Source organism: Podarcis vaucheri, assembly GCF_965113315.1.
Source record: "Podarcis vaucheri genome assembly, chromosome: 9".
NCBI classification, from domain to species: Eukaryota; Metazoa; Chordata; class Lepidosauria; order Squamata; family Lacertidae; genus Podarcis; species Podarcis vaucheri.
The window spans coordinates 42,052,178-42,340,535 of NC_138767.1; the positions used below are offsets into that span (position 1 = coordinate 42,052,178).

The following is a 288,358-nucleotide window of genomic DNA, read 5'->3' on the forward strand; positions in this document are numbered from 1 at the left end:
ATAAGTGGTTCTGGCAATTAGAAAGTATTCTTTAAATAAAAATACCTTAAGAATAATGGATGTTTATTTTTCTATTTATTGGCAACCTGATACGAGCTGCTTAGGAATTTTGTGCAAGTTCTAGCTAATAGTAAGAGTGATACATCCTTTTGCTGGATGTATAAAGAAGCCATGTATCAACTGGTGAGCCATCTCAAGTTTTGCATGCTTGCCAAGGAGAGATTGCCTTTGTGCAATGTAAACAGCAGTAAAACTGCATTCCCTGGAAAAGAAAAAGGCCTGACGATTAATCTTCGTTTTTATAGGCAACATACATGTTGTCAAATAAGCTGCTATTAAATTATCATTGCTTTTTTTTTTTAACTGCTTGGTCATTATCTGCTGCCAAATCCTCCTGGCAAACCAAATGTGTAATTTATTACACAGCCTTGGGTTTGCCAAGTACATCACCAAGTATGAAGAGTGATTGATTCAGCAGCCCATCTGATGGTAATCTGTTATGTTACGATCAAGTTTCCTTTTTGCCATTTCATTCAGACCATTTATTATTTGTGATAATCATTTATACAGGGCTAAATTGGTTTCTTCAATCCATCAGTGCCACAGTATTAAGCTATAATGAAAATAGCAACACCACATGTCCCCCGCCTTCCCCCAACCTCTTTTTTTTAAAATGATATTTATTGAAAGTTTAAGATTACAGGAAAAAGTAAAAAAAAAGAGGAAAAAATTAAACAATACAAATCAATACATATAAAAAAAGAACAAAGCACACAATACATCAAAGCAAAAACAATTAAAAACACATCCAATATTTCCACATCTTTATCTTTCATTAACTTGTTTCATCGACCTCCTCACAGCTCCCTTTTTTGTATTCTAGTTATTAATTATTTCAGCAAATCCTTTCCATCTTTCACTATTTTCTGTCATTTAATTGTCTTAATTTATTTTAACCTTATCTTACCATAAAAAACCCTAAAACTTATTTGTACATAACTCCTTATAACATTTCTACTAAAGCCGTATAGTTTCATTCCAACATTTTTCTAACACTCATTAATTTTACAATATTTCTCTAAATAAATTTTTAAACTTTCTTCCAATCTTCATGCACCGTCTCTTCTTCCTGGTCTCGGGTTCTGTCAGTCCTTTCTATCCATTCCATATGGTCCATCAACCTGATGACCTTCTGTCCGAGGCTCTTAACTCTTTTCCATGTCCCTTCTGCAGATCTTCTTCATATTTATACCTGCACTTTACTTTGTCTTCTGCTGATTTTGTTCTTAATTTCCTTCCTTTAGCACTGAGGAGTAGATCTCGGGGAGACTCCAACCTAGCAATTTCTATATCCCTTCTCGACAGGCCAGCCCATTCTCCATAGCCAGAACTAAAATCCAGAGAATATTTCAAAGCATGTTTCAAAATCCCTCCAAAGTTAAAGGCCCCCACCACTCCAATCTCCCCCTTTCCCAAAACCAGATCTCAAAAGCCAGAACATCCCTGCATAAGGGGATCTATCCAACTTTCCTTCTCCAATCCAAGCGGGACTCCATCTCTCCAAATCTGGCTTTCTCCAGATTCGGTCATCAAAAACAACAGCTTATGTTCATACAAGGCCAAGGCTCTCTCCACTTGTATTACTTGAGGTTCAACAAAAACCTCCTCCTTTATCTTCTCCACAGCTTGCCCTGTCAAAACAGATTCCTGGGTCGGTTCCTGAGTAGTTTCTGTATAAGTATTCACTTTTTGTCCCAAATCAGTCATTTTTTGTCCAAAATTGTAATCATCACACCCGTCTTCTCATGAAGCTGTTCCAATAAAGCACTTGTCTTGCAAAAAGCAATCACTAAGGCTTCTTCTGTCCACATTCTTGTCCAAGGTCAATGTCTAATTCTCACGGTCTTTAATCTCTGCAGCTGGAGAATTCCCCAGCTCCACTCCTGCAACAGTTTCAAAAGCACCCTCTAGGGGAAACAATTTCTATTTGTATCCGTCCTTTTAAAAGCAGGTCCAGCAACAAAGTTATTTTCGATTTTCAGATATTTTGCTCCTTTTAAGTGCAAAAGGAAACATTGGAATCAATATGTTTCTCTTATTTAACTATCTGTCAACATACGTTTTATTCACAGTCAATGAACTTTCCCAAAACATCGGTCTTCCTGGCAGCCCGTTCCCAGGTTCAAAACGGTGGTAATTTATCTTTCTTCACTCTCTCTCCTGCAGGCTTAAATGATCTAAAATTTCCCCCCTCTTCTCCTGCTTCCAAGGGGGGTTTAGTAATTTTAGCTGATGGTGATTTAATCCTTTACAAAAGACTTTCCAGGCTTTAGCTTGCAATGTCTTTGCTTCAATCTATTTACAAAAGCAGAAGGCGGACTTCCTGTTTGGAACCTTCCCGCTTCGGTGCCAAATTAAGATGTTTAATAATCCAATTTTCTGTTCTACTCACGGGTAGTTGTTTAAAGTCCAATAGTCCACAGGAAAAAGTCAGCGCTCTCCGGCAACAGCAATGAGGCTTCACTCCGTGAAAAGAGCAGTCGATTCGAAGCACCGCGCCGCTCACCCCACATCACTCCGGATCCCCGAAACCTATTTTCCCCACGAGTAGGAGAGGCGCAAAAGGTGCCAGCCGAATCCCACGTCCACAGGCTTCTCCTGCCTGTGGTTTTTAATGGGTCTCCGCCTCGCCGTGGCGGTCCAGACCCTGATTTCCACGAAGCGGATCCCTCCCGATCAGAGGAAATCCGCCATTGCCGGAGGTGCTAACCCGGAAGTCTCGCCTTCCCCCAACCTCACTCTTCGCTATTATCACCAATATTTTTTCCTGTAATGAATGCTTTCCATGGCACATGCCTGGAAAGAAAAGTTCTACAATATGCAGTGTATAAAAAACATTTCCGACTATCAGTAATATGTACAAATGAGCAATCTTTGGAACAGAATTCATACATAATCTTAAAGAACCAAAATGTAATTAGTCTTGTTGTCTATGGTATGCAAAGATCCATCCCATGAGAATTGCTGTGAGGATAAACTAAGGGTGGAGAAAAATTTACATCACCTTTAGACCACAAGAGGGAAGGTGTAGTGGGGCGTAAAACCTTTGTTTGATCCTCACAAGTATCCCTGTTGAAAGATAGCAACTTGTCTAAGACCTCCCAGTGAAGTTCAAGGGCAAGTGGGGATTTCAACCCAAGTCTTCCCTGCCTTAGTCTAAGGAACTAACCACTACATTGGCTCTCTAGTAGTCTTTAAGGTACCACAGATCTCTTACTTGCTGTAACAGAGTAACACAGCCACACCCTTGGTTTTTTCTAATCCAATTTGTATCCCAGTGTCAGGTGAGGACTTGGTAGGATATTGGGCAACAGTCCAGTCAGGTTGTCAAACGGTGACAACAGCCGTTACTCTTCTGCAAACAGAGCTCTGCATAAGTTATAACTTGCCAGTTGTGCTACATTTTTATTTCCTTGTATGTATATACAGTGGTACCTCTGGATGCGAACGGGATCCGTTCCGGAGCCCCGTTCGCATCCTGAAGCAAATGCAACCAACGTCCGCATTCTGTTACTTCCGGGTCGCCGTGGAGCACAACCCGAAAATATTCATCCCAAAGCTACTTCAACCCGAGGTATGACTATCCCCATTGATGTTTCTTTCCCAAACTTCCCATTTCTTCCTCTTTAGCATAGAAAAGACCACACAGTTTGGTAAGTTAAAATGGGTTTTTACTGACAAACTCTCCAAAGCTCAGATTCATGTGTTCCCATGTGACATAGCCTTCCTGGGTCTATAAAGATTGTGTGTATCTTTATTTGGATATGGAGAAGCTATCTCCTTATTGTGGAGTCCATCCCATGGAATACTGTGAGCAAGGGCAAAGGACCTTTGCTGTAAGTTTAATAAATTGTTACACCTAAATTGTTACACTGATCACTCTGGCAGTTTGATCATCTATGTATCCAAACTCTTGTGAGCCCTCCTCTAGCTCTGCAGGGTGTTTCACATGGTAGACTAAGAGTTTCTGAATTATTTATGTAGAAATACAAATATGGCTTTGCTAAAGCCATATAGCTGTATGGGCTTGGAGTGATCTCCCCAGATGTCCTTCCTAGTTGGTTACATGGTGGGAAACAGAGAGAGAGAAAGAGGAAACAGAGAAATGTTCTTTCCTTCCAAGGTGAGGTTGTGTGATCTAGCTGAGTCTAGGAAAATAGCTTACATACGAACCATGCATGCTGCCTTGTAGCTCTTCGGAGGAAAAAAAGGTGGATAGAAATGCAATAAATAAATATCACCTGGAATGCCAGATTCCCCATCTCTGCCCTAAGCTTTTAACCCAGGCTTCCTCAACCTCGGCCTGCCAGATGTTTTTGGCCTACAACTCCCATGATCCCTAGCTAGCAGGACCAGTGGTCAAAGATGATGGGAATTGTAGTCTCAAAATATCTGGAGGGCCGAGGTTGAGGAAGCCTGTTTTAACCTATATGGTGGTCTGTAGGGGTTTGCTGTTGTTGTTCTGTTTGAAATATTGGGCACTTGAATTAGCTCCATCGTCCTGTCATTCTAAAAGCCACCCTGTGAAAGCAGATTCTGTTAAATGAAACTATTTTCATTCATAGCACATCATTTCACTGAGGTAAGTGCTAAGTAATCAGGCCTGGGAAAGGCTGATAAAGAATGGCTGTCAGGAAACACTCTTGTTTCTAATTATGTAAAGTACTGGATAACTTTTAATTAAAAGTATGACCTAAATACTAATTTGCTTTTTCCTAGAGAAAAAAATGTATTTGTAGAAATTTATAGATTGGACTATCAGGAGCCTAGAAATGCTTAATTTTAGATATGTATTGTCTACTAGAAGACACTGAAGGGAATGCATTTAAAAGAGTAAAACAAACACATGAAATGACCTTACTTTTTGATTATTGCCAAAGCACCTGTTGTTACCCTGAGCCAAACTGTGAAGCAGCCTGTAGCTCAAGCTATGTCAAGTAACATGTTTATTTGTCGAGACTTGGGGTCATGACAAGATTCATAAATCACGAATGCCATCATAAAACTAGGCAATAAAACATTCCAATGTCATTGCAGTAACCAATTATGCAAAAAATGAAATGCGTTGTATGCCAGCATCACTGAGCGAAGAATATTTAGTTGAACTCCTAACCATCTACTAGAGGTGCATTGGAATTAATTTGGCATAGTCTCCTGTAGCCATGGTCTTGATGCTTGTGAAGCCTCCATTCATAGGAACCAACTCCTAGGGGCTAGGTGCGCTTCAGTCCCCACAATAAAATATTTGAGGGGGCTGGGGCCCCACAAAGTTGATGGGCATTCCCATTCAAATGCTGTGCGTACACTGCATCATGTGATCAGTTATGTGAGGTGGGGCTTACCTGGGCCCACACAATATTTTATCCAAGTTGGCACCCATGCCCCCATTCTTAGCAAGCAGTCCCATTGTCTTCTGTACATGTAAGGGGAAATGGTGTCATCTTGCCCTTTGCCTCAGGCAGCAAAATGTCTCAGGCTGGCCCAAACCAGCAGGAAATGGTGTTTTCCTGGCTCTCCTCTTGTTTCCCTGCTTCAGCATTCCTTTTTCTCTCCTCCACTCTGGCACCAGCCCTCCTTTCAACCCTTGGCTCTTTCCTGTCATCAGTATTCCTCAGGCTCTGTTGCTGCCCCAATACCACTCTGGCTTTCTGTCTGCCCCCCCTGCAATGTTTCATATTTCCCCATAAGAATTAACAGCTCACTTTAGCTTATGTACAAGAAAGTAAAAGGACACACTCGGGGGCACACATGCCTATCTGGGCTTCTGATATTAAACCTCTTCTCTCCCCCAGTGCCCTAGCTGGTAAGAATCAAGCATGCGTCTCTTGGCATAGCCCTGCCATGGGTTTGCACCATAAGTTTTATTGCATAGTTTACCACGGAGTATGAGGTTTCTTTCCCCACAAAGCTAGCATGCAATAGTAGTTGGAGTGTCAGACTAGGATCTGAAAGGCCAGGTTTCAACTCCCCACTCAGCAGTAATGCTTTCTGGGTGACTTTGATTCCATTCCTCCCGTGCTGCAGATGTGTGTGGGATTGTTACATGTCACATGTCTGTTTACCTTCCAGCACTGATTATCGGAGTCTTGTGGGGGGAAAGGGAGATACGCTGTTTCCGCTCTGTATAGCTTTTGCTTTTGCAGCTCTCTCCCTGAAGAAGAAAGACAGAAAGAGGAGCCATGTTTTCTTTGTTCTGTTACGTTTGATCTAATTTGCAATAAATTAGGCTTATATGTTACTCCTCAAGGCTGAGCTTCTGTTTTGAACTCTGCCTGTGGTGTGCTCATGTCCCTGGATATGGGCCACATCAGCGTGATGGGAGACCAGAGTGATGACTCCTGGGCGACGCTGCAGTTGGGGGGAGGCACCAGGCCTCGGCGTTATTGCCCAACACCCCCTACTCCAGATCAAGATCCTGAATCTTCCCAGGAGCAGGAGGACAGTATAGATTTGGAACAGTGATTTGTAGAGGGACATAGTTCAGAAGGCAGAAGATGGGAAGTACTGGGTGGGGAACAGCTAGGAGGAGAAGAAGTAGGGAAAGAGTCCATCTGCTCAGGCCAAGGTCAAGGAGAGCAGATCAGATTGCAAGACGTGGGAGTGGCGTGGGTGACAAGGGAGGAAAAGTGCATGGAACCCTTAATAGGGAGCACCTTCATTCCTAGGAATGTTGTGATTATTAAAATTTCTAACTGGTAAGAGACTCCTTTCTCTTTGTTCCGTTTATCTACTGCCAAAGGGGGGGGGGGAGGAAGCTGAGTCCCTGAAGCCTGACACGCAGTCTCTTTCAGCCTAACCCACTTCACAGGGTTGTTGTGGAGATTAAATGAGATGGGAGAGAACCATGTATGTGACCTTGAGATCCATGGGAAAAGAGGTGGACTATAAGAAGAAGAAGAAGAAGAGTTTGGATTTGATATCCCGCCTTTCACTCCCCTTCAGGAGTCTCAAAGCGGCTAACATTCTCCTTTCCCTTCCTCCCCCACAACAAACACTCTGTGAGGTGAGTGGGGCTGAGAGACTTCAGAGAAGTGTGACTGGCCCAAGGTCACCCAGCAGCTGCATGTGGAGGAGCGGAGACTTGAACCCGGTTCCCCAGATTACAAGACTACCGCTCTTAACCACTACACCACACTGCCATCAAGCATTTGTAACTAGGGTAGGCATTCCCTAGATTTTTATAAGGGGTTTGGATGGTGTGTGAAATCCAGGTTCTAATTCCTCCTTAAATAGTATTGGGCAACACACCAGGTCTCTGTGCAACTTACTTAGAAGGATTATTTGGATGTTACTTTTAGTTCCTTGGAGGAAGGGGAGTATACGAATGTAGCAAATATAACAATAATAGATTAATCTGTATGCTTCATTTTTCCTTATAGCCTAAGTAACACTAGTTTGTAAAGACAGAATTCAAGTGGGGGAAATCAAATTAGAGGTTTAGAGAAACTCCTGAAAAGTGGAAATATTAAAATGTCATTTTAATCCTCTTTAGTTAAAGTGGGGACAGATAAAAGAGGATAATGGAGAGTCTTACAAAACCATAGGAGATGGCACAATGGCAGTCTCATGCTCTTTTGTGATAATGCAAGAATTATAGGTAATCAATGAAATTAAAAGAAAACTAGTTGACTAATGCTTAAGGATTTCCCCCCATTACACAACCCATCTATTAGTGTGCAAGGCTTAGACTGAAATTATAAATAGGGTACATAGCCTACCAGCCTTGTAAATTAAGCAGGGAAATGAAAACAGTTCCTCATAATGAGGTTTGCACAGGAGAACTTCACAGAGAGTTGTTCCCATAGATCTTTGTGGATCATGCATGGAAATTTGAGCAGTAATATTTGTGTAAAACATGTTTATTCATTAGATAGTAATTTTGGGGTATGTGGCATCTTCTCATCTTTCCATAGCTGTACATCAGTATTGTGTCGTTCATATCTATGTGTGTTTTTATATAAAATGGCATAATTTATGTTGGCGGTTTCATCCTTTCTTAAGAGAGATGCTTGGGCAGTGTTCTTTGGTGCCATGGAGCTTTCACTGTTGGGATCCTCAGGGTTTGACTTCATCCCCTATGCTGTTTCACATCTACATGAAACTGCTGTGTGGGGCCATCTGGAGTTTTGGAGTATGCTGTCATGTCAGCAATATGCTGGTGACACACAGCTCTACTTCTCCTTTACATCTGCAGGTGGGCAGTGGATGTGCTAGACCATGGGTAGGCAAACTAAGGTGCAGGGGCCAGATCCGGCCCAATCGCCTTCTAAATCCGGCCCACGGATGGTCCAGGAATCAGAGTATTTTTACATGAGTAGAATGCGTCCTTTTATTTAAAATGCATCTCTGGGTTATTTGTGGGGCATAGGAATTTGTTCATTTTTTCCTCCAAAATATAGTCGAGCCCCCCACAAGGTCCGAGGGACAGTGGACCGGCTCCCTGCTGAAAACGTTTGCTGACCCCTGTGCTAGACTGTTGTCTTGCCTTGGTAATGGGCTGGATGAGAGCCAACAAACTGAAGCTCAATCCAGATAAGACTGAGGCACTGTTCTTGGGTGGTTCCCTAGACTGGATGTATGGGAGGTTGCCTGGTCTTGATGGGGTTACACTCCCTATGAAGGAGTAGCTTCGTAGCTTGGGGATACTCCTGGATCCTTTGCTGTCACAGGTACTGGAGGAATTTCCACCAACTTTCTATTGCTAGGATTGCTGTGCATGTCTCCTAACCTTTTGCCTCTTTTCTCAACCCTGGGCTCCTTTGAGAGAAAAGGTAGGATATAAATTTAATAATAAAATAAAAATAACCACTTTATGATTATTCTGCCTGAAGAAAAGACTCAATACTCCCAACAAAAACTATAGTTGATTCCTGTACAATCTTCCTTCCTTCCTTCTTTCCTTCCTTCTACCAGTTTCTCATATGTGTCTGTGACTACTCTGTCTTTATTTCTTAAAAACTGCATATAGCCATAGAAAGTTAAAACGGGTGATTGGCTGTATAATGTGACCCTTACACCCCAAAGGAGTTTATGCAAGTGTTGAGTCATAAAAAGGCTGGCTTGTCTCCACAATCCATTTTTAGACTCTGGATTGAAAGATAGCGTGAAGCTTGTTATCCTCCTGAATAATGCTGACCTAATATGGACAAATTCTTGCATGAAAGGTTGTGAATCACATGTCAGAAAGGATTACCGAGAGAGAAAAGAACCTCCTTCGTCGGCATGCAGAAAGCGGCCACAAAGTGCCAAAAAACATTCCTAGCATCAACATGAAAGTGTGACACCCCTTGCCCCACGCTGCCTTTTTCACAGCTTCTGTCAGAACTGTTCCGTAGGCATTTCTTCCTTTTTTAAAAAATATAATAATAATAATCCCATTTGAGCTGGCTCTTCAGTGTTGCTCTGTAAAATCAAACCATTTGATAGCATGATTTAAATGTTGCTCCTTCCCAATCTGGTGCCCTCCTACAGCTACCATCTTTCTTGAATGCTGGCAGTGCTGACTGGGGCTGATGGGGGTTGGAGTCTACCCCATCTTGGTAGGCACCCGGTTCAGAAGGCTGACTCACCCAAAATGTCAGCATCTTTATGCTCCAGCTGGCATCACACACTGATGTCACACAAACAAATCATCCAAATTCCACTGGGAGACAGAGAGGCAAGAGCTGATTTAAACATTCAGGAATTGCACAGAATAGAGTCCTCAGAAAGCTTTACTATCTGCACATGAGGGGTTGTTAGTTTGAATACACCGCCTTATCAGACTTTCTTGGCAACAATTTATTGCGAGAATCATAGTGTTGGAAGGGACCCCATGGGTCACCTAGTTCAACTTCAAAGAGTAGAGAAAGGGATGCAAACATGAAGCTCCCATGTTCACAAGATCTTCCTCAACTGAGCAAAGGAAGTTGCCCTGAGCAAAGTGAATGGGCCACCCTGCTTGTGTAGGAGGGTCGTGAGAAATGGACTGTTGCATTTACTGTCCATCTTGTGTATTCTCCACCACATACATCAGTCCAGGGTGTCACACCAGTGTGCTTCAAGATCAAGCATTGTACCCAGTCAGAATTCACAGAGAAATTATGATAAACGCATTGAATTATTACAGTAATTCAAACACAGTGAATTGCATGTGTATTACGATTAGTTCTGTTTCCAGAAAGCTACAGAGTTGTCAGTCTGGAAAGTACCTGAGAAGGAGCTAGGCTTTCTCCATGTGCAAAAAGCCAGCATCTTCCATATTCAAATATTGAACAGTAGCAAATAGAAATAAGGATTCTTTAGAAAATTAAGTGTAGGGCAAGATATTATAGCAATGGTGTATTCCAGTGTGACATCAGTAGATTTAAATGAAAAGTTGGTGCAACATATTGGAAAAAACCCTTTCCTTTTCTTTAAAGAAAAATGGAACAGATGTGGTCTGTTCATCCTTCAGCAATATGATTGCCCAGAGCTATTCGTCTCAATAGGAATATTCCAGCTATGCAGGGCATGGATAAAAATTAACAGTGAAATAGCTTAGACTTGTCTACTCAGAAGCAAGACTCATTGAGTTCAATTGTGCCAACTCACAGGTGTAATTCTGAAGCCAAAGTTTGTCACATTGGAAGATGTCAGCCTAACAACACTGGAAGTGGCCATGCTAGAATTCTGGCTTCTGTATCTCACAAGATTTGTAATTAGTGTACTTGTTTGCTTCTAAGATGTAACCATGAAAGCATTTAGTTATTATCTATATCCTTAAGCTATACATATGCTATATCCATGATCTTCAGTCCATAATTTCCCTAGAATAGTCAATGGGCAGAGAGCCATAAATGATGTGTGCTTTTCTTTTCACAATACACGAGTCAAGAGGATCATAAAATAAAATAAATATGTGTAAGCAGTGTTTTATGAAAATTGAAGAGATTTTGGACCCTTCTAAGACTCTAAATGAATGAACCGGTCTAGTTTCTGAGTTAGCCATTGGTTTAAACTTAAACCTTAAAGATTATTACTATTATGAGCTGTCTGTGTGCAGTGTTTATTCAATCTGGCTGGTTTCATCTCTGGATTCAATGTACTGAAGTAGAAAGAAATAAGGAAACTCTTTTCCCTTTGTAGAGAAAAAACAACAGGGTACCTGAGTTACCAGCTAAACACACAGTGGGAGGTTCTGCTGTCCAAACAAAACCACAGGTCAGCTCACATACACATGTTTATCACCTGATGAGTTCTGCATCAAGTAATGAATGATTTGCATGTGTGATACAGCCAGCAGAGATAATAAACCATCCAGAGAACTACCATATCAGCTCCCATTGTCCCAAAACACACAATATATTTCAACAGAGAAGCTTCACATCTATAACTGAGGGTCATCAAGTGACAATCAACTGAATGATATGTGGAATTTTCCTAATTCTGAGTATATTGATGAGTAATTAAGATAACATAGAACAAGAATTGAATTGAATCTTTTGAGGAGCTGGAGATGGCATTCATAAGTGGTTCGTGTTTCACAAGCGTACAGTAAAGTTGGTAGTACAATAGCTTTGTAAACAAGCATTTTGGTTTCTCTGTGAATGTCTCAGTTCTCAAACCAGTGCTGGGTAGTAAGCCACCTACTTTACAATTTGAAAGAATTATTGTTTGCATTGATCATTTGATTGTAATGTTTGCTTTTTGCTTTTTTAAATTAAAAAATGCATTAAAAATACCAGGGAGCTATAAAAGAATAATAATAAATGATCTGTTCTAGTAAAACTCAGTTATTCAGCCAACCACACTTCCTATCTCAGATGCATGTAGAATAAATGCGCAGTTGGAACCAAGTTGAGTTAATGATTGCAATAAATGGGAGTGTTACATAAAAAGGTCTTGTACATTCTGTGTGAAAAATCAATTCCGAATGAGCTGTGCAATTAAATGGGCTTGATCTGTCATTCTCTAAAGATCGTAACAATGGACAATGCCAATAAACAACATAGATTCAAATGAGGTTGAGCAAGGACACGACTTGTGTGCCAGTTGATCTTAATAGGCAGCAATTGTATTTCAAGCAGAACCCTTTTGGTTTCAAAGTTCTGGAGTAGTGTTGCTGGCTTAAGTGAATTGAGTATCTCACTGCTCTCTTAGGAAATGCGGTCACACCCAAAACTATAGCTTTTTAAGACAGAAGCTTCTCAAACCTAGGAGAACAAGTTACAGATAGGTAGCCGTGTTGGTCTGCCATAGTCAAAATAAAAAAATTCCTTCCAGAAGCACCTTAAAGACCAACTAAGTTAGTTCTTGGTATGAGCTTTCGTGTGCATGCACACTTCTACAGATACTAGGAGAACAAAAAGACGAACAGCTCCCAGAAGTCTGCTGGGGAGGGGGAGTGTTTTCCCATATTGCAAGTGACTCTTATGAGAGAGAGGGTTATTCCACTAATGCCCTATTTGCTGGCTTCCCAGAGGCACCTGGCTGGCCAGATGTGTCTTTGGCTTGATCCAGCAGGGCTCTTATTAATGGAAGTATGCAAGGATTATAAACTGGATGTGCAAATTTAACACCATGCAACTGACAGGCAGTATGGCATTTTTGGACTGGCCTCAGAAAGCTTCTTGGTTGGCTGGACTTTTGTCTTTACCTGGTCAGCAGAGTGAAACCTAGGTCCAAGCTCCAGTTCTTCCAGTTTTCACTTCCAGCAGGCTACTGATCTCAAGGACCCTGAATTGGATAAGACACCCTGCCCCCCAGATATGGAATACGCAGAAATGGCAAAACTTACCGGAAAAATAAGAAATCAAGATAACAAACTTTTTTAAATAAAAGAATGGAAATGGTTTGTTGAATATTTACAAATAAACTGTAAACAGATAAGAACATTGGCATGATTATTGTAATAACCTGTAGTTTGATGAGAGTATACATTTAAAGTAGATGAATAAATGGTTAAGTTAATGAGGAATATGCAGAAAATATAAAAAATAAATTTAAGGAACCACAGAAAGAGAAGGAAGGAAGTCGAGTTTCGAAATGTTAAAATGATTCTAAAATTATTGAAATATACAAAATTGAAAATCATAAAAAGATCCCCCCCCCCCCGAACCAGCCTTCCCTGCCCGACATTCCCTTGCTTGCAATTGTGTGCTGATGTCAGAGAACATTACAGCAATTGCATCTATGCATGTATTCCTGAGTTTTTCCCAGGAGTTCTAATTCAGGCACTATAAAAACCACCCAGGGAGGCAGAAATATACTCTGAGTTATGAAGTATTGACAATCAAATTTCTCCCCCCTCCCTGTGCTTAATAAAGGTTGAGATTTCAGTTCAGGCAGTATTTATTTGTTTTCAAGACTAATTATTGCAGTTGGCAGTTTTGCCATGCAGGAGGGATGAGTCAGAATGAATCCATATATCCACAAGCAAAACGAGAATGTTACAAAATAGAATAGGGTGCAGGCAGCACACAGTTGTGTAACAAGCAACACCACACTGTTGGTACATGTGAAGCCTAGCCCTCAACCTTCGTTATGTAAGTGCCTAAGAAGAACCCTGGACACGGGTGGCGCTGTGGGTTAAACCACTGAGCCTAGGGCTTGCTGATCAAAAGGTCGGCGCTTTGAATCCCCACAATGGGGTGAGCTCCCGTTGCTCGGTCCCAGCTCCTGCCAACCTAGCAGTTTGAAAGCACAAAGTGCAAGTAGATAAATAGGTACCGCTCCATCGGGAAGGTAAACGGTGTTTCCGTGCTCTGCTCTGGTTCGCCAGAAGTGGCTTAGTCATGCTGGCCACATGACCCGGAAGCTGTACGCTGGCTCCCTCGACCAATAAAGCGAGATGAACACCACAACCCCAGAGTCATCCGCGAATGGACCTAACGGTCAGTGGTCCCTTTACCTTTACCTAAGAAGAACCCTGCTAGATCAGACCAAAGGGTGATCTTGTCCACCATTCTGTTTTTTACAATGGCTAACTGGATACTCCTGGGAAGCAGAAAAACAAGACATGAGTGCAATAGGCCTCTCTGGCTGCTGCCAGAGACCTGCATGGCTAGCATCCACCGATGGCTTCCTCCTCCATGAATTAGTCTAATCCTGTTATAAAACCATCCAAGTTGCTGGCTGCTACTGCATTTTGTGGCAGCAAATTCCACAGGTAAACCATGTGCTACATTTTTAAGGACTCTGATACCACTTTAAACAGTCATGGCTGCTCCCAAAGTATCATGGGAAGTTTAGTTTGTTAAGGGTGCTGAGCGTTGTTAGAAGACCCCTATTCCCATCCCAGAGCTAACATTCCCAGAGTTCCAGGTGAAAATGGATCAATTGTTAACTACTCTTGTCTCCTTAACAAACTACACTTAGGATGATTATTTGAGGGAAGCCATGACTGTTCCAAGTGGCATCATAGTTTTTTGAATGCAGGGTGTGAATGTGGTCATATAAACATACACCATTAAGATCAGCAGAACAGTTCAGGGTTGCATCCCATCCAATCAAAATGTCAGTGAATGCTTAGCCTATCATGGCCCCAGTCAGTCAGAGGAAGATGAGACTGGGGCTGCCAGCAGTGACTCATGTTCTGAATGTGATAATGATTGGTTCTGGCTTTTCACCTAGTGAATGTGGAGAGACACAAGAAGATACCATAGGAGCTTCACGGTCCAATAATTATATTTTGCCATATCGCATTTTAAAAATAGACACAGGCTTCAAATGTCAACGTCTCTTTCCCCACTTTCATTTATTAAGAAGTAGGGGGGATGTTTCTGAAACTGCTTTTTAGTATGCAGAAGCCGTAACGTTTTGCTGTTGGTGAAAGTACTAAAACTAAAATCAGGGTATCGACGTGAAGCTCTCCTGGTGGCACGCAGGTGAGGGTGGAAGCTCCAGGCTCACACTTTATATCTTCCCGTAATCTTCACTGAGCTTCTGTTTGTTTCATGAGATATTGATTGGAAAATTATACTTTATTCCTTGTGGTCTGCCATGTAGCTAGTGCATGTTTTAATGAGACAGGATAGCTCTCTCAAAGTGGTAATCACTGTCAAATAAGCAATATTCCATAAACCATGAGTGCTGCTTAATTAATTGTCATTTGGTGGATCACAGGCAACCACTAACCGCATAAGTTTGAAACCCAATTAATGGATGTAGTCTCCTTTGCTGCTGCTGCTGGGTTTATTTCCATTTGTGGAAACTCTAGGGTCACATGACATATCCTTTGGCTCTGTGGGAATACATCCACCTCTCTCTCTCTCTCTCTATCTCTATCTCTATCTCTATCTCTATCTCTATCTCTATCTCTATCTATCTCTATCTCTCTCTGGATGTGATTAGCTATAGTTATATTAGAAATGGGTGAGCTCGCCCAAGCTCACCTCAGATTAATTCAGAAACAGTCCAAGATCTTTGGGGGATGGATGGGAATTGGAAACTTTTGGGTCTTTTTTTCTGAGGCAACTCAAAGTCCAGAAAAACATCTGCATAACTTGTTGATATTGCTGTTGGGAATGTGTTCTCTTTTCTACACTACTGAGAGTGCATTAGAGGGTGGATAAGTCACAATCCACACACAAACACACACACACACACACACACACACACACACACACACTAAAGCTACTTCCCAAAGCTCTGCATGTTTTCAGTTTGAACTTAAATGAGAATTGACAGTGGTGAGGTAGTGAGGCTCATAAACTGGGCCATAAAATCCTGGGGTTAAGGTCCAAAGGCGGGCGCCATCCTCCTTGCAGACAATGGGATGCTTCTGAACTAACAAGAATGCTCAGTGCTGAGACAATACAAATACATATTGACAGTTACTGTGCAGATGTATTAAAAAGTTATTTCAGTTGCCCTTCACAGCTGAGCTTCAAGGGCATGTAGAGATGGCACTCTATAACTGAGATTCATACAGAGTCTAGTGATCTGTCCCAGAGGGAATGCCACTGATACATTTTTGAGGGTGACTTTCCTTTCTCTTGGGACTCCTACGGAGCTTCAGTGCTGCAAATTACAAGCCTGGCTACTTCAATTAGTCTTCCAGAGGGATAGAAAAAGAATCAATTAGTACAGCTGATTTGTTCCATTGCATGGAAAAGTCTGCTTTCACCTCATGCAACCTGGTCTTGGGAAAGGGTCCACCACTCTGGCACAGCAGTCACTTAGCATGCAGCTGGCAGTCTTCATAAGCTGCATGGCTATATGCAAGGCTGACGTTCACAAGGCATAGCAGAGGGTTGATCATATCAGCAATGTTGTCATATGACATTCGGCGAAAGACATGATGTGCAGAAATAAAGAGAAAAGAACACCCCCCCCGAAAACCAGATGTACAGAAAGCAATCTCTGAAGATTTTTGCAGGTGTCATTTTTAATATAACCAATGTGTAGCTCTTACAAGGTTTTCCTCCAGAGAGCATGCCTTTCACAAGGAAACTGCATTTTCCAAGCATACATTTTATCTCTATAAAAATTCAGTTCCTGCTCCATCTGCTACTCAACAAAGTTTGTTGTGGCTGCTTCTGTCACATGGAATGCAGAGGTGTGAGTGATGCTGGCACATTTATTGGCTAGCAGCCATGACGTCAATGGTGATGGATAGTACAATTACAGCCACACACACACACCTGTGCTGTTCTATAAACTTTTCAAAAGTTTGATGTTATTTTCAAAAACTTCTCCAAATGTTTAATATTATGCATCAAGGAATAATGCAGCAGGGAATGTCACAGCATCCTAGCCCCATAACGAGAACAAAATAGTAATAAGTAGCAGCAAGGCTCCACCTTCCATTTGCCCACAGAACAGTATAGTACTATAGACAAAATTTAATCAATCCTTTTCCTATTTCTATTTGGTGTTTTTTTTTTAACGCTGTGCTTCCTCTTCCAGTCTAAGGGTGTACATGTCTTTAAAAAGAGTAGCAAACAAAACTGGGCTATTTCCCTACAGGATTTGTTCTTCTTCCTTGGAGCAAATATTATATGCCAATGGAATGTAGTTTAGGGAAGCTTTTAATGTTTAATAGGTTATTGTATTTTAGTATTCTGTTGTTGTTGTTGTTGTTGTTGTTGTTGTTGTTGTTGTTGTTGTTGTTATACTGGTGCAAATTGTTTGAATGGAAGCACTAAGGAAAAGGAGACATCGTGTTTCCATCATGCGAAATAGCCCTAAGACTTTCTGCAAGTTGGATCTGCCTATCTTCTTGATCAATTTTTCAATTGGTTGCTCTAATCACATGGGACACAGGCATGCTGCTTTATTCATAAGGACATAGGAAGAATCCTGCTGAATCAGATCAAGGCTCCATCTAGTCCAACATCCTGTTTCTCACGGAGGCCAGCCAGATGCGTATGGGAAGCCAGAGTATGAGGTCAAAACCCTTCTCTGGCTGCTGTCTCCAAGCGACTGATATTCAGCAGCAAGCTGCTTCTGATCCCAGAGGTTGCTTATAGCCATTGTGGCTTGTAGCCATTGATAGCTTCACCCTCCGTGAATATCTGAGACTGTGAAACACAGAGAGAAAGAGGCACATTTCTTTCCAAACAGGCTTTGATGATTTCACATGTCCGGCGGAGTGACTCAAACACATAACAGTTGTCCAGTCTTTTTAAAAACAAATAGTGAAACATTACATTATTTCCAACTGGCAATGTCGATCCAACTGCAGAAAAGTTAATAAATCTGGCTTAGTAATTCATAATCAATTTGATGTCCATTGGAAAAATAAGAAAATGTTTTGTTTTTTAAAAAATGGCATTTTCTTTCTGTGGGTTTCAAAACACAGAACAAGCTATATTGTGGCAGTCACATGTCAGTAGCCAAACACATTCTGGTCAAGCTAGGGAGGGTGAGGGCATATTCTAAGGCTGTAGTCTCATTCTTATTTATGTAGCCACATTGTAATCAACACACTTAATGATGGGAACCTGAAATGCAGGACTGCTTGTCCTCCCTCCAATTCATACATAAAGACATTTAAATTCTCCCCCTCAAGTTTTTGCTGTCTTGTGTTAACATCACCTGGGTCCTTAGTCTGAGTTACCTAAAGAATGTGTCCATGTGAGTCTCTTTTCTGCAAGCTTTTTATCAATGAAGAGCTTTTTAGATCTTGGGGGGAATTATTGGGAGTGATCCAAGATGTTTTTTGGGTGTTTTCTTTCCTTTCTTCTTTTTAAATTAGTTTTTATTAAAGATTTTCTTGTTCTACTAAACAAACAAGAAAATGTGCATACAATGACTCCACTTTCTTCTTTTCTTTTTAATAGTATTGCAACTTTTTCACTTGCCACCCTGAGCTGCTTTGGGAAAGAAGGTCAGGATAGCAAATAAATACAGGAATAAATAAAAGAGCAGGCTAGCTATCTAGGGGAAGCTGGTGGCAGACAGGGGCTGTTATCTTGGGATAACAACTCTTGAGAAACAACCCCTGACATAATAATATCTGAGGCTTGGATCCAGCATTCTGCTCACACCACAGGGTTTTCCCTCTCGTTCCTCCCCACTGAGGTCCCAACCCTTGGAAAAGTTGCTCCTGAGGGTCATGGGATCCTGAGATATGATCTGGGGCTCCTCTGGGTGATGAGGATTGGCTGGAGCTCATGGGAGCTGTCATTCAAAACCTCTGGAGGACACAAAGTTGGGAAAGGCTGACAGAGAGCGTTAAACTTTGACATATATTAATGCCGTCAATGCTGTTGTCTTTTAAGACTTTAATGAGGATATTCTGTTGGTTGTTTCAGCTTGCCTTTAAATAACCTCCACCAGAATCAGTGTTAATTGGACAAGTGTTTGTTTTAATCCTATAATGCATATATAATATTAAAGCAAAATGTTCATTGAGATCCATGCAGTTAACTGATGTTTTGCGATAGTTGCCACCCAAACACAGCCTAGAAATTTTTGAAACACTGAAGCCTTGGAATGCAACCCATGCAAGCAAAACCATTTACCCAGAATCTCAACAGATGAAACCAAACATCTAATTTACCATCTGTTGAACTCGGCTTGCATTTCAGTAGAAATTTCTTTCCCACAGAATACTTTCAAAGTGCTGTGTGACGGAACCATTTCCTTTCTTTAGGGGCAACACAGTTAACTAGGGAGGGTGGGAGCTCAGGAGTACAGCATCTGCTTAGTATGCTGAAGTTCCCAGATTCAGTCCCTAGTATCGCTCAGTAAGGCTGGGGAAAAACACCTATTTGAAACTGTGCAGAACTTATAGACTCATTTGGAATATAGCAGGCACTTGTGTTTAGTTCATTTCTTAGACTGAATTTGTTCAACTGGTGGATACCGTATTTTTCACTCTATAAGACACACCCAACCATAACACACACCTAGTTTTTAGAGAAGGAAAACAAATAAACAAAATTTCTCAATCAAATGTTGTTGAAGAGGCTTTGCTCTGCTAGCCCTGAAGCCAGAACAGCAAGAGGGATTGCCGCGCAGTAATCCCTCTTGCTGTTCTGGCTTCAGCGAAAGCAGCGCAGCCTGCATTCGCTCCATAAGACGCACACACATTTCCCCTTACTTTTTAGGAGGGAAAAAGTGTGTCTTATAGAGCGAAAAATACGGTAATTTATATTACTAAATGGAAGCCATCTAATAAAACTGCTTCCTATCATTTCTGTCTTTGAGCTGATCCATCAAAGGTAACAGCCACACAGTATATTTAAAGCACTTTTAAAGCATATGTGCTTTTAAAGCACATCCACACCCAATTTGACCCCTCTGTGAAGATATGCCACTGCGGATCAATAAAATGCCATAACTGTAGAGTAAAAGGTTCTAATCTGCTAGAAGGTAACACATTTATTTTTTTAAAAAATACATTAACATTTCCCCCCTTTTCAACCAATGTCTCATATTTATTTCAAAAGCCATGTGGCCTTGAATTTAAATTAATAAACGAGAAATCTGTTAGAATGTGATGCATTTATTTAAATAATCTGACATCTTTTTAAAATGAAACAGACCCAAAAAGGCCTACATTAACATTTCTGGCAAGGTTTGTTACCTCATGAGTTACAATTTTGCAGCACACATATAACAGGGCGTTGTTTAAATCCATATAACCTTCACCATTTCCAGGAAGGAAGAATTCTAGTGGTGCTCCTTCAGTTAGGGTGGCCATGGGTATGTAGGGGCAATCTATCTGGAAGACAATTGTAATTTCGAGGTGTTAGTTTATCTAGCATGGTCATTTCTTCCTGCCTCTGTTTACTTCCCCTCTCTATCGTTTTGCTCTTTGATGGCTGAGAACATCCTTTAATTTGTTGGAAGGAAGTGATAATGCAGGGTAGCTTCTGACCTTCTTTAATGTTAGACATTGTTTGGAGGAACATGCGGTATTGGAAGAGGGAGCTAGCTAATTAATAATCTACACTAGCTAGTCAGGCAAGGCACGTAGGCTAACAGGCTAGTTAGTTATAAATCAGATAGTGTTGGGCAGGAGTTCTGGGAACCTTGTGCATGGACTGATTGATCGCAGGGCCGTGCAAACTGAAGCTACCTGGGGGTCACTTCACCACTTCTTGAAGGCTTCCAAGTGGCAGATTGAGGTGCTTGCTTGGTAATGTATATATTGCTTGCTGTTTAGAATAAATTCTTTAATCTTCTCACTCACTTCTGAATCTCATTAAAAGAACCACCTTGCATTTGGCAAGACAGGGTAGCACTTCAATAAGCAAACTTCTCGCAATACTTTGTAGGTCCTTTTTTGAATAGATCTAATTCAGATTTAGTACTTTCCTCAGAGTTGAAGTGGATGAAGGCCATGGTGGCTTAAAATCTCTCTCTCTTTCTAGCAAGAGATGTGTGCCTCCTTTTTCTTGGGAGTCCCTTTCAAATCTACAATTCTGTGATTCTATTGGGGTCTAACATTCTAGATCTGGTCAAAGCAATCACCCAGAAAAAAATATTGTCACTGACAAAAGAAAACCTAGACGCTGGAAAGAATTTTTTGAAAATACTGGCAGAGCTGAACATTCTCACCTCTCTTCATAGCTGTCATCGTTTCCCCTTTGTAAAGGGAAATTCCCTTATTCTGAATAGAATTTCCCTTCAAAAAAGGGAAAAGTTGACAGCTATGCCGCTCTTGTGGGCAATTTTTCCATTGGAGAACAATGAGAGAACTTGAAAAAGCCAAGCCCACACCCCCTGAATGAAGCCTGATTGGTTGAATGTGAAGAGGTTGCCCCCAATGCCTTTCACTCATGAAGCCCAAATGGTTAACATAAAATAATAATAAACAAGCACTGTGCTTTATTTTTATTTACTGTTAATTATTTAAATCATCTGTCTTTCTTTTCCTGTTTATATTTCTATAGATGTTCAGTTTATTGTGAACCATTAAACACTTTGCATGTGAACTTATGGAAACGCCACCTTAAATCCATCTGTGTTTCTTTTCCCTGTCAGATTGTATTGCGTTGGAGCCAGGCTAACTATGCAAGCCTAACCATGCATGTTCATGCAGTAAGTGGGTGGGGCTTATTTCCAGGTAAACTGAGCTAGGGCTGCAGCCTGGTGCTTTATTCAGGTGTTATATCTCCTCTGTAGAACAACATGGGAGCAGATAGGGGGGCATGCCTAGCATCCATACCCTTTGCATTACATGGTCCAGCTAGCCCCACCCTCTAGCACTGGCTCATGGAACATGATAATCTGCAGGGAAAGGCTCTCAATATTTGGGATTAAGCCCCACTGAACACAGTGGGAATTACTTCTGAGTAAGCAACCTTACATTTCTAATTTCTAATATAAACAAAATCATCTTGCATCCCTGAAAAACAAATTGGATTAAAGAGAACTAAATTGAGAGCCTTGTGTGGGTTAAACATATGGGTAGATTTTTAAAATAAAATAATTTATGTTTGTGCACTGTAATCCCTGACTTCATTTATACTGACATCACTGGGAGACCTAAATCTGAAGACTGGTTTTGGCCTTCTGACAGCTAAAATGCAACAAAGGCTCTTTCAGATTTGACTGAGGGAATAAGTGGTTTGTACCATGGACTTTTGTCTAGAAAACCAAACGTATCTCTTTGTGAAACCCAACTTCTGTTGTGCCCAGGACATTTGGTTTTTAGAAAGACACTGCAAGGCATATGTGTTATTTTGCAGATATATTATTTATGTATAGTATTATACAAAGGTTTGTTTATTTTGGAACAGCTACACATTTCATGCATATATTTTTTAAATGATTATTGATGCCATTGATGCCATTTGCCAGGGGGAGCAAATGTGTTGTTGAAGTGCTACTCCCATCTTCCTTTCTCATTGGGACTGGTTGGGGCTGAGTTGGAGTTGAACACCACATTACTATCCATGCTTTATGCCCTAGTCATAGCATGATGAAGTCCCTAAGAGCTGCAGGTTTTGAAAATAGGGTAATTCAGACCACCAGGCTACAATCATAGTTTGCCAGAATGCATCTATTATGACTATCATTCACTTGTCTCGTTGACTGACGCTGACACATGGTTGGTAACTAATGTGAAATTCATGGAATAAAATTATTTAATTATGCATACTTAAGGACCATATTGTACCATCAATTTTTCATGGGCTTCTTATTGCTGTCAAGAGGGAGCTACTAAAACATTGATGGCACATTGCAAACTGGTGCGCTGTGTTCTATTTTAAACACAGAACAAAGAAAGATTTTCTGGAGAGCAATCTAAGGGGAATAAACTGCAAACACCCCTCCCCCCCCCCGTATGTCATGTGAGGACATAAGACAAGTCAAACAACAGTTCACATTTTTGCCAGTAAACGCAATTGCATTAGGTCAAAACATTTTTCCACAACTTTAGAGTTATAGTGCCCTAATACTTCAAATAAATCATGCAAAAGTGCTAAGGAACAATTCTGTGTACACTTGCCCGGGAGCAAGCCCCACTGAACTCAGTTGGGCTTACTTCTGAGTAGACTTGCATAAGATTAAAGTACTTCCCTGCTTGTCTGCTGTTGCCATCACAAAGCAGCTTTCTGCAGATAGAAAGGCTGATTTATTTCCTTTATACTGCAACAAAGTCACCCCCCTTTTATACACCCCTTATTTTTCTTCTTTGACTCAACCTCCTTGAAGCCTTCCAGAACTGGCTTAGAGAAGAAGATGGGAATGAGCAAAATATTATATAGCTCTTTAGGCTTTTCTTCTGTCACAAAGAATAATAGCACGATTTATACCGTAGCTACTGCTATGCAAGCTGTTACAAGAAACAGAAAATGTCACACACTGCTTAAATTGCCAAGAACAGAAAACGAAACTTCAATTCCTAGGTGCTGGATGTTTCCACACTAGAGCTGCTTGCAACCACCTGGGTCCATCAGAGCCACACACAACTGGAAATTCAGTTCTGTTAATATTTTAATGCAAACCTACATAATTTTTGCTTTTGAAAACAAGACACAAACCGAAACAAAACTCACACTTCTCTGAATTTTGTGATGTAGTTGTCCAAAATTATCCATTCTTAAGGAAATCAGCCCTGAGTGCTCACTGGAAGGACAGATCCTGAAGCTAAGGCTCCAATACTTTGGTCAACTCATGAGAAGAGAAGACTCCCTGGAAAAGACCCTGATGTTGGGAAAGATTGAGGGCACAAGGAGAAGGGGACGACAGAGGACGAGATGGTTGAACAGTGTTCTCGAAGCTACCAGCATGAGTTTGACCAAACTGCGGGAGGCAGTGGAAGACAGGAGTGCCTGGCGTGCTCTGGTGCATGGGGTCATGAAGAGTCGGACATGACTAAACAACTAAACAACAACAAAAAGACATGGATAAAATATCATATATTGATGAAAATAGAATTTTAAAATGCATTATACTGGGGACAATTGCATGAAAAAAATGCATGTATCAGGCAAAATTCATACCAAAAAAAAAAGGAATAATACAAATTTGCACTAGAATACTGGTGAATTTTCATGAGGATTCTTTTTTTTTTAAATGCAGATTGATGCAGAAATGTGGGCTACTGAACTAAAGGTTGGGAAAATTAGAAATTGAGAAAAACTAAAGTGACGGGGTTGCTTTTCCCCATGCACATAACTCCCTAGAAATTTTGATGTTGGTTTCCACAATTTGCTGAATACACACACTGAAATCTTTTACCTTTCAGATCTCAACTACAAAACATGGGTGAGCAAAACCCAATTGGCATGCTTGCTACTGGAGATGCAGTTGGGACACGTGGAATGAACAATTTCAATCCCAAAGGACTATATAACCATCAGTCCGTGTCCAGAACATGTGAGGCCATAGCAAGAGACATCAACATACAATATCTTTAGGCACCAGGCAAAAGCTTTCCTCTATAACCAGGCATTTAGTCTATAACTATCGGTGGCCTTTTACAAATGGGTGAGATGTTTTTTAATGTATTTGTCTTTTCTGATTTTTTTATGTATCTATGTGGGATGTATTGTCTATTCATTTGGTTGTAATTCGCTTTGGGGTGCCCTGGGCAGGGTAGAGCAATTGACAAACTAAAAAAAAAAAGGAACGAAAATCTACCATCTCTTAGGTGGCCCTCCAGATGTTGCTAGGCTCCATCTTCTGTCAGCCCCAGCCAGCATGACTAATGCTCAGGAATGATGCAAGTCCATCAGCATGTGAAGGGCCTACAGACTATCCACCCACCTTAGATTATCTTGATCTATAACTGCAAGCAAGCCATGCTCCAAGTAGGGCTGCCTTACAATGCATTGGGCATCACAAATGAAATGTTGATTTGTAACTAAGATAAGGTGTATTAGAAAACCTTTTTAAAAAACAATGCAACAACACCTATTCGTTCTCAACTGTACTTCCTACAAATTTCCAACCTTTTGCATTTTAATTAGCACAGAAGACATAAAAGTAGAAACAGCAGTTGGGAAGCCACATCTGCACAATCTCAGAAGAGAGATAGCCAAGTTCCACAATGCAATTATAGACCTTTAGACTTGTTGGTGCTACAAAAGAAAAAGAATAACAAGCACATATACTGGGACCCAGAGGCAAAATATTTCCTTCCCAAGATTAATGAGTATTTTCCACATTTGAGAATATTGACCAGGAAGTTCTATTAGCAGCTCGTGATTAGCTTTTTGGTGTCTGTCTGTGTGTATGGGTGGGGGGGAATAATCTTAGAAATAAATAGATAGGGAGATAGATATCGGCTTAAGTTAAATAAAGTAAGGCAACAGCGAGTACGAATAAACAATTCATCACTCTTGAGTTTAACAAATATTCTTTTAGTACAGGAAGCCAAAAAAAGCATTACTCTTCTAACCATAACTGTGCATTTAAACAAACCAAGAATGAAAAAGTTGAGTGTTTGTTTAGTCTTGTTTAAAAAGAGAACCACAAATTCTATCTTCCAAAGAAAACTCTAAAAAGGAACCCACAAGCTTTTCATGACTGCACCTTAAATTTGCAGTGGCAAGCATGTGCATATGATTATGCCCTACACGTGTTTAATATCTGTGTAGAGGGGAAATGTGTATACTGGCATGTGAGGGCTCCAACAAGTACTTATTTTGTTGCAAGTGCTTGGGTAAAGAAGCTCTTCTGACTGCAAGATAAAACACAGCTGGTGACTTTTTCTCTATTCTCTTTGCATTGATTATCATCATAAAGTCATGGGTAGGCAACCTAAGGCCGGTGGGCCGGATGCGGCCCAATCGCCTTCTCAATCCGGCCCGCAGATGGTCCAGGAATCAGCGTGTTTTTACATGAGTAGGATGTGTCCTTTTGTTTAAAATGCATCTCTGGGTTATTTGTGGGGCCTGCCTGGTGTTTCTACATGAGTAGAATGTGTGCTTTTATTTAAAATGCATCTCTGGGTTATTTGTGGGGCATAGGAATTTGTTCATTGTTTCTTTTTCAAAATATAGTCCGGCCCCCCCACAAGGTCTGAGGGACAATGGACCGGCCCCCTGCTGAAAAAGTTTGCTGACCCCTGAAAAGGTTTTGGCAAGCCCATTAGCACAAACTTTAGTCAGAAATGGGAATTATAATACTCTTCGATAAAAGAAACTGCCCATGTGTGGGTGTGTAACTTTCTCTATAGCTAGAAATTTGGGGCAGAAAAACTTATTCATCTTAATTTTAGTCTCTTATTCCACTCCTTGTACATGATAAAAAGCATCTATCTCTCTTTGAACAATATCCTTTTGGAAATTAACAATAGGTAATGTAACATACCTCACTTGTTCTTCAGTCCAATTACCAAATGCAATCATCCATCTCACCAAGAAAGAAAGAAAAAAACTATAAAGGAAGATAATTGCAAATAATTTTCACAATTTTTTAAAAAATTATTTTATCAAGGAAATAAATGCTTTTATTCTTAAGCTTCATTGTGAGTAAGATATTCATTAAAATGCTTGGGTATCACTCTCTCATTTATGCTGGCCAGTTTTGGATTGCTAAGGCAGTTCACCAGACAGGAAGCTGATATTTGATTCACGTGGAATCCTATGCAGAGTGATGGTCTGAACATTTGGAAAAAATAGCAGAAACTTGGATCAGTCCAAAGTTCAGGATCCTGTTGGCCAACTAGATACCCATGGGCAGCCTGCAAATATTGTTGTTAGTAGCCATTGATAGCCTTACCTTCCATTATTTTGTCTAATCCAAAATCCATTTCGGGGACCTAATACGGTCTTCCGATTGGTTCAATCCGGCCCCTGAGGCAGTTTATTTCCTGCGGTAAAATCCTAAAAAAAGCTCAACAACTTAAATCCTTAAAAAACACAACAACTTTGAGGTATAATCCTTAAAAAAAGGTCATTGGATGATCCTTTGGTCGGCCCTCATGGCCCTTCACTTCATCAAATCTCTTTGAAAAAAAGTTTGGACACCACTGGACTCTAATCCTTTTTAAAATCCGTCCAAGTTGGTAGCAATCACTGCTTCTTGCATAGAAGGAAACTCCTTGGGACCAAGGGGACTTCAGCCCTCCCAATAAAATCTTTGAGGGCCCCCCTCCTAAGTTGATGTGCATGGCCATTCAAGTAGTGGGGCAGGGCTTACCTGCCACCCCCAATATTTTATTCAAGTTGGCACCCCTGAGTTCTTGTGGGAGCAAATTGTTAAGTTTAACTACGCAGTGTGTGAAAAAGTGCTTCCTTTTGTCTGTCCCAAATCTTCCAAAAATCAGCTTTGTTGGATGCCCCAGAATTATAGCATTATGAGAGAAAATCTTGTCTTTCATTTTTTAAACAAAGGAAAAGAGGATAAATAATGAAAGATGTTTGGCATACACATTCCTTCATTATGAGAAGCCTGCAAAGATGTGATGTCATGGTGCTGGTGAGTCCTTGTTTTGGAGCTGATGACAGACTATGAAAGACCAGTGCCTTCAGAAACTGTTTTCATCAGCAGTCATGATGTAAGATTATTTCAAGACCTGCATCGACTGTTTTCATCTTCAGCAGGGGTGAGAAACCATTGGACTTCCAGATGTTGTTGGCTGGGGTTGTTGGGAGTCTAGCAGATTGGAAGGACCACAGGTTTCCTATTCCTGACCTACAGGTACACCTCCTCATCTTAAACGGTTTATTTTTATTTGGAGAAAAAATATGGTTTGAAAAAATATGCTAGTTTTACAACCAGACCTTTTTTAAAGCTGGAGTTCACAGGAGCTCAGCTCCAGCACCTCTCAGGTGAGCACCATTACCATTCTAAGAGAATAAGGCAGAAGTTTATGGTGAGCTCCCACACTTCTTTTTCTAGAAAAATAGCATTTTTCTAGAATAGTAATTCCAAGCCTCAAGTGGAGAGGAAGGGCTGTAGTGAAAAATAAACTATTTTATAGGAGCAGACCATAATCTCCTCAAAGCCAGATATTAATTTATTTATCTATTGTATTATTTCTTAGATACATTTATTATCTGCCTTTTATCTAAAGGTTCCAGGACTAGTTACAAATTAAAAAAAATAACCATGTCACAATCTGTTGGTTTTTTTAAGCATCAAACTAAAATCACTAAAAGCAGAGACAGTATAAATTTACTGAACAGAAGGGTAAACAATCAGAATTCCAAAAAAAGGTTGAGTAAAAATGTGCATGTTTTTAAAAAATATATAATTTTGTTTTTCCTTTTGTGCTCTCTATGTGAAGAATGTCCACGTGTTTTTCAAACACAATGTTGCATTGATAAGCCCCGAAAATCATTTTTTAATGCTGCTCACTCTTGATATTCTAAATCTTAAACAGGTGAATGAAATAGTAGAAATGTTTCTGTAAAGAGAGTATTTAATTTCCTTCACCATGGGATACTTACAACGCATGGTTGCCGGAGGCATAGAATTAACACACCATGATAGAAATATCTAAATAACAGTACACAGCAGCCTTCCTAGATCTGGTGCCCTCTAGATGTTATGCAGTACAACTCCCATCAGCCCTGGCCAGTATTGCCAATGTTAGGGATGATGCGAATTGTAGTTTGAAGCTTTTGGAGGACAACCAGTTGAGGAAAGCTGGAGTACAATCATAGCGGTCAGAAAGACACGCTGGAATCAGTCCAGTCCTTTTAAACCCAAGCTGATTATGCAGTGTTGCAGAAAGGTGAACTTCATACAACAAAATATGATAAGGATACATGTTACTAATGGAATTTATAAATGTAAAGGAACTGCAGTCAAAGTTAATGAAGATGTATTATACAGGTGGTGCACTTGTTGCCTTCTAAATGAAATCTTATAAGCATTTTGCCATTTTCAGATGGCTCACTTGTCACTGTGAATTCCTGTGCTAACATTTGGAACCAAAGCTCAGCTGGCATTTAGACCTCAACTGGACAGGCAAAGGGAATTGTAACTTTGTCTTTTAGGTTTGAAATGTAATTACAGTACAAAAAAGGCAGAGGTAGCTTAGCCCTAAGATATTTCATATAGCTGTTGTTTTATTTTTGCTCAAATGTTAAACTGGTTTATCAACTAGCCAGACAAAGAAAAAGATACAAGGACATGGGGATCGTGTGTGAAAAGCCCCCCATCCAAACAATGACTATCATCAGTGCAGGTAAGAAATGTTTTTTAATTATTTTTTGTCATCTACAATACTGTCTTATTTATTTTATAGTACAATACATTGAATATTGCTTTCATTTTATGGATCAATGGTCCCGTTAGATAGTAAAATTCATGTGAAATTGCTGTTTTAGGGGTTGTTTTTAAAAGTCCGGAATGGGTTAATCTGTTTTGCATTACTTTCTATGGGAAAACGCACCTTGGTTTTGGAATGCTTTGGTTTTGGAACGGACTTCCAGAACGGATCAAGTGTAAGAACCAAGGTACCACTGTACAGAAATGGGGGCAGGGATAAACCATAGCAGATGTAATGACACTCATTGGTTCTGCCGGTGAAGTTGCACCATGTTGACCTCCCAGCTGCCTCACCCCTTTCCTTCCTCCTTAGTAGTAGTGACTCGGCTGTTGTGAGGTCAGGTGTGTACCACCACCCCAACATACCATCCACTACTGGGAATAGAATGTCTAGATCAACTAGTATGGAATTTAAAGGTGTGGCCTTGTGTGTGTGCACAGTAGTTAAAGAATGGGAAGAAAAAGACTGAGTAGTTGATGGAACCATGGCTCCTCCAATCACAAATAAAGGTAAAGGTAAAGGGACCCCTGACCATTAGGTCCAGTCGCGGACGACTCTGGGGCTGTGGCACTCATCTTGCTTTACTGGCCGAGGGAGCCAGCATACAACCTCTAGGTCATGTGGCTAGCATGACTAAGCCGCTTCTGGCCAACCAGAGCAGTGTACGGAAACACCCTTTACCTTCCCGCTGGAGCGGTGCCTATTTATCTACTTGCACTTTGACGTGCTTTCGAACTGCTATGTCGGCAGGAGCAGGGACCGAGCAACGGGAGCTCACCCTGTTGTGTGGATTCGAACCGCCGACCTTCTGATAATTGTATGTCATTTAAATGGAGGCCACGGGAGGTCCCATTTTCTTGGACATTGGATACTACCTCACCAACCCTCAAGGCTCCAAAGAAGATGATGGCATACGCTAGAAAATACACCAATAATAATATAGTACTGGTAGCTACTCTTTGCATTATAGCTTATGCTGTACCAGTGGGAAACTGACCTTCTATATGTTGCCAGCTTCCTTTTACTGTTTTTCTAGCCTTCTGTTAATGTTTTGAGTGCATCTGCACTTACTTTTTTCCACTTTGAGTAATTACATCTCATTCTACTCCTGGCAACTGTCTTCCTTCTGTTCCATCCATATGTTGTCATTATTTCTTGTTTGCATCCATTTCTTTCCCCACCACATATAGTGTCTTGGTTCCTTAAGCAATGGGTTGGCGCCATATAGCTAGGATCTAAGTCCCAGTGATTTCAATGAGCCTTTAGTCTGGACCCAACCAGTAGTGGCTGGCAGGACAGGGCAGACTATGTTGGGGCAGCATTGCTCAATTGGTTTCCTAATGTGGAGCTCAGTGCTGGTAAATGAGAAGGAGGGACGGGGCAGGTGGGAGGTCAGTGCAGAATGGGGTCAGCATTGGGTACATCAGTTTAGCTGGGGCAACCCAGTTAGATGGGTGGGGTATTGTTGTTGTTATTGGGTTGTCTCTGTTGCTGTGCCAGAGCTGAGGCATCCACGTACTCCTGATGCTACGCCTGTACTGCATCAACCTCCCTGTCACTTCACAGCTGCATTAGGGAGCCAGGTGAGCAATGATGCTGGATTGTTATATGTGTTGCTCTTTTATAATAATAATAAATTTTTATTTGTACCCCGGCCTCCCTGGCTAACATCATATAAATAAGACAAATGCATAAAAACAAGCAATCATATAAAGCATCACATAAATAATACGATATGCATGAAAACAAGCAATCAATCAATTAAAATGCATCCCAAAATTAATTCAAATAAATTAAAGTTAAAGTTAAAACTGGAAAAATGACAATCCTCAGGTTAAAATTGAAAGCTGTTAATACTTGCCAGGACCAACTGTTTCCATTGATACTATAAGGACCTGTAAGCAGGCTGGGAAGCCTCCTTCGTGGTTGTTCTTATACAGAGAGAAATTGAATCAGACTGAACCTTGACCAAAGGCCTGGCGGAACAGCTCCGTCTTGCAGGCCCTGCAGAAGGATGTCAAATCTTTTGGGAAGGAACATTATTACAACATGTTGTAAGATGCCTTGAGAAGCAATCCATTGCAGTGAGGCAATTGGCAATTTTGATGTGTAGGAATGACTGCCCCAGAACCATCCCCATAAATAAAATGGGGAGGGGGGGAGCAGACATTTCTATTGATCCATTACACACAGCAGCACAGATGTGTATCTGAAGAAGTGTGCATGCACACGAAAGCTCATACCAAGAACTAACTTAGTTGGTCTTTAAGGTGCTACTGGAAGGAATTTTTTTTATTTTGACTATGGCAGACCAACACGGCTACCTATCTACTACACAGCAGCAGCAGCACACAACATAATACTCAATTGATTAGGGTCAATAAGCAGTTATAGATTGCTTCTAGATGGGGGCAATGAATGCATTAATACTGCAAACAGATTGTTCAGATGTTACAAATGGGTAGTTGTCAACAAGGTTTTCCCTCCCCACTGAAAGGATAAATCTGGAATAATAAGCTGACAAAGGGAGGTGTCGTGGTTAGCATGCAAGTCTTTGGCTGGTGAGATGGGGATTCACATCCCTGATCAGACATGAAGTGTCCTGGATTATCTTGGACCTACTATAGTCCATGTCAAACAAAATGGCCACGTCCCAAGCCAGTCCGGTTTTGCACATACAGACACTGGCAAGCTTATAACACTTGCATATCCTGCATATCTGGAAGATGGTGCTGTTCCTCATGCTATGAAAAATGTACTGGACCTGTGCTCTGCCATGTTCCCCATCCATTGCACCACTGCTCAGTTGAAACATGGTGTGAAAGTCTTCTAAATAAATACATATTGAAAAGCAGTGCGTTTCCATATAACACTTGCCAGGGCGGGGGAGGGGGGGCGAACACAGCAAAATACAACAACCGAAGTGGCAGTTTTAATCCAGCATCACCAGGAGGAATGCAGATTCCCCAAACCTTTGAGAAGAATTTACTGTCTGATAGGGCTATGATAGGAGAATATGAAGATGCTAAATTTGACAATGGTATTCCAGTCATGAGGGCACTGAAGAAGTCATGCCAAAATTTTGAAAATGTCTGCGCTGTTCTTTCCCCCCTGAAGAGTTGTTAGGTATTCTTCCAGTGGTTACAAAAGTGAGTTTAATACTAGAACACAAACTCCATTTTGACACAATTTAATGTACGTCCATAAAAACGGAATCCCACACAGCTGAGGTCAATATGCCATTCATATCTTCTGCGAGTTCAAAGAAATGGACCATCTTTCCCAGTACACTGTGTAATATCTGATTCTAAGGCTTCTTGAAAAAAGACTGTTTCTTCAAAATGGTGGGAGGGGGCAGGTAAACACACAAACTGTCTAGAAATAGCTTTATCCATGTTTGGTTATGTATGTTCACAGTCTATAAATAAATCTGCAGAGTATAAGAGGAGACTGGAATAGGCTGGAACTCAAATAGCACCTTAAGTTTCCTCATAATAAGAAAGGCATTTCTCCACAAAAGTAGCTTGAAGATACACTTCCAAACAGCATAGCTGAAAACAAATTTATATTTGCAGGGGAATCTGTTCAGTTTTAGGTTATTCCGTTTCATGAAGAGAACTTCACAGCAGGCTGAGATCACACCAAGATTATAGATAACATCATCCAAGTCAAAAGCAGAAGGATGATGAATGCAGTCCCCAGTGTCCTCTGCCCCATTTATTTCAATGGCACTCTGTGTGGCTCATATTCCCTAGACTGGACACGTTTGGGCACAAGGCATCATTTTGAGTTTTCAAGCAGCATCCGACTACTTTTGTGTTCCCAACTGTGCTTTGGAATTGTGCTTTGTGAATGACAGCCCCTCTATGCTGTGTAACAAAAGACCTCTGAATGCAAGGGGAGCATCAAAAGCAGTTTGTATTTTAGCGGGCAACAAAGGGAGGGGAAATTTGCTGTTCAGTGAGGGGGGAGGAGTCAAAAGTTCCCTTGGTTAAGCAAAAGCCAACTTTTTCTTTATGAGAATCATAAAGGGAGTAGCCTAAACTGGCACCCTGGATCACAGCACTGACTCACCTGTGTCAAAGCAGGCATAAAACAACTTCTATGGAATACAGGAAGCTAGTCTTCCATTGTCTATCTAGCACAGTCCTGTCTACATCAGCTATCTCCAACCTGGTTTCTCCAGATATTTTGGACTACAACTCCTATTGTCCCTTTGGCCAAGCTGGCTGAGGTTGTGGTGAGTTGCAGTCCAACAACTTTCTGGAGAGCACCAAGCTTGGGAAGGTGGTCTGCCAAGCAGCTCTCTAGGTTCAGACGACGGTATTTCCCAGCTAGACATGGAAGATGCTAGAGATTGCACCTGGGACCTTCTGCATGCAGAACATGTGATCTACCACTGAGCTATGCTCCCTGCTATTCCCCCCAAAGTTTTCTCCATTCACTTCACTGGATTTCTTTTTTTTTTAAGGGAGGATCTCTAGCCTACCAGATGTTGCTGGACTCCAGAGTCCATCATTCCCAACCACTGGCCATGCTGGCTGGACTGAAGGGAATTGGGCAATATTGAAGGGCCACACAGAGCCTCCACCTCTGATTTATGGGAGGTATTCCATGTGGATTCCACCCATGACTGTCACTTGTACAATAAGCATTAGACTTCATATTAAGTAACTAAAAGGCCAGATGACTGAAGCACAACTTCACAGGCAGCAGTGAGTGCCATAGCAGGTCATCCAGGTCTTTGCACTGTGAAAACCAGCTCTGACACATGTTTATCTAATAAGCTATTTTTAAAGAGTCCACTTCTAGTGATGGGGCCGTTACAACTTCCCTTGCAATTTGTTCCATTTCCTAAATATTTTTATGTTTAGAAAACTCTCTCTTACACTTATCTTTCTTCCTGCAACTTTATCCCACTTCCTCTAGCTAACTCCTCTGTTGCCATGGCGAGTCACTAGCCTCCAAATTTTGTCCATCTGTGAGCTTGAAGACAGCTAGAAGGCCTCCCTTCTGTTCTCAGGACTAAATCTTCCAGGATGCGACATTTCTGTTTAATGTGTCATGACAGATTGCCATATATTAGAAAGTGTTATAATTTTGTTTTCCGTCACCATGGTTATTTTCATTTCCTGATGTTTAGTTTCACATTAGGCTAGATTATTTGCCCATATGTTGGAAACATAAAGAATAGTTACTTGCCGAAAAATCCAGAGCAGGAATAGGGAACCATTTTCAGTTCAAGGGCCATGTTGCTTTCTGGACAAGCTTACAAAGACCACATGCCAGAGGTAGGCAGGGCCAGAGGCAAAGACGGGCAGAGCAACTCATGTGAATTTCACTGTTATGCAGCTGGCTAATTTCTACACATGCTCTATAGCCACCATCCAGACAGGAGATATTTTCAGAGTTGAATGACACATTGCAGCCAGGAAAGAACACTCAAGGAGAATGCAAAGCAAGGCCAGGGAGGTGTGTACCCTGGGAAAAGGAGATATGGCTTGGGGAGAATCACAAGGGCCAGCAAGAGGCCTTGGGGGCTGCATTTGGCCTTCAGTTCCCCATCTCTGATCAGTCACTGAGTTCAGCCTGTGCTAAGGTACAGTGAGTTGGATTCCAAGAATGCACATATTCCCATGAAGACTCAAAGTGTGGTGTAGTGGTTTGGATGCTGGACTAGGACTTAGAACAACCATGTTCAAATCCACATTTGTCCATGTAGTTCACTTGCATACCCTCCAACATTTCTCCAGTGGAAATAGGTACATCCATAATAATAATAATAATAATAATAATAATAATAATAATAATAATAATAGTAATAGTAATAAATACCCTGCCCATCTGACTGGCTTGCTTCAGCAACTCTGGGTGCCTTCCAACATATATAAAAACATAATAAAACATTACACATTTTAAAATTCCCCTTTCCAGGGCTGCCTTCAGATGTCTTCTAAAGGTTGTATAGTTCCTTCTCTCCTGGGCTTGGGGGTCACATAACTCTATACCCTCCAAGATTTCTCCAGTGCAAATAGGGACATCCTAAGGAAAAACAGGACATTCTGGGATTCAATCAGAAACTGGGATGGCTTCTGTAAATCTGCAACTGTCCCTGGAAAATAGGGACACTAGGAGGGTCTGCACTTGGGGACCTTGACCTGTCACTTTCTTTCAGCCTGCTTCATAGGCTTGTCCGAGGATAAGAAGGAAGGAAGTGTCATGTATACGAACTTAAGCACCTGCCGGATTGGTAAGTGCCTGCAAAGCTTGAGAGGTGTCTTTTCAGTGATGATTCTGACTTTAAGAATGCTTTCATCAGAAAGGTACAACTCAACACTCTCTGTTTTCAAGTGCCAGGTGTAAAACCTGGCCTTTTGTTGGAAGGCATTTGGATTGGCTGAAGCTATTTGGTTTATTTTCTGCATTGCTGCTGCTTTGGGGTTCCTGATTACTGCATTGATGAGCGATTCTATTTTTCAATTTTTTCCACTGCTATTTCTGTATTTGCTCCTTTTAAAAATTTGTTTACATTTTTAAAGTTGCTTTAAAGTATATATTAGTTGTTTTGAGTTTATCTAAAAGTATTATGGTGTACACAGGAACTGATCTGCTGCAGAGACTTCTCAGCCAGCCAAACTTTGGTGATTTTTAACACACAAAACCAGGAGCCTCATAAATAGCTTCCAAACAGACACGTACTTCACTTTAACAACCACCACTGTAATAGATAAGAAAATGTATCTGGTTAATGCATACTGGGTTCAAATGCATGTAAAGTCTTCAACACATTTCATACGTAACCTCCTAGTTAGATATTAGCAAAAGCAGTCAAACCCCAACGTTTGCTGAACTTTCTCGCTGTTTGCAGAATCTGTATTTTGCTATGATTAATCAGATTTACAAGAATTTAACCCATCCTGAACAGTTCTAGCAGCAATGACGGCTCCTGCAGTACAGCGACAGTGAGGCTGATAGCTTCTTACGCCAGCGTGGAATTGCACCAGATTCTAAGTCACTTCTCTGTCTGCTGCCCACTGCTTAGCATCTGCTGCTTAGGGAAGTAGAACTGGCTCTGAAAATGACTCAGCACCTCAGTTATTGGTTTGGACACATGTTTGTTGCAAACAGGAAATAGGGACATAGCTCAGGGGCAGAGCATCTGCCTTGCCTGCCAAAGGTCCCTGTTTCAATCCCCAGTATCTTCAATTTAGGCTGGAAGAAGAAGAAGAGTTTGGATTTGATATCCCTCCTTTCACTCCCTTTAAGGAGTCTCAAAGCGGCTAACATTCTCCTTTCCCTTCCTCCCCCACAACAAACACTCTGTGAGGTGAGTGAGGCTGAGAGACTTCAGAGAAGTGTGACTGGCCCAAGGTCACCCAGCAGCTGCATGTAGAGAAGCAGAAACGCGAACCCGGTTCCCCAGATTACGAGTCTACCGCTCTTAACCACTACACCACACTGGCTCTCAGAAGAAACTCCATCTGAAATCCTGAAGAGCCACTGCCAGTAAACACTATTGAGCTAGATGGATCCAGTGGTCTGACTCAGTATAAGGCAGCTTCCTAAGCTTTTGAGGGCCTATTATATAACCATGAGTGACGAGTACTAGGTAAGGTGAGCATTGGAGACCCAGCCAGCATTTGAGTGGCATAAGTAAATCTGTAGTGCGAAGACTCTCAATTATCTAGCTTTTAGGGATGTAACACTTTAACCTTTAATTTGGTTTAATCTATTTATTTTGCTTGTACTAAGAAGCCAAAGTGACTTTCAGAATGTCACATTTTTGTACAGATTCGTCTATTTTTGTCTCTTTAGGTGAGAAAGGCTGTCATTTTCCTTTTACGGTTATTGCATGTAATTACAGAAGAATTCACTTTAGAAGTGAGCATTGTTCCAGTTTTAACATTCCTTTTGTTCTATTGCCCTTTACAGTCTGAGTATGCCTGCAGATATCACCCTTATAAAAATGAGAACTAAGTTCTTCTTATAAGTGAACAGTGTTGTATTCCAAAGATTACATTCTAAATTAGAAGGTGTATCTTTAATGAGCTATACAGCGGTACCTCGGGTTAAGTACTTAATTCGTTCCGGAGGTCCATTCTTAACCTGAAACTGTTCTTACCCTGAAGCACTACTTTAGCTAATGGGGCCTCCCGCTGCCACTGCGCTGCTGGAGAATGATTTCTGCTCTTATCCTGAAGCAAAGTTCTTAACCTAAAGCACTATTTCTGGGTTAGCAGAGTCTGTAACCTGAAGCGTATGTAACCTGAGGTACCACTGTACTTACATTGGCCATGTTGGCTATCCACAGCCTGCTGACAGGCCCAATGCAGAGACCCACTGCCCCACCCCAGATCGGGCCCTGAATCAATTTGTGGGTAGGGCTAATGTTAAAGTAGGGCTTAAACATGCATAACATGCAGCCAAAAATATTTCATGTTTATAAAAATGACCTAGGACGTTCAGATCAGGAATATAAATTGAACAGCTTTGCTTGCTAATTCCTTTCTTAGCTAAGTGGTGAAGAAACACATCCACCTACATAATCTTGCATTTTTTTATATTTTCATGCTATTTTTGTCTACTTACTCTCTAGAGTAACGCCATGAGGACCCTGCATTGCATCCATGATTATGTATGAAAGGACGTCATGCCCAGGTTAGCAAATGAAACGCAGAACTTTGGCTGAGTCAAACAAAGCGGTCCAGTCTCAAAGCACTTTCCTCATCCGGTGTTTGTTTTAGGGTGTCCAGATTTGCCCAAGGACTCGTTGGTGGCAGCAGTTGTTAAGAAACAGTCTTTGCCAACAGTTTACATTGCTAAGTGGGCCTATTAATCAACTACAGTGCTGTGAATTTAAAAGCTTTTTTAAAATTAATTAAAACAACCCAGAGAAAACAAGGGTAAAAAGAAGTAAATTGCAGGCAGAGACCAGCAATTGGATAATTCCCAAAGGACAGCTCTGGCCCCTTGAGAAGTAACAGGTTTCCTCCTAGCCGACTCAGATGCAGGAGTGGTATTAGGAAGGACATGAAAATGGGATGTTGGGAAGTACAGTGGTACCTCGGGTTGCAGATGCTTCAGGTTACAGGCTCCACTAACCCAGAAATCATACCTCGGGTTAAGAACTTTGCTTCAGGATGAGAACAGAAATTGCAGCAGCGGCACCACTGTGCGGCGGCAGCGGGAGGCCCCATTAGCTAAAGTGGTACCTCAGGTTAAGAACGGACCTCCAGAACGAATTAAGTTCTTAACCCGAGGTACCACTGTAAAGAGGGAATCTAGCTCACCACCCTCTATTCTCTTCCCTTAAAGGCTCTCCTGTTAACACCATCTGCTGATTAAAGATTTAAAAAAAAAAGTACAAGGATACAGTATTAAGAAAAAGCTTTCTTAATACAAGAAAGAAATAACAGGAGGAAGGCAGCATAAAAATGGTTCATTGTTAAGCATCTAGAAAACAAATGGACAATGACAATATGACATAATTTTACTATGAAGTGCCTACAAAATCATCTTTAGATGGGTGGGCACCATTTTTTTGTATTCCCCGTCCCCAAACAAAATTGTGAGTTGTGGCTATTGTCATTATAAAATATCCGTCTTTGAACTTTGCATGTTTATTGCAAAAGCAGCATGTGTGTGTGTGTGTTTGTGTGTGTGTGTTTAAAAAAATCCCATTCCAATCAATGTTGGTGTTAAGAAGAACTGTTAATGGTAGGCTCATTTGCTATGTTGAAATAATGAATAGAGAAAAATCTGCACACTGCCTCAAAACATGAGAACTGCATCAGGGTCATCCAATTAAATTGATAAGGCAGCAGATTCAGGAAGGCTAAAGGAAGCAGCTCTTTGCAGAAAGTATAATTACCTATGGGATTCATTGGCAGGGATGGTGTGATGGCTACAGAAATAGGTGGTGTAAATTTTAATAAAATTTTTCAAGTACCTATTAGATCTGATATCCAGCAATGCAAGCTCCTTGTTTGGATGCATTTTAATTTCTATTTTGGCTATCAGGTGTTTGGTAAAAGCAACACAGAATTCATGCACTACCTTGCAATTTGCTTCTGAGTAAAAGGTAAAGGTAAAGGACATACTTCACTATGGAGTTACGGTGCTCATCTCGCTTTTCAGGCCAAGGGAGCCGGCGTTTGACCACAGACAGCTTTCCAGGTCATGTGGCCAGCAGGACTAAACCAACTAAACCACGACGGAAGCCAGAGTGCACAGAAACACTGTTTACTTTCCCGTCACAGTGGTACCTATTTATACTTGCACTGGCGTGCTTTCAAACTGCTAGGTTGGCAGGAGCAGGGACTGGGCAACAGGAGCTCACACCGTCATGGGGATTTGAACTGCCAACCTTTCGATTGGCAAGCACAAGAGGTTCAGTGGTTTAGACCACAGCACCACCCGCATCCCTTGTCTGCTTCTGATTACCAGTTGCTGGGAATCACAAGGAGCAAGAGTGCTAATGCACTCAGGTCCTGCTTGCAGTTTCTCCATAGGCATCTGGTTGGTCACTGTGAGACCTGAATGCTGGCCTCAATGGGCCTTGGTCTAATCCATTCCTGGACCACAAACTCCTCCACCCAATAGTAATCCCTTCTTATTTGTATTAAGTTTCAATTAAGATTCAGTTGGTTCCCCCCAATTCATTCCTTTGCAACCGCCAGCCAACAAAACTGTTTAGAAGTTTCCTTAGGGTGGTTCATTACTGCTTAGCCATGAAGAAGAGTGGCAGACTGGTGCAGAATAATAATTCCCATCCTAACCGACTTCACAGATTGCTGTGAAGATAAGAATGATAAACCATTTTATAAACTACAGTGTATTACAGATATGATAAATAACACAGAGTCAGATTGAAATAAATGAGTTCAACTTTGAAAGCAGGGGGGAAAATCTAGTCCAAAACAAATCTTTTCTAATAACAATAATAATAATGACATACAATTTTGATGTCAAAATGTTTTTGGCATTTATTACCACTTAAGAACATAAGGTTTTTCATCTGTATAAATCAGAGTAATTTCAAAACTGCAACCAGTCAAATGTTAGTCCAATTAATGATTCAGCTTCCTGAATGAGAAGGATTTCATCTGTGTTCAATTTGTGTGCATGTATTTACAATGAATGATTTTTTAAATACACACACAGAGGATTTTCCCATAAAGTGAAGAGTGGATCCAGATGTTTTTAAAAGAAAAAGAAAAAAGGAGGCATTTCATGATCAGCTTCTTGAATATTTACATTTGTTTATTTATATGCAGCTAGAGCCAAGCCACAATGCATTATAAAGTTACAAAATACAACATACAAAAGAACATGCTAAAATCCAGAGCAAAATGAGGGCTCAGGGATCAATATAAAAAGCTAGGAACAATTCCATATTTGTAAAATTCACAAGCCAAAGCATAATGAGTTGTTGTGTGGGTATGCCAAAACTGGGCTGCTTTTCCAAAGAGGAGGAAACCAAAACTTGTTGCATGCATACAACTCCACTGGAGAAAAACAGATACTGGTAAAGATGTACAGAATGATCAGTTTCAAGGCACCGCCTTATGCATTTTTTCACTTTAATGACAGCATTTCCTTTCTTTCTTGTGTTTGCAACTCTAGTTATATGAACAACCAAATATATCAGTATCATAATGCTTGTACTCTGCATTTTTGTATTTTTAATATTTACATCTTATCCCATGAATGTGTGTGCACCCATTTCCCCACTTAGGATAAGGAATCCTAAACTGTATCCTACACAAATCAGTTTGGCATTTTCATGAGCTGCTGCCCTATTTTTTTATTAGAAAGAAAAGGGAAAAAGAGATATTATCTATATAGGAAGAGAGATTTTCTTGGTAGCAATCAAAGGCCTTAGTTACGTTTGGTTATCCTTACATGGGAAAAATGTTGGGTGGTAGCCACCTGAAGTTTACTCAGCACATGCCATTGAAAATCAGAGGTTTCCACATGCACACTGACTTCTCCATCCTCTATCCATCCAAAAGGGATGATCACATTACAGCCAGTCAAAAACAACTGGGGGTGCAGAGCTTGAAGTGTGTGCCATGGGGAGAGTCTTGAGGGCCATACAGTTATGGAGGGCTGCATTTGGATCTTGGGACTGAGGTTCTCCAATCCTGGTAGAACTCCTAATAATGGCAGGCAATTCATGACAGCTTGTGTCTCATCTATAGCACCCAGCAGATTGTTCATCTGTAGGCCCCCAGAAGCATCTCCACTTCTGCTTCTCCTGAGCATAGTCTTTATTGCAAGTGTTTGACAGTGCTGTGGCAGGCCACTCCCGGCTCAGAAGCAAGTCATGATGCCAAGTTGAAAAGGTCCATATAACTTGAAGAGATGGATTAATGGGGCTGGCCTTCTCATTACATAGGCTAAGGCAGTGGATGCTGGGGGTGGGGAGGAACGCAGACTGGAGGAATAGAAGAGTTCCCAGTGGCATCCAGGTATGTTTATCTGTCTAGGGCAAGCTACATATGATGCAGTGTGGTGGACTAGGACCTGGGAGACCAGGGTTCAAATCCTTGCTTAATCATGAAACTCACTGCATGACCTTGGTTCAGTCACTCATTCACTCTCAGCCCCACCTACCTCACAGGTTGTTCTGAGGATAAAATGAGGAAGACGACAGGTGCCACCTTCAGCTCCTTGGAGAAAAGATGGGATAGAAATGCAATAGTAATAGTAATAATGAAGGTGTTTGAAGTTAATTCCCAACAATTCCAGAATAAGGGGGAAGGCTTTATGTGGCAGCCAAGAACCTATCCGTGTATTTAATCGGCAACTGAACACAGTAGAACCCCAGATGATGGGAAGTCTTAAAATGTACCACCTAATGAGCTCCTCGCTCTTTCTTCTCTCTCCCCCCCCCCGCACCTTGCTATCTTTCCTCCTTTTGTGTCGCTTCGGCTGCTCTCCCCCCCCCCCGCGCTCCGCTCCTGCCGCGGCGGCTCTTCCGATTGGGCGCCCAAGAAAGCGCCTCCTCGCTTGGAGCGAGAGGCCGGGGAGGGGCCAGAAGAAGCGGCTGAAGCCAGCTGTCCCAACGCACGTTTCCAACATGAGTTCGCCGGGGAGAGGCTGTCGAGCTGGGAAGGCGAGCGGCGCTTTCCCCTCAGGCACCGCCGCCGCCGCCGAAGAAGCAGCAGCAGCAGCAAGAGCCGCCGACTGCCGCTCGAGCGCCGGGCGAAGCGAAAGGGGAGAAGCAGCGCGCCGGGGTGAGTGGAGGAGGCGAGCGCCACAAAGCAGGCGGCAACGGGGCGAGCGCGCGGCGGCGGGGCTGCTCGGGTCAGCGGCGCGCGGCCACCTCGCGCTGAGGCGTCGAGGAGAAAGACGTCTCGTCACACCGCCAGCCGGGGCAAATGGGGACCCTGGACAGCGCTAGGGCGCGGAGGGGAGGGGCTGGCGCTGCCTGGCGCGCCGGGGTGTGGCCCTCTCCCGCCCTTCTTCGCCTGCTCCCCGCTCCCTCGGTCTAGCCCAACCTTCACCGCGCGCCACCACTTTCCTCCTTCTTCTGCCCTAAATTGGTTCGCGGATGCCTTTCTCTGGGCATGGTCCACTTGAGGCAGGTGATGGGGGGAGCGAGGGGTATTGTTGCCGTTTCCCTCACCTTCCTATGCGCACCATTCCTTCACTGCCCCCCCCTCCGCACGCGGTTGGTGGTTTGGAAGCTCCGCAAAGTCCTGCCAATAGCAAAGCGGGTTCCTCAGCCAGGACTCCTCTCCGGACCTCCCTACCCTCTCCAGAGAGGAAAGACGGGCCGCGCTCTCCTTTCCCGCCCTGCTGCTGCCGAGGCAGGTCCTGCGCCCGGAGAGAGGCTCGCTCGCGCGGTCTGAAGGGAACCGGAGCCGCCGCGGGAGCCTGCGGGCCCCGCCTTCCCCCCTCGGCGCGCCCGTCCCGCTCTCGCTCTGCCTGGTTCCCACGCTCCGGCCTCCGGAACGCGGCAGAGGGCGAAGCGTCCCGGGTCAGGGCAGCGGGGTCAGGACGAGCTCGGGGCTTCCAGGCACCGGCAGCGGGGCAGCTTCGTGGGAAAAGGCGGAGCGAGCTGCTTCCACCCTCACCCTGTCAGGAGCTGCAGGGAAGGTTGCTGCCGAGGCCGGGCCAGCCTTTCCTCGGGCCGAGTCAAGAGTTGTCCAGAGTTGTCCTCAGCGGCCACCGTAGCTGCGCCCCGAAAAGCAGCTCGCATGCTGTGCAAATACTTGCACAGGCTGGATGGCTGCTTCTCTAAATGTTATTTGTTCGTTATTGTTTCGTAACAAGATTTGCTCGGTGCCTTACAACTGTAACGGTTCTCAAAGCAGTTTGCAAGGATCTGTTGCATTGGAAAAAACCCAACAAAACTAAATCATAACTCCCCTTTCTTCCGAGGTCAGGCTGGCGTCCGAGGTTCTTCGCTTTTAGCTTCACAGTTGTCACTTTGAGATCAAGGCCAAAATCCCCACTCAGCCATGAAACTCAATGAGTGACCTTGGGCCATCAAGTCTTTCGGCACAGCCTGCCTCAAAGGGTTATTGTGAAGATAAGATAGGGAAGGGTAGAACCATATATACAAGTTTTAACTCCTTGAAGGCAAGACACACTATTGATAGAATTGTAAATAAAATTAAAAAAAAAATATGTGTGGAGGAGAGCAGAATGGATCAATCATTTCATGTGCTCCATGGCTGGATCTGAATGTCCCTAACTTTAGCATTGTAGCCACTTATGTCACACTCTATCTTACAGGTATGTAGCCCTGTTGGTCTGCCATAGTCGAAACAAAATCTTAAAAAAAGTGTGCATGCACACGAAAGCTCATACCAATAACAAACTTAGTTGGTCTTTAAAGTGCTACTGGAAGGATTTTTTAAAATTTTGTCTCTATCTTGTTATCAATTAAAATAAGGAAACTAAAACTAGAATCAGTAGTTAACAGAAACAAGGAGGAAAACAGCAGATGAAACCATGGTATAGTGTCAAAACGATCAGGAAAAATTAATCAGAAATGACACAACCCAAAATAAGGTGTTTATTCCCGTTAGAGAAGAAAGAAGGAAATGTACTAGCTCATTTTCATGCTTTGGCACCAACCCTATCTCTGGTCTGTGGAAAACTTCATCTGTAGATTTTTGCGAATCAAGCACAAACCAGACCAAGGCTGTTTTTTTCTGGTTATTTGGCCATTGTATCTGAGTACGCAAAATAAACAAAACAAAACTCCAATACCCAGTTGCTTCATCATTACCACCTTTCTTGGAGATAGCTCTAAAATATATAGTTGCACAGGGTGCATCTTAGAGTGCAAGTCAGACTGATTTCAGACATTAAATTATTGATACTTGCTTCACATTCTATAAAGAAACATCCTCCCCCCATCCCAACTCTTGAAATGTTGAGCATGATGTAGGCTATATGGCAAAAGGCTGCTTGTTTTAACTCTCCTTTCTTGTCCTTATGAATTCTTTGCCTCGGTCTCATCTACATTACTTCCAGCAAGTTTAGAAAACAAGTTCTTATTTTAAAACCAACTGGACTTATTGGTGTGAATCTATTGTATGCTCTGCCCTTTGGAAATGTCTATTGAAAGCAGAGTTAAAGTAGAATTAATCGCTACAGGTTAGAAATATATTACTTTTCTGATTTATGATTGAGCACTTGGGGACAGTATTTTAATGTTTATCCAAGGCTCCATTGTTGAATCTGCTGTTGTTTCTGCCATTTGTGTTCATGGTTGTGAAGCAAAAACTAAGAACTGTTTAAAATCTTAGTTTCTTAGCCAATTTGCCCCTTTTCTAATCCAGTATGAAAACATGCAACTGGCATATGAGAAAAAAAACAAATAAATTAGTATGGTTTTTATTAATTATCTAACTGTATTATTGAGTTTATTGAATTTAGGTGGCACTTTAAAGACTTGACAGCACAGCATCTCTACACAGAAGTGAGTCTTGCTGAGTTCAGTGGGACTTACTCCCAAGTAAATGGGTATAGGACTGCAGCCTAACATATTTACTGTGGCATAAGTTTTCATGTCCCTGTTTTGTCAGGTGCATCTGACAGAAATGGATTCTCGTCCACAAAAGCCTATGCCAGAACGTATTTGATAAATTTTAAGAAACCACCAGAAACTTTGTTGTTGGCATCCATCTGTCTCCAGAGGCAATGGGTTACACCTCCTGGGAGGACGTCAAACCTTAGTGACAGGCCTGGGCAGTGTGTATGGAGGTCCTTCCTGCAACTCCTGCAGCTAAGCTGGTGCCAAACTTATTGCTCTGCTTTCATTTGACCACATCAATTAGGTCAAGAGTGGGGGTCTTGTCGTCTGGGCCACCTACTGCATGTATTTTATTCTACTAACTTTAGACAAGCATGGTGAAAGAACAATATCTTTCAAAGTACATTGTGTAATACCAGAACAATATAGAAAGTGAGGTTAATGAGAATTATTTCATGATACATCTTTATGGAGTCACAAAAGAAGGTCTTAATGTTTAGCTCCTTATCTCACTGGTTAAGGATAAAGGTGTCTACTACAACAATTAACGCTGTTGTCAATAATTCTTTTTGGAAGGCAACAGTTTCGTTAATGGACGACTAAGATAATCAGTTTCAAGGTATATAATTTATTGATGGATTTTAATGTCAGATCCAAAATAAAAATGTGGATGTGCAAAATACAGCTTGCAATGTATTTTGTTTTGTTTTTTAAATCCAGACAGTCGGGATAAAGGGTTTATAGTTATGCTTCCAACTGTCTGAGTTCATAGAATATCGTGAATTCTGCATTTTTAATGTTATAAAATCAACACACACAAAATGCAGCCTGAACTTTGAGTGAACAACTACCACCACTACACTTTTGGTTGATACTTGATTAGAATAATTAAACAGATCAAACCTGAAATGTTGCAAATTCAAGTATCTGTCTGTGGAATTCACTGCTGTGGATTCTGATGTGAGTTTTGAATACCTAATGGATCTTTCAACTGTTGTTGACATAAAATTGTCAGTAGTAATTATAGTTTTGTAATTGGATTGTTTTGTATATTTTTTAAAAAATAATTATCTTGGGACACTTTATTTAAAAGGTAGCATATACATTTCTTTGATAAATGAATGAATAGTAGTTTTGTGGAAAATACAGAGGAGTGGGATGAATAAATTTAAAAAGAACAAACCAGAAGTTGCTGCCTTCCTAGATTGCAGTTCCTAGATTGGTGATGACAACAACTCTGATAGGGGCGGCAGCTGCTGGAAAATATGGTTTCTTATGTAATAAAACTAATATTTGTTTGAAATGGTTACATTGGCCGGTATACTTTTTATGCCATTAAGGAGAAGTCATATATTATATATTTTCACTGCTATCAAAAAGTAGTGAAACAGTCAATTTGTTTTCACTTTTTTATCAAACAGTAGGGAATGAAATCTTGTTCCTATGTGTATTGCTGTGGTTTTGAAACTGAGATTAGGCTTTATTATACTCTGTCAATCATGAGTAGACCAGATAGGCTGCTAGATAAAAGGCAGGCAGAGATACCCCAATCAGCTGAACTGATCATTATCTCTAAATAGAAGAGCAGTCAGAAGATTCCTTTCACTCTACAGTTGGGAAGGAGAAGAAACAAAGTGGAAAAGGTCACTAACTGATAATAGCCAGATAATTATTTTGGTGCTCCCCCGCCCCTGACAACTGACTGTGAAGCTAACATTGCAGTAGACTAGAGTATAATGCAGTTGTTGAGCAGTTATTTGAAATATATTGAGTAATTTTTTTTTTATCAGTTTATCAGCTATATGAACTTCTTTGAGGTAATCCATGAAGTACACAAATGTGGCTCCTGTGGCACAAACATTTGTTACATTGCTATTTAATAGCAATAGGTACATTTCTTTATTTTCATTTGTCTTGCCTTCTTTTCCCTTGGCCCCATAAGATGCGGTCTCCATCATGGAGAAACAAAGTTGATAACTGGGTTTATTAAACCTTATAATGCTTTGGAGGGCATTGTTTGGAATCTCAAAGCTGCAAAAACCCACCAAGCAAAAAAACCCTGTTTGCTTGGAAGTCATACCCCACTGAAATCAATGGGGCCTAGGGCCAATTCTCACCAGTAGGTAGGCTCCACACATGGCTAGATTCCACATATAAAGTAGAATGAGCCTTTGTCTTGTGTATGTTCCCTGCAAAATACAGAATATATGCCTCATCCACATGCTGCAACTACTCCCTTCTGTTGCATATGTGGAATTTGACCCTAGTATATTTGTGTCATGCATGCAGACAGGATGCATTCCACATACCACATTGTACATACAGGGCAGGGGAGAAGCCATCCTAGCACACGTGGAGCCAAAATGCTGTGGCATATTAGGAATGCGCCTTTCCTTTCAGAGAAGTATGTTTAGGATTGCGTCCCTGAGGGAGCAAGCTAATCATAACCGACTATCGGCTGAACCAATCTTGCAAAATGTTCTGCCAAAAAAAAGAGCAACATATTTCATGGATATAACCTTTCTTGCCTTCTGTGTAGAGAGAGAATAAATCAAAGTGGAGGCCCATGTCCCTTTCTCAGATGTTGTCGTAGAGGTCTCTCTCATTGCACAGGGTTTACAGCTGCTAAGTGCTTCTGTTGCAGCAATCACATTTGGCAGCAGCTGAAACCATGTTTGTAACCTGAGTTTCCCCCACCCTTTCTTGTGCAACTATGGATTTTCTCACCTCAAATGCATACTTAATGGGCATTGAAATAAATCTGTTGAAGATGTCACAGCTGGACTTTTACAGCTTCCTGCGAGTATGAAGGCAGAACATGTAGAGGATTACAGTAGTTAAATAAAGTATAGTTTTGAATTTTTTGAACTGTTTTAAAACCAACAAGAGTTCAATATAATTCATCTGAGTTCCACTTTATGTTTATTTTAGTAGAGTAGTGGGGAGCATGGATAGGCATGGATATGTATATGAAAGGTTAAGAGAATAATGGCTTTATGTTTCCATATGTAAAAAGTCAGGGATAATACACATAAACAGTTTTTGGAAAAGCAGATTTGTCACTTGCATTGTTATATCCCTTGAGAACAGTCTAGCCCATATTGTAATTAGGTCAATTGTAACACAGAGAATCTTGGAGAATAATTTGGTTTGTTTATGTGTGGGTGGATATATATATATATATATATATATATATATATATATATATATATGCTTTCGTAGATTTTCACGGGTACAGGAATGCAGGTTTTGGTGTCTTCGGGTGTCTTCCCGTGTAAGAGTCGGGGTGTCTGTGCGAAACGTCGTCGAAACGTCGCACAGACACCCCGACTCTTACACGGGAAGACACCCGAAGACACCAAAACCATATATATATATATATATATATATATATATATATATACACACACACACACACACACACACACACACACACATATATATAGATAGATAGAATGGGACCAAGTATCATTTCTTAGGTCCTTCTGTTCAAAGTGCCTAGGGTCCCAGACATGCCCACTTGAAAGTGATTGCTTAAATAACATTAATTATATAATTATGCAAGAAAAATATTGCAGTAATGAATTTATTACATTGATAGAATTTGGATGGAAATTTCCATTTGCCCAGTTTGTTAAAATGCTTTAGACAGCACTCCCTAAATGCTATGAAATACAGTTCACAAAAAGGTTAGTTGTGTTTGTTTATCTTTATTGCCTTTCCCATGAATTCAAGGAGGTTAATAGCATTGCAATAAATATGCTACCTTTTGCAAAGCTTGGACATACTCAGCCACTACTGATCCTTACTAAACTAGGCTAGCTCTTCCAGATGTTTGGAATGCTAGTTATATCTATACCTCTCAGAGTGGGGTCTGAGATCACCCCCCCGCCACACCCAGGGAATGTATTGCCAAGTATGGATGGACAAATCAGTGCACATCTGGTCCATGTCAGTTTTGCATGTGTTCATTCATGAGTCTGTTCTGCCCCATTCATGCATTAATTGCATTTTTTAAAGTCCATAGAAAAATGTATTTAGAGATGCACTTAATAATACTTTATAAAATATATATTTCTAAACATCTACCTCAATGTACACATTTCTTGACATATTGTATCACAAAAATGTATATTTTTTGCATTTTGGTGCATTTTTAAAGCTGAGAACTATGTTAGCTATTTCAGAGAAGCATGAAATCCAATAGATAATTACATTCTGATCTGTGCATTAGTCCAGAAGGTGTAAATTAGGTCAGTTTGCTTAAAAATGTGACCTGAACAAAATTCTTCTCCATCTGTAGTGCCAAGAAAGGGAAAAGAGAAACACTTTTGAATTTAGACAAAGAGAGATACAGTTGCTACGTTTTTGGACTTGACTGGTATAAGCCTTAGGGATGTCCTGTTGCTTTTGACAATTGATGCCTGTTTATATACTTGCTTCCCATTCAACATAACTTGTTTGTTTGAAGATACAAAAGCAATACAAATCTCCAGGACTCTTTCCTCACAAGGACCCTGACCCTGTGAAAGGCTATTCCCTGGCATGTTCTATGGTTTGGGAAATTGGGCAACACGAAACACTATTGTGTAATATGAAAACACAAACTTTATCACCCAAAAGCTTCACAGTATCAGTGAATTGTGCCACCATTCTGTGGAAGAGAATTACAATATTTCAAGTAACCAGTGGACCAGTGCTACTAAGTTAGTAAATAAATTGGAGAAGCTTGTTCACATTTGTTTATTCGCCTGCCTCCCCCACCTGTAAATTCAGCTTACAGATAAAATAGGAACAGCTAAAAACATAACTAATGAGAAATATTTAGCATAAATCTAACCACAAATTTAATATATGTAGTTTAATTAAAAAAAATACTGTGGCTTATGGAAGGAATGTTTTTGGGTGTCAGTGTCCAATGAAAAATGGGGAAACCGTTGCACACGTTAAGCACTACTTTGGCTGGGAAGTTTCCTAGAGCTTGTTAGGCAAATTCAGAAATTGGATGGTTTCTTTTCCATACGTTTTGATCTTCTCCATTGATCCCTTGATATCATCCTTTGAAGCTGTTTGTGTGAGATGAGGTTGGTGTCAAAAAGGTGAATTAAAGGTCTGTGAAATGTTAAGACAATTTGCCAAGGTGACGTTAGGGTCATTTTAGATAACTTAGAAAAAGATGAGTCTGGGGGTTTTCCTCTAGTTTTTAAAGTTTAGCTATCCAGTGAGTCTTATAATTGCTGACCTAGTTCCAAAGCTGAAGGGAGTTAGCAGCCTCTACTGACTACAATAATGTTTTGCATGTTTATTCTAGAATGACAAACACAAATATAAAAATTTAAAAAATCACAGGATGGGTGAGATTCTAAAAAACACACCAGAAAATTCAGCAGAAAGGTTACACTGTGTGTGTGTTTGTGACATGGAAGGGAAGTGGGTAGAGGCCAAACAGACTAGAATTTGATTAAAATGTCAGTTAAAAGTGCTATTTATAATCAAAGCAATTTATGCTAGTTGGCATGCTGATGAGTTCCAACAGTTAATATGCTGTACTTTCCCGTTTTTTCCTTAGTGTACTGAAACTGCTCAAAATGAATCTGGTAGTACAGATACTATGTAAGGATTTCTACATGGATTTCATCCACCATTTACATAAATATAACATTGAGGAGTACAGTATTCAAATGTGCAATCCCTCCACATATAGTTTGAAATGGTACAGTTTTCAAGAGTGCTATGTCAAATGATTATTCTGAATAGGACAATATGCTTTCAGAGGAGTAAATCTTTTGCAGTAGAAACAACAGTCTTGTGGCATCTTGAAAACCATCAAATGTATTACATTGTTATGTGCATGTGGAGTGGCTGGTTCAATGAGACATACACACACAAGCTTTTTAAGTAGTATGACAATGTTATGAAATGACATGAGCAAATCTACATGGCAATGTAGAAGGCATGGCACCACTAATTCATCACCTCAAGTAAAAACCCAAAATGTTAATGATTCCTCATGTGTACCCAGTAAACAGGAGCATTTCGAGCTCAAGGAAAGGTTATAAAAGAGTTAATGCTTGCACTGAGTCAAAAGCACATTGATTGTCTGGAGGCCTAGACAAAGCAAATAGTAATTAAATAATCTCTTTCCAAGCCAAAGGCTTCCAGTGACCTAGAGATGATTAATATAGTTAATATGCCCTTCAGGAGAGAAAGGGGTTGCTAAATATATGTTTCAAACAGACACATTTAGCATCAGTTGGTCCAGTGCAATGTAGTTCAGTCTGGTGAGATCCTTTCCCCCCACAAGTCTTGGCTGGGGTGGTGGGGGGAAAGAAAGTGCTTTATAATGCAAAAGACATAACAAAGATAGATGAGGGAGTTAGGCAAGATGTCGATTGTGGCTTTATATTCCCATAAGTACTGCTTATAACCTCTAGTATATGAAAACTGTACAGAGGGAAATGGGGATGCAAAGAAGGAAGTTCAGTTTTGTGCATGCATTGTTGTTCACAGTGAGTGCATAGTGTGTGTGTGTGTGTGTGTGTGTGTGTGTGAAAACTTCAATAAAACATTAAGTAGGAAAAAGGACAGCAAAGTGGACTGAATGAAAAAAGGAAGGAAGGAGCTACTATAAAGTACAAACTGTATACAATGCATTAATCATATGGAAGGGAATACCTGTTGGGCCCCCCAAAGCACAGGAACTATATGGGTGTAACAACATGCTTTTGTGTTAGAAAAGTAAGAAAACTGAGTATATATTGGAAAATGTTCTGCATGGTTATCTTATTTAAAGGGATGTAACAGTTGTTTAGATTGGAGAGGATTTATTTTGATCCTGCAAATCTGCTTTCCTGTTATGGAACAAACACTGACCTTCTCCATAAAAGCTAAAACTGTATTCTGTGTCTGGCACAGCCTGTATGACACCGGCAGCTCTAGTGAGACAAAATGGCTTGTAAAAAGCTGTTTTTTTTATACTATTGATCCATCTAGCCCATTATCCTCTCCACTGATTAGCAGTGGTGCTTCTAGGGTGTCTGAGAAAGGTCTTTCTCATCTCTGCTACCCAAGATCCTTTTTAACTGGAGATGCTAGGAACTGAACATGGCTTTTGTGCATGCAAGGCATGTGCTTTACTGAACCACAGCCCAGGGTGCATATACAACGAGGTTCTTCTACGTTGGAATGGGAGACTGCGACAGTGATGGTGGCTGCTGGTAGCTGTACTGTGCTAAACTGAAGTTTGTGTTCAATTCCCTTCAAAGTGTAGATTGTGAAATTGCACAAGTTTTAGGATTCTCGTGCTTCTTCCTATTAAGTTCTAGTGCAGAAGCTTCCAATATTGGATTGTTAGGCTCTGCTTGTAAACCATAATTTGCAAGAAACTTGAGCAGATTCCTTGGGTCTAAGAAAATGGGTTTTTTTTCTGTTGAAATGAGTAAGAGCAAATAATTGTAAATCAAAATACTTCACCTTTTACCTACACTGAGATGTGAATTGTGTTCGGTTAATTTCATTCATTTCTAAAATCTGTATGCTGCCCTTTGATGGTTTATAAAAGGAAAACAGTATCAAGCCTCATTATAGTTTTACACACTGAACGTTGCAATCATATACATGTCTCCTCAGAAGTAAATATCGCTGAATTCTGTGGTCTTTACTCTCAGGAAATTGTGCATAGGAATGCAACAGTATTTGTTTAAAATAACAAGATAATACAAGCAGGTCATTGTCATCCTTTTAAACTCAACTGGGGGAGGTATTTGGGGTTTCAAAATTGATAGTGACAAGTAGCAAGATCTTTTAAATGGTTTCACCTCTGCTGTCAAATTTTGAAATAGAGCCCTGGTTTAGGTGGCAGGTGGGATATAAAAATTTCATAACAACGTGGATAAAAAACAAAAGAGAAGGGGAGTTTTTCTTGTACCTCTGCCTTTGTCCATGTAAGTACAGTCAGCTGGAATATAGCCCGGAAACTAATTGGCAACCTGCAACAACAGTTTGCTTATTAGGGTGGTCACTTAACACTTCTCCACAAAAGAGGACACTGATTTGTGTAAAATTTCCTTCCACTAATTCGTATGTACAGATACAAATGTAGAATTGATTACTACAATTTTAATAGATGTACAATATAGTGAGAAAGACTGAACAGGTGATCTGTGTGCTTGCTCAATCTGCTGTCCAGGTGCTGCTTTTGATGGGCAACTTCAAGGTCCCTTCTCTCCCTTCTTATGGGTCTTTATCTTTAAAACCAGATAGCTCACCAACTAGAGGATTCCTTCAAACAAAGGACTGTCCTCTGTAAAGGAGAACATATGGACACCCTATTGTTTTTGCCCATTGTGGCTGATACAAGTCAACACCCTAGCTGTTGAACAATGAAGGGGGCTAAAATACATTGTATAACTTGTTATGGATTACAAATGAATATTAATATTAATGTCACAGAGCAAGCATGGCAGTTAATGAATATTAATTCACTTGTTCCCAGGGGCCACTCTAAACTTCAAACTCAGTTATTTTGAGACCAACGCATTCACAAGCATAATCTTAAGGTACTTTATTCCTAATGACACAGAAGCTAAACTGCATGGGATGTGGGAGATTTGTGACTGGTTCTCACTTTTAGTTTTTAATTAAAAATAGCCATGGGGTGCTTTGATTTGAGTTGGATCAATGGCCCTGTGGGAGGGGCAGCCCAGCAGTTTTGGTGCTGACTCCTTCCTTTGTGCCACAGCTCTGAACTAATTTAGAGCTGCCTGTGGCTGCCTTGAACTGAAAACGAAAATATTGGGAGGTTTAATCAAAGATCTCCTGCAGTCACGTGTCATTTGGACTCATTTTCTTTCAATAAATTCCAAATTCTGCTGTAACCAATAAGCCATACTTTGGATAGTAAATTCAGTCTATGAATAACATATTTGCTAATAGGCCAGAAGTATTATGTACAATACTGACTTCATTACATTGCAAGTTTCAGCTGCTAAAATGGGACAAACCTTTAAATGGTGTGTGCAGGTTTCTATAGAATTGTTCTGTTGCTTGCTCTATTCTATGTTCTCTAGCTGACTGTTGTTCACATATTAAAAGAAAAATGTGTGAGGCAAAATGTGTGCATTTATAATGTATTTCCATAATTTCATTTCAGGAGTAACTGGATACGTGGTGGGAAACCTTTGACATTCTAAGTCAAATATTAACAGCTCTCACATCTCAGCTCCAGCTTTGCTACTTTAGAGACAGTGTCTTGTCGCTTTGGAATCTGCTCTTGTTGTCAGCTTGATGCATCGCTTGCTATGTAGGATTTAATTCTCTGCTGCAAACAAAGTTTAAAGATTCTGTGCCCAGTGTGGGGTGTGGGATGGGTGTGTGAATTATCAAAACATGTTATAGTGATACTGTTTTTCCATAACACATTGACTTCTCCAAAGCTCCTGAATGCTCCAAGAAAATTGGGTTATTTTATTTCAGTAAAAAAAGTATCGTAGAAAATAGGTTCTTTAAAAAGAATTCACCATGTTTTGGCTCTAGTTGAAAAGAAAACATTAAGGCTTAGACATGTGTGGTGTATCATTCATCTCCACTCCCCACCCCACCCCAGTTCATCTCCAGTTGTGTTCCTGTCTAGGAAATAATCCAAATCCCCAGAAGTAATGCATACCAAAACATAGATTTACTAGGCATTTTAAGAATGATAATATGCCACCCCAATCTCTGAGTGGTGCAAGATTCCAGGGGGTTCCAGGAGCTTACCCAGGGTTCGGTTTCCTTGGAATGAGGGAAGAGCAGGTACACTGTGGTGTCTTTTCAATATATGGTTTATTTCTACATATATACAACCTGAGCCTAAAATGGAGGGGATTACAGCATTAAAACCCCCAGAAGGTCTAGCTTCTCCCATAGCCACAACTTTGGAGGCATGCGCAAATCAAGCATTGCCCTCACTCTCTAGCTTCTGCCTGCATCTAGCCCAGCTTCCTCACACACTACCTATTGTGCTTCTCACTATCAGCCATTTGACGTCTGGCACAAAGCCATTTCCTTTATTATACTAACTACCATGCTTAAGCCCATTAACGCATCAAGAAGCTGGTCTGGCTACTTCCAACAATTGAATCCTCCATTAGATTTTAGCTCTTGCTGGATCCAGGATGCCCCAAATTAGAAGGGACTCTGGCATCGTACAGACTAACCCCCACCCTCCCAAACTCACAACAATAACAATTATCTGGTTTGTTCCACCCAGATTTTGAAAGACTGAAGTCTGCATAAGCAGGAGAGATGAGCAAAAGCAGGCATCTGATGCAGTTAAATCAGTGGGATGCACCTCCCCATTGGTTGGTATATGAAACCTGTGCCAGCCTGTTAGGAGAAGGGTGGCTGGGAGGGTACTGCTGGGGCAGAGGATCTTTGCTTCAAATAGCCAATGTGACACAGGAAGTGGAAGCAATGATATTTTACACTTTACACCATAGATGGGGAGCTCCTGTTGCTCTTGGACTCCAGCTCTCATCAGCCACAGCCAGTAGGGCCAATGGCCAGGGATGATGGGAGTTGTGGTTCAGCAACATGGGGAGCGGGCACAGGTACCTCCCATCTCCAACACCCATTTATAAAGCCCCCCTTCCCTCGTTCGTCCTGCCGCACCAGAGGTATTCCACTTGCTAACAGGTGCATTTGCAGTTTTAAATGCAAAACTAGATATACGTAAAGTTTATGTTCCTGTCTTGATTCCTTAAGACTTGTCTCCACACAGCAGTCTTCAGACATTTATAATCATGTTAGCCCAGACTCCAGATTTCTGGAAATTAACTTTCTGCCTAATACATAATTAAATAAGTGCCTCCAGAACATGACTAATCTATATTATAAAAATAAGAAGTAAGTACAAAAGATCAATAAGGTATGGGAGAAGAAGAAGAAGAAGAGTTTGGATTGATATCCCGCTTTATCACTACCCGAAGGAGTCTCAAAGCGGCTAACATTCTCCTTTCCCTTCCTCCCCCACAACAAACACTCTGTGAGGTGAGTGAGGCTGAGAGACTTCAGAGAAGTGTGACTGGTCCAAGGTCACCCAGCAGCTGCATGTGGAGGAGCAGGGAATCGAACCCAGTTCACCAGATTACGAGTCTATCGCTCTTAACCACTACACCACACTGGCTCTGGGAGAGGCTTTGTGTGTGAATTTTAGTATTACAGATTAGTCTTGAATTTGATAAACCTTGAAAAATAGTCTTAAGATGTTCTTCCGTGCTAAAAATTATTGCATGCATTGTGGTGTCAGAATCAAAATGAATTCTGGAGAGTTCCTTAATTTCATGTTTTACTTGTCATATATGTTCATATTCTGTTCCTGTCTGTTGTTTAGAAAGTTTCTACCACACCATGTGGTAGTAACATTAGCATGGGAGAAAGGATGGACCTATTGGGCAGTCTCACCATCGCACTGAGCCTTCGATGAGGACATTGTTTCTATATTTAGTTGCTTTATATGGAGTAAACATAATGGTTTGATTTATGAACAGACAGTGATACAAACAGATGTTATGCATGCACAAGAGATAACTATGTATGTAGAGCTTTGATACTCTTTTTTTGTTTGTTTTTATACTCTTGTTTCAGTTTAGCTCCCCTGCCCCTGCAGGCTGGCAAAATATTAACTTGGAAGCAGCCCTTAATTGTTTTTAAGTTATCAACACCATACTTCACTATCCTCCAAATGGTTCAGTAATTTTGCTTCCTTTGTTACACTGTACCATGTTTTGCCTGTGAATACTTTCTTTCTTTGGGTGTTTTCCGATGCAACCGTATAGCATTTTTAAGAACTCTACTGCCTTAATAATAAAAGAACAGCTATTTAAGCAGCTATTAACATTTCTTTGTTTTGTACCTACTGAGAAGTAAGGAAGGCTTGAACCCTCCAATATCCCTGGTATTTAAGGTCTGATGTCTGTTTTATGGGTAGTGTTCATCCCTTGAAATTCATTGACTTGTTATTTAAGTCCATTCTGAGTATAACTTAGTTTATTATAGATAGGTAGCCGTGTTGGTCTGCCATAGTCAAAATAAAAAAATTCCTTCCAGTAGCACCTTAAAGACCAACTAAGTTAGTTCTTGGTATGAGCTTTTGTGTGCATGCACACTTCTTCAGATACCTGAAGATACCTGAAGATATCTGAAGAAGTGTGCATGCACACGAAAGCTCATACCAAGAACTAACTTAGTTGGTCTTTAAGGTGCTACTGGAAGGAATTTTTTTATTTAGTTTATTATAATCCTACATGTATGACCACATTTCTATCTGTGCAGAATACTTGTTTGTGTAGATATTTACAGGTAGAAGAATGGCAATTATTTTTTCATACCTTCTGAAATCTCCTGCCATTTCTATATGCTGCCTTTCTTGACTAGGTTTTACTGACACTGACAGAAGCTTGATTTTCATAACTTAAATAAAAAGAACACTGCATAGAACATAGCAATAGATGTAAATATTGCAGTTTTCCCCATGAACTACTGTGTTTTACCTTATACTCAGTTTACCTAGCGTGCAATCCGTACCCAGCTGAAATTATTTGCCGTGGACTGTAATGACTTCAGCCATGGTTTTCAAAGAAGGCCAAAGAAATCTTTCTTTTACACATCTTAATAATAAAGCTAATGGTTTCAGAACTATTTTTGTAATACTTGTTGCCCAGATAGATCAAAATAGTTTGATTCTGCCTCCTTGTTCCAGGAATATTTCCCAGTTACTTGGCAACGAAAAGTAACCCTTTGAGAACTCCTTTGAAATAATAATAACCCCAGTGTACCAGCCAACCTCCTTTTGTCAGACAATGAGTAAGTTTTGATCTGTGATACATAGACAATGCAAGTTGGGTTTGGTGAGAAGATGCTTGTTTTCTCCAAGCAGCAAGGTAGCTTGGTACTCAACAGAGATTAGTTTGATTGAGGTGGAGTTAAGGCTAAAGAAAGTAGCTATGTGACAAATACGGCTTCATTTGCCCTTACTTGTTCTTGCTCTTGTGGCAGGCTGAAACCTAGATAAGTTGAGTGAATCTTTTCTGGAGTGTTGAGTTCAGATGATCATCTTGATAGAGGAAATAGACCAAATTCTTCTACATTTCTATGGTTCTATCACTGTCCTGTTTATCTGAGTCCATTATTATTTATTTCTCTTATAACACTGAGTGCAAAAATGAGGGGGTGGGGGTGGAAACCAGTTCAGTAAAGAATAAATAAATGTGTTTATCTTGGACACACAATGTACTTCAGTTTGTTGAGTTTTGATTTTTATTTAAATCATGCATAGCCTCTTATTCTCTATCCCACCCTCTCAAATGGATCTTGCACATAATATCAAGCTCATATGAAGTACACACTCCATATTCTCTTCTGGCATTTAAAGTTAAGCCAGCTTGTTTATATAATCTAAGTACTTGTCAGTTTGTGCTTTTTGAGTGTTGTGTGCGATTTTGTTTGCTTATGTATATTCTCAGTATGAGTAGATCTTTTGCCAACCTGGCTGGCTGTGCTTTTGCTTTGTTAATACTGTAATCAGATTGGTTGGGAGACATAATGATGATATAACCAAACAACTACACTGGCTTCTTTTGCAAAAATAAACTATTTGTATACCCAGTGCTGTACTGTGTATATCTGCCTCTATGACAAAGCACACTTTAAAGACAACAGAAGACAATCTACACATATCAATGATGTGTTTTGCTGTGCCTTGCACAAATCAACCTAAAATCTCTTGCGTAGGTTGGGAATGAGTAAAATTGAGTGGATCACACTTGCAGTGATGGTTTGACTAATACATAGCAAAGTAGTATGGGTCATATCTATCATTCTCCAGTGACTAGTGCAAGAGTCCTTGCGCTAATGGATGGGCAAAGGTGCGCAACAAAATATTCCACCTAGGAATTGCACTAGCATAAGCTTCTTACGCAACAGCAGATTTTTGTTGAACAATCTTAGGTCATGTACTTGTGTTTTCTCTTGAACCACAATGTTCTGCCAGCACTACACGACTTTAACTTAGTGTTGCACGGGATACAGTCCTATGTATAATGTCCTTTATAATGTTTCAAATATGTTTGTGCATTGCAGTGGGTTGGACTAGATGACCCTTGTGGTCCCTTGCAATTCTACAATTATATGATTATACCAGTGGCGTAGCGTGGGTTGTCAGCACCCGGGGCAAGGCAAGTAATTTGCGCCCCCTAACCCTACCCCCCCGATGCTGCGCCCGGTGCGGCCGGCCCCCCCTGCAACCCCCATGCTACGCCACTGGATTCTACCACATTAACATTTAGATCATGAGAAATGTTATGATGTTCTAGCCAACCTTTGATGCATCCAGATGATTGCAAAGTGATAGCAATGGAAGAATCCAGGCTCGTAGTTGCTGGTACTTAGCATCTGTTTTACACATTATTTTCAGAATAAAACCTACTGCCAAAACATGTGAAAGAAAAGTAGGGAGTTAGGTTTTGTACATTACCTTACAGGGTATTGAAGTAGTTATATTCACAAATAGAGGAGGTTATTTTTGTTGTTGATCTGGAGACGTTCCAAATTTTCTGTACATAAGGTACATAGGACTAGACAAATATTGCTCTTCAGCCTCCAGCAACAAATAAGATACCAACCTTTACTCATATTATCTTATTTTAGTTACAGAGGTGGAATCTACACACATATAAAAAAAACTATGTGAAAGTGCTTTTTTAAAAAATGTGTTGAAAAATACATTTAATTTCCATAGCTCACTGTTGCCATCCAATATACATTTGTATATTGCACTTTGCAACACATTTAAAACATTTTATTTGCAGCTGTGTAGCTGAACCCTTAGTGCCATTACTCCCTGTAATTGCACCATAATGGCCGTGCTAGTTGATGCTGCTAGTTAATTCGCCCCCCAGCAGCGATCATTGCAGAGGTTGGTACTGTCCCCATTGGACATGCCAGGCACACTGTCACTCACTCACAAAAGAACACAAAGTCTGGAAATGTCTTTATGGTCAGTGAAGGTCTGCTAGGATTGTGCCAATTAATCTGGAGAAGCTATAATTTATCCAGCTGATCTCCAGGTGAATTTCTTTTGAAATAATATGCACCCACCAGAGGAGAATAAGAGGACCTAATTCTCAGTGGTATACTGGAAGCCCATATTTCTTATATCTAACCTTTCCCTCTTTTTTTGTACTGAAAAGACAAGGGATACTGGACTGAATCCTGGAAAGATACACGAGTGAATGTAGTTTTCCTTTGGGGCTTATCCACACGTGCCTTTCCTCCGCTCTTTCCAGGCGTGGCTGCACTTTAAAGCTCCAGGTCCAAGTGCCCCTCCTCTTTTTTGCTCCAGAGTTTTCCCCATGAAAACCCATTCTTAAAAATAGAATTGGAGTAAAGGGCAATCCCTCTACCTTTTGACATAAATGCCATTTTGAAGTATATGGTGTTGAAGGTGGGTTTGTGGATTTTTAATTCATTGTGCAATTGTCATAACCTTTCAAAGTACTGAACTGGGTGTATTCTTGCGGCTAGTTCACACATTACATCTACCATTTGGCTCTGTGTTGTATGAAGTAATTGAACATTAGGTCAACTGTGAAGTCATGCTTGTGTGTTGCAAAGCCAGAGCCTGCTGAATTAAGGAAGCTTATGTTTCTGAAGTTGAACCAAATTCAACAAATGTACAAATGCAGTGCTTCTCTTTTCTGTTTCATCTTTTGTTGCAGGGATATAAAGCCACAGTTGTTCCTGTCATCTTCTGCTGTCGGTTAATAGAACAGACATGTTCAGCCCAAACTAGAGAAATTCACAACTTTGGTGAACAGAGACTTGTGCAGTATGTTCTGTACCAAACTGAAAGACCTGAAGATCACTGGCGAGTGCCCTTTTTCGTTATTGACCCAAAGTGGGATTTCAGATGAAAATGAGGATGAATGTGCAGAAGTGCCAAATAGTTCCAAGGCTGCTTTGCCCATTTGCAGAGAAAAGACTACGCACGGGAACCTTCCACAAAGGAAAACCAGTAGGAGTCGAGTGTATCTGCACACTTTAGCTGAGAGCATCTGCAAACTCATCTCTCCTGAGGTATAAATTATTATGAGGCTTTGATGAAAGTAGTCTAAAAGACCATTCTAAGGGAGGTTTTAGAAGAAAGCCTTTTAAGCAATAATTATAAAAGCAAGACAGTTTTCACTTGATGAATGCTCCTGTTCAAACTCTGTTCTTGACGTTGGGTTCTGTTTTCATTTCTAATTATGCCTAATCCTGTAGTTTGAAACCTTTTGCATTTATTTAATCTTATTTTACTACATCTTCTGTGTTTAGGGAAAGGAAAAGAAGGATGATTAAAAGCAACTCAAATATGAAATGTTTACTCACACATTGATTTAGCAGTTACTTAGCAAAATTTAAAGAGGTTAGCAACCTATGCGAAGTAAGGGTGGATAATACTTTGTGCCAGATGAACCATGGCAACATCTAGATGGAGAAGGTTTACTCAGATTTATTCCATGTCAGGGCACCTTAATTTATTATAGCAGTGAATTTGTTGCAGCATTGATGAGAGAGATGCTTTCTGGAGCTTATTGCCATTCTGGCATACTAACATGTGAAAGTTTGGAACCATGTGAGTGGGCCCAATCACATAGGTCTTTCCCAACCAAACATATCCTGTAAGGAAGAGGTAAGACGAAGGATCTTTGCAACTGGCCTGCTGCACTTGGCTTCCTAATGTTTTGATGACAAAATAGGAAGCCATGGGGAAGCAACTGTGGTAACAAATGAAAAACCCAGGATTGCAATCCCGTTATCACAGCCAACCACTAAGTTATGTTTTAGACCACATCTCAAAAAACAAAAGATATTGTAGAGTTGGAAAAGGTGCATGGAAAAGAACTACTGGAAACCACCTAGTTTTAATGGAAAACAGTTGGAGCAACCTACATATAAATTGGTACAATATTGAAAAATTGATGTGCAGATAAGTGTGGCTTGCACTGAGCACAATAGAGGGGGTGGTGTCTGTCACCTCATCTACTGAGCACTGCAGAAGGAATGATGCTTGCTAAAGCCATGGTGTGGGTAGAGAATTGCTGGTTAATAATAACAATAATAAAGCTATGGAAACTGAAAAGGGGGAAATGAAAACTTATGGATTATAACCACAAACTTTCAGTCCAGAAATCCAATACACTATTAAGGGCAAGGGCAATTTTACTAATTGGATGCCAAATCTTTACATGTTCTTTATTACACATCTCAGCCCCTGCTTTTTATGGAATGTCTGTTTTTTTAGTCTTCTCCCCATTGTAGTTGTAGGAAAGGCATCCATAACTCAAAAACAGTTTATAAATCCATGGGAGAGTGTGACAAGAATCAAATTTAGTGGGCAATGCAGCAATGTCTAAAAGCATTCCTTAGTGAGACAAGTAGCCCCCCAACATTGAGTTAGACTAGTGGTTCATCTGTTTCAATGCAGTCTAGCCCAAATATCATCAGTTTTTGGGATTCACTGAAGCATAGATCTTTTTCATTGCACCAGTGTATGGGGTTCTTTAAAAAGCGATTGGGCAAGTTGTCTTCCACATGCAAAGTATACTGCCTACCAGGAGTAAGGTATAATATTCATGCTGCTGTCTTTTAATTAAGGGTGCTTAAGCTTAAGCTCATTTACCTGAGTGTAAACTCAATAAGACTTATTTCTAAATAGACATATATAGGATTGTGCTGTAAAATATATACTAAAAGAGACATCTCATTTTGTTTATATTTAATGTTGCATACTGTTAATGTATATACTGAAATGATAGGATTCAGATATAACCATAGAACCTTCATTGTTACCTCTAGACTTGGCTTGCAGTTCATTGAACTGGTACACTGACTGAGAAAAATGTCCCAACATTGCTTTCAAAGGTGCAGATTGTTGCAAAGGGATTGCCTGCATTATATGTGTGTGTGTGTGTGGGGGGGGAAATACGCCTATCTATAAAAACTGGGGCGGGGAGATTTCAGGCTTGCTGGATTTACCAGCAAGCTTTGTTTATTTCAGCATCCTAAATTAGAGAGAGGGAGTAATTTAGTTGTTGCTATCATTAAATAACTGAGGCAGAAACCCTTGTTGATCTACTGCAAAGCACCCAGAGATCTCCCAGTAGATTGTGACCAGCTTTCTTTCCCCTGCCTTAGATGGTCTTAGATTTGTTTAAAAGTTACTATCTCTCGTCACTGGATGTACGCAGTTTCCACATGGAAAACTCAAAAAACTGAGAAGGTGACTATCGTGCCTTGGATCAACACATGCTGCTTCCATTGACGTCAGTGAAAGGTTGTGTGCAAATATCATGGGGAGTGTATAGTGTGGCCCAAAATAGCATTTGATGAGATTCAAGATACTAGCAAATTCATGTGGGGCTTTGTTTGTTTCTTAATTCGTTGGTTGGTTTGTTTTTTAAGAAGATTGTAAGTCCAGACTCAAATAAGGAGTTGGAAAGCGCTGCACATATTGTTTCTGTTTAGATATAAATATTAATTACATCTTGCTTTAATAAGGTATAACATTCGTTCAGTTGTTCTTTTTATTTCAAATGTAGAACATAGCCTTCATTACCAGTGTAGTTTTTTCTTGAGGCAGCATGGACATACTTCCATTCTTCCTCCCATAAAACTGCTGTCTACAAAGTTCTGTGTGTCACACAACAAGGTTAATGAAAGACACGAAAACATTATGTGCCCAAGCTTGGAGATCCTGTCATTTTCACAATATGCTCATATATACTGACTCTCATATTAGGAGGCTAAATAGATAAATAGTTCAATCCTCCATTGGGGATTTCCTGCACTGAGCAGGGCATTGGACTAGGCGACTTACACAGTCCCCTCCAACTCTATTATTGTATAATTTGGGCATTCTGGTACATATATAAGTCCTGAGATACAGCTGACCAAACTTCATTATGTGTTAACTGAAGGGAATTGCAGCATTATCTTTCTGTCAAAGAAATACTTCCGTCCTGAAAGCTTCCATGTGTTCCATTTTCATATGTGACATCTATCCTTCATTTCAATGAACTGAGTCAATACAGACACAGATCACCTTCCTTCATTGAAATAAATGGACAGGCACATACAAATGGGAAACTATGTGTGCTCATCAGAGCACTCCATGATTAATCACTGAGTTGGAAGGGCTGAGGAGTAACGAAGTGTATCCAGTGGATATGAGCACACTGCATCTTCATTTGTCCACAGTGGCATGTGAATATGGACAGTATTTGGAGAGTAACATCTGTAGCTGGGCATCTTATCAATGGAATGGGCTGTGTAGTAAATTTCCATAACAGTGATACGGGCCCACAGTTGCTTGTTGTGTTAGTATGGGAACTTACAATGTGATCTCCCTGATCCATATGTAGTCTAGTGGCAGGTGCTTTGGCACAGAATGCTGGCTATCTGAAAACATCAGTCACATTACACTACACCATAGTGTAGACAGGACAAGTTGGGGACTGATGATCTACAAATAGGTGTGTTCTAATTTTGGATGGAATTGCATTCTACCTTTAGTATAAGGTTTGCAGCTCATTCTAATATGAAATTCTAATATATGAAATGCTTAAACTTGACATTTGAATTAATATGACTTTTCTCCTTTCAGTATGAAAGGTTATATCTTGCATTTCAGAGGACACTAGCAAATAATAAAATAAAAGAAATCAGGTAAGTTAAATAAGTTAACTTTTTGCAACCGATAACAAGTGCAAAAACCAAATAGGAAGTTGGATCCCATTTACGGTAATGACTGCACAGATTATATAACAAATCCCTATGTTAGTGAAATCAGGTACCATAAATGCCAAACACAGTCTTAAGTATTAAGGTATCAAACAACAATTCAACATTAAGACACTGGAAACTTTTATCAGTTTGTCATTGTACCAAGACTGAATTTTGAGCAGTATTCCCTTTAGAGTTTTCCTCTCTCTATTGCGAAGACATTTTGTGTTTGCCTGTTCCTACAAATGGGAGTTGCAAAGTTGTCCTTAGGCATGAGAACTAATAGCTTTAAAAAGTAGCTGACTTTTACTTTTATTTAAAAATATATTCAGCTATATATTTTCCCTAAGAAAGGGGGAGGGGGTTGCATAGGAGTCATGAATCTTTATAATGAAAATTCAAGTCAAAGCAGGGATTGGACTAGGAGGCAAAATTTCATAGCAGTCTTGCCTAGTCTCTGATCCTGCTACTCTTGGAAGCTAAAATTCCTTTCATAATAACTTGAGTTTGTAGAACTTGAACACTGTGGCACTATGATTTTAAGCTAACTCAGCTGTGAATCCTACTGATATTCGAGTGTAGGATTTGCTTCCAATTACTTGGCGGTGGTGGTGAAGATACAGAAAGCTGCTAGTTCTTTTGCTAGTGGTTGTGTAGGAACAGAATAGATTGTATGAGGAAGAGACACAAAAGCATTGGCTTGCTTAATTGTTTTTCTGCAAAATTGCTTAGTTAGCAGATAAGAAAGAGTAACTAAATTTTTGAGTAAATGGGAATCTAAAGTTTTCTCAAATTAACTTTGCAAATTGGGTTGCTTATCTGTTGTTTTTTTTCCAGGTTTTATTACCTGAAAATTAATTTTTACTGTGGATTAGGTAGTTTTTAAAATTCTGTCTTGCATCATTTATAGGAATTCTGAGGAAAGAGAAGACTTTGAAAAGCTAATCACTGACCATGCAAATGCATCAGGTAATGAGATATCTATGGCAAGCAATTCCACTTAATGCAATTACTTGATGCTTATTAAACATTTGAAGTGGAATAAGTTCTGCACACACCACTCACATTTGTAACAAGCAATAGTGAGGGATCATGTTGATGCAGTTCATATTTTGAGGACACAGTAGGAGATAATAAATTACTTTCAGGGCTAACAGTGCAGTCTTCTTTATATGGTGTTGATTCAACCTGGCTTTGGCTACTGTGGGAGGTTGACAATATGAGCAGATATTTTCTAGTGCAATTGTTGCTTAGTTTAAGAAAATATTTGTGATGCAGAGGATTTATATTTTCTAGGCATTCACTCAAACTACTTGGTTGCTGAGAAAATGTTATCCTTTCTGCTTTATTGTGATACTAAGTGCTTTGTGTCTATTACAAACAAGCACATCTGTTGCAATAGTGAGTATATGTGCCTTTAAAAACAAGCTTCATTTTATTTTATTTTTTAAAATTATATAGCTCAGGAATGGGAAACCTATGGCTTTCAATGTATTCTTAAACTCCAACTCTCGTAATCCCTGCCCTGGAACTGATGGGAACTGGAGTCCAACAACATCCGGAGAGTCATAGATTCTCCATCCCTGCTTTAGAAGGAGAGCACTCTCTCAAGCAGCCCCATAATACTTAAAGGGATTAAATATAAATAAATCTCCCTTCCTCCCCAAGTCATTTGGTGATCCCTTTTGCTTTGTTATTTTGCTTTTTTGGATGGGTAGCTGCACACTCCTTCCTCGTTATTATTGGAGTACAGTGGTACCTCTGGTTAAGAACTTAATTCGTTCTGGTGGTCCGTTCTTAACCTGAAACTGTTCTTAACCTGAGGTACCATTTTAGCTAATGGGGCCTCCCACTGCCACCGTGCCACCACTGCATGATTTCTGTTCTCATCCTGAAGCAAAGTTCTTAACCCGAGGTACTATTTCTGGGTTAGCGGAGTCTGTAACCTGAAGCGCCTGTAACCTGAAGCATCTGTAACCCAAGGTACCACTGTACACACCTCCTCTGCAATGTCATCTCTCTGTCATGAGGTGATACATGAACATTTTGGCATTTCTCCTCTAGAACTTGCACGCATACCACATGTGTTGCTTTCCAGTGGACAAGTGCCACCTCAGACTCCAAAATCCATGTTTGCTACCAATGCTTAGTTCAGCTCTTAGATTTTAGTAAACTCTAATCCACTTCTTTTTTGTCCATCTGGAAGGACTCTTATTCATTGTCCTCCATTAGAAATGGTTACCAATTTTTTGCTCAAAACAAATAGACGTGAAAAGTTGTTATAACTTGTCCAAATGATTTCTAAACAGCTTACGACTATAAAATAAATCCATAATTAAAATACCTAACATAAAAATTCCTTAGTTAACATATACAATAAAACAATTAAAGACGTAACAATTAAAAGTTTAAAATATTTAAAATAAAATAAAATTGCAAAGCAAAGTCAACAAGTACTTTGCTCCTACCATATGAGGTTTTGTGAGAATGAGAGAAGATGCCTCCAGAGACTGATCTGAAATGGCTTTGTTAGTTTGAAGGTGTTTAATAGTGGAAAACAGGTTTGGGGTGAAAGAAAATGAAGCGCAGAAGGATTAAAAAAAAAAAATCAAAGGCATACTGTTTAGAAGAATGCTGGTATAAAATGTTTTAACTTTGCAGGAGTTCCAGTAAACATTATGAAGGAATCGCTTGGTGAAGAGCTTTTCAAAATATGCTATGAAGAAGATGAACATATCTTAGGAGTTGTCGGGGGATCCCTGAAAGACTTTTTGAACAGTTTCAGTACTCTTCTGAAGCAGAGTGCTCACTGCCACGAAGCAGAAAAAAAGGGTAGACTTGAAGAGGTCTCAATACTGTGCTTGGAAAAGGACCCAGATTTCTTAAACGTGTACTATTTCTTTCCCAAGAAAACAACCAGCCTCATCCTCTCTGGCATTATCAAAGCAGCAGCTCACATTTTGTATGAAACAGAGGTTGAAGTGACGGTGATGCCCCCTTGCTTCTGCAAAGATAGCGCTGAGTTTATTAACCAGCCATATTTGTTGTACTCTGTGCAAGTCAAAAGTGCAAAGCCATCTTTATCTCCCTGTAAACCTCAGTCTTCTCTTGTGATTCCTGCTTCCATGTTCTGCAAGACTTTCCCATTTCATTGCATGTTTGACAAGGATATGGCTATTCTGCAAGTTGGCAATGGTATAAGGAGACTGTTGAGCAGGAGAGAATTTCAAGCAAAGCCAAACTTTGATGAGTGGTTCGAAATCCTGGCCCCTAAAATAAACTCCACGTTTAGTGGGATCATGACAATGCTAAACATGCAGTTTACTATAAGAGTGAGACGAGGGGACAGCGCTCTTAAAAGGTCAACAGGGGTAAGAACAGGTTTATCATATTTATATTTCTTATTTCTTCATCCCATCTCTAATTCAAGTGTGCAAATGCAATAGTAGCTTTGGAAGTATTACACAAGGCAATGAATGACTCCTCCTCCCATTTTGGGGGGCTTTGACATCGGGAATTTTGAATTTGAAGTTTCTCCTCATGTAAGTTTCTTTTCATAGCAAAAGCGCAAAAATGAAAGCATAAAAAATTCTTGCATTTATTTGTTAATGCTTCCATTAACAATGGAATGCTTGTTTGAAGTAAGCTATTCTCCACTTGTTACATTTGTTTTGGGGTCATTCCACTTTGGACTGCAGGTGAGGGAATGCACGTTTTAACATTACCTCATGAGGAAAAGTCCATACTCATGGAAAACAAGCATGTCAGGGAGAAAGCTAGGTTAAAACTCCACCTTAAGATATATTTCAATAAGGAGGTTTTTTAAAAAGCAAACAATCACAGGAGAGCATGTAAACGTATTGGCCCTTGCCAGAAAATCTGTAGGATAGCATGTAAGCTGCATCCAGACCCTACACCTGAGTTTTCTAGCTCCTATTGACCCCTATTTGTGCATGTGAGGTGCCTCTCCTTACCAAATTACCCAGTGGGAACAATAGTTGTTAAGTTCCACCTAGTACAGTACAGGGACAGCCCCTATTTATCTAAAGCTCTTCAGAGGTGTTGAGATTTGTGATTTTATAATAATCATTGAGCTTCTAACCCAAAGCAGGTTGTCTGGAGAGAGTTTGGTACTATGGCTTAATCACTTGGCTATCACTGCATTAGTAAACTTCCATAATGCTCCAGAAGTCTCACATCACCTCATCGTTCTCTCATTGTTTCAGGTTATGGACCTTAAAGGACAGATGATCTACATCTTTGAGTCCAGTACCATCTTGTTCTTGGGATCCCCCTGTGTGGATAGACTAGAAGACTTTACAGGACGTGGCCTCTATCTTTCAGATATTCCGATTCATAATGCACTTAGGGATGTTGTTTTAATAGGAGAACAAGCCCGAGCTCAAGATGGACTGAAGAAAAGGCTAGGAAAACTTAAGGCTACTCTTGAGCAGGCACACCAAGCCCTTGAAGAGGAGAAAAAGAAGACAGTAGATCTCCTGTGCTCTATTTTCCCCGGAGAGGTTGCACAGCAGCTGTGGCAAGGACAAGTTGTGCAGGCCAAGAAATTTAATAATGTGACAATGCTTTTTTCTGACATCGTAGGATTCACTGCTATCTGCTCCCAGTGTTCACCTATGCAGGTTATCACAATGCTCAATGAGCTCTACACTCTCTTTGATTACCAGTGTGGAGAGCTGGATGTCTATAAGGTAGAGAATTTATTGCACCAATTTGTCCTCCTAGAGAGGGGAATCAAACTTGTAAGGTTATTTGAGTGATATAATGCAATTTAGAGGGGATGGTGTTAATCTGGAATAAGTCATTTAACAAATTATATACCTCAGAATGCAATCCTCGGTGCATTTAGTGTGGTTTAAATTTTCTAGCTTCATTGGCACTATTTATGAGTTAATGCCCCTAGGACTGATGATAGAACCTCATGGATGGTGGATGAAAGATAAATATTTTGACATTTTTGTCATGATGAAACACCGCAGTAAACCAGATTTTACAGCTCAAAATAATCTGCTCCAGCAGCTGGCAAGTTGCATCGTGCAATTAGCACACCAGAACTCAAGTTCATGTGAATCTCAAGTGGGTGGGTGCGCTTTGGAGGGGACAGAGTTATGGGCAACCCTTCCAAGTGTGTTCTGTGTTTTCTTCATGTGATTTTACTTGTGTTCTAAGTTATGTATTTTAATGTTCAGGTAGAAACCATTGGAGATGCATACTGTGTGGCTGGAGGCTTACACAAGGAAAGTGAGACCCATGCTATTCAGATTGCATTGATGGCTTTGAAAATGATGGAGCTGTCCAATGAAGTGATGTCTCCACATGGAGAGCTCATCAAGGTTAGCATGTTATCTCAAATTCACTGAACTACTGATATTTTAAATACTAGCTGGTAGAAAAAAATGTTCCTTATTTTCATTTTTCAGTGAAGTATTACCTAAAATGCTTTTCTTTCACAATGATTCAATTTACCTCATGACCAGTGCTCTAAATTCATTTGTGCTTTTCTGTGCAGAATTGGGACCAAACCAGGTGTGATGTGAAAGATCCATGATCAAACCACCTATATTTTAGAATTTGTTTCATAGTATTTGTATGGTGGGAGGTGCTCTTTTGAGGGCTGGAGGAGGTGGTTTTAACCCTTCCCTCATGCTACTTTCCCACAAAAGTTTCTATTTGCCCCACAAATACTTCATTTGTGGTGGTGACACCTTTGATACTGGCTTAGCTGATGTGTTGCCACTGGATGTTCCGTCGCTCAGAGTGGAGTAGCATGGGGGGTGCAGGGGGTGCCGGCTGCACCGGGCGCAACATCTGGGGGTTAGGGTTAGGGGGCGCAAATCCATGGGTTAGGGGGCGCAAATCCATGGGCTAGGGGGCGCAAATTACTTGCCTTGCCCCGGGTGCTGACAACCCACGCTACGCCACTGGCTCACAGTACAAAGCAGTTTGAAATCCAGATTCTCTGAGGAAAGAGAAAGTTGTGTTTGGCTAAAAGGAAACCCTCTCACGGGGTCAGACTGAGGACAAGGAAGAGTCCTAGGATGTGGGGAAGTTATGACATAGATTGCCCTAAACCAAGGGGGCTGAAGAAAATGAAAAAGAGCAGAGTAAGAAATGAACCAAGACAGGAAGCTGAAGGAATGATAGGTGGCTTGGGAAAAGGGCAGGGGAGATGGAACTGAGAGAAGAAGAGGATAAGCAGCCTGAAGGAAATTATGGCTGGGGGACCACAGTGCTTAAAGTCACTGTTTAAAGTCAACTGCTTAAAACTATTGGCTACCTCTGTCCAAAAGGACTGGTAAGGTCAGGGGGCAGGGTTGCTAAAGAAAGTCATACCAAGGTGTGGAGTTCATAGGAGTTATTCCAGCTGCTGTTTCTATGGCAGCATTATCACCTGGCAACTTTTAGAGAGTAATGAGAGCCCCAAAGGGGCCAAGGACTGAGTTTTCAATATTGATCTGAACTGCACACCACTTTCTTTGGCTGCAAGATTCTACAGAAAAGATAAATATGCCTTCCAAAAATTATGTTTGGAAGATTTATTTTCAGCCCAGGCAGCATGTGAACATGAATCACCAAGTGGACATTAATAAAAATCAGGAGAGCACTGCTGGTGTGCTAAGCTCATCTTGCAGTCACTGTTCTTGCCATCCAGTACAGTTACCAATGGCCTTTCTCACAAAGACACTTTGTCTAGCCAGAATCTCAGGGCCATCTTTCTTCCCAGACTGCTAGAATTAATCTTCTTTTCCACTTGAGTTTCCGCTGGTGTCTCATCAGCCCTCACAGACCTGATCCTAGGCTGACATCCCCTCTGCTTTTCTGTCTCTTCCTCTATCTCCTTTCCCCAGTAGGGCAGTATCCCACCCTGAGGCTGCATTCACATGGCAGCTTATACCATGTCCTTGATGCTTTCCTAATGGTGAGATTTCAGACAACATAAGAGCCACTTCCAGAACTATAGTGGAATATAGTGAACTATAGTCAAATACAGCACATGTTTAGCATTCATGTCCATTTTATTTACAAATGGGTTTCTTCTGGAAGCAAATTACATGGAAGTGAGCGCTAAACGTGTACTATATTCCACTATAGTTCCACAATGCAACCTAGCAGTACATGTCATAGATAGCGTTATTGGGAAATGTAGCCCTTAGACTCCACAGTCCTATTCCATAAGGTTAGACTTTCCAAGAAAGAGACTTGTGTGTTATCAATCCCTAGCAGCTGGCATATGGGCTTAGCTCTTGGACCTTATCAGTAGAGGTTGTTTACACACATTGTTTTCAACACACTTAATAATAGTCAGCTCTTACAAACAATATTTGACACTTGCTGTGTAATTGTATTCTATCTCAAAAGCTATCTCAAAAACAAACTACTAATATCCTAAATTGGGTTTTCATTACTGTCAATCAGCATTCCTCTGGAAAGTCCCCTTGGTGCCCATAAAACCACGTTAATGTCACTGTGGATAGCTCAGTTGGGAGAGTATGAGACTCTTAATCTCAGGATCGTGGGTTCGAGCGCCACGTTGGGCAAAAGATTCCTGCATTGCAGGCGGTTGGAGCAGATGGTTCTCATGGATCCTAGTTGAGAGAAACATTTACATATTTATCTATTGATTTCAGGCTTCTAGGAACTAGAAAACATGTATGCATCGCAGAGTATATTGTTGGATTATATTAGTAAAAGTTTGAGCTGAGATTTGAATATGCTTCCATCAGTCAGTGCAAGCGTTCTCTTGATCCTTTGGGCTTGTGTAAAGAACTTTCAAGTGATTGCCAACGCCAGCCTGTAAATTAGGAGACTATTCCTTGAACAGTAATGGTATTCTGATTGCAGCTTTGTATATAATTTCTACTATGCAATATGCCCTTGTTTATGAACAAACTGCAAAGAGAAGACAGTGTGCATGTAACTATTGAGAGGTGTTTGTTTTTGAGGATACAATATAAATAACTATTTTTTCTAGCTATAAACATGCAGCATGCTGCAAAGTATTTTATTGGACATGGAAGAATAAATTGGCTACATAGTATTTATCATTTAAATGTAATTGTAGAATACAGAACAGGATTGTAAGTCATGGTAAGTGCTTGATTTGAAGGGAAACCAGGATGTTGAAATAGCTTAAAATTTGAGAAACACAATCTCCCACAAGTTCCTAAGCTAGAGGTTAATGGACTTATTTCTCAGAAAATGGTCCACAGAACACCAGCTCCATTTGTCCCAACAAAGTTTGCTGGAAAAGAACAAAACCAAAACTAATGTTCTGCATCAACCATGCCTGTTGGACTGCACTCAGACATCTCTGCACAAACATGTTTTGTTTAGACTAATGGTTATGCAAAGTAAGCATCAAAAGAAGTTTTCTGTTGTTACCATCTGACTACTGCTCTTCAAATTGCACTGCTCATATTCTGGTCATAATCCACAATGATTGCAAACGAGCTAATAAAACTTACTGCGTCTTTGATAGTTTGATTTTTGTCAAGTGTAACAATCAAACAATAGTATATATCTTCTTTTGTTTTCAAAAGATGCGCATAGGTCTGCATTCCGGCTCAGTCTTTGCTGGCGTCGTCGGTGTTAAAATGCCGCGATATTGCCTATTTGGAAACAACGTAACGCTTGCCAACAAGTTTGAGTCTTGCAGCGTACCTAGGAAAATAAATGTCAGCCCAACAACCTATAGGTATAGTAGTTTACTATGCAAAGTTCTTATACTATGCAAGTGGTGGCTTGTTAATCACTTTCACATTTATCTGCAGCTTTCCCCCCTGTGCAAAGTACCGCATTGCATTCTATGACATGGTTCTATTGAATTAGCAGAACTGTGGGGAGAGGTTGGAAGAGATTGTTTGTATTTAGATTTTGTGTTTGTTGGCTTTGTGCAATGCTCAGCAAGAGAACCAGTGTCAGGAATGGATAAACCTGAATGTTATGGAAGGTTGAATAAAATGATCAAAAAGTGATGTATTTTAATTTGGTATTGTATGCTTTTTGCCTTTTCCTTTTAAATTGTAAGTCACTTTGAGACTTTTTTTTTTGCTGTAACCAACAAGCAAAACAATAACAAATAATAGAGTCATATTACCTATTATTTACTGCATTTATTAACAATTGTATGATTTGCAGTACAATAAAAGCTTACATAAAACAATTCCAGATACAAGAATAGTTAAACAATTGCACATACGTAAACGTAGCACATTTGAAAAGCTAAGCAGGGTCCGTTATGATTTCAAATTGGATGGGGGACCATGTGGTTGGGATTCCTGCATTGCAGGGGGTTGGACTAGATGACCCTTAGGTCCCTTCCAATTCTATTATTCTATGAAAAACATTGTTTTTAAAAAGCATATACAACAATTAAAAACAAGCAGATACCCTTTGATTCCATTAAAAACTTGTTCAGATGGGAAGCCTATATGAACTAGCAATTTGTTTGTATTGATGGCAGATACAGCACACCATCGTGCATAAAAAATTAGGGATCGCAGCACAATGTGATCCATAATGAAGTGACGTAAGACGTTATGACACTTGCATTTATACCACCAATGCAGTAGTTTAATACATGCATAAAGCTTTGCTGTGCAGAATTCACATGTCCTGGGGCTTTCATTCTCTTCAATATCAGAGACAGATATATGCATATATTAGAAACATGAGAAGAAATTCTCCAGATCTTTGCATTGCAGCGGTTAGTTCAGAGTGAAACTATCACCCTCCCATGCAAAAAAGCAACAAATATGAATTGGTTTTGATAATATTGATCACCATTATTTAAAGGTTACATATATATTATATTTAACTGCATTTCAATTTTTCTTGCAGGTTACTAAAAGATTATCCAGGATTTGTATTTACTCCTCGTTCAAGGCAGGAACTTCCTCCCAACTTTCCAAGTGATATTCCCGGGATCTGTTACTTTCTTGATGCTTACCTTCAAGGAACAAATTCAAAGCCCTGGTTTCAAAAGAAAGACACTGAAGATGGAAAAGCAAATTTCTTAGGGACACCAACAGGAGTAGACTAAGCTGTGCTTTCTTGCATTTTCAGGATGAGTTCTGCATGAACTGAACATTCAAAAAAAGGAAACATGACAGCACTTTAGCTTGTTAACACCTGAAAGCCAGTATTAAAATTACCAAAAAAGGGATATTACATACTACTTTTAATTTTTATTTTGTGTAAAAATATATTAAGTCAGTGGCAGTTTGGAAGGGTGCGAAGCAGGAGCGGCCCATATTAGTGACACCTCATGTAACAACGAAAGTGGAAAAGCCCAAGCACCTAATATTTCTTTTCCTCTTGCAAACAGCTGCTTTACCAAGGTGAGTCTGATAAGGGCCCCCTACTTCCCTAGAGTATGTGCTTGACACTTCTCTCGACTTCCCAGTCTTTAGGAATCACTTCTGGAGGGACAGCATTCAAAATAAGCAGAACTGAGTTGCTTGCTATATGAACAGCATAACACGTAGCACTGCTCTTTCTTGAAATATACAGTGGAACCTCGAGTTGCAAACATGATCCATGTGGAAGACACGTTCGCAACCTGCAGCGTTCGCAACCTGCAGCACCGCGTCTGCGCATGCACAGGTTGCGATTCGGGTTCAGCACAGTGCTCAACCCGAAATCGCGTAACCTGAAGCCTCTGTAACCTGAGGTACCACTGTATTCGGGTTACATAGAGTTGCTTAACCAAGTTGTACCAACTAGTGGTGGGCGGGGAGGTGTTGCTCACCAGGCTTCTCAACACCCAAGTGCCACTGCTGGCACTAAGAAGGATGGGGGAACGGCAAAGTGGGCAGGGAGTGTGGTGCATGCCTGGAAGAACCAATTCAGTGCTTCCATCGCCATGTCTGCACCACACCAAGCTCTCTACCTCCTCATCTCTTTCTTGGTAACTAGCAGTGATGCTTGGCATTGGGAAGCCAGGTGAGCAATGCCACATTGCCCACTGTTAGTTTTAAACATGCACATGGAATACATTGCAAAGAGAATGCTTACCTAGGTGCAAGTGGAATTGGTGTCTAGCCTCTCATCCTCATTCTGCCTAGGGGGCCTCACAGATGCTACAGTACCACTGAAGGAGTAGCCTGGAATGACACTATAGGCCACCATTCATTTGATGGGGAGAAGTTTGTTTGGTTCATGAGCGGGGGAAGCGAAAACATGTCCAATCTCAGTTACTGCACACTGCAAGCCATGCAGCGAACCTTTTCTTGGTTTCCATTTACAGCCCGTTATTACTATAGTAGTATTTTTAAATGTATAGCAGAAACAAAGTTGACATTCAAGTAGCCCCATTACAGTATTTTAAATGAATCTGAACTATTCCTAATCGTAATTCTTCCAGCACCATACCTCAATGTGCTTTTTGTTATGCGGTGAATTTTCACACGGTAGCTCAGAATGCATTTGTAGTGCACGACCTTCACGTTGCATGCATACAGAATGCGCTACAGATCTGGACCTAGGCCCCATGTGTACACTGTGATACTTTATGCATTCGCACTGACACAAGAAAATGGCTTGGCTGGATTTTCTTCTTCTTCCTTTGCATCCTTCAGTCCTGGCAATTAACAAAGAGAGTAAAATTATTGGTAAAAAAATGACCAATTCTGAAACTAAGCTAGGAGGAATTTTTCCTTTTAGAAACCCTTTTTCTGCCACACTTTGGGTCCAAGCAAGTCTATGTAGTAAGATCTCCTTCCTCTGTCCTTCTCTTCCCCCATCTCAGACTTGTAAATGTTCCTCTTCATTTATACAACTCCCTGAAATTATTCTTGACATACCTGTCTGGAAATGGAATTTCTTTTTTCTCAAACTTACTGCTCTGACTTCTCTACTTCCTACAGTTTCCTATTTCTTGTCTCATGTGATGTGTCATCGTGAATATGTGTCATCAAAAGAATTAGGAAAGAGAGGAAAAGACATGATGGCACAACCTCAATTTTTGATTAACAGTTTCATGCTCTTTTACCAGCTAACAAACGCATAACCTGGCCAAAGTGTCTTAAAATATGGGACATCCTTTTTCACTGCATTGCTGCATCATTTTAAGTAAAGCTCTGTTCAGTATTAACCATTTCCTGAAAGGCACAGGTTAATCAGATATTAAAAGGCCAAGCATTTCACTTAGACTGCAATCCTATGCACACATACCTGCAAGTCCCTTTGAAGTTAATGGGACTTAATTTTGAGTAGGCCTACATTTGATTGCTCATGCATATATGGTTATCAGCTGTTTTCAGTGCTAGTATACAGATATGTCACTTACTGCTTCCTGAACTTCTTTCACTGTCAATAAATTATACCAATGTGTGTGTATATGTGTGTGTGATTATAATCAAATGCTAAAACCTCTGTAATCAAACTTATAAATCTGATTTCAAGGGGAACACATCTCCCTTGTTATGTATTATAGCAATAAATGTTTTCTTTTCGTTGCTATTTAAGTTTATATTAAAGTGTAAAGTAAACTATTCCACAGTATCGACCATTTCTAAACAAATTGCATTGCGTTCATTACAGAAGTGTAAGGTATGTGCGTGTGCGTGTGTGTGTGTGTGTGTGTGTGTATGGATGGTGTACTCATGTTTTGATATATGATGACTCCAATAAAAGGAAAAACACTTGAATAATGTACAGAACATTTCCCCCTATATGCATAAAAATGTAAGGCTGTCATCACGCTGCATAAACAGCCATGCCAACTCCAGCATAATGACAGGGTGGAAGGCAGCCTATCCAAGTTGTTTAATGGAAGGAGGGGTTTCACAATGCAATTTGGAAAACTACTCTGTGAAGTCCCCACCCCCATTCAATGTAGCTGGAGTGAGGTTTAACAAGGGCACTTCAAAATACCACTGTCTGAAGTGGAGGGATAGGTGAGGGAATGGGTGAGGTAGTGGAGCTGGCCAAGCTTGAGGGAAGGATGGTGGTGGCAAAAGGGTTGGATGCCTTAGGTTGAGTGAAGTGAACAGGGGCAGTAGCTCCTAACTGCATAATAAGTGTATAAAGAAGCCTGCCAGTCTTGTCCTAGTAAAGGTCGGTAAGGTTGAGTCATAAGACAGCAAGACCATGTAATTCAAGTTCAACCTTCTCCTTCAACTCTTTATGGATCCTGCCCAACACTTATGGAGCAGAATGGTGCTAAATTCCAGGGCTCTGGCACAGTCTGCATAAGGAAAGGTTTTCCAAGTCAGGCCATGGCATATCCCTGCTAAACTCCAGTGAGAGTGATCCTACATGGGTACAGATTGTAAGTTATACTTTGCTGACCTGGAAAATCAGTAGGTGAACCCACAGCATGATAAAAATGTCAAAGGGGCCCTACAAAAACAGACCAAAGATCCAGTATTCTCTTTCCCAAAATGGACAACTAGATGCTTCCAGGAAGTCAACCAGGAAGAACATAAAGTCAGTAGCTCTCATCTAGTGTTGCTCCCTAGGATACAGTAACTAGAACATGGGGAGGGAAACTAAGACCCGGGGGCCAGATCTGGCCCAATCGTATTCTAAATCTGGCCCGCGGACGGTCCAGGAATCAGCGTGTTCTTACATGAGTAGAATGTGTCCTTTTATTTAAAATGCATCTCTGGGTTATTTGTGGGGCATAGGAATTCGTTCATTTCCCCCCAAAAAATATAGTCTGGCCCCCCACAAGGTCTTAGGGACAGCAGACCGGCCCCCTGATGAAAAAGTTTGCTGACCCCAGAACTAGAAGCATCCTGTCCCTCCATCCTGATGACTGATGGTTCCACACTCCACGATTTAGTCTAAACCTTCCTTAAATTTATCTAAGCTAGTGGCCATCTCTTTATCTTGTGCCTGCAAATTCCATATATTTGATTAATATATTCTTTGTGAAGAAGTGCTGCATTTCATCTGTCCGGAATCTACTACCTGTCCATTTTCATTAAACGACCCTGTAAGTTCTAGTGTTATTAAATAATAACACTGTGTGTGTGTGTGTGTGTGTGTGTACACATGCATTGATGTATTAATCACTGTCTTGAGGCAGTTTACATATAAAATAATTAAACACAGTTAAACACTCAAAAGTACAAAAGAGAGAAAAAAGAACATTGAAAATAAGACCAAAATTCCAACAAGTGGACACTCGTGGTAAAGACCCACTTATCCAGCTGGGAAAGCCTGTCAGAACTAAGATGTCTTCAATTGTTTCTGGAAAGTGTAGATAGTGGATGCCTGTCATATTTCAACAGGAATGCTAAGACCAAACCTCTCCATTCTTAAGGAAATCAGCCCTGAGTGCTCACTAGAAGGACAGGAGGTGAAGCTGAGGCTCCAGTACTTTGGCCACCTCATGAGAAGAGAAGACTCCCTGGAAAAGACCCTGATGCTGGGAAAGATGGAGGGCATAAGGAGAAGGCGATGACAGAGGACGAGATGGTTGGACAGTGTTCTCGAAGCTACCAGCATGAGTTTGACCAAACTGTGGGAGGCAGTGGAAGACAGGAGTGCCTGGCGTGCTCTGGTCCATGGGGTCACGAAGAGTCGGATACGACTAAACGACTAAACAACAACAACATTCCACAGAAAATGGGCAGCCCTCCTCCAAGTTACTGTAGAGTGAGCTTCTAAGATCTTTGGAACTTGTAGAAGAAACTCCACAACCACAGACACTTTCCCTCCTAAATTACTCCTCTCCCCTGCTTTGCACACACAATGCTTTAACCTTTTCTCCTAGGGAAGATGCGCATAGATGGAGCAACTAGAATTGTACATAGTATTCCAAATGTGGCTACCTCATAGATTTGCAATGCTACTGATGAAACAAGCATACAAAATTTTTTTCCTGTTGTGTACTTTTGCCATAAGATACACTGATGGCTTCTGTTGTCTTTAGAACCCAATATTGTGCCCAGATGCGGGTGGTGCTGTGGGTTAAACCACAGAGCCTAGGGCTTGCTGATCAGAAGGTTGGCGGTTTGAATCCCCACAACGGGGTGAGCTCCTGTTGCTTAGTCCCTGCTCCTGCCAACCTAGCAGTTCGAAAGCACAAAGTGCTAGTAGATAAATAGGTACCGCTCTGGCGGGAAGGTAAATGGCATTTCCGTGTGCTGCTCTGGTTCGCCAGAAGTGGCTTAGTCATGCTGACCACATGACCCAGAAGCTGTATGCTGGCTCCCTCGGACAGTAAAACGAGATGAGCGCTGCAACCCCAGAGTCGTCGGCGACTGGACCTAACGGTCAGGGGTCCCTTTACCCTTTACCTTTACTCTTGCCATAGGATACACTGCTGGCTTCTGTTGTATGCAGAACCCAATATTGTGCCCAGATGTTGACTGCTTTTTCATGTGCATGGCCTGGCCTACTTTGGTGATCCTATTTGTCTCTCCTCACAGTGGCCAGAAATAGCTGCTTTCCCACCTCATTTATTTGCATAAAAGGGCTGTAGACCTGAAACCGCTTAACTCTGGACCAGTTCCAGGTGACTGAACAGAGACTAGTCAAGTGTAAATTGTTTTGAGGGTTCAGGCTTAGAGAGGCAGGAAACGTATCTCCTTAGAGTGTGAGACTCCAAAAATAGAAACTCAGCTGCCATTTATAGTAAGGCTTACATCAGGTCACTGAATCATCTTGCATTTTATTCTCTCTCTTTTTACTTCTAACATGGAGCAGAAGTTTTTTTTAGGGATCTTAAGTCAAAGCCTTTGAGCATGACCATACTTTCAAGACTGTATTTCATTTCTAACAGTAATAGGACTGGAAAAAAATTAGATTTCAAAAAATGGTTCTAAGCCAAAGTCTTATTCTATGACTTGAGGTAAATCTGTTGAAGCTAGATTTATAGAACCACAGAACTGTAGGGTTGTAAGGGACAATTAGGGTCATCTAGTCCAACCCCATGCAGTGCAGGATTTTTTTGCCCAACGTGGGGCTCAAACCCATGACCCTGAAATTAAGAATCTCATGAACTATTGACTGAGCGATCCAACTAGGATCTTTGCACTTTTGATACCAGTTTTGCACTTTTGACTTTTCTCAATGACAGTATAAGATCTCAGTAGATCTCAGAATGATTGTACTCACTGAAGGGGAAGAGCAGATCCATGCCTGCAAGCCTGTCCCCATAAAATCTATCATTGCCACCTAATCATGGGGCAGGGGGGCACATCTGTAACAGGAACATGGTCTAGATGTTCAGTTCCTTTCCTAATGATCCCTAGCATGGAATTTGCTCCCCCCCAAAAAAAAAAACCTGCCACACACTGTGTCATGTGTGCTTTCCATCACACATTGCAGAATACTTTGGTGGTATGTCTAATCTCATGTTCCAGCATAACTGCATATTTAACCTTTAGATCCATCCTTTACATTTAAGAGAAAACATATCTCAGGCTGCTGTCTCTAGATATGGAAGGGCATTCAGAGCAGTGGATCATCTGTGTTTGCCAGAGTCATAGTTGCAGTAGTTCTGGTTGTTAGTAATGTGTTTTCCTACATGGAAATGGTGTCCATCACATTAACAGAATTTCCCTTGAACTGCATGGCTGGATGGTTGTTTAAAATGATGCTACTTCGTTTAGAAGGATGCCAAAGTGTGTACACACAGATGATCCACTGCTCTGAATGCCCCATCATATCCAGATACAGTGGTTTGAGCTGTGCTTTCTCCCAAATACAAAGGGTGGATCTGAATGTTAAATATGCAGTTGTGCTGGAACATGAGGTTAGACATACAGTCAAAAAAATAATAAACTGTGCAGGAATCTGGAATAAAATAAACAATCCTCTAAAGATATATGTCCCATGGGCTTCAGAGGTTTTTATGCTGACAGCCAAATAATCTCTTCTGCTTACACAAGCAAATGGTAATGAACCCTTACTTCTGCTAAAGTCTTCACTGCAACAAAACAGTTTTCAGAGACTTAAACTGGGAATGTTGGGTTGTGTTCTGCATACTGTAAAGATACAGTTCTTCTGCAGCTCAGATGAAAACTACTTTGCTCTACTAACTTTGTGGAGGAACATACATTGAGTCAGTTCTAAAGCATCAAACTCAGCACCACTGTCCTCTTCCACCAAGGCTGTCTCCTGATGGCACTTGAACAACGTATTATGCTTTTGTGGCTTGCAGGAGGACTATGGAATATAGGGGCTCTTGGTTCATACATCTCAGTATTGTCTATACTGCTCACAGTGGCTATCCAGGATTTCAGAGAGGGGACATTACCAATTCTGCCTGGAGACACCAGGGATTGAACCTGGGTCCTTCTGCTTGCAAGGCCAATACTCTACCACTGAGTTATGGCCCTTCCCCAATAAGGGAAATATATTTATGGCACATATGTATCACTGACCTATGCACAGTTATCTTGGACACAGATACTGGACATTGTATCTTCAAGGTATTTATATACCTTGAAGGTATGGTGAGGAAAGACTTCACAGTGGACCTTTCCTTTATTCTCTCTCTCTCCTCTATTTCTATTCTTTTCTGTCTGCTGCATTTTGACCTTCTACATAGCCTGTTGCCAGCTGAAATTTCCCAGCTTACAATGTTCCTTTTCAGCCTTAGGCCCCTCTTAACTTGCAAACATCCTTAAAACCTGATCTTTGTTTGATTCGATGGCTTTTGAACATCTGCATGTTCTCTGGTTGGAAGTTCATTTGGAATGGATTCATCTTCCATCCGGTACAGATGACCAAGTTGAGATGTCTGAATGAGAAGAGTAATTGACTTGGCAATGATGCTTTCTCAAGCATTTCAGCAGCGACTATTTTGGCTTCTCCTTTAATACGCCGGATTTGCTGAAGGCAGTATGTTTAGAAGGTGTTGCATGATCTGTGATCAGTTCCAGGTTCTCCTGAATTAAAGACTGCTCTGATGATACAATTCACTGTTATTATCGAATTATTAATCACCTTCTAAAGCAGCATCTCAAGGTGATTTATACACCAGATAATTATAAAGAGTTAAAAGTACAAAAGCAAAGCTTTTGAAACGAGACTAAAACCCCAACAAGTGGACACTTGCGGTAGACCCATTTATCTAGCTGGGAAAGCCAGTTGGGACAAAAATTGCTTTCAGAAAGTACAGATATTATATTTTGACAGCAATGTTGTTCCACAGCACAGGAGAAGCCACACTAAAAGCCCTGCTCTGAGTTACAGCAGAGCAGGCTGCTGAGATCTTCGTAACTTGCAGGATGAACTCTTCTGCAGACTGCAGAGGTGTATAAGACAGGGGTCAGCAAACTTTTTCAGCAGGGGGCCGGTCCACTGTCCCTCAGACCTTGTGGGGGGCTGGACTATATTTTGGGAAAAAAGAAAGAAAGAAAGATGCAAGAGCACCATGAGCCCCGGTGCCTGTTTACCTGTGTCTTGCTAGCAGCAGGGGCTGGAAGTGGCGGTGGAGGGATGATGAGCGGCACGCAAAAGGGCTGCTTAAAATGGAATCCGCTCGAGTGCTGCTGCTGCTGGCACCAACAAAGCCCAGTCCCCTTCCTCCTCTAGGCAGGGCGGAGAGAAGCCTGGAGGAGGGAGGGCGGTGCCGCCACCGTCGTGTGAGGGAGAGGGAAAGAACGCGTGCGCGCTGGCGATACACGCAGCAATTCCTGGACCGTCCATAGGCTGGATCCAGAAGGCAATTGGGCCTGATCTGGCCGGCGGACCTTAGTTTGCCGACCCATGGTATAATAAGAGATAAGACAGTCTCTCAAGTAACCTGGTCCTGAGCTGCATAGGGACTTACATGTGAGTACCAACACCCTGAACTTGGCCTGGGTGTTTTTTGCAGGGTGTTAGTTTGGCCCCACATGCAACCTACCGACTGTGCTTTGTGTCAGCTGCAGCCTCTGGAGCAAGACCTGCCTGCCCAGGAGGAAAACTGAGGCAGCTGCTACGGGGGCCCCTGCCATCTCCACCATCAGCAGAGAAACAGTGGTGGCAGTTTCTGGAGAGGTCTTCCCCTAATCTCACCAAAATCTTGTGGGATTTCACCACAACCTATTGTCATCACGGCCACTTCACCACTGTGTAAGGAAGGCTGCAGAGGAAGTGGGGTGGCAGGGGAACATCACCTTCCTGTTTTGCCTCAGGTGGCAAAAAGGGACATGCAGCCTCTGCTCCGGACCTTCCCCAAGGCTAACCCCATACAGAGTGCATTGCAGTAATCCAAATGTGAGGTTCACAATGCATGGAAAACTGTGGTTAAGTTATCCTGATCTAGGAATGCCTGCAGTTGTCTTATGAACTGAAGTTGGAAAAAGGAGCTCCTAACTGCCAAGGCGTGCAACAATGGGAAAGGGTGGGGTACTGAAAACATGTATTGCAATGAATCTGATGATAATTGTACTACCTGTTTATAGGAAGCTGTTTGCAATAAAATAAACTTATCTTACAGCCCAGTCCTTTGCATGGTGACTCTGAAATAAATACTGGTGAATTACATACATCTTATTTCTAAGTACGCGTGCATAGGATTAGGTTGAAATCCCATGCTCGCACCCTTAGAAGTAAGTCCTAGTTGCATCAGTGGGTCTTATTTCTGAGTGGATCTGGATTATTCTGTAATTGTCAAATACATTTCCTCCAGGTAAGTCACACTGATTCTACAGAGATGATTTAAGAATTATGATCACCATATAACTTAACCATTTCTAAAATTTGCTTTATCCAGCAAATGTCCAGAAACATTGTCTTTAAACCCCCTCCCTGCTGATCTAACTCAATAATTCCTCCACATTGTTCTACTGTTAAATCTATTATTTCTATATATATAAGTTAAAGCATGGTTAAGTGCACACCGGGATATAACAAACTCAATTAGAAATTTGAATAGTGCAGATTCAGATAAGGATGGTTACTAGATGGGTCTGCTGAGCTTCTCAAAACAGCACATAGTAATTGCTTTGACTGAATCTAATATATTTCACAATCCATCTTTTCTCATTCAGCCTGCATAGCTCTGGGTGGGTCAGCAGTGTTAATCACTACAATCTGCATGCAAGTCCAATATTCAAAGCACACGCTCACATGCCTTTGAATTCCTGCTACTACACTTGACCATTCTGACCTTTATCCATTACATTTGAACACCAGAAGGCACCAGTTTGGATCACTTCCCTATTGGTACGTTTCCTGCCAAGAGAAGAGTTTATTTAACCTTCATTTCCCAGTAATCATGATGGCCTCTTGCGGGTACGTATTGCAAGAAACAGTAATTAATTCCTTTCCTTAAGAGTCTGTCTTGGGTAATGAGCATCCTGTTTTTCATTGTCTCAATTTTTATTTTAAATCTTCTTATAAGGGGAAGTTTAAGAAAGCATTTTTAATACCCATGGCAGTTTTGGGCCCTCTCCCCATTTACAGAAGCCTAGTTTTAGAATTGCTATCACCTCCAGTTTTTGATAGCCAATTTAAGGATTACACTGTAATCATTCCTTTTCACATAGGAAGAATCTTGGCCAGTTTTGCTCTTTAAGCCTCAACTATCCAGCTGCAATACTGCCACTGGTTATTTATTATTATTATTATTATTATTATTAGTCCCAATACAGCTTTTCTTCTGGAATTGTTTTTGGGTTTGTTTGTTTTTAAAAAGTCAATATCTTCAGAGATTGAGGAAGGATGTGGGCAGAAAGCTTATAAACTCTACTTTCATGATGTTCATTTGGAGATGAGGCTACCACATCCAAGTGGCAAGGGCAGCACCCCTGATGAAGATGTGGAATTGGAAAGATACAGATACACAGTTTATTGAAAGGACAGGAACACTGGCAATAGCAGAGCCAGCCTGTCCATGTGGTAGAGCGAGGCAGCTGACTTAGGCAGAAAATTCTGAGGGGTGGAAAGTGGCTAGAAACGTGTGCCATGTGGTCTGCCCTGCAGCCTCTAAGGCAGCTTGCTGCCCTAAGGGTGTGGTGGAGCCTCAGTTCCATCACCATCAACTACCAGTCTGGTTTCTACTTAGATTCTGTGCAGAGAATGGGGAATGCATCATCTTGCCCTTCACATCAGGCGGGAAAATGGCTTGGGCCACCCTGGACAACTTTGCCAGAATCCACCCCTTAATTGTTCTAATGGAATCTGGGAAATAACAGTTGACTAGTGGGTTTAGAGGAGTGACAGCTCTCAGCACAGCCAGGGTGACCTTTGGGTAATTATTTTGGAATCGGAATCATCATCACAACAGCGAAAATCCTAAATGGAGTTATAAGCTGTGAAAATGCAGACAGAGAGGATAGTTGAAACAAAATAATAATAATAAAAAATTCCTTCCAGGAGCACCTTAGAGACCGACTAAGTTACTTATTGGTATGAGCTTTCGTGTGCATGCACACTTCTTCGGATAGAGAGGATAGTTGCCACTCTTCCGAAATACAAAGGCGGCTCTAGAAAAGACTTAATAACAACGCACGAATGATGAGCCAAAATGCTGAAGCCGGTGGGAACGGGAAGAGCAATCGTGCCTGTTAAATATTTACCATGCAAGTCTCAGAAAAGCCACTGACTAGAAAGGTGAGTCGATGTATTAATCAAAGTAATGCAAACAGGTGAGCAAGTCCCTGGGAAGCAGCCAAGAACAGAGATGGAGAGAGGGAGAGGAATCTGGCCCTGGGCGCACACGCACATCCCTCAGGATGACTTCAGGGCAGCCTGGTTTGCATCAGCTGAAGCGTCTCCTTCGTCCCCCCATTGTCAAGGCAATCACGTCTCTGCCTCCGGTGTCGCCTCTCCCAGCACTGTCGCCACCAGCCCGCATCGCCCTGCCTTCCCCATCATTCGCCACCCCCTCCCCTTTCCCCCCTCCCACCCCGGCAGCATCCGAATTCCCTCCTCTGCTTCCGATTGGAAGCCACCCTCCGGGCCGCCGTCGCGATTGGCTGCGTTCGGGTGACACTCAAGAGGGCGCATCGAGGGAGGCCGGCGCGAGAAGCCGCTGCTCGCCTGCTCGCCGCCGTCCTCGTCTTCCTCCTCGCCTGCCTATATCCCCGCGCGGAGCTGCTGCTGCTGCTGAGGCGGCGTCACCGCTCCGGCAGGCGCGATGGTGAGTGCGAGGCGAGAGGCAGATGCGCCCCAGGCTGCCGGGTCGCCTTTATTCGGGGAGGGGGGAAGCGGCTCCTCTGGCAGGGATGGGAAGGATGCGTGATAAGGAGCGTGGCGCAGGGGACGGGAATAGCTTCGGAGGGCGAAGCGGGTCGCGAGCGGGGAGATGCGGCCGCAGTTGGGGCTCCCACACAGCCGCGCGCTTTTCTTTCCTGGGCGCAGTCCACCTGGAACAGGGACAGGGGTGTGAAGGGGGAATATTGGCACCCCGCTCCTTTCCCTTGCAGAGGAAATACCCGGGTTGGTACAAACCCCCCTCCTTGGCTTTGTGGTTTTGCCTGAAGCTAGGCGCTCCTGTAGGCATCATCCACCTGGAGCAGGTGAAAGGGGGGGTGGAGGCGGGGGAGGGAATAATCGCCGCCATCCCTACCTTTCTTCCCCGTTTCTCGAATCCAACCCGTGTTTCCACGCACAAGCACATCATAAGCTTCGCCCCCTTTGCATATTTGAGATCTTTCCACCAACGCTGCTTTCCCGCTTTCCCCCCTCTTTGGCAGTACGGATTCGTCAATCACGCTCTGGAGCTTCTGGTGATCCGGAATTACGGCCCCGAGGTCTGGGAGGATATCAAGTAAGTGGGCGCCGCCTTCACCTGCCCGAAGGGCGCGCGCGCGCCGGCTCCCCTCTCCTTCTTCCCGCGCCCTGTGAGGGAACGGCGCGACCTTTCCCGCCGCCTTCCTCCCGAGGCGACGCTTTTCCCTCGCCGGGTTCTCACGCTCCGAAGGGGCGCCGGCAGGAGGCCGAGGGAGGGAAGCCTCTCCCGGGGGAGAGAGAGAACGAGACGAAGGGCCAGCAGGGCGGCCCTGGTCTCCCGGGTCCTCGCAGCCGGCAGCGGGCCCGTGGGAAGAGGCGAAGCCCGCCGCCTCCACGGGGCCCGGCTCCGCAGCTGGTGGGAAAACGAAGGGGGCCGCGAGGAGGAGCAGGAGGCCTGTGGACTTGCCGCACTTCCCACGGCGGCTGCTTTCCAGGAGATGAGGCCCTCGACTAGCCAACGCCTCGCCTTGGCCACCAGACCGCAGGCCAGGCCCCAGGCTCCTATGGGGCGCGCAAGTCCCGCTGTGCCCCCTTTGAGAATGGTAGAGTTGGAAGGGACCCCCAGGGTCGTCCAATCCAACCCCCTGCAATGCAGGAATCTCAGCTAAAGTATCCATGACAGATGGCCATCCATTTGAGAATCGTAGAGTTGGAAGGGACCCCCAGGGTCGTCCAATCCAACCTCCTGCAATGCAGGAATCTCAGCTAAAGTATCCATGACAGATGGCCATCCATTTGAGAATGGTAGAGTTGGAAGGGACCCCCAGGGTCGTCCAATCCAACCCCCTGCAATGCAGGAATCTCAGCTAAAGTATCCATGACAGATGGCCATCCATTTGAGAATCGTAGAGTTGGAAGGGACCCCCAGGGTCGTCCAATCCAACCCCCTGCAATGCAGGAATCTCAGCTAAAGTATCCATGACAGATGGCCATCCATTTGAGAATCGTAGAGTTGGAAGGGACCCCCAGGGTCGTCCAATCCAACCCCCTGCAATGCAGGAATCTCAGCTAAAGTATCCATGACAGATGGCCATCCATTTGAGAATCGTAGAGTTGGAAGGGACCCCCAGGGTCGTCCAATCCAACCCCCTGCAATGCAGGAATCTCAGCTAAAGTATCCATGACAGATGGCCATCCATTTGAGAATCGTAGAGTTGGAAGGGACCCCCAGGGTCGTCCAATCCAACCCCCTGCAATGCAGGAATCTCAGCTAAAGTATCCATGACAGATGGCCATCCATCTCACTTACACCTGAGAAGGAAAATATGCCGTGAAAAGTCACAGTAAACTCATACCTTACTTATCAGAAACACAGGAAAGGTCATAAACACAAGGATTGCAGGGTCTCTGGAACTCTTCTTGAAGTTTTTAAAAGCAAAACGGGGAGCCGTATCTGCGTGTGTTTAAAAAGGAAGGGCTTCCATTGTTTAATATGTACACAAAAAAGAGTTTGGGAGAATTTGGAACCTTTATGATGTTTGAGTTGGTTCTGATCGTGATTATTATCTTACTGTGGGCTCTTCATAGAACTGGCCTGTAAATTATTCTTCAGCAACCACTGTGATTTTCATGCATGTTTTGTGAGTGTTGAAGATTAGCACCAAGACAATATAAGCATATAAGAGGATGCTTTTCAGTCAAATCCACATTCCCGTCAATGTAGGTTGCACAGTTCACAGTTCAATTGAAAAGGGCTTTTAAATGTGAGATGAGTAATTGAAAGCGTGAGTTTGCTATGCATATATAAGGGTGAAGAGGTATTCTTGTGCTATATGCATTATGCTATCTGCACAGCCTTACAGATTTGTTCTTTGTATTAATTCCCAAGAATGATCTCCATTTCCCCATTACTGAATTTAAAACAAAAGCACCTCTTTGACATCATTCAGAAGCAGTGAACAAATATGGAATTTTGGAGCACATTGTCACCAGTATGCTGATGGCATACAGCTCTACATCTCCATAACATCTGACTCAGAGGCTGTGAAAGCTCTGGGTTTTTGTCTAAACACAATGGTGGAATGGATGAGGGCCAATAACCTGCTTGAATTATGTGAAGAAAGAGGCTCTTTCAATGGGTGGTTCCTATGTCTAGCAAGTTACCTGTTCCAGATACTGACAACTTTTTTATTCCATCAGCCTCATGCAGACAATTAAGAATACATTTTCCCACCTTGGTTAGTTGATTTCTGAATTTAATTTTTTACAAGATATTTATTGTATGGTTTTATGTAAAGTTGTTATAAACTGCTCTGAATTTTTTTATGAACAGTGATACAGAAATAGTTTTATAAATAAACACGTAATCTTGAATTCACACACACATGCATCTAGCCTCTCAGAATCACAATTTTGTATTTAATCAGTGCCTCTGGTCATGTGCAGAATGCATGTCTAACACCAGTCAGCCACTAGAGCACAGTCAGTCCAGCGGGGCCAACCTTGCTTTACAAAAATATCAGCTTACTTTAAATATCATGCAGGGAAAGTGTGTCAAAGAGAAGAACTTAACTGATACACCCTCTCTCAAATCTACTCTGATCACATTCACTTCTTTTTTTTTTCATCCAAAGGGATGGAAAAGAGGAATGGAAGAGCAATTACTCCATCCTGGTGCTTTTATTGCCTTCCCAGAATCTCAGCAGACTCCATTTATCAATCATGATCCTGCAAGAGAGTGGCAGGGGGTGAAGAGAGAAAGCTTTTTTTTTTTTTTTTAAAGCAAATAGGAAGTGCTTAGGACTTTGTTTGACTCCATCCAGTTCCATACATACTAACATTTGTAGCAGAAAAATGTACAGTGGTACCTCCGGTTGCAAATGGGATCCATTCTGGAGATTTGGTTGCATCCCAAGGAATTCGCAACCAGAGGACCACTTCTGCGCATGCACGCAGTGTGGTTTAGCGCTTCTGCACATGTGCACTGCAAAACCCAGAAAAATACTTCTGGGTTTGCCGCGTTCACATCCCGAAGTTTACGTATCCAGAGGGATACGTAAGCGGAGGTACGACTGTAGTTCTTCTGAAATCATTCTGATCCTCAGAATGTGCTGCTTTCAATCAAAATTGAGCTAGAGCCTGCCGGCAACAAGGGTGATGTGGTTACTTGATATCCCGTATTTTTCGCTCTATAAGATGCACCAGACCACAAGACGCACCTAGTTTTTGGAGGAGGAAAACAAGAAAAAAAATATTCTGACTCTCAGAAGCCAGAACAGCAAGAGGGATCACTGCGCAGTGAAACCAGCGATCCCTCTTGCTGTTCTGGCTTCTGTGATAGCTGAGCAGCCTGCATTCGCTCCATAAGACGCACACACATTTCCCCTTACTTTTTAGGAGGGAGAAAGTGAGTATTATAGAGCAAAAAATACAGTACATTTTATAACGCTCCCCTTGATTAGATTATCCATGCCTTTTCCTCCTTACACATACCCCCGGTAAACAAAGAAGGAACTGGTGATTGCAGTCTTGGTATAGGTCCACCCACAACATCTTGGTTTATGCCCACCAAAAACGCCTTTGGCCCATCTCCCAATACTGAGACCCATTGCCTTAATTTGTTTTCAAATGGACACACTGTGGGGCAATCTGCAGTGAGCTTTTATTTTCAGAACAAAACTCATTTCTCAGTATGTGCATTTCAGGGGCAAACTATGCAAGATTTTGTGTGGACTATGTAGGAAAAAAACAAGCACTCAGTCTCCACTGAGTCTAGAATAAACCGTGTGTATGCAGCCTCATGTCCTCCTGTTTCAGTTCCACCAAATGACTGTTTCTACTTACAGAGGTTCTTCAGAAGAGGGGAAAGAATAGGTGGATGCTGCTCCATCACATGCTTCCCTGATTCTACCAAGCTTGCCCATGATTTGCATGGTGATCAAGTTGGGAACCTTGCTTCCTAAAGTCAGACTGCTCCCACCCTCCTTCATAAAGCACAGTTACAATCTATCAAAAGTTGTCAGGCCCCTGACACTAAAGGTGAGGTGAAAGAGAAGGAATTATGGAGAGAAGATGGAAGGGTTTTGCCAGATTGTGTAGGAGACTGGACAAGTGCAAAAGAAACACACTGTATTTATTATTTATTATATTTAATAGCATTTATATACTATTTACTGTGCCCCTCTTTCCCACATGTCACTTTGGCAGACAAGGGAAATTATTTCTCTATAGCATAACACCCATGTATTCTTGTAGCTGTGAGCAGTGTGCTGAATAAGCACCTTTGAGAGATGATCCCCCCCCTACAGTAAGTGAATTTATGCTGTATATTTCTAATATGTAGTCTCTAACTCTTGTACTCTCATTTTCCTGACGTGAATTGTAATGGTGATGAAGTAGTGTGTATGCCTTTAATTCCTGCCAAGAACTGACATGTTTCTGATATATACTTCAGTTTTCTTAACTAAATTTGAGCTAAGCCTGGTATAAATTAGATTTGAATTATGCTACCTTAATTCTTGGAGGGAATGCATAGAGATGTCCATTTGGCTATAGCTGAATGTAGTCATTACAGTTGATAATATGATAATATTTTCAACTGGTTAAGTCTGTCATTAGCATAAGAAATAACAATACAATCCTATGTATGTTTTCTCTGAAATAACATTAATTCAGTGGGGCTTTCTTCCAGGTAGATGTGTAGCCTAAATTTCATTAAAATTCACAAAATAATGCAGTTTTCAGGTTTCAGACATGACCAACCACAAGAACATACACAATATTGACACTAACAAAGAATTCCCCCCCAAGGCAGAAATAAAACATTGTACTTAACCCCCCCCCTATAATAGCCACTCCTTTTACATCATGTTCAAACTGACTAAGATGTTTGTTTCAGGGTCCCCCCCCCAGAAGTCCAACATGACTGTCTCCTTTACCCCCAGTTAGGGCTTACATCATGGTACCAGAGTTACTTACCTAGAAATTACAATAAATCAAGAATTTTAGTTCTGTGTGCACACAGATAGATGGATACACACACACACACACACACACACACACACACACAACAGATGATGATACCAAATTTTATTTCATATTGAATGTCTGTAGCCAAGTTGCAGCTTAGTTAGTTTTTATCAATTAGTAAATTTAATTTGTACTCTCACTCCACTGCCTCTTAGCCTTAATGGTCTCTCTTAAATTTCCATTTAGTAATGGGAGAAACCCCACAAAGTAGAAATGATTCTTCATGCAACTATTAAATATTCAGGACTCAAAAGTCAAGTCACGGTCTAGAGCAGGGGTAGTCAACTTTTTTATACCTACTACCCACTAATGCATCTTTCTCGATTGTAAAATTTCCTTACCGCCCACCACTGCTTGATGGAAGGAGGATTCAGCTTGTGCTGTAGAACCCCCTACCGCCCACCTAGAATCCCGAAACACCCACTAGTGGGTGGTAGGGACCAGGTTGACAACTCCTGGTCTAGCGGTTCCCTGGCCCATTGTCCTCAAGAGCTGGAAAGTCATTTGGTCTTGATAATGCCATTGTGCATATGGAGTCCAAAAGCACATCTGATTTACTAGCAATAGGATCCCTTTACCAAGATGGCTGTCTCTGTATGGAATTCCAGGCCAGGAATAACTTCAGTATTCTCCAGATTCATTCTTTGTTCTTTCTCTTCTGCCTGAACACATCCTGTAATTAAGAACTCTGATGGCTTCTTCTAGACTTGATCTTGCTGCAAATAAATTTTTATTTATCTTATTTGTAAAAAAATTATACACCACTTGAATTCCACCCCCCGAACCTTTTCCATGATGTAAAATCATATTTTTAAAAGAAGGAATATCAGTGTATCTCTGTCTTTGAAGTGTTGTATATGGAAGTTCATGACAAAATTGTATTTATTTATATCTTCATATTTATAGTCCACCTGATCTCAATGCATCAGGATGTAGCTGGATCAAAGGCTAGAATTTCTCCTAGAATTTTCTAGCTGGACATAGTTAGCCATAGTCAAGAAGTGCCACATCAAGATCAAAGGCATGCAAGCAAAGGTCCAGAAAACAGATTAAATCCAGATGTGTGAAACCACAGAACAACCATTCTGCCAAGAAACATTCTCAGAAAGGAAGGCTGGAAATAGCGGAGACATAGCAATCAGGTTTGGCTAGAGCAGTAGCATCCAGGGTTGAGTTTCATAACAGAATCCCTGAAGATTTCATTTGATTTGGTACTCTGCTCTTTTTGACCATGAAACATGGCCAGCAAAGAGATCCCATCTTGTCCTAACTAGCTTTTTCCAGTAAGCTATCTTCACATGTTCCTTCCCCTGCCACCTCTATGTGTCAGACAACTTAAAATATAGTTAAACCAGGAAGTGGCTAATTTAGATCCATTAATTTCAGTGTGTCTACTCTATGTAGAACTTAGTTGGATACAACTATCTGAAAGTCCTATTCAGATAATTGGTCTGCATTTATTCAAAGAACACGTGAAAAGAGAGCAGGGCTGCATGCACCAGCCCTGTCAAATATGTTTAATCCTGTTGGTAGCTCTACTTCTGAATGCACAAAGATGTGAAGGAAGATTCTAAGCATGTTCAAAATCATCATGTGAATGTTGGGAGTGAAGCAGATGGAATTTTGGGGTGGGGGTGGGGTAGAGCATGCGTCCCTTGCATGTGTTATTTGAACATGAGTAGGCCTAATACTTTGGTAGTTAAACTCATCATACTCAGGAATGGCCCTGATTCCATGTAGATTCTAGGGCTGTTGCATATTTGGTACCAGTACCTGTTATTTTTAGCCTAAAGTTGCAGAATAGTGCACGCTGCTTACTTGGCACCAGTTGAGACTAGCTTAATTTACCACTTAGCATAATTCAAAGATACTAAAGGATACTAAAAAGATACAAAAACTATCCAATTTCTGATGTTTATAATAGTAATACAGTGGTACCTTGGTTTAAGAACAGCTTAGTTTATGAACAACTTGGATTAAGAACGCTGCAAACCCGGAAGTAGGTATTTTGGTTTGTGAACTTTGCCGTGGAAGCAGAACATGTTCCGCTTCCTGTTGAGTGTGTTCCATTTGTAAATTTAGTCCCCCACTGCTATGGGAAAGCATGCCTTGGTTTAAGAACAGACTCCCAGAACGGATTAAGTTTGTAAACCAAGGTACCACTGTATGCTGAATTTTGTTTTCATGCCTTTTTAAGTGATAAGGGCAAGCAATCAATTCTCTTCATTAAAAAATAAATCTGACCATAGTGAAAATGTAATGGTAATAAAAAGTGATTTAGCATCCTCTCCTGCTCACTTCCCAAAATAACAGAGATATGTATGATTGGATCTTTGTAGCTTGTTAAAGTACAATTGTCATATTTAACCTTTAGGAACTTGGGGAAATTTGCCCAGCTGTAATAGTCTGTAGGTTTAGGCTTCTATACATAGAAAACATTTTGCTTCTGCTGAAAATGCAAAATAGTTCTGTGTTTAGATTTTCCAAGACTTGCTAACACAACTGTGTTTTCTACAAACCTCAGCAATATGTAGATGACAAGATGATGCTCTGCAGTAAGATGTGCATTTGGGGGTTTGTGTGAAGGCTTGAGAACTTTCTTACATGGCGTGTCTCAAATGTTTTAGAAGCACACAGAAATTGACAGAAGCATAGTTGTCAACTTTTCACTTTTTTAAAGGGAGATCCCGTTATTCTGAATAGGATTCCTCGCAAGAAAAGGGAAAAGTTGACAGCTATGCAAAAGTGTGACAGCATATCCAATTCCTATTTGCTAGAGTATACTCATCTGTATGCTGCAGCAATCTCAGAACTATGGTAAACTATGTTTATCAACCAATGGAGTGGACATTGTTGGTGGAATGGATTCCTGCCTGTGAATCCCCTGCAATCTTCTGCAGAGGGTTGGGGGAGGGATTGACAGCAGAGGTAGGAGAAGTCCCATTACACAAGTGAAAGTTTGCTCTTCCACTCAGTTGTGTGAATGGCTTTCTTATAGCAAATTGCAAACACATGGGGAGGAATTTGTATCAGAACCCTCACACGGTTAGTTGGAAGTTTTAGCCTTCAGGTCTGCATTGCTGTCCAAATCTGGATTGGGCTCCCTGCATTTGCAATTTATTTGCATAGGGAGAAGCTCCCTTTTCTTGTGACTGGCATCTTGCATATTTGATAATTCAAAGATACTAAAGGATACTAAAAAGATACAAAAACTATCCAATTTCTGATGTTTATAATATTGTTGCAATTCTCATCTACAAAGGGGTATTTTGGTGGGACTATAGAAGTCACTGTGTTTCAGCTGAATTTTAAAGAACTGCTCCTTTTACTACTCCCCAGCATAATTTATCTGCATGCACTGGGAGAGTGAGTAGGATTTTTGCCTGTAGTCTTTTACTTTGTGCCCAACTTAAATGCAGTTTTAATGGCTATGAATAATCCATCCAGAATACATCAATAGAACAATTCATTTCTTCTCTATGGCAGAAAGAAAGTAGATTTAAATTGCATTTCATTGTAGAAGTTAGCTATAAAAGATGAAAATGTATATCTAGGCTAAATATAATACATGTTTTTGCTCTTTGGTAAAAAATATTACTTGTGGTCTTCCTTGACTTGTAATTATTTTTACTAAACAGATACGGTATATTAACTAATCATTCAAGTTCATAATGACTAGAAAAGTTACTAGGGTGTAACAAAGGAGCCACATTTTCTGATTCCTCAGCAATAAAATATTGATTAAATTAATGTGGTTAATTCCATTTTTAAACTTTTAATAGTTTAAATATTTAAACTTTAAACATTTAAAGATGTGCAATGCAACCCTATGTACGTCTATTCAGAGCTAAGCACCATTGATTTCAGTGAGACTTACAGGTAAGTGTGTATAGGATTGCAGTCTTAAAGAGCTCAGTTGATACCATCAGTCATTGGGTTCTTTCTGAACCATGTTCAGAGGTTCAAAATTCTTTGCAGAATCACAATGTGTAAAAACTTAACAGCAAGGGCAGGGGAAATATTCCTCTTTCACTCCGTGTTGGTACATGAAATTTAAATAGCTGAGTTGGACTTGGGGAGGACTGCATTTACGGTCTCTACTTTTTCACAACAGGTGATGTATCCTATGTGGCATCATTCAGAAATTCGGAATGTGGTATCAGTATGCTGATGACACCAAGTATTTTTGTTGCTGTCTTGATCCAGAAGCATTATTGGTAGTTCTAAGCCAGTACCTGGAGGCTATGATCAGATGAAAACTGAGCCAGAGAACATACAGTTGCTGATAGCTTCCATTACGTAATATTAATGTGTTCAGCATTATATTAACATGCAGTTTTGAAGAGGTTGGGTTGCCCGTTCTGGATGGGTCACACTGCCCTAGAAGCATCAAATTCATTCACATTTTAGAAGTGCTTGTTGACCCCATTCTGCTTCTGGATGTCTGTAACAAAGAGTGCTTTTAAGCAGCTGAGCTTTATTTGCTTGCTGCACCTGACTTGATCCTGTAGCACAAGAAACCTGCTATAAATAACCACAGTTTGGCAACCTCCTGTATTTTCACTGTAAGAGAACTCTCCATGGGACTACAAGCCATGTACTAAATGGCTATCTAGCTTTTGACTGGTACAGACTGCAGAGAGCTGCTCTTGCTTGACTTAATTAGCTACTAGTGAGCATCTGTTAGGGTTAAGGCATTAAACTTTACATTTATCTGTCTAATCAGTCTTACCCATGAGCATATTAATAGGGGATATTTTGCCAACTATCCAGTTCTTGCAGTTTATCATGGGCACAGAAGGAATTGATGGATTCATAGAGTTGACTCTCCCACAGATCAGGATCCCCTCCCCTGATTTTCCCACCACTGGATATATATATATATATTAAAGAGTTTGCATTCAATACTTGGGAATTTATATAGGAATAGAAACTGCACAAATAAATTCTTAGGTAGCATTACTAGATTTTAAAGCACCTAGCTAACAAGGTGAATATTTTTCCATCCCTATCACTTGATTTATTCATTTCATATAATTTATATACGTCTTTTAACTAGAAATCCCAAAGCAGTATACAGCAATAGCAGTTTGAGATAACCTATATATACATATCTGGTCTCTTGTTCATAGCAGCATTTATGAAGCTCTGGATCAGGACAATTGGTTCAATGAAATTTGGGATGAAAATACTCTTGCCCAGAAAGGGGCGCATGGGATTGAAAGGTTTACCTACCAGCAGCCTCTCAAAACTTTCTTTTAGCACATTAAAAGAAACTTTTTAAAAAACATGTTTGTTTGGGTTCAGGCATAGTAATTCATTCTTTAATCATGGTAAACTGTGAATGTTTTATATCATTGTTCAACACCTTCCCCCTCTCCTTAATTAAAAAAAATTCACAATTCCCTACATGTTATACACTATCGTAAGATATTGGTGTAGGGAAACAGCTTTGCTTCATTGGTTGAATGTTTTCAATCACCAAGAAGTAAAATAAATATTCAACACAAAGCTTTGCTATGAACCTGCCTGTTTTGTTGGATGAATTTTTTTCCAAGTGACACTTTGCATTTTTCTGATATTTAAAAAGATAAAATACACCATGTGGCAAGAAGGCTTCCTTTAGAAAAGGGAAATCTTTTCCAAATGAGGAGAACAAAAAGGAACACAAAGTTTGGCAAAAGAAATGCAAGTAGACAATAAGGGAATATAAACTAAAAATTGAGGAGCACGTTGCTAAAACAAAGCCTGCAAGTATAGCTCAGCTGGTTAGAGCATGGTGCTGATAATGCCAAGGTTGCAGGTTCGATCCCCATAAGGGACAGCTGCATAGTCTTGCATTGCAGGGGGTTGGACTAGATGATCCTCAGGGTCCCTTCCCGCTCCATGATTCAATGAAATAAAGAAACAATAAATCTTTGCTTGCATTAGTCGCAGTAGACTGACTAGGAAAATAGTTCCATCTTGGGATGATATGGAATCGAAAGTTAGCTGAAGAAATGAAAGTAGATTGCAAGAAGTTGGATGGATTCTTGCCTGCCTGTCCTCACACTGGAAGATGACTTTCAGGGGAAGAGAGTCTAAGGGACTGAGGCAAATAATGGTTACAAAAGATGGAAATTATAGGCCTTAAAAGACAAAACAGACAAACTGCTGGGTCTAGATGGTATCTACCCAGGAGTTCTTAAAGAAGTCAAATGTGAAATTGCTGATCTTCTAACAAAAAATTGTAGCTTGTTCCTAAGATCAGCCTCTATACGTGAAAACTAGAAGGGACCTCAAGAAGAAGAAGAAGAGAAGAAGAGTTTGGATTTGATATCCCGCCTTTCACTCCCTTTAAGGAGTCTCAAAGCGGCTAACATTCTCCTTTCCCTTCCTCCCCCACAACAAGCACTCTGTGAGGTGAGTGGGGCTGAGAGACTTCAAAGAAGTGTGACTGGCCCAAGGTCACCCAGCAGCTGCATGTGGAGGAGCGGAGACACGAACCCGGTTCCCCAGATTACGAGACTACCGCTCTTAACCACTACACCACACTGGCTCAGAAATTACAGGCCAATTAATGCCTCTTTCAGGAAAACTGCTGAAAAGTACTGTATTAGCAAAGATAAAACTCTCAAACATATAGAAGAACAAGTCTTGCTGAAGTCCTTTCTTGGTAACCTATTTGAGTTCTTTGATACTGTCAACCAGCATATAGATAGAGGTGATCCACTTCACACCATCTGCTTAGACTTTCAAAAAGCGCTCTCTCTCTCTCTCTCTCTCTCTCTCTCTCTCTCCCCACACACACACACACACACACACACAGTACCTTACCAAATATTTCCTGAGTTAGCCTTTCCTCTTATTCCACAACTGCTGAGCTATCTTTTAGCTCAGTAATTGGTTAAGAAATAGGAAGCAGAGAGTAGAAATAAATGGACAGTTTTCCAGTTGGAAAATTATTGTAGAAAGTGGTGTCACCCAAGAGTGGATACTGGGACTTGTTCATAAATGATTTAGGGGTGAGCAGTGAGGTAGAAAATTTGCTTAGGGTGGATTAAACCAAAAGGGGTTGTGAAGAACTTCAAAAAGATTCTTCTGACTGAGTGTAAGCAAGTTTAAGGTGCTGCACACTGGGACAAAAAAAAAAGAGAGAGCGCTAAATTTTCAATGCTCAATAAAAATGTCAACCTAGTGTGAGGCAGGTGTGAAAAAGGCAAATTGCATGCTTAGAATCATGAAGAAAGGGGTTGAAAATAAAATGCCAGTATCATGATGCCATTATATAAATCTGTGGTGTGATTGTACTTGGAATACTGTGTATAGTTCTGGTTGCTTCGCCTTAGAAAGGATCTTGCAGTGTTGGGAAATAGCAACAAAAATGAGCAAGGGAATAGAGCAACTTCTCTGTGAGGAAAGACAGCATCTTTGGGGGGGGTTAATTTAGAGAAAAGGAGTGTAAGATGAGTCATGAAAGAGTGTGTATGCGTGGTGGAGCAAGTGGACAGAGAAGTTTTTTATCTCTCATAACTCTAGAACCTGGGGACATCCCATAAAGCTGAATGTTAGAAGAGTCAGGGGCAGATGAAAGAAAGTACTTCATGCAGTGTGTATAAAACTATAGAATTCACTCCTACCAGAGGTAGTGATGGACACCAGCTTAATGGCTCTAAAAGGTTAGACAAATTCATGGATAATTAAGGCTACCAATGCCTAATATCCACAACGGTGAGCTTCTACCTCAGCTGTTAGAGGTAGTGTGTTTCTGAAAACCAGTTGCTAGGAACCACAGGTGGAGGAAGTGCAGTTACACTCAGACCCTGGTTTTGCACTTTACATTGGCTTCTGGTTGACCACAGCAGGAACAGGGTGCTAGGCTAGATGGGCCATTGGCATCATCACCAGGCTCTTCCTATATTCACCATGTTTGCAAACTGATTACTATTGTTACAGAAGAGTTATAAATATGGTTTCCAGTGTGGTGTAGTGGTTAAGAGCGGTGGACTTGTAATCTGGTGAACCGGGTTTGCTTCCCCTCTCCTCCACATGCAGCTGCTGGTTGACCTTGGGCTAGTCACACTTCTCTGAAGTCTCTCAGCCCCACTCACCTCACAGAGTGTTTGTTGTGGGGAGGAAGGGAAAGGAGAATGTTAGCCACTTTGAGACTCCTTCGGGTAGTGATAAAACAGAATATCAAATCTAAACTCTTCTTCTTCCTCCTCCTCTTCTCTTCTTTAATGAAGCATTCTTTTAAATTAATTTGTTTTATAAAGGAAGCTAATGTGTGTTTGGAATATTAACACACAGTTTATTTTATATGTTACATCTGATTTTTTTTAAATGATCAATAAATTACAGTATATGATTTTGAAAGCCGACATTAAGCACACTCATGCACAGTCCAGACAACCAGCAAAAATAGCCATGCCTTCTGAGTGTTATAAATAGAACTATTTACTTTATGCAGAAAGTCAGTTCCTTGGACAGATTCCCATTTTTATTTAATTTTGTTACTCATAATTTTTTCCACTAACTGAATGTTTACAATATTTACAGAACCTTTAGGAATGAGGCCGGCAATACACCCAGCTTATGAAACATATATGACCTTGTGTTTGACCTACCAGTGGGGAAACTGGAGGTGAAAGAGAACAGGGCTTCTGTAGCTATAACAATTGTGTAAAGGGAGCTTTGGCTGGTGCAGTTTGTCACATCAAACTGATAGAAGTTGAATTCCCCTCTTCTACACAGTATGGCAGGTGCTGAAACCCTGCCATCCTTTGCTTTTGTCAGCATAATTCCCCAAGTGGTATTTATGGAGAGTCACCCATGGCATCGATTCAGGGCCACTCTGTGACCTCCAGTATATGTCTGCCATGTAGAATTCAGGCTTTACTCTCATATTTTAGTTGCAAGCAAAATGCCTGCCATTTTGACAGATGAGGAATGCAGGCTTGCAATCCATTGGGCTTCTGTGCTCCCTGCCCATTGAGGTGTCCTTTGCGTTGGAAGTTGGGGAGCCCAGTGTTGAGAAGAGGTCAAGTTTTGTTCTTGTCGCAAAAGCATCCAGACATGCAGCACTTTACTTTCTCACAGAAATGAATGAATGCAGTTTGTTCCTCTAGTAAGCAAGAAAAGGATGGTGACATGTCGTGGGCAGCTCACTCTATTCTGCACCTTGGTGATGCTAATCAGTGCATAGCCCTATTTTTGCTTTCTTTTTTGATGATGCTAAACTGGTGTGTTTTTTTAAAGATAAAAAATATAGATTAAAATTGCATTCCATTCTTCTTATAAGGAGCTCAGAGCAGAGATATGCTTTTTATCTTTGCAACAGCACTTTGAGATCAGTTAGGCTGACAGACCCATTTGCCCAGTGTGAGCTTCTTCAAGTGGGGAAGTGCTGAATCTGTCCATGTGGAAACTCACTGCCTTGGCTGCAGCAACATGCTGAGGAAAGTCTGGAACAGCTGCGTTGGAGTGGCAGTAAAAAAAAACTTTTTTTGTAACAGAATGATTAACCTTTAGGTGTGTGTTATTGTTATGGTGTTAGCACTGGTATCCTACTCCAGCACGCTATATACAGAGATCACCAAATATTTCACAATGTGAACCCAGAGAGAGACCTTAAGTGACCAGTGTTAAAGTGTTTCAAATTCCATATCTTCCCATGGTTGATGACCTCTAAGTGCTGTGCCTCCATCGTTTTACCTTCTGGATTACCATGCTGTTGGTAAGTCAGTGAGATCCAAATACAGTGCCATGCACATACAGTGAGATGCAAAGCTTTGTGCTTCTGTACAAAGGAGGAAGATATTCAGCCAATGTGGTGAGTTTGGATTCTTCTGGCAGCCAGGCTGTAACACATGAGGTTATGCTACATGCATGCATCTGGGTCTGTTTGGGGTTTGTTTAGAGGTGAACATTAATCTGAATTGAGGTGACTTTTAGAAACCTGATTTGAAATGGCTGCATGATAGTATCTGTTGAACAACAAGGTCTACTTACACACAATAGTGGCAAAAAGCCCAACAGAAACAATGCCTGACATATAAAAGCAACCTTGGATTTATTTTTTATTTTTTTTAAAAAGAACGTGTTTTAAGTGCCATACACATATGCAGGAAAAGTTTAATTGCAAGGGAATACAGTTCTGTGCTATATTTAATTGTTCATGGCAGCATAGTATGTAAGTTTTTCCAGGGAAGCTTGAATATATTCACATCTATGAAGTTTGTAGCACTTTCTTTTACCCTTCTTACATTGATTCTATGTTGCAATTGCCCTCTTGGGAGCATTGCTACAAATGAGCTCTTCCTCTTTATATTAAACATTTATTGTAGGGAGTTTCACAGTGAATAGGAAATGTATTATAGATAAAATGTCAAGGTTATATGTCACAAGACTGAAAAGCTTCTAACATAACCATAAATCACAGTAAGGAGAAACACTGCAAGCTCTGAAGCTTGACATTTGTACGGCAAAAAAATATATTGCGATCTTGTTTGTGTGTTTGGATACTTGCAGTAAAGTTTTACTTTACAGTAAAACAACCAGAGTGGCTTGACCTCAGCTGAAAATGGTCTTTTCACATACCCCCCCGCATGATTTCATCTGACCAAAGTTAAGAACTTTTCAGTCCCATATTTACAGTGTGAGAGTTGATCACATATTTTAAAGCTCTCCCACTGACTTTAATACAGTTTAAATGAATATAGCTTTGTCTGAATTGTGTCCATTGAAGTGAGTTCTGCAAATTGATTTACATGTAATGCTAATCCAGACCTTGGCTTAGTACAAATGCACAAGTGTGATGGTTTCTGGAGAGGAGATCATGACCACTATGTGAACATGTAACCTCCAGCAGATAAAACACCCTCATGCTTTCTCTGCATTTTCCAAAATAAGCTTCAAAACATCCAGAAGTAGGGGAGAAATCAGATAAATTGGAAGAAAACGAGGACAGCCCTATCATACAGTAAGAAGAAACAGTCTGCTACGTGTGATAAAATTTAGGGAACAGGTGAAGGTAGAAAGTGATGTTTGAACTTTTGAAAGTTTATCTTGGCTGTGGGGGTTGCCATTTGGAGCTCTCCTTCAAGCAGCAAAATCACCTGGGCACTGAGAGAAAAAGTGGTTGGATGCTGAACAAATGATGTGGAGAAGGAGTATGTCTCATTAGGTTATTTCCCAGGGTATGTACTTAGGATTGAAACCTGAAGTCATCCTTTTTGCACATAGTGAAATTATGCTGCATATCCAAACTTGCAACTGAACTCTGTTGTCTCCAAATCCTCAAAGCTAAATGAACAATTCTTTCCCCCCCCTGCAGTGGAGAGTGGGGGCCAAGAGAAAAGGCATTGATGAGTTAGATGTGGTCTGCAAGATGCCTAATTACTCTTGGCCTTGCTAGTCCAGTGTCCTTTTAATGGCTAATTCCTGTTAGCGTTTTAGCAGATACATTCTGCAGACTAGAAGGCAATTATGAAAACAATCAGGTCCTGTTACATTTTTCATTCTCATGTTCTTGTGACATATAAAAGCATTACAGGGTTTGAAAAGAGTTGTGAACTATTTATTCATGGTTGTAAATTAATACCTGCACTATATATATAGTCTAATACTTGGCAGGTATTTTGTACATTGTGGAGAGCCAATGCATTGTATTTAGTTACAGCACGGTTATCATAATAACATAGTATATTCTCAAAAATAGATGTGTTTTCAAAAGACAAGTTGATTATGTACAGAGATCTGGAGTTAAACTCCTTTGTTCGCCTTTCTAGAGCTGTTGTTAAGCTCCCTCCCCCTTCCATATACATTTACTGGGTTTTTTGGTACTTTAATCTAGTTAAGCACTGAAGCACACCCTGTTTTGAAAAGAAAGATGACACCAATCATAAATCACATTGTTTTTCTATTTGTTTGACTTGGCAGCCATTTTAAAAGAAAACCTCCCACACGTAGACATTAAAAGCTTGCTACTATACTGGATGAACGTTATGAGAAACCAACTTCAGCTGCAGATGGGAGTTTTCCAAAGATTACTGCCCAAGGCTAATTTTGAACCAGCATCTTAAGACAATCACAGTTACTGATCTTATTACCTCAGTGTATAAGGATTCCAATATTTCACCACAGTTATCACTAACTTTTGAAGATATTTTGCATTGAAAAGTATGGATGAAATCTCGAAAGACTATGACCCCCACAAAAGTTTCTATTTTGAGATTTCAGCCTTACTTTCTATGGCAAGCTTTTTTCATGTATCTTTCCATGTGGTAATATTGCTAATATTCTCTTTGTAATACAGTATTTAGGTTTGGATCCAGACTTCCCCTTCTGCAGGTTCAAGGGCTCCTTTCATTGCAAATGGCTTCAAGATTCATTAGAGCTTCCCTAAGGAAGTAGGACCCGGGGAGGAGATGCTTTTCATAAATTTTTCCCTACTGCTCCTTCCATCACCTGTCAGACTATTCTAGGGGTATCCCAATCATACACAGGAGATTTCAAGAGTTACAGGGGGCTTCAAGGAGAAGGAGAGATTGACAAGAATCGCCATCTCCTCTTCTGCCCTTGGAAGTATCCACCAGTGTGGTGTAGTGGTTAAGAGCGGTAGTCACGTAATCTGGGAAACCGGGTTCGTGTCTCCGCTCCTCCACATGCAGCTGCTGGGTGACCTTGGGCCAGTCACACTTCCTGAAGTCTCTCAGCCCCACTCACCTCACAGAGTGTTTGTTGTGGGGGAGGAAGGGAAAGGAGAATGTTAGCCGCTTTGAGACTCCTGAAGGGGAGTGAAAGGCGGGATATCAAATCCAAACTCTTCTTCTTCTTCTTCTTCTTCCCCCAGCGAGTCTGCTTTTAATCCCGAGTATGAGAGATACAATGAGATACCAAATATGAGAGATACAATGTGGTTGTGGCCAAGCAAGGTTTTGAAAACTCATGAGGCCTGAATCAAGCACTCTGTTGTGCACGATATCTTGACTTATTCCTCTCAATTTCTTATGAATATATATCCATAACTGCTCCAATGTATTAATATCAACAGGACCACATGAGCCAACTGGCCAGACTGGCATTTTAGTCTGCAATTCCTATTATAATCAGTGGGAATTGCACTATGTTCCCAAGAGTAGCTTTTCAGAAACATTGCAATGTATTTCAAAACAAACAAAAATGCTTTTTCCCATGGAAAGTCTAAAGCAGACTGTACATGAAATAAAAATTAAAGGCTTTGCTGGGTTTAGCCACTGGATTTCTGTTGTGGGCCGTTTTACATGTAAACAGAAAGTTAGTACTATTATAGCCATACTTAACTAGTGTAAATGTATTTTAATTTGTTTAAGACCAAGTTTTTTTATTTATGTTGCTCACAACTGAGGTTTCACAGCCACCTGGTCTTGCACTGGACTTATTTTATATCCCAGGTGGTATAATGAGAAAATGGTGGTGGGGTGGGAAGAAAGTTGAACATGTGTGTGTTTGTGTGTGTCCTGTTATTGATGTCCTGATGTGTGTGTGTTAGAACATGGGGAGCCACACCCACTTTGGCACATAGCCTCCAGAAGGAGATGCAACCCTTTGCCAAAAAATGCTAACTCCCTCCTGTTCCTGTGTGCACACACACACAAATGCTTTCCCCTTGATCACTCTAATCCATGGACTAGATATGATGTTTGAAGGGAAATCATATGTGTGCATGATTGTGTGGAAAGCAGAGGTGTTCAGTCATCCTTTACAAGTTTGTTTTCAGCAATCCGCAATGCCTGCCCTAAGTATTCTGCAGGATCTTGGTACACCCCCACTGTTTTTTATCTATGCAAACCCTTACTGCAAACAATTAATTCTTCTTGTCCCTGTACATGTTCCCACAATTTAAAAATATTTAGAAAGTGTGTATCTACTTGAGAAACAGTGCCCTTGATTCGTTGCATTGTGACGCTCGTTCCAAAGCAGACACAATGATATGAAGGGTTGGCTAAATGATATGTTAGTCCCATATTCTTTGTGATGACGTAGGATGAGATTGTCTACAGTCTGCTAAGGTTCAGGAGTCACTGAGAGAGGATAGACATAACCACCCTGCTTGTGATAACTGTTCATTCCTTCTCTTTTGTTTTCCCCAATGCATTTTATTATATTTTTTGGGCATAACAACAAACAGCTAATGTCCACAACTCTTACAAAGATATTTTTTTAGTGTGGAAAGATGCACACAGTAAAATATATCTGAATACCGCTCTATATTTCTAAGAAGTTCTGTCCAGCCTATTCTGATGAGTTAATCATTCTGACAGTGTCAGTTGCCAGGTCCTGGCAAGCCAGCCTGTGGCAGCAAAACCTGCTTATACTTCTCAGTTACATGCTGCCTCCATCCCTCCAACCTCTTAAAGTAATAACACCAGATTCATGTAGAGATAGTTTTTCAATGGCCCATGATAGACAGAAATGCTAGCAAATATTCAGAGGTGAGCACTTGTTTAAATCGTATCTGAGAAACTCCTATAAACTGCAAACCACGATCTCTCTGGACATTCCCATTGCAAAGGAAAGGAAGCTCATCTCATTCCACACTCCTGGCAACACTTGGAGGGCAGTGAATTATTTATGTCTTGCATTCTTTGTGAGATCATATGTCAGCACTGATTTGTGTATTCTAGCTATTCTATAGAATTGTATTATATTTTCTACATGTATTCCTATTCTGCTTGGGGCATCGCTCATTTGTGCAGTTCTGCATGCAATTCCTCAGGCTTCACTGAGATGGTTTCTGGGCCAGCATTTTATCCAAGAAACTGAAATAATTTTTCCATTGACAATTTGCTCAAGCAATCCTTCCTTTTTGATGAGCACTTTCCAGCGATAACAACTTTTTGCTTGTCAGATGAGAGTTCTTTGATGCTCAAGTACTACATAGAAGTGAGTTGTATGAAATCACTGATGGAGCTTATTAGGTTTCCCAGCCCAAGGGCAACATGTTTGGAGGAGATGGCATGCATCTACATGTTCCAGTCTTAAACAAAAAAGTTAGTTACTATGATTACAACGGATTCCTTTTCTTTGGGAGTGGCATGTTTTTCTGGGTTCATTGCTGCCTTGCCTTACTTTCAGCCCCAAATGTTTGCATAAATAAAGCTGTGGCTTTTCATGCCATGCTACTTGTGTGTGCTGATTTATTGGTTAAAAAAAAACAATGGAAGCAGGTGCAGGAGCCTGCAAGTTAATAATTAACTCCATTTATGGTGGCTATTGTTTTTAACATTTGCTTTCTTAAAAGTATCTTTTTCTTTTTATATATATAAAAAAGGTCATTTCTGACCAAAATGAACATAATATGGCTGAAAATATTTCTTAGATGAGATATGCAATGAGGTGAACATGTATTTTTCCATCATAACACTCCTCTAGGAAAGTAGCATTTCCTCAGCATTTTGTTGCTAGGAAAAATGCAAGTTCCTTGCCCTACACAGCTGATAAATGTGGAATGTCTGGGATATGGATGAGTGAAGCTCCTAAGCACATCTTGACATTTGTAATACAGCCAAGTGATTAAGGAAACAACTCCTCATACTGTAGTTTTGGGATAGTTTTAGATTCTGTTACTTTGGTAATTCTCCTTAATGGTAAGGTTGAATGCTGTTGTGTTATAGCACCCGAAAAGCGGGGTGGCTCATATAACTATTCACACACACATATGCTAAAATGGGATACAGCCATTTTGAGACTTGTTTCTGTTCCTCCATTTCTTCTTCAGTTGGTTGAAACCTGGATGTTTCTGAACACACATCTTCCATGTGAGAGAATTAAGAAATTTGCCTTCTAGCTGCAAAAAAACCTGCTTTCTGTCCATAGGATAGGGATGGATAATGATATTAATAGTACCAAAGAGCTGGGACTTGGCCTACTTTATTTTTTCCTTTTATCTGTTCATCAGCAAACAGAACAACAGTACATTGCAGACTTCATTATACTTAAAAAATTAGAAAATCAATCCAACTATTATCCATTTCTCATTTCTATATTGATAAAATGTTATAGTATCAGCACAAGATCTCTTTCACTATCCAAACTTTTTAAAATTGGTAAAATTAAAACAATTTCTCAAGGTATTATTGAGGGAGCATCTTCCAGTTTTGAGCAATTAGTATGTTAAAGCTAAAGGTAAAGGGACCCCTGACCATTAGGTCCAGTCATGACCGACTCTGGGGTTGTGGCGCTCATCTCACTTTATTGGCCAAGGCAGCCAGCATACAGCTTCCGGGTCATGTGGCCAGCATGACTAAGCCACTTCTGGTGAACCAGAGCAGCGCACGGAAACACTGTTTACCTTCCCGCTGGAGCAGTACCTATTTATTTACTTGCACTTTGGCGTGCTTTTGAACTGCTAGGTTGGCAGGAGCAGGGACCGAGCAACGGGAGCTCACCCCATCATGGGGATTCGAACCGCCAGCCTTCTGATCGGCAAGTCCTAGGCTCTGTGGTTTAACCCACAGCACCACCTGCGTCCCTTTTAATATGTTAGCTGCTGATATAAAATGAAAACCAACTCTGTAGTTTGTTTATTCCAGACTGCCTTCAAATAATTTAAGATTGCTGTCTCTGGATTGTATGGTATCTTTATACCTAGCATGCTCTGAACCTTCTCAGCTACTAAGCAACTGCAATATTTATTATTTGGCTATGTTTCCCACATACATAGATTTATTTTATATTTTTGCTGTGCTTTGTTTTAGGCGGGAGGCACAATTGGATGAAGAAGGGCAGTTTCTAGTTAGAATTATTTATGATGATTCAAAAACATACGATCTGGTTGCTGCGGCAAGCAAAGTCCTTAGTAAGTATATCTTTATTTCCTTCAGCACTGATTAACATTTAAGGAAAAGCTGAAGTTTACATGTAGTTAGTTCACAATGTTTGTTGATTTGCATTAATGCATTTATTGCATTGTAGTTTTTCATGCCACACAAGCATCTTGGGAATGTCAGTTTTCATTGTTAAAAGAAAGAGAAGGTGCTTGCATTTCAAATGCATCAAAACAAAATTGAAGTACACAAAAATACAGCGCACAGAATTCTATGACAGTGGTATCTTGCAATAAAATATTAAAAGCCCAATGCATTCATGTTCCTTAGTGTGATTAGGAAGTATTAAATGTGATTTTTTTTTGGGGGGGGGGTTCTGCAGGGCTTCAGTGCCTTCAGGTATTATATAATACTTCATGTTTTCTTTAGACCTTAACGCTGGAGAAATCCTTCAGATGTTTGGAAAGATGTTTTTTGTGTTTTGTCAAGAATCTGGTTATGACACCATCTTGCGTGTGCTGGGCTCCAATGTTAGAGAATTTTTGCAGGTAAGAAATCTGTGGCAAACCATTAATGGTCAAATTCCAGTGTAATTTCTCGATGCCAGCAGCAGTTGTGGCCCAGTGTGGCCTTGGGCAAACTTGAGGTGGGGAGGCAAAAACCTTCCAAGCATCTGGTTGGTCAGCATCATCTGCCCCAGCCAGTAAAGGGGTCCAAGGGGAAGGATTCTGTCCATATGCCCACATGGGGGCTAATGGGCCATGGAAGTTACTTTTGGCTGATCCAGGAGATATACCCGATGCCTAAGCCAAAGCCTTCTTGCAACTGTAATCAGTAAAGTTGTGGCCATTTCAATCCCCCAAAGGTTACCACGTCATTTATTGTTTCCTATACCTCTCAGGGTTGTTGTGTTTGGGCTTGTATGTTTAGTAAAACCAAGCCTGTTGAGTTCTATGGGACTTAACTCTTGCAGTACATGTTCATAGAATTTCAAATGAGAAATCTATTTATGGCTATTCTCTTAGGCAATAATTAGTGCTTTGCTGCACTTCCTATTCCATAAATAAACTGATTTTACAATTTAAGAACTGAATTAACACACTCATTCAGGAAAAGCTACCTACCAGTTTGCATTTGTACCATCTCAAGTTAAGGCTTCAGTTGCACACTAAATTACACATGAACACATTCTTTAAATTAAAAGGAATACAAATATGTGAAACTTAATTTGAAAGGCAAGCAAAAAGAAAGAAAGAAATATAATTAGTATTTTAAAAAATATACAATTCTGGAGCCAACTGATGATTCCCAGGTAAGATCCACCCTCTGTTGTGTGGGCAGGGCGGTCCCTCCCCCTACTTGGCCAATCCCCTGGCAATGCCTCCCCAGGTGGGATTGGGCAATTGGCTGAGGTAGGTGGATACCTCCAGGTTTCCAGCCTGGGGAGGGCGAAGGCAGCCCATATTGCCAGGAGCCGCATGGGATCCGTGGGGGGGGGGCTGCACGTGACCATGCAAAAGGCGCCCACCCATTTGATGTGGGGAGCGGTCGTTAGTATTTTTTTAATATACAATTCTTCCTTTTTATATTATGTAGGGCTGAAAGCATTAATAATGGAAATACAAAGCAGAATGTAAAAGAGAGGCAGCTTTTAGATAAGTGCAATTTGAGAAATCCCAAGGGCATTATTATGTTATAACCACACAAACAAAAATCAATCAGACACCAAGTGGTGCTTAACCTAAGATACTTTAGGGAGTAGTTTATTTGCCTTCTCATATTTTAAAATTAGCAACGCAGTATATGTTCTACGGCATTTTACAGCACTCAAAAGAATTGCTTGCAGTATATGTTCAACATTGTGCCCCAGAGCTTATTTTTCCATTTTTCGCTGCATATATCCGAAACCTGTCTACTTAAGGAACACACTGGCCAGTTTACGTGTAACACGAATCCATGGCTAAGTGTGAACATGCAAGTACAGTCATACCTCATGTTACGGATGCTTCAGGTTATGTGTTTTTGGGTTATGGACCGCAGGAAACCTGGAAGTACCAAAACGGGTTACTTCTGGGGTTCACTGCTTGCACATGCGCAGAAGCTCTAAATCACCCTTTGCTGATGCGCAGAAGCATTGAATCGCACCGGTGCCTGCACAAACACGGTGCTTCAGGATGCGAACGCTGTGGGTTGTGGATGTGCCTCTGTCATGGATTACGTCTGCAACCCGAGGTTCCACTGTACTCTTGCTTACTGACAGCGAACTCCGTGTTGGGAAGCCAGGTAAGGAACATGACTTCATCCCACTGGCTGCTACGGCTTGGGGTGAGTTTTATCACCCAGGTGATGTTCTAGCCACATCTTTGCCCTACTGGCTCCATTCAACACCAGCCAATAAGAGCATGGGGCACTGACTTCCTTCTTCTCCCCACATTTTCACCTTTCACTGGTCGTAATTTGCATTTGCTCAAAGAACTGTATCCAAAATATTCCATTGGTTTGTTACTAATGTCTCTTACATTATCCCCCTTCCAGACTCCTACCTCCTACTTATTTACCCTCCCCTTTTGATCGACAAGCTGTTATTGGAAACTCAAGAGCAAAAGGAGCAGGTGCTGCTCAAGAGCAAAAGGAGCAGGTCCTGCCATTTTCCCATTCAAAATTTGCACCTTCCCAAGCTGCTTTTCCACCCATTGAGGAAGATATATCAGACCCCCGTATACTTTACCATTGTATGGGGAAAAGAAGCTAGCCTAAAGAACTGCTATTATTTTGAGTGTTCAAATGGCAGAAAGGGAAACAGTTAATTAGCCCCTTCTCCCATCATTTCTCCGTTGTAGCTGGAAGTTGCTTTCCTGAAGTATTTACATGGCATGGTCATACATATTCCACTTAAGCCCTAAGAAACTGTTAACATATCTTTCTGAGTGTCTATACACATGTGTACATGAACCTGTTATCTTGAACCCATGTTCGTGGAGTTATTTCTTCATAGCATCTTAGAAGCATATACACAAATTCTCCTGTACAGGCAACACTTGAGGAGGATTCTTGAGAGGAGCCACTGGACTATCCCATAATACTTAGCTTGAGCTTTCTTTATTGTGAAGGGTTTAGCTTGAAATATGGTCAGTTTCTCTGACTCCTTTGGAAGAGTGCCACGCTCCTTAGTCAGACAAAACCAACATACAAGCGTAGTCTTGAGTGCTGAATTTCTCAGTAACAAAAGAGTCTTGAAACAGGCCTTTGGAATGGGTTGATCTTTCCCTACAGCCATCATAGTAATCCATTCAGACAAATGCATGGGTTAGTATGCTGGCTATTGATAAAAACCATCTCAATAAAATGTAAATTTCAAATAAGCAAATAAAGTAAACCAGGAAGCTCTAAGCTGAGTTTAGCCCAAGGAATTAATTTACAAGATACTCATTTCCTTTGGAGACCTCCCAAGAGAAGAAGCAGCTGTTGAGGCTTTTCATTTCTCACAGAAAATAAAGTTCAAGCTATTTCTAAATTTTGAGGATCTACAGATGCTCTGTAATACAGCTTGCTCTTATAAAACATTGTCATCATCTATTATGTTTTAAAAACATCAGCGCCCCTATGAACATGAATGGCATTAGAAAATGCAGAAGGACGAGACAGAGCAGGTAGCAGTGCTGGTGCTAATGTATGGAGCAGAATTTGGTACAAATATTCTTCAGGCAGTTATGTTGCCTTCACACACCATTCACTTTTACAGTGAAAGGGCTGGAAAAATAGGTTCTAATCATTTTCTGTTATTAAATAATCTCCTTGCAGAACCTTGATGCTCTTCATGACCACCTTGCTACAATATACCCAGGTATGCGGGCCCCTTCCTTTAGATGTACTGACGCAGAAAAGGGGAAGGGACTCATTCTGCATTACTATTCCGAGAGAGAAGGGCTCCAAGACATTGTAATTGGAATCATCAAAACAGTTGCTCAACAAATTCACGGCACAGAAATAGATATGAAGGTAAGTTGTAGCATAAAGTTTCACCAACTTTCCACATGCCACAAATATATATTCCACAGGTGCTTTAATATTGTTTAACTTAAGATATTTTGTTCCCAAAGGGAAAAAGAACTAACACCACAGCCTCAATGTGCTGTTTTCTCATTGTTAGACACAAAAATGCACTGTGTTATGTGTTACATGCCTGTTTCCATTGCTATAATTATTATAGTCAAAAGTTCAAGAACTGATTTATAGAAGCATCAGTAGTCCTAGGTCATGATGCAGAATATTTATTCATTCCACACTCTTTTCACAATGTTCAATTTTCTTCAGTATCCACTTTATGGCAGCTTGGCAACTCGCCACAACCCACCATTGTAAAACTGGATACTTGGGGGGGGGGTTATGAAAGAGTGGATCAGAATGGCTTTAGCATAGCCTAAACTAGTGTCCAAGTCAAAGGAATAGCAACAGGAATGTTAAAAAGTGATATCTGCAACAAAGTGTTGCAGTGTATCCTCACCTGGTAAGAACAGTACAGTGGTACCTCGGGTTATATATGCTTCAGGTTACATATGCTTCAGGTTACAGACTCTCCTAACCCAGAAATAGTACCTCAATAGTACTTTGCTTCCTATATAAACCGGATGAGAACAGAAATCGGGCTTCAGCGGAGCGGCAGCAGCAGCAGGAGGCTCCATTAGCTAAAGTGGTGCTTCAGGTTAAGAACAGTTTCAGGTTAAGAACGGACCTCCGGAACGAATAAAGTACTTAACAGGAGGTACCACTGTATTCCTTTTTCAGACTAACAAAAGAACATAGGAAGAGCCCAGCTGAAAGACTGATCTGGCACATCTAGCCTCACAGTGACCAACCAGGTGCCTATGGGAAGCCCATAAGCAGGACATGAGCGCCACAGCTCCTAATATCCTAGATATTAGTATTCATACCAACTCTGAGCATGGAGGTAGAACACAGCCACCATGACTAGTAGCCATTGTTAACTTTATATTCCATTAATTTGTCTAACTATATCTTGTGGGAATGAATTTCATAGCTTAGCTATGTGCTGCGGGAAGAAGTAGTTTCTTTTGCCTGTCCTGAATCTTCCAGCATTCACTGCCATTGGATTGGAGCTCAACTGGTTTGTCCTAGGTTCTGGTATCATAAAATGTGGTACCAATGCTGCAGATAAGGAGGGAAGAGACACGTGTTAGGATTTTTCAGCAGGGTAATGCATATAAGTGGGATGTGGGTGGCGCTGTGGGTTAAACCACAGAGCCTAGGACTTGCTGATCAGAAGGTTGGCGGTTCGAATCCCCTCACTCGGTCCCTGCTCCTGCCAACTTAACAGTTCAAAAGCATGTCAAAGTACAAGTAGATAAATGGGTACTGCTCTGGCAGGAAGGTAAATGGCATTTCCGTGTGCTGCTCTGGTTTGCCGGAAGCGGCTTAGTCATGCTGGCCACATGACCCGGAAGCCAGCTCCCTCGGCCAATAAAGCGAGATGAGTCGGTCCAGAGTCGGTCACGACTGGACCTAATGGTCAGGGGTCCCTTTACCTTTATCTTAATGCATATAAACAGATTTTATATATAGTCAAAATCATAGTGTGTCACAAAGAAGAGAGCTCATATAGAGAAAATAAGGCAGAGGAGCTTGTATGATCGCAAGGCTCAAATTTTCCACGCCAGATGAACTGTGTACCAGACAGCTATGACAAAATCAAATTACAGCCTGCCACAAACACAGAGGCCATGTGAAAGTCAAAGTATGTCTAATAACTCAATCTATAGAATTGTGACACATAACTGTGGAAATACAGAAATACTAGTCAGTATGATCTGGAAGTAAACACACACAGCCTTTAGAGTGGATAAGAAATTAAGGGAACCAAAAAAAAGTCTGCATTGGAGCGGTACAAAGATTGGAACATACGCCTATCTTTGTTGGTTTCCTATTTTTCTTCACAAGGTTGGCAAAGAGTTTGTTTTGTCTACAGCCTTCATAGATTTCTATTTTTAAAAGGTTGGGATTTATTCATTTCTTTTGCTAAATGTCAAGAAAATTATCCCAATAGCACTAAATTCGGGGAAAATGCACAAAAAATTTAGCCTGACAAGACACCTAGAAATCAGAATGCTTGATACTCATTTCACCTTGATTGTCACCTTTAGCTTCAGGCAAAATGAACAGAGGCAGCTGTAGGATGGGAGACATGCAAGGGCAAAAGGACAGGCTTTCACGGTATAAGGAAGATTGCCAAAATAGTTGATTTTTTATTCATTTGATTTTCTTTGCATATTTTTGGGGCTTGCTATGCTGTGGGTAAAACCTCAGCGCCTAGGACTTGCTGATCACATGGTCGGCGGTTCGAATCCCCGCGGCGGGGTGCGCTCCCGTCGTTCGGTCCCAGCGCCTGCCAACCTAGCAGTTCGAAAGCACCTCTGGGTGCAAGTAGATAAATAGGGACCGCTTACCAGCGGGAAGGTAAACTGCGTTCCGTGTGCTGCGCTGGGTTGCCAGATGCAGCTTGTCACGCTGGCCACGTGACTCAGAGGTGTCTGCGGACAGCGCTGGCTCCCGGTCTATAGAGTGAGATGAGCGCACAACCCTAGAGTCTGGCAAGACTGGCCCGTACGGGCAGGGGTACCTTTACCTTATGATTTACGTAGGAAATGTGGGTGCCCGCCACCGCAACACGGACATGTGACATCACACACACTATGTGCAGGCGTGTGTGTGTGTGACACCGCACATTCATGTTGCAGAGGATGGCAGGAGCAGCAGTGGCTCCTCTTTGAAGCCATCAAGGCACCCTTTTCCACAGGGAGGTGCTCAGACTTGGAGGCAGACTCTGCCCCCATGTCGGAGTTCCCCCATCCAGAAAAGGGTGCCTCGCTGGCTGACTCTGGAGGACAGAGCTGAACTACTTCTCTCTTGGAGGCACCACCACTGCCACCTGCCGGCTTTTCTCAATGACTTTGTAGGTGCCCGGCTCCCATAATTATATTATTGTGGGTGCCCAGGTACCCACGGCCCCTTGGAGTTGGCTCTTATGGTAGGGACCCTGACCACCTTTGACCTGAAGCAAGCAGACAAGCAAACAACAATGTTATTGACATATGAGCCATAAACTATGGTTAGTCATAACTAACATTTTTTTTGAAACAAGTCAGCTTCATAAATCAAGGTTTGTAGTTGGTTTGCTACAGTAAACCATAGTACAGACATAATGGTTTCAGACGTAATTGAAATGAAAGCTTCTCTTCTTCAGGGTGTCTCTGGAAAAGGGGAAGAGAGTTTGTAGTTTGTGAAGGTTCATTCCTATAATGATAAACTGTAGTTTATTGTTACAGTATGTTTGAATGCCCTCTCACATGACATTTCAGAGGAATACCACTGTCAGTCTGTTGCAGCTGAAACGACAATCTTGTGGGACCATAACGTCCAAAGGATTTATTCTAATACAAGCATTTGTGGACTAGAATCCACTTTATCTTATGTAGTGTTAAATCAATGATAAATCAATAAGTCTTTACATCCCATAAGACAAAAACCTCTGATGAGATGTTTTTGTCTCATCAAAGGACACCCATTTTGGTGAAGTGTTTCATTAGTGCTGGGTCTCTTTTAAAGCTGCCATTGATCTAAACTACTACAATTGTGCAGTGAGTTAAATTTAGCTCAGGAGCTTTGTTCTGGTTGTATAAGCCAGGAGCATAACGTCTCTTTCAAAATCCAGTTGGCATATCTGTTCTTTTAAACCATAAAAGCACACACACAACACCATCATTTGTTAGTGAGCTGCCTTGGAGAATGTTAAGGAAAGGTGGGCTATAATTTTTATACATAAAAAAGTCTGACCTAAACAGGGCTCCTTCTTTGCAAGCGAATTCCCTCCACTGGAACACACACACACTTAAAGGAAATGCATTCACGTAAAAATGCTGCTTCACATATATCCTTGCCTCTCCCACAAATCTCCAGTTCCATGATGGTAAACAATCACATACCTATCTTACTTAATGTGTTTTTCTCGAAAAAAGTGAAAACATAAGACATACTGTACTATTGCATAGCATTTTCAAAAGCTAACTTTAATGCAACACAATGGACATAAGCACGAAACAATATAAAACTCTCTATGTTTCTCCAAAATCTAAAAATTGTTCTGAAGGCCTTTTGTACAGCAGTTTGAAGGCATTTTCAAAACTCTCTCCCTTATAAATGCCACTTTTCACACAGCCAAGTGGGAACATCAGTTTTGCAGAAGATTTTATTGCAAAGCACAGGAGAAAGAATCTGCTAGATATCTCTTTGAAACTTAAAGAGTGATTTGTCTTCATTTTTATTGCTGTTACCATGGTGAAAGAGTACGTACGCATGATTGGCTGACGTAACTTGGTAGCTAGTCCACAGAGGGAAACAAAAATCAAACTTTATTCCTGGCTGTGTCGCTGCTGGTGATGCTCTTTCATTTATTTAATATTCCACAGTCGGGTGTTTAGCAAATTCCCGGACCTATTTGAAGTCATCATAAAACTTGAGAGGCAAGGAATTATCTAATTCTGCTTCTATGAACTTCAGATGTTTTGTGTGTATGTGTAACTTAGGTGTTTTGATTTTATGTTTTTTAAAAAAGAAAATGTTATTAGTTACTTGAACATCTTTGAATAACAAGTAAGTAACAAGTCTAATAAAAATAATAGTGTCAGGTGTGCTACATGAGGTGGTTTGGGGCAGAAATTCTGTATTTGCTGGAGCAAGCCTCATTGGACTCAGTGGAACTTGCTTCTGAGTAGACATGTAAGCAGCACAGGCACATGCATCTTTAAAATGAAGCTAACAATAATTATTCTTGATGGAAAGTGCAAGAGAATGAAGTAGATGTGAAACTGTTCATACTCCTGGGGGAAAATACAATTTTTTTCAGTGAGTTTTCAAACACATTTTTGCATTCAACTCTATTCTTTTTAAGAGGCATTATTTACTTAATTTGCAGGTTTTAAGAGCCACCCCCCCAGCAGCGTGTATTCTGCCAATCACATCATCTTTTTAAACAGACACTCAACTGCTTTCATTTTTTCCAGAATACAACGGAAATGTTTCTATTGATTTCATCTGTGCTTTGGCGCAAGCACTTATTTATTTTTTAGTGTTCCGACTCCTTCATGTCCTTCCCTCTTCTCCTTTATCTCAATTGCTCTTATTCATTTCAATTCAGCACTGTGAATTACAGTTGCAACTGTGCTATTATTGACACATACTCATTCGGTAGAGGTCATTGGAGACTGCAGAGCACTTGAACGAAACAGCAGATTGGTTTTCTGAAACTGTGGCGACCTGCTGCTGTTTAATAGTGGCACTTTTTGAAACAGACTAGGCAGTTTCATAAGATTAGTGGCGCGGGGGGGGGGGATGCTGCTAGTATTCTGCAGGGACTTTTATAATGTACAAATCATTTGGCTTGCATGTTTCGTTATATTTTCAGCATTATCCCAGGAGGGAGGGACTTTGAATAGAAAGAGATCTACCACCAATAAGCAATATTTGTTAACATTGCAGGCTAAGCACTTCAGCCATATTGTTTTTAAAAAACCTTTGTATTTTTTATTTTATTTAAATTTAATTTAATTTAATTAGGGCTGCAGTATTTAGTAAATTAATTAGTTGCATTAATAGATTCAAGAAACATACGGCTGCCTAAAAAGGTGCAGCCAGTGAATTAGGCAGCAGATTATTTATATATTTTAAAACCCTTATTAATTTCTTGTTTTGATATTATTAAAAGCTGTGGGTGGCAGGCACCATCTTAGAAAAAGCACCCCCCTTTTTATATCGCAGAATAATAAGATGGTGGAAGCTGTGACATGTGCATGATTGCCCAAAAACTATTGAAGTGTGTTTCAGTAGCTTTGTTTTAATATACAAGTCTCTGCAGATTTTATAAATTGATCAGTTAATAATCCCACTAATTTATATAATTAGTCAACTAAGATTCTGTTAATGAAGTGGCAGTCTATGTTTTAATGGATTATTAAAAGAGGGATGAAAATATAATCAGGAGGGGTTTTTTAAAGGCAGTTATATCTTGCCTGATAAGATGAATTGTTTGATTTTCAAAATCTTGGCATTTAAAAGGGCATTGTCTGCTTTTCCACAATCCTAATTATGAGACTTGACTACAATGGAGTGAACCACAGGTGGAACTGGTTTAGTTAATTTTGGAACTGGTCTTGCCCGTTAATTTCTAAAGCCCCGTGCTTCTGTAGCCTCCTGTGCTGTAAACTGGATCCCTACCCTTGCCTCCTCTCCATCCTGAGAAAGGAACTGAGAGTCTGACCTCAGAAGACTGGGGTAACTTTTAATCCACCTGGCCCTCATGCCATACCCTCCAATACATTGACGATGGAAACCAGGACATGCATCTTCCCAGCCCTGCTCCCACTTGAGTCACTTGACCCATGCGAGATCACAAATCTCTTGTGAGGTCACAGTCTCATGTGTTTCAGGATGCCATGCTGAGAGCACGATGTCCAAAACTTGCTTGTCCCAATTTAATTGGGGTAGTTGACAGGTATGCCATGCATGGTGGTCAAGACTTCTTAAAGTTGTGTGTGGATGCGGAGAAAGCCTTTGACAATATTTCGTGGAGTTTTATGAAAAAGAATCTTCATGGGATGGGGGTAGGACAAGGATTTGAGAATGGTATGGGTGCAATATATTCCGAACAAAAAGCTAAGTTGATTGTAAACAATGTAATAACTGAGGAACTTAAGATAGAAAAAGGAACACGACAGGGGTGCCCAATTTCCCCATTGCTTTTTATTTCGGTCCTGGAGGTGTTGCTGAACATGATTAGAGATGACCAGCAAGTTAAAGGTGTACAGGTCGGAACTAAACACTATAAGTTAAGAGCGTTCGCAGATGACCTTGTATTGACTTTGCAGGAGCCAAACACTAGTACAAAAAGAGTGTTGGAAATAATCCAACAATTTGGGCAGGTAGCCGGATTTAAATTGAATAAACAAAAAACTAAAGTCTTAGGGAAAAACCTAACAGATATGGAAAAGAATAAGTTTCAAGAAGAGACAGGTCTGACGGTGGTTAAGAAGGTGAAATATCTAGGGGTTAATTTAACATCTAAAAATTTGAATCTGTATAAGGATAATTATGAAAAATGCTGGTCAGAAATTAAAAAAGATCTAGAAATATGGTCAAATTTGAGATTGTCAATGTTAGGCCGAATTGCAGTGATTAAGATGAATGTATTGCCAAGAATGTTGTTTTTATTTCAAACTTTGCAGATTATTGACAAGATGGACTGTTTCAAGAGGTGGCAGAAAGATATTGCGAAATTTGTCTGGCAGGGCAAAAAGCCCAGAATAAAATATAAAATATTAACAGATGCAAAAGAAAGAGGCGGATTTGCCCTGCCGGACTTAAAATTGTACTATGAAGCAGCAGCATTCTGCTGGCTGAAAGAGTGGATGCTCCTCGAGAATACAGATATCTTGGACTTAGAAGGTTTCAATAATGCATTTGGCTGGCATGCATATCTATGGTATGACAAAATCAAAGTGCATAGTGCCTTTAAAAATCATATTGTAAGGAAAGCGTTGTTCAATGTTTGGATGAGATATAAAGATCTGTTGGAAAACAAAACCCCTAGATGGTTGTCACCCTTAGAGGCTAAGGCCCACAAGAAAGTTAATATGGAGGACGGATGGCCAAAGTATTGTGAGATCTTAGAACAGGATGGAGAGAAACTGAAATTAAAGAGCCATGAAAAACTAAAACCAAAAGTACAAGATTGGCTCCACTACTATCAAATAATGGAGGTTTTCAAACAAGACAGGAAAATTGGCTTCCAGGTGGAAAAATCAAAACTTGAGACAGAACTGTTAGAACCCAATACTAAGAACTTGTCAAGAATGTATAACTTGCTGTTGAAATGGAATACACAAGATGAAACAGTTAAATCAGTTATGATTAAGTGGGCACAGGATATTGGTCATAATATTATGTCTGCTGACTGGGAAAGGTTGTGGAACACTGGTATTAAATTTACGGCATGTAGTGCTTTAAAGGAAAATGTTATGAAAATGGTTTATAGGTGGTACATGACCCCAGTTAAGCTAGCAAAAATTTACCATTTGCCTGATAACAAATGTTGGAAATGTAAGGAAACTGAAGGTACTTTTTATCATCTTTGGTGGACATGCCCGAAGATTAAGGCTTTCTGGGAGATGATATATAATGAAATGAAAAAGGTATTTAAATATACCTTCCTTAAGAAACCAGAGGCCTTTCTCTTGGGCATTGTCGGCCAATTGGTGCCAAAAAAGGATAGAACTTTTTTTTTGTATGCAACAACAGCAGCAAGAATACTGATCGCAAAGTATTGGAAGATACAAGATTTACCCACCTTGGAAGAATGGCAGATGAAAGTGATTGACTATATGACATTGGCGGAAATGACGAGCAGAATTCGTGACCAGGGAAAGGAGACTGCGGAAGAAGACTGGAAGAAATTCAAGATTTATCTTAAGAACTATTATAAACTTGATGAAGCTTAGAATGTCGAGATTTTACAGAGAGAAAGGGTTGCAGTAATATAAGATTAGACTAAGAAAGGACTATGAAGAATTAGGATGGGAAAGAACATTTATAAGTTGCTATAAAATTTGGACATGAGGATGCAGAAAGGGGAGGTATGGGGAAGTCCGAGGAAAGAAGTCTATGAAAGGATATTTTGAAATTATATTTGTTTGTTTGTTTGTTTTTCTTTTATGTTTGTTTGTTATAAAAACTTTTGTAAAACTAATAAAAATTTTATAAAAAAAAAAAAGACTTCTTAAAGTTGTGGCACTGCCTAGGGTTCCATTTCATTTCAAACCAGCCTTGGACTTCAGATGGCCTGGAATGTATTTATTATTTCTTCTGCTGCTCAGTGGTCTGATGCTCTCATTGCCCTTTCTACATTTGAACATAAGCGTCAATCTTATAAGTGTCAATCTTCTTTGGATACCTATTTGTACACATTGATTGTCTATATTAATTTGTATGTTTAATTCAGGATTGATGGAGCATTTTTTAGTATTGATGTCAGCTGGTGATATTTTTTTTCTCTCTGCTATGTTTGCATTAAAAAAATAAATAAAAATGAACATATTTCTATATAGACATCCTGCTCGAAAAAACAATGAAACAGAGTTGTGGTCAATGGACCCTCAAATCCAGGGTCAAAATCTGGAATTATGAAAATCAAGAATAGCTCTTGTTCCTTGCTATAGAAGAATAACCCTAAAAAAATGTTTTTAAAAGTAAAATTGCCCATAATTGTTGTTGTAATTCAGGTTTTTGTTTTTGTTGTTGTTCTTGTTGTTGTTATTCAGGTTATTCAACAGAGAAATGAAGAGTGTGACCACATTCAGTTTTTAATTGAAGAGAAGGAGTCTAAGGAAGAAGATTTTTATGAAGACCTGGACAGATTTGAAGAGAATGGCACTCAAGAGTCTCGCATCAGTCCTTATACTTTTTGCAAAGCTTTCCCTTTCCATATTATATTTGATAGATATCTAGTTGTCACCCAGTGTGGCAATGCAATATACAGAGTCCTTCCACAGGTGAGAATTATTATTTTTTCCTGAAAACCGTATACATTTTTATTCCTCTGTGCTCCCACCACCACACCCGGTGAACTAGTGAATGCTATTCACTAACTTATATTGGTTGTGGTATTTATTACATATGGACAAATTTTGTATGCACTGCTAGAACTCCAAAAGACATTTCACATTAATGTCTTTAACTAATTCCATCTTTGTCTTCATAAAGTATCACAGTCCTTCATTTCAACAGCCTTTTAACCAATATTTTAACATTTTTATTTTTAATTTATTTTACATCTGTTGGAATTGATCAAAAGTCCACATAGGTCCCAAATCCTTCCATAATTTGAGTCATATGACTAGTCATGTGGAATATGCATCTCAAGATGGTACAACAAATCATTCCTTGATTGGAACTGACCGTCTTTAGTCAGACAGTTTACTAATATGGTAAAATCTAGTGTTGTACATATGTGTTTGTGTATGTGTGCATGTGGGGGAGTACTCCTCAATATTGTACTGATAAATTAGCATAGCTAGAGCATTGGGAAACAGAATTCAAATGCTACACATTATATAGAGTATAAATAATTTCAGGTCTTTGAAATGAAATTTGTCTGTCTCATTTATATTTCAGCTCCAGCCAGGGTATTGCAATCTTTTGTCAGTGTTTTCGTTGGTTCGGCCTCATATTGATATTAGTTTCCATGGAATCCTCTCACATATCAACACAGTCTTTGTGCTGAGGAGCAAGGTAACCACACTATTCACCTGCCATTTTTCAATGGATAATAATGTTTTACTTGGATGAACAATAGAACCTCAAATTTCTTTACCACATTTTGACATGTTTCTGCTTGGGTGAAACAGAAGTAAAAACAACATTAGACTGTGGATGGCATTAAAGTAGTTTGTGGAAAGATATGAAAACATACAGACATAACTATGATACCTGTAGCTGCAGTTATGGGTTTTGGTTTTTTCTTTACAAGGAAGGGCTGTTGGATGTGGAAAAGTTAGAGTGCGAAGATGAATTAACTGGAACAGAAATTAGCTGCTTACGCCTTAAGGGTCAAATGATCTACCTACCAGAAGCAGATAGTATTCTCTTTCTTTGTTCTCCAAGGTAAGCAAACACAATTTGTGTATATTGCAGTGCATTGTTACAAAAACTTGTACAGTAACTCACATCTTACATGAGGGTTTGGTTCTAGGAGTCCACATGTATATCTAAAAATGCACAGGGACGTGGGTGGTGCTGTGGTCTAAACCACTAAGCCTCTTGGGCTTGCCAGTTGGAAGGTCGGCAGTCCAAATCCCCGCAATGGAGTGAGCTCCCATTGCTCTGTCCCAGCTCCTGCCATCCTAGCAGTTTGAAAGCACGCCAGTGCAAGTAGATAAATAGGTACTGATGTGGCAGGAAAATAAACAATGTTTTCATGCGCTCTGGTTTCTGTCACTGTATTCCGTTGCTCCAGAAGTGGTTTAGTCATGCTGGCCACATGACCCGGAAAGCTGTCTGTGGACAAACACTGGCTCCCTCGACCTGAAAGCAAGATGAGCGCCGCAACCCCATAGTTGCCTTTCACTAGACTTAACCGTCCAAGGGCCCTAAAAATGCATAAAGCCAGGAACTCCCAGAACCAGGTCCTCTGCAAGGTGGAGAGCTGCTTACTCGACTTTGGGAAGGAAGCAGGAGAGCTCTAGTAGGGACCTAGAGTCCCTCCCCCACCTACTTTCCAATGCCCAGTAAGTCCTTGCCCAGATTTGGGAAGGGGGCATTGCCTTACACTTCCTTCCCTAAGCCAAGTAAGCCCACAATCACAGCTTTGTGCAGGTGGTTCAGGGGGAAATAAATAAATGTAGGGTGGGCTTCCTCTGCTCTCCATTTATTTATTTAACCTCCCCCCCCAACCTGATCTGTGATCACTTAAGTTAAATAAGCATCAGATATGAATTACCTGTATTGCAGACTCTTTGGGCCAAAATATCCATAATGCAAATGGTTGTGCGTGTATTAGCAACAACAACAACACTTTATTTTAATGAAGCCATTGGGGGTGCCCATTCAGGCAGAGCAATTGTACTTGGTATTTAACCCTTTTCACCCTGCACCATCTGCCTAATCTAAGCTTGTTTCTCAAGGTGCTGTTGACCCCACTGCTCCCCCTCCCCTCAAGGAGCTTCATGAAATGATTTAGATTGGGAAAATGGTCAAAGCCTCTTTCTCACCACCACTGCTCTGATGGGAGGTCTAGACATGGATCTCCTTAATCACCTCTGTTTTGGCCATTTGGCTTAAACATTTCCAGGACAACATTCTTCTGGCACAGTAACATAAGCCCATTGATGGCAGAACTTGCTAGTTTCAGATATAGTGATCTGTGTCTGCTCTATGTCTTCTTATTCCCTATAATCCTCTGTTATGATATGTGAAAGAAGGTCTTTGAGTAGCAGGCAAACTCACAGCACTATCACATCATGGATGTTTCTGTAGTGATTTTAATTGTTTGATCGCACTTCTCCATTCTCAGCTTTATCTCTCCTCCCTGTGTTGACAGGGTAGAAAAGGCGGCATATTCAGTGCATATTAAATAATGAGGTTGAGGTTCTCTCTTACTTTGGGGTAGTGTCAAAATATATTTGCAAATTAACTTGATCAGTGTTTTTAATGGCTGTGCAAGGCAAATCTGAGTGCCAGGTTTAACCCACCATTTCACCATCTGCTCTTTTGATTGTTTATTTGTATTACAGTGTGATGAATTTGGATGACTTAACTAGAAGAGGGCTATACCTGAGTGACATTCCACTGCATGATGCTACCCGTGATTTGGTCCTTTTGGGAGAGCAGTTCAGAGAGGAATACAAGCTGACTCAAGAGCTGGAGATACTAACAGACAGGCTTCAGCACACATTAAGAGCACTGGAAGATGAGAAGAAAAAGACAGACACGTAAGAGTTTATCTCTCAAGTTTACATGAGAAACAGTAGAAAGTAGTGGAATTATTTTCCGTCTTGAGCTGTATTTTGAGGCTTCACAAACACATCTTATTTTGAATTGTCCTGTTAGTCAGTGACTCTTTGCCACATGCATTATTGCCATAATTCTTACATAATTCTTATCAGTGCAAGATGAACTTTTTGAATGGATGTCCATGTCAACCTCTGTCTAAGATCTGATTCTGACCTGTTAAAAGTTTAAGATCATGCATGCCCCTGTATTATTCCTCCCACCTTCTGTATTATGAGGCAGCCATTGAGCTAATGATTATCAGTTTAACTTAGTGGAATAGTTAATATTTTATGAATCACTATTATGAAACTATGGTGTTTCGTTTTGGAAATGTTGACATTTTGGTCTAAGGAGTTCCTACCTTGGACAGGATAGCCTTCTCAGTCTTGGTATCAGTGATGTGGGGCTGATTCACACATCACACTGATTGTAGAGATAGCAGCCCCCAGAAGATTCCAGCAGGTGCATGCGGGTCCTTATTGTAATGGTGGCCACCCACATTCTAAGATGTTCTGAATGTCATAGGTGGGCCAGGAATTGCTGTTTACAGTAGTGAGCATTTGACATAGTCACTGATTTTCTTTAATAGTTTTATTCCTTCTGACAATCTAAATATGATTACAAATTGGAGCTGGTATGTGAAAATAAGGACACAAACAAGTTAAATGAAAATTAATACCTATTAACTCATTCAGAATACTATATTAAGTCACTGAATAGCTGTGTAAACTGTATTTCAATGGGCTCAAAATGAAAGCATTCTGGAAGACTTCATGTACTAGTCTTTGAAGGAAATGCATCCACTTTGATTGTTATCTCCCTTCATTATCTTTCTTCCCTCTGTTTTCTTCCCTCTGTCTGTTTTCCCTCAACGTCTCATTAGCTTTTATGTCTTGGATCCTAATGTTTGTTTACTGGCACATAATCTATCTATCACAACCTGAATCAGTTGAGCTTTCAGAATAATAAAATATTTCTGGACACCATAAAAACTTAGGAAAAAGGTGGCTCGGGAGATCTTTGTTTAATTTGCATGCACATAACTTAAGGGCTAAACGAGATTCACACAATTAGCAATTATTAGGGGTAAAAGGTTAATGCTGCATGTCAGGATTCTGATCTGTATCAGGGCCCACACACTTCCAATTTGCTTTTAAAAAGCCATTCATATAATTCCTAATTGTGTGAATGGCATCTCATCTAGTCTGAATCATACAGTCTAAGTACCTTTCATGTGTAGTCTTTAGAATGAAACATTTCACTTTTTGTGAATATTGTGCTTTGCAATTTTTTTGGGTGCAGGGAGACAGTAAATAATAAAATGTGAGCATATAACCCTCTAGCTGATAATGGATATCTCTGCTGAAATATCAATTTATCCAGAATGGAAGTGCTTGTGGGTGTGTATATTCATCTCACTGTTGCTTGTTTGACCATAGGCATTGGTGACAAGGGAAATGAATACATATAACATGGTTAACTCTGCCTCTGTGGGCCATTTTCATTTTTCTTAAAGCTATTGCCTGTCCCCGACCATTCTCCAGATAAATCTAGAGTATGTGACTTCTTTGCAAAAGATTAAGGGCACATTCCATGGAACATTACGTATTTTTATGTACCATCAATTTCAACTACAGTGATTTAAGCACACGTCCTTAAGTGTTTAGCAGTGCTTTCTCATACCTATATAGTTTTGCCCATTTTATCTTTCAGTATTCTAGGAACACTTTTAATGCACACCAATGTCTGGTGCTTAAAGAGTATTACTTCTGTCATTAATATTTTTTTAAATAAGTGACTGTTGGAAACCTAAAATGTATAAAATCAGCTCTCACATGAGAACCTTATTACACACAAAAAAATGACTCATGTTTCTCTCTTCCTTTTTCTTTCTCTACTATTACTGTCCAACATTATGTAGCTTGCTGTATTCTGTCCTTCCTCCATCTGTGGCCAATGAGCTGAGGCACAAGCGCCCTGTGCCAGCAAAGCGCTATGATAATGTGACTATACTTTTTAGTGGCATTGTTGGGTTTAATGCCTTCTGTAGTAAACATGCCTCTGGAGAGGGAGCCATGAAAATTGTCAATCTCTTAAATGACCTTTACACAAGATTTGATATCCTGACTGATTCACGAAGGAACCCCTTTGTTTATAAGGTAAGCACCACTGCTTCATTTCTGATTTTTTGTTTGTTTGCGATAATGCTGCATTAAATGAAAATTAATGTAGAAACAGCCCTGTAATGATGAAATTATGAAAGAGGTGTATTATCTGAGCTCAGTTCTATGGAGTATTAGAATTTCCTATTGACGCAATAATGGTTTAATTCTTGGCAAGAGAAAACATTGCACGGAAATAAATTTATTCTGAAGACAAAATAGCTGCATCAGTATTGATTACAGAAATTGGGGAAATTGAGTTCCTGACTCCAAAACACTTTACTGATGCTTCTTTCTGAATCCAAATACCTGGGGCTAAGCTGTGATTTCTTAGTGTCATGTCCAAGTCATGATTTGTCTCACTTAAGACAAGAAATCAGCTGTAGCCAAGGTTTGTTCTTTGTTTACTACAGTGGTGCCCCGCAAGACGAATGCCTCGCAAGACGGAAAACCTGCAAGACGAAAGGGTTTTCCGTTTGCGAGTTGCTTCGCAAGACGAATTTCCCTATGGGCTTGCTTTGCAAGAAGAAAGCCCATAGGGAAATCTCCGGGGACATCTTTTAAATGCTGGCGGTGGGGAGCAAAGCCTCCCCTCCCCTCCGGCCTTCAGAAGAGGTCCAGGAAGGCCGGCGGGGGCCGAAAGGCTTTGCTCCCCACCGCCAGCATTTTAAAAGCAGTCCGGGATAGCAGGGAAGCGCTTCCCGCTATCCTGCACGGCTTTTGAAGGCAGGCGGGGGGAGCAAAGACTTTCGCCCCCCCCGCCGGCCTTCAGAAGAGGTCCTGGACCTCTTCTGAAGGCTGGCGGGGGGCAAAAGTCTTTGCTCCCCCCTGCCTGCCTTCCCGGGAGAGCGGAGAAACGCGCTGTGTTTCTCCGCTGTCCCGGACGGCTTTTGAAGGCAGGCGGGGGGGGAGCAAAGACTTTCGCCCCCCGCCCGCCTTCAGAAGAGGTCCTGGAAATCTTCTGAAGGCTGGCGGGGGGCAAAAGTCTTTGTCCCCCCCTGCCTGCCTTCCCAGAGGCTTTTAAATCGCCCCGGACAGCGGAGAAGTCCTCCGCTGTCCCGGGGCGATTTTAAAATGCCACCCGCCAGCATTTTAAGATCGCCCCGGACAGCGGAGAAGTCCTCCGCTGTCCCGGGGTTTTTTAAAATGCTGGGGGTGGGAAAAAAGCCCTTGTCCCCCCCCAGCCTTCAGAAGAGGTCGGGGGACAGACTGTCCCCGGACCTGGTCTGAAGGCGGTTTCCATAGGAACGCATTAATTGATTTTCAGTGCATTCCTATGGGAAACCGTGCTTCGCAAGACGAAAAACTTGCAAGAAGAAAAAACTTGCGGAACGAATTAATTTCGTCTTGCGAGGCACCACTGTACTCATGTTTTGAGAAACAAACCATAAGCCCATGTTCAGATGCTAAGCCAAACCATGGCTTACTTCTGGATAGTGTGATAGTAGGAGGACTGAGAGAGGAATGCAGCCACTACAGTCTTTGCTCCAGGAACCTGCATGTTTACTTGTTCACACTTTGTTTGGGCCTCTCTCCCTCCCCCTCCCCCCAATTTATTTTGTTTGTTTGATGCAGCAATAGCTAGAACATTCTCCGAGTGTTTTAGCTGATAGTGAGTTAGATAGAGCAAGATTCTGAAGAAGATTGTCTTCTAAATGTATTTGGTTGGGTATATCATATGCTATAATAAATTATATTTTCCAATCTGAAATTTTGCTTGGGTTTCATTTTTGTTTGCTTTTTGGTGCCACCCTTCCTTTCCTTCTTCATTGAGCTTTCTAGGCCTCTACACTTGCTACCTATCTAAAAAATAATGTACTTTTCTCTGATTCTTCTATATTTATACCATACGTTGCTTTTAGAAAGTATCCTGCGATGGGACACAGAGCAATGGGTTGCATCCAATGGAGTGCTAAGTTAAAGTCACTTGGCGGTATACTTGTGCTGCTGGAACATTGATACACTAGGGAAAACACAAGTACATTACCAAAGATAGTTGCACAAGAGATTGCACAACAAACTTTTCTTAATGCAACTGTTGTGTTGGATTTCTTTGTTGTGCAACCTTTAAATTGTACCATCTGCTAGTGCAAGGGCCCTTTCTGTTTCAAAGGTATGAATAGTGTTTGTAATAACACTTTTCCCATGTAACCAAGAAAATGGAATAACTTCCAACTTCACATTTTATTAGGTTGAGACAGTTGGAGACAAGTATATGACAGTAAGTGGCTTGCCAGAGCCATGCATTCACCATGCGCGTTCTATCTGCCACTTAGCATTGGATATGATGGAAATTGCCGGACAGGTTCAAGTTGATGGAGAGTCTGTACAGGTTAGTAATTGACAACATGCTACTGGTCCTCAGGGAGTTTTTATACAGGAAGAATTCATACCTAGATTTTTCAAACATATCTGAGTGCCAACTTTCAGGTGTGTGTAGCTTAGAAACCATGGGGCAAGATCGTACAAGACCAGTATTAGGCACTGATGCAGAATGCAATAGGGAATGGTTGAGCAATACCACCAAACTAAATATACTTCCATGAGAGAATTACTCCATATATCTTATCTCCATTCTCATCAGTGCTTCCCCTTCCCTTTGATAGTGTGCATTGAGATTGGTGGTCTGGATCATTCTGAGGTTGTTAGGTTGTTCCTTCCCTCAAGACTGGTGCTTGGGACAGATGAAGGGGACATTAGGAGAATGTGGGTTGAGATAATACAGCAACATTGTTCCATCCTCTTGTAGGATAACTCTGTCTTTTGGAAGCTCTTTTGCTTAACAAGCACTCAGGTAGTGGCTTCATTTGTTTTATTTTTTTAACAAAGTCTTTGTTGTAGTGAAGCTTCTAAGTCGTTTACAGAAATGTTAAAATTATCAGTAAAACAATTTAGAAGCAGTTGTGCAATGGCTACATTTATCTTCCCACAAATGCTAAGCCATCTACCCACTACTTATGTAATTGTTTATTGTGCAAATGCAAAATTGCAATGCTGTATGCATTTCACTTCAAACAACTTGGTAACATCTTTTTATTATTGTTACTGTTCATCTATATTTTTGTTCATTTTAAAAGATAACAATAGGCATCCACACAGGAGAAGTAGTCACAGGTGTCATTGGCCAAAGGATGCCCCGTTACTGTCTTTTTGGAAACACTGTTAATCTAACAAGCAGAACAGAAACTACTGGAGAGAAAGGAAGAATCAATGTCTCTGAATATACTTACAGGTGAGAAATTGAGTGTACAGATGGCTTATTGCAATATCCAGAAAACAGCTTTCTTAGAACAATGGGCTCACTTTTTCATTGATTTTAGAGACAGCGCCTTATATCAGCTGGTTTTTTTGGGGGGGCACACTGCCAATACTTGCATCACAGAGCAATTCTACACCCTGACTGGGGAATAGTCAGACAGAGTGGAGAGAGTATATCTGACAGGGTGGGAGATTTTTGTTTTTTGCTGTACCAACTCCAGGCTACCACAGTTGAGAGGTACATAAATTGTGACCTTTGATAGATCCATAAAACTTTGGATCTGGGAGATACAAAATTGCTGGCACTGTGGGCCTTCCCAAAGGCTACCACAAGCAGGAAAAATGCTGCTGGAGGCTTCCTATCTGACTGGGTACAATGAGGACCTCCGTAGTGATGGAGCTCTCCCCTGTCATCAGAGATCATAAGAAGGTCAACTCTTCCAAATCCGAAAACCCTGCAGCTACAAAGATCAGGGGGTTACAGCTGCATTGTTAGTGCGAGCAATTATTCCATACGGGGAAAGACAGTCACCTTCAGATACTCTGGGTGTTATAGCCTCTTTAAGACGTATTTTGACATCTTTACTGTATTGCAAGTCTTGGTCTGAAAGCACTTCATGAAAGTGTATTTTGCAGTTAATGATTCAGTTATATCTCTTTTTATTTGCAGGTGTCTAATGGCTCCTGAAAATTCAGACCCACAATTCCATCTGGAACACAGAGGTCCCGTTTCCATGAAGGGTAAAAAAGAACCAATGCAAGTTTGGTTTTTGTCCAGAAAGTGCACAGAGACAGAGGTATGACTAATCAAAAAGTGCTTTTAAAAAGAAGACGCACGGAATATGTGTGAACAGTCAGAATCATGACAGACATTGTTTTTCTTGCAAAATTCAGTGTTCCCTCGAATAAGTTAACCTTCTTTTTTAAACACATTAATATATTTCTTGACAATATATTAATTTGTCCCTGGTGTTTATGCATTTGTTAGAAATCAGGCTTTCTGCTTCAAAAAGTCAACGAGAGAGCGCTAGGTCTTTAAATTTTAATCTCACACACTTTCTACGTCCGACTTTGCTGGAACTGGTATTATGCAATGTCTGTGGCTAGGAGTAGCAGAAATTTCTAACCTTGCTTCTCTTCATTTAAAATGATATTGCTGTCAGTCACCTGTAATGTGCACACAACATCCCCTTAGTATTTGTTTTCAGAAACGGATTGATTTTACCAAAACATATTTGCAATTTAGCCTGACGTAAAATTGAAAGCCACTATTTGTTGAAGCTCTAAAGTTGAAAACTCTTCACTCCAAATAAATTGTTTTAAATTGGTAAAGTGCATAGTAATTATGGCATCCTAATGAGCAGGCTTTACTATAGAGCAATAGATTTATATTCTAACAGATTGTGAACTACTAGCAGAAGTAGCTAACTAATTGCTTTAGGTTGCAATCCTAACTCCTGGCTTGCTGCACAGCCAGTGCTCCATCCCTAGCACTTATGCCACCCAAGGCAAAAGAAGGGGGTGGCAGGAATAAAATGACCCTTCATTGCACCAGCTCCCAGAGAACGTGCCTGAATTGGGCCTATTGCTGGCAGAGTCCTGTTTTAAAATGGGAATTTTCTCAAACATCAGTACTGAATTGCATTACATGGGATATTGTGGAATGTTCCAGATTCCACAAGACAATTGGAGGTATTTTCTTATTTTATAGGAATTGAAACTATCAAGTTCACTTGAGAGTAACTCCCATGGTTAAATATGGGTTAGTGTCACTACCAAGATACATAAAGTATGTGCTTCCTCAAACACCGTTTTAATTTGTTGCGCTTCACCCATGTGAGAATATATCTTAACTTATTACACATTATTACCACAAGCTCAACTCTTTCCTTTTCAAACTTTTCTTGCATGCCTTCAAGGATGTAACGCACGATGCTAACTGAGCCAGGCGAAAAGCAAGAGGACAAAGAACAGAGTAGAACACTGTGTCCTGCCACTAATACAGTCTGTTTGTAATTAGATGTGACTGCTGTTGCTACATTTGTGTCTCTTCTGTTTGTTCATCCAATCTGTGCCAAACAATAACATTTTCACTAAGCTCCTCTGCCCCCCCCCTCACCGTGCTGCTCTTTGGTCACTCCCCTTTTGATATTGTAGTAGGTCTTCTGTGGGTCTGTGTATCTCAATGTCTTTGGTCTCCCATTCTTTACCTAACATAAACTTTTTCACATGCCATAAGGGACGTAGTGCTTCACACATATGCTTCTCATCTACATCTTTAGTGACTAATCACCACGATCTTTATGATGCTGTAACTCAAACTGTTTCTGCGAGGGGAAAAATTCCAATTGATAGCAAGCATCATGAGCTCAGAGAACTGATATTTTTATAGCCGTGATTTGGCATTTTGTTGTAAAGTTTATACTAATCCATCTGCTTTCCTCCAATCTGCTATTGTGAAATATTGCAGTTTGTTCTAGAAGGTAGCTTCAGTACGCTGGTGGTTGCTCTTTTACTATGTATTGACTGTCTGCTGATGCAACATACGCATTTTGTACATGGAAGAGAAGGGTAGGTTGTTTAATATTATGTTATAGTAGGAAATGTGAGTCAATTTCTGTTCTAAATCTAATTGTGTTCTCTCCTATTTCTCCTACTGAATTCTGGGGGTAAAGATGATTCATGCATACTTACATAATACGTTGTTGGACAACTTTTAATATAATGCATAATGATATTATTGCTTTTTAGACCAGGGGACATTCCAAAGAAAAAAATGGATTCCCAACCTTGAGGTCCATAATAATGAAGAATTTCTGGGGCTTTGACCAAGTTTTTTTTTCTGAAATTAGGGGACCTATAATAAGTCACAGGTCTCTGTCATTCTGCTTCTTGCAAGGCCCATACAGAGGCTTTGGCAAAGACTGTCCCATGTGACATATACAGTATAGGCATGTGCAAAATGACCCTGAATGCACAGCATGGTTAGGCTACAAAGCATGGATTAGGTACTTCTAAATTGCAAGGCAAATAGCTGCTCCTCTCCACAAAAGTATCCAAGAATGCAAGTAAGATTGTTGTGGAAGAAAATGCCATGCTTTGTACTTTTTAAAGGAAGAAGTCACTCTCCAAAGGCACTAGGAATTTTAAAACATTAGGCTTCTACCATACAGTCTTTTCCGTTGCCCTGTCCCTCTGGGCAGAGCACCAGGAATGATCAGATGTGCACTATGCAAGAAGCCTATTTCCACAATTAGCATGGTGGCAAAACCTGCTGTGCGTTCTTGAAGATTCCCCTTGAAATTTGCTTTCCCCAGGATCTGGTCAGACTGCTGTCTTGGGTGAAATTGAGGCAACAGGATTATTTTATACTATTTCCCTATAAGTGAAATACATGTTTTGGATATGGTTATCAAGAAAAACCTTTTTTTTAGCCTCTCTTTTTTAAAGACTTGTTTTATTGCTTGAAAAAAAAGTTTGTCCATTATTATATAAAGAACCTTGATTATCCAGGTTCATCATATGTGTGTCTACATAGACCAGTGTATATGTGAGCTGCACTTTTATTTTTATGAACTTCTGATTATCTTGTATTCTAAACCTGTCAGAATTAATGAGCTCAGTTTAGATATATTGTAGGAATATATACATCGACTCCTAATTCATTTCATATTTTTTGATGATGCCTTTATAAGATATGAACATGTACATATATGTATATATACATAAATATGAATGTAATGTATAAAATTTGTCAGTCTCTAGTTTATATAAATATATATATATCTAACCAACATAAAATATATGTATAAATGTTTTATGTCAACGTGTATAAGGAAGGTCTTTAAATTATGGGCTTTTTTCTCACTGAAAGGGTTTCTCCCTGTGGAAAACCATATGTTAATATTGGAAATGGTTTAATAAATACAATTTATCCCCTATCTTCCGAATTGAGTCTCCCTTATTTAAGTAGATCATAATCCAAGGGTGGGGAGTCTTAGGCCCTGCCTCACACATCAAGAGTTTTTGCCTGGCTGGAATGTGTCCTTGAGTGATGCCTCTTGCTTGTTCGGATGCCGTTTGTGAGTTTGCATAGAAGCTAGCCTGCTGTAGAAAGGTGAACATTTAAATGTGTTGCTCCTCCCACTTTTGCCTCTGCCCCCACCAACCATCGGCACATGACGCATAGAAGATTGGACAGAAGTAAATGTGGCCCTCAAGCTGAAGAAGGTTTATATTCACCCCTGTTGTAGCCCATGGCTTGATCTCAGATTCACTGAATCCATAGGCTGCATTCCATTGCAAACCGTAGAGCTGAGGTTTTGATGGTTGATATCCAGAAATCTGTGAATCATGCACGCAAAAAAATCTCAAGAATTTTATAGGCCAGATTGGGCCTGCTAGTGTATGTCATGCTGCATTTGCTTTAGGGTCTATTTGGATGCTCTGCTAAGCAAGAAGAAAGTGTATGTGACCCCTGCTTTCTCTGTCACCACTTTTGCATCTCCTAGGAAGGGGAGGTTTCCCTCCTCACTACTTTAGTAGAATTTTCAAATCCAGCCTGTTTATAATAGAGCTTAAATTTGTACTGTAAGAGCACACATCTTTCATTTTGCATTATTCATTTAGTTCCAGCCCCAAACACACTTACTTAGGGGACTGACGTCTGAGTATTCACATTTGTGTGCTATGTTGGCTGAGGTCCATATTTTCATTGTACTTTATGTTCCAACGGAAAACCTTATTAGAACCAAATACTAGAATTTTCCACACCTGCAAAACAAGGCATCAAAAAAGAAACTCACATAAGGTTAGTTTCTATAAAAGTTAAACCAGCTCAGTATATTTTATTTTCTTCCAGCACTACAATCTATAATACTGCATCAGAACTGCAGAGCTGATTAATGCCAGAAACAGCTGCTATCAACAACTGTTCAAAGCCTTTAAAATGACAGGAATGGTAGCTGCTGGAGACAAATCATGGCGGGTACAAGATACGAAGAGCCTTAAGGTTTCCAGCACCATCGTTCCTTTAACATTGGTGCAAATCTATTACACACTTCTTAATTATAACCATGCTTCTGGGGGCACTAAATTGCTTTGAAAAAAAGATGGTCACCACTCTCATTTTAAATTCCTGCATGCAACAGTCTGAACCATGCCATCAATAGAGCTAACAGTACAATCCTATGAATAGTCGCTTAAAAATAAATCATTTTGAGTGCAATGGGGCCAACTCTGAACTACGTGTATATAGAAATGCAGTGTTAATCAGATTCATTGTAGCATGGCATAAATTGCAGTGCTGACTGTGATGCCAGGTATCCCATAAGAGCTGCTCAGTTCAATTTGTACCAATCATGCTGCCCTTGCCACATAAACAACCACTGATATGTTTAAGGTATGTGCCTTATGCAGAGGCACCCCAAGAACTTTTCCTGCAGGAAGAGAAGATTGTGCTCCCTCACCCACATTCCAGGAATAGAAGCTACCCAGGGTGGCAGTAAAATCTTCAACAGTGGTGATAGGGACATCGACGTCCTCCACATCCAAGGGCAGCAAAGTAGCTTAGGTTCTGCAGTGCTGCCCATGTTGCACACTCAGTTCTGTCCTCTTAAGACCACCATTAACTCATCACTGCTTGATGACTTGTTCTTCAGGCAATTGAGTGAGACAGCCAGCCAGTTCTGGACAGCAACAAGTAAGAATTGCTGCTACCAGGCCACTAGTCCACAAGCACAAGAGCTGCCGGAGGATGACCTCAGGAGGACCAGCCAGGGAAAAGCTGCCACTGCCTTCAACCCCCAAACATCTGCCTCACTCTGCCTAATTGTACAGTTGGCTGAGTTGTTTGCACTATAAAAACTGAAGTGGGTCTTTCCCTCATTTCTGTAAAAATTCACAGGTAGCCACTTGTCTATAAATTAATAGCCAACGTGAAAATGCTGATTGTGAGTGGGTTGTAAAGTTGGAAATAAAACAATAACTGACATACAGCGTTTAAATAGATGTCATGTCAAGATACTGGGATTCCACGGACTTTGTGCTGAGCTAAAACAGTACACTTCACAGGAACGGAAGAAAAGGATATGCATAACAGCAAATGGGGAGAGCTTGTGCATACTTGTGAAAACTTTTTTTAAAATTGGAGCATATCTAACTTTCCAGTAATAATTAGGTTCTTGCTATGAAAATGCAAGTTAAGTTTAGAGGTATGGGGAAGCCTGATACTGAGAATAGCTGATATCAATTCACAACATATTTGAATTTTTTGAAAGGTCATTTCCTCACTGCTTTCGAGAAGTTCTGTGAAAAACCACATGCAGACATGTGTTCACACTCTGAAGTGAGATCAGGCAGTTTCAATGAAGATGGTTGCTAAGCCAAAACAAAAACAAAACAAAACAAAAAACTCAGTTTCATTTCTAAATAAGGAAGGATATATTATTGTCCTGAAGCCATAATATTATATAATTAACGGGATTTTTAAAAGTCAGTAAAAGACCCAGCAGACAATCTATTCAAAGCATATTGGCATTTTAGAATGGAGGACCGGCTAGAATCAATACCTATTGTAAAAGTCATGTTCTCTCTTATTCAGCTGGCCTGTTTGAGTTGTCATTATGGTATTTAACCATTAGTTGATGTGTTCTTCTGCTGTGTGCTCTTGCTGGCATAATCAATTCTTCTGTACAATGTTTGTACCTCAAAATTGGCATGACATACGGGTAATTTAAACTATTTTGAAGTGGTGAGGTGTTTACTGGTGATTCAGATTTTGGTGCTGATATTACTGTGTCATAAAGACAATTCTCCATATAAACAGAACTGTGCACTGGCTTGTTTGAAACCAGAAAGTATTTAAATAAATGGATGATCTACTAGACTGAAGCCTTCCTGCATATTTCCCAACAGCCCTTGTGTGCACCTATAGCAGGGGTGTCAAACTCAAATTCATCGGGGGGCCACATCAGCAGTTTGGTCACCCTCAAAGGGCCGGTTGTATCTGTAGGACTTTATCAAAGTTATTTTTCCTTAGGCACTGGTGTGTGTTGTCTTGAACCTATACACTATTTAATATACCTATTCCAGTACGATTTTAAATAAGAATAGAAGAAGAAATAATAATGATTTTTTAAAAAGATGATGAGATGGGCTTCCAGGCAGACTGGAGCTCCAACGGGGAGGAGACAGGAGCCTGTCCCAACAGAGCAGAGCAGAGCAGAAGCAAATCTTGCCTCCCCCCGCCCTGCCGCCGCACTCAGGAGTCGGAGGATACGGAGCTGCAGTTTGGACAGCAGCAGTTTCTTCCTTGCAAGGGAGCCCCAGCGGCACTGCGGGCGCGGGTGGCCAGGATGTCCTGCTGGGGCCCCGAGCTGCTGCAGTTGCTCCTGGGGAGGGGGCTATCCGCCAAGTCCTCCGGCCCGGAGAAAGCCGATGTGTTGGCGTGGGGAGGGGGGTGGTGTTTCGTAGCCAGGCTCCCGCAGCCAAGTTGCTGGCAGGCTCGCACTTTGTTCCAGCTGCCCAGATGCTGGCGCGGTCCTCTTCGGGGTGGGAGGCGCCCCTGCTTTGCGGTGTGGCACACCGCCCGCTTGCCCGGCTCCCTCCACCCCACTCTGCGCAGCTGAACCGGCAGCAGCTTCGCCTCTCTCAGCCCAGCCAGGGCGCGCCGCCTGCGGCAAGACCTGTGCCAGGTCCCCACTCTCCACTTGCCTCCGCGTTCCCTTCCCTGCCTGCCGGCCCCGCCCACCAGGGCGACCCCAGCCAGCCCCTGGCCCCGCCGCCCGCGCCCCCGGCCATCTCCTCGCCAGCTGCAGCGCCGCAGTGGCCTCTTCTTGCGGCCCGAGCGAGCGGCGTCCCAAGCGTGGCTCTCACTCCCTGCCCTCGCTGCCAGCCTCCGCAGCTCCCTCAGGCTCCAAAAGTTGCCGCGCGTGCGACCCGCCCCCTCGAGCAGCCGCGCCTGGGAGGCTCCGAGGGGCGGAGGCAGCCGGCTCCGAGCTCGGCTTCGCGGGACCGCCTCTTCCACAGCGAGCCCCGGACTGGACCGAGCGAGCAGAAAGCCTCTTTGCCCGGCCCGCGAGGCAGGCGAAAGTTGAGGGACCAGCCGGTAGGCAGGGCCGACGGGGTGCGTCGATTGGAGCCCTGTCTGCAAGCAGGCAGGGAAGGCTTCCTCGCCCTTGATGCCACGGGCCACATGACGAGGTCTGGCGGGCCCGATTCGGCCCGCGGGCCTTGTGTTTGACACCCGTGACCTATAGCATCTGCATGCACACAGGGACTTTTTGGGTGTTTGTTTCTGACTTGCACTTGATGCCACTCTTGAAGTTACCCTGACTTTCAGGAGCAACATTTCAGGGTATGTAAATAGCTTCTGTGGGAAACCTGGCCTTTGGATCCCAATCTGTTTATTTTAACTGATCAGTAAACAGTAAGCTCCATTGATCACTGGTTATGTTTGTGTGACTTTTTGAGTTAGCTAAACTATGGCAGAAAGGCACAGGCCGTGCTGTTACATTTCAAGAGGCGGCAGTGTACTCCACAAGCTAACTGTTGTACAAGTGCCGTAGGCTGTCATGATGTTTCCCATCGTTCCTAAAGGATTTCAAATAACTAATTGTTCAGCTGAAAAACAGCAAAGCCAGACCACTTACTAGTTTAAAATAAGTCACACATCCTACATGCCATCATCATGTTGTGCTCCTTCAGGAGAAAGTAATGGAAAATATATGGACGGAATAATAATAATCCTCAAATAAAGGTAAAGTGGGTGGCACTGTGGTCTAAACCACTGAGTCTCTTGGGCTTGCCGATTGGAAGGTCAGTGGTTCAAATCCTCACGACACGGTGAACTCCTGTTGCTCTGTCCCAGCTTCTGCCAACCTAGCAGTTCAAAAGCATACCTGTGTGAGTAGATAGGTACCGCTGTGGTGGGAAGGTACACGGTGTTTCCGTGTGCTCTGGCACTTGTCACTGTCCTCCGTGCACCAGTAATGGTTTAGTCATGCTGGCCACATGACCTGGAAAGCTGTCTGTGGACAAAAGCCGGCTCCCTTGGCCTGAAAAGTGAGACGAGTGCTGCACCCCATAGCTGCTTTTGACTGGACTTAACCATCCAGGGGTCCTTTACCTTTACCCAATCCTCTTGAAGGGGATGTAGCTGCTTTGGATACAGGTTTAGTTCCATGTCTGGTAATTTATGGCAGGAGTGGGAAAGATTCATTCATGAAACCCTGGACGGCTACTTCCAGTCAGCATAGTTATAGCCTTATGGGTGCTAGAATTTAATTAAGGTTTGGGGTGTGAAAGCTAATTTGCTTGGAGGTGATATCTAGACTGGTGTGTATTTAAGCCAGAGCCAGTATGTATCTAAGCCTGTGCTAGACCTTGTTAATCCTTTAAGTGAGCCAAGTGTAAAAGCTAATTAAGTAAGATAATTTCATTTTGAGGTGATAGCCTGGGGATGAGCTGTTTAGGCAAATCTCATTTGCAAATGAGTGGGTTTTGTCCCTCCCTCAACTTGAGGGTTTAGTTTAAAAGACAATGCCAGTGTTTTGAGAAACATTTGAGTTCAGAATGGCAGCAGAGTTACTAAGCAGGGGCTGGAGAGAGAGTCAAAAAGCAGGATGCTGATGTCTGTTTTGAATCCAATGCTATGGCTGTGGGAGAAGCCAAAGTCTTTTGGAATGTAATGCTGGAGATCCCTCCATGGTAGACTTAGGTTGTGTATATGTGTAAATAAATCATAAAGACATCACAGTCTCCACTGTGCCTCACTGAAGGAGCGTCTCCACCCCCATCATTCAGCCCGGACACTGAGGTCCAGCACCGAGGGCCTTCTGGCGGTTCCCTCACTGCGAGAAGCCAAGTTACAGGGAACCAGGCAGAGGGCCATCTCGGTAGTGGCGCCTTCCCCATGGAACACCCTCCCTCCAGATGTCAAAGAGTACAACAACTACCAGACCTTTAGAAGACATCTGAAGGCAGCCCTGTTTAGGGAAGCTTTTAATGTTTGATGTATTGCAGTATTTTAATATTTTTTTGGAAACCGCCCAGAGTGGCTGGGGAAGCCCAGCCAGATGGGTGGGGTATAAATAAATAAATAAATAAATAAATAAATAAATATAATAATTCATTGTCCAAAACGAAACACAGACCCTGGGTTGAAGTGCATCTGCAACTCCTGGAATCTTGCACCACTCAGAGATTGGGGTGGCTCATAACGGTGTAGAGTTAGCTAGACCAAAATAAGATAGCCTTGTATGTTCTTGATTAAATTCTGTCTTTGAAGCTATGTGGGTTTGACAGGCTTGCATGCACCTGGAAACATTGTAGAGATCCATGGAGAAACAGCAGGGTACAAGGAAATATCTACAGTGGTACCTCGGGTTACATTTGCTTCAGGTTACATACGGTTCAGGTTACAGACTCTGCTAACCCAGAAATAGTACCTGAGGTTAAGAACTTTGCTTCAGGATGAGAACAGAAATTGTGCTCTGGCGGCACGGCAGCAGCAGGAGGCCCCATTAGCTAAAGTGGTACTTCAGGTTAAGAACAGTTTCAGGTTAAGAACGGGCCTCCAGAACGAATTAAGTACTTAACCTGAGGTACCACTGTATTTGGGAAGATCACAGCAAAAATGGTACCTAGGTACAGCAAATGGAGCATGTTCACTTTGAGGAATGGTGCCATCTCCAGAGTCACTTGTACGGTCGGTGGTATTGAACAAAGTCCTTATGCTTCTTGAAATTAATCACAAGATAGTCTCGTGTCTTGTGCCTCTTTTGTTGCCCAGTGATTTTGGAATTCAGTATAAAAATGGTTTTCTTAAAGGAAAGAGGTAGTTAGGGCCACTAGGCTGGACAAATTGCACAAACAAATACAAGGTTATCAGTAGTTGCTTCCACTGCTGAAGGCAATATGTCTACAGCTGCAACAATATTTACACTGCATTAATAACCCAGGCTTTTTAAAGAAATGCCTTCTTAAATTTAATGTGTCGTGGTATTATTAAGACTGAAGAAATGTTGCTTTAAAACAGCTCCCTTTAGCAGCTGCATGCATTTTGGTAGATACTCATCAACACAGATCAAAATGAAGAGGATTGATGGTTGTGATATCAATAAAAGACACCATGTTTTACATATCTGTAAGTTTGGGGAAGCAGCTGTTTCTTCCTTCCCCCTCCACCCAGCCTTTGTGTGTATGTGGTTTCCAGCAAGGAATGCGATATAACACTTGGTGTTCTAAACAGATAATAAAAATTAGGATCCAAATCCAAGCAATTAAAAATGTCAACCGCTCTCAAGAAAATGTGTTCCTGTGAGTATTACCTAACACTCTTAAAGAGAGTTCCAGTGAAACCTGAATCATGGAAGTATTTTGAAACTTCAGTATTTCAAACAAATATCACGACAGGCAAGATGTTCAGGATTAGCAAGATGTCCATCAAATGGTGAGGATACATAAAGAAAGGTGTAGATATGTAAACTGAGTTTAGGTGAGATGGAAATGGAAGCGCCTTATCATTTGGTCAGCATACTGTACCCATTTCTGCTCACCTGAGCATTTCAATTGATGGTGAAATAGGATAGCTGAATCCAGGTGTGTGCACATGCATGCACACACCTTTCTCCTGCCCCAGGCCCCTATGCATCTGGCTGTTCAGAAGAAATGTGTCTTTTAGAGCCCAGAGCAAGATGCCACTTTGATTGTTTGGATCAAATGTTAATAAGTATTAAAGGTATTACAACTCAAGCTGGGCCAGATACACACCCACACCAACTCAGTGAAATAATATTTATTTCTTTGTGGGAGAGGAGGAATGGAAGAACTTTCAAGTGAAGGTGTGCCTGTCCTCGAAGATGAGGTAGTTGGGGGATTTGTTTTTTCCTTTTTAACAGAAAAAAAGCTGTATCACTACTTCAGCTTCTCCCTGAGGCATACCTTTTGTAATTAAGGACAGAATTCCACATGGGAACAGGGCTATATAGCTTGATGCTATTGGTCCTTCTATCTCAGCACTGTCTACACAGATTGGTGGAGGCCCTCCAGGATTTCAGGTAAGAGTCTTTCCTAGCTCTTTCAGAAGACAGCGGGTATTAAACCTAAGGCCCTTTTGCATGCAGAACAGATGCTCTACTACTGAATTAAAGCCTTCTGGCAGGCGGGTGTGGGTGTGGGAACCCTCAGCCACATTGTCTTTAAAGCACGCCCAGGCATTCCTAGTAGTTCTTTGATTTTGCATACCCCAAAGATTAATGCAGTCTGGGGGGTGGATGAGGTATGTGTGTTCATGTCCTTACAAATGCTGAGCACTAAATACAATGCTAAGATAAAATGTCAGAGCCACAGGATGGGAAAAAGGAGACGGCAACAATGAGACAACACATGATTGGACATCCTCAGTTCAGTTTATGCACCTTGGCCAGTTTTGTTTGGACTTTGTGTATACAGTTACGGTATGTCCCCTGTGAATCTTCATACACTGTCTGTCAGTTTGATATTGTATTGGTGGAACAAAATACTAGTACAGTGGTACCTCGGGTTAAGTACTTAATTCGTTCCGGAAGTCCGTTCTTAACCTGAAACTGTTCTTAACCTGAAGCACCACTTTAGCTAATGGGGCCTCCTGCTGCTGCCGCGCCACTGGAGCACGATTTCTGTTCTCACCCTGAAGCAAAGTTCTTAACTTGAGGTACTATTTCTGGGTTAGCAGAGTCCATAACCTGAAGCGTATGTAACCTGAAGCATATGTAACCCGAGGTACCACTGTAATGCAGTTTGTTTAAGCTAGTAAGTTTCAGAATTACCTCAGTAATGCAGTTTGTTTAAGCTAGTAAGTTTCAGAATTACACAAACAAGGACATTTAGGCCATATAAACACATTGAGTCCACTGGCTCATGCACTGACATTTCTTTGAACAAAAGTGATTGCAAAATAACAATTCTGCTACCATTTACATCGTCACTTTTCTCTCAGTGAAAGCAGAGAATGGCAAAAATACATATTTCTGAGTAACATGGGTCACATTGCGCATAGGGTGGGTTGGGTCCTACTTTACAGAGTTGAGCCTTGATTTGAAGGGCTGTCACAGAGGACAGTCCTCTATTTGAATAAGTCATTTATTTGGCCCAAGTGCAACTTAAGATTAAGAAGTATATGGAGGGAGACCAGGCCCCTTGGCAGTGAGCACCAGGACATCAGACTAAGAAGGCTCACAGCTCACCTGATCTTCCCCTTACTGAACACCATAAATGTGGTTTCACTGGACTGCAGTGTCAGCAGTGAGCACAAAAAAGTAGCTATGGATATTGTGTGTTTTAAAGATCATTCTTTACCTGAAAATATCTCATTTTATTCTGGAAAAAGAGAAAGCTAAGTAGGACATCTGCTGGTCATAAATTGCAATTAGGGATTCTCCAATCTAAAGCAAACACTCCCCCTCAGCTATTTATTTCCCTGTTAGGGTGTGGGTGAGTTGGCTGTCTATAACAATATATTTTAAATTCTATCTAACAAAAGGGTTTTTGCATTATGTGAAATGTTGCAGTCATGTCCTTTTAAAAAAAAAACCACTTTGATTAAAGTATTACTATTTTTATAATGTCTATAGTTTCTACTTTATATTATTCACTTGCTTCAGAGATTAATTTCCTAAAATTGTTGAGGTCTGGTTCTAGAGATCAAACCTGCTTTGAAGCAATACCCTTTGACTTGGAAGGCCTGTGCCCACACCACTATCTTCCATATATCTACCAAATCTCCTTAGGAAGCTTTTCAAGGATTTGCTGTCTGCAGTGCAAGGCGGAATGGGAAAACTGAAGCATTCCGAAGCTGGGTATAATGCTGCAATGCAATTCTAACATATGGAAGGACTTTCTTTCCAGAATAGAACACCTGCTTTGCATCCAAAAGGACCCAGGTCCAATCCCTGGTGTCTCCAGGTAGAGCTAGGAACAGCTCCTGCCTGAATCCCTGGAGGAAGCTGCAGCCGCCAGTGTGGACAATACTGAGTTATATGGACAAAAGGTCTGACTCAATATGAGGCTTCTAAGGAAAGGCAGGAGGAGAAAAAGGCAGCAAGTGGAGATGCCTGAGGTCCTATATCTCTATTGAAGCATGAGCACATAGCATTTAGCAGTGACAGAGTGATTTAGCTCCAAATCATTCTTCCTTCTGTGTAGACTCATGACCCACACCCAACAGCAAGCATTATTGGTCTGCAGTTTGCTATGCTAGTCCAGCTTGACTTTTGCATGCAAAAATTAGCAGACTATCCCAAATGAAGCAGAATTCACAGTGAATTATAATTTCAGTTTGCACTTTTATCATGTTCATTAGTACAGTCTTGCATCATCAATCATGCTCACATGTGCATATGCCTATTATGTGTTCAGCTGTACATCTAATAATCATGAATTTACTACATGACTACATCTCTTGCCCATCTTGACTACTGAATGAAGAGGAACTTCCTCACTGAAGGATGGAGGTAGAGGCATACTTTTGAACACCCGCTAGCCTTTAAGTGGCAGGATACACGGAAGATGTGTCATGCACTTTAGCTGTACAATTGCTCTCCTGATAAATACATCTTCAGAAATAAAAATGGCCATTTCAAGAACTATTAACATGGGCAAGCTCAGATGCCTTCATTTGAGATGAGAACCAAGGTAATTCATATTGAATCCTTGACCTCCATCAGTCTTGTCTTTGCCCATTTTGGCTCTTCCCCTCACACTTGATACAGTTGAGAAACTGCTGGAAAGTAGCAGGGTAGGTGGGGAAGGAAGCTACCACCCAGAGAGATAGCAATGGTGGAGGATCTTTCCAAGCTTAGGAGAATTCTAGGACACCTCACCCCACTCAGTTTTCTATGAAAGTTATCCAATAAAACTTAGAGAGAGTGAACCAATTATAGGTTGGGATGGGGGAATGTCATTTTGTGCACTCCAATGAGAATTAAGCACACCTACATCCCACTGACATAAATGTGGACTAATGTGAATTCTATTGTACACAAGGAAATTCTGTGTTCTCCGTGACGGTGCAGACTACCAGGATAAACAAGCCCTGCATTCATAAATACTTGCCTTCCCTAATATCTGTTTTCTGGACTTGCATCAGAGAAATAAGTGTGAACTGAATACTGTTTTATCTTGCATTATTTTCAGAAGGAAATGCCATTTACTGAAAAGAAAATTTCACCTTCTTCCATTCCCTTTCTGCAAGCCCTTAACATTCTTGTATTCTTCTTTTGTGTGTTTGTGCATTCTGATCTGTAGTATTCCAGTTGGGCACTTCTGGTGCTTTCAGTAGAAGAAAGACACACATCCAACAGAAGTTGGTGAAAATATATTCCACAACCTCTATGATTGTAATCATACTGGCTCCACAAAACAAACCAAGTTGGCCACCAACATCAGCTGTAATGAAAGAAACAGAGAGATTGGTCCAGAAATTCTGTGCCTCTATATTCTATCGACATTAGTATGATTTAATTCTATCTAAATGTGTTCAGGATTGGGATACTAGTCTTCAGTCTTGAAATCACTGACACACTGAGTGAAAGCCCTCTAATGAAATGGACTTATGTCATCACAATGGGACTTCCCCTTCCTATCCTCCCTCCTGTAATCCCAACATGGCCCCCAAATATGCTCCAGAGCATTCCAGAAAGCATTTGGATGGTGGGGCAGAGAGCAAGGGGAAGTCCCTTGCTGAAACAGAAATGTACTTGCACAATGCTGAATAAGATCCATTTCAAAACTGAATAGATTTTGTGCTTCAGATTGAAAAATACTCACCAGAACGACCGCTTCCGTTGTGCAACTCTGTTGAAATCTATTACTAACTTAAGTTCTACTGGTTTCTGTAGGCCCAAAGTGAAACTAAAATACCATACACACTTACCTACTGAACATAGTGGAAATTACTTCTAAATAAATATTATTGTGCTGTAGCCTAGTGTAATACAAGACTTGTTAGCAAACAAATAGAAACGTATTATATAGAAATACTGGGTGGTAGTCAACTGTTTTTTTACTCAGAGTAGACCCACTGAAATTAATGACCCTAACTTAGTAATGTTTATTGATTCTATTCTGAGTAAAAAAAATAATACTACCCACTAATTACTGCCCACTGTTAAATACCATCCGCTGGTAAAGATATTTATATCTTATGATCCAAATAATGCTAATTAAGAAAACAGTGATAGTGTGATGCAGCATAAAGTAATTATGTCAACAACTACTTCATTATTGTGATCACACAGAAATGTAGGGGGTGTTTTTTGTTTGTTTTTTTAAGTTCATTTGGGTCACTTACCAAGTAGTTCAGATACACTCAATGCCTTCTGCTGCCGGGTCATTTTGTAATTCAAATCATGATATCTAATGTCAATATATACAAGGTTACGCCTATGGATAATAAAGGCACACTTTTATTATGCAATTGTATTACTATTTATTATCATCATGATGATCAATCTAGCCATCACCATCTGCAGAAAATACTATTCATGCTTTAAACAAAGTAACAATAATCCGAAATCGTGGGGAGGTGGAGAGAACATAGAATTTGATTCTGCAGCACACTCAAGAGTGTTTTCATATGTTATAAAGTCAGCCTAAACAGTTCTTATGAGCCCCTGTGTCTTCTCATAAGAAGTATCCCAATGTGAAGAAGAGTAACTTCCAATGGGAAGCAGGCAACTCTTGTGCCTGGAACAGATTATCCAGGTAGGCAGGAAGACTGGATAATGTCCTTGGGATTTTTTAAGTACACATCTACAGGTTTTTTAAAAATATAATGTTTGGATATGACAAACAGATAAATGCCTGGGAACATGAATGTTTCATTTAGGTACATGTGCCAAAGAGATAAGGTCAGGAGAAACTCTGGGCTGAGTGTACACTTAATGGCAACCCTCACTGGTGCAAAATGTACTAAAATTCCTAGGATCACTAGATAACAATGAAAAATGACACCATTGAAATAGTATTTACTTACCGGTACTCAGTTCAAATGATTGCTGATGACCAGCTTTGAGTGCTTCACCCTGGCCTAGCTATTACTTAAATTCTGAGCTAATAGTTTTCTTTTTTTATGAACATTTAGATGGACCATTAAATTTTGTTTAATAAATCAATGTTAGGCAATCCTAGCTCTAAAAATGAAGGCTCAACTCACGTGAGCACTCCTTTCTTCAAGGACCTTCTCCATTTTAAACCTGTTGCATTATAATTACCATAATGACCCTGCTAATGGATCCCACAGTTTGGGCTTCCTGAGGTAGCTGAGGCAATACCACAATACATATTTGGAATAGGGCTGTAAATAGTTGAAACTACCTTTTAAAGTTTCTGAAAAATCAATGGATGACTATTAGTTAATTTATGATGTTAAACTCATTAATATGTTTGTTTGATCCTGACTGGTTAATCACTTGGGAACAGAAACATTTCCCTGTAATTTGTCATGCTTCAGTGACTAATTGCTAGATAGTACCCCATTTGTGAACAGTAATCAAATGTCAGAAGGAGTAAAATAAAAATGTTGTTATGAAGACACCATCGCATAGGGTGGGGAAGATCCATAGCATTTCTAACTTTCATTAAAAGCAGCTGCGATTTTGATCAGTGAAAGAAATGACAGTCACAGAACCAAGAAATTACACAAAATGAATGAAATGCCTTGAAAATCCCTGAAAGGAGAAGTAATCGGCTATAGAGTTAAACTAAATAACAAAAATCAAAAAGTTTAAGGAAAAATTAACCTAGAATTCAAGGCATTTCATTTGTTTTGTGCAATTTTGATCAGAGCAGTGGCAATGGGGGGCCATTCCTCTAGTCCCACCTGCTGCCAAATAGAGCTAATAGTAGATTAGAAAATGTCACAGGAGGAACAGAGTTAAGAACTTTCCCCCAATCCATAGCCTCCTCCAGCTCCATTAAATTAACAGTAGGGGAAAATGTGAGATCTAAGCACAGATCTTCTGTAGTTTGATCTTCACAAGATTAATATAACATAATCATTAATAAAACTGCTTTTAGTGTTGATAAAATCAGAGACCTTTCCAGTGATAATGAAGATAAACTAAAGAGTCCTCATCTATAGAAGAGTGAACTTTAAAATTTATATTGGATTATAAACATTTTTAAAGAGCCTGTGATTTATAAGCTTATGTTACCATAAATCTATTAGGTTTTTTCAAAGGTGACTCTGTGTTTTTGCTGTTGCAGGGCAACATAGCTACCCTTGCAGAAGTTATATATTTTTGCTTGGGGGGGGGGGTATTGGCTGAAGTGATCAGAGATCCCTGACTCAAAACGTTTTCAAAAAGTGCTGCTATATGTTTTACTTTTGGGAGATTTTATTGTTTAATATTGTACTATATTATAGTTTTGTACACACAGGTCCTGCTTACCAAACACAATGTGTTGCCTGGAAATCATTCGTTAGGCAAGCATTCACATAACGAGTCCACAATTTCCAAAGATTCCTATGGGAGCATTTCTAATCTGGATTTTTTCTTATCTCTCCCCTGCTTTTTCAATGGGTTCTTTCTGTAATGGCTGCAGGCAACCAGCAAAAGAAAGGCAAAGAAAAAACAATTGTCCTGCCAGCTGATTTGTCTGATCTTGCTTGCTCCCTCCTTGTCACCAACCAGCAAAGCATAAACAAGCAAGGAAGAAAGAAAGTAGGCAAACTCTGGCTGTCCAGATATCTGAATCTGTGGTGTGTATAGCAAGGTTTGGGCATAATTATTTATGTTTGGATAAGTGAATTTTCATATAGCGAAAAGGCAGATAGTGGGACTTGCATACCTTGTAGTTCTCCCAGTTTATTGTTTAAAGGTAAAGGGATCCCTGACCATTAGGTCCAGTCGCAGATGACTCGGGTTGCAGCGCTCATCTCACTTTACTGGCCGAGGGAACCGACATTTGTCTGCAGACAGTTTTCGCGGGTCATGTGGGCAGCATGACTAAGCCGTTTCTGGCGAACCAGAGCAGCGCACGGAAATGCCGTTTACCTTTCTGCTTGAGCGGTACCTATTTATCTACTTGCACTTGACGTGCTTTCAAACTGCTGCTTTAGTATTAAGCAGTATTTAGATATATGAAATAAATAATAAAATAGAAGCCATTGAATTATAGTAATTCTTTGGGTCCAACATCTCTTGAATATGTCTTCAGTTTGGTTAATAAAGGTTGCTCTTGTGTAAAACACATTTCTTACAGCATGACAATGAAGAAGAAAAGTACCTGATATATTCTGGATGTTTCTTCAGCTTTGTAGAAAGAAATTTCAAAGCCTTTTCACTTTCAAAAGTTGAATAGGAAATGGTGGTTGGATAATCTGTTTCCTCACAAGGCACAGGGCAAGTGGAATTATGTGTTCCTGCTGTACACAATCCTGCGAGCTCAATTTTATCTAAAATGGGAACCAATTTCAAACATAAATGCCCACTCTAGGCGACTTTCATGTTCACCACCATCTGCAAGCAGCCATACAAAATCAACAAAAAATAGATTGAGTTCATCATCCCAAGCAAATGAGTTAATAAAGCATAATAAATATTATATTATATTGCAGGATTTGGTGATAATTTGAATCTACGTCAGCAGCCTTACATTCTAAGTGGTAGAAAGATGGTAGTATGTGATTTCCCACTAAAAATAGGTGCCTGTATTTTACACTGAATTTCTTCAGCATTTGGAATTTATGAAATCAAACCAAAACTGTACAGATGATTGGAAGAGTACATTTAGAATGTTATTTATGGTTTGTATACAAATTTCAGCTGGGATCATTTAAAGTATTCTGAGAAAAATCAAGTCCTCTCCTTTCCCTAATAAACCGTTCCCAATCAGCAGAATATCCCAGGCGATGGGATTTACCCCTAAGCCTGACTGTCCTGGTGCAAATGATGCTTTTGTGTGACTGGGATTCCACAGGTTGGTAAAAATGTGAGACATGCCCCCACCTCCACTGGTCCAGCTGGTTGCCAGTTGCAGACGTATGAAACTGGCTCTAGTATTTGGCTTTGGCTTTACTTACACAGTTCAGGAGAAACACAATTGTAAAATTTGTCCAAGTCACATTCTGTGCCATTTCCTTTTCAACAGGTGTGAAGAAGAGGGAGTGGGGAAGGAGAGAAAAACACAAAGACAAGGGTATCAAAACACACATTTGAATCCATCTGTTTGGTAAGCCAATAATAACCAATAAGCAAGTGACCCCAGCAAGTAAAGCAAAGAATTCGATGCCTGTATGTATCAATCTGAAGCTCATGTAGAAACACTCATAGCACCTGGGGCTGCATTAATTTTACCCTGGCTTTTGACACCTGAGAAATATATCTTTAGTACCCATCCACTTAGCAATTTTAATGTTGTGTTTTTATATGGCTGTATCTCACCCCGGACACCTTTGGGCAGGTAAGAAATGCAATTCATCATCATATCATCATCATGACATCATCTGATGGTAGTATGTTAGGGACTGGATACGCAGAGCTGAACCTCTGGTGGGCAGGCTAGCTCCTTGATTCACCTATTGCCAACTCCTTTTCTCTCTGTTCCACAGGAGGACTGCTTGGGCAGAGACAGATCATTCTTGCTGAGAGCTTTTGAAAATAAGGTGAGGGGTACATGAGAGCTATATTAGACCCTTAGGCTGCAGGTGGCCTGTTTCTATCCTAATGGTTTCATTATTCAGCTGTCATTTATGCACGAGGTGATTCCTTAAGCAATTAAGGACTTATCTTTGAAACTAAGCTGTCTGAGACTACATTTCAATCCCTCCTCCTTATGCCGAGCAGCACTGATTGCTTCTGCTGGTTCAGCTGTCCTTCCTCTGGCCACCACTGATGGAGTGATATTTTTGTCACTCTGCCAGTGCAGAACATGCACCCTTTGAACATTTGGGTGGGTGAAAGGCATGTTGGTGGTATTCCTGCTAGCAGAGCCTGCCAGAAAGCCTCCAAATGGGCCATTCCAACTGCAGGGATGAAACTGAGCTGGCTCTGGATCCACTGGATCCCAAGCTGCTCTCCCAGCTGATATTAGCTGGCATTGGTCCTAATCTTGGCCTGGATCTGCAGTAACCTGAAGCTGATACAGGGATTGGGCCTGATCTGCCTGCCCTTCTGCCTTCTGCTACCATCGCCATGAGCAGCCAGGCTGTGGATGTGGCAGTACCTGCACCGCTCTGCAGAGGCTCAGAGGCAGCAGGAAAAAGTTCCAGATGCTCTGCCTGCACAGAAAGTAATCCATAAAGACTCTACAGCAATGTTATATGCTTGCATGCTGTGCAAGGGGAGCAGGGATGGGAGCACTAAGCCCCACCTCCCATTGCCCTACAAGTCAGGGAGGGTGAAAGGGTGAACCGGGGAGTTCTTTCTCCTTGTACTGTTAGGAACCCTGCACAATAAGGGTTCCAAATTGTATGAGGAGCTGCCATGAGTCACTTCAGACCTTTGCTTTTTTTCGCCCTCCCTGCTTGTGCATAGGTTTTACTAGTGAGCAGATAGCTCAAAATTGGCTAAAGGCAGTGCTTTTTTTTCTGGGGGGATGCATACCCCTAAACATTTTGGGAATCTTTGTACTTTGGTCCATTTACTGTATTTATTTTTCCCGATTAAACTATAAAATGGTGATTTTCTTGAGTCAAAATGAGAGTACCCCTAAACATTTTTAAAGAAAAAAACCAGTGGCTTAGAGGCATCCCCCCAAGCTGTTATCCGCACACTCTTGTTGGATTTCTTTGAACACTGCAAACAAATAAAGCAACTTATACCTGCCCAGTTATACCTGGGAGCATGAACGGTAAGCATCCACACTGGTTTTGAATATGGCGTGCCTTGCATTCTTGTAGGCATCCGTAGGTGCTATAGAGCTTGTGGTGCTGAAGTTTCATGTTTGGCTTGCATTCTCCCCAAGGGTATTCTTGAATAATTGTCTTGAATGAAAGAAATGGCACGACATAAGTTATATACATTGCTACTGTCAAGTTTTAATTGAACAAAAACCACCTCCATTCCCACCTCCACACATACACAGATTGCTGCAAAAGATTTGTTGTTGTTGTTGCTGGACCAGACCAATTTGAATTAAATTAAAAGACTTGGTAGTAAACTTGATTGTTGTTCTGCAGGGCTGCCCCCAGAGGACAGCCTGACCGGCCCCAGCTAGCTTCAATTTCTTCTGATTCAAGATGGATGCTCAGTGTGCAACTGAATGGGTAAGATTTTCTGGGTAGGAAGCTCTAGGTATACATTGGAGTTTGAACATAGAACTGAGCTGGAGTACTATATCAAATTAAATTTTTACTCTGCTTTTTTATCCTTCCTGTGTGCCTTGTCATTTTAAAGTCTTGCTTATATTTTAAAGTTGTCAATCATTAGGGGTTAATTGCTTTAATTGATTTTTAATATTGTAAAATATTATTATTATCAATAATGATGATTGCATATGCAGTTTATTGGACTTTAAAGTGGCTAGCCATACAGTAGTACCTCGGGTTACATACGCTTCAGGTTACATACGCTTCAGGTTACATACGCTTCAGGTTACAGACTCCGCTAACCCAGAAATAGTACCTCGGGTTAAGAACTTTGCTTCAGAATGAGAACAGAAATCGCACAGCGGTGGCGCGGTGGCAGCAGGAGGCCCCATTAGCTAAAGTGGTGCTTCAGGTTAAGAACAGTTTCAGGTTAAGAAATGACCTCTGGAACGAATTAAGTACTTAACCCAAGGTACCACTGTACTTCCATTTCTCTGTATCTTACTCTAATGCTTACCTTCACCTGTTGGATTGCAGCATGAGCATGCATTCCTACTGGGGTTGATATACCTAAACCATCAAATCGGGGAGGCGCTTTAGGTGAGTGGATAGCAAATGTGATGCCAACATCAACAAAACCAAGAGCAGGGTCGTCGGTGAACTCTGCCTAGGACACAAGGCATTGAAGGGTTACAGTAAAATTACAGAGGATAATTTTCAGATCACTGTCACACTGAACTGTGAATTGCCTTGGCAAAAAATTATCTACTACCATAATTAACATTAAGAGAAAAACAATAGTATACATGCAGCATTTTCGTTTTGTAATCCACTATGTATCACTTATCATCTGACTCTACATCAGATTTCACACCAATTCAAAATCTGTCAATGCAAATTAAGTTTCAGGATGCAGATTATATTCTAGGGCTTTCATAAGTTTTACTTATGAAATTTGACTTTGTGGGAAACTTCTATCATGTATGTATTGTTATTATTTTGCTTTGTTTTTAAAGAACTTGTACCATTATAGTGACCCACATGCCCTGTCCTTTATCATCAAGGTCTTGCGCTCGCATTGTAGAAACATTTTGAATATCTCTACCTGTTTGACATCGAAGAGCAAACTCAGGCCCCTTCCGGAGGCACTCACTCTTCTTTTTGCTGGAATGTTAATGTGATTAAAGGTGAAGCAGTTTCCATATTCAGTGAAGACATGCTCAAAGTTCTTCCATGAAGAAAGGAAAAGAAAATAAGAAATTGAATTAGCTCACCTAATATTAAGTAAGTATGTTCACAGAGAACTGTAGCTATAAAATTGGATTTATTTTGGATGAAAATGTGAAATGCAACCCATTTAACCTCTCGGCTGAACTTCCTCATAGTTCCTAGGGTTGTACCTGAGGTAAAAACTGGCCTGACCAACAGGTAAGGCAGAATGAGGAGGATGTCCCAGGCAGCTGATCTGGGGTGTCATGAAGGAACATCAAACTGTTATTTATTTATTATCATTGTATTTTTTATTGCCAGGTGGGGGAAGGAAGTCTATACCAGGTAACAAGCATTTTGATTGGTGTCCTGGGAACTATTTATGATTTTGCCCAAAGCAACAAAATGCCTCAGAGCAGTGTCTGTCAACAGTTTATTTATTTATTTATTCCATTTATTTATCCCACTTACTATTGAAAAGATCTGAAAGAGATTTACATGAATAATAAGTACAAGGCCCAGCAAATGATTCACATGACAAAATACACAAACAGTATCCACTTTTTTGGTTTTTGTTTTACATAAAACCAGAGGGCATTACAGTGCAGAATAATATAGAATTTCAAAGTACGCAACATATATACGACCATCCATACACTCTCACTCACCAGCTGTTTCACACAACCAATACAACAATTCACTATCTCAAACATTACCTTTGTCAACCATGCATACTCGAGAATATTACAACCTACATGTGAAGGGTTGTATGACATGTCTCAGCACTGACAGAACATTTGGAAAAGTGTATGAAGAATTCCTCCCAAAGAAACAAAACAATGAAGAATTCTGAGTGCCTTATTCCCACTTTAAAACCAGATCAAGTCATTCAGAATTTTAAAACATGGGATGAAATTCATAGGTGTAGACTTTCTGAAGCATCCTTTTGATTTTTGTCACATTAAGTTTTATCAAGCCTTAGACAAGCAATTACAGACCTATTTTCCAGTCTTTGAGGCTCACGATTGGTGGATGTCCACTGAGGAAATAAAATTCGTATCATCATCATAGTTCCCAACAAAACGTATTCAATCTAGTACTTTGTACATACATGCAGTCTCCTCTCCATATGAAAGTGATACATTCTAGATCTAGATTGTGATCACTAGATTGTGAGTTTCCATACTCACATGCCCTCACAATGTCTACGTTACCTCTGATAATAGAAACAAAAATATTACCTCTGGATAACACGGCTCCCCAAAATATTCACAATCCAACAATGTACTGTTGTTGAGATAGAACCCATTATTCCTTGTGAATTCTTTGATGCTGAAATTTTGATTCCCCTGAAGGAAGTCTTTTATCTCTTGGCCAAACGTTTCCCTAGTATCGAACAAATGTAGCACTCCCGACACTATGCTCCACAGGAAGAAAATGGCGCTCAGGTTAGCTACTGCTTGGGTTTGGAACCTGTGAGCATAAACCATAAAAGCAGGGTTAAGCCTGAATTCCATTCCAAGGTATAATTCCAAAGCAACTCTTAAAACTTTTAAAAGAAACAGAGTAAGGAGCCCAAGGCAGGTATGTGGTCATAGCATTGCATTTTATGGAAGACCTATGTATATTATATATACCTTAATAGAAAATCTAGCAGAAAGATAGGAATTATGGGGAAATTCAATTTAATTTGCATTTAAGGTGGGCTTATTTAATTTGCACCTTCCAACACAACATGTGAACCAACACAAATAGAGTCTTCCAAATTCACACTTTTCTGAATTTTGCAATGCAATTCTCCAGCCAACTAAAGTGCACAAAAATGTATATATTAAAGTGTATCGGTGAAAATAACATATGCATATAAAATTGTATATTAAAAGGTGTATGGAGGAATAATTTTTCATGAATTTTTCAGTAGAACTTAAAAAAAAATATCTTCACAAACTGATGTGTAAAATTGGACTGAAGATGGGAAGAATGAGAAACTGAGAGAAACCAAAATTAACACATTTGCCCATTCCTACAGGAAGTAAACGGTGCCTTACCTGTTCAGATTACAAAAAGTTACAGCAGGAAACTCTATGTTTTCCACATACTGAACTACCACCGATGTTGTTGTGGGCCAGCTGAAATAATTGGCGAAACGACTGCCGATTTGCCAGGCAACCAAACAAATGGAGCCCACGACCACTGCCATCCACAGTGCCTTACGGCTCTTGCTCCTTGTACGAACAATATTGTGCACTCCATGGAATGAAGTGGAAGTTGCAAATTCATAATCATACTTCTTCCTTTCTTCCAGAGACGGCAGTGGTTTTCTGGTTAAGTAGAGCCTGGCTTTTTCCAACAATCCTTAACATTTGACAAGAAGAAAAATTATTGGCACATAGGTTCCCTACAAAACCAAATGAAAAGGATGCTTCAAGGTGGATCCCAATGGCAGGGGGAAGCCATAATGCAGCATTGCCAGATTTAATTCATTTGTTACAGAGGTTTACATATCTAGAATATGATTCTAAGCTTTGAAATAAAGTATCGGTTAAAGCAGTAATGACAAACATTAGCATTTATTACTCAGAATTTTACAAGAAGTAGCACTAACACACATTTTCCCTATTTTAATGCATAGTGCATTGCTTTACTGTTTACTTCTAGATCTACATCTCAATCTTAATCTCAGACCAAGTACAGAATCTTACTAGACGTTACTGCGAAATGGTAAGTGTGCCTAGGATTGCAGCCATTATCTACTGATAAAATATGCTCAAAAGATGCATAAACTCATGCCTCTTTTCATAAGAAAAGCATTTGTATCTGCAGAAAATCTAAATCATCACCTCCCCAAAAGAATACCACACAGACAAGGATGCATAGCTTTGTAATAGCTACTGTTACATACCTCTGTCATGAAATCCACTTAATTTCCTAAGCTTCTCCATTGGGCATATATTATTTGAAAAGGAAAGTTTCGCTACAGAAGACTGGCAGTTAATAGCTTATATAAAATGAGGAAAGGGGTGGGGATTACATTTTATACACATCAAGAGGCAATTCACATGCCTCTGTTGCTATACTCATAGCATTTTTTAAAGTGAGCAACAGGATTCAACACAGATAATGTATGGCAGGCTAGATAAAAGTGGAGAATTCCTGGAATTTAAAAATAATTGAGTCGGTTAATTTTCCAAAGTAGCAGGATGCAGAGGGTTTATATAAAAGAGGGGACTTTTGAGCAATCAATGGGATTTTTGACTTCCCTCTCCCTCTTTAAATAACATACAATGGTATTATATGAACCGTGCTGCACATGCTGGCAGACTTATCTGTGAACACAGAATTTGTAGCTGCTGAAAATTAGCCAGCATGGTCATAGAGATGTCTCTCATTTAAAGGATATTATAAATAGATGATATCAGACCTTTAGCTGAAGAAACAGCATCTATTTATAATATCCTCTAAATGCCAGTTTTGGATGCCATGCTACCCAGTATATGGGGGTGGGAGAATGGGAGAGCAATCTTTGTCAGAAAATTATTGGCACAGTACTTGAACCTCTTTCATAACTTTATCTATCAATTAGGATAAAAAAAATAAAGGAAGCACAATAAAATGTTATCTGTCGGTGGCACATTACCCCTGCATGCCTCAGTACAAACCCAGTACAAGGTAGACAGTATTGCTCAAGCAGGGGTTGACAGATTGCTTCACATTTTCATCTTTGGTGGGACTCTCATAAAACTTGTTAATAATATAATTAAATGTTGTAATTGGGTGGAAATTTGACGAAGGTACTTGGTAGGATCGTAGTCCTCAAAGTTACCTTGGAGAATGAGATCTAATGAGTTTAACATTTGTTACTTATCTTGAAAAAATTGTTTTTAATAGGTCCAAAGTGCTTTTCTTTTCTTCACTCTCTGAAAAATCCACCTACAGTAGTACCTCGCAAGACGAATGCCTCGCAAGACGAAAAACGCGCAAGACGAAAGAGTTTTCCGTTTTTTGAGTTGTTCCGCAAGACGAATTTCCCTATGGGCTTGCTTCGCAAGATGAAACGTCTTGCAAGTTCTTGCAAGTTTGTTTCCTTTTTCTTAAAGCCGCTAAGCCGTTAATAGCCGCTAAGCCGTTAATAGCCGCTAATAGCTGTGCTTCGCAAGACGAAAAAACCGCAAGACGAAGAGACTCGCGGAACGGATTAATTTCATCTTGCGAGGCACCACTGTATTTCCAGAAAGCAAATCAAAAATTAAAGTTTATTTCCATTGATAACACTAGAGGGAGCACAGCACCGATGCACTGACAAACCAGATCTCTCTTCTGCTAATAGAGGCAAGGAACTGAGCAAAGTAATTTATTGATAGAGCTGATTTATTCAGCAAATGCTTCATTCTACCGAACAGCTTCATTAGTATTTGTGAAATGGTTTACACTGATGCCCAGACATCAGTAGCCTCATTACTGCCTCTCTGCACCTAATGTGTTGCAAAAGAGTCTCCTTGCTATTTAGCAAGATGAGATAGAAGACTGCTGGTTTGCATCAGAATTGCATGCAGTTTTGTTCTTTAGCAATCATAACCAAGTATAAAATGCAAAGTAACTACGGTATTCGTGGATCTTTCTGTTTCAAGGGAGTAGAATATGAAGCCAAGTTCAAGAGAAATATCTCTGGAGAGAATTCTGGGCCACGCTCTTTTAAGGCTGTGTCTATTGAAGTAGCAAAGGATGAAATGTTGGAATGCTAAAATGATGCAAGATATAAAGACAATGTGGCATCAGTGACATAGGTAAAAGGAGTATGTAACAAATGTTTCAAAAGACAAGGGTGAAAAAATTAGATTACACTGTGTCAAATATAAACAAAAGGATATATAAAGGGAAAAAATTGGAGACACAATGGGTTGAAATGTATAATATAGACCAAGATTTGAAAGAGGGTAAGATATTGCTGAACATGACTGTGTAAAAAGGAACACAGAAAAGGGAGACGTGAGGAAGTCAGGAAGAAGGGTTATGAAAATAATAAGTAAAAAATTGGATTTTATTTTTTTCCTTATGGTCCCCCCCCATTATCTCTTACCTTTTTATGTCTTTTACTGTATTTTGTTTTGTTTTGTTTTGAGTGTGATAATGTTGTTTCTTCTTTGGTTTGATTGGAAGGTTTGTTTTATTGTTTAAAACTTCAATAAATATCTTTTTTTTAAAAATGAAGTAGCAAAGGATGCCCCCCCAGGTTGCAGGCTTGAAGTCATGTCACGTAAACATATTTTTTAAGCTAAGAGTACTATTTTTTTAAAAAAACGCATCCTCCCCTGCTGCCTTTCTTTGCTACAAACTAGTTTGCAGTTTGTTAAACCTTGAACTCTATTCCTCCCACTGAGAATGAGTATCTGATTGGATTATTAATATTGCATAACTGCTATCCGTATTTGCTTAACCTTGAGTAAATGGATCTCCCATTTACTTAAAGCAGACTATTAATTACAAATGGAGGTTAAACGTAAAGGGCACTTTGTCTGCGGAAATTACAAAATGCTCAGGGAACATAGGAAGCATTTAAACTTAACCACAGAGTAGATATATATATATATATATAGAGAGAGAGAGAGAGAGAGAGATAGATAGATATTAATCTTTTTATGACAAAACATAACTCAAAATAGTCCATGCTGACTATCCAGATTTGATAATGGATTGGTCTAAATAGCCCATGAGAGACCCTGATAAATGCCCACTATTCAATGTTATTAATTTCTTTCTTTTCTTTTTTAAAAAATCAAAATCAAAAGGTAAGTGGAAGTGTACAAATGAAAGGATTAGTATGAGTTGCAAAAATGCAATTTTCACTGCGGTCAAGAAGTTGCCGGGATGCATAATAGTAAATTGCTCCAACAAATGTTGATAGCAGATGGAGACCTTTTAAGTTTTATCACCAGAGTATCCCTCCCTAGAATAGTATAGCTAATTTCACACATACCAAGCAGAAGGATGAAGAATGGAAAATGAGTACCAGATGTTTCTACCTAATGGGAAACTGAAAGAAAAAGGTATGTTGCAGAAGTAAATTAATATGTGGCTGTGAAAAGGAATTTCTGATAACGAGGCTCTGTTCATGGGACACATCCAGTATGACTGTATTGCACCCAGTGGCCATACTTTAATCAAAATTGTGCCTCCTGGGCCTGGGTCCATGTCCACACATTCAAGTGTCAGTTCTGATCAAAACTGTATGTGCATTTATACCTGTATGCACGTAGGCTTGACAGCATCTTTAGGCACCCCCCAAAAGAAGTGCTGTTGTCATCCTAAAATATACTCAGAACCTGAGGATGAAGAGACATGCAAAGCACTATAATTGGATAAAGCTAAGGAGAAAAGAAAGGTAAACAGAACAATCAGTTTAGGCACATCCAATGGAGTACTATGTACCTTTATATGTAAATTATTGTAACCAAGAGGCTCAGCCATCTAAGAACTTGACAAATGGGCCAAATTATCCCTTCAGTTTTCCCTCCTCCCACACCATTCTATTCAGTCCGTGTGCGCTGAGTCATACTGAAGTGCCTCAGTTGATTGTCACATTCTCCTTTCCTTTCCTTTCCTTTCCTTTCCTTTCCTTTCCTTTCCTTTCCTTTCCTTTCCTTTCCTTTCCTTATCAAATCAGAATGGCTTGCTGAAGCAGATCCTTTCACACTTGCACGATTCCAATATTCGCCATCTCATCTTCCACATTTGCCAACATAGTGCAGCTGTAGGCTCCAAACTGCTAAAGACGGACTGAAGCATGAATTTCTAAAGTAGAAATTAGATGGAAATTACATCCTATTCTGCCCACCCGCCCGAGAATGATTGCTTCAGATATAAAATTGCTGATTACTGTTCAAAACACTCAGGGCTGGCAGTCAAACCTCTGCCCCCCCCATAGGTTGCTCCAGCTCTCCAAACAGCTCTACAGTGTCCATGATCAATCTGAATCCTTGCACATGGACAGCGGCAGAGCAAGCCAATCGGGTGCCTGGGCAAGCTGGGGCAGGACACTCCACGGGTCCTCCAAGGAGCCTGCCTCCTCCTCCCACTCAGCCGCGCTACAGCTGAGGGGGAGGCAGTGGGCAGACTGTTTGGGGCAGCACAGAGCCTGCGGGCGCTGAAGCCACCGCGTGACTCCCAGGATAGATGAGTGGCTCAGGCGCGCTGTAGGCCCCGTGGTGAGTGCCGCCCAGCATTTTGTCACCCCCCTCAGCAGAGACACCCAGGAAAAAAACCGCCCCCACCACACACCCCTTTCTCTGCCAGTGCACATGGATCCCTCCGGAAAGGGGGCTACTGAGACCCCCAATAATAACCACTCCCAGCCCTGAGTACTATGTGATGTGGACTTGCTCTTTGCAGGGGATCTTGCCCACTGGACCCCAGAGATAGATGGAGAAAGGTAAGGGGCTGCTAGTTGTTGGGATCTCCTGTAACCACTAGGCCCCATTGTCATCCTCCTGCTTGTTTGCCTTGCAGACATACAACTATGGAGATGGAGGAGGAGGAGGAAGCTTTTTTTTCCTTTTAAACCATTTCTGACATTTATAGTACTATTCTAGGTATATCTATGTAGAATTAGCCCTACTGAGTCCAGGAGGACTCATAGGTAAGCATATATAGAATTGCTTCCTAAATTGCTTTCTGATAAGATAACGCTTCAACTGCCTTGATTAAAATGTACTAGGAGTTTTTACATTTCCCTAACACAGAGCTAGCATGTCTGCTATTGGTTTGACTAGAAGGAGGCTCCTTTCTCCATTTTCTGCTTAATGAACTGGTCAGACAAGAATGTTTGTTTTAGTTGGATGTCATCATAAACCGTGTGACATACGCAGACCATCCAATCAAGCATTGCCACGTTCAGAGGCTGAGCAAACTGGAGCTCAGCTCAGGGCCCACATTGCAAGGAGTGACCCAGAGCCAGCTGTTTGCTTTCTGCTATGATGCAATCGCAGCCACTACCAGTAAGAGGAGGAGAAGTAAGTTGCTTTCTAGCTCATAGAAACTTTTCATTTTTCATCACGCCCTATCGTGCGTTGTTGTGTGAGTGAACAAGCAATGAAAGATGGAGCATGTTCTGGATACCTCAGATGAGGGTAAAACTACACATCCTATGCAGTTTTAAGAATCTTTGTGAAATGTTCTCTCCAATGCTGAGGCTGACAGTGGTTGAGGGCAGGCAGGAGGCAGATGATGTTTCAAAGCCCTTTCTCTCTTGTTCAGCTTAACCCCTGGAAATCGCCCTTCAAGCTGCTCTAACCTTCTTGGGGGAAAAATATATCTGTAGTCCAATGCTATTTTTCTAGAAAAAGAGGTGCGGGAACTCACTATGAACTCCTCCCTTGTTTGCTTATAATGGCAATGGTGTTCACCTGACAGGCATTGAAACTGAGTTCTGGCTGGAAAAAAAAGCCCTGCTGAAGTCATGTCTTTTCTCCAGCAGGGGTAAAATCAGTTGGTTGTGGCAATATTCAGAGGAAAAATGGGAGAGGGTTACAAATCCCTCCCCCCCCCACAAATCAGCCATATAAACACAGCCTCAGGCTGCACGGTTTCCCCAAGCAATCATGATTCATCCCAAGTCACTGTAGCAAACATATGCAGAGCAAAGCCAAATGAACACAGTGAGAGCAAACAGGATGTACCCAGATAGGAAGCAAGGCTACAGCAAGCCTGGGATGCGAAGCCAGGAAGTGACCTTGGCAGAGGGACTTGAAGCTACTGAACGGGAAGAGGCTGTGCCCATGACATAACCCTTTTGTCTTCACAGCAGACATGGAGATGTTCCATCTCCCTCTGCCCTGATATTCAAGATTGCAAAGTCCACAGTCCAGGGTATGACATCTCAGCAGCTCCAAGGCTGGACCTAGCTCCACTCCAGCAGGACTGTTGTTTGGCTCCAGTGCCCTGTTTCTGTAGGGCAGCTGGATGCCTCTTCCTCTAACAGCCTCTCCGTGTAGTGTGAAGCAGAGAGACCCACACCCACCCACACCTCAAAATTGTGTGAAAGCGCAAGTACAAAAGTATAAAATCAAATTCTCACCATTAAACCATAACATGCAACCGGATTAACCAGATGGCCTTTTCCTTTCTTGCTGGTAGAAAGTAAAGCACTATAGAAGCACTCAGCTTCTGGAGCCTGCCATTGCCTCCTCTCCTCTTGTCTCGCATTTGGTCCCCCAAGGCAAAGGATTCTCCTGAAATAATAAAGGAATCTCCTGGAAAAATAAAGGAGACTCCTACAGAAAAGCCATCTATTTGGATGAAATGGAGTCCTTAAATGGAACTGCTGAAACGGGAGAGTACTCTAGCTATGACAACTGCATTTACTGGTTATCAAAGGAAGAGAGGTTTGTATTCCTGCTTGAGTTTGGTGTGTGTGTGTGTGCTACCACCTTTCAGCTTGTTAATATTCTGGGGGGTTGCTGCCTGTGTAAGGGAACGTGATTTGGAAAGTTAGCAGGGTGCTTGCAAGGGACGATGTGATCACAGTGTGGCTTTTGCAGCAGTGTTTAAAAGCAGCAGACAATATTGGAGTAAAACCCAAATTTTGAAAGTTTGCAAATATAAGCTGCATTTTAACTGTTCACGGGCAGAATTTGGAAAAAAAGGTGCATCTTATATTCAGGCCAGTACAGTATTTTATGTTTTGTGTCCCCCCCCCATTAAATGGTATTCTGTATTCTATTTTCTTGAATAATTGTTTCATATAGAACTGATTATTTTAAAATAAGGTTACTAAGAAAAGGAATGTTCTATCATTGGGATTATACAGTACTCATCTTTCCCTTTTTTATATGACTATGTTGTATACCAAAGATATAATACAACAGAGGCACAGTGAGAAGACACTGTCACTTACTTCAACAGTACTCTGTTAATGATTAGATGGAATTGAGTAACAATGTTTAACAAATAAAACCAGGACTTGGGAAACTTACTGTGAAAGTTCAAAGCTCTTTTAAAGTTAAGCTCTCTCTCTCCCCCCCCCCCCCCGCGAAAGATTTAACAAGCCCTCAAAACATAATGTTTCATTTTAATTTAAAATGTGAACGTTTGATTGCCTGAATTATAGGTTTACTGCTAGGAAGTATTTCTTGTTACCTTCATAATATGCATTTCATTAGTTTCTTTTTTCAGAATTGCTTTCAGAATTTGAACTCTTATACATGGCATTCTACTTTCAGCAATTAAGGATGTTCTTGACTCCATGAAAAAGACACTGATCCATTTGTCTGTCATTTTACTCAACTTTGATTTCAAACTTTGTGCTTGGCTGAAAATGATCAGTTGGGTGCAACTGCAGCACAAGTTGCTCACTGTGACCCCTTGACCTTTATGACCATTTCTTCAGTTCTTCTTTGGGTTGAACCAAGGTCAGTCGACAAAACAAATATTTCATGGAGTTTGTTTCAGGATATACTCTATGATTGTAGCTGAATGACAAGAGGAATGGCTGTTGAATAGGGGGATTGGCTTAAATCATGGGATCAGGTTACACAAAAACGGTTCTGCTAGCATTTAGGAAATGTCAATATATTTTACCTCCAGGTGATTCTGACTCAGTGTGTTATTAGATTCTGGAGTCATGAGTGGGTGTCCATTTTGGGAGAACAAATACCAGTAAGTACATTTCTCTCTTTAAAGAATAAGGAAGTAATTTAGATAGGCACAGAACAGAATGTCCCTGTTTTCTGAGGAACGTTGGAGGGTATGTTATGAATGACCAAACTTTAAGAGGACAAAAAGAAAGAATAAAATACTGCCTAATGGGTAGATAATTAACTTCTAAAAGGGTATTTTTTTAAACAAATCACAAGAGCTACTTTTTGGGATCTTAGCAATTGACGTGGCATATTTTATATTGCTTTTTACACTAAAAGATGGAACTGCTCAATCAGTTATGTTAAAAACGTGAACCATCATAATGTCAGAACAAGTATGTGTCCTTTGGTCACTTCCATTAATATATATAATATGAATATATATAATCACTCTAAGGCAAATTTGAATGATCTGAACAATGTTACTCTCGCTAACATTGAATACTTTCTGTAAGTGATCTTTAGACTGTATACACTCAATATCACTTTTACTGGTATTAGGAATGTCTGTTGTTTATTCCTAGATTTAATTTTAAGAAGCTGTCACTGGAGGATGAGGAAGGCGACAAATCACAAGAAGGGCTAAACAAGGCTAGCAAAGGTGGCCTCATCTATGGAGACTATCTGCAGGTAAGTGTGACTTAGTGGTGCAGCTTCAGCAATGACAGCTGGACCTTTTGCATATAGTCAATTGTAAACATACTGAACATTTGTGGCTACGCAAAATAATTACCCACATCTTCTATAGTAGCTAATATATCCTTCATAATAGTGAGGTATTTAACAGCACATTCATATACATATCTACTCAGAAGCAAGTTCCACCAAGTTCATTGGCAATTAGGGCTTTTCCACACTTCTGCTTGACCCATGCCTAAAAAAGCTTGGGCCTGAACTGTTTCCCGCTTTACCCACACTTTATAGGCATGGGTCTGAGCAGTTTTGCCTTTCCCTCGCCACTTCCCCCTGGAAAAACCCACTCTTCGGCGCAAAATCGGAACAAACAGCAATCGATGGAAAACCCATCTGCCAATTCAGCGTTAAAAAGTTGGATTCCCAGGGGGAAAGTTGCAAAGCAAACGGAGGTGTCAATAAGCCCTTACTTCCACATCAGTGGGTATAGGATTGCAGCCTTTATGTATTCTAACTTTGGGTTTGGAAAATTGTTTCCCTCAGGCATTTCTAATTTTCTGTGAATTTTGCCGGGGTGGGGGTGATCAGAATGCCCTTTGCAAACAAACCAATTACAGTACCAAACTTTAAAAAAATTAGTAAGAATGATAACTACTGCCAGTAAACTATTGCTAATGTAACTATAAAGGTAAAGGGAGCCCTGACCATTAGGTTCAGTCGTGGCCGACTCTGGGGTTGCAGCGCTCATCTTGCTTTATTGGCCGAGGGAGCAGCGTACAGCTTCCAAATGCAACTATAATAATAGATAATTAAAAGTTTTTAAATTATAATGGTTTTCACTAAGCTATGCTTTCTAAAAGTTTAACTCTATTTCACTTTTTTGTTTTTGAGAGGGGGATCTGAATATAGAAAATGGTTTTTAAGAGTTGAAGGTGTTGTTAGTACTAGCAGTTCTGTTACTCTGTGTCAGCTGAGATGCTTTATTTGGCAGAAGTCAGATGATGATTTTACATTACATTACAAAAGCCTACAAAGGCCAATAATCCTGCCTGACAATAAGTCATCATGGGCCAAATTTGTGTGTCTGTATGCCTGGCTACCGCAGACAATGATTAGGGACAGGGTTTTCTGAATACCTCAATGTTAATCTTATCGGTTTAGTTCCCCCCCCCCCAATTCCTGTCTCAGTGATGAGAAATGGACTTTTCCCCAAGCTTAAAGTGCTCACTTATGGGCTTGTTGATATTTATAACATTTCTCTTTCAAGGGGCATTGCTTAGTGTTAGTGTTACATGTGAAAGGTCCCCTGTTCAATTTCCAGCATCTCCAGTTAAAAGGATGAGGTGATAGAAAAGCCCTTTTCCTGAGACTCTGGCAAGCACTTGCCAATCAGAGTGATAATTCCATGTTAAATGGACCAGTGGCTCAGTTTTCTTCAACGTCATATGACCTAGGGCATATTTGTGACCATTTATCCTTTCTATTAAAGAGCGACCGACCAGGCCTAGGTAGACAGCTGCCAGACAACGGTATCAACAGATAATTCAAACAATTGTACTTCTTCTCATTTATTTGCAGGGTTTAAGAGCAACCTTTTGACAAGTGCTTAAAGATGGCTTACAAAACAAAGCCCTATGAAAACATTAACTCAGTAGCATTTGCGGGCAGGGCTGAGGAAATAAGACCCTGGAGACCTGCTGTTATTCAGTATAGGCTGTAATGGACAGTACTGAATCAAAACAGCTTTTGGGAATGACATCTCAGACAAGAACAACAAAAGCTACAAAAGCTACAATAGCAAAACAATTAATGTTGTTTTTCAGTTCCTTCTAGTTTCTGACACATGTGTACACATTCACCCTATACATTTAAAGTGCTCTGATACCACTTTAAATAGTTATGGCTTGGCCCAAATAATTCTGGGGGTTTCCTAAGGGTGTTGAGAGTTGTTAGGAGACCTCTGTTCTCCCTCATGGAGTGGTTTAACAGTCCATCCCTCCTCACAGAGAACTCTGAGAATTGTAGCTCTGTGAACAGAATAGGGGTCTCCTACCAATTCTCAGCACCCTTAACGAAGTACAGATCCCAGAATTATTAACACATATATTTTTGAATGCAGTCTTGACTAATGCACACATCGTGGGAAATGGTTTCTCCTTAAATTGCATTTTTGTATGTTATTTTCACTAATAGATTCATTTTATGCACACTTTACTGTAATACGTGCATTTTTGGCAAACATTCTTTGGTTGGAGAACTGCTTCACAAAATTCGGATATGTATGACTTTCAAAGGATGGCTGCCCTTTGGTTATCATATTGTTTTGGAAAGTGAAAATTTGCTAGATTCAGCTTTAAAAGCAAACCGAATCAAATTTATCCCCCAAACCAAACCAATGAGTATGACTCATTTGGATATTACTCTTATTTTTTGGGGCAGCGGTGGGGGAGGGGGGAATCTGTGAAGCTTCAACACAGTTCTGAACTTAAAAATAGTTCATGTTGATTGTTCAATATTTTTTTTTAAGCCAAACCGAGAAAAGTTTTGTGAGAATTAATTATACTATTTCAATGTCTTACTTTTAAAGCTGGACAAAATACTGAATGCTCAGGAGCTTCAGAGTGAAAAGAAGGGGAACAAAATCCATGATGAGCATCTGTTTATTGTGACCCATCAAGGTAACCTTTCAGAAGAAGCAGGAGCAGAACAATTGCTGTGCAGGCAGCCCCACTGGACTGAGGATGACATTATTGTCATATTTATTATATTGGTCAGAGTTATGAATGAATAATAATAATAATGCATTAATACAGTGAGAGCACATGGACATATATTATCCATTCCTCTGAAACCTTGCCCCATTTTTAAATTTTGATGGGAAAGATGTGGTGGAGCATGATTCAGTTTGGGGGGGGGGATTTCCTAGATGTCTTGGTACCAAACTATTTTAGATTTAGGAAAGCTGCTTGATTGGTTGATGTTTTAAAAAAACACCATTAAGTGAAATATATATGCTGTAGACATCGGACACACACACATTTTACACTAGACGCATATGAGGGCCAATTCTGGGACCTTTTGCTAACTACCCAGAGGCCATCCTGTTAAACTGCCTTTTGGCTGCAAAAGTCATTGAAGTGGAAGGGCAGAGAGGGGCCAGATAAGGCAACTAAGAAGGATACTTGAGGCCAGAAAAAACTGGAGTCAGTATGTATAAACATTTTATTTATGGATTCTACCTTTCAGTAATGATAGCAATATATTATTATTATTGTTATTATTATTATTAATTTATTTGTACCCCACCCATCTGGCTGGGTTTCCCCAGCCACTCTGGGCGACTTCCACAGAAACCAAAAATACACTAAAATCATACATTAAAAACTTCCCTGAACAGGGCTGCCTTAAGATGTCTTCTGAATGTCAGGTAGTTGTTTATCGCTTTGACATCTGATGGGAGGGCGTTCCACAGGGCGGGCGCCACTACTGAGAAGGCCCTCTGCCTGGTTCCCTGTAGCTTTGCTTCTCGCAATGAGGGAACCACCAGAAGGCCCTCGGCGCTGGACCTCAGTGTCTGGGCAGAACGATGGGGGTGGAGACGCTCCTTCAGGTATACTGGTCCGAGGCCATTTAGGGCTTTAAAGGTCAACACCATCACTTTGAATTGTGCTCGAAAACGTACTGGGAGCCAATGTAGGTCTTTCAAGACTGGTGTTATGTGGTCTCAGTGGCCGCCCCCAGTCACCAGTCTAGCTGCCGCATTCTGGATTAGTTGTAGTTTCCGGGTCACCTTCAAAGGTAGCCCCACATAGAGCGCATTGCAGTAGTCCAAGCGGGAGATAACCAGAGCATGCACCACCCTGGTGAGACAGTTTACGGGCAGGGAGGGTCTCAGCCTGCGTACCAGGTGGAGTTGGTAGACAGCTGCCCTGGACACAGAATTAACCTGTGCCTCCATGGACAGCTGCGAGTCCAAAATGACTCCCAGGCTGCGCACCTGGTCCTTCAGGCACAGTTACCCCATTCAGGTCCAGGGAGTCTTCCACACCAACCCGCCCCTGTCCCCCCCCCCAAAACAGTACTTCTTTCTTGTCAGGATTCACCCTCAATCCATTAGCTGCCATCCATCCTCCAACCGCCTCCAGGCACTGACACAGGACCTTCACCGCCTTCACTGGTTCTGATTTGAAAGAGAGGTAGAGCTGGGTATCATCTGCATATTGATGGACACCCAGCCCAACCCCCCCCCTGATGATCTCTCCCAGCGGCTTCATATAGATGTTAAAAAGCATGGGGGAGAGGACGGAATCCTGAGGCACGCCACAAGTGAGGGTCCAGGGGTCTGAACACTCATCCCCCCCCACTTTCTGAACACAGCCCAGGAGGAAGAAGCGAAACCACTGTATAACAGTGCCCCCAGCTCCCAGCTGTAAAACAGTGCCCCCAGCAACTTTTCCATATTACAATTTCATAATATGGTGATGATCAACCTCTGATATTTCAGCTTAACTCATTGTCAATTTCCCTAAGAAGCGAAACCAAAAACAGTGCCTTTTGATTTCAGCTTATGAACTGTGGTTCAAGCAGATTCTGTGGGAACTGGATTCAGTTCGAGTGATTTTTCAGAATGGTCACGTAAGTAAGAGAGATATAAGATATCTAATGAAAATACCCTCTTATTTCTATTTTTCACCAAATAATCACTAAATATTTTAAATTCAACCCCTGTTCAGGCATCCTGTTCTAAAGACCTATTTATGGGATGAAGGAGAAAAGGCTCTCAATACTTTTGTTCCTTCCCCAGTGATATCTGTGTATTTATTTGGGAGAATATCTGCAGCAGGACAGCCTGAAAACATCAGTTGAAGCCCTAAGGTTCCTGTTCACAAAGACAGTTTACATGCATTTGTTTGTCTGTCCGTATCTTCCCAACAGCATGGACAGCAGTAGGGCTTTGCCAGTGGGAAGTGCAGGGCAAACAGAGAAATGTGAACATCCCAGCAGCTCCTATACTCCCAAAAAGAGTTTATGATAATCCTCAGTGTGACACATTCATGCATCATCTAAACAAAATGAAAGTGCGCACCCCCCCTTAAGAACAATTGTTTCCAGATTCAATTGATTGGGCTATCATTCAAATTAAGACTCAGGTGATTAAAACATATCCAAGTGACACAGCCCTAATTAGAATAACCTATAGAGGCCCTGCTCTCCCTTGCCAGTTGAGTCATGACAATGATGTCTTTTCTACTAAGGTGAGAGATGAGAGAAACATGCTTAAGGTTGTCACTCGAATGAACAGGATAACAATGATCCTTAAACTACTTGTGGAACAATTTTCTGTTCTGGAAACAATGACTGCCCTGGACTTCTTTGATTTCAGGTAAACACTGTATCTGATTATTTGATTTCTCATGCTTAGCTGTGTTCACAAGTAATTGAGCATCTCATAGGGTTGCCATATGTCCTCTTTTTCCTGAACTTGTCCTATTTTTCATGTGTAGAGTCGTGATAGCGATCCATAGTTAAAAGTAGAAGTTGGCAAATGTGCCTTCTTTTCTCTCTCTCTTCAAAATATGGCAACCCTAGGTCGCCCGTCTCATAGCTCAAGGGAAGCATTCAATTATTTTAATGTTCACACTGCCAACAGATAAGTGGTTATACTTTGGGATTTAGCTAAGAAGCTGGACAACACTCCATTATTACTGTGGTCATTATGAACGTTGGAGACCTGCTGGATAAAGCCAAGGGCTTATCAACTCCAGCAGTCTGTTCTTACATGGCCATATGGCCCATGTGGTTCCCAGCAACTGGTATGAAGAGGCATACATACCAGCCACCATGGGCAGCCTTATCTTCCATGAATTTATCTAATCCTCTTTTAAAACCATCCAAGTGGGTGGCCATCACTACCTCTTGTGGGAGCAAATTCCACCGTTGTACCATCACTGTCTGAGGCACTTTATGAAGCACAAGAAGGCAGGCCTCTGCACCAGAAACTTATAATTTAAAATTCAACACAGAGTAAACAGCAGACAAAAGGGAGAGAAGTGCAGGGTAATCAAGAGATAAATGTGCAATAATTTCATGTACTTATGCTCAGTGCCAAACTTGAAATTCACTTGGTATGTAGCAGGCAACAATTTCCTCCCTTAATTACAGGTTTTTGGAAGGGGGCTATCAGGAAGTAGCAATGAGGTAGAAATTTGATTCTGTTTGCATTTAGAGGAAAACTTCCTTAGTTTGCACTTTCCAAAACAATATGTGAACTGAAATATAGCTATCCTTTGAAATTTGCACTTCTCAGAATTTTGCAGTGCCATTTTGCAAACAAAATCCATATACTTTGGTAATGTGTTCATATAAAAGCACATGTTAGCAAAAAAAAAAAAAGCATACAAAAATGTGTTATATTAGGCCAAATTACTTTGAAAAAATGTGAATGTTAGGCAAAATTACATGAAAATATGTATAATTAGGAGAAATTTGCACTAAAAGGCTGATGGCAGCTTCCTGCGTTGTTTTTAATAAATTTGCAATCAAACATAGAAATACATTTGGACTGTGGGACTGGGTTGCTAAAAAGTGTCTATTAACACTATTTGTATATTATTACTACTACTACTTCTACTAGATTTATTTATACCCTGCCTTTCCCCCTGATGGACGCAAGGTGGCTTACAGGTAAAATGAAAACGTGTTTTTACAATCTATTCTCAATTGTATTTTTTTTAAATCTATCCTCAAAGAGATTATCTGAGTCCAGCTTCAGGATTTCAGAGCTTACAGTTTCGACTGCTGGAGAACAAGATTGGTGTCCCTCAAAGTCTGAGAGTCCCATATAACAGAAGACATTATCGGGATAACTTCAAGGGAAAAGAGAACGAATTATTGCTTAAATCTGAACAGGAGCCAACTCTATTGCAGCTAGTGGAAGTAAGAGTTTGCTGGGGGGGGGTATCAATAAAGCAGTCCCTATCCCAATAGGAACTGCTATATTCAAATATAAACATTGTGCTATTTTTAAGCCTACACATTTCCATAAGTCTTTCTTAAGATTGTCATTGCCACTTCACATACTAAAATATCAAATATTACCAGTACAGGCTATGCAACCTACATAATAGTGAATCTATTTTGTTTTGCAAGGCATGGTTGGAGAGAACGCCAGGACTTGAACCAGCAGGATTTAATTTCTGGGGGAAATTTGAAGTGAATGTACTGAAGGGACTGGAAGAAGAATTTGCAATGGTGCAGGTAAACATAATTTGTCACAGATCCATCCCTGCCTGTATGTTGCAAGAGAACTTCCTGGGTGCAGTTCCACGAGAGAGCCCATCTGTATGAACAATTCTCCATGCATTTTGGAGGAAGGGAAATCTAAGCATGCCTGTGTGATCCGTTTTTTCTATGTGAGAATATATGGTTCTAACATAGCTGAAAATCACACAAGCTATAAGGAATCATTTATGCTTGTATTATCATGTGGATTATATGGTGATGCACACACAAAGGTATTACCTTGTGGACACACACACACACACACACACATACGTGTGTGTGTGTGTGTGTGTGTGTCTTTTGGGTTTTTCCAAGTGCCACTCATCCATTTAGCTGCCTCTGTGAAACAAAATTTTCATCATTACTGATCATAAGCTCATTGCCAATTCAGTGATTTGGAATAAGGGATATATTTCCTATAAAGGTTCTACAAGCAATTGTGTCAGTACCAGGAGTACTTTCTTAGGGTTCCTTAACCCCTTCAAAAAACTTCAGTTCCCAAAGTTCATTGAGTGGTAATTAGGAGCCATGACAGTTTTGTTCTCTCATGACAGTTGGGGCTCTCTCAAGTCAAGTCACTGAACTTGTTATCAGAAGTCTAATTCCCATGTTGCCCCATGGGATGTTAAACAGAGATTTAATATTCATGTATGAAAAAAACTGTGAATAAGTTAATGGAAGAATTAGCAGGTGGGTGCATGTTTTGTTCCCTATTCACGAGGGTGAGGAAGACTGAGAATGAGAGTTCATGAAGAAAGCTGAGACTGATTGGATGACGTTGAGTGCATCTTGGGTCAGCATAACTGAGTTCTTAAGGAAAATTTTGGAACTTAGGACATATTCCATTTTATGCAAATCAACGAAAAAGTGAAGCTTTTAGTATGTTTTTAAAATAAATAATTGATGTGACTTCAAAAGGCCAAACAAGACTTGGAGGAAAAAGAAGATCAACTGGCAGAACTTCAGAAACAAAAAGAAGTGCTCATTTCATTGTTTGATGAAAAACGCCACGAACATCTCCTTAGTAAAGGTAGGCAGGCTCATTAGAGTGTGCAGATGTGAATTGCCAGTTTCTAGCATGCCAGATGGAACTAAGCTGTAATAAAACTGATATATTATTTAACATGCATTACAATTTGCAGGTGAAAGACGGCTGTCTTACAAAGCAATGAAAGGAGCTCTAATGATCTACTTCTACAGGTACATTAAAGGGTGACTCATCCCTGTAAAATCTCTCTCTTAAAGGGTGACTCATCCCCATAAAATCTCTCCCACTAGCAATCTTGTTTTCTTCCTCAGAGTGTGTTATTTTATAAAAACTTTTTTTAAAAACCACTTTCCTGCTGTCTTTCCCAAGTGTGGTTGCTGGTTTTGAGAGTGAAATATTCTTAGTACAGTCATACTTTGGTTCTCGAACAAAATCTGTTCTGGAAGTCCATTCAACTTCCAAAAACATTTTAAAACTAAGGCACAGCTTCCGATTGGCTGCAGGAGCTTCTTGCACTCAATCAGAAGCCGCAACAGATGTTTGGGTTCCAAAGAACGCTTGCAAACCGGAACAGTCACTTCTGGGTTTGCTGCATTCGGGAGCCAAAACGTTCGAGTTGCAAGGTATTTGACAACCAAGGTACAACTGTATTTGGATTTTTGCAAGTAGATGCGCCCTGCAGTCTTTGCCTGGGTGAACTGTAGAAGGTTGGGAAAGGGCTTGGATTTCAGAATGAAACATTCTAGGATTTCACATTATGTTTCCATCACTATTGGTAAATAAAGTGTAAGGCTAAGCATTCTTAAAGCTGGGGTGTGGAAGTCTGCCTTTTCAAACATCCTCCAAGGGATCATAGAACTATGCCCTAAGTATACTTCCTAGGGAGTAAACCCCACTAAACACAGTGGGATTTACTTCTCAGAAAACATGCACAGGAATGCACTGCCCATCTTTCTATCTTGTGTGGAAGCTGGTTATAATTTAGCTGCTGAATGCCACGTGATCTAGAGTCAATAAACAAATGTGCCTTTACGCTTACAGAACCATCAACATGAAACTCCTCTCTCCAGCTCCTCTTAACTCATATATATGTCAGCAGAAAGAATAGAAGCAGGAACCATATAATCTTGTGAGACGCCAATTACAAATGTTATCTTTGTTATCAATTTACTGCTGTTTTTGAAATAGCAACATTTCAACCATAGCAGGCCATTAAACTACTTTTGCAAAGTTTAGTATAAAATATAGCATAGCATGTATTTACCAATGTGCCTTTTCCTCTGATGCACACAGTAAAAAATGATAATTTTAGTACATTAATGAGTTTTTCCTCTGTCCTCCCTGCCTCCTTAAGAGAGGAGCCTCGTTTTCAGGTTCCTTTTCAGCTCCTCACTTCTCTGATGGATATCGATGTGCTGATGACTAAATGGAGATGTAAGTTTTCTCTCCTGTGCTATGACTGCCACAACACACTAACGGACAGTGCTCCCCCCCAAAAAAATGTTTAGGGGTACTCTCATTTTGACTCAAGAAAATACAATTTTCAAATCAGGAAAAATAAATATAGTAAATGGACAAAAGTACAAAGATTCACAAAATGTTTAGGGGTATGTTTCCCCTCAGAAAAAAGCACTGTTAACGCACATTGCTACTATAACAGTACTGAAACCCCAAGAGGTTGTACAGAGAACTGACTGATGAAATGCGTGGCTAATTAATTCATGCTTGTCCTGCAAAACATGGGAAATCACATAACTACCTATTCCCTGCTGTTACATGTGGATGACACCTGGCAGCTTTGCACACAGACCACAAACTAACACTGTTGTGGCGTGATAGGATTGAGAGCAAAGGTGTATTACAGATTCTGGAAATATGTGCACCACTGACTCATGGTGAACAAATACTGCAGACAAACCCTTTGTCTCTCAGTAAGTCCATATCTGCAGTTTTCTACTTGGTATTTGGGGATCTATCATTTCTATTAGATCTACCTTGTCTATTAGAAAAATATTCACCCCATCTTCTTTTTCTTTTTTACCTGAACTAGTTAACTGAATAAAATTGTCTTATAACTAGATGCACAGTGGCAAAACATTGAGCTACACATCAGGAAGTCTCCCAATTCAAATCTTGCCTTTCCCATGAAATCACTTTCAGCAGGCCATTCAGTTTCAGCCTCATCTGCAATATGATACTGAACTGCCTTAGACAAGACACTTTAAAAACTCTAAAGATGCAATCCTATACCCACTTACCTCCATGGGACTTACCTCTGAATAGGCAGGTATTGCAAAGCATGATCTGTGCTGATAGTATTTAATTATATAGTTGGGTGAAATATGTTAATGTAAAGACACTCAAGTTTGCAATACAGAGAAGCCAAGCTATGCATTATATAACTTTTTAAAGGGCCATTCCAGTTGTAATACGATAGTCTTTTTAATGAGATACGCACTAAAAAAAAGTTCGTCTATTTAGATAACCATGTGTGTATGGTGCACAGAATGATTGGCAGCAAGGCTGGGACTGGAGGATCCTCAGGATATCAATATTTACGCTCAACTGTGAGGTGAGTCTATAGGAAATAGAGTTCCACTTTATAGTCATGTTTCATAAATGGCAACGCACATGGACAAGTCAAAAAACGATGATGATATGAATAAAGAAAGAAGAGAGCCATTCTTTTAACATAGAACATATTTGCTTTAACACTGTTTCAAAATTTGTGTCTGAGGGTTTTCTTTTAAATAAAAAAATGACACTGCTACTAACAAATATGATTTTAACAGTTTACAGGGAGAGTAAAGATGGAGAAATAAGCTTATTTCCCTATTTCAAAACACTAGATTTTTTTTCCCACCCAGTGAAAATGACTGGTAGCAGGTTCAAGACAAACAAAGGTATCTTTAATCAGTGTAGTAAATTCATTGCTATAAATCAGTCTTGTCAAATCTGGTACCTCCCAGATCGCTTGGATTGCAACTCTCACCTGCCCCAGCCAACACTTGCAAGGATGTGATCCAAAATATCTAGAAGGTGCTAGATTGGGGAAGGCTGCTATAAGCTAGGACAAGGATGTTCCCTGCCAGCCATGAATGCAGGAATGTGAAAAATGTGGCTACATGAAGATGGTGTTCATAAGTAGCTACACTGGTGTGGTTGCTCTTGCGGTAAAAATTACCCTAATTTTCCTCTGGTTTATCATAAGTTCATCTGGTTACATTTCATACTGCAATCCATGCAGCTGCTTGAATCAGGCCACAGCGGACTTTAAAGGGGACCCACCACTACAGGAGCCATGTTGTTGGCACTGCAGAATTTGAGGCATAAGATCATAGCACTGTCAAGGCCCTAGTTCACCACTTTCTATTCAGCTTTAGTGTTGGAGGCTGGTACAACATGAAAACTCCTGATAACAGGACTATCTATGTCAAAAGCACACTCCATCATGACTTACAGAACTAGAAAATAATATGGAATACCATTCCCCCCTTTAAAAATATGAATGTGTTTCTTTTTCCTTGGCAGCGACCGGTACAAAGTGTTTGTTGATTTGTTCAACCTTTCAACATATTTGGTGCCTCGTCACTGGATCCCCAGGATGAACCCTACTGTTCACAAGTTCCTTTACACAGCAGAATATTGTGACAGTTCCTACTTCAGCAGTGATGATTCAGACTGAAAATCTTCCATGTCTGCTCCTTGTAAATAACTGAATGAAGCTCGGTCCTTTAACATTATACTTTATGCATACAGTATGTAACAGTATAGAAACAGTATAGAAATCCATATCTATTTATGTGCAATGTACTATAGCATCTAAAGCACAATAATCAGCTCCACAATTTATAAATAAAATTTAGAGATGATGAGGCAAACAACTCAGATCCATTTATTTTAATGCTTTGAACTGTTGTTGTTGTTGTCCCTGTTTAACAATGTTCTGTCTGATTTGCTAAGCTTGCTCAGATAACTATTTTAGGCTGCTGTCCTATACCCATTTACTTAGGAGGAAGCCCTACTGCACTCATTGGGGCTTTTGTTTAGACATGTATTTCGGTTGTACTATTGAGTTTTGTGATTGTGAAGATAATGTTTTAATGTGACATGCCTTGGGAGGTGGCATAGAAATAATTGTAAATAAAATAAAAATAAAAATCTACCCTGTAGTATCGAGTAACTGAAGAAATAAGGTAGCAAAATCTATATAATCCTCTTTTCAGCGATAATAACATGCAGTACCACTTACCACATTGATCTTCTATACTGCATAGAGACAATCAATTCCACATTATGTTATTAAGGTAATAGAGTAATGCTATGAGAGACTCCAGGACTCCTTACTGAGGGACTGAGCTAATATTTGACTTGGCTTAGGAAGACACAACATCATTTTGTACATAATGCTTGGCATATATTATGACGCAATCACAGCTGAATTTCATCCTTCTCCAATTATAAGTGACTAAAAAGAAGAAGGATGCCAGCCTTTATAATTATAGATACAAATAAGAAACCATGATTTTTTTTCATGATTCTTTATTATAAAAATTATAAATGTTCAAATCAGGTAACTTTTATTTATTCATATTTTAATCCAAATTGATTGCTAAGCCACCACAGTTTTTCCTAAGCGCTTGAAAGTACTGCCATTTTGTGATCAAATGTTAATTTTAAGCATTTCAAAATACTATTCATTTGTGCATGTGAATCCAGTGTAGAACCAAAGAGAAGGGAACAACACACCTGACAATTGAAAGAGAAGTCAGATTGCCAATATTAAAGGGATAAGCAAAGACTTAAATATGCTACTTTAGGGCCTATACGAAACAGAAGTGATGTCATTTCCCCAGAGAACATAAATGCTTAAGAACAGAAGCAAAAGGAGAGCTCAGCAGTAGCAGAAAATCAGAGAAAACACAGCTGCTGACTGGATACCTCTAGGGGTTGATTCACAATTTCTGCAGCACAGATAAAGTTACAAAGTATATTGCTAGGTGGAAAAACATGCACCCTATGCATTCAACACTCACCTAATTTTGACTTTAATTTGTAAAAGGCTTTGCAACTTTGATTGTTTTTTGCCTACATGACAATCTTGTGAGATGGATTATTGTTGTTCCCATTTTATAGACATGGAACCAAGGTAGAGAGTGCGATTTGCCCAAGACCACGCAGCAGGTACCTGGTATTTGATGAACTCTGGTCTCCCAGATACAAAACCCAGCTCTCTTATCTAATGGGTCACAATAGCTCAACTCTTATTTGAAATATTTTGCTAATCATGAGTAAGGTCAGGGTTTTGAAAACTGAGACATGAACTTGTAATATATAAAATGCCTTCTTTTTCCATAAGTGATGGTCTGGAGTACATTGCCGAGCTGTTATTCAGCTCCCAAAAATAAATGTTTATAGCAATGACTGAAAGAGGATGCTTTGATTTGATTTGTTATGGTCTCAGGGCACACAGGTCTCTTCCTGAAAGTAAAACTCCTTCATCCTGGGGAAAGCAGTGGCTGAAATGTGTGCCACAAAGCTTTTACTTAGAGCAGCCACTTCACATAAGCACATCAGAAACTTCACCAGCAATACCTAGGAGGCAGCAAAATCAAGGCTACCATTTGATTGTTAGAGGAATCCTTCTTTAAGTATTCCTGCAACACCTTCTCTTACTCCTTTGCCCCTGTCCTGCCCTTTCGTTTTAGATCGGATATATTTCCAATAGGGAGTTAAATGATGGGGGATTGAAGGGGGTCACAACATATGAGATGCTGTTCTGAGTAACTTTATTCACTGCATTTGAAGTATGTGGCAACTGGTTTCAGAGGAATACACAGGGATTTCATCATCATATATACTTGAGAATTAATTTCCCCAGCTTTTTCCTCACTGCTAATCTGCTCATGGGCCATTTGCTTTAACAGTGTGTATCTTAGCATATAAGCAAACAATCAGACAGGTAGGACAGCCCTCAAGATGACTGAACCACACCAGCTTTCCTCATGCTAAGATACTGGTTCCCCACAACCCCACAACTTCTGCACCCCAAGACAACAAAACTGAGAGGAGGAATGTGAAATCTGCTTGAAATTACAAATAGGGTCTTGGAATGCAGGCATCAAATCTATGTCTGCAAACCAATTACAATGTCTTTTGCTCAACTTACCACAGATACTGGAACCCATTTTAATTTGGGCCTAGCTGTCTATTCCCCAGGGGTTCCATACAACCCAATACGGATTGCTAATTTAAAAAATGTGTTTCAGAGAGGTCAAGTTTCACAAACTTTTGTGGCCATTTGCTGGACTGTCATGGAGAGGCTAAAAACAAAACCTCATGTGAACAAAGCAGGACCTGGAATCTTGTACAGACTCTGGCTCTTTATCCAGCTTCTAGCACTTTTGTATGCACAAAGGTGTGTTAGATGCACAGACACAATGAGCACATGATGCCAGAGAATAAGCAATGCAAAGGGTGGATTATAATTTGGCCTCATGCACAGCAATGACAGCGGTTGTGTATATGTTTTGTGAATATAAATGGAGTCACCAGTGAGTTCCATTATGAACTCCTTGGGGCAGCAGCAGGCTATCTTCCATTTATGCAAAAGCCTTCGCTGGAATGGCTGTGGCTCAACAAAGAGCAGGTTCTCTCAAAATGGCGTGCAGTGAATTTAGCAGCTGGGATTGGAAAAACTAAATGGACACTTATTGGATTGCATGCATTCCTACAGCTATAGCCAGTAGCATTAACCGCCCCACAAGTAGTGTATGTATGTGCTGAGGCCTCTCTTGCCAAGAGTGGGAGGTGGAAACCTTTTCCTTACTTTCCCATCTTCTGTGGAAAACTGAGCTGGCATGCACATTTTTCCACCTTTGGGCCCACAGCAGCCATTTTGTTGTCACGCTCATGAGACTTAGCTGAAATTCCAAAAGCTCCCATAGGCACAAGACTCTGGGGGTACTGCAATTCAGTTAGCTGATTTCAGAGTTTGTACTGTGTGTGTGTGTAAAAAGCAGGCATTCCTGCTTGTTACTAAATGTGAAGAATGTTACTAATTTTTAAATTGTTGCTGAATTTAGTCTCAGCTACCAAGCATGCTTATGCAGAAGAAAATTCCGCTGAAATCTGGCGGATATACTTCTGAGCAAACATGTTTGGAATGGCACTGTGAGTCTCTAAACTGATACATAAGAATAATTTAACTGGCAGATGAAAATGTACTTGTTCTATCAAAACCAGTGATTAGAACAGCACGACTTGTCTCTCCACTGCGATATTATATGATAACCACTAAATAGCATCTTGACAGCGAAGTGCATTCACAATTACTGTCAAAGGACCCTATTTAAGCAGCATTTTCATATATATTTTTTCTTGACCACTGGAAGATAGAGAAATAGTCCCTCAGCATCAAAATGCAATCTACCATCAACATAGCTTGAAAAATTCCAGCTGCAAAGCAGCTTTTGATTGGAAAGTATCTGGCTGCTAAGGATGGAGAAACTGTCTGATTCTAGTCCAAGAAATGTTTGCTGTTTTAAGTAGAAGTCCTTGCCAGATAAGAGCATGCCAACTATGTTGTTCACAAACATTGAAAATCAGGGATGGCTTGAGCCGGTGGAAATAATAACTAGTAAAATTTGTTATTGCTACAGAAATTATTATGTGGGAATTGATCAGGAAATATGGATATGATACACTCCCTGGTTTTGATCTAACAGTATGCTTTTGTAGCCTGGAGCAAAATCCCTGTCTAATAACATGCAGCCTCAATCTGTTTGTCTGCTGATCACTTGCTTATAAGGCGGCAGAGGACCATGGTCCCACCTGATCAGCTGCAAGCATGCAATGGGCTGTTCAGCAAAGGTATAGATTGGTGCATCACCCCCACCTGGGCATCTGGACAGAAGCATCTCCTTCCAGATGTCTTTAATAGGATACCCCTTTTTCCTTTGGGAGGGACGCGGGTGGCACCGTGGTCTAATCCGCTGAGCCTCTTGGGCTTGCTAATCTGAAGGTCAGTAGTTCAAATCCCTGTGACGGGGTGAGCTCCTGTTGCTCGGTCCCAGCTCCTGCCAACCTACCAGTTCAAAAGCATGCCAAAAAGTGCAAGTAGATAAATGGGTACTGCTCCAGCAGGAAGGTAAATGGCATTTCTGTGCACTGCTCTGGTTTTGCCAGAAGCGGCTTAGTCATGCTGGCCACATGACCTGGAAAAACCGTAGACAAACGCCAGCTCCCTTGGCCTATAAAGCAAGATGGGCGTCACAAGCCCAGAGTCGTCTGCAACTGGACTTAACTGTCATGGGTCCTTTACCTTTACCTTTTTTTTTCCCTTTGGAGGGGCAGGCAGATGCTACAATCTCTCCTCCAAGACGAAGGGTTACCAATGCCTAAACCCACTTGGACTACTGCAATGCACTCTACATGGGGCTACCTTTGGTGACCCAGAAACTACAACTAATCCAGAATGCAGCATCTAGACTGGTGACTGGGAGTGGCCACCGAGACCACATAACACCAGTCTTGAAAGACCTTCGTTGGCTCCCAGTACATTTCCGAGCACAATTCAAGGTGTTGGTGCTGACCTTTAAAGCCCTAAATGGCCTCGGTCCAGTATATCTGAAGAAGCGTCTCCATCCCCATCGTTCAGCCCGGACACTGAGGTCCAGCTCCGAGGGCCTTCTGGCAGTTCCCTCACTGTGAGGTTACAAGGAACCAGGCAGAGGGTCTTCTTAGTAGTGGCGCCTGCCCTGTGGAACGCCCTCCCATCAGATGTCAAGGAAATAAACAACTATCTGACTTTTAGAAGACATCTGAAGGCAGCCCTGTTTAGGGAAGTTTTTAATGACTGATGTTTTAATGTATTTTTAATATTTTGTTGGAAGCCGCCCAGAGTGGCTGGGGAAACCCAGCCAGATGGGCGGGGTATAAAGAAACATCATTATTATTATTATTATTATTATTATTATTATTATTATTATACTATTATCTAAAATTGTGTTGATTGCTGTAAGACAGGCAAACCCACAAGGTGGGAGTCAATTTGCCAGGTGGGAAATTCCTGCCCGGCCCCAAACATGGTGACCAAGGATGCTCTTAGCAAGGTCAAAGCAGAAATACAAGGCAGGGAGAGTGGGAGATCTGACAACAGAGTGGATGAGGTCAGGGTTGGTAGACCTTCTTATATACCCCTGGAATTAACCCAAGCGTGTGGGCTCAGTTGGCCAGTCCCTAAGCCTGCTTGCAATAGGCCAGTCTTCAGGGACGCTAGTATCTACAGCCTGGGCCATCAAGGTAGGCTGCAAGCCTTTGATGGCTGGTGGCTGCCACCTAAAAGGGGCTCTGTCATCAGGCTGCGACAGGCAGGTGGCGCCAACCCACACCACCACCATGAAAGGTAAGGGCAAGTGTATTTCTAGCTATTTGCAAACCTCCCTTCACTCCTTTTTTCTTATTCTAGTTATTCACAAGAATTTTCTCTGTAGTACTCAGTTAAATAACCTCAAATAAGAACATACCTTGTTGCTTGTACAAGTTGTACTAAGTGTCACTGTTTGCCCAGGTCACATGACAAAAACAGTGCAAAGGATAGACAAACACTACCGATGCCCTTTTACATATCCCGTATCTGCTTTGTGCATCCCATCCACTTGTCATAGAAGGCATAGAAGGACGTTAAAAAGTCATTCTGCTCTACAGTCAATATCTGCTATGCACTGGTCTGCATTTGGAATGTAAAGGAGAATTGTAGATGCATTTAATACACAGTGGGCAGAATTCTCTGTACCTGGAGCTCCTACATTTGTGTATGCTATTCAAATTCCAGAAAGGAGGCTGAAGGGGGCTGGTTCATCCAGTCTACCAAATATTGTCACTTATTAACAGAACATGTGGATTTCTACGAAATTAATACCTGGTTCAGCTAACTCAGAGCTTGAACAGTGGCGCCACCACCACAACAAGTACTGTAGGAACAGTCAATGACATATTGCCTACTGAAATCTTCCAAAACATTCACTTACAAAACAATCTAGTTTCCCTTCATGCATTTCTGCTTTATTTCTTTAAAACAAAGTACCGTATTTTTTGCTCTATAAGACTCACTTTTTCCCTCCTAAAAAGTAATGGGAAATGTGTGTGCGTCTTATGGAGCGAATGCAGGCTATGCAGCTATCACAGAAACCAGAACAGGAAGAGGGATTGCTGCTTTCACTGCGCAGTGATCCCTCTTGCTGTCCTGGCTTTTGAGATTCAGAATCCCCCCCCCCTGTTTTTCTCTTCCAAAAATTTGGTGCGTCTTGTGGTCTGCTGCGTCTTATAGAGCGAAAAATAGCTTGTTGGTCACATATATTTTATAGTTCTGTACAGACAGGGTAGGATCCTGTGATGTCACACAGTTGACAGGCTTCTGTCAGTGGAATGGGGTGAGAAGCAATTTTTAGCCATTTCATGTCACCCTAAACCTCCCTAAATCTGCTGCAGAGGGTCCCCCAAATCTCCAGAGCAGATTTAAGGTGGCGTGGGCACACTAGAGGGAGAGGAATTGCTGCAAAGCCATACCTCAGCTGAACAGCACCACTGGATACAACCCAGTGTGTTTATATGGTCCCTTCCAACTCTACAATTCGATGGTTCTATGACATAATTCTCAGTTATATGACAATCTTATTTCCTTTTCAGATTTCTCATTTGTGTCCCTTCAGTCAAACTTTGCTGGTACAAATGTTTCCATTGACCAGACATTGTTCTGTCACAATGGTGGTGGTACAGGTGATTTTTAAATCCCCTCAGTTGTTAGCAACTGCCAAATATTAAGAGGAACTTCCAAAGTCCAATGATTACACTTCCACAAGATTAGTTATCTGTGTGATTTTAAAAATACAAAACACACAAACAAAACCTCTCTTACGTTTACATCTCTTGGTGGTAAGAAAGACATTCATCATCACACCACAGGGGGAAGTGACCCACAAATTCTGGGGGATAATTCATGGGTTGACAGTGAGGTAGCCCCGTTCATCTGTGTTACTTTCCTGGACTAGAGTCCATTTCCAAGATTCATTGTTTCAGTACTGACGCCCTGTGGTGAAAATGAAGAATGCAAAAACTTCCTATTTCCAATTTAGAACTTGTAGAACCGTTATGAAGATTCACTGAAAGGGGTTTGTTGAAAATAGTCTACTAGCAGCTGATTTTCACTGTGAGTCAATTTTACAGCAGTCAATGGAAACACATGTTAAATTTGGCTTACTTTACTCCTTTTGAACCTACATATCAAAACCCACTTTTCCTGCATGTCTTTTGGCTTAACCCTTGAATCCTACTTCCAAACTTCTAGAAAGCTAAATATCTGCCTGCACTGATCACATTCTTCTTTTCTCTCCCCCAACCTTTTGTTTTTGTTGCGCTCCAATGTTTGTTTTAAAAGGCAGGTTCATTGAGAGCAGAGACCTATTTGTCCTATGCTGAATAAATTTGTCACCTCTAATGGTGTCTATACATGTGCCTGAATGTATGGGTGCTTTGATGCCATTGAAACTTGTATAAAAACTAGAATCTGTCATACAATTTTTAAGATCCACTGAGTGAAACGATATTCTGCAGCTGAAAGCCTGATTCAGCTTTTGTCCACACGGTTTCAGGCTTCTAACACTACCAGACTACTAAACACTTCAGATAATCAAGGGTTTCCTGCTGACTCCCAATTCATCTGTTAGTGTGCTCCTTTGTGGTCCTGATGTTGCAAATCAGGTACGTACACTGTAGCTTACTTTTGCACAGAAAATAATAAAATTCTATGTGAAGAGATTATCTCTCTGCTGGCCGCTTGGGGGCAGCAACGTACCACAGCCAGTGTTAGGTAGAAGGCTGTAGCAAATAAAATAAATGAATTTCAAATTGAGGGGAAGATCTAGCGGCCAATGCCAGTGTTTCTATGAGGCTGGACCTAAGTATGAATAAAATAGGTGTATCAAATTTATTTTTTGCTTATGTGACCAGAGAGGACAACATTAGGGCTTTGCATCCAGAATTATAATTGACCACATTTTGTCAGGATGGAAGAGCAGAGTATGCATTCATTCCTTGGATGGAATTAAGATTTCATCAGAAAGCAGATTAATATTTAGCAGTTGATGCAGCAGGAATCTCTGTATCCATGGATGCAGTGCATGCCTGGCCAATTTAAAATGCATGCATAAATAAGATCTAGATTTTGGCTAGGTTACACAACCGCACAATTGCATACAATTGTATAACTAATAACATTATTATTTTCTTTATTTTTGTGTACCCCTTCATGCCTGTAAATAGTATGTTTACGAGCACAATTCAAAGTGTTGGTGCTGATCTTTAAAGCACTAAACAACCTGAAGGGGCGTCTCCACCCCTATCGTCCAGCCTGGACACTGAGGTCCAGCACCGAGGGCCTTCTGGTGGTTCCCTCTCTGCAAGAAGAGAAGTTCAAGGAACCAGGCAGAGAGCCTTCTCGGTAGTGGCACTGTGGGACACCCTCCCATCAGATGTCAAAGAAATAAACAACTATCTGACGTTTAGAAGACATCTGAAGGCATCCCTGTTTAGGAAAGTTTTTAATGACTGATGTTTCAATGTATTTTTAATCTTTTGTTGGAAGCTGCCCAGAGTGGCTGGGGAAAGTCAGCCAGATGGGCGGGGTATAAACAATAAATTGTAGTAGTAGTAGTAGTAGTAGTAGTAGTAGTAGTAGTATAATCCAAATTTACGGACAGTTGGTGTCTCAGTTGGCAATTTGCTATGGAACAGATACCATTGCGGAATGCCATTGCATGAGAATGGTAGCCTGGACATCTTTAGTGAGGTTGTCATGAGTTGTTGGCGAAGACATGTGTTTGTTATGTCAACACTGTGCATGGTACAACTCAAATTTAATATGACACCAGTGACCTGGTTGTTGGGTGCTGCAGTATCCTCTCGCTACCCATGCGTTTTAGCCCTGGAATGCACTCCATTATGGACACTGGGTCCTGTTCCTTCTCTGCAGTGGACTTCAGGATTAGACACCTGGGAATTGATTACCAAAATAAAAAGCAGCATCAGAAAGTGTGATGTAACTTCAGAGAAATCAGAAGAGTTCAGAGGAAGCTGCTAAGCCCACAACCAGAAACAGGACTAAAATGTATGGGGAAAGCAAAAGTGGGGAAAAGTTTGAGAGGGAAGTTCTTATTTTTTTTTTTTGCTCTGCTTCTTTCACAAATTTCAACTGGAGGAGAAGGATCTCTGCCATTGAGTTGGCACTGTTTCCAAATTCCAGAATAGTTCACCCCTGCTGATCGTGGCTCACCACACCTTTCCTCACCCTTGAAAGAACCAAAGCGAACATTATTTCCACTTCTGAAACATAGAAAATAACTAAACTTAAAGCAAAACTCTTGGAGAAGATTTTTCAAGTCATTTCATGCATAGCCGCCGACGGTCTCCTGCCAAGAAAGACAAATGGGCAAAATGACCCATGGGGCATCTTCACCTCCTAATTTCTATGGTTCAGCTACTGTCCTCTCAACCGAATCCCATCTTTATTTGCCACTATTAATTATTCAGCTGCATATGCTGAATATTAATATTTAGGGGGAAATTAATAATATTTCGCCGCCTACAGAGATCTCCAAGTTATCAACAGGGATTAAAAATCTGGAGTCAAAAATAAAAGGCAGTATCACAAAACAGTGTTTCCACAATAATGTTGTGAACTTTAATAGAAATCAACTTTGTTGTAAACAAATATCTATCTCTGGCTGGATAGAATTGACTGGTACTAGTGTACAGGAAAATGATGTTAATCTCTGTGGCATGTTGGGTTTCCAGTTCTATGCTCTAAAGCAAAGGGAAGGGACTTTTTTGGGACAGAGAACTGCATCCCCACCTGGTCAAATGTGTGTGTGTGTGTGTTTGGTTGTGTGTGTCAAATGCCAGAGACAGGCAGGGCCAGAGGCTTGATTTTTTCCCCTTGGGAATTTTCCAATGTCATAAGCTCATAATTAACAATGTATGAATGGCCACTGCAAATACAGCATTAGTACAGTTTCAAGCTTTGTTGACTAAACATGGGTAAAATAAACATGCTAAATTAGATCACTCTTCTACAGAATCAATCCCGCCCCCCATGCAAACTGAATACGTGCTGATACACATCACCACATGCAAAACAGCCCAATTTGCGTAGGAATTGTTTATTTGTTTATCCTTCAAAACTTTTCCAACTCACATTTCTCTCTCTCTGCAAAACTCACATCTCTGCTTGGCTTCTTGAATCTCTGGAACTCTGCAATCCTATGAACTGTTTGTTCTGCAAGCAGAAGTAGCACCACAGTACGAAACCTATGGAAGGTTAACAATGCACACTTCTACCCAATGCCGGATTTACATGTAAGGTAAACAAGCTATAGCTTAGGGCCCCACTCTCTTGGGGGCCCCCCAAAAAAACCTAGATGTGTATTTCCAAAATATAAAACAAAAAACAAATAAAATAAAACCTACATATAGCAACAGTCTTTTGTGTTGTGTAAGCTCCTATGATGCAAGCACTGGGGCATGGTAACCAACCTGCTCCCTAAAATATCACTGGTTTGCTCATTTTTATATATAGGGTGCCTACATTCTTCATGGACTGGTTGCATGGTAACATGTGCAAATGGCTTTAGATACCTATTGGGTCCATCAATGACCATACAGCATATATTCAACACAAAACAGTGACAATTTGTTATTGACAAAGGACAGCTGGACATATAAATGGCCCCATTACCTTCAGTAGCTTAGGGCCTCATCAAACCTAAATCCGGCCCTGCTTCTACCTGGTAGATTTGACTGTTGCACTACGTTAAGGGCAGGGCTCTCCTTTGTGGAATGATTGCTCTGTTAGCAGCCTGGATCTCACCCATGGGTTCATTTGTAAAGGTGAGAGTCTGCTGGACTTTAAATACACTATACCTACAAAGTACAGAAGCATTTCATTGTTCAATGAAGGCATTATTTTTGAGTAACTATCATGGTGAAGTAGTGAAAAATATTCAGTTTAATAAAAACATGCAAGCAGCCACAAATGAAATGGAAGAGTGCATTGTCTAAAAGAAAATTTTCCCAAGGTTTACAAGTGCACAGTAAGAGGTTAGAAGGTACCGTATTTTTTGTCCCATAGGATGCACCGCCCCATAGGATGCACCTAGGTTTTTTTTGGGGTGGGGGAATAAAGAAAACAATTTTTATTCCCCCCCCCCAGGCACGGGGCTGGCGCGGGGGAAGCCCAAGCTTCCCCCGACCCCAGGCCCGAGAACAGCCTGCTATCCGCAAGCCTAGGGAGGCCGGTGGGAATTTGCCCCGGTCTCCCCAGGCTTGCGGAGAGCTGCGCGAAGCCCGGGCATGCTCTTCAGCGTGCCCCAGGCTTCAGAATGCAGGCAGCTCTGCGTAACTCTCGGGAGACCGGCGCGACTTCGTGCCGGGCTCCCTAGGGCTGCGCAGAGCTGCGCGAAGCCCGGGACTGCAGGCAGCTCTGCGCAACCCTCGGTGCGCACCGATCCCTCTCGCACTCCAGGCTTCAGCGAAAGCCTGCATTCGCCCCATAGGACGCACACACATTTCCCCTTCATTTTTGGAGGGGAAAAAGTGCGTCCTATAGGGCGAAAAATACGGTAGCTAGCCTTGCCTGCTGCTGTCATAGTCCAGCAGAACAGAATGCTTATGACTTTAATCATTGTATAGAAATATTAATTTTGGCAGGGTAGCTTCTTGTAGCAATCAAGCTTTACGATGGGGGAAAGCCTCACTTGCCAATTTGTTTTAGCTTCATGAGAGATGTTGAAAAGGTGTGTTTGTAACGTCCCTGGTTCAAAGAAAGAAGCAAACCACCCCCAGCCCCCGGAAAAGAAACAAGCCGAAACAAAGAGCAAAAAGATGGTTCAGTGTTTAGGTGAGTACACACATAGGTGTTCATCACTCAACAACTGCCACAACTGGCAACGTGAATGTGAAACAGCTACCACAGATCACATATCACCGAGCTTTCATAGCACTCCAGACACAATGCTTTTCAGTGGAGCGGCTCATGTATTCAGTTGCAAGTCAACAACTGATGAGATATTGAGTGATAAGCATGAATTTTTGAATCAATATTCCAGGAGCACAGAAGAAGGAAAAGGGGAGTGAGTCATATCATTCAGGACCACCAGAAGAGTGAATGAATCTTAGAAGGACTCTAGTACAGAATTGGTCAGAAAAGGGGTTCAGGTGTAACTGTTTCTGATTAGGAAGAGTGTGCTTGCACTTAGTCGCGTCCCCCCAGTGAAGACATACATTGGGTAGAGCTTGCACCCCTTGTCATAGCCAGTCATGTTTTCGTTCCATTCTGAGAACCACTATCTTAAAGACACCAAGGAACTGTCAAGCTATAACACTGTTGATATTAAATAAATAAATACAAAACAAATGCCTGCATTCTTATTCATGCTGTGGGATGTTTTGCCTTTAAAAAATCATTTGTGAGGGTCATAGAAATTAGATTTAGACAGATGTTAATGATGAGTACACTCGAAGCATTTTGACAGGGTTTTTGTTTTTTGCACCGCAGTTATCTGTCCATTTGGCCTAGCTTTGGATATTATTCTGTTTGCTGACTGATTGTAATGCATGAGTTAAAATTATTTCATTTTCATTAAAAGTCCTAACTTAAATCTTAATCTGAATTGCTTAACAACAAGCTGCAGCGTAATGCAACAGCGGATAAGAGGTGACGTCAGCGAGCGACATGGAAACGAAATTGTTGGTTCTTTCTGTGCATGACGTGACATTTCCTGTTTAGGGATGTTTTTAGTGTTTGAACTTTTATTCTGTTTTTAGTCCTCTGTTGGGAGCCGCCCAGAGTGGCTGGAGCATAAATAAAACAACAACAACAAGAAGATTAATCATTCATTTGATTAAGGTTACATCTGAACCTTTCCCCATCAATATTGGACAGTCTAAGCCACGAGACAGGAAGCTGTTATTCATAGGGCAAAGCAGGAGATGGATCTTGACCAAAGTTACAGAGGATGTCTTTGGCCTTGCCAGGGATTTACAGTGGTACCTCGGGTTACATACGCTTCAGGTTACAGACTCCGCTAACCCAGAAATAGCACAGTGGTAGGGCAGCAGCAGCAGGAGGCCCCATTAGCTAAAGTGGTGCTTCAGGTTAAGAACAGTTTCAGGTTAAGAACGGACCTCTGGAACGAATTAAGTACTTAACCCGAGGTACCACTGTATTCCATATGTACATTGATGCAAAGTGTTCACAAAACAAAGGAGCAAACATGATAGGGCGGGGTGATGAAGACCAGAATATACCTGAGAGTGAAGGGAGAGATCTTGCTATTGGGATATGCTCTGGTCTTGTCTGCCGTTCATATGCAAGAAACAGTAATCCATTTCCTGTTCTCCTCAGCAACCTCCTCACCAGGCCCAGTTTTTATGTGGCCAGCAGCTACTGGGTGCTGGGAACTTGCTGTTATGGAATCTGATTCCACTGCAATGTAAACACACAATGTAATTGAAACCAGACAGAATAACAAGTATAAAATGTATCCTCCCATCTTTTCAACAGAAACCAAAGATATGCACCAGTTTAAACAAAGTACAAACCCATGGCGTTTATTTTATTTGATAAAAACGTGACTCTTGGCCTTCACCAGTGTGACAAGAGTTGACAATAGCTGCTTACTTGAAAATTACCTTTAGTAATGCCTTAATGTCATGCTTTATAAAACCTCAAGCATGAAGAAACCATGGGCTTTTATTGACACACGCTGACAACAAGATCATCAAACCCAACAAACACTGTGATTTATATTTGCTCAAGGCAGGGCATATAGCACTTTACTTCATTAAATACAGAACTCCCCCCTCAAAAAAAGAGAGTCATATGTTGATTTTCCTAATGCTGGGTGGGAGGTCTTCAGATGTTGGCCAAGATAAACAGTCTACTGTCACTTATTTTGCAGCTGATCTTCTTGTCATCAGCTCAGATGTAGCATGTGATTTGTAGAAAGATTTTTTAGAAGTCACATAACTCCGCTTTCCTGCAGGAATTCACCAAAAATGTTTCTGAAATAGATGATTAGGTGCATTATTTTATTTTTAATGAAGCTGCCACTTATACAAATATTAGCCTAATAAATTGAAGACGTGAACTCTAATATGCACACAATCCTTTGGGCTGGATACAGCTACAGCTAAGTTCTTATAACATAAGTTCAAACTTAATTCTCAGGCTGAAATGAGTTAGATCCAAACTTTGTCATCCTTAAAAATGACCTATTAAAATCATTAGGAATTAAGCTAGTCATGACTAACTTAAGTTCCCTTGATTAAGTGGGCTTCTTCGAAGCACGGCTAGGGCCACATCCACACAATACATTTAAAGCATGCTTAATTGTTATGGAAAATCCTGGGAACTGTAGTTTGCTAAGTGTGCTGGCCTCATAGATCTATAATTCCCAGTACCCTTAGCAAGTTATAGTTCCCAGAATTCTTCATGACTGTTAAAGTGGAAAAAGAATACTTTATGGTATGGATGTGACCTAGGTCAGGACCCAATTTACATGCCGAGGGATTTGGATGGACATGTATGCCTTTGAGCACTTCAACTGAAACATGTTTTGGATAAAATTCTTTCTGATGTACTTGGGAACAACTCTTTCTTCCTGTATGCCCTTCAGTGTATCTCCTCTGTTTAGGCTCTCCCCAGTCTCACCACGTAGTCTTTGGTTTGTATAGGTTGGTGAAACCTACTTAACAAATAAACTGGTAAAGTGTTAAGTTGTGGGTGGACATAGCAGACGACGCAGCGATTTCTCCAAAGCAGCTCTTTATTTGTAAGCTGGAACAGAACTGAACTGAAGGGTTCAGCCAGCCTGCTTATATAGAGCTCCACTAGAACGCAACAGTAACCATTTTTTGTAACTATCCAATCACTGAACGTCACTTTCGATCCCTTATTTGCATATGTGGACCTGAACTATCTACAGTATCCCCCTGCTGGCCCAGGGTGAGAACTTCAGCACATAACATAAAGTTTATTTGTTCTTGCCTTCTGCAAGAAAATGGGATGTCCCTTTTTTCGGGACTCTTGTGGGGTATGCAGCAGCAAACAGGGTGCTCTTCTTCTGGGGAATGTTGGCTTTTTGCAGTATAGTAACGCTGCAGAGAGCTTGCTGGGGAGATCATGCATTAAAAAGAAAGGACTCAAAAAGTACTTAAAGAAGGTTTTAATAAGAAAAACAAAAACTCCATTTACACTAAATACATCAACAAACCAGACCCAACCACCAACCCATCCCCCAGGGTAATGGGAGAGCTAGGTGCTGCCCCTTATATACTACACCCAGATGCTGACACGCCTTAATCAAATACAACTCAGCAGCACCTGCTATGTTTCACAGCTGTAAAGCTGGGTCTCGTTATCTTGCTCTGGCCCTTGCTCCGGCCCCTTAAAGACATACACATGGAGTGGAACAATGATGAACCTTTACATTTAAAGAAACCATTCAACAGGGAATGGTCCTTCAAAGGGCTCTAGGCACAGTGAGGTGGCTATTCTCAGCATACAAATTTCTGTTACCCCATGCCTTTCACGGGTAAATGAAAAATAAGTTTGCCTTGTATATATTTCCCCCATTAAGTGATTATATGACTACACGAGAAGGACCGCTTTAAAATAATCCAATAATGGATAAGATCAGACACCCCACCCCCTCATATATTCCCCCCAGAAAAATGTGTAACGTTATAACTGTTTTTCAGTCTCCTAGGATCCAGGACCAAGCAGCAACCTTGCTTGGCAAGGCAGTGATGGCAGATGGATGCTCAAAAGTATGTAAAGCTAGCACCCAGAAAAGTTTGTATCCAGGAATACTGCCTGAAATTTAATTATTTTTAGTAAGATTGTGTTCTTCTACACTGTTGGCCTTCCTTAATTATATAGCAGCTTGTTTTTAAATGCAGCCATAATACTTAAGTGTTATGTGAGCTCTTTTACATCTAACTTTGTGCTCCTGTTCCAGCTAAGATACACTTCATATTGTATAATAGTTAATTAAAAACTCAGTTTTAGTATTCCAGCAGTTTTAGTCAGCTAGAAAGGGTCGGCCACTCCATCTGCAGCAGTAAGATCTTGGCCACATCTCTGCTAATGGGAATGAAGAAATGTGCAACATGTTTATGCTAAAACTAGGCATGTCTAGTTATCCGGGGTTTGCTATATAGATTTCATTATCTTGGTTTAATGTAGTGCACAATTACCTTTTCTGCTTTCAATATTGTTAATCCAACCAGCACAATGATTTGATTGCACATGTTAGCTGTAGCTCCGAATGATGCAGTGTGCCTTTTTTAAGCTTTTATGCCTTCACAGTCATGTGGGTGTTATGGCTGCTACCCAAATCACACACAAATTCTATGCAAAGTTGCAAGTTTTGCCTCACCATACAGCAAACCTTTAATGTTTTCCTTTCTCATAGGCCAACAGTTATTCTGGATTGATGACTTCCTTGCATAGTCAGTCTGTAGGAACTTCAAATGTCAGCTGAAATGTTACTGCACACCCACAATTCAGTTATGAAATGACGAATTTCCCACACTCAAATCTGTTAGCTTGGAGGTAATATTTATCTTCCAACTGAAAATTCTGTTTTCTCCTTCCCAATGATACTATCCTAAATTTATCGTGGTAATCAAATTGATGATAGTTGGTAATCAAATTGATAATAGGGGGGAAAGGAATTGCATTTACCTATTTGCTTATTATATGCGTAATGGTCACAAAATAACTCAGGATATGAAGCCATGTAATAGAAGAGCAGTAGAGAATTTTGAAAGGAAACAAGTTGATGGATGACATTTAAGTTCCTGACTCTCTCTCTCTCTCTCTCTCTCTCTCTCTCTCTCTCTCTCTCTGATATCTATCTATCTATCTATCTATCTATCTATCTATCTATATCTATCATCTATCTATCTATCTATCTATCTATCTATCATCTATCATCTATCTATCTATCATCACATACAGATACAGAGATAAGAAATTCTATTGTGATTGTAGGTTGTTCCTTTATCTTCCGTCACCTTGGCAATATCTAATTAGTTTTATGTGTCACATTTGTATGTTAATTGAATTCTGCTGTATGCATCTGAAAGTAATATACTCTAGTGATACTTTCATTCCTTTTCACTTGCAAAGAATCTGGTTGTCTATTTTATTCCATGCCTATGATGAGCAGAGAATTGTTTCATGGGAACAGAATTGCTCTTCTAAATGAGACTCTAGTACATTCATCTATAAAGCAGATAAAAACCTTTCCCTCTCATTATCCTCCTGGCTGTTCTATTTATGACCATTTTCTCCAGTCTCTGATGTTTAATACAGTAAAATGGAAGGCTTGGTCTCTGTCGTGCTGGTGACTAGAAATAGTCTACTGAGTGTAACTTTCACCTCTATACTTTTCTGTTTCTGATCATTCCCATTTCAGCATATCCTTTGTTATAGATTCCCATATGATTTTCTCTGTTTATGTCCTTTTTTTCTTCCTCTCTCCCTGCATGACCTGTCAAAGAGTCTAACTTTGGAGCCGTCTCTTCCATTCAGAGAACTTCAAGAGCAATTTTCTCTTCGTGAGAAGGTCTAATGTTTCCATCCTTTCAGAAAGTGCCTTTGAATATTGTTTCTGAAAACATCAAGAAGAGATGGCCATGCCATGTTTATGCTGGCCATTATGGCAGGAGGTCTTTCAGGAACAATCTATTGAATCCTGTACTTCAAAACTTTTTTCTTTTTTTTTTAAAGAGAGCTGTAATTTAGCTTGTGATTCTTCATATAAAATGCGAACAATTAATCATTGTTCTGGTATATGAGAAGTGACATCCCTGTGTTTTAACATCAATGGGATGTTTCCATTTGGTGGGAAGATGATCTCCCACCCTGAGATTTCCTTAGAGTAAAGTTGGCCTTAAATTAACATGTACGTCTAAGCTTGGGCTGTTTTAATAATGTGAATTCAACAATATGAGGAATGATTAGTGGGTATTTTATTTATATCCTACCCTTCAGTTATATAACTTCCAGGGTAGCATTACAATATGTTCTCTTTGTGGGATTTTCAAGATAATTTTAATATCAGTTATAGGTTGCTCTGCTTTTATTATGTTTTTAATGCTGCTTTGTGCTGGCTTCTGGATTTTTGCATCTTCTAAACAGGAACCCCCAAACTCAGCCCTGCAGATGTTTTGGGACTACATCTCCCATCATACCTAGCTAACAGGACCAGTGGTTAGGGATGATGGGAATTGTAGTCCCAAAACATCTGGAGAGCCGAATTTGGGGATGCCTGTTCTAAACTGATGATTGAACTTGGATTGATAGGAGATCTAGAAATAGAACAAATTAAATAAGCATAACAAAAGCTAACAATGAAAATGGGATTAACAAGTATTATTAACACAGCTAACAGTAAAGTGGACCAACACAGTAAAGTCAGCAGATTTCATAAAAATTATCAGCAAAGTTAAAGCAAACATAAGTGATACGATAGAAGGCATGGTCAAATAAAATTAAATTAAAAAATCTGATACTGATAGGACATAATTTCTGGTACCAGACAAACATAACAGGGTAGAGTATCCAAGAGAGTGGGCCCCACAAATTGCCCATCTCACCTATGAATGCAGGGGACTTGGAGATGATGTTAGCAGTGAGGCAGATCAATGGTGGACCTACATTTTTGGGGCCCTGAAGCTGGAACTGTTATGGGGCCCCCTTTGCAACCAGAAACAAGCTCTGGGTAACTACTGTTATCTTCTTCTATAGGTTTGTTCCATGACAGATCACCAAACCTTTACAACATCTGTGCTACTGACTCTCAAACTTTGAAATTGTTGAAATACTTACAACAAAAAATTAATCAGTTTGAGTCGTGTGACTCAAGTTGGGTCTATTAGTACCATAAATTTTAAGCAATGTGGACTAAATTCAGTTCTGGGCCTCCTCCAGGGGTCCCAAGGGGGTTAAGAACTTAATTTGTTCTGGAGATCCATTCTTAACCTGAAACTGTTCTTAACCTGAGGTACCACTTTAGCTAACCACACCGCATGATTTCTGTTCTCATCCTGAAGCAAAGTTCTTAACCCGAGGTACTATTTCTGGGTTAGCAGAGTCTGTAACCTGAAGCGTGTATAACCTGAGGTACCACTGTAAATCTGCCCCTGAGGCAGATTCATGCAGGAGAGGGTGGTTTTTACAATGTCTGAGTCACAAAGGGCTTTAAAATAGAGGTGTGTGTTGGCAATGTGTGAGGAGTGGACTACATGATGAATCAGGATGATTGAGAATTTCACCCTTGCTCTTGAGTCAAATGGCAATGTCACTTCTGGGCCCCCACAAACACTCTTTTTGCTCTGTCGCTCTGTTGCACCCGTTCTTTTCTGGATGTTATAGCTCAATTGCTGTCTATATTTATGTTTTTCTAGATCCATGGGCTTTGCAAGAAGGCAGTACTGTCCAAAGTATCTTGCCTGTGGAGCACTGAAGAGGTCTGGATGATGATGATGATGATGATTAAAAGCAACTCAGCAATGGAGGATCCATGCACATACATCTCAAAACACACCTAGCAAGCCTCATGAAATTGAGCAAATCATTCAGTGATCTCTTCATACATGCCTTCCTGGGATGCATCCCATGTGACACAAGGCAAAATACACTTACTACACTGAGTTGCCCATCCATCTATATGCTGTGCCCTCATCAACTAGCTGGTTCGACCATGTTCAAGAGAGAAGGGAAACTCTCCATGCTGCATGGCAGAATACAGTTTTCAAGAGTATCCCCTGAAGAAACTTGATTGCCAGTCATCATGGGAAATTATGCCTGGCATAAGTTGCAAAAATTTCTTCTCTCATTTTCTCTCTCTCCCAGTTTTGTCCTTAGAGGAGAAGAGATATAGCTGTTTCATGTCTTTTGAACAAAGCCCACTTGTCCAAACTCATTATTGAGTTTCCCCTTTTATAGTAGGTAACTTTGAAATGCAAATGGTTTAAATTTAATTAAAGGGAGAAAATATGAATATAAAAATAAAACAGAAAAGAAAAGAAAAAGAAAAAGAAATGCTAATTGTTTTATTACTGCTACCTGGAACTCCTGAATGTTTCATTATTCCTTTACAGGTTATCAGCAACCTGCAATGCATCTATCATTTTTCCTCTCCCTTTAAGGTCATGTAGCAATTCAGTGCACTGCCATGCCATTTACTTACCTTTTAAACAGCCCATCAAGTAGGACAGACTTGTTTTCCAAAAATGCCCCCCTCCCAGCAAATTGGCATAGGCATCGTTAATCACAGTGAAGCTGTTAATTAATATTATTTAACTTTGATTTATTTTGTTTTTCCTTAAATATGATAAATGCCACCCCGCTACATGGTTAACAGCACCAGATCAAAAGGAGAGACGTAGCTGTTTATTATAAATAAATTAATCTTTCTATTTTATTTGTCATCTACTGCCTACAGCTTTTTTTAGGAGCTAAAACAGCTATGAAACATTGAGTTGTATATTGGACAAGGCTTTTAACAACATACAACTGATTAAACTCTCATATATTTTGATAGTTTTGCAGTACACCCAATCTCAACAGGCTAAATTAAAGTGGGAAGTGGTGCCCTGCAATAGACCACAAAGGTGCTGGGAAGCTTTATAATGAAAATCATCCTAAATATATTGAGAAGGGGAGGTTTCCACAATAAACCTACCCAGAAACAGCTTTTGTGTGCACCCCTCACATAGCATTTTATAGGCCTCTATCCACTGTCCTTTTTTTTTTTGCAACTTAAAAATAACGACGATAGACAAAGTATCTAAAAGTAAAAGAAACTTTGGGGCTGGATTTGTAATTTGCAACAGAAGTTTTCCCTCTAGGGGGGGATATTGAAACTGTAACTAGGGAATTTCCAGCCGCTACAGTATAACCCGTGGGAATTGAGTGGTGACCTTGAAGGACAATGTGTTCAGAAATGTTGTTGTGCGCTTTTCTCAAAACAAATGCTTTACTGGAAGAAATTCATGAGGAATGAATTTGATGACTGATTTGGTTGGAAATCTTAAGCAGAATGTGGGAAATCTTGGACAGGCAGTAGAAAAAAGTATGGAGTTTACCCAGGAATTATACCAGGACTGTGCCTTGTCAGAACAGAGGAAAGAAGAAGATTCTGCTGAACTTTGGGAGTCAGAAATGGAGCCACAGATGGAGGTTGTGGCCCTGCAGGAACATGAACCTTTGGAATTGGCAATTGACTTTCGTAAAAATCAGACTTGGAAAGATGAAGTTTCGACTGGACTGGAAATGGGGGGTTGGATTGGCCCCCCTGAACAGGGACATATGGACTTTCCGAGTGTGGTAGTGGATTGTGAGAGGCTTGGAGATATGGGGATCTCAAAGTTTGGAGGGACTTTGAAACATGCATTTAAGTACTACATGGAGCTCAGTTTGGACTGTGGAAAAGGGACCTTTTGGTTGGAAGGAGATAAAAGCATTATTAAATTGGAGACCACACGTGTGAAAAGAAAACATGAAGAAAAACAGTGGAAGTGCCATGGAAGGGATTTAAGAGCCTCGGATATAAGATCACCAGGTTAATGTGCCAGCTTAATGGGATAAATGGACTGACAAACCCGGGACCTGGGGGAAGGGACGTTAGACGAAGACTTTTATCTTTTGTTATTAGGACAATTTTATACAATTGATGAATATTAGAAGGATGCAAGAAATGAAATTGCTTGGCTCTTAATTTAGGTTAAGGTCTTTTATAAGACAATGAGGAGAATAGAGTAAGGTAATGTAATGAAAGATTAGAATAGGGTAAAAACTTGATGGTAAGGATTTGCTGAACTAACAAATTGAACTGGAATACAAAAAAGGGAAGGATGAGGAGGTCTGGGGAAATAAGTGTATGAAGATATGTTACGAAAATTAATGTGTTTTTAACTGTTTCTATTTTCTATGTTTTTTTGTTTTTTCATTTGTTTTGTTTTGATTTGTTTTGTTATAATTTGGAAACTTTAATAAAATATCATTTAAAAAATAATAATTAAAAAGCAGAGACATCACCTTGCCAACAAAGGTCCGTATAGTTAAAGCCATGGTTTTCCCAGTAGTGATGTATGGAAGTGAGAGCTGGACCATAAAGAAGGCTGATCGCCGAAGAATTGATGCTTTTGAATTATGGTGCTGGAGGAGACTCTTGAGAGTCCCATGGACTACAAGAAGATCAAACATATCCATTCTTAAGGAAATCAGCCCTGAGTGCTCACTGGAAGGACAGATCCTGAAGCTGAGGCTCCAATACTTTGGTCACCTCATGAGAAGAGAAGACTCCCTGGAAAAGACCCTGATGTTGGGAAAGATGGAGGGCACAAGGAGAAGGGGATGACAGAGGACGAGATGGTTGGACACTGTTCTCGAAGCTACTAACATGAGTCTGACCAAACTGCGGGAGATAGTGGAAGACAGGAGTGCCTGGCGTGCTCTGGTCCATGGGGTCACGAAGAGTCAGACACGACTAAACGACTAAACAACAACAATGGTTTATTTGGACAAATTTTGACCTCTTCAAGTTGTCCCTCTTTCTCCAGGGCAAGAACAGCAGCTGGGATAGGGGAGAAATGGTTCAGGCAAGATTCCCTCCTCCGCTGCTACTGCTGCAGTGAGCAAATTCTACATCCCTGCATTTCAGTTTTAAAAGGTCAATCTTCCCTGCGATGTGTAGCTTGGCCCTCAGGAAGTGTTCTATCCTGGACACCCACCCACCAGTCACACTGATTCTGCAGTACATCAGGTACTTGTCAGCAAAGAACAGTAAAGTGCAACAACACTGTGGCAGAGATGGAGAGCCTGTGAGTGATGTATTCCTCTTGCCACCGGCAGTATCCATATCCTGATTTGTTGAAAGCTAGTAGGTGGCTTCCAGAAAGGAGGGAGCAGGCAATAGTCAGGACTGCATAGTATCATTAAAATGCTACCAATTTAAATGTGCCTCATTGCAACAAGTGATGTGAAACAGAAATGCTCCCCCATCCCTCGTTGCAATGCAAAACCCTTGCAAAGCAAAAGATGTTTTTGATCTCTTTCAGCACACTCAAAAGTGAATATGATAGCTGGATATATTTGCATTTGGAACACGGGCTGGACTGGAATGCGGGTCACACTTCCTAGCTGCTTTGAATAATCTGCAAATTGGCTAGGTTTTAACACGGCATTTTAATCATTAGGGCTATGTATCTTCCACGGACATCTTGCTAAATTCAAGCAGAAAAAAGCTGCTTTGGATTTTCATGCATACATACACGCTGGATTATCTGTCCTTCTTCAGCCTAGCCTTCCTGGATATCCCAAATTGTTTGTGTATATAACTTTTTTATTTTCTTTCCACTCAGCAAAGCCCAACTCTTGAGTCCTCTCCCCCCCCCCCCGTGAGACTGCAAAACTAGGAATAATGTAGCTGAGGCGGCAGTACGTTGCTCCATGTGAATGGTGCCTGAGGATCCCACAGTAGTTTCTGCAATCTTGTCTGCTGTTAAAAGGATAATGTGCCCTTATCACATTCAAGATCAAGGATATCTGAGAGAAAGAGAACGCCATGAGGATGAAAGATGGCCCTTGGCATTCAAATGCTGGTTTGGGGTTTTTGTTTTAATTATAAAAAAATCTCAAGTTATTCATGTTGAAGTTTCCCTTTCTCAGATAAAATAGAAGCCAGTATAAATTGTGTGCAAGTTTAGGAAGTAGAGGTTTCCAAGAATAATATTTCATATGGACATGTATGCTTCCTTCACTTCTGGATGTGGTTCTGTTACTTCCTACCTAAATGTGCTAAAATGTCAAATTCAGTTGTAGAAAGAAAGTCATAGTTTTGGGTATGCGGCCTTCATTTCACTATATGAAATACCCCTCCCCATCAACTGGTCATGGTTCTATAAGCAGGAAACTGCTTTACTCTTCTGATTTTCCAGTGATCCTCTTTCTTCCATAGCAAGCTTCAAAACAACAGAAGGTTCTGCTATTACTTATTAAGGGATAAAAAACAACCCAATGGCAAGGGGTTCAGGAGGAACAGTTAGGGGGTTGCCCCAGTACCTGCCACCAAGCAGTTGTCCGGGAGCTGAGACATAAGTACAGGGGTACCTCGAGTTACATACGCTTCAGGTTACATACACTTCAGGATGAGAACAGAAATCGCTAACTCTGCTAACCCAGAAATAGTGCTTCAGGTTAAGAACTTTGCTTCAGGATGAGAACAGAAATCGAGCTCCAGCGGCGCGGCAGCAGGAGGAGGCCCCATTAGCTAAAGTGGTGCTTCAGGTTAAGAACAGTTTCAGGTTAAGAACGGACCTCCGGAATAAATTAAGTACTTAACCTGAGGTACCACTGTATGTGAATTCTGCTCTTTTCCATGTGAACAACAGTTGGGGCTTCCTCTTATGATAAAACTCAGGCCTTTGCCTTAGAGTGGGAGACTGGGGCCGTGGCCATTGGCCAGATCTCTCATACCACATTCCCTGCCAGCTCTGTCCACCCTCCAAGTGCTTGGGAAAGTTCTAAAGAGGTGAGCCTACATGGGTAGGCTGCCCTATGACAGAGAGCCCTATACAATCAGGTTTCTCAATTGGGTGTGGGTGAGTGATATACATAGAGCAGGCTCCTCTCCTCAAATGATCGGCCATTGCATGGGCTGCAAGTGGGAGCGGTCAACATGGGATGTAGCAATGGCAGGTGGGGGATGCGGTCCACTGTAATCATGTGGAGGAGAATGCTCAGGTGGTATCATGGTCTTTGCCTGCTGAAGAGCAGCTTGAAGGGGGAGAAGGCAGAATGATCACCTGCAGCTGATCATCTTTCAAGGACACAAAGAAGAAGGCACTGATGAGAACCAGCTGGATTGAACCTTCTCAAGCGGAGCTTCCAGCTGGAGCTAGATGCTGGTAACAATGTTTGTAGTTCCTGGTCCTTCTTTGCTGCTTCCTGCTCGTCCTGACTTTTGACCCCATGATCATTGGAATCCCTGACCCTTGGACCATCTGACCATGTGGACTTCTGTTTGCCTGACCCTAGGACTGGACCCAACTTTGGATGCTGATTCTTCCTCCAGACAAGTACACCTCAGAGACTCTTCTGGTTGGCTGGCCTCCCACTCCACTGAGCTCTGCACGTTGTTGCTCAGCAACGAGACTACAACAGATGGGACTCTAGTTTATGGTCCTAGCTCACCTGAATTCAGTGGTTGCGTACACTAAACTATGCAGAGAACAGCAGCCTCTCTCTTTACTTTTCAATCTGGTATCACGCCTTTATTGATTACTTTGGCTCTCCATGTCTGCTAAGGGAGCTTTGCAGTAAACAACCTAGATAGGGCACAAAGACCATATTACAGCTGGTTTGTTTCTTATCACATACTTCTCTGGGCACATTTTAGCCTGCCCCCTCTTCTGTGAAACTGTAGGTTCTGAACTTTCTGACAGATTAGGTTTGCTTCAGCACTGTGGTGCCCAAGTGTTTTCTGCAGAGAAGGTGAATTGCCTTCATAGTTTGAGTGAACAAGATGCTCACTCTGCTTTCTGACTCTGCCACAGCCAATGACGGCAGATTTAGAACAACTAAACTATTTTGCAATGTAATAGTACAAGGAATGAGAATTGTGGGCAAAAGATAAGCCACGGAATCAAGATATAATAAGGCAATTGCTGTTCACTTTTTCTTCTGCTCAGGCTCTGAATTAAGTGCTAGTTAATTAAAACCTCACATGAAAAACTAGGGATAGAAATCCTTGAAAGGAAACAACAAAGGAAATACAAGTGTTTTAAAATCCTTTATATTTAGATAAACCTTTTAAATGGAAAATGTAGCTATGCATCACATACTCCATATAAATGCTGCATTTAAACTTGACCTGGATGGAGGCAGAACCATGATGAATCACTCAACCAATGTTTAGTTCATGCTGAATAAGAGTGGGTTTCAACCAAGGGTGTGGGACCAGTGGCCCTCAGCTACAATACCCACCATCCCTGACTATTGGCTTTGCTGGCAGAAGCTGATGGGAATTGGAGTCCAACAGCAGCTGAAGGACCACAAGTCACTCCTCCTCCAACTTAATCCTTCTCTTTACACAATTTCTTCCATTCACTGTTTCCCTGATTTAAATTGCTCCAAATTATTTGTCCCATGCCACATTGTACAACTATTCCCCCCACCCTGGAAACCTCAAGTATCAACTACTTGATGTGGGACTGCAGTTGAAAAGTATTAGGAAGTAGCAGCTGGTCTGGAATGTGGAGTTAAAATTTGAGTGTATATTTAAAAGTCTGAAGAATAACCACAATTCTGCAGAGATTTACTCCAAGGCTCATCCATTTATTTCTCTAGTGTTACTCTGCCGTAAGTTGTTTTAGGGGATTGTAGGCTGTAATCAAGAAAGCCCTTATGCTTGTGTAATTGTGGATTATATCCGCTCACTCCAGATGGATTTATTCTGGGTTTGTTTAAGAACCACAACTTCTATGTAATAAGCTATAAATTAAATTAAGCTTGGATATTTTCTTCAGAGTTTTCCACATGATTCACACTCTTCCCTACAAATTATAGACTAAAGACATAAAGCTCACGGGAAAACTAAGTATCATTTATTACTCATAATTTTAAATGCAATAACAAGTCTGATTTCTTTATGCTTAGAGGAATGGTTTAAAGAGGCAATGAAGGATAATGAGCCGATAGCAGACATAAGGTAAGTGAGAACATATGCATTTTCTTCCAGTAATGAGATGTCATTAAAGCAAAATTAAGACTCTTCCAAAATGAAAAAATGAAATAGTAATGGTATTAGCAATGTAACTCGAAAGGTTGTTAAACACTGAAGATATAGACCCACAGTAAAATGTCATAATGGACTATGCTAACATGTGAGAAGTTAAGGTCCAAACATGTATGCAGGTCCAAACATTTCTTTTGCTTTTTGTAGGGAGAGGGGAATTGGATCAGCCATATTTCCCTTCTTTTAAATTGACTATCAACAAAGGGATATTTTTGGGTGGCAAATTAAGGAGGGCAGGTATGCCGAGTTGAGCCCATGCATGATGTCACACACACGACGGACCCCCATCTGGTCAGGCCTGCCAGGACTTGCAGGAGATTCCGGTGGGGAGCGTAGAGGGTGAAAATTATCCCCCACACCTTCTGCCCCTGCCTGGTGGGCTAGCACTCGCTGGAGGTGATGGGATAGTGGCCACCTTAATATGAGGTGGAGGGGCTCAGCTCCCTGCCTAGAAATACTGAGGGGGCTGAAGCTCCTTCAGCCTCCTATAGCTAGTGCCCCTGGAGGAGGGACAAATTCCCCTCCCTTCTTTCTCGACATCATGCTGGCCAGCAACATATTGAGGAACGGGGGCAATTATAATTTCTCAAAGGCCTCTGCAATTTTAGGAGTCCATGGAAGAATGGTAGCTCCCATTGTCCTCTACATCCAGGCACACTGTTAACCAGTATGGCCTTGCTAATAATGAGCTATAGTACAGAGGACTATGAAAATCATAGGGTCGTATTCAATATAGCACCAAGGTGAATGTTCTGTCACTTCAAGAATTTCTTTTTTTAAAAAAATGTTTTTATTAACAATTTCAACATAACAAATTATCAAAACATATCATATTCATTATTTCCCCCTTTCCCCACCCCCTTCAAACCCTTCCTCCCCCCCGAGACTTCTCTCAGCTTCTCTCTCTGATTTCTCAGCACATATTATTCTCTGCATGTTATAAAAGTATACATATCCTTACATTATCTATCTACCATGTTATCAACTAATAAATTTGTGTATGTTTATTCAAAACCTGCCAAGGAGTCCAATTCATTTTGTTGTCTTTTTAGATAAATTGTAAAAAGCTCCCATTCTTCCTTAAAGTCACAGTTGTCCTTGTCCTGCAATTTGTATGTCAATTTAGCCAGTTCTGCATAGCTCATCAATTTTTCTTGCCACTGTTCTTTCGTTGGGATTTCCTCATTCTTCCATCCTTGTGCTATCAAGACTCTTACCGCTGTTGTAGCATACATAAATAAGTTCTTTGTTTTTCTTGGCTGATCTTGTCCTAGTCACTTCAAGAATTTCTTCTTGCCTGACAGAATGTTCTCCCTGCTCCTCCTCCTTGCCTTAAGTTTCATAGAATCATAGAATTTTATACTTGGAAGGGACCATGAGGGTCATCTAGTCTAAACCCTACAATGCAGGGATCTTTTGTCCAAAACATGGAGCAAAAACCCACAACCCTGATGCTAAGTGTATCATACTCTAAAAGAAACATATTTCTTTTCTGAATTGTTACTTTTAATTATGAAAATAACTCTTCTGAATTGCAGCCAAGTATTCCTAAAAACTCTTTGCCAAATTTGATCATTTTTTTTTCTTTATAAATGACCAAGAATGCACTTATGGTTGAAAACATTTGATTCTTTCTCAGTTTACTTTTCTATTTAAGGTTTTCAAGTCACAACTATCCCTTTTATTTCTACCTTTTTTAAAAAACCTGCTGCCTCTTTTCCACTGAAAACATTAAAAACAAAAACAAAATGTTAACACAGAGAAGTCCATTTCTTGAAGCAGCTTACATACAAAGTTTGCATTAAGATGTAAGAGCAAGTTCAGCAAAACAATTTAAACCTAGACAGTGACAACATATATGGTAAAACAATGAAAAATCCATCACAGAATCTTTAACTAAAAGCAGAGTGAAATAAAGGAGTTTCAAGGCTTACTGAAAAGCTGATGAGGATGGAGCCAAACATACATTATTTAGGAAGGAGTTCACAAATAAGGGGGCCTCCACTGAGATAGCCCTGTCTCTAGAGCTTGTCAATATAATTGATCTTAATAGAAGGGCTACAACCAGAGCCTGTGAGGCCAATCTTAAGAGCATGGGCAAAGTCACAGGAGTGTCACCCGTCCTTCAGATAACCTGGTCCGATAACCATAATTTCAGCACTAATTAAAAATATGAAAGAGAAGCTGAATATGAAAGATCCATAAAGCAATTATTCTTCATTTGTGTTCTAAAACTGAACACTTTTAATGCTTCAGTGGAGGACAGAAATCAATGGGCTTAATACTTAGACTTTGGCTGGGTTGTGCATATAGTTTGATGTATGCTGAATAATAAATAAATAAAAATCAATACATTTGCATTCATTAAAATCGCCTTTAAGGCTAATGCAATGAGATACTTCTTGTTTTAACTTTTAAAATGTTATATCTGTGTGCTTTTCAAATGAACAGTGAAGAAACTTGGAAATTCCTTGTCCTGGGGGTCTCCTTGATGCCCATCAGCACTATTACTGAACTGCAAAATCTTTATTGTACTTCTCACTTAATTCCTGATTCTCCACTAATGAAAGATATTTGGTTTCCACAGCTGCTAATTATTGCATCAGAGCCAATATGCAGAAAACTATTTAAATAATTACAGTTTCCTTGGGATTTTACTCTTTCCACATCAACTTGGCATGAATAATATTTTACATCTGTGATATTATGAACTATTTTTATATCCACCTGATATGATCAAAAGGTCAATCCTACTTTGCTCTAATATCCACCAGTACATGCTTTAATTGGTTGGATGTGAACTATCTCTGCAAATAGAGGGTTAATTTATGAAGTACTCCTTTCACTGCTCCCCTCCACCCCACTACTCACCATACAGTTTCCTCGGTGCTTTGATGCATACACAGAACTCCACTTCCCACAAGCATGCTCCATTAGCTAGCACTGTTGTGGTTGATTTCTCAAATATTAAGAGTTTTCTACTGTGGACGGTGAGGTGGAGTGATGGGAGGATTTCTACTCTTCCACCTCCAGAGCCAGCTGCCAGCCACACACTGGGATCACACAGCAAGGCTCAAGGAAACTTACCTTCCTCTCTGTGTGCTCCTTGGGTATATGAATCTGACATGCACACTGCGGCCCCATTAGCCGATGTTCACCCTGATGCACCTGACAGGCCCAAACACCGCTGTGGTTGCAAGATTAGTCTGATATGTTCCAAATCACTCACCCACCTGGACCAAATGCCAATTAGCCAGATTCTAACAAAACATCACTCCGCTCATGCAGATGATGCCCAACAGTGAAGTTGGCAAAAAAAAAAAGATGTGACAAAGGCCAATTAAAGTCATCCCAAAAAAATCCCACTCAGTCACCTTAATGAAGCCCACACTGAAAAAGCAGTGGGGGGTTGTCTCAATGAGAAGAGGGCAGCAGGTGGTGTTACATGGGCTTAAATAGCCTGATCTCTGCTTCTCTCCCCTTCAGGAGAGTCAATCTCCCTTCTTCTTGCAGGGGAAGAGATTGTGGCAAATGCGCCACTCTCCCATATGGGGAAGGAACAGAATTGTCATTAATCAAACTTATAGTGTTATTTATTTATTTAGATTAGTCATTTACTGCTTCACAGGTTTCCCCTCCAGATGTATCATTATAACTGATCATATATTAACCACACATTGGAGACAGGAGCTGAAGCAAAAATTATTTATTAATTAAGCCATCCCTTGTTTCACACACCTTGAAATTGACCCTATAAATTGTGCAAAGAGCAGCAGTGTGGGAGAGGTTTCATTACAGCCCTGTTGCAGTCTGAGGTCAAATCAGTCAGTTTTCCAATTTTCTGTAATGAAATTGTAGAATATTAACATCTCTCCAATTCATTAGTCCCATTCTCTTATCTGGCATCAGCCACTCCTTTTAAAGAAATGCTACCTGAAAGGCTAAATCATACAGTTTGGGTCAGGAGAATATTCCGAGGGAAAGCATTTTATATGGAGCATGTAAGACCTGAATATGCTCAAAAACAAGAAAGTTTGTGGCCATCTTAACAGCTACATAACAATGTTTTGGTTGGCCTTTCATGAAGCTCTTGAATGGGAGATTCAAGTTTTTACCCTATCATAAAAAATATGCTGAGGAAATCAAAACTTTGTTCAGGATGTCATTAATCTTTACTTTCTTGCTCTGAGTTAAAAAGGTGGGTTTGATTCTGTTCCACTGTGCAAGAAAAAGAAGAATATATTTTAACAAGTTGTGGAGACCCAGAGGAGTGCCTCTGCATCCGCTCAGCTTGTATCTAATATCTCAGAAGGAATTTGGAACATTCAAGTACACAACTGTGTGTAGCAGACCCAGTTATAAGGCCATGGTCTCCAAAGGGACCACTACATCAATTCCACTTACCCCTTTGGCTGAGGTTGTAGGCCCAAGTGCTATGCCTTAGCAACTACCCATGGACAGAGCTCTGTAGTTTGCCCATTCCAAGTCACAGCATACATGGTTGGGACTGAGTAAAAATGCCTTCCCAAAATGTATCCATTCTATTTGAAGGGACTCCATCAAATATCACACAATAGTTTGAGGATGTCCTAGGAAGAAAAGCCTCTGAAAATTAACCAGTAAATCTTTAGAGAAGACGAATCTCCACTCACTTTGTACTGAATGAAGTTGAGTTGTTGGTTTATACTGTTTGGGAGCGAGGAGAGGGTACCACTGCGACAAGGCCTCCCAGCAATAGTCACTAGTGCTCACCAGGAGGGTGAAGGGAAGGACAAGGTGGCAGAGAAGATGGCACTATATGGGTGCATCAATGGGATCATGGGATTGGCTCTACTGATGCACTCACATAGCACTGACCTCCATGCCACCTCTAGGCAAGTGGCAGGAACTCTGGTGCCAGGAGTTCATCTGTGTGGTGGCAACACTTCTCTCTAACCATTCCTGATACTGATGGATGAAGAAGCAATGGTCTAAGAGAGGAGGTACGGATGGAGTGAGGGGCCAAGCCTATTGCTTTCTGCAACAATACTAAAATGTTACTAAACAATAATTAAAAATGGATCCACAGCTGTGTCAGGCAGTCTCGTATTTGTTCATGGGCAGATAACTTTGGCAGGGGGAAGACGTTTTTATTTTATTTTAGCTTCTATTGAACTTTTATCCTGCCCTTCCTCCTGAAGGATCTCAGTATCACTGAATATTCTCCAGCAGCAGGGGGGCTGGGCATGCGTATGAAAATCTCTTAACAGTTTGGAGAGAGTCCAAAAAACATTTTAGTTGTTAGCATTGTTCTTTACTCCCCCCTCCCAATGAGCATGGCATTCTTTATAAACTGATTCCGCTTACGTGTGGATGTTAAATTTGGACCAGTATGTTTTCCTAACATCTGACAGGTGGAAGACATTTAATTTCCCTCATAAACCCTGCATTTGTTTTCTACCCATTTGCCTGATTCTGTCATTCTCTGTAAAGGGAATGTTGCTTGCTTTCACTTTTTCTTCTTCTTTTAAAAAAATGAAGTTTAGAAAAAAGGAAAAAATGGAACGCCAAGTTCCCAGTTATGCTCTGTCATCCATGCTTGAAGAATGTTCTGTACACAGTGCAATTGTTTATTTTTCTCTTATTAATGTTTAAAAATGCCAACAAAATATATAAATAGGTGCAGTGTAGCATTGAGGCTCCTTAATACAGAGTTCATTTAATCACTGCCTTAGACTTCATTGATTTATTTCCAAAAGGATTAAATCAAGTTTAAGCAGAAAACAAAGAAATGTAGGCAAAAACACAAAGGAACATAAATATGATATAGTTTCTGAAGGCTGCAGTGCTAGAATGGGATTTGATTAACACTTGAAGAAAAAAATCTGGCTTGAACATAAATCTGTGCAAGTATTTTATCTGAGAAGTTATTTTTTAAAATTGCAAACCTGAAAACTGTGTGTGCTGAATGACAGTAGAATCTTCTCCTCCACCCACCAAATTAAGTTATATTTATTTTGTACAATAGGAATTCCCTGCCTGGCTGTACCTCACAGCCTTATGATTGATCACAGATAGCAATCAGCTTGTGGGAAACTGGGATATGCCTGATTCTCTTCAGAACCACATTTTGTACTGTTCCTTTGCACAGCACTCTATCATTTTCCACGATAAATAATTCCTTTTTTATGATCGATAATGAACACCTCACAGTTCCGTATAGAAACTAGCAATAAGAGTGGTAAGCCTCAATTGGTCCCTGAGGGAAGAATTATTGGTTCAAATTCAAATGCACTGTTCAACTCATTTCAACAAATGAGGCAGCTGTAAACACAGATTAATGCAGAATAAAATCAATATAAGAACAACAGCATTTTATGAAAGATGAAGATATTTAATACTCATAAAAAACTCCCAAGTACAAAATGGATTGAAGAAGGGCATGCCATTTAACTATAACATAGATTATGATAATATACAAAATTAGTTGCACAAACTAGGTAATTGAATCAATAGATTATCCTTTAGTTTCTCTCTCTCTTTGCTTCTCCAGCCATTTTTGGCTGACTTTTTCTCATTTCTACTTATACATTTGTATAGGCTAGTGGCCCTCCAGATGCTGTTGGACTACAACTCCCATAACCCCTGACTATTGGTCATGCTGGCTGAGCTGATGGGAGTTGGAGTCCAACAACATCTGGGGGTCCACAATTTCACCACCCCACATACAGACCATCATCAGACCAACCACTTGAACTTGGCAGGAAAAAGAGGTATCAGGTAAACTTGTATTCCATACTCTAATCAAAACTGAACCCTGACTTTTTCACCTTCACCTTTTCTTTTCTTTTCTTTTCTTTTCTTTCTTTGAGATAAATTTCACCTTTCATTTTAGCTTGTTCCAAAGAATTTGTTTCACAGCTATATATAGAAATCCCATTAGAGTAGGTAAAAGTCCTGGGTTTAGGAAGATTCATTAAAAATTCAGCCATAATTATTCATACCACAACAGCCACAGTATTTTTACAATATGTTTTATAAACCAGCAGCAAAATTTATTCATATCCAGTCCAAGGTTTATGAGTTTGATCACCCAGTTGTTGGATCTTATGAGTCTGAGCAGTTTCCTTCCTTCAGTAGCAATTTACAACCTGGCTCAATATTGTACAATATGTGTGGGGTGTTTTTTTTTGCTAGACAAGGAAAGCAAGAATAATAATAAAGTAGGATGTGGAAGAAAAAGATATTCAAGTGAATACAAGCTAGAACTTTAGATGCTGTTGCCAATTTGAGTTTTTGAGCTAATCCCACAACCTGCTGGTGGGTAAGTCGGCATAGGATCTATTCAGTGTGATGAGTTTGTGAAATTACCCCAAAAATTTAGGAAACAATTTGAATCTTAAACCTGCAATGCTAAAGTACAAGGATGCATTAGGTTTGTGCGAATATGTGCTTTAGGCACCAGGCGAGCTTCTCTGGGGAGCATTCCACAAACGGGGATACCTATCTGGATCTGCTTGGAGTAAATTCATTCCACTGTCTGGCCCAGGCATAACAAAGTATGAGAACAGTTTGTGTCCTAAGCTGCTACGCTTCTTAATCTTCTATGTGAAATCTACCTACTTATCTACCGTGTGCGTGCATAATTTTTAAAGCATCAAACAGCAAATATTCTCTGGATCTTGGAAGGATGAAATTAAACATTAAAGCAATATGTCTGGTACATCAACTAATATAATAGATGATAAAGTATTTTGCCTTCCTCAGATGCTCTGATGTAAATCAAAGCATGCTGTGTATCCAAGCTGGTAGTTATAGAACAATGAGGATGGAATATTTGAGAGTGTGGCATTTTGTTGTAGGTACTGTCCTCCAGGTTGAAGCCATGTTATGTTAAGGTGTCTAAATATGCAGAGCTTTGCTCTTGCTTCCAGTGTACTTGGATCAAATCGCATCTGAAATGAAATAAGTGTCAGAGCAGGGAGGTGCAATTATCTCAACTGAGCTTCTCTACAACTGGTTCTTCTTATTTCTCTGTCATGACTGGTTCCTAAAATGCATGTGCAATGTTAGTTGTTGTTTTACCCCTGTATGAATATCTACCTGGATATCCTGAATATTTGTACTCAGTGATGCATATTATATTGCAGGATCTGCAAGTGGTGCTTTGTTTGATATAACAACTACCGCCAGTCATAGTGTTATTGATGGTAACTGCCTCCCTGAGATAAATACAGGTGATTTGAAATCACAAGGATGTGCTTCGGGTTTACAAATGGATACTTTAAACATAAATGCCATTTGTAATCTGTGTAGATTGAAAGGCTGGTGGAATTCTATAGTGAGAAACTTGATAATTGCTTAGGCAAGATGTTCAGAGTTGGCTATAGTTTTCTCGGATTGGCAAGTGATACAAAATTCAAGGTGGAAATCGATTTTATTGTTGTTGCTGGAGTCTTTACTTTCATGGAGAACAGTTTCTCTAGAATGGGTGCCAAATGCACCCTTTGAAGCCTATATTTCTCACCCCCAGAACTCTCCCCAGACTCAGTCATTTGGACTGGCTGCTCTGTGTCCTTTGATAAAAACTCTTGCTTTATCTGAAAAGGGAATAGAGAGGGCTGTGTGAGAATGTGTAGGAATTAGTCTACTGTACAAAGGCATAATTTACATTTGTAGCTCCATACATTTTTGCCTCTGCCACCACCCATCATTGGTGTGTGGCCCTTGAAAGATTGCCCAGGATGGAATGTGGTCCCCAGACTAAAAATTGTTCCCTATCCCTGCTCCAGAAGATTCATGTCTCTTGGTTGTTGTGCTCGATAACACATGGAGGATTTTCTTTGTGTGGAAGGTAAATAATTTTTTTAATTGACTCTTCTATAGTCATTTTCTTTGCAGATGCAAAGAAAATTCTGAGATCAGTCTGTAGATGACGTTCCTCTAGCTTATGTTTGGAATGACAAGACTTCCAATTTAGGTAGCAGTGGGTTTGTTGTGAAGAACAGCGACTATTTTGTTGTTGTTGATAAGCGAGGAGGGCACTGAGTAAAGGAATGTGTAGATTTTTTAGTGACACTGCTGAATGTAAACTAGCTTGCAGGATGAATAGAGTTGAGGTAATATTCATATTGCTTGAAGCTTTCCACAAAGTTACTCATCAGTGCATTGCCGTCATATATGTGGTTTGTTAGTGGACCATTTTAGGATGTCCTGTTCAAGTTTTTCCATGAATAGATTTGCAGAAGACGGAGACATGTGAGCCCACATAGCTTCACCTTATAGATATTGTTCCCCATTGTGCACACATATACGTAGTGTGTTCCAATGAATGTAATGTTTTTGCACGTAGGTTTCTAAATATAGTTTGCTTATCCTAGCTACATCAGGGGAATCACAAGCCTAACTAAGTCTGGCAGGGCCCCAGATTTGGCCTGTGCCTCTCATTCCTCCAACCCATGCCAACTTGCACCACTTCTGATGTTGTATGTCATGCCAAGTGTGAGGGAGGTATAAGTGCAGCTACCAACATTTTGGAGTCTGTTTGCAAGGAGTATGTATTGAAATTGTTTGCAAATGGACTTCAAAGTGTCCTTTCTCCGTGCCCATCAGCTGACCCATGGTGAAAGATGCCTTTGAAGCCCATTTGCAAGCAGTTTCAATGCAAACCACTTGCAAACGGACTTCAAAGGTGCTATCTCTCAGCGCCAGTCAGCTGATGGGTGCTGAGTGAGATCACTTTGAAGTCTGCTTGCAAGTGGTTCCCATTGAAACTGCTTGCAAAGGGGCTTCAAAGGTGAGGCCCTTTCAAGTTGTCACCTGATTGACAGGTGTGCAGTCATGGCCCCAATCCAATTCTGATGGGCTCCCCCCTCCCAGAAGAAATATGGAATAATCTAGTCACAACTCTCTACCTTCACATTGACTTTAGACAGCATTGTCATACGTCTGGAATTTCCCAGACATGGCTGGGATTAGGGTGTTCTTAACAGCGCCTGGGTGGAAATGGCTTAAATCTGGATGTATGGCAACCCATGTCGGAAGTGTAGATTTTGGCGAATTTCCTAAAAAATAGCTCAACAACTTCATATTTTTGAAATATGGTAACCCTACGTTGGCGTAAATAGTTTGGAGGATAACTTTTCTTTTGGTTCTTGCCCTCAAATGAAAATTGGATAAACCCTTTTAACAATAAGCCTGAGAATTTAAACACACCATTTTGTTGTAGTCAATTTTATCTGAAGTATAATTACAATATTTTGTGACCCTCAGCTTTTCGATGTTCTTTGGATTTGGAAGTTCTAAATGATTTTATGTCCCTGTGCTCTTTTTCCTGTTGTCCATCTGAGTAGGATGACTAGCTACGTTGCCTTCTGTCTTGCTGTCTGACCTTATGCAAGTTGGCAGCAGCTCACTGATGCACATTTTGGTGTTTGGGGAACAGATACATAAAACTAAGGAATAGTTAGACGCACAAGCTGAAGGAGAATTTTGGGTTTCGCTTCTGGACAGAATGCCTGATGGAGCAAATTAATTAACCTCCCATCAAGAGGGGGTCCCTTCTATACCACTCCAGACATGTTGTAGATGAGACTTACCTTCTTATTGATTCATTCAAGGCATCAAATGAATTAATAAAGATTTATTGGAAAAACAGGATCCCTGTTGCAGAAAGAAAAGTGTTACACTGGACACTTCCCAGCCTTTCCCGCTGATCTGAAGATTGATTAGCTGACTGGTGATGTCATATGTCTGTTGGCCACATAGGAGGTGTGCTTTTTCAACAGAATAGCCATCGTTGGCCAACTTTAAAGTATACTTATATGAAAATTGATGAGAATAATCATCTTTATGATTTTGGACCCGGGTTCCAGAACTTACTTACTTTATTTATTTATTTATTTATTTAGATGATAGAGAGTCGCTAGCAATGGATTGGAACAAAATGGGTACCATTTTAAATTCTCATTCGTTTCCAGTCAAGTGACTTAGTTATCAGACCTTCAAGATGCATGAGAGTTTCCATTATGTAAAAATGATTTTTCATGAAGCTGTGAAGCCGTAACACTAATAACTAATAATGTATTCTCCAAAATCAGTAAGGGAGCTGTATGCAGCATGCAGGCTTAGATCTTACCTTGCTCAATCCCAAATGGAGAAGCAATCCTCTCTCACCAGCATTAGGAGTATTATATCATTTATTTTCTTCTGATTATTTTAAAGTCTGGCATAGCAACCGGGATAATGCAAAGACTATACTTATTTTGACAAAGTCTCCCATGAGTGTTTGTTTCCTTTTGTCTGTGGCTACAATGATCTCAGATGTCTGAAATATAATATATAGTTATTTATATATGAGGTTGTCATTTACCATTAGAATAACATTTCATTCTATTGTGATATATATATCACAATGTACCTTGTGATCACACCCCCATGGTGATGTAGATTTAAAGAAGCTGCTCTTTTATTTCAGAGGTAACATATAGTTTAAGCAATGAGGTATAGCAGTTGCTATGGTAACTGTTCTTTTTGCAAAATAACGGAGAACTAACAGTTGCCTGGATATATGAAGCAATTGACCAGCAGCTCTAGAGTATCAGAAAAATCATATAAATTTGAATCAAAGGATTGCTTATGGAAAAATCATGTTATGTTTCTGAACAAGTAGTTGGTGATCTTTCAATTGTATTCCAGGGCTTGCAGTGATGCAGAATCTCTCATATCCACAGGAAATCTGTTTGTTTGTCTATATCATTTTCTGGCACCAGCCCCATCAAATATGCTCAAGATACCATGCAAAAATCTAAACACGTTAAGTTGCAATAAAATACCAGTTCAGTACTGAAATCCTAATAATGCCTATAAATCCTCACCAGAAGAAATACCCAGCTTGACCCAGAAAAAAATGCTTAATAAGGAAATCCTTGGCTGGTGATATGAATCCTAAGCTCTGTAGGAAGGGCGTTGGAAGAGTGGACATGGGCATTAAAACTGTGAAGAACTCATTCAGGGTTTGAAGGAATGCTACTAAGACCAGATTTAGCCCTGGTGTGAATAAAGTCCATGCACAGTAAAGGTATGGCAGAGATCAGTACCCACAGACTGAGAAGGGATCCGTTTTGAAGTCCAGACAAGGTTCTTCGGGTTCTTCCCATCTGTCAGAAAAGATGGGCAACATCTGAGGGCTGTAGCCCTTTTCCTCCACCCTGGCAGTGCTATTGGGTGAAACAAAAGAGTTATGAGGCTGCTGGCAAAGGAACTCTGCTGTTGCTACTACCTGCCGTGGCAGTGGTGAAGATAGAAAGGAAAGAGCCACCACTGCTGCTCTTTCTGAGAGGGTATCTTGCCGTGTCGAGGTACTTTGCAATTGCATTACATACACAAGGCGTGGAGGCCCTCCAGCCTGCAGGCCTAATTTGGCTTTTGAGATCTCTGGATTTGGTTCACCAGGCCATTTTGGAGTAAACAAGCCCACCTGACTGTCACCTGATGTCTCAGGTGCAGAGATCTGTAATTTCAAGGCAAAGTGCTAGACGGCCAGCACACCAGTCAAAAGTAGCCTGTGGCAGATAGGCCAGTTCTGAATCTGGCCATCATTATGAAAATGGTTCCTCACCACTGTTATATAGAGCATATGCACATGTACCTCCACTGAAATGAACTTTGAAGCCCTTGGAGAATAGCTGTATTGATGTTCTAGGGCCCAAGCAAAAAGGGGTAGTCGAGCAATTCTGCCTTTGCAAATCCCAGTACAAACTGATTTGATTCTCGCCTCCTGAACTGATGTACAGATTGGCATGTAGCTGCCATTTTGATTTGCATATTCTAGAAACTGTAGCAACTTTTGGTTCAAAAATACATTGGCATACACTAGAAAAGCATATCTTGAAAGGAAAATATGCTTAGATTTGTTTAGAGACAAAATGTATTTAAATATTTGTATTAAATGTGAATTTTTAATGCAGGCCGTTTTCCCAATACTACTTCTATCTGTCAGCCAGTGGATATCACTGAGTGACATCAGGTGATGGGCAGGGTTCAATCCTGCAGGGTGTGAATGCACTGGTGAAGAAGATCCCAGCAGAGAGAAGGGCTGAACCTGCTGCTTATCAGCTGGTGAGTGCAGAATTCAATCCTATTGGGTGTTGCCTCACCAGTGTATTTCCTGGCAATGGGGATGTCATGGCAAAGGAGACCCCTGTCTCATCTCCCATTATCCTCCGTGTAAAGCAAAAGGAACCAACATGGTTCCCTGCAGATGTTTTAGTTGGTAGCTCTCATCATCCTTTACCTTTGGCTATGCCGGCTGGGGCTGATGGGAGTTGGAGTCCAAGAACCTCTTGAGGTCATCATGTTTGCTACCTCTTGTGTTAAACAGTACATCTTATGCAGCTGTCAAACAACTATGCAACTTTAGCTTATTAGCCATCTACATGTTAACAAATTGATCAATTGCACAAATTTAAATAAACGTGCCAATCATCAGCACTGCAATAATGGTGCATTTTTGAGATGCTGAAAGATATGTAAAATAATTTGCACATTAATGAGGAAAAGCCATCTCGCTTTAAAAGGAGCCAATATTTTCATTTTCTTCCATCGCAAGAATATACTGGAACTGAGTTAGCCACAACATTTAAACAAGTATGCCCTTAACTCTCAGCCATACTGATTAGAATGTGCACTTAAAATACACACATATTGCAAATATACAAACATACACTTCATACAATCCTTAAAAATGTATTAATGCTGAATTATTTTAACAATAAAAACTTTTCAAAAAAAGAATGTGCACTTAAAAACTAAAACTGCCCCACTGCAATGGAAATATTATGGTATTCTGTCAGTCTTATGCATGCTGACTCGGAAGTAAGAGCCACTGAACTCTAGGGAGTAAGTCTTCTTGAACCAAGTGTTTACTTCCAGGCAAACATGCATAACATGTTAGTTTGATTATTAATCCCTTCATACAGTGTAGCCCAACTAATCAATTATTGCAGGCCTTCTAATAATCCATTTTCACAATCTGACACATAAATAGCTCTTGGTATAAAAATGTGCAAAGCTTTGAAGAGCAGAAAGCTTCGTTACTGAGTTTAAAAAAACACACACTCTGAATTTTACAATTACAGAACAAATTGTTTGGAAAAGGTAATACTTTCCATGGTTAAACAAACAGAACCAGTTCTAATGTGAACGATTTATAACTGAAAATCTAATTTTATTGGTTGTAAGAAAGTAATAACTGCTGGGTAGCTCATAGAAATTCTGGAAATAAATGTACATGTCACCTTAATATCGTATTATGAGGACATAGAAACAGCTTTGTGATGTGCCAAACCACCCAGTTCACAAGAAACTACTGGCTAGCAGCATGATATTACAGCCATTGTTCACCATACCACTTGGGGGTAACTTAAGCTACCACAGGTATTTTAGCAACTGTTATGCAAATTTACATAAGATTGCTGGACACCTATAAACTGAACTTTGCATAGTTCTTTTTCCACAATAGTGCCTTGATTGTTAAATGCAGGATACTGACTTTTTTGTGTCTGACCAGTTAGATGATTGGGGGAAATGAGAGGTACGTAATCATCTATTGCAAAGAGCAGTAGTTTGAAAAGCATTCAGAAGGTATTTAGGATTTGATGGTTTGTTCCTAGTACTAATCAAATATTCATTGTGAGTGTTTGTTTCCCCTTTCAATCATATTTCCAGGGTGGTTAACAAAAAGAGCAGAACAATGCAATGTTGCAATGTAAATGCTGAACAACAAACCCTGTTGGAAACTTCACTGGGGAACCCACATTACTGACCTTTCAGCCCTAGGCAAAGACCATTTTATTTTCCTGAGCATTTTAGATACAGCTTTAATCCCACTTTGAAATGTTGCTTTTATGACTTTGCAGCTTGTAGTTTAAATGAACTCATGCTCCAATCTGGGTCGAGAGCTGCACAGATTGAATCAGTTGAGTCTGTTTTGGCATCTGAGTTGTATGGATTCAGTCTTCCAGGTTATTTCTGTGAGTGACCAGAGCATCAGCTACTAGAGGAAAGAGAATGATTGGTTAGGAAGAAACCATGCCCACATAAAGTGAGGTTAACAGGCTTGTCTACATTCACTGCATTGATTTCATTGCAGGTTATGCCTATTTTGAAAGATAAGCAGTCAGCATCTAGGGGAGTCTAGCAGAAGTAAAATACCCAAGCTAAACCTCAGAAGAAGAGACTCTAGTTACATCTCTGTCAAAAGGGGGTTAATAACTCCAGCAGGTGACAAGGCTTGTGACAGAGTTATCAGTAGAAATACAGCAAATATTTCATGACTTCATTGGCTATAAATATATGTTGTTTATATGCGTTATAGTGTTTTCTTAACTGAGATATCTAAATAAACTGAAGTCGCAATGTGCAAAATGCATTTCCCTGTTGAGCTCCTGTGCAATGTTATTACACCGCTTAACGTTTCCCATAAGGCTTAACCGAGGACTTATGTAGTACATAGAAAGGGATTCTTGTATGCACAGAGGTTAATTGAATTCAACCTAATATGAAAATTCATCATTACGTTTTGGAAAACAACCTCAGACTCTACACAGAGGAACTTAATTCAATCCAGGCATTTATGAGTGCAGATGGTGATTTTAGCCAGCTGCACTATTTGTGATGTAAAAGGAATTCCTTGTTATATGGTCGGGCACCTCATCAGCTGAGGGGAATGTAAGGCTAAGCAGGCTAAATGAGCCAGCAGAAACATCTGTTGCACTCATAAATTTATATGAAGCGTTTCAGCTGAACAGAATTAAAAGTATTCTTTACTAACACTTATTTTAATAAACCATAAATGAGATGGTGTTGCAAATTATAGCAGCTGCTGGAATTCTCAAGGCAAGCTCAATGCTTATTTTAAAACTGAAACACTGATTCCTCCCCACCCACCCAAATCCATCATAACACTTTGCTTCCCTTAGTAAAATTATAAATAATTTACATAGCCTCTTTTAGTTCATCTGACATATCCATAGTTACCTAAAAACTAACCAGACTGGTTGATTATAGCAACAGGTTCCTATGTTAAATTCTAAGTGGGGAACCTCTGACCTATGGACCTAATTAGGCCTGGCAGGGGTTCTCATTCAGCTGGTGATGCCATTTTCCCCAAACCACACCCACCTACCCCATGCATGTTGTCAACTGTGACTAGGTGTAGATAAGGAGTTCAGTAATGATATGGAATGCATATCGTAGTCAAGATGGTACTATTGAAGCCGATTTTTCTAACTACAGATTGCAGACATCTCCCTATCCCCAAGCCCAAAACTGTGGTTTCTTCCAAGGGGTTTCACAGAATGGAAAAGCGTCAGGGCTTAAGTCCCCTCCCTCAGCTCCAATTGCCCTCCTGAAACTTTCCTATAAGAAAAGCATCTGTCATATCAAGCTTTTGTTCCATGTATTTACTGCACGTGACATAGTTCTGCCCTCATTTGTAAGGTGCATTTCCATCTTAGTATCTGAGTAAATATAAATCACCAACTCTTATGGAAATACAGCGAACGATAAAATAATTAAAACACTGTAGGCTTCTAAAACAATAAAATGCAGAACAAATTACCAATGTTTAATCAAATTAATTCCCTGAAAATGTCTGGTGACCCAAAAAACATTCTGAGCAGGTGACAAAATGCCAAAATTGTAGATGCCTGTTTGATTGGTTCCAAATTACTGGTACCACTATGCTAAAAGCCTTAGAAATTAAACAAATACGAGATAAAACTGAGATAATCGGGAGGGCTATATAGGCTTTGTACACTCACGGTCATACCTTGAACTTATTTCTGTAATATGTCTCAAATAATTTGCTTCACGTTTCCTTCCATCTTCCTCAAGATGGGGCTATTTTCTTTTGAGTGGATGGGAAAGAACCACAAAACATTTTCCTTTCCCTAGAATTTTGTGTCTGATCCTGGAACAGATTTATAGGTCCTGCTTGCAATGAGAGATGGTAAGCTATTCTCCCCCCCGCCCCCCTTTTTCAAGATGAAAAGTTCATAGAAAGGTAGAGCAGACAATGTGTCATGTATTTGGATAGATTTAGACACTGAGCAATTTTTATTGAAGCCAACGCTACCTTCCGTAGGTGGAGGAAGAAGTGTACTTTCCAGTGATAATAGGCATCTTCTGAGGGATTATACAAGCACGTGCACAATGCCTGTCAAACCGTCTTGTTTGTGCAGCATCTTCTATTCTTTCTTTTCTCACAACTGGCAGTGTTTTCGAGAAGGCTTCTGAATGCGCCTTGCGTACCAATTAGACCTATTATGGCAGGTTGTCAAATCAGTGTGGTGCTAGGTATATTTTAGTCTCGTCTGTCGCAGTCTTAATAACCCTTCTTTCAATGCTCTCCAAATCCGGAACCATCTATGCATTGTTGGCCTTTGAGCAATGGAACAATTGCAGCAATGAAATGTTTGTCAGTAAATAGGAAAATGTCAGCATGGGGTTCTTTGGCTAACATCCCTTGCCTTAGAAAGGCAGAAATTTGTATGTTCAACATGCATGTTATTTATTGGAAGGGGGAGGGGAAACTGATGATTTTATAGTAGCTTGATTATTATTTACCTTTGGTTTCTGAATTTATGTGTATAGGAGTGGAACAGGTGATGAAGCAGTCCTGGGGCTTTTTGTTCAGGTGGAACTCACTGCAACTCATTTCTTGCACCTCTCAAGTGGGCACCACTGCCATTCTAAGAGGATGAGGGGAGGTGTTCACGGTGAGTTCCAGCACTGCTTTTTCTATAAGAACAGCACTGGACAGTCCTATGGATACATCCATAGAATACCCCCACGACTCAGTGGGAAAGCATCTCTTTTGTATGCAGATGGTCCCATGTTCAATCCCTGATATCTCCAAGTCGGACTGAGAACAGGAGGTGCCAACTTGAATAAAATATCAGGGGAAGGGGAGCCCAGGAAAGCCCCACCCCACATAATCACAAGACGTGGCACATGCACACCATTTGAATGGCAATGCCTATCAACTTTGGGAGGGCTCAGCCTCCTCAAATATTTTATTTGGAGTAGTGAGTCCTTTGACTGGGAATCAATTCAGCTTGGAACCCTGCCAGACTGTGTAGACAATGCCAATGGCTCAATATAGTGCAGCTTCTTATATCATCATTAGTTGGAAACTCCTTAGCATTCGGTGTGGAGCAAGTGGGCTGTCTTTGGTCTCCTTTAGTGATTTCTGAGTAACCCTATTGCTAGTTTAAAACTTATTTTTATTTATAATATTTCGTACCCACCCTCCCAGGGTGAGTTACAACAATAGAAGAGCTCCTTTAATTGGGGAAAGTGGAAGCTGAACATGGTTCTGTAGATAATCCAAAGCATGTTGCTCTATGGCCAAGCTGTAGCTCTGCCAGATTTGTTACGGTTTCTATATTAACATTCACAGAAGATGGATAGTAGTCTTTTGAACTCCCATTTCATTTAAATGGCTTAGATTATTCATTGTTTCAGGATAGAATAGGTGCAAGGGAATATAAATATTCTCTATTACTCTGAAATCCTTTTGGTCCCGTCCCCCCCCACCACCTATGCTGCCTTTCCACAAAGGAAAGGAGAGTCACAGATGGTGGTTCTGATTGCCTATAGTGTGCTTTGTGTTTTATCTGTGAACAAATAAGCTGCCAAACGAAGAGAAGGTTATTGAATTTCTGATGCTACAGTTGTCCTCTTGCTCTTGGTGGTCCTTTGAACAGAATGCCTACCTGTACACAAAAGCTTTGCATACTGTTTCCTGGTCTAACAGGATACCTGGGATGAGCTTCCATTGTTCTGCTCCTCTTTTTAAATTTAAACTTAAATGGCACCTACAGTATGTTTGTCTAAAGAGAACCTGCACCTGTAGGCCAAAGAGAGAAAATACCTGCATTTAATGATCTTTTGCAGCCAAATTGTTTCCTACTGTCAAGTCTTCCTACTGATTCTTGTCACATCTTTCCAGCAAGTAAAAGGTCAGAAAAAGAGATTAACTCTAATGCCACCCTTTGGATATGCCAATACAGTTGGGAACCAAAGTAAAGGCTTTACCAAATGCATCATGGCAACAGGATAATTTCTTCTTTTCTCCTATGCAAGTTACTTGAGAGATTACCTACTCTGTTCTGAACTTAGAAATGGAAAGCGTAATGTTGGTGGTCAACAAAAGAGATCTAAAGACTGTCTCAAGGAAGAAAAAAAAAAGTATTATAAACACCAACAATTGGGAAACACTTGCCTGTGAGCGCTCCAATTGGAGAACAGCCTTTACCAAAGGTGTCATGGGCTTTGAAGACACTCAAACTCAGGATGCAGGGGAGAAACGTGCTAGGAGGAAAGCACGCTTGGCAAATCCACACCATGATCAACTCCCACCCTGAAACAAATGTCCCCACTGTGGAAGGACGGGTGGGTCCAGAATTGGCCTCCACAATCACTTACAGACTCATTGTTAAAACTGTGTTTATGGAAGACAATCTTTTACTTGGCTACGAGTGATCGCCAAAGAAGAAGACTTGAGAGATTGCTCCATTAACTGACACTGGAGTTGCATATGTTCATGTACCCAGGGCTTTCCCCAGCAGGAACTCATGAGAAATCAATTATGGCACTTCTCAGTTGGGTGCCATTGCCATTATAAGAGAACAAGGGAAACGATCATGGTAAGTTCCGGCACCTCTTTTTCTAGAAAAATAGCACTGCATGTACCCAAGTAAAAAAGACACTTAAGTGCACTCTTTATTGCCCTTTGCAGTGGCATGTCACTCTGAATGGCATAATAAACAAGGGAATTACAGTTTTGTATTCCATTCCATGTTCCCCATGAAAAGCAACTGTGTGTGCAAAGAAACCCCAATAGAACATTGCCTTGCAAATGAAATGGGCTTCAGTGCAAATCCTCCCCCTTTCCTGCTTATTTTTGCTGACAGATTCAGCACATTAATCTGACTTTCTACAGCAGCTGTAGGTTTCCAGTGATATGACATCTATAATAGGTTAGCAGAAACTATTTCACAACCAAGTAGGGAAGTACCTGCTGATATTCTCATTTTTTTGCAAAGAACTAGATACCCTGAAATTCTTAACCAAAATTGCACAACCAGCTAATATATTTCAAAAAAGTGCACTCCTTTCAGTAGAATAATTGATAGCGTACACACAGAACACGATCCAGAAAAGCTACAACCCAACAAGAGCAAAACATGGGTTGTAACAAGTGATTGTACAAGTGGAAGGCAGCTTGCTCAACTGATCTATCTCTTCTGTTCCTCCTATTACAGCTGCTCTTTGAACCCCTCTGTGGCAGCTCTGGGGAGCCTGAACAATGGGGAATCTGTTGCACAGGCTTGCAGTGGGAGGGAGAAGCGCCTCCAATTTCTCAGAGGAATCTTATTCCAGCAGAGGTCCCATTGGACATAGATCCCCTTGTCTGAGGCATTTAAGAAAATACATGTGAAGTCTTTATTCAAATTTCCTGTATGTAAATCATTGTTTAATGTTTTTATACTTGTGCAATGACCACAAAATGAAGTGACTGCTATTTGTCTTCCACTTCTCCAGCCTGCAACCCCTTGAATCCTTGGGGCGGGGGAACCCTCTCCAGAGTGGGGGGATTTGTTGTATAATGCTTGCCCACCATTATGCCGGCTGTAGTCTTCAAGTGACTACATCCTAATTAGTAGTGGGTAAGCCCCACAATGGAGAAGGAACTGGCAACCTACTCCAGGATTTTGCCAAGAAAACTCCATGGACATAAAAAAGGAGAAGCTTTGAGAAGAAAATGAGAGTTTCCAAGGCATGCTCTGGTTCATGGGGTCATGGAGAGTCAAACACAACTAAGATGACTAAACAACAACCACAACAAAGTCCCACAAAACACAGCCTCCACTCTCCAAGGCAATACTGTCTTTTTAGGAGTTTGGATTAACCGTGTGGTACAATTATTCTTCTGAAGCTCCACCTTCTTTTGAACATTCTTTTGGTAGAACAACTTTTTCAATATTACGTTGCTCTCTCATTCCACGCTAGAAGGATGATTGGGCATTTTGTTGCTTATTAGACCTTCGTTAGAGCTTGCTGTTGACTTTATTGTTTTAGCATGTGTACATCTTAGCCTTCATTCCTGTTCAGAAAACGACTTCCCTGTAGCACATTCTTTGGAAATATAAACCTATTTTAATTGCATTAATTATTCAGTAGGCATTGCTATTTAATCCCCCCCCCGATGTAATCTTATGAGAAACACATTTCATTTCCTAAGAGACTATTGAAAGTGAAGTATTCTTCTACACAGAAACATTCCATAGGAACATAGGAAGCTGGCTTATACTGAGCCAAACCATTGGATCATCTAGCTCTGATTTGTCTAACTGGTAGCAGCTCTTCAGGCACTGTGGCAGAGCTGATGTTGCCAGCCTTCATGTCACATTTGCAGACCTCTTTGCAACACAGAGTTGGCCTGGTGCCTGAAGCCAGCTCCCTAGAGAGCACGTCCTTGGGGATCCTGCCATCTTCCATTCTGTAGACATGACCAAGCCAGCATAGACGTCACTGAGACAGGAGCGCAAACATGCTGGGAATGTGGGCTTGGGAGAGCACCTTTTCATTTGAGACTCTGTCCTGCCATGTGATGCCCAAAATCTTCCTGACACAGTACATGTGGAAGGCACGGAGGCGTGGCTTTTGATGATTGTAAGTTGCCCATGACTCACTTCCATAAAGCAGTAGGCAAGTCTGGTAGACCTTCATCTTGGTATTGGATGTTAGCACCACATTCTCTAGCATCATGTTGCCCTAGGGTTGTGTGGCTTTTGCCATCCCCTTGGCAAGCCTGTGTGTTTTGAGTTGCGGTGCTGCAACTTGGGGGGGGGGGCGGCATCGGGCAGGATCCATACCTTACAAGAGAATGGCACATTAAGGCCTTGACCCTATCTTGAGGGACTATTGCCAGCTGCCACATACCCAGGTTGCTGATAGCACCCATAGGAATAACCCAGACTGTGGTGGGTCTAAGAGTTTATCACCTCCTTCCTGGTTCATGAGCAGGTTGCCAAGCATATCGTCTGCCCAGCAGATGATGAGAACATCAGGCCAATGGCCCATCTAGTCCAGCATCCTGTTATCACAGATACCCATGAGAACCTCTCAAGCAGAACTTGAGTGTAGCAATGCTCCCCACTTGTGATTCCTAGCAATTGAAATTCAGAGGCACACTGCCTCCAATGATGGAGGTAGAATATAGCCATCAGGACTACAGGCCATTCATAGCCATATTGTCCTTGAGAGGATCATTGCTCTATGCCATGCCAAGCTCTGATATGCTGCAACCCCAATAAAGTTGCAGACATCTTTAACCGACATTCATCTCATTGTGGTCATTCATTGCTCCCAAACAACACACCTGAATGTGTGTTGGGCACAAACAGGCACTTTCCTAGTTGTAGTAGAGGACTTCTTCTTCCTGTCTCCCACTCATGATGATGTATTTCATGGTCCAGCTTACTAGTGCTGAGCCAAAACGGAAAATGCTACCTATACGCCAAAAAACATATCCTCACCCACATTTGTTTTTCATTTGGAAGAAAGGTTTTTGAAGTGACTCTCCTTGCTAAAAAGAGAATATATTGATTCATGGATCTGGCACAATTCCCGAGCAGTCTGAACGAATATCAGAATCTTGTCGGTTACATATTATGGGCTTAAGAACCAAGGTAGAAAGCTTTTAAAGATGAGCTGTTGAGGTACAATCAACCAAGGGTGGGAACGTGTTGTGTCCAATGATTTTCATCAGCAACATCTAAGCATATGCATACCAATTACATTGAAATCAATGTGATTTTAAAGAATGCTGCTTTGACTGGAGATAGGATAGAAAAGTGTGTGTCGTAATTGGTCTACTGCACAAATGTCACTTTCAACATTGGTGCTCCATCAATTTTCTCCTCTGGCCTCACCCACCTCTGGCATGTGGTTCTCAGAAGGTTGCCCAAAAGGAAATGCAAACATTGGGCTGAATATGCTTCCCCTGCCCCTTGCTAGATTGTGGATGGACTGCAGGCATATGCATGCATAGCAAAAAGAGCGTCACTGGAAAACTGTTGGAGTCCCCAGAAGCTGCATCCTGCGAAACAGTTTCCCAATATTGTGTATCATCTTCCTTCAGATTCCATCACTAAATCAGTTAAGTACTTTTAGAATAAATACATAAATCATTTGAGTATCAGAGTAAGAATGTCTTACTCCCAATCCTCAAATGATCTGTTTGCTTTGGAGATAAGAATTATAGTGACAGCCTGGGTGATATGTGCCAGTTTTCCTAACTTCCACAGCAAACTTTCTAGTGAAATTGCATTTGAAAGTGAAATCTTTCAGAAGTATTTCTCTTAACAGAACTTGAGAAGACTTCAGAACTGTCCAGTAGTTTGAATTTTTTATTGAGTTGATGGAATATGATGTGTGCTGCCACTGAGCAATTTAACAGATGTGAAACTTGAGTCCCAGTTGCATTCTGAACATCAGCATTGGTTTTTACCAACTCCAGAAATAAATCCTTCTCCAATGAGTATTATTTTCTAATTCCAAAGATTGCTCCAGTATGATAATAGCATTTGTTATATTACACTCTGTGTGAATCTGTAAAGAGGATTGTACAAAGGTCTGCCAGCTAACTAGGGGAATGGAGCGATGGGTGATGGGTGTCTGTTGTAAAAGGTTACTACAGCTAGAGTTGCCTGTGTTTCAGGCAGTTATTTCCAAACTGGGAAGAGAGATCAAAAGTGTAGTCTTAATGCCATCAAAAGGATATATCTCTTTCACTTGCAATTCATGGAGAGGTAACTCTTCAAGACCTCCATCAAGATCCTTTGCATCTTATATTGAATTAAATTGAATTTTTATTGCCATAATAATGTAAAAAAGAAAAGAAAAGCTAACGGACAACACTGCAAAAACCAGTTCCATAGAAAACCCAGCTTCCACCATCTTCATTGAATTTTTTTTCAAAGAACGTGTACTGCAAATGATACAGAATTGAAGCGGTCAGATCTATGAGTTTATAATGTAACCTATGGCCCTCCAGATATTGTTGGACTCCAAATCCCATTAGCCCCAGGCAGCATAGCTAAAGACCAGGGATGATGAAAGCTGTAGTCCAATAGCATCTGGAAGGCAACAAGTTTTCCTCTCCTGATCTGAACAAGCAAGCCCAAATACAGTGGTACCTTGTTTTAAGAACAGTCCTGTTTATGAACAATTCGGTTTACGAACTCTGCAAAACTGGAAGTAGTGTCCTGGTTTGCGAACTTTACCTCGGTCTAAGAACGGAATCCAAACAGTGGAAGGGCACTGGCGGCGGGAGCCCTCATTAGAGAAAGCGTGCCTCGGTTTAAGAATGGTTTTGGTTTAAGAACGGATTTCCGGAACGGATTAAGTTTGTAAACCGAGGTACCACTGTACGTAAATTAGCAGTAGACCCTCTGTTGTGTTGAGTCTGTAATGAAACAATGCAGAATACAGTGTGCCTCCTATCCCTCTATCATGTTTATGGTTGAAAATGGTCCTGAGGAGAATGCGTTTCATTCATTCATTCATTCAAAGTACTCATAAACCACCACCAGAAGAGACTAAGAGGAGATATAATAGCCATCTTTAAATACCTTCAGGGCTGTCACATGGAAGAGGGAGCATGCTTTTTTTTCTCTGACTCTGGAGGGTAGGACTCTAACCAATGACTTCAAGATACAAGAAAGGAGATTCCGACTAAACGTTTGTTAGAAGTGGAAGAGACTCCCATGAGAGATAGTAGTAGTAGTAGTAGTAGTAGTAATAATAATAATAATAATAATAATAATAATAATAATAATAATTTATTATTTGTACCCCGCCCATCTGGCTGGGTTTCCCCAGCCACTCTGGGCGGCTTCCAATAAAGATTAAAAATACATTAAAATGTCACATATTAAAAACTTCCCTGAACAAGGAGATGGTGGACTCTCCTTCCTTGGAAGTTTTTAAGCAGAGGTTGGATGGCCTTCTGTCATGGATGCTTTAGCTGAGATTCCTGCATTGCAGGGGGTTGGACTAGATGACTGGGGTCCCTTCCAACTCTGATTCTTGTCGTAATAAGCTGGTGATGTTCTGGCATTTTCCCCAGGGAAGCCAAGAAATTAAAGCGGACATTTAAAGATAAACCATCTCTGCCTATTTCTAGACGCTACTGTTTGTAAACAGAACTGAGGCAGACTGAGATTGCTTAGTGACCTTTTTGTTTATCTGCAGCCCAGGAAAGGTAGGGTCAGTCTATGTTCCTTGTGCCCATCTGCCACAATTCCAGAGCACAACTTTTCAATTGGCAAAAGCGGAAAGAATCTCTCATCCAAGTGAGGTGTTTGTGACATGTAGTTTGTTATTGTAAGTAAACGGTAGGGGAAGCAGGCAAACTTTCATCTTCCATTGATTCCACTCTCTTGTTTTTCTTCATAACATCCCAGTTCCTGTTCAGACTTGTTTGTGTTGGTTTACTTATCCTGTGACACCAAGTTAACAGATATGGGATGGGCTAATTTCTATTTCTCATTTTTCTGGTTCAGTTCTCCACATTAGATATCAGCTTGAGAAATTTGTTTTTTTAAAAAAAGCTTATCATGAAAACTCGCCAGTATTTTAGTGCCAGTTTCTCTCAAAATACACATTTTTGTATGCAATTTCCCCTAATATGTGTGCCTCTTTGTACACAATTTTGCCTAGTATACATATCTTTGCAATTTTCCCTGAATAGTGCATGTTTTTGTATGTTATTTTCACTAATATAGGCATTTTTATTCACACTCCGCCCCGGCATATGCATTTTTGTATACATGCACTGCAAAATTTGGAAATGTGTGAAATTCAATGGATGGTTATGTTTTGGTTTAAATCATAGCTGTCAACTTTTCCCTTTTCTTGCGAGGAATCCTATTCGGAATGAGGGAATTTCCCTTAAAAAAGGAGAAACGTTGACAGCTATGGTTTAAATATAGTTTCTGGAATGTTCAGATTAGGCAGGTTCACCTTTAAATGTGAAGTGAACTGAATCTCTCCCCTCTCCGTACTCAAATCTCTATCCCTATCCCTTATTAACATAAATGTTGAATGTTGGGTATTAAGAGTTGCTCAGTTGCTCAGCCTCTATGTATTTACTCCAAGAATTATCCCCTCCCCTCCCTCTCCTCTCATTGTTCATCCTTGCATGCACACACACCAGATCTGCTCCAGAGGGTTGGGGAAAAAACCAGAACTGATGGGGAAAGAGAAGGGGTGAAGTTCCTTTGTGCATGTGACAGTCCTTGTGCGAACAGGACAGTTTCATTGCATATACAGCCCTAGGTATGAAAATCAGCAAATGCTTGGTTAAAAAACCCAGGTCTTTAACAGATGCAAAACCCAACACAAGTCGACGCCTATTGTATTTCAGAGGGGGGAGCATTCTAAAAGCTGGGGGCAACGTTCCTTCCTATCTCTTTTTATAACTTCATGCAAGATTCATGCTAGTAGAGAAATAAATAATGGTGTTTATATTTTAAGGCATGGCTGATTCTCTGCTTCAGGCTTGGCTATAGGATCAAGGGGACAGAATAATATACCCCTATGTGTTTCACATGAAAATTAACAGGGTCATCATAATATTAAAAAAAACCCATCAGTGCAAATTATTCAGGTAATTTCCAGATGAATGAGAGATGGGGGACGGGGGGACGGAATGTGTGGTGAGTTCAGAATCAACACAAGCAAAGTTTTACGATGTTGATTTAAAAGTGCTTCACCTTTTTAACTTCCCCCAAAATGTTTGCCCCTCTGAAACCTCATGAATTATTTATTGCTTACTTTTCGGATGATCAGAGAAACTGAGTGGGCTAGGGAAGAAAGCTATCCAGTTCAAATCATTAATTAATATTATGGTAACCTCTACTGTTTTTCATGTATAGTATAAAAGCCATCTGTGTGTGTGAGAGAGGGGGAGAAGAGTTCTTTTCAGCAATATACTGTATATGTTTCTCTGTGTAGCTTTACTATTTACCATTTATTTTTTAGCATTATGTACTAGTTTACTATATCTATTTAACAAAAGTGTTGTTCAACACTTAAAAATTCCACAAAGCTATTCTGTACACCACTCAGCTGTACGAATGTATGCCTCATTAAACAAAGCAACTTTGGGGCAGAAATAGAATGCATTATGTGAAATTCTTCAATTGTGTCATTGGCTACCTGCAGGGACACACAGAATCGTGACCACCATTTTCATGCTACCCAGTTTATTTGCACAAAGGGAATGGAAATCTTTTGCAACGAAAAACAGAGAGCTTCGGTAGTTTGGCATGAGATAACACACAGCAGTTCTTGGAAGCTTACTCACATGAAGATGAAAAAAGTCTGCACAGGTGATTCCTGACACATTTTAGCACAAGACATGCCTGCTGAATCAGGCCAGTGACCCATCTGGTCCAGCTCTCAGAGTGGTCAACCGGATGACCGGGGGAAACCTGCAAGCAGGATTTGAGGACTGCTCTCTCCTCCTGGGGTTTGTAGCAACTGGTATTCAAAAGCATTTTGAGATATGTTCTTTAGCAAGGAAATTTCTTCTGGGGCTTCTAGAGGAAAATGCTTGGGCCTAACTTCCATTTCAGCTCACCTAAGCAAACCCAGAAGAGAAGCAGTCTCAAACAAGCATTGATGTTGTTGTTGTTGTTGTTGTTGTTGTTCGGGCAGTCTTTGTCTGGACTTCTGCTCTGGAACAGAGACTTTGGTGTGGATTACAAAAGAAGATACAAAAAAAATCTTTTGCTTCCCCTCTTGCAGGCATAGATGTATGCCTCCACATTACAATCATATCCAAAATGTGCATTATAAGTGCTGGTCTCCTTAATTGTTTGAAGAGTTTGGATTTGATATCCCTCCTTTCACTCCCTTTAAGGAGTCTCAAAGCAGCTAACATTCTCCTTTCCCTTCCTCCCCCACAACAAACACTCTGTGAGGTGAGTGGGGCTGAGAGACTTCAAAGAAGTGTGACTGGCCCAAGGTCACCCAGCAGCTGCATGTGGAGGAGCGGAGACGCGAACCCAGTTCCCCAGATTACGAGACTACTGCTCTTAACCACTACACCACACTGGCTCTCAATTGTCTCAGTACTAAAGAACATGAGAAGATGCCTTGTGCTCAGTCCAACCACTGGTTCATCTAGCTGAGGATTGTCTCTACACCATGAGCTACTGACCTTTTAAGGTCCCTGGACACATTTGGATTTTTGAGAACAGGCTGTGAGACCATCTCCTCTGATCACTTCCTCCATTTCCTCTTCCCTAGATCCACCCGCTCCAATTCCTGAAGAAAGACCATGACACAAAATGTGTGCACACATTTTGCTTTTCCAATGGATCTTGGTAAAATAGCCTGAGCCTTGGGAAGCACAAAAATGAAGTGAAAAGCATGTCACTCATTCAGCTTCATTCAGATCAGTGATTTAATACGACCCATAGGAGCTTCAGTCTTCTATAGATTGTAAAAATGGCACCTGTTGAATGAACAACATAAAACTGGGCACATATCAGTTACCTGATGAGGTAATTATTGTTATCTACATTTTTTCCCCACATGTACAGTTGTCAACTCCTGAGAGTTGACAATTCTGTCATCTTCTTCAGTTTTTAAGCAGTCATATGCATATCATATAGTTCTTTTCAAGTTTGGTGAAAACTACTAATGTACTTTATTCAGGTTTGTCAAGGAAGGCAATCCTTCATTAATTACATTGATTTCTGAGCAGCAGTTCAAAAGTTAAGGTATTCCTTCTTCATTGAAGTTTATGACAGCGATTAAAGCCAACATAAGGAAGGATATGCCAAGACTAGTTTTTTGAAGTGAACATTTTGCCGGCACCACTTTTGCTGAGGAAGCGCCTATTGGATGCTATGTGCAATGTTTATTCCTTTAGTTATGGGGCATGACATTGTGATGCAGTGGTTAATTGAGGCTTCATCAACTTTTGGGGGACCATGGGTACATCTGGAAATCTAGGAACTTGTAATGGGGGTCAGCAACACACAGCCACGCATGCACCTTTCCCTGCATCTTTGCTGGCCTCAGTCACTTTATCCTCCGCACCTGAATTTCAGTTTAAAATACCATAGAAAAGTGCAGGTGCCTTTGTGACATTGCACAACATCATTTCTAATCATGGGACACATCTGTAAAGGCAGCCACCTTAGCTTCCAGTTTCCAGTCTTTGTGGCATTTGAGCCAACGTAAGAGAGCCTTAACTCTAGTCTTGAACTGGCAGGTTGTTTTAAATCACGGAATTCGCCACTTCTTCAAGGCCAAGACTTGAACTCTGGTTTGTTGTGTTTATTCATGGATCTCAGCCTAGATTTGTGAAAGCTGAGAGCTGTTTGCACAGCTGGAAAGCTGGTGAAAATTGATGTCATTAATCACCCTGTATACTTTCCATCCTTTCTCCAATAAGTATCCAGAAGATGTGTTAATGATTAACAATGCAAAACATTCTGGAACCTTTTGGAGATAAAAACTATGAGGCATCACCAGGTCCCTTTAAAGGCTTGATATGTATGAATATTTGTTTTTAGATGTAATGGTTGTAAAATTATGCTCACCAATATAACTTCTTCCTATTATTAATAATAATAATAATAATAATAATAATAATAATAATAATAATAATAATTTTTGTTTGTTTTCATTTAACTCAATGTTTTGAGAAGCACTATGCACTCTCCATTGTAAAATATAGGCAACCCCTGATTTGCATGGGGGTTACGTTCTAGGTCATTGTGTGTGGTGGCAGAATGCATATAAGTCTGCCCTGCCCCATTACATCCATTATGGCCCCGCCCCCATTCCACCCCCTTTCCATACCACTTCCTTGCAGCTGTGCATGTATGTATGGTCACATGTGCTTTGAATGCACACAAAATGTAAACTTCCAAATTCAAACTCCATCTTACTTCAGAGCCAAATTAGATGCTAAGTTACATATATGTATGCATTTAATGTGTGTTGCTTAAACCTTTCCCCTGCACTGGTGAGAATTATCAACCCCACCTTCTCAGAAACCGTTGGGATGAAAGCACACTATAATTGCATTGTGCTTCATGAGCAGAAGAAGGTCTAGGAGTGATCATACCTTGACAATGCATTCATTCTGTGACACCCCTAAACACTGAATAGGTTTTTACTAGTCCTTTATGCATTGAAAACCTTTGGAATAGTAGTTCTGCGCACTCACTTTTATAGCAATGGTTATTATCTCCTTAATAATGTATGCAGATAGAAGTTTAATAATGACACAATTACTTATTCATAAGATTGCATCTAAAGGCTTATTACTAGACTATTTTATTCTATTTTAATATCATAAAGTGTTGTGATTGGAGTGCCCATGTAATTTGCTTAGTATAAAGAAACCTTTCTCTCCTGAAATAAACATTCCAGGTATTGTCTAATTGTGAAAGTAAAATAAATGTGAAGAAATAAAAACTAGGCATATTCAGTGCCCTCCTCTATTTTAGAACATGCCAATGGAAATATTCAGTGCCTGATCCAGACATGCCAATGGAAATATTCAGTGCCTGATCCAGACATCTTTGTCTTGCCTTTGGGGCTCTATCCAAGCCCTGCTACATCTCCTGAAGGGCTTTTGACGAGGTGGAATGTGCCCTTGAGCTCAAATATTGCTTCTTGCTTGCCTGGACGGTGGGTGGAGGGATGTGCATATAGAAACCTGTGACTTCTGCATGGCTAGAATGCAGGCTCCTCTATAAAGGCAAGAGCCACATCAGTTGCTCCACCTGCTTTTTGCTTCTGGCCCTGCTCACCACTACCATTCAGCCCATGGAAGGTTGCTGGTGGAGCGAATGACTCCCCACTCCTGATCTAGTATCTCAGAAAGGAATGGCCATTCCATGTAATACAAGGGGCAAAGTTAGTCCCAACTTGGCTGATAACCTATAGACATCGTGTTTTGAACTGGATTTTCATAGGTGGCTATTTTTGTGGACCACAAGTGTGAGTCATTCAGAACCTGTTTCCTTTCCTTTCTTGCATTGTTTTATTTCTTTTTTCCTGTGGCCAGTTAATATATCCAAGCATATATGAGGTGACAAAGTCTTCAAATGGTGACTTGGCCCTGCAATATTGATGTGAGGAGCCTTTTGACCAGAAGTCACTCCCATACGAAAATTACCAAGTTAGAATGTCACAGAAAATCTTCCAAAGCCAAGGTGCATTTTGACAATGAACTGCACTTCTTATACCATTATTATCATCAACAGACTGGCAGGCTGGAAGATGCCTTCTTAGTTGGAAATTAACCTTTGAAAATTGTGTCGTGATTCACTCCACTTTGCAATGGCAGAAAGTGATTACAATGTCTTTTACACCATATTTCAGGCTTCATTTAACCTCAGGAAAGCAAATCATTTTTTTCAACACCACAGTCAACTTTGATTAGAGAATTTCACTTTAGCCAATTTCAAACTGGGGTGGCTGTATTGTTTTAGCCATCTGGGAGTTCTTCAATATGAAGAGTGTCGGCACTTTATTCCTGGCCTGTGCTACTGGCTCTTTTAAATGTTCTCTGGTGATCAGAAACCAGTACCCATCACCTTAAAAGAAGATAGTGTATGTTCCTAGTTGGAAGACTATATATATAAAAAATTAACTGGGGAAATAAAACGTATTCTGCATCGTAGAAAAGATTTTGGGCTGAATAAGATGAACATATATGTCTGCACCAATTTTTGCAGGGGAGAAATGAATACTGCTGAATGAGTAGGTATTGCTTATGAGCCATAGGCACACAGATTTTTGTGGGGGGGGGGGGAAGAATACACACATTTTTAAAAAACAAAAACCCCCAACACATTATTGTGAGGTGGTCTGCCTTTCAAAACTTTCTATGTTTCAATCTGCACATCAGTCTGGGACATAAAGATCAGGTGAGTCTACTTCGGAATTTGAATTGACCAGTTGCCTTGAAAAAGCTTACCTTCTGCTAACTTTCAGGTCTCTGTCTGATTCTGTTTGTTTCTATAGTACCATGTGCTGTTTCTTCACACATGTACTTTACTTCACTCTCTCTCCTTAGCCATGGAGGAAGATGTACTTTCTCCAAGCTCACAAAAAAGAGAAAGGGAGTGAGAGAGTGCCAATTTTCTCCCAAGCATGAGCATAAGTTACCTAGCAACAGAACATCAGAAGAGCTTGCTGAATCATGCCAATGGCCCATCTACTCCAGAGGGGCCACACAGATGCCTGTGGAAAACCTGCAAGCATGAACCAAACACAAGAAAATTCTCTTCTCCATGGAGGCAGAGCATAGCCATTAAAGCTAGTAGCTATTGACCATCCTCTTTGAATTTCTCCAATCTTCTTTTAAAGTCTTTCAAGTTGGTGGCCATCGCTACCTCCTGTTGGAGCGAGCTCCGTAATTTAACTATGTGCTGTGTGAAAAAGCCTCTCCTCTTCCCAGAGGGGAGGTGTTGTGAGTGGGAACTGTTCCCACATCGGCAGGGGGGCGTGTTCGGCTCCCTGCATCATCTCCCCAGCTGCCACCCCACCCTGCAGCGAGCTAGCCAATCGGGTTGGCCTGGGGGTGGGGTTTAGCCACAATCAAGCAACCGCAGCAGCATCCGTGCCTCATTCTGCTTCCTGGAAGACGTCGTCCACCCTTTAGGCTAGGTTTGTGCTCTTGACCTTGATTGGTTGCCCTGGTTGCCCAGGGGGTGTGGTAGGGGGTTTTGTCCATTTTGCTAAATTGGCACCAGCCTCTTGGTTTTTTGCCTACCTCGTAACAATTTGTCACAACTTTTCCAGTTTCAGCGGTAAGGCATTGGAATATATGTTGTATGTTGGGGGGCAGAGTGTTGTCATCAATGACCCCGCCCCATTTTGGGTATTCCATTAAAGGAATCCGGGGGTCGTGGATCCTGTCCGATGCCCTGCTGGTGGCTAGGGCCATGGCACGACCCCTGGTGACATCAGGGGAAGCTTCCACTTATATTTGCATCAACAAGCTCCTCCCACTGGTTGTTAACCTTCAAATGACACCCCCCCCCGCTGCACTGGAGGGGTCGGATATAGGTTGTTTGATCCAATGCCTAAGCCAATACCGCTCACATGCTGTAACCAATAAAAGTTGTGGCCTTTTTCAGCACATTAACCTAAAATACTTGTGTCCGTGTTCATTATTTCTCCACTAGAGAGCCAGTGTGGTGTAGTGGTTAAGAGCGGTAGTCTCGTAATCTGGGGAACTGGGTTTGTGTCTCCGCTCCTCCACATGCAGCTGCTGGGTGACCTTGGGCCAGTCACACTTCTTTGAAGTCTCTCAGCCTCACTCACCTCACAGAGTGTTTGTTGTGGGGGAGGAAGGGAAAGGAGAATGTTAGCCGCTTTGAGACTCCTTAAAGGGAATGAAAGGCAGGATATCAAATCCAAACTCTTCTTCTTCTTCTTCACTATGCGGGTTTGGGTCCTCGACTCACAAAGTACTTCCTTTTATCCAGTGCTATTTTTCTAGAAAAAGCAGTGCTGGAACTCACAATGAATGCCTCTCTTGTTCTCTTATAATGGTAATGGTGCCCACCTGAGAGATGCCAGAACTGAGTTCCGGCAAGTTCTGACTGAAAAAGAAGCCCTGCTTTTTACCTTTATCTGTCCCGATTCTCCCAACATTCAGCTTCATTCCACAAGTTCTAGTGTTACATGAGCAGGAGAAAGACTTTTTCTATCTATGTTCTCCATGCCATGCACACTTTTTTAAGCTTCTGTCATGTCACCTCTTATTCACCTCTTTTCAGAACTGATAAGTTGCAATTGCTGCCATCTTTCCCCCTAGGGGAGCTTCCTCAGATATTAACTCTCCCCTTGTTCTGCAAGGCTTGCTTCCAGGGATCTGTGCATAGGACTGTAGCCGTACAAGTGAGTTGGAGACTGGTATTGCACAAACTGCTTCACGTGCAGCATTTTTGTAAAGCTCTGGAGTCTCTGACCAAACACCACAATGCTGCAGCATCCCTGCCCAGCCCTGACATAAAGGTAATCGGGATCGTATTACCTTATATCTTGTGAAAAGTCTTTTTTGCAGGGCAGTCTTTTTTTTTATTAAAAAAAATAATAAAGTGTGTTCTGAGAATACCTGCTGCTATTTCATCTAAAGATGCAAGCACTTTAGTCTTCATTGACGTCAAGATAACATCTCTCTAATGGCACTAAATTCCGTTAAAAGTAAGAAAAACATGCTATGAGTCATCTCACTGACAAACTTGTAGCATTACCACCCACAGTCATGTTTTCAAGGACACTGAAAATTACGACTGAAAATTTTCTACTTGAGAACTAGGAATTATTATCAAGGGAAAGAGGGAAGTGTTTTTAAGGAATTCAAAGCGGTATTGTTAGGGACCCTTGACCTTTCATGATGAATAGCTCATTTGCCAGAAAAAACCTCGAGTCCTCACAATCACACGCATTCGCATTAAAAAAAATCCTTTGAATTTTACCTTTGGACAGTAGACTAGTGCTGAATGGATGTCAGGCAGACCTGAGGGAAGCCTGACTCTCTCAGGTCTGCTCGCCAAGCCATGCCCCCTAGACCGCTGTGGATTGGCCCATTGGAAGCTGGGCCTGGAGGGAAACCTATGAGCCTCTGTGGTGGCTGAGGTGGATGTGCAGTGGTCCCAAAATGACATAGCACATCGGGAGAGATGAGGGAGCTGCTGCATCAGGCCACAACTGCCACACACCATGGAAAGGATGGGAAATGGTCATTTCTATACACCCTTCCACATCCTTTTCTATCCTTCAGCCAGACAAACTGTGAGGACCTGGGCAAGAAATTAGCAGTCCCTTCTCAACCATGAAACTCACTGAGTGTGGGCCAGTTACAGTCTCTCAGCCTAATCTACCTCACAGTATTGTTGTGAGGATAAAGATGATGGGGGGACAGACTATGGATGCCACCTTGAGTTCTTTGGAGGGAAGGTGGGATACAAATGTCATGAATGCATAAAATATATAAATTATAGTAACTTTCTAAATTTGCATTTATAGATATACATTAGCATATTATATGCTTGATTTTATACAAATCTGTTTCCTGGTGTGTCCCCCTTTTCTTTTTAGTGAAGATGTGCAAATGGCAACCATAGCCTCATATTTTCATATGTGTGTCTGGGAGGGAGGGGGGCGTTGTCATTAGTATGCATGAAATGGAAGGGTTTATATTGGCTATTCGGTACAAAGAACAGGATCCAGAATCCTGTGCAAAGGACGGGATATGTGCATGGCAGGAGACAAATTTGTACCCTGCCAAAGCTTTGCTTTCATTTCTCCTTCTCCTTCTGCCATAGCTGTTCTCATCGCCAAACAGGCAAGCCACTGTGCAGCTGAACAATTGCCTTGTGTCTGTTTAGCAAACCTTGGGGAGTGCAGCAGAGAAGAGAAAAAGCAGAGCTCCAGGAGAGTGCACAGTTCCCTGCTCTATGTATATATCCGTCCTTTGGATCTCGACCACCTACCGGCTTGAGAAAGAGAAGCTTCTAAAATATGTGAAAAGTAGTCTAACTGCCATGTATTTAAAAGCATGTTAACATTACTGGAAAAGGAAGACCAGTGTTATAAAACCTAGCTGCCTGCCCTGTAACTGTATCCATTAGGCTTAAATAGTTCCTTGGGATGTTTGTTTAGACTCCCTGTCAAAAAAATCTCCTGAGAAGAAGGTTGAGGAACAAGCACACTTCGGTTCTTGGCAGAATTAGCCTATGGAGAGCGAGGGCCAAGTTTTAGGCTGGTGTCTCCCATGCTTTAGTAGGCTCTAGCCTTTTCCCCTGGATATTAAGCAAAGCAATACAGTAGTACCTTGGGTTACAGACGCTTCAGGTTACAAACTCCACTAACCCAGAAATAGTACCTCAGGTTAAGAAATTTGCTTCAGGATGAGAACAGAAATCGTGCTCCGGCGGCGCGGCAGCAGCAGGAGGCCCCATTAGCTAAAGTGGTGCTTCAGGTTAAGAACAGTTTCAGGTTAAGAACGGACCTCCAGAACAAATTAAGTTCTTAAGCCGAGGTACCACTGTACTTGCTTGACTGCAGTGTGCTGCAAAGAACTCATACACATTGTCCAATTTCATTTATTTTATTTAAGAAAATTTACAGACTTGCTTGCAAAAAAAATCTTTAAGTGGTTTACAAGAACTATTAACATCAATAAAAACAGTAAAAAAGCCATTAAAGTGTTTAAAGGATCATTAAACTTAACAGTAGACTAAAAAGATATCAAAATACATCAACGTCTATGTGTCTAGATAGGGCTGCCTAAAAGTGTTCTAAGTGGAGCGTTCCAGTGTTGTCACACTCAAAAGATTTCTTAGACATGGGAACACGCCCTCATAGTGTATCTGTCTTGCCAGGATTGCCAATGTCCCAAGGCAATGCTTCATTATTTGTGCTGGATTCTTTTAAGTCCAGTGAGAACCCGGAATCCCATTGCCTTGGTATAACATTGTTGTTGTTTAGTCATTTAGTCATGTCCGACTCTTCGTGACCTCATGGACCAGAGCACGCCAGGCACTCCTGTCTTCCACTGCCTCCCGCAGTTTACTTTCCTTTATTTTGCCAGATGTAATCCTGAAAGCTTTAGTTAGAGATCCTTGTGCAACTTGGATATGATGAATGATTCTTTGAATCTGTCTGTTGGGACTCTCTCCAAAAGGTGGCAGACCTTGAAGAGGTTAATATGTTCTTCCCACCTTCTGGATGGCAGCCCTATGCTGCTTGTTGGGAATTCCACGTGGCTATTCCCAGTGTTCTCCCCCTCTGCATTTCTCAAATGCAGCTATTGCAATTCAGATCTAATGATGCAAGTAGGCTATGGTCCACAAAAACATGCACTCATAATAAATGTCTTAGTTTTCCAGGTGCTGTGAGACTTTTAGTTGGTCTTGCTGAAACAGATGCAACTTGCCCTCAGGAAAGTGTGAAATAGCTGTAGATGAAGAGAAATGTATGTTGTGCGTGTGTGGGAGAGTCTGTGCCAGGAGAATACTGTGCTAGTAATTAATAAAGGATATGGCAACTAAGGATTATTGACTTTCACATTCTTTACCTACTCTAAGTGCTCTAAGGACAACAGCCATGCCACTATAGTGCCTTAAATGGAAAATCTAATTTATCTCATGATCTGTTATACTGGCCAGGGAAATAAATTAAATAGTATACGTATTTCTTCTTGAACACTAAGCTGGTTGGATAGTGACTGACAGTTGCTGTAGCATTTTAAATTGACTTGAGGAGTTAGAAAACAGTAAACACTTTAAGTAACTTTGCCATAAAGCAATCAGTTTTCAGATATAGAGCAGTACTGGAAAAGAATCAAGTTAGGACATCTGCATTAACACTAACTTGACAAAGACAGGAACCTGAGAGACATACAATTACCTTTTCTCACCACACTCTAGATTTATTCCTTGACCTGCTTTGCTTCAGTTTCTCCTTCATTCTTGATTGCCTCTCCCAAATGTGACTCAGCTGTGGTATTCAGCCTTAGAATTACATGTTTGGTTTATTATCTGTTTCACCCTGTTCCAAATCAGATCCTAAGCCCTTCAGCTTGGAGTCTGAAGTTCACACATAGATGCCTGTCACTCAAGGAATTGCGGCAACAAGCGATGACCTGCTTGAGCAAAGCATCACAAAACAAACATCAGGCAAGGATTTCATATCCCTGTCATCCTTATAAGTTTAAACAGAGATCTATAAAAAGACTGAAGTAAAAAGATTGGAGATGTTAGACAAGCAGTTTGGAATAAATCTGTTTTAATCATGAGGTGATGCTCAAACCAAGTGCCCAGGACTGGCCCACATTCCACTAGAAGGGGCAATGTTCCATGGAATTAAGGAATTTGAGAACTAAGATCTAGGCAGGCTTCAGAACAATGTTCCTCTTTTAAAATAATATTAGTCTTTTGGCATCAGGGAAGAAAGGTTAATTTTGTTAGGAAATAGTTCCGTTCCGCCTTAAAGGGTCAGGCATGATTGTTGTGTATCACATGCCTGTTTACTTCCAGTTCTCACTGGGAACTTCCGTTTTGTATATAGCTTTTGTTCCGGCTGTTTTCCTGGACACTGAGGCAAGCAGTCATGTTTTTCCTTTGTTCTGATCTACGTTGAATAAAGCTGTAAATATGCTCTCCTGTCTGCATCTTTCGTTGTGGAGGCTTTGCTGAAAGGGTGTGCATGGGCCTTGGAATGTCTCTGAGGCTCGTGTCGCTAATTGACTGGTGCTGTTCCATGGGAGACCGGTGATCGTCCAGCGACAACTGGGGGCCTGCCTGATGCCTCCGTCTCCCTGGCAGTGTTCCAACAGATTTTGTGGCTAATTATCTTCAGGCAAACATTTGGTGTGTGCATTTTGTAGAGTCCATACACTCAGATATACAGCTGCAAATAAAACATTTTAAATGTGTTATAAAGTGCAATATACAAATGTGACACTAGATGGCGAGACTGAGCTATGCAAAATTCAATGTATTTTTCAAAACGTTTTTCAAAAAAAGCATTTTCACAGTGTTTTTTATGTGTGTGTAGATTCCACCCATGCTTTACTTCTGGCAAGCCTTCAAGGATAACATGTTTGACTATCTGTAGACTATTGTCCTGAGCTCAACTTTTCTGTATTGCCTGTAAGTGGGACCAAGAAATCAGCAGCTACTGCAGCATATTTATTGATTCTATGTACTATTGTGTCCTTAATCTTCTTAAATGCCTACTGATGACTTTCTGGCCATTCCCATTCTACCTCTTTATTTGTCCGCTGTTGGGTGTAGTGGTTAAGAGCGCTAGACTCGTAATCTGGTGAACCGGGTTCGCGTCTCCGCTCCTCCACATGCAGCTGCTGGGTGACCTTGGGCCAGTCACACTTTTCTGAAGTCTCTCAGCCTCACTCACTTCACAGAGTGTTTGTTGCGGGGGTGGAAGGGAAAGGAGAATCTTAGCCGCTTTGAGACTCCTTAGGGTAGTGATAAAGCGGGATATCAAATCCAAACTCTTCTTCTTCTCTTATACAGATCTGCAAGCCCATTGCAAAACTTTGCCAAGTAGTTTGCCATTCCTAAAAATCTCTGAACTCCCTTGACATCCATAGGTCTTGGCATCATCCGGATCGCTTCTACTTTTGCTGAGTCCCCTTTCAGACCCTCTGCTTTCACCAGATGGCCAATGCATGGCACTTCCTTTAGTCCTAACTTGACTTTATCTAGGTTTAGTTTTATATTTTTTCTCTGCACCTCCCCAAAACATGTTTAACTTTTGGTCATGCCTTCTTGCTGCTTCCTTTTCAGTATCTCCTTCTTCCACAATTAGTATGTCATCAGCAATTCTTTTCAGGCCTGGGACAATCTCTAGTTTCTGATTCAGTTGATGCTGAAATACTTCAGGAAAGGGGCTGATGTCCACTGGCATTCACAACCAACAAGATCTGCCAAAAGCAGTTGCGTATGTGGTCAATTAGCTTGACTGTGTCAACATTTGTGTGCCAGAATCCATTTTTTACATCAAACATTGAGAAAACCTTGGCTCAGGAAAGGTCACATACTACATCATCAATGACTGATAGTGTATAATGGCTATGTTTTAGTGCTTCGTTCAAAGGTTTTGGGTTGTTACAAATGCATAGTTTTCCTGAGGGTTTGCCGACAATAACTAGGCTGCTCATCCATGCTGTACTATTACCTACTGGGGCAATCAGAACAGGTTCCTAGTGCTCAGACTCATCACTACTGTTCATATGCAGGGCATTTTTTATTTTCTCTTTATATGTTGTTTCCCACAATGCAGGCATTTTATTCTGGATGCCTTTCCACTAGGTTGCACATTTTATCTGTAGCGATATCCTGACTCTTGGACAGCATGCACCTGTCTCTCTTTTGTGTCTACTAATATTCTAATTTTTGCTTTACAAAGTTCTGCTGCTTTGCCTGTCTTCAGGTAGTGATGCAGTGTCGAATCTGCTTCTCACAACAATTGCTCATGCAAATGCTGATCTCTTCTCCCACAAAACAATTCTGCCTCTGATTAGAGAGTCTGTTATAGTCCCCCAAATTACAGGTCCTTAATACAGCAAAGTAAGCACCCAACACTTCTTCAGCACCCTGTTGCATCATAAAGAGTTGAGAGTGTTCCACAGTTACATTTTGTTTGGATATACAGTATTAATCCAGTGCCTTGAATAACTGCTCCAGAGTAGTACTGCCAGTGCTTTGGCCAAGAGACCTGCATACTTCTCCTCCCTTGTCTCCAATAAGGTAATATTACAGCTTTACTTTATGCATTTCCTCTTCTCTCTCCAAGTGTTCAAACTCTTCTTTCCAGGGCCTCCATGCCTGGGCTAGATTAGCTGCAGTGAAATTCAGTGGTGCTAGGGGTTTCAGTCCTCTCTGCAAGATGTAAAAATCCTTGCTTTGTTCTTTTCTTTTCCTTTGTTGCTTCAACTGGGTTCTACTTCTAAACCACTGCCTTCATGCTTCAAGTGGTGTTAAGTATCATTAAGGATCAGTCAGGAGTATAATAAAACAAAGAACTTTATTTAAACAAGCTTTCTTTAGCACCCTCTGACCTTCGTCCTCTATATTTTCTGTGCTGAACCACTTCCTGATAGCTGTTCCCTTAATCTGTGCCTTCCACATATATATCCTATATGATACTCTCTCCCTGACTGCAGTCCTAACCTTCTTACTTAGTTCCACATACACTGATACAATTTGGACCTCTAGTGACAGTTTGGAATGAAGGAGCCCCTCAAAGCTATGTACAGTGGTACCTTGGTAGCCAAAAGGCTTGGTTCACGAACAAATCAGCTCCTGAACATCACAAACCCAGAAGTGAGTGTTCTGGTTTGCAAACTTTTTTTGGAAGCTGAACGTCCAACACGGCTTCCAATTGAGTGCAGGAAGCTCCTACAGCCAATTGGTAGCCACACCTTGATTTTCAAACAATTTTGGGAGTCGAATGGATTAAATTTGAGAACCAAGGTACCACTGTACCTATTATTTCCAAATTTGCATTTAATGATTATAAATCTAAAGAAATTATTTGGCGTCAATATGCATTGCATGCTAAATTGGCTAATTCTTAAGGATCTTTAACAACAACAATTTATTATTTGTACCCCGTCCATCTGACTGGGCTGCCCCAGCCACTCTGGGAGCTTCCAGCATATATAGAAACATAAGAAAACATTAAACCTTATTCATTGCATGATAAATTATGCAGCTGCTAGTCATTTTCTGGAGTGTCATGATGTCTTGACTTTGTGTGAATGGCAGTACTGGGTACTGAAAGCTAATTATAACTTTTATGTTTTCTAGGAATGTGTCATCCTGATGAACATTAAATGTACCACACTGAAAGCATTGACTCACAATGAATTCTGAAATTTTACCAGGGTGTGTAACCTAGCCTAGTGTTTTGTCTTTGGAGAACAATGCCTCAAGTGCAGGCTTTAACTAGACTGCAGGGAGGTGGGGGTGGGAATACTCTTTATAGGAAATTATGGGTGTTTCTTGTATCTTATAAACACCAAGCATCCTTCAGTTTGGAGAGACGCAAGGAGGGAAAGAAGTGGTGGCTGTTGCTTGTTGTGACTGGTTTACAGTGCAAACTAAACATTTGATTGAAAATAAATCCTGGTGATAACTGTTTCATGAATTCAAAGCTTTAGTCTTAAACTAACTTCACTGTATGTAAGGCTAATAGCAGAATATAGCCCAAGTTTAGCACTCATTTCCAAATTATCTGCATATGGATTTTTTTCTGGAATCAAATAACACAAAAATGAGCAAAAAACTTGCACAATATTCTTCTGTGGTCCCCAAAGTGGCTTTTATATCATGTGAAAGCTCACATACAATGTGAAAATTAACAGTTAGGGGGAAGTCATGGAAACAGAATGAACTCCCATGTGCCTAAGACTGGATGGTGAGTGATTCCAAAGCTACTCAACTTTGAAAGAGGGCTTTCAAACCAAAATGAGTGAACAACTTTCCCTGTTAACTGGATGCTTCTCAGGGCCAAATTACACAGTACATTAAACTTGCCATTAAGAACTTAAGAAAAGCGAAAGGGTTATACAATGGAGGTGGAACATAGCCATTGTGACTGGTAGTCATTGATAAGCTTATTCTCCATTAATTTGTCTAAACTAATTTTCTAACCATAATTAAGCAGTATATAAATTTCCCAGAGCTGTCCACACATGCTGACCCCCTATAAATGGTTCTTCAGCCATATAAACAGGCACAAATTGTACCTCTGAGAGGAGAGAGTTATCTAACGGAGGTGCCACCACAGAAAAAGCCCCACCAATCTCCCCATCACTCATTAGTGGAACTTGAAGGAACTCCTTCCCAGCAGACCTTAATAACTGGGCTGGCTAATATAGGACAATAAGGTATATTTTCCATGAAATTTGCCAAAGAGCCTGAAATGTATCACACATGATTTGTACACCCACATTGTGACATCATCATGCAAAACTGCAATAAAGGCTCAGTCCTAGCAACCAGGTGGTTCCCACCTTTGCGGAGTCTGAGCAGGTGAAAAGGGACTTATCTTTAGTTATCTTGAAAGATACGGTGGATTTGGCTGCAGCTATCTCCCTGCAGCAACTGTGAAGTTACAAGATAGCTATGGCATTAAACTGTTCTGTTCCGTTTTACAAAAGCTAGCTGTCTGAATCAGAGAGCAGCAGACACAGCCATCTGTTATTTGATGCTGCCTATCAGGAGGAGAAGTGAAATTGCTTTGAAGTTTCATTAAAATGTGTCACTTGGGAGGAAGTAGCACATCTTCAAAGACAGTTTGCCTGGGGTAGCCAAGCACTCTGTGAGCTAAGTAGCAGCAACAAGCCAGTCAGATTTCCACACCAATCAGATTTAAAACACTCAGGCATAATGAATTTTTGAAGATATTCAAAATCTGAAAGCTGTAAGTTAACCCCTGAACTTTATAGGCTTTAGAAGTTCTTTTTCTGTCCCTGGAAATTGAAATCCTTCTACTTTTTTCTTTTTCTTTTTTGAAACAGTGTCAAGTGTAGCAGTTTCTTGGAACCGCCTAAGGCTCACATTATTTTTATGACTCTCATGTTTACATGGGACTCCTATGTAGAAAAGAAGCAAATTTAATTGGAATGTTAAGCTGCTGTATGACTAAGTTTGGCTGCAATAGGGGGGGGGGAAGTCTAGTTAGGTGGGGTTTTTTGGGGGGTGTAGGGTGCATAATCCAGGGAAATTTAAGCAGATACAATTCCCAGTGATAGGAAGCTAGGCACACAATTAACTCTCTCACAGAGATTAGCTTCATATCAGGATGGATTATGCCCTAGTGACATTAAGGCTGGAAACCTAAATACATCTACCTAGGAATAAGTCTCATTGTCTTCCATGGAGCATCTCTCTGTGTGTGTGCTGTGACTCAAATTTGAATCAGTGTTACTACGGCCATAGTGAACTACACACATCATTTATTTAAAGCACCCCCTCACCCAAATAATCCTGGAAACTGCAGTTTGCTAAGGGTGCTGGGAATTAGAGTTATGTGAGGGGTAAACTACAGTTCCAATGGTTGGTTTTTTTTGGTGGGGGAAGTGATTCAAATATATAATAAGTATGCAGCCCAAGTTAGAGAAGGGCTCCCTTCTCTAACTTGGGCTGCATACGTATTATACGTCCATATTCCCAGTTTGGCAAGCTGCAGTAAAAGTTAGAACCAACTGCAGGTGGTGTTGGAGGCTGCAAAGTCAGAGGCTGCGAAAGCAAGATTTAAACTTTGTGAACTTTTCACATCATAGCTGCTCTGTGTCCTGGTAAGGTCAGCAAATTCGCTCAGGCAGCTGTGAAGGAGCTGGCCATGTAGGACTGAGGCAGGAAGACAAATGTGTGCTTGGCTGTCTTCTTCCGTGCTAGATATCCATTTTGTACATCTCCTTTAAAGCTGTGAAAGATGGCTCTAAATGTCATGCTTGAACATCTGAAGACCATTCTAGCGATCAGCCAGGCAAGCAAGTTCCAGTGAGTTATGTTTACAAAATGGCTGGGGGCCCAGGGCGCCTGTACACTTTTTCCAACCTGTTTGATCCTCAGGCAAATAAAAAGCTTTAAAGTGAATCATATATTTTGTTCTCCTGCAATAAGAGAAATTTAAGACGTTTCGTGGAAAGAATAGGTGCCATTTGGAAGCAAACATCTTCAATATATTATATGTAAAATGACATATGTGGAAAAAGATGGAACGAAGCAGCAGTCCTCTTTTGCCACTCAATCGATATTCACAACAGACCACTTACAGGATAAGAAATGAAATATGTCTAGTAGGGATAAGGGAGAAAATGGATTCAGTTTGCATTTAAAGTCAAACTTACCAATTTTACCCTTTCCAAAACAATATATGAACTGAAAAGCGACTGTCCGTTGAAATTCACTCTTCTTTGAATTTTGCAATTCAGTTCTTCAGCCAAGTAATGTGTACAAATAAATGAGTGAAAATAACATACAACATGCATTGTGTTGGGGGGGAAATGATTGCAAAATAATGTGCATATTAGTAAAACCTGCATACAAAATTACATTTGCTAAAGCTTAAAAAAATATTTTTACTGGATTTTTGAAGTTTACAAAGCTAAAAATGAAAAGAATAACTGAGGCATCTTTCTTCCATGAGCTGCAAAAGACACTGGTTGCAGTGTCATCTAGGTCAGTGGAGCTGCATTTCACAATGATGAGTGAAGGCAGAGAGAGAGAGAGAGAGAGAGAGAGAGAGAGAGAGAGAGGCTAGTTGCTTTATCTGAAGTTCTTTCATTTCTTGGAGGCCAGTCTGGTTAGTTTCTGAAGGTAATTTAAATCTTTTAAAGTTTATGAAGATTTGAGTAGTTATGGTTAAAAAGATAAAGATAAAGGACCCCTGACAGTTAAGTCCAGTTGCGATTGACTCTGGGGTTGTGCCGCTCATCTCGCTTTACAGGTCGAGGGAGCCGGCGTTTGTCCGCAGACAGTTTTTCCGGGTCATGTGGCCAGCATGACTAAGCCGCTTCTGGTGAAACCAGAGCAGTGCACGGAAACTCCATTTACCTTCCCACTGGAGCAGTACCTATTTATCTACTTGCACTTTTTGGCATGCTTTTAAACTGCTAGGTTGGCAGGAGCTGGGACTGAGCAACAGGAGCTCACCCCGTCACGGGGATTTGAACCGCCGACCTTCCAATTGGCAAGCCCAAGCCTCAGTGGTTACATAGAGGCATAATTTAGCAGGGAGGAGAAACTGATGACTTTCCTCCACTCCCCAGTTCATTTGTTTTTCTCTATCCATTTTCATTCCATGGACACATCTGTTTGATCTATCTGTGCATTTCACATTGGTGTGCTGGGTGGCCATGACATCATCCATGTCAAGGAGTTGCCGTTTGGGGTAATTCTCTCCATGTTTTGTGCTTGCAATAATCTTAAAGAAATAATCTAAAAGAAATCTACACTGATAAGCAAGATTTCTAAAAATAAATCAATCCCAGCTTTAATATTAATATCTTACATCATGTCAGGATCATTTTGACTGTCCCTTGCAAATGACATTTTAAAATGTCTGGCACATCTCTTGATGCCTACAATCAATAAAATGATCTGCTTACTTTTACATTAATGGACTGCTTCTATTACTTAACATGTGTCCCATACTGCACATATACATATAATCAAGGGTCTGTGAAAGTTCACCTGCCCTTCTGCTTTAACAGTTCCTGTTTTATCTAATTAATTGGCGCCGTAGCCTTCAGAATCTATGTGTAATTCTTGACCTTGCAGTGCTCAATATTGAAGCAAAGGCATTAACATCTATGACCTTGCTTTATTGTCTTGGAGACCATTAGCATTCAGATCATAAACTGGCTTATTGTTTATTAAACTAGAGCTTTACCTGATCCCATACTGATTTTCTAGGAGTGCTGGCTTGCGTTAACTATTCACGACTGCATATTACCCTGACCTTCATGCAAATGAGTTTCTTGCTGGCACAAAAACAGCCTTGAAAAATTACACTGAACTCCCTGCACCCCCCAACCGCCACCACAACTACTTCTATACAAGGTTATATTCAGTATAAACAGGTTCCGTAATCCTGAGGGATAAATAAATTCTGCTCGGCTTTCTTTCTTTCTTTTTTTACCTCCTCCTAAGTGAAATCAATACCTCTTTCTATGTCTCTTCTGAAATCAATATCTTTTCTTTCTGTAATTTATACTTGCTTCTAATCATCTAAGGCTAAAACATTGCAGCCATTTTGATTAGTGTTCCCCCACCCAATGTATCGATTTATTGCAACAAATCACTAGTTAGTAGTACAGTGGTACCTCGGGTTACAAACGCTTCGGGTTTCAAACACTTCAGGTTACAGACTCCACTAACCCGGAAGTAGTACCTCAGGTTAAGAACTTTACCTCAGGATGAGAACAGAAATCGCGTGCTAGCGGCACGGCGGCAGCAGGAGGCCCCATTAGCTAAAGTGGTGCTTCAGATTAAGAACAGTTTCAGGTTAAGAACGGAATGAATTCAGTTTGTAACCCAAGGTACCACTGTACTAAATATAGCCTGGGCTGACTTTAGTCCATATTCCAGAGGTCATCTTTTGCATGTCGTAGCTAGTGTTTGGGGGACTTTTTTCCTTTATGCAAGCAGGAAAGAAATCAAGTTGGATCCAGAAATGGGGTCAAGCAGACCCTCCGCATTGCTTAACTTTCCTTCACGTCAGTTGAGTAATTCTGATAATGGCGATGCCGGCTGGCAATTACGTGGGCCAGTCAGGCTGAGTTTTATTTTCACTTGGATGTGACAAATTCTCTTAACACAAAGTCAGGTTGGCTTGCAAAGGGGCCTTCAGTTGACAGCTCCCCTCTTGCTTCCTCTTCTTCACCCCTCAGTAAAAGGAACTACTCCTTAGGTGTTTGCGTTATGCATGAATACAAGAAGCACGACTCATTTGCATTGCCTGGGTTTGCGAATATCATAAATGGCTGGTGCTGCACATACCTAGCAGTTCTGCCTTAAAGACACATCACAATATGTTAAATTGCAGCATGTACAGAATGTGCCAGACCAGCACCTACTTGTGAGAAACTGAACGGGGTATCTGCTTTTATGAGTACCTCTATTCAGTATTCCAGGACATCCCTGGACATGATGGTCCGCTATCACAGTGAGCAATGGGGAGGCCATTAGAATGCGACTGAGAGGTTGGCTTTTTCTTGAGGACTCAAAATACACAAGCTGATGCAGAAATCTGGGGGACTGAACATAAGACTGGAAAATTGTGACACTGAAGGAAATCAAAATTGACAGATTTCTCCACCCCTACCCCTAAGTTGTTCTTTTTTCCCTTGTAAACCACAACCATCCCCTACCCCACTCCAGGAAAACTATACACTGCATGATACCTATATATTTCCCCCGGTGAGAAATTTTTATCGCATCATTTGGCTCCTGGAAGCAGTACCCAATGTTCTCATCCAAGTCCAAGAAATTCAGTAGGCAGACTTGCAAGTTTTCATGCATGCTTAGCGCAGACATAAAATACACAATGTGTAGACCCCTGAGAACAGTATATTTTAGTACTTCATGTGCTGCTAAAATGCTGCAATCTTGGCTTGGTGCTTGGTGTATTTTTGGTACACTAAAAGCACATCTATAAGCAGGAGGTAATATGGTGAGAGATGTTTCCTCTTCATCTGTAAATGTGACCGAGTCTTTTCTTTTGTGACTGAGAGTCAGTCATCACCGTTTGTTAACTTCCCACAGTATTGCAGTTTCCCCAGATGGTTGAAGAAAATAACACTTGAAAGAGCTGTAGTTTGCTCTGTCTCCATCAACCCTGCAATTGTGCTTTGTTTGAACTCACTTTTGCAGTATAAGGCAGAAAATATTTACCATGTTGATTCTAAAAATTTGACTGGCTCTGGTTTTTTTCTCCTTTTCAGAACTCAACTCTTTCTTTCTTTCTTTCTTTCTTTCTTTCTTTCTTTCTGTCAGGGAACTGACATCAGAGCATAGTGGAGAGGTGAGGCTCCCAGATTCTGCAGGAGAGGGGACTAGTAAGGGAAGAGAGAGAACGTCCTCTGGGGAAAGAAGTCCAGGTGACACCAGGAAAAAGGGAGAGGCAGAGAGCAGTTCGGAGGGGAGGCTCCGAGACTCTTCCAGTGAAGTCAGTGGGGAGGGTGGAGGACCACCACTCGGCACGCCCACTCTGCGCAGAAGGCTTCCGCGCAGAGAGGCGAGGCGAAGGTTGTCCGTTAAGGAATTCTTATGCTGGAGGAAATTTAGGAGATGCCCACTTCACGGATTCTGCTAGCGACTGAGCAGCAGCGCAAAGGGCTGCTCAGTTAGGGAAAGACACAACCACCCCTAAGCAGTTTGGAACGGCTGGAGATTTACACACAAGCAACCCCATTTCCCGTGACACTTTCTTTCTTTCTTTCGCCATTCTTCAACAGATCTACTGTAAAATTTCCAAATGCTATATTCCAAGAAGACATGCACTTCCAATTTGTCATATGAGAACAGAGTACAAAATGCTGGTACATGTGCCAAGCAAGCCTTTAGCTCATCGTTTACACTATTAATCTTTACTGGGGAAAGATGCACAGCTACCTATGTATGGAGCAGTAAGGCCATTTATTTGCAGAACGTTTCTGTCTTTATGTCATTGCCAAATCCCTTGATAGAAACCAAGGTGTTTCTCCATCAGGCTATAATTTGAATCAATAATAGGTATTCTTCCTGAAGCTGTTGTATGACGTCAAGGAAGAGTCATTCGTTTTTCTGGGTTTCAGTTCTTCACACAATAAGATCAGAACAACAGTACTGTACTCAGTTGTATACTTTCCACATAGAGCTGTCATATGCAGCAAACACAGACATTTTTCTACCTGCTTTGTAACCCTAGGCAAACCAATTAACATCCCTTTCAGTACTGCATACAATAAGATGACAATGATGATGACAGATAATTATAGGAACAGATTATGTAGGCACTAACTTGGCTTCTTCATCAAGTCACATCGTAGGAGATTTCCTTCTTCACTATCCCTTTTCAGGGATTATATTTACAAGTAAAACCAGGAAGGGAGAGGGTCATACCCCACCCTTTGGCACCAGCATAAACAGCACAAATGTCTGCAGAAATGAGGCCTTTGCACATACATATGTATGTGTTGACATTTACTCATGAGTATAATGCCTAAAGAAGCCTACTGTGCCAGAGTGGTGTAGTGGTTAAGAGTGGTGGACTCGTAATCTGGTGAACCGGGTTCGCGTCTCCGCTCCTCCACATGCAGCTGCTGGGTGACCTTGGGCTAGTCACACTTCTCTGAAGTCTCTCAGCCCCACTCACCTCACAGAGTGTTTGTTGTGGGGGAGGAAGGGAAAGGAAAATGTTAGCCGCTTTGAGACTCCTTCGGGTAGTGATAAAGCGGGATATCAAATCCAAACTCTTCTCCTCTTCTTCCTGAAGCCTAACAATATTTAGCATTTGGATCATTCAGTCACATGTGCAAAGCACTCTACATACCGTCTTGTAATCCTTTTAACAATCCTGAAATTCTAAAGCAAGTGGGACATAAGGGGATTGGCTTGCCAAAGGCTACCTGGGGAATTCATAACAGAGGCGAGGGTTGAGCTAGGGACTTAATAGCTAAAAGAGTAGGCCAAACTCTCCATTCTGGGTGATGGTGGTGGGCTGGACTGGGAAAAGGTGTATCTACAACCATCTCTGTCAATTACGCAGCAGTGTGATGCAAGCATCGTTCTGCCACTGCAGAACTTCCCCTTCCATCTGTCGAAAGGTTGGGTAAGTGGGTGGAAGTGCTACTGGTGGGATCTTCAGGAGGGGCTGCATGAGCCTGGGATTCATTGGATCCTGGGCTGCTTCTATTGGGGCAGTGACCATCCTGTGCCCCCTCCCCTATCCCAGCCACCATATACAGAAGAGCTGCAGATGTGATGGTGGCCCCACCACTCCATAAGACTCCCATAGGCCCAGGTCTGGGGTTGGGATTGCCTTCTATGTCCTTAGTTACTGCATTGAACCAACTCGAGTCAGAAAATGAGCTCTCTCCATAACATTGGAATGTGGCTACAAGATGATGGGGCTTTTCAATGGCAGCCCCCATTTATGGAATGCTCTTCCCTAGGAAACTTGCCTGGAGCCAACACTGTTTCCAGTGCCAGGCAAAGGCATTTTTGTTTTTTCAGGCATTTGAGGGTTGGTATTGCTTAGCCCTTGCTGCTAGTTTCGATGACCTCATCTAGCTGGGGCTGGAAGGGATCCAGAGAGTTGCTGGGTTGTACTCTTACTTTAAAAAACATCACCTGTCAGTTATTTTTCTCGTAATTTTTGCTGAATGAAAGATATAATAATGCAAGTAGGCAACAGGTGAAGAAGAAATACTTCATCCTCAAAGCAATCTGTAATGGCATATAAAGGAAGAGGCTTCTGCTACACACAGACACACAGACGCGCGCGCACACACACACACACACACACACACCTTTGTTCACTAAGATTAACTTGGAAGCATTATATCACATACAGACTAACAACTGCAATAACAATATTTTCTTTTGTTGTAATTACAACCTAGTAAGGTATCCACACAGTTAAGTCATTTTTTTCTTATGTTTCTTATGTTCTAGTGGCAAATGACAAGTTTTCTTTTTTAAAAAAAACAACCCCAAAAAATGCTATTTATTTTTAATGGCACACCATTTGGCCAGATGGGTTAAGGTTGACACACAGTAGAGTTTCTGTGGAGGGAAACGCTTAAGCAAACCTGTCAGCATATCTGAAGCACATGCTTCAGTTTTGTGTGAAAGAAAATGTGACAATTATTGGCTTTGAATTTAACTACTTGTTCCAGCACTGGCCTGTAATTAAAAGGGGGGAGCTCGAGGGAGGTGATAATGAGCTCTTCTGAATTAGTATGAAGCGCTCATGTAGACATACAAATGCACAGAACTATGAAAGAAAAAGGTGGCACGAATTAAGACAGCTATGGATGCGCAGTCACAATTTACTCGCAAAATGATAGTTGCTTGATTGGCTTCTCCATCGTATATTTGACTGCTATCTTAATCACAGCATAATTTCTTTGCAAATTTATACCAAACCATAGTTCTTCTCATTATGATTGTAATCTCACTGTTGTGGTAAGCCATAAACCATGGTTTACCAAGCCCAAGCATCTTGAACCTGCTCTGCTTCTTTCCATTCATGCTGCGAGGATGCAAATGACATTCTCTGGCTTAGTAATATATTTGATCTTTGTTTATGATTGTGGTTTGCTAGAGTAAAATAAACCAAGATTCCTGGTTTGGACATAACACAGAGGGCCTGTCCATACCTCTGTTTAATGTGGATTGATAACTCCTTGTGCTTCTTTTAATTCCCCCTCATCCATGCTGCATTCTCCTCAAACTGTTGCTGTCCCACACTTTCCCTTTCATAAATCTGGAGATTCCCTATGCTACATTTTATCATATTGGTTTGGACAATTAATTTTAACTACAACAATTTGGTGATTTTAATGAACTGGCAGAGGAAGAGGAGTAAGGGGGCAGCGCACCGCCCCTGGCAGCGTGATCCTGGCAGGCTGCCATCGTGGCTGCCCCCCTGCCCGCGCTGGGTGCCCTGCCCCTGCAGGCGCGCACCCCACCCCCAGGACGTGCCCCACACCCCTGTGGGCGGCGTGCCCTGCCCCCGCCAGCTCTCTGCCCCCTGGTGCCAGAGCATGAAGCTCCGCCACTGTTTAAATTTGCATTGCTTTAAAAACAAAACAAAAAAAACTTGTATTTTTATTGATTCATGTGTTAGCCATCTTGGACATTTTTTGTGGATAAGCAGTGTGCAAATCTTTTTAAATAAATAAATGAATATACTCCTATCTATGTAGAGTTCCTGAGAAACTGCACAAAAATAAATAAATAGATAGTACGAATGGCTTGGCCAAATCAAACCAATTATCCTCCAGTAAGAAGGAAGAGCTGAGGAACATCTTGACAACTGTATGTATGCAAAGCCAGAAGAATGTTCTGACAATAGTATGCTTGCAAATCCAGAAAATACCAATTTAGACAGTAGTGCTCCACTGCATTTGTTATAAAAACACACACAGAGAGAAAACCAGAAATACTTTGGATGAACTTTCCATGTACTGCTTTATTCATATTAGCCAAATATAGGCAAGCTTTTACTGTAAGCTTCTGTACCAACATTCCATTTATTTCGGGATTGGTTGCCAGTTGTATTCATGTAACTCAAGAGTATGGCTCCCTTTTGGTAGATTGCCCCTTGGCTTCTTGCCTCTGTTGCTTATCTCTTGACACTTGCTCTTAGAATAGCACTCGGAAAACCCCAGAAGAATGATGAGAAAACATAATGCTTTGCATCCAGATTAATTTACCTGAACTTCATTCCCACTCAGAGCACTGGGACTGAATTTACGGCATGACTAACAGGTACCATCAAAAGCAGTGGAACATAAGTGCAGCAAACCTAGTCTCTGGAACCATGTCTGTGTTCATAAGAGGAGAAGTTCTGTTTCTCCATCGCCCCACAACATTTCTTATTTTCCATAGAAAGGGGTAGGAATGTCATTTTTAATTTCACAGTTTTCTCTTAAAATATGCCCGTAATTGTTTGAAATGCAAGAAGCAGCAAGCTACCAAATGGGGTCTGTTGTGTTGCTAGGAAAATTCTCCAATTGTTTCCAACATAATACAATACTTGCAGTAGCTGTCAAAGCTTTTGGCTCTCAGCAATAACACAGAGAGCTGAAAAAAGAACTTAGAACAAAGATCTTCTAAAATGAGCTGGAATAAATAATGGGATCTTGCTGTGCCAGTAATAGGAGAGCTATTTGTTACGATAAAGAATTGGAGCAATAAATGTAGTCATCCATTTGAATTCTGCCTCTAAATATTTTCCCTGACAATTATCCTCTTTTCAAAAAATAATGAAAGGGAGGCAAAAACTTCCATAATGTATTACTATTTTGCAATAACATCTCTCTCTCTCTCTCTCTCTCTCTCTCTCTCTCTCTCTCTCTCTGGAAAGTTGCAGCTTTGTCCCGAAGAAGAATAATGACTATCACTCACCATACACAGACTAGCTGAATGAAGCCAAGCCAGATCATGCTCCCAATCCAAAAACCCATGAAGGTTTCTGAGATCATTTGAGCCCCCCCTCCCTCCCCCGATCCCAGGAGATCTTGGATCATTTCTAGTCACTTACGTAGACTAAACCACAATCTGTACACTAGAAGCAGATGACCTCAGGCTCAAGGGGAACACCCAGTGGGGAAAGTCCAATAAGAACTAAATATATTGAATGACCCTGAAGAAGAAGAAGAAGAAGAAGAGTTTGGATTTGATATCCCGCCTTTCACTCCCCTTCAGGAGTCTCAAAGCGGCTAACAATCTCCTTTCCCTTCCTCCCCCACAACAAACACTCTGTGAGGTGAGTGGGGCTGAGAGACTTCAAAGAAGCCTGACTGGCCCAAGGTCACCCGAAACAGGGGGACCTACTGAGGCAGGAGGGGTTTTTAGTGGAATGTTGTGAAAGAAGGCTTCACGCTGCAACATTTTTTCACAGGTTCCATTTGTGAGCCTCTAAATGCCAGGTGAATGCTTTTGCAACCTAATCCTTAGTTAATGAAACTTGGGGGCGGGGACATTTGACCACATTAAATGGTTCATTAAAAGTAATGAGGTTCTGGGGAGGGGGAAATATAGGGGATGATGGGGAAAGCTTGTCTAAAGTTACCTCTGCTAGCTAGATCAAGGGATACAGCTATCATCTTTTAAATCATTATTTTCCAGTATGGGATCCTGCTACATCAGCAGTGCAATCTAGAGTCTCCATAGAAACATTAGAGAAGATGAGAACATCTGCTGGGGAAAGCCGCTTGGAAAATAACTAAGCACAGCATAATAACAACATCTGTTCTGTGCTACCAGTCATATGCATTAAAAAGGCACACAGATTAGTGAAATAAGGGATAGTGCACTGTTTTGTGTGGTTGTATTCAACCCCATCCTATATTATTTATTGGGAGGGGATGCAGAGGTTGGCTCAGCTGTTTGTGACAGTATGAAGGAGCTGAGCCAACCTGTCTCTGCTGGATTAGCCTCTCAGGAAATCCACTTGCCTCTTCTATTTGTTCTACCAAAAGTGGGTGGAGGATTAGGGAGGTAGCAGGCAGAGAGAGGCATATGTGGGCTATGGGATGGCTGTGTTCCTCCTGCCTGTGCCTCCTGCCTTTATTTATTTTCCTCCAGCTTTCTGAGAGAGGGTTTGTGACTGTTTGAGGAAAAGAGAGCTCGGAAGTGGGTGGTGGGTGGGCCCCTGGGTCTAAATGTGGTCTAGAAAACTTCCAGCTACAGACACCTATTTTATGAGAACCCATTGCCCAATCTTAAGCACTTATTTTATAACTTAGTGGCCTTTCAAGACCAGGCCATAAGGGATTGAATAGGATTCAGCCTAGCCTTGAAAGGAGCCGTAAAACCACCAGATGAACATTGGTATGTTTGAACAAACTGCCAAGGGGCTCTTTACCGAAGACTGAACTAATGATGTACCAGAGAGCATTCTGGGTTGAAGGGACAAAACTTCAAAAGCAAAATGTTTTTATAAAAATTATTTCCCCACCAGCTCAAAGTCTTCACAAATATCAGACCTAACAACAAATATTAGTGTCCCTGTCATCTATTTGTCTTGGAAGGAAGCATTATACACAGCGTGGAGGATGTTTGCTTTATTTAGTTTCCTTCATATGTTGGGGTTTGGTTTTTTTCAAAGTTATACCAGTGTGATTCAAAAGCAAAATGCTGCTTATTATTTGAGGTATTTACTTATACAGTGGTACCTCGGGTTACATACACTTCAGGTTACATACGCTTCAGGTTACAGACTCCGCTCACCCAGAAATATTACCTCAGGTTAAGAACTTTGCTTCAGGATGAGAACAGAAATCGTGCTCCGGCGGCGCGGCGGCAGCAGGAAGCCCCATTAGCTAAAGTGGTGCTTCAGGTTAAGAACAGTTTCAGGTTAAGAACGGACCTCCGGAATGAATTAAGTTCTTAACCTGAGGTACCAATGTACATTAATTTTAACTTGCATCCTAGCCTTTCGAAGAGAAAATTGTAGGAAAATATAGAGCAACCTCCCAGGATACTGCTAAGCTCTGGACATTGAAATACAGTGGTGCCTCGCAAGACGAAATTAATTCGTTCCGCAAGTCTCTTCGTCTTGCGGTTTTTTCGTCTTGCGATGCACGGTTTCCCATAGGAATGCATTGAAAATCAATTAATGCGTTCCTAGGGAAACCGCCTTCAGACCAGGTCCGGGGACAGTCTGTCCCCGGACCTCTTCTGAAGGCTGGGGGGGGGGACAAGGGCTTTTCTTCCCACCCCCAGCATTTTAAAAAACCCCGGGACAGCGGAGGACTTCTCCGCTGTCCGGGGCGATCTTAAAATGCTGGCGGGCGGCATTTTAAAATCGCCCCGGACAGCAGAGGACTTCTCCGCTGTCCGGGGCGATTTAAAAGCCCCTGGGAAGGCAGGCAGGGGGGACAAAGACTTTCGCCCCCTGCCCGCCTTCAGAAGGTGTCCCTGCCCCCCTCCCCACTTCGGAACAGCTTTCCGAAGTGGGGCGGCTGGGGCAGGTGTCCCCCCCCGCCCCACTTCGGAACAGCTTTCCGAAGTGGGGCGGCTGGGGCAGGCGTCCCCGCCCCCCCTCCCCACTTCGGAACAGCTTTCCGAAGTGGGGCGGCTGGGGCAGGCGTCCCCGCCCCCCTCCCCACTTCGGAACAGCTTTCCGAAGTGGGGCGGCTGGGGCAGGCGTCCCCGCCCCCCCTCCCCACTTCGGAACAGCTTTCCGAAGTGGGGCGGCTGGGGCAGGCGTCCCCGCCCCCCCGCCCCACTTCGGAACAGCTTTCCGAAGTGGGGCGGCTGGGGCAGGCGTCCCCGCCCCCCCGCCCCACTTCGGAACAGCTTTCCGAAGTGGGGCGGCTGGGGCAGGCGTCCCCGCCCCCCCGCCCCACTTCGGAACAGCTTTCCGAAGTGGGGCGGCTGGGGCAGGCGTCCCCGCCCCCCCGCCCCACTTCGGAACAGCTTTCCGAAGTGGGGCGGCTGGGGCAGGCGTCCCCGCCCCCCCGCCCCACTTCGGAACAGCTTTCCGAAGTGGGGCGGCAGGGGCAGGCGTCCCCGCCCCCCGCCCCACTTCGGAACAGCTTTCCGAAGTGGGGCGGCTGGGGCAGGTGTCCCCGCCCCCCCTTCGGAACAGCGTTTTAAAATGCTGGGGGTCGGGAGCGAAGCGCTGCCGACCCCCAGCATTTTAAAATCTCCCCGTGTCCCGGGAAGATTTTAAAATGCTGGGGGTCGGGCTGCCGACCCCCAGCATTTTAAAACCTTCCCGGGACACGGGGAGATTTTAAAATGCTGGGGTTCGGCAGCGCTTCGCTCCCGACCCCCAGCATTTTAAAACCTCCCCGGGACACGGGGAGATTTTAAAATGCTGGGGGTCGGCAACGAACGCTTCGCTCCCACCCGCCAGCATTTTAAGATCGCCCGGGGCAGGCGGGGGGGGGGGAAGGCAGGCGGGGGGAGCAAAGACTTTTGCCCCCCGCCGGCCTTCAGAAGAGGTCCTCTTCTGAAGGCCGGCTGTGGGCGAAAGTCTTTGCTCCCGACCGCCAGCATTTCCCTATGGGCTTTCGTCTTGCGATGCAAGCCCATAGGGAAATTCGTCTTGCGAAGCGCCTCCAAAACAGAAAACCCTTTCGTCTTGCGGGTTTTCCGTCTTGCGAGGCATTCGTCTTGCGGGGTACCACTGTACTAGGTTGTGTACACACCATACATTTGAAGCACATTGTTTCTCTCAAGGAATCCAGGAAACAGCAGTTTAGGAAAGGTGCTGGGAACTGTAGTTTTGTGAAGGATCAACTACAGTTCCCAGGGTTCTTTGGAGGAAGCTGTGTGTTTCAAATGTGCTTTAAATGTATGCTGCGTGAGAATGCAGCCCTAGCCAAGTAAAGAAATTTGTAATTACTGGAACTGTGGACCTCCTTGCCTATTCACACCAGGTAATGGGTGAGTGTTGGACTTTCCCTCCCTCTATTAAAATGGGCACCTGAGCCCTTGGTACCAGAAGGCCTTGGTAGCATCAAATATATTTTGAGAAAATAGCACTAAATCTATTAGTGCCTTGAATCCTTAAGTACCTTTGCAAACATTAATCAGTCCACTCAGAACACAGTCAACTTTCTCTTGTCAGCAACACTTTATCTGCTTTAATGTCCTCTCTGCATGTTTCCATAGTAACTGAGAAAGAACTAAAATATTCACAAAAATTCAATAGAAGCAAATGTCAGCATACAAGATTAGTTCATGTTGTGCTGACAAGCGTATGTTCAGAAAACAAAGTTTTTGATCAAAGCATTTCCCGCATGGGAATCATTATTCTTATATGTTCACTTTTTTATGAATATCTCCTCTGTAATATCTATGTAATCAGAGAAGTAAATAGATTTCTTTATCTAGATTATTATTGACATCAACAAGTCTCTCTGTGAAACATGAGGACAATATTACCATTGTCAGTTGGAAGTCTTCATACTGCATTCTGTGAAGTAGCTGTAAGTAAGTTGTACCTAGGAATGGGTGAATCTGTCAACTTCCATTTCTCTCTGTTTCTCATTTCATTCCATCTTAAATTCAGTCCTCTAGATTTACACATCTGTTTTTGAATTATTCCTTTAAAAAATCCTCATGAAAATTCACCAGCATTTTATCACAGATTTCTCCTAATATACACATTTTTGCATGTGATTTCCCTAATATGTGCATTTCTGCAAAATGTATTTTCCCTAATATTTATATTGTCCCTAGTATAATGCATGTTTGTATGTTCTTTTCACTAATATATGCATTTAACCCTAGTATATACATTTTTGTTGATGTTCCTTGGCTGGAAACTGCACTACAAAATTCAGAGAAGTGTGACTTATAAAAGATGGCTGCGTTTCAGTTTGCATATTGTTTTGAAAAGTGCATATTAGAGAAATTCATCTTTAAATGTCAACTAAATCAATTTCCCCGCATTCATGACCCCATGAAGCCATCCTATTCACACAAGGACTTCTGCTTATGCAACAGAATTTCCTCTCCTTTCCTCATGTGCTCCCCACACCTCCCCAAATCTGCTCCGGAGGGTTGGGGTTCCTAGAATGGGAAAAGGAGAGGGAGAGGAAGTTCAGCTGCACAAACAGAAGTCCTTGTGTGAACGGGATGACTTTGTTGGATACAATCCACAGACAGAAGAACGGTGAAGACACAGGGCAGTCCTGATAAAGAAGTAGCAATAGCTCAAGTCCTATTTATACGCTTCAATAAAGGCATTCACTTTAAAGGTGCTCAGCTCAAAATTCCATAGACTTATTTGCCTGTAGGAAAGAAAAGGGAAAACCTTAGAGGCACATTGAAAACTGAGGACTCCCACTTTCACTCTGCCTTCAGGTGGTCATGTTTCCATGGCACAATGAGTGCAATGCACACGCACAGCCCTTGGTCTGTTAATTTTCTGGATCCTCTCCCCCTTTTAATTTTCATTAAAAGCAACTTTTGGGCACCCTTGTACTGCCCTACAAGTATGAGGAAGCCCTCCTTGTCTGTGAAGTGCCTGATTATACTTCCCTATCAATCAGTAGGCTTGGCACAGGGCTATCCACTTTACTCATGAGGAAATCATATTTCTCTTTCCTTTGTTCATCGACTATCTTCTCACTCATGATCCCCTGCTTTTTTAAAACAACAGCAATGCTTAAATTGAACTGATTTGTCTTCCATAACCCTCAATTTCTTTTAACACAGAGAAGTATTGAATTGAAGGGTCAAAAAGCTTACACTTTTATTGAGAAGTGTGATATGTTGCTACAACAACTAAAAATACATCCAGTTGTCATGGTAACTGGTATTTGAAGAGTCTAGAGAGTTCTGCTTGTTATGATCCTTTTGAAAAACTGGTCAAAACACATTTTTTCCTAAACTACTTGGCTATAATGGTCACATTCTTTCCTTTATTTACCTAGTGTTAGTCTTCTGGTTACTGATATAAAATGGAGACAGGAAGACCAGGCATGTCAAATGGCCCATTAATGCATCCCTTAAACACCTTGAAAGCTAACACCAGTGATTTTTTAAAAAGTTAATGATCAAGCATAGTCATTTTTTTTCTTGTTTCTTTTATCACACTGCAATCCAGGTACCTAATATTTAAAACATTAAGCAACTATTGACAAGTGGTGAACATCCCCATTTTGAGCAAGATGCTTGAGAAGATCATGGTGGTCCAGCTTCAGGTGTGCATGGAGGGAACTGGCTTCCTGGATCCATTCCACTCTGGCTTCAGGACTGACCATGGCACTGAAATGCAAAATCTTTTTAGGAGACCAATTCTGCAGCTATAACTCCACTTACCTACAGTAAACCCTGTTGAATTCAATAGAACCTATTTTTCTGAGTAGACATGGTTGGGGTTGTGAAGTTATGCCGTAATTCTATTCCATTTTACCTGGGAAATTACTCAGTGGGGCTTACTTATGAGTAGACATGCATAGGATTGCCCTTTCAATCATTTATTTACATTCAAGTTTCTTTCTATATCCTTTACCATGCGGATAAGTAGGGATTTATATCCTTCTGGCTGGATCATCCTCTTGGGAGTTGCAGTTTGGCATTTAAGAAATGCTTACAGCTTCCATACTTCCCTATAGCGTTTGAACACAACCAGAGGATTGTAGGGAGACGTGGAAGCAATGATAATTGTTTTCCTTCTTAGACAGAAGAATTACAAATATTTGTTAGATCATGTCTTGTTTTTCCAATCTTAAAACTGAGGTGAATCCTTTAAACATTGATGACCAGTCAATACAGTAACTAGTCTATACTGGTAAAAAAGCAAGAAAGCATGGAAGATTTCCATTTTCTCCTAATGTATATACCTTAAATGACACACCAGCTGCCTTTGAAATATATTTTAAAGAATTTTGTAGGTTTCTAAAGATGCACCTTTTTTTAACTTTTATGTACTTCAGTCCCCAAGTGCTTTCCAGCAGGTTGGACATTTTTTAATATAGTTACAGGTAGGTAGCCGTGTTGGTCTGCTGTAGTCGAAACAAAATAAGAAAAATCCTTCCAGTAGGACCTTAGAGACCAACTAAGTTTGTTATTGGTATGAGCTTTTTTGTGCATGCACACTTCTTCAGATACAAACTTAGTTTGTCTCTAAGGTGCTACTGGAAGAATTTTTTTTATTTTTAAATATGCATTTTATGATTGGATCAGTATGAAACTGCATTCAAGATAAGCTTCTTTGTCATCTTGTGGTTTGGAGGTCTGTCCGTCCATCCATCCATACTGTCTCATGCCTTTTATTCTAAGCTGAATCCTAAACCAGCAGAGACCATTTCTGCTGCAGAGGACACATAAGCCCTTGCACACATTGCACGTGTGTGCAATGAGCCTCCCCCAGCATCACACATGGCCCTGGCCCTTGACATCTATAGCAGTTTAAAAGCTGCGCCAGATGATGGGAGGGAGTGGTGTTTACTTGACCTTCTGGCAGGTGGGTCACTGAGAGAGAAAACTGGAAGGGCAAGGAGGTGAAGAGATCAGCACAGTGCAAATGCACTGGTGGAGCCAATAGGATGCTCCTTCTGCATTTGCCCAGTGCTGACCTCTCTGCCACCTTGGCCCTCCTACTCTCTTCCAGGAAGCAGCAGCGACTCAGCTACTGGGAGGCCAGGTTAGTGCTGCCGTCCTACCCCACTGTCTACTACTGAATACATGGCAACCATATTAAATAGCCTGGGAGAACAGAAGTGTTTTTGCTTCATATGAAAAGGATTGCAATGTTGGTGTTAGGTGAGCCTGCCTGGGGAAGGAGTTCCATGAACAGGGTGCCATGATCAAAAGGTTCTCTCTCTGGTTGCTACTTCTCCTTAGATGGCAGGGAGTTCATGACCTCAATACATGAACCGGTTGGTGTGCTTCATTCACGTTTTTGCTCCTATTGGCATTCATGCACAAATTTCTGTATCACTTTTAAAGATCCATTAACTTTGTTGCAGCATGGTAAATATGGCCGATAAATCAGTAGCATAAAACATATTCTTTTCAGCATGACATGACTCATTGTCTTTGCCATTCCCATCGCAATTGGTGGCTGTGACACCGTACTGCAGAGAATGTACTTAATTACATTGAAGGGTTTATATTTCCTCCTCCACGTTCTGAATGATGAATGTAAAATAAAATGTTACATGCTATCGGAAGGGAAAGACTTGGCAGCTTTATCTATTGTGGGGACCACCAGAGACGTCATAGCAATAGAGCTTAGGCTAGATCAAATAAATAACTTATTTTACTATTTTTTCTTTACCGCAACTTTATACAACATTTATTTAAACAATTTGAACAATTCTTTACATTGAAAGAATACACAGATGTTCATATTCACTGATTTTACTTCTACATAAATAAGTAATGGAGACCTGGCACATTAAGTCATGCTGTTACCCCAAGGAAGCTCACACAGAGGTGTCTTAGAGGTGTCTTGAGATGTGAACTCCCTTGGGCAGAAGCCGAAGCAAGAGAAATGAGTGGACTGATTTCAGGAAGATGAAGGCCTTTGGACTACTGAGGGTGGTAGGGGTGAACGAGTGAAAGTCACAAAAAGGGATGTGCTAAGAAGTGCAAAGAAACAAGGAGCAGCAAAGCCACAGAAAGCTTTAAATGCGACAAAAGGAAGCTTGTGCAGAATCTGGGAGTGTGCAGGAAGGACTGAAGGAAGTCCCATGGCCCAAATGATGCCAACTGCCAAGGCTGGCCTTTATTAGAACTAAACATTCTGGGACTGTGCTACTGTTTCAGGGACAAGTGGCCTCCATGCACAGGGGTGAAGGAAGGGGGTGCAATGGGAACGCCCTGGGTGTTACCACTGAAGGGGGTTACAAAATGCCGGGTGGCACTCACTGTGGGGCCTGCAGTGCGCCCGGTGGCTTGGGCACCCACAAGCTCCGTGCTGCTCCAAATGGTCTGCCCAGCGCCTCCCCCTCAGCTGTAGGGTGGCTGAGTGGGAGGAGGCCCCAAGGAGTGTCCTGCCCTGACTTAGAATCATAGAATCATAGAGTTGGAAGAGACCCCAAGGGCCATCGAGTCCAACCCCCTGCCAAGCAGGAAACACCATCAGAGCACTCCTGACATAAGGTTGTCAAGCCTCTGTTTAAAGACCTCCAAAGAAGGAGACTCCACCACACTCCTTGGCAGCAAATTCCATTTGCCCCGCCCCATGGGCGGCTGGCCCCGCCCCATGGCACAGGGCACACACGCTTCCCCAGGCGCCCAATTGGCTTGCTCCGCCACTGTCCATGCATTCCCTCCTGACACTGTTCCTGGTGTCTGCCAGAAGTTGGAGGGTGAACCTCTGGAGTGAGAAGACTCCCACACTTGCGGAGGTTCTGTGTATATTTTCAGAACTCAGATTTTCCAGAGTTCTAAAGTGTATGGGGATCTTCCACAAGTACAGGAGGCTCTCTCCCCATTAGAAGTTTACTCTCCAGCTTGTGGAAGGCAATGTAAATGATGACTTGGAGGAGGAGATGCCTCCCCTTGCTTTTTCACTTAGCTATGATACAAAATGGCCAATGAGGAGACAATGTCTTAAGATGATTTGGAAGCTATTTGACATATGTCCTGGACCATTTCGTAAGCATTCTTGTACTCAGCATGCCCGAAACATCTGAACTCCACAGAAAAGATGGGAAGACATGCAGTACTCCTACTAGGCAACCTTAGCCAACTTCACAAAAGTTTCACATTTCAATCCTTTTCTAAATGACCAAGTGTAAAAAAGAAAATAAAAGGGGGGGGTATTTGCTATTTCAAAAGTCTTCAGGTTTTGAAATATGACAAAAGAAGATCCAAAAGACAAAACAAAAGGAAGGAATTCTGCATAAAGCACCACAAAGGAGCAAAATGTTTTCATTTTGCTGTATTTTGGAAAGACTGGGAGTCTGATAACCCCTTCCTGTTTGATCTTTCAAAGGTTTTGATGATTTATGAATGGTCTGGGACCACCAGATTATTTTATGTGTAATGACAGGCAGATAGAAATGTCTAACTTTTACAGCACTGGATTTTACTATCAGCACAATTAATAACCACAATGGTTTACATTGTTTCTTTTTTAACATAAAACTGCAGAAGAGATCCAAAAATACTTTCCCAAGAACACGATCTTCCTTTATTATGTGAGTGATGTTCCTCCCCTGACTGGAAAACATTTCAGCCTTTTTTGGAAAAGGGAATGTGCACAGCTATCATCCATATAGCAAGATTCCTCACTTCTCACTTCTCAGTTCCCCACAACCCACCTATAAAACCAGCCTTCCATGAAGAAGAGTGAAGCAACTTGCATTAGGCAACACCATCAAGGAAGAATAGACCAAGGCAGGAATTGGGGTCTGCATGCAGCAGCAAAACTTCTTAGCATTGTGGGGAGCAGAGGGGAGCAGTGGAGAGGAGGTGCCATTTTGGCGCTCCTTCAGGAAGCAAAATGTCAGGTAGGAAAGTGCAGGAACAATTCATTTGGTTTAAATGTTCAATTGAACTCACCTGGTCCTCATGGACAAACATAAATATCAGAATGGAGTTTTCCTTCAAAATAAATGAACTCCTTTAGAATCAAAGAGTGGGCTTTCGTGTATTTTTGACTTCCTTTCCCCTTCACTGTACAGTCGTACCTTGGAAGTCGAATGGAATCCATTCTGGAAGTCCGTTTGACTTCCAAAACTTTTAAAAACCAGCGCGGCTTCTGATTGGCTGCAGGAAGCTCCTGCAGCCAATTGGAAGTCATCGAAGCCCCATTGGACGTTCAGCTTCCAAAAGAACATTCAAAAACTGGAACACTCACTTCTGAGTTTTGATTGTCCGGGAGCCTAAAGGTTCAAGAACTAGGCTGTTCTAAAACCAAGGTACGACTGTATAGCTTCAAATGTTTCTTTTGGGAACTTGAAATTCCGTGCAGTATTAATAAACGTGAGCAAATGCTATTTAGTATTTTTATGTTTCTAAATTGAGCATAAGGATGAAATGAAGGAACTTTTAATAAGTAAGTAATCTTCTAGTTCTTCTTTATCTACTGCATTTTAGATTTAATTAGTTCAATTTCTTCCATGAGGGGGAAATCCCATACGTTACACTCATGTATATTTAACAGGGTATATGAATGTGGTTGGGTAGACAAGGACTTTGGTGCGCTTGACCCTCAGTACGTCCTTTGAGATATATAGAAAAACATAAACATGTCAGCTATGACTGCTTTAAATTAATAATTCTGATAAATGTGAAAGCACAAACAACCAAACATTGGGTGGTGGGCGGTGGTGGTTAACTCTTAGATTAAAGTTTAACATAGATAGAAAAGGACTTTTTTCTTTTTTCAAAATATGCTTGAATGAAAAGCAATGGTCTTTGTCAGCTACCACACAATTCTGCTTCATAGTGGTGACAGGCTCCTAGTTAAGTCAACAAATCTATTCTGTATATATGAGCAAATTGTTCACATTCCTTTATGCACAACAGTATTTATCTAAAATTAGGATAATGTGAGCCTGGGGCAAAATGTCAACAAGAGAATGGTCTCTCAGTTGAGCTCTCTCCCTCCACCCCTTTGAGACATTTATATTTGTTCTGGCATGTTCAATAAATTAAGTGAGTAGTGACGTTTAGAATAGGCATGTTAGAGCAAAGGATCTCTGATTCATTACAAACAATAATTTAATGCGCTCATTCCCTTTTATACGTTCTGTGTTCAACATTGAATCTCTGTGTTTTATAAGTGAAATATTATGATTTGGCAGCTAGATATTTATTCTTTATAATGTGTTGATTCTCTTGGTCTAACATGTTGTTGACTTTCTACTCTTCAGCTACTATTATATAACTGCAGTCATGATGCCACCAGGTTGTATTGTGTATGATACAGCGAGACATAGACTGTGTTGAATTAGGGTCATAGGGATAGAGGTCTGGCAACATCAGGGCCAAGGCATCATCCTCATGGCAGGATGCAGGTCCAGGGTCAGGAACATAGTCAGATAGGTCCAGCCAGAGAAGAGATGGGATTATAGGCATCAGGACCTTCTTGTTCATGCAGGTCTTTTATATAACTTGTTATTTTGGCCTCATGGCTCAGTTTTTACTATCTGTGATTTTAGCTTTTGCATTATTTTGATTGTTTTATATTGTAGCTTAATTGTTGCAATATGTTTTGTGAGCCATCCAGAGAACATGTATTATGTGGCGGCTATATCTTTTTTTTTTTATAATGATTTTTATTGCATTTTTTTCCAAATTACAGATAAAACAGAAAAAAGAAATAACATAAAGAATAGAAAGAAAGAAAAAAAACAGAAAATCACAACCATTTCAACAACTTATTTCAGATTTCCATCGGACTTCCCCACATCTCCCACATAGTGCATTCTTGACAATAAAGTTATCAGCAAATTATAACCTTATTTCGTGTGTTTCTTTGTAATTTCAATTGCAGTTTAAGTTTAAATCTCTTATTTTCCATTTACTCTAAAAATATAACATGTTGTCATTTTTACCCATTTAAACTTTGATTCTTTCATAAATGTTATCCAATTTCATAAATAATTAAACTTTCGTTGCTGGGGCTAACATTCCAAGTCATACGGCATCTTAAGATTCATATAACTTATAATACTTTTGCAGATAGTCTTTGAATTTTTTCCAGTCCTCCTCCATTGCCTCTTCTCCCAAATCTCGGATCCTTGCAGTCATCTCGGCTAGTTCCATGTAGTTCATCAATTGCGTCTGCCAGTCCTCCAGTGTGGGCAAATCTTGGGTCTTCCAATGCTTAGCGATAAGGATTCTTGCTGCTGTTGTAGCATACATAAAAAAGATTCTATCCTTTTTTAACACCTTCTGGCCGACGATGCCCAGAAGGAAGGCCTCCGGTTTCTTGGGGAAGGTCAGCATGTTCAAGAAAACAGAAGAAATAAATGGTAGAGCTCTCTTTGGAATTTCTCAAATGGAGCGGGGGGGGGGGATCACATTATTTGAATGCCCAGCCACAGTTCTTTTTGCATGCTGGGAGAAAAAAATTAAGAAATCTAGAACTATACACATTGTCACCCTGACAAAGCGAGAGGGTGAGTGTTTGAGATACAAGAACATTCACATAAGTGGTCTAAAGAACCTGTGTGTGTGGTTTGGGAGCTGCACTGTCAGGGGAAAAACAATGTCCAGGGTTGTTAAGACTGCGGAGAGACAAATTGGGTGCACTCTTCCCACCTTGGATCAAATCCATGCTTCCAGGTGCCATAAGAAAGCTGCAGAGATAGTGCAGGATAGTGCACACCCCGGAAATGATCTCTTTCAGCTTCTGCCTTCTGGAAGAAGGTCCAGGGTTATAAAGACTAGGACTAGCTGCCTGAGAAACAGTTTCTATTCAAATGCCACTTTGGTTTTAAACACAATGTAAGGTAGTTTCTATGGGAGTATATTGTATTTAATTATGGGGTATCAGAGTTTTTTTTGGGGGGGGGCTAACCAGGCTGGGATAGCTGGGATAGCTGGGATAGCAGGCTTGTTGGTTTCTGAATGTCTGGTGTAGATTTTCAATTTCATTGTTCTGTATGGGACAATGACAATAAAGATTATCATATTGTATCATATTGTATTGTAACTCACATGTTATAGTTGTAGCTAGAATGGCACATATTTTTTGCCAGTGAAGCATTGATTTCCCCAAAAAATAAAAATAAAATAAAAATCTTGAAAAAGCTGCCTTGAGGCCCCACCAAATATTTTTGTCTGAATCCATTTATTTATGGTTATTAAAACAAACATGGGTGAATCATAATGACTAGAGAGCATGTCTGGAAGGAACATTCCCAATTGAGAGCGTTCATGCTTCTTTCTCCTGACACTTTGTTGAACTGTTTCTTATTGTTATGCCCAATGGGCTTCAATAAAAATTGTGTTCATTAGGTTTGATTTGTTGAGATGTTGAAGCAATGGAGAGATATGAGCAGGTGGAGCTGCAAAAAGCAAGAGAAGTGCAGAACGAGAACTTCAAAACAGTGAGGGAATGCTTGAGCAGGATGCCTGGGACTATCACATTTAGAATAATTTAGAGTTTTATTTTTAAAACCTCTCATAATGATTTCACACACAAAGAGTAATAACTGGTGTTACAGAGCCTAAGATCGAAAATGACTAGGACCTAGCTCCTAGTTATTGATGGTTTTTGGCAGATGAGTAAACTGACCAAAAATGGAGCACGGACAGTATTATCATGCTTTCTCCCCATCCGAGCAACCTCTCTGGCTTTGGAGACTCAAGCATGGGGAAGATTATTTTGGCAGAAAAGGAGAGAAAAGGGCAGACCAGATGCACAAGCTTTATGCTTTATTATATTACACAACAAGAAGCTGGCTAGAAGTTGCAAATATGCTGCATTGCTAATTGGCCTTGCTGAACTGGAGGAATAAGGAGAGGGAAACAGGGAAGTGATATCAGAAGCCCAATATAGGCAAATGACCATGGGGCTCATTTCTGGGAACACACTCAGTTGACATGAAACACTGGTATTAAGAACTAACAGTGTAGAAGTATTTTGAGAGACAAATCTTAACAGAATGAGGTAATCACAAATGTTCAGGGGGAGTAAAGAACTGTCCGGTATCAAAACTGTCCGGTATTTCTTCATATGTGCAGAGTTTATATGAGACATTACCTCAACATGTGGTTTGTGACAGGATGTGGAGAAATTATTTTAAGTGACCAAACTGGAGGTAAGGGTCTTAGCAGACATCTGGGCTGGCACACAAGGATATGAAAAACGGGAAGTGAAATTGGTTTTGTGCCTTCTGCAGAATCAGGGGTGTCTTGTCTGAGGTAAGATTATAGGGAAATGAGATCATAGATATGCATTCTTCAGTTGAGATCCTTAAAAGCTTTGCATCATAGCTTATGCTTTGAGAGTGGGCCTAAGTCAGTTTTGGAAGAGATATCAGCATGTTTCAGACCACTTGGCGTTGTTCTCTTCAGAACCAGAATTCTGGGAGGGGTCTCATTTCTGGAAACATCCTAGTGGTGCAACAATAAAACTGCTAGCACATTTGCAAAGAAGCAGGGTCTGGTATGCTTTCAAACTGGATGGGAGACTGCAAGTTGAGAGTCCTGCATTGGAGTGGGTTGGACTAGATGACCATTGGGAAACCTTCCAATTCTACAGTTCTATGATTCTATCTTTCTGCTTTGTGTGTGTAAGTATGTTAATCTCCTGCAACAACCTTTAGATTGCATTTCTGCACCAGGGATTTGTATCATAAATTCTCTTTAGGACTTATTTCCGGTGCTTGTTCACATAGCTAGCCCAATGCACTAAAATTTGCACGATAGTTTGAAGGAGTTCTCTGCAGTTAGAGATCTCTGTTTGACTAATCTTACACCTTCAGAGAGGTGACCCTAACTTAAAATTCTTCAGTTGGCATGATAAATCTTTAATGCAGCTTGACACATTTCGGAATGCAAAGACTCCTTCAGGAGATTGAAAAAGCTGAAAGCTCTCGCAGTTTTTCACAGTGGCCAAACAGATGCTTATGGGAAGCTCACAAGCAAGACCTGAGAGGAACAGCTCTTAACTCACTGGGAATTCCCAGTGTGGAAGTCTGGAAATGGAAGCATTTTCATTAGCAGCTGCTCATGTATAGGGGCTACACATGAGTAAAACACCCCTTTGCAGGAATGCATTTTAAAAAGTTGGCAGTGTTTTAAGGTGGACAAAAATGTATTTCATGGCTGCCAGGAATTTCCTCCATTCCAGTTCTTTGAAGCATTGCTGCAAATAATCACATTCCTCATATTTCATTGTGGATCTCAAGTTAAGTAAATTATTATCCTCTGGGAAAGAAAGAACCTTGCACAGTAGGATAAGCTCCATAGAGTCTTTACAGAGTTAACTAAGCCCTGAAAAGCTAATTATAGGTAAAGAAGTATGACAAATCTAAGGAGTAGGCAATGATCACTTATGCAGGCAAAGATTCAATAAGCACTGTTGTGCAGTACAGTGGAAATGAAAGATAAATAGTCCAGAGAGTGAGCATTGCTGTTTAAGCAGATGGTGCAGAGAGGGGGCTGTGACAGTTTTCAGGATTTGGTGGGGTATTGTGCTGCAGAGTCCTGTTGCTACCTTTCAAGATCACACAGAGCCAGCACAGAACATAAGAGACAGAATGAAGAGCCTGAATTGTGTAAACTCTTCAAGTGGGAACAAATCTCTCTTCAATGGACCCATCCTGCTGCTGACCTGCTTTCAATGTGGAGATGCAAGGTTTGACAGAAATATAGCTTCCAGCAAATAACTCAGAAGTGTTTTGTTATGTTGGTGAAGGTGTTTTTCTTAAGAAATATTCCGTGTTGGTGGTAAAGTCTTCAAGAAAACAGCATTGTTAAGGCTCCATTCTTTAGGTTGATGGACCTGTAAAAGCCTGATTCGGTCTCTTCAATCTGGATGTCCTTTCAATTACACTTTGTTTCTATAACAAATTATACTGGAACCTAACTGGGCATTAGGGACGCGGGTGGTGCTGTGGGTTAAACAACAGAGCCAAGGACTTGCCAATCAGAAGGTTGGCGGTTTGAATCCCTGTGACGGGGTGAGCTCCTGTTGCTCGGTCCCTGCTCCTGCCAACCTAGCAGTTTGAAATCATGCCAGTGCAAGTCGATAAATAGGTACTGCTCCGGTGGGAAGGTAAACGGCATTTCCGCGCACTGCTCTGGTTCGTCAGAAGTGGTTTAGTCATGCTGGCCGCATGACCCGGAAGCTGTACGCTGGCTCCCTCGGCCAGTAAAGCGAGATGAGCACGACTGGACCTAAGGGTCAGGGGTCCCTTTACCTTTACCTTTAACTGGGCATTATATTAAAATATAAAACAATTTGGAAGGGAAGAAGGGAAGTACCACTAAAACAACTGAATTTACTCCCAGCAAATGTGTTTATATTTAATTGCTGAACACATGTGAATGTTAAAAGAAAACCCCAACAGCCCACTGCAGTATGTGGTGGGCAGAGATCTGGAGCAGAGGAGCAGTAGGGAATGTATCAGTCCAGTGCCAACCACTTCCCTTCTGAAACTCTTCCCTCTCCATCACTTGCAATTTTAGGCGCAAGTTTCATGCACGCATGAAGAGAAGCGGTTTGAATGTGGGAGGGTGACATTTCCAAAAAAAAAAAAAGCAGTGGGTGGAGAAGGGTTAAGCAGCCTTCTTTTGCCCTTCCCCATGGCACATCACCCATTCCCAAGTCCCAAGACTGCTTCACGTTGACAAAATTGGCTTCTCTTCAGCTGCTCTTTAATTTTTACCATGCCGACAATGCATAATAATAAAGCATTCTCCCCTACGTTACACCATCAATACGCCTACAGTGGCTCCTCTTGATTTCCTTCTCTGCAAGGTTTTTCCTTTCACTTCCAACAAACTTCTGACTAAAAGGTAGGAGAGGCTGCAGTTTTCCTATAGAAATGGTGGTGGGAACATGCACAGCACACATAAGTAGCCGGAGCATGGTTTTTAAACTCTCTTGATACATTCTTTTATTACCTTCCAAGTCCGGATGCACAGCCCAGCAGCCATGACCTTCTGGGATTCTTTTCCTTCCATGTTCCTAATTCCTTTGTCGGTGACTCAGGCTCTCAGTGCAGGTCTGGGGAAAAGAGGAAGGGCCACGTATACGCTAACCTGTTTGTAGTGCAAAAATGTGGTTCCCCCCCTCAATTTGGAATCATCTATGATCACCCTCAAATGCTGCTTTCAATCTAGATTGATTCTAGATCTCGCCATCTGCAACAGTGGATGTCGTCACTTGATTTGGATTTGAAAACCCACCCCTTCAATAGGTTATCCATGCCTTTTCCTTCCTGCACATGCTCCAGGTTGAGGAAGAAAGTGGTGACTTGGATCAATACCATTATGGTGGTGATTTTCCAGTACAAATTTATATCTTACTGGAGCTTTATTTTCCTTCGGTGATATTTGTTCACAATCTAAGATATCCTGGTCATATAAAGGCATCTCTCTGAATATTTGAAAATGTATGGATAGACCCTTGATCTCCACAGGCCTCCTTATTAATACATGCACCATCAATAACTGTTGCCTTTTGTAACATGCATTTGAGTATCCTATGGGAAATTCTGTGAAATATCACTAGAGTAGAAACATAATAATGTAAATTCCTGTTGAAAATTATATCCTCACGAAGTACATTCCCTTGGTAGTTTAGACGGAAACCACAGTTAAGCTGCATTTTTTTAAAACACACACACCATATTGCTCAAAAAATAAGTTATCTGCAAAGACCTCATGATTAATACATTGATATGAAAAGCAAAGCCATACATCACAACTGACAAATATCCAAAGGTTTGCAATTCTGCATCTCAGCATGTGCACAAACCCACAGAGGAAGCTTCTACATTAGTCTTTAAAAACCAAAGAGACATCTCAGGACACCTCTGAGTCAAGATAGGACACAAGGACCTGATGGTCTTTCCTATTCTGAAATATCCCTGGCATTAAAACTCCTGCACTATGTTAAGCAAGAGGTAAATTCTGCACTGAAGCTCAAGTATCAACAATTTTTGCTGCTTGGGATCAAAAGCAACCCTCAACACCGGAACCCTGAGTCAGCTCTAAAACCTTGAGTGGCATGAGAAGCAGATCACAAGATCCAGCTGCAATCCTAAACACACTTAAGTTGCCCTTTGTAAAATGAGATTCAGAAGCAATACAAAATCACAAGTGAGTGAGAAGATTAAATATTTTATTCTAGAAAAGCAACCAGTGTCTACATACCAAGCAAGCACTTCAGTCTGCCACTTGGAAGCCCTCAAGAAACGGCGAATTGACTCCCCCAGGTAGCCTCAGTTTGCACAGCCCAGCAGCTGATCAGTCTACGCAAGAGCTTCAAAAAAACCTCTGCCCAAACCATCCAATTTTATAGATAGCATGTGTGGCTTCCAAGACTGGCTACTGCAGATCATCCATTAGCTACCCTCTCCCAATGCCTCACTTTCTCAAAACAATGTCTAACATCAAAGAAGATACCCAGCACTATCCTCCACAACAGATTAAGGCAGCTGTGTGGGGAGCTTCACCTCCTCCCAACGTTCCCAGGACATTAAAGACTGTTCTCACACCATCAAAAAACTTAACAAGAGTGAGGGAAGGGGAAGGAACAGAGGCAGGAAGGGCAAGTGTGCCAAATCACTAACTGTCTTCCGGATGCATTGCCCATACAGCCTTTAAGAGTAAGCTACATTGAACACAGTAGGACTTACTTGCCAGTAAACATGTATATAGAATTGCACTGTCAGATTCTAAATAAAAATAATAATCACCATCAAAGTGCAGGGATTCCACTCCTATCTCTGAGACACTGCCAGAGATTAGCATTGAGGGACTTCTGCTAGGATGCTTGAGACTTGTATTGTGAGGTCCCCCATGCTAATCAACACCTGGGCAGAACCTGGAAGAGGTTTGGTTTACCAGTTGCAGGATAACAGTGATAACCTCCCAGCTGGGCTACTCCAATGGTAAAGGTAAAGTGTAAAGGGACCCTGACCATTAGGTCCAGTCGTGGCCGACTCTCGCTTTATTAGCCGAGGGAGCTGGCATACAGCTTCCAGGTCATGTGGCCAGCATGACTAAGCCGCTTCTGGCGAACCAGAGCAGCGCATGGAAACACCGTTTACCTTCCCACCAGAGTGATACCTATTTATCTACTTGCACTTTGACGTGCTTTCGAACTGCTAGGTTGGCAGGAGCAGGGACCGAGCAACGGGAGCTCACCCCGTTGCGGGGATTCGAACCACCGACGTTCTGATCGGCAAGTCCTAGGCTCTGTTGTTTAACCCACAGCGCCACCCGCGTCCCTAATGTACCGCGTCCCTAATGTACTAATGTTGAGTGGAGTACCATTGGACTCCAATGGTACTCCACTCTAAATAGGAGTAACTTTGAAAAAGATTCAGAAGCTGCATGTGGTGCAGCATGTGACCACCCAGCTCCAATTGGAGAATAGCCTCTACAAAAGGCATCATGAACTTTGAAGAAGCATGAACAAGGACAAAAGGGAGAAGTGAGCTAAGAGGAAGGCACATTTGGCAAATCATCACCGCGATCAACTCCCACCCAGAAACTTAATGTCCCCACTGTGGGAGGACATGTGGATCCAGAATTGGCCTCCACAGCCACAGACACACCATTAAAACCATATTCATGGAAGACAATCTTACTCGGCTACAATGCACAGCACAGGCTGCCTGTAAGGTACCAGAGCTAATTCAAGGTACTAAAACCAATATTTAAAGTCTACAGTGGATTGGGCCCAAGGAATTGCAGGGGTGACTTCTCTAATACTAGCCCTTTCAAGATCTGTGGTGGAGACTTTCATCCCCTCCAACAGGTCCCAGATGAAAACCAGGATACGTGTCTTTTGGGTTTGTGCTCCCATGTGAGTCACACCGAATCAGAAAGCAATTCTCTTCAAACCAGAAGCGAAAGTCTCTGTGTGAACTCCTCATCTTGCCCTTAGTTTGACATTGATGATTGCTAGAGGAAGTTCTGTTTCAAAAAAACCCCAAATAAATAAAACAATTGTATTATTCATTACATTAACATAAATATTTGCTTTAATTCTGTGGGTAGCAGGCAACATCTGCAGGTTATATGCGGCATGTGACTAAGATTAAGCACGTGTAATGGGACAGTAATGCTTCTCTGACAAACCTTTATGAATTGTATTTGTGCAGGTAAAGAAATATAGCTGCTGTCAATGCTTCTTAGAAAAATTTATATCAGTGTCAGATCTAAAGCATTTTATAAAGCATATCATTAATGTAAGTGGGGGTGATGCATTTAAGTCTGGGTTTGGGTAGAGATTGTTATACAGCTATACAATTGTCTCAGTTTAAAGAACATAAGCAGAGCCTTGCAGGATCAGGCCCGTGGCCCATCCAGCCCAGCAACTTGTTCTTACATTGGTCAGTCAGATGCCTGTGGGAAACCTGCAAGCAGAATTCAAGCACAGAAGCTCCCCCCCCCCAGCAACTGATATAAACTGGTATTTTCTTCAGTTTTCTTTTTCAAACTTTACCGGTCTTATCTGACATAGTTGGATTTCCTGTCTCATGAATAAATGACAGGCGCATTGCAAGGGAGCCAAACGTAGGCAGTAGGATCAAGCACTGGTAAAACCATTCTCTAGAGTGTAGCAATGATAGAAATCTTTACTGCATTTTAATTTCTGGGAAGGGTATTTAGTCCACAGACAAGAAAGCATGACTGAAAATACCGTCTATCTAACTTCAGCTGGTGGTGGCACCAATATGGAGGGATGGCTGCAAAGTTTGTATAGGCTTGTGTAATAGAATATAGTCCTCCAGGTACTCAGAACCAAAGATGTTTAGGCAATCACCAGCATTTTGACCTGAGTCTGGAAATAGACCAGCAATCAGTGTCATCGTTAGAGACCTGTAATCTATATAGCCAGCACAAGTTAGTAAGCTATCAGCTGGATTTTGTACTAATGGAGATTTCCAGGAAGTCTCCAAAGTCAGCCCCATAAGCAGCACATTGCTGCATTTTAATCTGGAGGTTACCAGTGTATGGATGACAGTGGCCAAGGTATCTGTGACCAGGTCAAATTGCAACTTTTAGAAAACACTGTGCATCATGTAGGTCACTTGGGATTCCAGTGACAAGCCAGCATTACTCTGAAACTACAAATCTGGTCCTTCAGAGGGAAAATGACTCTGTCCCAAACAGGATGAATCTGCCCTTCTTGGTTGAAGGAGATTTGAGGAAGCATGAAAAGGTCAACCTGTGTTCTAGGAATTATTTTCCATACGGTTTATGTCATAGATCACAGGTCTGGAAAGGTCTAGAAATTCCTGGCACCACCCCTCCAAAGCCATAATCACACACACACGTATATGCACACATGCACAACAATCATATAAACAAAACAGAAGAGCAGCAGTGAACAAAATGTTCCCCAGCAGGCAAAGAATTACATAGCATAACAAGGGACCCAAACTGAAATGGAGAAGAAATTTATTTGCAAGAGTCTGGGAGGGTATGAGGCACAATGAGAAGCTTGCTATAGTACAACCATAAATACTGGTATGAAACTGATGCTACCACTAATCACAGCCTTTAAAGATTCCACATAGTGTTGTCAAGACATATTTGCCAGTAATTTTCACATGATGCTATTTCTGGAAGTCCTTGCCTGTCATGTAGACCCTAGAGGCAGCAATAACTGTGCCAGCTGTTTAGCTAGTTACAGTGATGGTGGTAGCTCCTGTTCCATCCACCATATGCTCCACAACCAGGACAAAAATGCCTTGAAATTGTGACGTGATGTGATTCTTTAAAGCTGTACCATGGCAATGCTGGACTTTAAAGCAGAGATGGGGAACCTGCGGCCCTCCTGATATTGTTTAACTCCCATCAGCCCCCAACATAGAGCCAATGGTGAGGGATGATGGGATTTGTGGCCCTTCAGATGCTCCTGAACTACAACTTTCCCATTCCTGTTCTACAGATTCATTCTGAAGCCTGCATCATGAACCTCACAGAAGAGTAACAGGAAAGGATGAAAACAACAAAGCAATTTTATCTTTCAGTTTACTTAAAGTACATTTGTTTCTGTTACTTGTGTGTTCATATTTTAATGCTCAAGTCTTCTCCAGATTTCATTTCATAAAAGCTCGTTCTGACTGTAAAGGCTGTTATCTCAATAGAATGGTGGAAGCGTTGCCATGGAAATAAGAATGAGTATCACAAAGGATAACCTTGACTCAAACATGGCTGTTATCTTTCACTTTCAGCATCTGAAATCTGCTCTTCAATGTATTTAAGTGGTTCCTGCAAAAATGGTTAAATGGATATGCAATCCTATTTTAAATATGTTTAAGGGGAAAAAACATTTCTTGGTTTCACATAAAGTTATCTGATTTGTCCTTGTAAACATGCATCTGGAACCCTGCAGGGGTAATATCCACAGGCCGCAAGAGATGAGATTTGGAGCTGAAAGTTGGTGGGTGGGGAAATGGTTAAGCATCTCCTGCTCCCCACATATCCATTCTAAATTCACCTCTCTCGAAGCAAGCTCATAAGTGGTCAGTTTTAAATTCAGCTTTCTCAATACCATACCACATACATTTGTTAAGGATCATTTCCAAATAGAAATTGGTTTATTTTTTTCTCGAATTAAGCTAACCATCAGAGGATGCTACAAAAAGTTCACAAGATGGAGATGCAGGGCCAGCCTTGTTATTAGGCAGGGTGAGGAGAGTGCCTCAGGCAGCAGAAACTGGAGGGGCAATAACAGCAGCCCCTGGCTGTTCCTCCTGAACCACTGCCTATGCCATTCCCTTCTGTTGCCTCTCTGCCTGTTCTTGGCCCTCTAATCTGGTCTGCTACCTCAGGTTCAGAGGAGGATGCTATCCCATCACTAGTTTCAAAATAAGACTTTATCACCTACCCAGTTGGCTTCCATATGTGGAACGTAGAGGAAGTAGTATCTTATCATTTGCCTCAAAGCAGCAAAATGCCGGGGGGGGGGGATTCTTCTCCAGCTTGGAGTTGGTCTAAGCCAAAGAAGAATGACAGGTGCCAGGAACGGCCCTGTGATGAGACAGCATGAGTGTCATGTGACCCCCTGTAGCCTACTGCCCTCAAGTGCAGTGAAAGACACTTTCCTTTCACTAGTATTGGAGTAAGATTCAGCTACCTGTCAACTTGGCTTCTGTGTGTGCCTGGGGAGAGAAAACCATCTTGTCCTTCACTTCAGGCAGGCAAAATGTCTTGAGGCAGTCCTGGCAGGTGCCTTAAATGTTTGCCCCTCCTTTGACTTTGGAGCCCAGCTTGGGATAACTTCACTGACATCCTGGCTAGACCTGCTTTGTAGTCTGACCTAACTTTGCATTGCAATGTCTTCAGCCTTCCTTGGTGTGTTTTAATTTGTGGTTGGCTTCTCAGCACTCTGCCTGCTCCTGTCCTTTTTGAATGCCTCCTTTCCCTAGCCTGCTGCTTCCTGTTTGTTGCTTTCCTCAGGCTCTGCCCCAGCCCTGCCCCCATGCAGCATTCAGATGCTGACTCCTTTCCTCCACTGCCATTACCCAGTTCTCCATCTCTCCCCCCCCCTTTGCAATCCAGCATTTTTTTTGTGGCATAGCAGCACACCAGACAATGACTAAGAAGAGATAATAGAGCAGACCCATTAAAACAGTTAGTCACCACCATCTTAAGGTTACAAGCGTGTAACAGCATGATGATGCCATTTTAACGTCACCACACTATCTTAACATGGATTTATGACAGTTTGGAGGATTTAGTGGCAAACCCATCTTCATGCAGCTGACATAATTAGAGGATAGGATTGAGTGAGGACTTTTTTTAAAATTGCCAATGAATCCAGGTGGTGCTACTCTAAAAATAACAAGAAGCATGCACAATTTTATATGATTATATCTGAACTGTGAGGTTTCATTTCTTACAACAGTACTGGTTTGGCTAGTAAATTTTATTCCTATCAGACACCTATTCCCTTCCCTCCTACTTACAAAATGAAAGCTCTCTTCTTAACAGAAAAGCTGATCTTTGGCATGCTTTATTTGTCTTCAACGTATGCCTTAGTTTTGTGGTGTTTAATATTTAACATAGAGTGCCTTTAACACACTTCTGAACATTTTCTCTACGTTATTGTGGAAGGTTGAGAATGGCAAAAGCTTTACACACCGATTCAGCAAGGGTGACCCCACATGTACAATGGGATGCTGCGGGGGGGGGGATCTGTTTAGAGCACTGATAATCACTTGTCAGACTGCAACAGCGTTCCTTGCAGACATCTCCTTCCCCTTCCCCTTCCTCCAAAGGAGATCAGCACTGCCAGAGATAACAGCAATGGCTATCTCTGTAGCATCCTTGCAAACTTCTGCATTTTCAATTTCATTTGTGTCTGCCTTTTCAGCAACAGCTGAAATTAGGTTGTATGATTGATGTACAGGGTCATAAATTAATCTAAAACCCAAAACACTAGGAAAGTCACTGTGATTGTAGAGAGCTCATTTCTCTTTTGTAAAATGCAATTTCAGATATCCATTAAGTTTTAAGAAATATTTCCAGACGATACTTCCAATGTGTTGTTTTCAAGGTGTTCTTGTACTGATGAGACTGCTGTGATTGCCCTGTGTAAAACTTATACTGATTCCCATTCATTTGAGCCATGGATTTAGAAAGTAGGTTAAATTTATGTTGCTAGGAAACAGAATGGGATCCTAGCAACTGCTACTAAAAATGAAGGTTATCTGGGTATTATATAATGGCACAAATCCATTGTTTATAAGTTCACCAAAACAATGTTAAAATTAATCTTTATACTTTTTCAATATCCCTGCTGTTGTCAAAATCATACCTTCAACTTTTGTTTTTTCTTTGTGATGTTATATATTTATTGGTTCTCAGTGCAACAATTGCAGTTGGATTAATTTTATAGAGAGGGAAACCACCCCTTGCAAGCTACAAAATAACCCAGTTAAGGTTCCTCTTATGCAAGTATAGATGGCTAACTTAGTTCATAATAAAGAAGAAGCGGAGTTTTGGAACACCAGTTTGCATTATCCTAATAAATCTCACATTTCATACAGCTATTTTGAATGCAAAAGGATGCTTTTTGCTCAAAACGACACATGCATGGATACAAAGAAATTCTTCTATTTGAAGACAATGGGCAGCTACTGTTCATACTAAGTTTGGTACAGTGGTACCTCGGGTTACAGACGCTTCAGGTTACAAACGCTTCAGGCTACAGACTCCGCTAACCCAGAAATAGTACCTCAGGTTAAGAACTTTGCTTCAGGATGAGAACAGAAATCATGCTCCGGCAGCGCAGCAGCAGCAGGAGGCCCCATTAGCTAAAGTGGTGCTTCAGGTTAAGAACAGTTTCAGGTTAAGAACAGAGCTCCAGAATGAATTAAGTTCTTATCCCGAGGTACCACTGTATATTCCGTGGAGTGTAGCATGACCATAGTCAGTAACAGACTCAGTAAGAGACTCAGAAACAATGAGTGAGAAGGCACACTGGTCTGGACTCCAGCAACTGGCCCAGGCGCTGAGGAGGAGAGGCACAAATGAAGAAGCCATGTAGCATACTCAAATTAGCAGCCTCGTTTGGAGAGGAACATGTGCGGATGGTGCCTCTGGACACCAGAGATGGTGCCCCAGGAGAAGGAGTCTGGCTTCCCCAACCTGTCAGCTACCCTGCTCACTCATGCTGCATGTGGTCTCAAGTGCCAAGATGCTGAGTCCAAGCATGAACCCTTTAAGGAGAAACTCTTTATCTGAAAGAGTTGCATCCTCACTAGGTCTGCAGGGCCTGCTTTTTTTGTAAGACCTGACTCTGGCGCTGTACTCCACTGGAGCAATTTGCTAGCACCAGGGCTAGATTCTGAAGTCCCATCAGGACCTCTTCCAGTCAAATTGACAATCTTCCTGCTTCATTGACCAGAGACATCTTGGCACTCCTTTGCCTTGCTATATATATAGACATCCCAAGGGAGAGGCTGTAGCTCAATGGAAAAGCACATGCAGAAGGTCTCAGTTTACATCCCTGGCATCACCAGGTAGAGATGGAGACCCTTGTCTGAAATCCTGGAGACTGTTGCTAAGCAGTGTAGACAGTCCTGAGCTAGACTGACCAGTAATCACGAACAGCCTGTTTCATCCAAGGATAGGAGCAGCATAATAATGGGTTGTGGGCTCTGTGCATGGACATATGCAGTATAATAGACAGAGCTGTTCCACCAGGCCTTTGGCCAGGGCACAGCCTGACTCCCTCCCTCAGCAACCTTCGCGGAGCTCTGGCCCAATGGTTGCCAGTGGCCTGAATTAAGTAATTTTATAATGAATGATTTTAGAGTGTTGTTTATGCTATACTTTTATACTGTTTTATTGTTGTTAGCCGCCCTGAGCCCGGCTTCGGCTGGGGAGGGCGGGATATAAATAAAATTTATTATTATTATTATTATTATTATTATTATTATTATTATTATTAATGGGTTGTTGGCTCTGTGCATGGACATATGCAGCTAGCGTGATGTCACACTTGCATGATGACAACACCCAGCAGAGCTCTGGACACCTTGTTGAGGGAGATTCACAAGTAGAAGGAGGTTTCCATGCTACAGTCTCAGTGGCATTAGCATCCACATTGTGATGCTCATTGAGACCTGCACCGATGAAAATAAGAGTATGTATGCATCTGAATCCAATCCATTACTGGAAGGCTTTGACTAGAGATGAATTGGGGGGCCTATATATTTACGGAATCTGGATATGTAGATAATTGGGGGAAATAAAATGAAAGGGACTTTCTCAGCCTTGGATCTCTGAATTCATTGAGGGAAAGCTTTGGCACTCATGTAGGATTAAAGAAAATAAGCACAGAAACCGACAGTGATCATTGATCAAAACCTCAGGATTGGATTGTTTTTTAAGCCTTAATGTAACAGAGTCCAATTTCATCATTATAATCCTTGAGGAATAAAATATAAATTGAACTTCCATGTTAATGCAAACTGGCTTTGAAATCAGGAGGCCTTGGCTCACAAAATGTGAAAAGTTGGCATGCCCAGTGGAAATGGTGTTCAAAGCAGTTCAAAGGAGGAATGGGAAAAGCAGGTTGTAGTACCCTGGAAGAATAAACAATCATTCTCCTTTTTTTTTTGCAGCGCATGGATTCTACCTATGAATGAGTATTTAAAGAATAATGAATGTTTAAAGCAGGTCATAGTTCTTTTGGAAGGTTTTAAATTATTTATTTATTTAACTTTTTTATTTAAAAAAATCTCTACATAGCAACTGATATCAAAGGGTTTTTTTCTTTTCTTTCTGCAACAGAATAAGTTGGAGATAAAACTCTCGCACACATACCTTTAGGGGCTGGATAGAAGAAATCTATCAAGCTAGTTGACAAAATGCCCTTTCAGAATAATATATTTACTCCAGATAACTTGTCAAAAGATAGTTGATTTCTAGGCAAAAGACAGAAACTAGGCAGATTTTTAAAAACCATAAATAATACTGAAGGAAATTCTTGCATTACACACACTGCAAATGTGGATATGAAATGCTGTGTCTGTGCATCTACCCCCGCACAACTGACATGAATTAATACCTCTGCAATACCAATGTAACAACATCAGGCACAAATGGGAGGAGGGGGACAACAGGGGGAGGCACTAGAGCTCCCCCTTCCTGCCACTCTGATTGTTTTCATTGTTTTTTAATGCCCCCCCCAAATGTTTTAGCTGTTCCCATTTTATCTGTAAGCTGCCTTGAGTCCCTATCAGGGGAAAGGGTGGGGTAATAGTAGTAGCAGCAGTGATATTCTCTTCCCAGAAACAGCAATGGGGACTAAATCTTACTCCAGTTCATCCCTGATGAGAGAAGATGCTTTGCACATATGTAATGCTGATAAGACCCAGGACCCCAACCTAGTTTCTCACAAGAGAAGATGTTCTACCAGAGAGTGGTACACTTTCTTTGCACCCCAGGTAAGTTGGAGGGAAGTATACCTCAGAGCAACAGTGAAAGTGGACAAAAACATAGCAGGCATTTAAAGTGAATACTTGCAAGGACTTGATCCTTTTTGATCTACACTTGGAATGCTCTCAAAGGATCCACACATTTCAGAGTGAACAAAATCTCAGGAGCAGAGCATTTTAAGTAAGGGGTGTGTGTACAGGCAGAAACTCATATCAAAGTAGGACAATCAAATGGCTCCAGTGTGCACATATGAAACTGTTTGCAGTAAGAGATGGGCTTGCTTTATTTAATGTCAAGGGATGTTGTATCAGCACAAAGGAGACGTGGAATAGAGGGAATATAGATCATTTCCCTGAAGGTACTGTAGCAACCCTCAGTCATGCAGAATTCCACACAGAGCTCTCCTTGGCTTGAGATCAAAACTAATCTTTTTTAGTTCTATTTAAGTAGCAATGGGCTGTGCTCAGTCACCATTGCAAATAAATTATTTTGGATTTTTATTGAACTGAATCATGAGAAAAACACCAGCAAGCATATATATGCTTGCTGGTGTTTTTCTCGTGATTAGATTAGTGGAAGTGTTTGTTGCTATTGTTGTGGGATCAGAGTTGCTATTGGAAAGGTGGTATACACATATTACAGCAAATCAAGGTACAAATAAGTAAATATAGTCATGCAGTTTTGAATATCTTCAGTGGAACGTACCACCCCCGCCCCCCGAGAAATCATTTCTTAAAACACAAGGGGGAAAGGAATCATGCCAGTCCAAGTTCTGTTTTCACTGTGGATCTGATTAATGTTTCTGCTGAACTAATTTGGAAAGTGAATATGGCTTCAGTTCTGAATACTGATCAGGGCAAGGAAAATGAATGAAATTTGGGGGGCACAATGGAAACAGAACCAAATTGTCTGTTCTTTTATCCCACATAAGGGAAAACATTATTAATACATCACCCTTCAATAGAAGTAGGAAAAGGCGTGGGGATTTTATGACTTCTAAATGATTTATTGTGAGAAGAGGATTTGTAAACGCTGTAGTTATAATGAATATCGCAATATATAGTATCATTACCAATATGAAAACAGCAAAAGTCTGGGAATGGATGAATTACATTAACTCATGAAACATTTCACTGCTATTA

At 41.1% G+C, this 288,358-nt stretch overlaps 4 protein-coding genes and 1 long non-coding RNA gene across 7 annotated transcripts; 3 read left to right on the top strand and 2 right to left on the bottom strand.

Moving 5' to 3' along the window:
* The first annotated feature begins 42,126 nt into the window (after nt 1–42,126).
* Nucleotides 42,127–77,469, top strand: GUCY1A1 (guanylate cyclase 1 soluble subunit alpha 1). Its single transcript, XM_082237657.1, has 9 exons — nt 42,127–42,393; nt 60,905–61,262; nt 64,834–64,895; nt 65,863–65,921; nt 67,614–68,323; nt 69,179–69,664; nt 70,163–70,306; nt 73,514–73,668; nt 74,814–77,469. Exons 2-9 carry the CDS (start codon nt 61,017–61,019, stop codon nt 75,013–75,015), a joined length of 2,064 nt encoding a protein of 687 aa, XP_082093783.1. The 5' UTR covers nt 42,127–42,393; nt 60,905–61,016; the 3' UTR covers nt 75,016–77,469.
* Nucleotides 77,470–86,851: 9,382 nt separating this feature from the next.
* GUCY1B1 (guanylate cyclase 1 soluble subunit beta 1) lies at nt 86,852–135,326 on the top strand. Its single transcript, XM_082237669.1, has 14 exons — nt 86,852–87,006; nt 87,563–87,636; nt 109,286–109,386; nt 109,784–109,902; nt 113,156–113,353; nt 122,737–122,967; nt 123,590–123,706; nt 123,945–124,078; nt 125,707–125,904; nt 127,887–128,124; nt 130,319–130,459; nt 131,205–131,359; nt 132,056–132,182; nt 133,305–135,326. Exons 1-14 carry the CDS (start codon nt 87,004–87,006, stop codon nt 133,326–133,328), a joined length of 1,860 nt encoding a protein of 619 aa, XP_082093795.1. The 5' UTR covers nt 86,852–87,003; the 3' UTR covers nt 133,329–135,326.
* An 870-nt stretch (nt 135,327–136,196) lies between these two features.
* LOC309540722 lies at nt 136,197–141,155 on the bottom strand. The gene is made up of 2 exons (XR_014223429.1): nt 139,638–141,155; nt 136,197–138,313 (listed from the first exon to the last, which is right to left on the bottom strand). It is a non-coding gene; the product is annotated as an uncharacterized lncRNA (long non-coding RNA).
* Nucleotides 141,156–145,254: 4,099 nt separating this feature from the next.
* Nucleotides 145,255–163,275, bottom strand: ASIC5 (acid sensing ion channel subunit family member 5). Of its 2 annotated transcripts, none has more exons than XM_082237697.1 (10): nt 157,788–158,780; nt 156,934–157,240; nt 156,127–156,358; nt 154,782–154,904; nt 154,194–154,343; nt 153,205–153,352; nt 151,451–151,507; nt 150,655–150,823; nt 147,716–147,807; nt 145,255–146,811 (listed from the first exon to the last, which is right to left on the bottom strand). In XM_082237697.1, exons 1-10 carry the CDS (start codon nt 157,825–157,827, stop codon nt 146,621–146,623), a joined length of 1,509 nt encoding a protein of 502 aa, XP_082093823.1. In that variant the 5' UTR covers nt 157,828–158,780; the 3' UTR covers nt 145,255–146,620. The 2 variants fall into 2 exon arrangements, with proteins under 2 accessions (XP_082093823.1, XP_082093824.1); XM_082237698.1 differs by lacking the exon at nt 157,788–158,780 and adding an exon at nt 163,241–163,275 and having other exon boundaries at nt 145,256–146,811; nt 156,934–157,283.
* A 1,878-nt stretch (nt 163,276–165,153) lies between these two features.
* Nucleotides 165,154–178,583, top strand: TDO2 (tryptophan 2,3-dioxygenase). 2 transcript variants are annotated; one of them, XM_082237256.1, is made up of 12 exons: nt 165,154–165,288; nt 166,041–166,146; nt 168,737–168,827; nt 170,714–170,784; nt 171,405–171,532; nt 172,899–173,085; nt 173,299–173,406; nt 174,349–174,460; nt 174,573–174,630; nt 175,773–175,852; nt 176,900–176,990; nt 177,950–178,583. In XM_082237256.1, exons 1-12 carry the CDS (start codon nt 165,251–165,253, stop codon nt 178,101–178,103), a joined length of 1,224 nt encoding a protein of 407 aa, XP_082093382.1. In that variant the 5' UTR covers nt 165,154–165,250; the 3' UTR covers nt 178,104–178,583. The 2 variants fall into 2 exon arrangements, with proteins under 2 accessions (XP_082093382.1, XP_082093383.1); XM_082237257.1 differs by lacking the exon at nt 165,154–165,288 and adding an exon at nt 165,399–165,535.
* Nucleotides 178,584–288,358: the final 109,775 nt, after the last annotated feature.

Coding starts and splice junctions, on each gene's coding strand:
- GUCY1B1 (XM_082237669.1), top strand. Junction 87,637..109,285: donor GAGGTCTGGGAGGATATCAA/GTAAGTGGGCGC, acceptor GCTTTGTTTTAG/GCGGGAGGCACAATTGGATG. Junction 122,968..123,589: donor TATACAGAGTCCTTCCACAG/GTGAGAATTATT, acceptor TTTATATTTCAG/CTCCAGCCAGGGTATTGCAA.
- GUCY1A1 (XM_082237657.1), top strand. CDS start 61,017: ATGTTCTGTACCAAACTGAAAGACCTGAAGATCACTGGCGAGTGCCCT. Junction 69,665..70,162: donor GAGAGCTGGATGTCTATAAG/GTAGAGAATTTA, acceptor TTTAATGTTCAG/GTAGAAACCATTGGAGATGC. Junction 73,669..74,813: donor GTCAGCCCAACAACCTATAG/GTATAGTAGTTT, acceptor TTTTTCTTGCAG/GTTACTAAAAGATTATCCAG.
- TDO2 (XM_082237256.1), top strand. CDS start 165,251: ATGACCATTTCTTCAGTTCTTCTTTGGGTTGAACCAAG. Junction 166,147..168,736: donor TCTATGGAGACTATCTGCAG/GTAAGTGTGACT, acceptor TTACTTTTAAAG/CTGGACAAAATACTGAATGC. Junction 174,461..174,572: donor CGAACATCTCCTTAGTAAAG/GTAGGCAGGCTC, acceptor TACAATTTGCAG/GTGAAAGACGGCTGTCTTAC.
- ASIC5 (XM_082237697.1), bottom strand. CDS start 157,827: ATGGAGAAGCTTAGGAAATTAAGTGGATTTCATGACAGAG. Junction 154,905..156,126: donor GGGAGCCGTGTTATCCAGAG/GTAATATTTTTG, acceptor TCTTCATGGAAG/AACTTTGAGCATGTCTTCAC. Junction 154,344..154,781: donor TGCTCTTCGATGTCAAACAG/GTAGAGATATTC, acceptor CTTGTGTCCTAG/GCAGAGTTCACCGACGACCC.